Below are 288,358 nucleotides of genomic sequence, written 5' to 3'. Positions count from 1 at the left end.
TAAATACTAATTTAAACAATTGCAAACTAAGGAAGCTTGGCTCTTTTCTTTCCACTGTTTGTACAGTGAGGAAGACTAACACCCTTGGAGAAATTGAGTAGATGGATGTGCAAGAGACAAGTGCGTTCTAAGAACAGTCATACATTCCATAAAAGGAAAATGTACTGATGAGTTTCATTTCAATTTACATTGGAAGAAGGTAAAAAGAATAGGACCAGCAGTCACCCCAGCCCTATACCTCGCCAAGCCGTTAGAATATTAACCTCTCTGAAAACTGAACAAGCGTAAAGGCAACAACAGCCTCTTATTTTTTTTAAATCCACTTGAGCGGCCACAGACGCTGTACAAAAAAAGCAAAAAAAAAAATGGAAGTTTTTCTAGGAAGTGCCGTACATTGTTGCTCTGATAATACTGACACGGATACTGTATCAGCGATTGCACTAGAGGTTCTTACTGTGAGACAGCACACGCGCGTTAACTCTTTCATTGCTAAGCATGTGATTATTTTTGCAGTCCACATCCCTGCCTAGTCTGTTACTGCTTTAAAACATGCCACCGTGCTATAAACGTGAGCAATTCTTTCTCCATATGTTCTCTTCCTTTTCATGTGGTTGAAGCTAGAGGTTTTATTTACTATTACCTGTTTTTTGCTAAATAAACCCAGCGCTGGTAGCCTGCCTCTGCTTATAGAACATGGTAAGGACTAATATTTACTTGCCCCCTCTACCAGATTGGAGCTTTTGGGGTCATCAGTTGCATGTTTTCTTGTTTTATTGAGATGTATTTTATGTCAAAGCTCAGTTTAGTAATTGAAAAACACATGGAATGACTGCTCTTTGACTTGGGTGCAAATTAATTTTACTGGGCCAGATGTTAAACCATCTGCATGCCTTGTGTTAGGGTTTTAAAAATAGTCAATGCTGACTAAAAACTGCAGCTAAACTATATGATCCAGCATTTTAAATGGCCGGATTGGGACGTGTTTATTTCAGTGGGTGTCGGTGGGAAATGGCTGGGGGCAGGGTATTTCTGAGCGAAATTCTCCATGACACATCAATATCTATTTTTATTAACAAACGCAAATTGTGCTATTTATGACCAGTCTTTAGTTATTTTAAAAATTCAATTCAAGTCGTAACCAAGGACAATGTATTTCAGTTTCAATGCTTTTTATTGTACATTTTATTATCATGGAGCTCTCAAACTTTTATACCCTTGACATTACAGGGAGTTTAATTGCTGTGGAGCTCTGTGACACACACATACTGTCAGTGCTGTCAGTGGAGCTCAGTGGAGCTCAGTGACACAATCAATCACAGCTTAGATTAATGTACATTTTATTATCATGGAGCTCTCAAACTTTTATACCCTGGACATTACTGGGAGTTTAATTGCTGTGGAGCTCTGTGACACACACATACTGTCAGTGCTGTCAGTGGAGCTCAGTGGAGCTCAGTGACACAATCAATCACAGCTTAGATTAATGTACATTTTATTGCTGTGGTCTTCTGTCATATACACAAACATAGTTTACATTAGTGTGAGTTATATTGCTGTGGACTTCTGTGATATACTCATAGTAAACATGAGCGGGAGTTTTATTGCTGTGATAGAGTGAAGCACAGATCACTATGTTTTTTTGTTGCTGTGGAACTCTATGGTACACTGGAGCACAGTTTACATTACTGTCAGTTTTATTGCTGTGGAGTTCTGTGACATACTCATACATACTACATATTGATGTCGTTTTATTTGCAGTGTAAACACCCCAAACATTATTGTGAAGCGTATTGCACTGTAGGTCTGTGCCCAAATTTGTTTCATACTCTAAATGTTATTATTGTGAATTTCTGTAATACAGAAACTCCAGAATCGAGTTTAAATGTCTTTACTTTCATAAACTGGGCATAATAAAATGTTGTGCATTATCCCTCAAGCACCCTCATTTATACTCTAGTAATAATTGCCAGCCTGTAGTGAAATACATTTATCTGCCAGAAGACAATAGTCACTGACATAATTCCTGCAAGCTTGCTCTCCCACTGCTTCCAAACAGTAAAGGAAGTTTCAATGGGTCATGTTATTGCTACAGTCAGGGAGAGGGAGAAGCGAATGAACTCTACCATTTTAATGTTAGCATTACATTAGCATTCCAGAGAATGTAACAGGTTTAAATACCTTTATTTGAGAAATATATGATTTACTGTAGGCAGGCATTATGCTCAAATGTCAGTTTTATTGCTGTGGAGCTCTGCGATACACCCATTCACAATGCACATGCCAGTTTTATTGCTGTGGAGATCTGCTATACACCCATTCACAATGCACATACCAGTTTTATTGCTGTGGAGCTCTGCGATACACCCATTCACAATGCACATACCAGTTTTATTGCTGTGGAGCTCTGCAATACACCCATACACAATGCACATTACTGGCAGTTTTATTGCTGTGTAGGGCTGTGACATATGCATGATATATACCAAATATACTGCGGTCATGGGAAAAAGAGACAGATGAATTTGGTTTCAAACAGTTATCACCTCTCCAAAAGGGGTACAGGAATAAGTGGGAACAGATATTATCCAAAAACGACTACAGAAACGCCAATGCTGCCAATTATCGTTGATAAATATTGATAGTAGTGGTATGGTATAGACGACTAATTAAAACGCCAATTTCCTGCCATTTTATATTGCAATATCATTAATGTTACAATTAATCTATTTCTTTGCTCCTCTCATAAACTGTATATATTTATTCTTCCTCACACCTTCCTCCTTCTTTACCTTACACCCTACCCATGCCCCCAAAATCATTCTGTACTGACCCTTGTATTGCAGATACATTTACAACTTCCTTACCACTTCTTCCCCTTGATCTTTTTCATAGTCGTTGCTAGTGGTGGTTTTGAGGGGCTGGAGTCCCTGGTGTGGGGCTCTTTAGCCCTGGATCTCTATAGTTGAGATATTTCAATACATTACCCCAATTTTCTATTAGTGTAGGGGTCATTGAGTTTCCATTTTGGCTCAAACCCCAAGTGTTTCTGGAACCTAGCCAGGCCTCTGATCTTTACCCATTGTATTACATTGTTTTGTTTTTTATACCCCCCAAAAAAAGATTACTAAGGAAACTGGTAATAGAAAAATACACATTTTTGTTACGATAGATAACAAAAGTGCACTAGATGTGTGATGGCAAAAGTTTATAAATTAGCCATATTTACTGTTATTAACTCCACAAAGGGGTAGAGAAAGATAACAGGAGAAATTGAGAAATATTACTTTTGTCCCCTTTGCCACCCCTACATACAGTGGTCTTCCAGTGTTTAGTGGTGGGGAACCTTGTGGTAGCACAAAGCCGAAAGAGGAGCTTGTTTGACGCAGAGGAGAGTTGCTTAAGAAACTAAGGTAGATTAAGAATGGTGGACCATGGTTCCAGTCGTAAACCCAAAGGAAAAGTTTGAGAAGGTGAGTCTAGTAGAGACACCAATGAAAGAGGAACTTTCAAAGATTTCACCAAGATTAGTCTCCCATTTTAAAACAAAGGGGGGGAGAAGGGGAGTAGAATACCGAGTTTACCTGCGGTAAAAAAACTTCATAAAGTTGCTCTCTATCAGACATTTAGAGAGAACGGCTTTTATGCAGTGCAGGAGCTGGTTACAACAGAAGTATCTTCCTACATGAAACACCAACTTATTTTTATATTGAAATATTCTCCCAGGACTTAAGATATGAAGTCGTATGCTACTTGTGAGGCCATAACAGTTACTTGCCACTAAAGCCTACTCACTAGGTGTGAATTTATACTTATCAATACTACCGTTCTACTCCCCATGACTAGGAGTGACTGGAAATGTTGAGACATTCTCAGTAAATGTTATGTCATATTATAACTAACTAGTCCTCTTAAACCAGATAAGCAAAAATATAAATCACTAAATAATTAAAGTATAGATTTATCCTTTTTTTAATGGGCCAGCCGTTTCTAAAATATTTGTAATAATGAACCTCAATTTGTCTGCTGCAACTCATTATGCAAAAGTTATTTTGGCACTCGGTTTACCAACCTCCTTGTTTCTGTCTAGTGTCATAGCTATAAAATGCGTTAACCCCTTCACTACTGCGTTCTTTATTATAGGCAAAAATGGACAGCTAGCACAAACATTTATGGTAAAACAGTCACTTCTGTTCAAAAATATCGAACTGTGTGACTTATGTGAGCTTGCTAAATTTAAATGTTTAAATTATTTGTTTTTGCTCCGGAGGACAATTCGGGAGGATAAGGTATTAGAAATGACATTTTTATCCATGTTAAAGAATCTTTCCAACATAATAGAAAATATAACGTACAAGGTCATTATACATTTTAGGAAACAACAATAGGGGTCAGCTCTATTAAACCAAAGCAGGACAATATGGATAAGGCAGCAACCCTTATTAAGGTGTCCCTCAGAAACCCTTAAGGATAATCTCAATATGGGTACCACAAAGGTAGGGTAGAGCTGCGCCACAGATTATGAGTAAAGTGTAGATATATACGTATATATCTGTATCAATTTATTAGTAAAAAACAACAATTACATACATCCAAACATGTTTAACCGTAATGGCTTTATCAATGGAGTAAAAAACATTTTTTGGGAGGTTTTTACTCCATTGATAAAGCCATCACAGTGGATGTATATAATTGTTTTTTTTACTAATAAATAGATTTTTTCACTTTTTTGCCACCCCTCTCTGCATATACGGTCATCTGAGCAGTGTAAAGACTACCTCCTCCTGGCTTTAAAAGTACTTACTTGATCCAAAGTACCCTTAACAAGACTTGTTGTACTATACTGATATATACCTATATATCTACACTTTACTCATAATCTGTAACGCAGCCGTACAGATTGCATATTCCCAAAAACTCACATGAATATATATATATATATATTCTGTTTGTTGTCCAATTGCAAACATTCGCTGCTCATGCACCTACAGATACAATTTCACTGATCCCTTCCTCCTCTTGCCTCTGGTTTCTAGAATGTAGCACTGTACTTTGTGAATCTTTTATTTTATTTATTTTTTACTATTTTAAATTTTATTCTTCACAACAGAAAAATAGACCTAGTGAGGAGAAGGGTGAAGCTGCCAAAACAAAAAGTCCTTCTCGTTGGGTCTATACCGTAGGTACAAACTATACTCATACATTTTAATGCATCATCATTCTACATTTATACTACATCTCATACCATGGGTCGATGTCGGGATAACGCCTCTTGATCTATTGATCCAGAGAGACCAAATATCGTAGTATACATCCATAGATTTTTCATTGTTTATAAAGAAGACTTTCTCTATCGAGGCTTGATAATCTATCCGTGATTCTATTTAATCCCATGTTATAAAAATTGAAGATCTCCAATTTCTTGCTATCTCAAGTTTTGTTGCCACAAGTATATGTATTAGGAGACTCAGCTCAGCCTTCTCAAATTTTAGGGGTTTGAAATGGAATAATGCTAGAGCTGGAGTTAACAAAATGAGTTTTTTCAATATTTTTGATACATTCTGGTTTACCATCTTCTATGTGTGACAAATTGAATGACAGTCCCACCACATATGTTTAAACAAGCCCTTAACAAAATTATATCTCCAAAACATCCCTAACTGGCTAGGGTACATTTGGCTCAGTTTTTCTGGCATTAGATACCGTATCGCAGATATCGTAGTAAGTTCTTGGTGGATTTCATAGAGATATTTGCAGTGAATGGATTTTTTTGTGTAATCATTTGGTTTAAGCCAGTTTTTTCCCTGATTCTTAAAAAGCAAAGTCTAATTTTTAGATATGAATACATTGATTTAATAGTGGGGGTTTCAATACGTTGCTGACTCTTTTATAATCCCTCTTCACAATATATAGAGAATCCCCAATTCTTCTTTGTTGGGTGAAATCGAGCCTTGGAGAAAAGTGGAAGAGTTTATCAGATACATTTTGATTTGCATTAAAAAGCAATGCAGACAGGTATATATGCAAAATATCTACATAAATGGAAGCAAAGAGGATAGAAGATGAAAAACGATCCAAGGCGAGCACCCAATGAGGAAGTAGGTCCGATGCAAGCTGGGAAACGTTATAATAATCGGGTGAGTTCACGGAAAACGTGCAAATGTGCTGATTTTTAAATAGAATATCCACTATGAATAGTTTTATAAAAGACTGACTACAGAGATTACAAAGAATGTTTAAAATTCTTTACAGTTCAGTTTATCTTCCTATGTAGAGTAGATCACACCTTTGCAAAGACTCAGCTCTGTGAGCAGTAAATGGGGCATAATTAGCCTTTGAATTGCTTCCCTAGAAGAACAAGTTACAATGTTTGCTAGGCAGCAGCTGTTAATTGGTATAATTGAAAACTATGTGCATACAATCGAGCAGCCTTTGAAAAAGACAGGAAATAAAAAAAAAAGAAATTTCTAAAGTGAGAAGAAAATAAAGCAAATAAAAATAGGTAAACAAACAGCACAAAGCGTAGAGAGTTAAATGCTAAATGTTTAACATCAAAAAACATTCTAACAATACGACGTATGATACTCTGCATTTGTAAACATGCAGGTAATTCGTTAAGTGGGGTCTGAAAGCCCTTAAAACTGAATCAATGATTGGTAAATCATGTTCTATGCTACAAATCAATAAAGTGGAAACTGTTATACAGACATATTGCACAGAAATGTACATAATTAGAGTTGGTACAAACCAAGAGACTTGTTTAGCCAGTCTTTTCCCTGTATATATATACATATACATAATTTGGGGGACCAGGCACCATCATAGCTGGGGTACAGGTATGGAATATATATTCTTGTTCCCAAGTCCACCATGTTTTTCTGGAAACGTCTTTTGGAAAACATGCCAAATTTGTTGAAAATAAAGGCGCCCCCTTGCGCCTCTTTATTTTATACATCAACAGCGCCACTTTTAACACGACAAAAAAAGAGAACACACAATGAGATGGCCTACAAACAGGTAAAATGTGACACAGATGAAGAAAATATTGGAGCAAACTGAAAATTCAACAAAATCTCGGCGTGAAAGCAGTTGAAGCCCCAGACAGGAATTATCAGATCTCTAGTGGGAAGTTAATAATCAGTCACTTTAGTGGTTTAGCAATGGATAAAATGGCTTATTTAGAGCTCAGCTTTTAAAATGCATCATTGAGCACCTCTAGCAGTACATCCATTAGTCAATTAAACAATACCTCCCAGGTAATTTGCGGATTTATGTCTATACACTCAACAACAAAGTGTTAGATATCATTCACGTGCATGGCGTTTACGTCTCAAACAGGGGAAGGCAACCTTCGGTACTCCAATAATGCTCTTACAACCATAATGCTGGCAATGCATTAAGGAAGATGTATCCAAGACATCTGGAATGCCAAAGGTTGCCTGCGACTGGCCTAGAATATAGTAATTTGGGTAGAATTTCACTAAACAGTAGTGGTAGCAAGATAATAGTTGAAAAGGCTATTAATAGCAAGGGGCTATTCAATAAACCAGGAATCATGGGGAGCTGTCAAGCGATTGCAAATTTTAAGCTGGAGAAATCAGTTGCAGTTCGTCTACTTTGTTTTAAAACTTGCATTTTCCTGGAAAATTCTCCAAACTAACAGGCAGTGAAAAACTCAAAAAAGTTGCAGACTTTTTTTCCCAAATCAAATAAACTAGTTATATTTTTATAATCTTCTAGAACGTTACAGTAGCAATTGGTTAACGGGCATCACTAAAGGATCTGCAACACCTAGATATGGTTCAGTTTCACTTCATACCCCCCACCTGGCTCAGAACTAATTATTTTATTGCTTATGAATGTAAGGTAGCAAGGTGTCAAAAATCACACTCCATGGGTAGCTTCCCATAGTATGCTAACCAGGCAAGTAATTCCACCCAGGAAACACTGTAATCTAACACCTTATGGTGTCAAGTCCATTAAATAATGAATTCTACATTTAAATGATATGTCACAGCAGAGCAGATTTTCCAGATTAAAGGAACACTCCAGTGCACACACACACACACACACACACACCACACAATATCTTGTCTTTGCAAGGAAGGTGCTCTGGGCAACTGCTGCCTCTTGAGTTTATCTCCACTGTGCTAATCAAACTAGGAAGTAACTGGATCAGCTGTCTGATTGACAGCCAGGGGGGTGTAACAAGGTTAATTTATAAAAGTGCCAATTTCTATTGAAATCTTCACTTTTTCTAAAATGAAAAAAATAGGACACACCCGCCACATGTTTTAAGTGTCCCATTAATTCTTTAATGAAAAGATAAGTTTGCTGCATTTTTAATAGTAATGTTTAGAGTCACCACAGGGTTGGCTCTGATGAGCGTCCTTGCCCTACTGTCTGAAAATGGACAATAATCAATAATAACCACTATTATGAACTTCTTTTGTTCCCATTTCTTGTTTTCCAGTTTACCAGTTGTATGCTCCTTGGTTTGTCCCAATCTCCAAACATCATGCCAGGCATCGACTGTGAAACCTGATGCCCAATGCCAATCTTTTTGATGCTGATCACCATCTTTTTTCGTATTCCCTATCAGGGTTATTCTGCCAGTAAATCCATTAAAACCAACCACACTCACCATGGGTTTTTGATGTAACTGGATTAATACTCCTCGATGACCCCATATAACTCATAATAAGGTATCACTGGCAGTGTTACAATGTTGTCTGTATATGCTCCAACAACTCAGATTTTGTAAGATGAATTGCTTTCCTTTTTCATAATGCTTCCATGATTTGGAATATCTTCATCAAACTATTATTGTTTTAAGAAACTAGTTTAATGCCGGATACAGTTATACTCTACAGACATACTCTTCCAAAACAACTCCCTTATCGACCCTCGCACCCATATTCCCCCACCACCAGGTGTACGGGTTCCCAAAACGATATTTTTCTGTAAACCATAATGTACCCATTCCACTCTTACTGTCCCCATTGTTATATTTTCTATCCAGTGCGATAACAAAACTTGTGCATGGCAGGAAAGTTCAGTTTGGCTGAATCTTTTGTCCCGAAATTAAAATTTAGTTCAGGATGTCATGTGACGTTCCAGTTGAGTTGAATATCGTCCATGGAAATATATTTGGGCAAACATTCGAGCAAACCAAAAAGAGTGCGGAAATGGGCCACATGGTTCACAGATCATGTGAGAAGATGGAACAGATGGAAAACAAGTAGGAACAGTAAAAAATATATGTGTTCATATATTATACTTATTTTTAAATATATATTCTAAATAAAGATATTTTTCCTGCTCCGCCTATTTTTCCCTGTATTGGTCACTTCTCGCTTAATATGTGAATAAAATTGACATTCAGTGGCGGTCCAGACAACTTTTTTTCATCAATCATCATTGGCAGAACTCTGATTTCCGAATAAAACAAACATGTTCGACCATCGCACTATTCATTTGCTAGGTTATTCCTTCATATGAGCTTTCGGCAGAACAGTCGATCGGTCCAAATTCGTCTGTATCCAAATGCACAAGTCTAGTGATACACTCAAATAACACAAAATATCCAGTATTCATAGGGAATGAGCAGCAGAGAGCTTCAGACCTGTCCCTACTGCTTTTGACGGATTCATCTTTTAGTAAGTACACTCTAAACTAATCTGTTCGCATGTAGCAAACTAACAAAATTTATTATCCAGGCACTAAATTTTAAAAAGTCTGTGTATTTATTTTAAGCCTACTCTATTGTATTTAAATGCTTTGTAAGGAGTTCTGAGGATGTTAACCTTTCTCTGGAAAGGTCCAGGGACACCATGATTCAGAACAATTTATAGTGTCTGTTTAAATTGTCTCAAGATGAGAATAAAATGATAAAATATGTGAAATGGACATACATCTGTACAGCTCTCCTGGCAAGCCTGCATCTAATCTGTCTGCGAAAAGAACATATTTAGACAATTAATATCCCTCCATGAATTAATAGGCTAACTTTACACAAACCACTTCCCTCCCAAATGACACAACAACATTTTGCATTAAATGTGAGGTTTCCTGCTCAACTAGAAAAAGGGTTAATCTAAAGCCATGATGCTTGGTCAACACAAAGCATTATGGGAAATGTAGATCACACAGATATGGGGTGTCAAAGTTTATGTGTCATGGAGGGATACAATTAATAAAAACAAAAGGACACTCTAATATTGCTGGACTCCGGTGAGTTCTTCAATCTGTAAGTAACAAAAAATTACTTCCTCACTATTCCTTAAAATTACTTGTAGGGTTTAAGCAGAATTTAAACAAAAGAGAATAAATTACAAAATATACAGGAAGTACAAAATATAAAAATTAAATAAATGGACTGGTAACCAATGGCTCTAAGGAGACGACAAGTGAGAAAGTTACCACATTCCAATTGCTGCAGTTGAGAAGAAGCATGGTGGGAAAAAAACTTTATTGGCACTTACAAAAAAAGGCCAGAATATGGTAACACGGGGGGAGTCAAACCAAAACTTTTTTGTTTTGAACCTAATGGTCCTTAATCATAAGAAGACCTTTGTAACACTTACTAGTATTCCTTTAATTAAAACGGCACTGTCACTCCCCCTCCTTGAAAAATCAGTGCTTCATAAAGATAAAATCTTTATGAAATACTCATATTGATTGTGTTGGAATTTCACTGAATTTCTGTCAGGATACACTAATGTGCCCAACACGCAGAACTTAAGTAAAAATAAAGAAAACCCTACGATGTATTACCGGGCCTGAGAACGGATGGATTTAACGTATAAAAGGAAAAACACAAGACAGGCTGAGGTCAAGAATACAGACATACGTAAACGGTATGCCAGCCAAAGGTCGAGGAATTCAGAAGTCAGAATAGTCAGGATCCAAGCCAAAGGTCGAGGGATACAGAGATCAGAATAGTCAGGAGCCAAGCCAAAGGTCGAGGGATACAGAGATCGGAATAGTCAGGAACCAAGCCAAAGGTCGAGGGATACAGAGATTGGAATAGTCAGGAGCCAAGCCAAAGGTCGAGGGATACAGAGATCAGAATAGTCAGGAGCCAAGCCAAAGGTCGAGGGATACAGAGATCGGAATAGTCAGGAGCCAAGCCAAAGGTCGAGGGATACAGAGATCAGAATAGTCAGGAGCCAAGCCAAAGGTCGAGGGATGCAGAGATCAGAATAGTCAGGAGCCAAGCCAAAGGTCGAGGGATACAGAGATCAGAATAGTCAGGAGGCAAGCCAAAGGTCGAGGGATACAGAGATCGGAATAGTCAGGAGCCAAGCCAAAGGTCGAGGGATACAGAGATCAGAATAGTCAGGAGCCAAGCCAAAGGTCGAGGGATACAGAGATCAAAATAGTCAGGAGCCAAGCCAAAGGTCGAGGGATACAGAGATCGGAATAGTCAGTAAGAAAGCCAAGGTCATAATACACAAGAAACAATACCAGAAACACGCTCTCGGATAACCCGAATGGAAACCACGACAGGGCACAGAGAAATGAAGGACAAAGGTTTCAATAGCCTAAGGTGTTCCTTGATTGGCTACAGGGGAACATGTGACAGTGAACGCGTGTGTGTGATGTCACACACACACACATTTCCAAAGTTAGACACTCAAAGGGTTGATTAAGAACCTTAAAAGGTTGTAACTTGCAGCGGCCAGCGTCTTTAATGATTACAGACCCAGCCGCTGTGTGAGGGGAGCAGTGCCTGTCAGAGGACAGCAGGCATCGCAGGAGAAGGTAAGTGATAGGTGACATTTCCATTACCACGTGGGAATGTCTGCCACAACGAGATGCACCCGCCGGGTCCCATACTGCTCTCTGGCAGGAGCGGACCCGGCGGGCGGAGTGACAATTTCTAACCCATCCAAGATATATTTTACTTTGTCTAGGTATATTTTCCCAGCCTGACACTTCTAGACACTGGGTGGAGCTACCGCCATATAGAAGTATCAATCCCCTAGGATGGGATCCTCCATAGACCTCAATGATGAACTCTTGCACATGAAAGCTGAAAAGGACCCGCTGGGAGTAGATGGCAGCACCCACAAGTGACGGTTCAGGTAAGTACACCTTTGCCTGCCCCCCTCTGCCACAGGACCCCCAGCGGCAATGTCACTGTCGGGGGTCTTTGCAAATTCTGCAAAGACCCCAGATGGTGACACTGGTACTTTAGGACTAAGAGGTCCTAGATTAGTCACTTAAGTGAAGTGAATTTCACAAATTCAGCCAAATATTGTTTTTGGATAAAACATAGTAAAGTCAACTCGTTCTGTAAATTCTGTGCTTCTAAGAGGGGTCAGTTTTGCCCAAGAAGTTTCGTTGAGGTCCAGTGAACTCTCCCTTGGTTTTAGGAATTAGTCTATACACATCTCAATGGGTATTACTCATAGGGAGAAATGAATAAAACTGTATTAAATATGAACATTACTGTGTACATATCCTCAGTGTATCCAATAATGGATAGATATTTTACAAGATACATGACCCGGATGTTACAGATTAGGAATGCCAGTCTGGAGTCAGAATTTGAGCTTGCTATTGATTATAAAGTCGATGAACCCATTAAGAAGATTGCTTTATACATTGATGAATGATCAGGAATAATCAATGACCGTGATCAGATCTTGTTTCATTATTTCAGGCTTATATTGAAGTATAATATGACTGCTGGTGATCATATCTATTCTTTGGAGCTTCTAAGTTTAATGCGTTCAAGTGATATTTAAAGGTTCCATGATTAAGAGCCTCAAAAAACGTGAATTTCAACATATCTTTTCACCACATACCACCAGTTGTCATCCACATAATATTTGTATTAATATTTATGTATATATGTATATGCGTAAAATCAAAGTGTGCTATAATACATGATTATAAATGTTTTTAGAACCACACACAGGGAAGAATAATGTGTCCTAACACTTCACAACCCATTTAATGATACATTAAAACATTAAAACAAGTGGGGCGATTGGGGGCAACTTGCCAAGTTTATAGAAAAACCATGGTAACCAGTAGAATAGCTCTGCTGATTGTTGAAGATATCACTGTGCTGAGAACAGCTGTATTTTAGTTTTGGCTCCTCTTACTGGTATGCAAGGCTTCCAGTTTGATAAATACAGATTATGTTACATAGATACCCCAGACTACTGTCCTTCCTTTTGCATTCAAACATATAAGATATAAAAATAAATAAAAAAAATGGAAGCTTGCAAAAATTGTTAAGTTAATGAGTTTCTTCAGCCATTGTTTTAACAGGGCTGCCCAACAGGTAGATCCCCAGATGTTGTAGAACTACAACTCCCATGATTCTTTGTCATTCTAAAAGCATTCTAAATGCATGCAAAGCTTCATGGGAGTTGTAGTTCTACAACATCTGGGGATCTACCTGTTGGGCAGCCCTGTTTTATTAGCTTGTCAGTAGTTTCATTCATTTTCTCATGAATAAAGCTACTTGCAGCTGCTCATGCATACGGCTGCTGTGCTGGCTCTCCCATAAAAAAGTACATGCGAGACTGTACAAGTCACATAAGGCGATGTGCGTGCGCATGCCAAACTAGCAAACATTTTCCTGTAATGTAACGAAGTGAGGGGTGGCATGTACCTACAGTCATTTTGGAGTTTGCAGATGTATTGAATGAATAAAGGAAGAGTGGGGCTGGGAGGTGGTTATATTGTAACCAATATAAAAAGCACAGCATAAGTGATTATGGTGCCTGGACGGTCCTTTTATTGTCAATAAGACCTACTGTAACATTTGTTTCTGTCTGCCTTTACCCATCAGAAACTAGTTAACAGTTCTCTTGCATGTCAGACTGATAGCCGGGCACTACTAGAAGCCATGTGCCACTGGCAAACGTCCCTACAGGTACAGATGGTATGACTACAGGGTTTGTTTATGGCCAGATGACAAAACAAGAAAAAAAAAAGATCTTTTATGAGCTACTGCCAAATCATGTTTTGCTTTTCAAGATTGTGTCATCAAGATACACTGTAACTAAACAGAAGCACCTATGGTTGTGATTGTCATCTGTTTATGCCAATCAGTGTCACTGTGTATGCCAAACACTGATGACCCCAGTGGGCATGTTGCATTCAGATAACGGAAGACGTTTCACTGAGAAGGTTCCTCTGACCTCCTCCAGCTATTGTAAAATAAACAACAGACCTACAGTAGCGACAAAATGTCATTCTTAATAAAGTTAAGAATAATATGTTCCTCAAAATATTAATTCAAACTACAAGAATTAATAGAATAATATAGTTTTTACTATTCCATTGGTTCTGTATGACCTCAAACAAAATAAATCTTTCGATTTGATTACATTTTACATGATCTTGAATAATTACAGTTTATTTTTCTCTATTGCTACGTATGAATTAATATTGGGGTGGAGGGGGGCATGGCTAGCTGAGCACCTAACAAGACGTGAAGCCATGCTCAAGTTCACTAACAAAGTGGCGGAGGCAATGAGGGTGATAAGGGATGGAGACATATTGCCCATTATATCGGCATTTCGAATTCGGAAGGCCTAGCTGTCCCTGCGGATGTTCCCAGGGATATTATCACTATTACAAGGACATTTCAGTCAAGGCAATCATACTGGCCCGCTCGTGGAGACAACATCTGAATTCGGGTCTACGATGACTTACCGTTTTCTATTCTAATGGAGAGAAGAAGCTTTCAGCCCATAACCAGGCATTTATTTGAGCACGGCATCAGATACCACTGGGGAGCATCGGGTACCCTTGTGGCACTGCACGGATAACGCATAACCTTCTGTCTGTGTCAGTGGCGGAGGACCTCACGGAATTCCTAAGAGTGCTTTAACTACCCCCGATAATCTTCCCTGTAGTGGGGACAACCCCAGTGTCGGTTCTTGCTGACCTAGGCCTCGAGCAGGAGAGGGCCTCCGGAGCAGAGGCGGCAAGGAGGAAGTTGCGTATGCTGAAACCTCTGTAGGATGAATTGGACAATGGAGTGCAGGAAAGTTAGTTACCCGCAAGGTCTCACCGAGGTCCCACAGGGACTCATGCCCAATATATGACTTTATTTATTTTTATTTTAGTTTTATTTTTTTCCTTTACAGTTCCTTCAATTTTTTTATCCAACCTACTGATATTACATGCCGGTTATCTCTTACCTGCACTGTAGCCCAGTCTACACCTAGGAGGGTAGATGAGTGAATGATGGTGCGAAGATGAGTGTTAATATTTAAGGTATGTGCAGGAGGGAGAGTTTAAGAGGTGTTTTATTCGTTATTTGAGATAGCCTATGTCTTCAAGCATTATTGCTTGCTGACCTGATAGGTGGCCGGAGCTCTGTTACAGCTTATATTTTATAGTGGTATCTCGTTTTTCCCAAGTGGGTCTCATGGGTATGGAGAATGTTCACAGTTTATGCTTGGTTCTGAAGCTGGAATGTTGTAGCTTTGGAGTGGGGCACAACTACGTTATTACAGTGTACAGGTATGTTGATGTCTGGATTGTGAGGGGGTCAATGGGTAGGTGAATAGGTTTCTAAGTGAGCATGCCAAGGTGTCTGACTAAGCACGCAATGGTGACTGAATGAATATGCTAGAAGGGGCAACCGAGAGCAAATGGAGAGGTACGTGTGGTTGTGCAGTGCTAGTGTTCGGGTGGAAGAGAGTGACGTTAGCTATGAGTGGTGAGTTGTACAGAAGAGAGGATGTATAACCACAGGGTTCTTAACTATTCTGATGTTAAATTTATTATGCCATGATATGTTCTCTTTGTATTGATGGAATATAAGAGCTTGTTCATTTTCAAACAATGTGGATAACCCGTCATTGCTGACTTAATTTTCTTCAAGAATAAAAAAAAATATTGGGGTGGAATGTCACAGTTCCCCACTTAAAGGGGGTCTCTGGAATGCTCACTCTTTCTTGATATTCTTGGTTGATTCTTTTTGAAAACGGGTTGACTTTTTGGGGGAGTTTTAGGCATGCAACTTATTACCTCTCTCATGGGAACCATCTCACTATCTTTGAGAGACAGAATTATTGGGATCATTTTTTTTTTACAAGAAAAGAGGTGTGAACGTCACAGTTTTTAATTAATTTACTCTGGAAATTCTGGAAATTCAGGTTATACATAGACTTCATCGGTGAAGTTTCTGTTTATTTTGACCAGGGGATGTGGACGTAATGAGTAGATCTGTGTATTCGGTTTCAGCAGAATTGCAAAATGTCTGAATTTAGACCATTCGGTGGTTTAGTCAAATTTCACATCTCCGAAGCTCCAAACAATTGTATAACTGGCACAATGGATGTATGTTCGTTGGCTTTGGGATTTGGTGTTCAGCCCTTGGCATTAAAAAGAGATGATTGGTGGGGAAAAAAAGATTGATTGTTAGGAAAGAGTAGCCAAATGTTAATATCAAGTTCAGAGTGACCAATAGAGAAAAAAAAGGTGGTGCTGTAAATAAATGAATATATATATATATATACTGTTATATAAATATACCAGTATATAATAATATAGAAATATGGAATTTTCTTTATGGAATCTCCTCTTTTTCTCTCTATTAGTTACTTTTTCTCCCTTGATCTCCGAGCCACATGGTGCATATATCATACTTATATTATTTAATATTTTGCAGTACACTGATTGAACCACTTTCGCAGCCTTTTTGGTTCATTCAAATCATTTTCCCTACATTTTTTTCAAGAACGATATTCAGAAAAGTCGAACTAGTAAATGTACAAGTGTCGGAGGTCCTGAACTAAATTTCATTTTTGGTAAAAACGATTCGGCCGTGCTGACTTTTACCACCTTGCACAAGTCTAGTAATGACCGATATAAAAGAAATATATCAGAATTAAAGGCTTAAAGGGACACTGTAGGCACTGTACGTACTTCATCTCTTTGAAGTGGATATAGTGTAATATTATTATGTACAGGTATATTAATTACCAAGGTTATTATTTATTTTGATTTACAATCTTTATTTATGGTTGTGTATTTCGTACAGAAAAAAGAGATATAAAGTACAATCTCTCGAGGTTGGTGGCCTTCCTAAGGCCCCCCCAATCCTCCATGGATGGAGGGAGTGCCCACCACACACCCACCTGGGACCAAAGTTATTTATTTTTTTTGAAATGCAGGTGAGTACAACAGTGCCTGCCTTGCCACAACAGCATTCCCAGGCTCATTCGACATAAGCAAGCAAAGGTTATGGCGTGTTGTGTGTGTACCTTATTTACAAAAATATCTGTACATAATAATGTTACTTATTCATATACCCATACATAATAATGTTACTTATTCATATACCTATACATAATAATGTTACTTATTCATATACCTGTACATAATAACCTTACTTACTAATATACCTGCACATAATAATGTTACTTATTCATATACCTGTACATAATAGCCCTACTTGCTAATATACCTGTACACAATAACCCTACTTGCTAATATACCTGTACATAATAATGTTATTTATTCATATATCTGTACATAATAACATTACTTGCTAACATACCTGTACATAATAACCCTACTTGCTAATATACCTTTACACAATAACCCTACTTGCTAATATACCTGTACATAATAATGTTATTTATTCATATACCTGTACATAATAACATTACTTGCTAACATACCTGTACATAATAATGTTATTTATTCATTTACCTGTACATAATACCCTTACTTGCTAATTTACCTGTAAACAATAGCCTTGCTAATATACCTGTACATAATAACCTTACTTAACTGTGATGCTTGAAGTAACCCATTAACAAAAAAAAGATAACTGCAAAAAAAAAAAAAAAAGAAGAGACATACGAAGTTTACATATGTATATCAAGTAAAATGATAGAACCAAGATGTTAAATATAGAATATGACTTTAATGGGGCACATTAAATCTCTATACAGGGCAGAAGATGGAAATAAATTAATCTGAATTACAACAACGGTTTGACACCTTTATTCCACGTAAACACACAAAATGATTAAAGAGACATATAAACACAACTGGGAAACATTAAAACACTTTTAAAATTGGCAACTTTCTTCAACCTTTGTTAGTTTTTTTTACAATCTCTTCTAATCTTAAATCTATAAAACAGTATGGAACTTGTGAGAAACTCCATTGGGCCCCATAGATGTGCAATTTGATAGTGAATTGGTTAAATAATTTTCATGCTATCATACGTGTCCCAGAGCAAATTCTAATAGCTCTTATATATGATAATCACCGCTGTCCTGAAAATACTTAAGCCACATCCATCCTGCTGGAATTAGTATTATTTTAAGCATTTTTCACTGCAGATACAAACAGAGTCTAAAAGAGAAAACATTTTTTTCCAGTCCACCACAGATTACCATGGGTATTGTATATTGGAAGAGGTACATGGCAGGAGTTTGTAATAGAAAAAGCAGGACAAAATATGATTACACTCCAGGTAGTTAAAACGCTTTCCTGTAGGAGGTTTCTGATTGTCCCATTTGGCTATATATGATAAACATATGTGTAAGAGAGTAGAATATTCGATAGATCTGCTTTCCTTATTCTTTATTGCATTATGTCTGGACTTTACATAGTATAATGTGATTTAGATGTATGAAAATGATTGTGGTCGATAGCTCATTCAAATTAAAGTATCACCATTTGGTTTTTGTTTGTGTTTGTTTTTTGTTTGTGTTTGGTTTTTTTTGTTTGCATCTTTACCTGACGTTGGGCACAAAGTATTAATTAAACCTGTTGGGAAATAACATGGTGAACAAGACATGCATGTAAACATTAAAAAAAAAAAAAAATATGAAAAAACAGAATAAATCTGTGGTCTTCATTTTATTTGGCGACATGGTAAAAGGAACTCAAGTTCCTCAATGTCAGACTTTTGCATATTTTGCCACTGCTGTTGATCTAAAAAACAAAAAAGGTACAAATATTAACCTAAACCAATTTCCAATGGTCACAGAAAATATTCTTCTTGAATCCCAACTAATAATCGGATTCCTCCATGGATCAACAAGCTAGTATTAATAAAAGTTCATATTAACTATTGTAGCATTCTACATATCCTGCGTTTCTAAAACCATCATAAAAAAATGTATTGCAGTGTTCTGTTTTTATTTGTTGAAACAACTTCTTTATGCATATTGTGAATAAGCCATTTGACTTTTTGAGGTAAACAATCTTTTCCTGAAATCTCTGACTAACTAAATCATTTATTCCCCTTATTTATTTTGTAGCACTCCTCTGCACGTTTTCCAAATTCTTACTGTCCTTCTTTGAAACTGATGTCCAACATTTAAGTGTATATTCAAGGTGAGAACGTGCCAAATACATATTCATTTATAAAATTATGTTTTCATTGTGTGTTTTATTACAAATGATTTAACATTAGGTTACAGCTGCTGACTAACATTGCACATTGTTGGCAATCCCGTTGTTGATATTTACAAGTAGCTCTCATTTAACAAGGTCTTAAACTCAAGCAGCTTTAAATTCTAAATTTATCTGAAATGCATTACTTTTCATTGGGAGCAAATGTTCTCTGCTCTGCATTAACTTAACTAGTTTTGTGTCATTCTGCAGTTGGACCCTTCGATGCTCGAGGAGTTCACCTCTAATACATTTTGGAATCAAATCTTTAAAAATAAGAAAAATAAATGCAAAGTATAAAAAAGATTTTGTTGTCCTGAAATGTCCCAGCCATTCCCTTGTTCCCAACGGGACATAAATACATATTCAAAAAAATTCCTTCTTAGTAAGGGGCTAGTGCGTTTGTAGTTCAGCACACATGAAAGTTTAATTAATGAAAAGGCATGGATTAAACTACCTCAAGCTAATTAAAGCCACAATGTGGAGAATAGCCAATAGTAGATGCTATTTTAGGGTTTTTTTCGTGTGTATATATATTATGTATATATATATATATATATATATATATATATGTATACACAACTTTTTTGGAACTCAGTCTTTAATATATTATATAGAAAAGTGAAGACAATGCAATACAAGCTGAAATCTTTGCAGATGTATTACAGCAATAGAGTTGTCCCGAGGGATCTTTGTTTAAGACATCTGCATTCTCAAACAAAGCAGCAGTACTTAGCAATGATACAATGTATGCACAGAATTTGCCTCATCTCTACTCGTCGTGAGAAAATAGAAGGTCTAACTATGAAGTGACATTTAAACTATTATTGCAAAACTGGGTCACAATTAGTAAAATTAGAAACATATTGAAACTAGGATGTCGAAAATAGGTCACAATAAGTCAAATTAGAAATATTATAGCTAGTATAATTAAACAAGGTCACAACTCGAAAACGTAGTAAAATGGTAATAAAGTGGTGATCGGACGGATAGGCATGTCCCTATAACCAATTATAAAAATCGACCAATTCTCATAGAAACATTAAATCTGCTATAAGAAAGTGGATTTTGTATGAAAAAAAGCCCCCTTGAGGTCACAGGCTTGGTTTGCAAGCAAAGACAATAGAAACATGTGGATTTAAGTGAATGTAAATATGGCTAAAATGGCGTGCTCCTCGTAATGTCTGTTTGTTCTTTTGTCTCTATTCTACTCAAATTATTTAATCACAGCTCAATCCAAAAGCCACAACTCCACACTAATTCCTCTAGACCTCTTTTGACACTGTTGAACATGTTGTCCTTCTCCAAACTCTTCAATCACTCGGTCTCTGTGACACTGTCATCTCGTGGTTTTCCTCTTATGTCACCCAATGTTCATTGAGTGTTTCCTTTTCCAATGACAACTCCTCCCCTTGTCCTATCTCGGTTGGAGTCCCCCAAGGCTCTGCTCTTGGTCCCTTTCTGTTTTCTCTTTATACTGCCTCTCTTGGCAAACGTATTACTTTGTATGGATTCTGCTACCACCTGTACCCTGATGACACCCAGATATATCTCTCCTCCCAGATCTTTCCCCCACCGTCCTAAAATGTGTCACCTTTTGCCTTTCTTCCATCCCTGACTGGATCTGCTTCTGCTTTCTGAAACTCAATCTGTCTAAAACTGTGTTTCTTGTCTTTTCTCCTTATAATACTGAGCATCAGGTCATCCTTGCAAGCTTGCTGTCTTGGTGTTATCTTTGACTATGGTCTTACCCTTAAGCCATGTCCAGTCTGTTGCCAAATCCTATCAATTCCATCTTAAAATATTGCCCGCATCTGCCCTATTCTTACGCAAAATGCAACCGAGTAGCTTGTTCACGCTCTAGTATTTTCTTGCATTGATTATTGTAATTCTCTCCTAATTGGTCTTCCCAGAAACCGTATTGCCCTGCTACAGTCTGTACTGAGTTTTGCTGCTAGACTGATTTTCCTCTCCAGTCGCTCCTCTCACACCTCGCCCCTCTGTTAGTCCTTAAACTCCTGTATCCTAAAGGAGTCAATTCAAAGTACTGAGCCAAACTTTTAAAGCACTTAACAGGTATAGACCTTGTTCTATTTCTTCACTGATTCGTAGGTATGGCCCTTCTTGGTCTCTCCGCTGTGTTTTATACTCAACCTCCTCTAGACTGTAGAATCATTTGAGCAGGGTCCTCATCAACCTATTGTTCCTACATTTTGTCTTTGTTCCATTTATTGATAAATTTCCCCCTCTTATAATATTGTAAAATGCTGCTAAATATGTTGGCACTATATAAATGCCAGAAATAATAATAATGATGATAATAATAAAAGGCAGCAATTGCCCAGAGCACCTGCCTTGTAAAGACTTCTCATTGAGCTACACCAATGTGTGATTGGATAGACACAGAAAGTTTAAAGAGGGGAGCTTGCAAATGCTTCAGACAACATATCTGCAGCTTTTGTTATCGTTTTTAGATATAGCCCCAATTAAAAATGCATAATCAAATGCAAGCATGTCTCCATTGGGGGTATACCTGCTAAGAAGTGATTTTTAATTTGCATTTGGGCACTGGAGTGCACCGTTAAGTACTTTATCAATCACTGTGTGAATTGTTGACTCCATATAAATATACTGAATGTAATAATAACTGACAAAAGCATAATTAACCTTGAAATTCCCTCTATAATATTATCGATATAGGTGACAATACCCACATTTGTTAATTTAGGCTGTGTGGACCAATCGTAGATCAGGAAAACAAATTGCATAATGTCCGAATCGCTCTTCTACCATAGAGCTGTGTCAGGAAAAAGCTTTTTTTCTTTCAGGATTTTTCTTTGCACCATTTCTTCCCAGGATTGCAAAAGCCAAATGTGGCTCAGTTTTCCATTTAAGTACTTACCTTAAACCTTCTATTTCATGCTAGCTGCATCGTGGGAGTTTCCACGCTGATGAGAATCTTTGAGAAAGAGGACTATTTGGTACAATCTGGAATGTTCCAAAACCTGAAATTATTGAGTTTGCTGAATACAGGTCAGATGGTACAAGGGAGAAAGAGCAATTCTGAGTACACGTGTGTGCTTCTGTCTCTTCTGAGCTTCTTTTGTGAATGTAGGAAGAAGTTTGCTTTTAAAACACAAAGCTAGGCCAAAGGCACCCATGAAGGCTCGAGGAACTAGGAAAGTCCCAAAAATACATGGATGTTATTGATGATTTTAAAGTATAAAAGACGGAAACTATTTTTTTTTTATTTTGTTTATTTTTTTTTATTATTTATTTACTTGGGTTGTTTTATTTAAAAAAAAACAGGCACAATAATATTTAGAAAAAACAAATAGCTAATTATAAGGTACACATATTAGCTACCCCAGATAGATAGCTGATATAAAGGAGGGTTAACGTGTGCATGACACTGTGAATGAGTAGCTTAGACCTAATGGTAAAATAATAAAAAATCACACACGTCACAAGAAAATGTAACTTATTAGCAAACAGATAAGCCAAGCTAAGTTTTCTATATGTTCAGTGGGTCATCTGTGCACAGAGCCAGTGTTTTGGGGTTTGCCAATACCATCACCCCAATTCAGCATAAATAGAAGTCTACATTGACTGTAGAGTAATACATCTAATTCTATTAAACAAAATACTAAATATTTTCCAGTATTTATTCTAGTATAGGAAATTATTTGCCTGTATGAAAAAAAACATTGTACCAAATTCTTATTTTTTACCTCATCTTTGGCCGTATGATAAAAATATAAAATATTGATAAAACGTCCTTGACTTAGGTACCAAGTTGTACTTTCATGGCGACTCCTGCAATAGTATTTACTGTAGTAGTGATGATGAATAACTACATCTTTTTGCATTTGGACAAAATATTTTGCAGGAACAATTCTCGGTCCTAGAATGTCTGTCCGATGGCCTGAAGAACTTTTTGTGCATTTCTTGAAGAGCTGGCTTTCACCCATGCTGCAGTTAATTGTAATACAAAATGCCAGACAATTGAGCCCTGAAAGTAGGGGAGATTATATGCACCCTGTTCACTGATGGGATGATGTTTAAGGCATTAGAAAGGCTTGTGTTAAAGGAACACTATAGTCACCTAAATTACTTTGGCTAAATAAAGCAGTTTTAGTGTATAGATCATTGCCCTGCAATTTCACTGATCAATTCACTGTCATTTAGGAGTTAAATCACTTTGTTTCTGTTTATGCAGCCCTAGCCACACCTCCCCTGGCTATGATTGACAGAGCCTGCATGAAAAAAAACCTGGTTTCACTTTCAAACAGATGTAATTTACCTTAAATAATTGTATCTCAATCTCTAAATTGAACTTTAATCACACACAGGAGGCTCTTGCAGGGTCTAGCAAGCTATTAACATAGCAGGGGATAAGAAAATATTAATTAAACAGAACTTGCAATAAAGAAAGCCTAAATAGGGCTCTCTTTACAGGAAGTGTTTATGGAAGGCTGTGCAAGTCACATGCAGGGAGGTGTGACTAGGGTTCATAAACAAAGGGATTTAACTCCTAAATGGCAGAGGATTGAGCAGTGAGGCTGCATGGGGCATGTTCTATACACCAAAACTGCTTCATTAAGCTAAAGTTGTTCAGGTGACTACAATGTCACTTTAAGGCCGGAATGCCACCTTAATGTTACGGTGCAAACATACTTCCTTACTGAGAAACCTTGAATGCCTCGTGTTTTGTATACATCGCTGAACAGAGCATTTTGTATAGTTTTACTTAGTACATATAAGTTTGAAAAGAAGTCTATGTTAGCCGAGAAGCAAACTTATTTGTACCATTAAATAGAACCATTCCAAAAGTTTCTAAAAACCTCCATAGTTCCTCTGCATCTGTTTACTTAGGCCCCAGTCATAACACGAACATCAAAACTCAATACATTAAGTAGGGGTCACAGTAAGCCTTTATTATTATTATTATTATTATTATTTATAATAGCACACATATTCAAAAAGTGTTTACATATTCAAATGTGAACTGCAGGAAATTACACCTTCGCAGGTAGGTCCCATTTACAAAGAAATAGGTCCATGATCTTTAGGAAAATTTTAAACAAATCACAACATAACCCATCATTCTCTTCAGATCTCTGGACATTGAAAGCTGTACTTAATTCCTATGGTTAACAATATCTATTGTATTAGAAAGAGTTAGAACACTGGGATGCATTCCTATAGAATGTGTAAAAGTTACACTGAGGTTGATAAGGTCCATCCACTGCCAGGTACTCACACAATGGACTCCAGCGGTAGCAGATCTGATGCCAAAATGGGTAACTCCTATCCACGCACTCCATATTGATCAATCTATGTATAGCCCACATTAAATTGTCTTCTTCTCAAATAATAATTGATACATTGTAGAGTTGCAGATGAAGTCTAGTTTTAAACTGCTTAGGACACTATTTCTGCTTGTAGAGTGCAGTTTATTTTCTTTTAACTCGAAAAGATGAATCCCAGTCCAGGCGAACACATTTCTGGCAAACTTGTGACCTGCAAAGAAAAACGTCCAGTTTACGGATGGATTCCTATATAGAGGAGGTTGTGATCATTTTCCTGCTACTCACATAAGGCAAAGCAATGGCTGTTCGAGAGGCAGTGTTTCTCCATTGAACACAGCAGGATAGTTTTCTTTTTTGACACTAACAGGAGGTTTCCTCCCAATGGCTGATAAACCACACATTGGCTCTGCTAAAAAAGTACAGGGCGGATAAAGGAGTCTGAGTCAGCACCTCCCTTCCCTTTCCTGATTCTTCATAACATTTTGGCTCCAACCCCAGAAATTTTGATGGGAATGCAGCCACAGTAGTAGAAGTGGAGATTAACTCCGCCAGAGCCAACTTCAGAAATATTACAGGAAAGACCTTGCATGTTATGATACAATTCTTATTTGTAGAAATACTAAATCCAGGACCAGAACACAATCCACATTCCAACTTTGAGAGGTCTTTATTTCAGTCTTCTCTATGATACAAAGGCCTGACTTCTGAAGATGCTCACACAATGCAAGCTCCCTCTTCCAGACATTGTGGTGGTTTCTTGATTTGGTAAGTCTCTCTTCTTTCATAACTGGTCCAAGTTCTCTATTTTTATGATTGGAACATCGAAGGTGATATATGGTGCATTCAGCCCATGTACTCAAAGATGTAAGTAAATGTCTAGTGATGTCCCGAACAGTTCGCTGAGAACCATTCGCTGGCGAACATAGCGTGTTCGCGGTCGCGAACACGCGCGATGTTCGGTCCGCCCCCTATTCGTCATGGAGGTGGGAGGGTCTGGGAGGGAGGGTCTGCTGCTGATTGGCTGGAATGTGTCTGCTGACTGTGAGGTACAGGGTCAAAGTTGACTCGATGACGAATAGGGGGCAGACCGAACATCGCGCGTGTTCGCGACCACGAACATGCTATGTTCGCCGGCGAACAGTTCCCGGCGAACTGTTCGGGACATCACTATAAATGTCCAAAGATGTGAGCACTGCCTTGAGATACATAGCTAAATAAAGGTTCCATTGTTCATCAATCTGCCCTTTATGAACTCTACTCCTCTAAAGGATAAAGTGTTCTTTCTTCTAGACCGAAACAGTTATTAGCCACAGTAACTTTGTTACTGTGAGAGTGTAAACATTAGATGTAGATTTCTTTCATTCTCTGTATACAAATTCAGTTAGAACATTGGATTGGATACAAGTTATCAAGCTTGATAACTTAACAGTAGGTGGATCAGGCTGAAGGGGGGGAGTCTGCCTCGATGTTGGACTAGAAGTAAGTTTAATTACAATTAAGTATTTATAAGAGACTCAATGAACTTGACTTTATTTGTAACCTAGATTACTATGAAAAATTTGAAGAAGCTATATTGTGAAGGAAACGAGGACATCGACAAGACAGCCGGAACACTTATATTTTGTTGTGGTGCCTATCGCTTCGAATAGCTGCCTTTTTCATGTATAAATAGGGGCATAAATTCTCGAGATGAAAATATAATTTTGCCTCTTTATAAATCGCTGGTAAGACCACACCTTGAATATGCTGTGCAATTTTGGGCACCTGTTCTAAAGAAGGATATCATGGCACTAGAAAAAGTGCAGAGACGAGCTACAAAATTGATAAAAGGAATGGAGCATTTTAGTTATGAAGAAAGGTTAAAAAATTTAAATATCTTCAGTTTGGAAAAACGGCGCCTTAGAGGGGATATGATAACATTATACAAATATATTCGGGGCCAGTACAAACCATTATCTTGAAATCTATTCATAAATAGGGCTATACATAGGACACGAGGTCACACATTTAGGCTTGAAGAAAGGAGATTTCATCTAAGGCAAAGAAAAGGTTTTTTTACAGTAAGAGCAATAAGGATATGGAATTCATTGCCGGAAGAGGTGGTTTTGTCAGAGTCTATACAGATGTTTAAATTGCAATTGGATAAATACTTGCAAAAACATAACATACAGGGATACAATTTCTAATTAGTGGGATAATAGCTGCTTGATCCAAGGAGACACCTGACTGCTATTTTGGGGTCAAGAAGGAATTTTTTCCTAGTTTGTTGCAAAATTGGAAGCGCTTCAGACTGGGTTTTTTGCCTTCTTTTGGATCAACAGCAAAAGCATATGTGAGGAAGGCTGAACTTGATGGACGCAAGTCTCTTTTCAGCTATGTAACTATGTAACTATGTAATCATATGAACAGAAGAATTGGACTTTGTTTTATTTCCACTTTGACGCCCCGATTTGTGCTTGGCTCTTGACAGTAGGAGTTTGTCAAGGCACACTTAGAAAATAAGATGTGTAAATTAATTTGTGACACTGGGCAGTTTAGAAACTATCCACATTTACAAAATGCTACATCTGTATTTCAAATAAAAGGTCCACATACAACACAGTTATCATCCACAATAACCTGGGTGTTGTTTAACCCCTTAAGACCGGAGGGCGTACTATTACGTCCTTTTAAAAGCGGCTCTAAACGCCGCCGGACGTAATAGTACGCCCTCCGGTTTTTAGTAACTTACCTGGTCGCTGGCGGTCCCACGCCGGCGATCGCGGTTCGGGGGACTCCCAGGGAGCCCCCCGCGGCACGTCCGCCCTCCAGGAGCCCTCCCGGCCATGTGAGAGTGAGGTCCTTGCGAGGACCTCACAATCACATGGCCGGTATAGCTGCCTGCTGCATTGCCAGCAGGGGGACCAACTGTAATGACAGTTGGTCCCCCTGCTGGCTGAAAATCAAATACATTTTTTTTAAAACAGTGTAAAAATAAATAAATTATATACTTAGATCATATATATATATTATATATATATGATCTAAGTATATATATACACATATACACACATACACATACACCGTCTAGGTGTATTTTAATATTAATATATATATAATTATATATATATATTAATATCAAATTACACGTAGACTGATACTGATTAAATATATATATAATTATTGTTATATATATATTTATAAATAATATAAAAAAAATTAATATGTAAATACGTAAAAAAATAAAATAAAAAAAATAATTAAAAATAAAATATTAAAAATATATAGATGTGTTTTATTTCGTTCTAACTGTATTCTGATATTAATATATATATATTTATATCAAAATACACTTATAACGAAATAATATATATATCTATATACATAAATATATACGTATATATCACTATATATATACCTATATATAAATAAAAATATTAAAAATATATATATATATATATATACGTATATATACACATATGTATATATATACATATATTAATTCTACACATATATTTATGTAATAATTTTACATAATTAGGTATCCTAATTAATTACAATTAGCGGGACCTGCCTGACCACCCATGCCGAAAGTATAGGGAATTAAATTTGCTAGCACTATATTTAACCCTATAACTTTCCAAGACACCATAAAACCTGTACATGGGGGGTACTGTTTTACTCGGGAGACTTCGCTGAACACAAATATTAGTGTTTCAAAACAGTAAAATGTATTACAACCATGATATCGCCAGTAAAAGTGACGTTTTTTGCATTTTTCACGCACAAACAGCACTTACAGGGACGATATTATTGCTGCAATACTTTTTACTGTTTTGAAACACAAATATTTGTGTTCAGCGAAGTCTCCTGAGTACAACAGTACCCCTCATGTACAGGTTTTATGGTGTTTTCAAAAATTACAGCGTCAAATATAAGGCTTGTGTTTAATTTTTTTCACATTAAAATTCGCCAGATTGCTTACGTTGCCTTTATGACCCTATGGTAGCCCAAGAATGAAAATTACCCCTATGATGGCATACCATTTGCAATAGTAGACAACCAAAGGTATTGCAAATGGGGTATGTCCAGTCTTTTTTAGTAGCCACTTAGTCACAAACACTGGCCAAAATTGGCGGTTTTTGCATTTTTCACACACAAACAAATACAAACGCTAACTTTGGCCAGTGTTTGTGACCAAATGGCTACTAAAAAAGACTGGACATCGCTTATTTGCAATACCTTGGGTCGTCTACTATTGCAAATGGTATGCCATTATGGGTGTAAATTTATTTCCTGGGCTACTATACAGTCTCAAAGGCAACGTAACCGATCTGGCGAATTTCAATTTCAAATGTAACACGCTATATTTGACCCTGTAACTTCCCAAAACACCATAAAACCTGTACATAGGGGGTACTGTTTTACACGTGAGACTTTGCTGAATACAAATATGTGTATTTTATTGCAGTAAAAGCAAACAGTATTATGACATTGACAGTTAAAATGTCATGAAGAACGAAAAAAATAAAAAAAAATCTTATTTTCTCCCATTTTTTTCATATTAAATTATGTTTCATAGCTAAATATTTGATATTAAATGAAAGCCCTGTTTCCCCTGAATAAAATGATATATAATAAGGGGGGGTGCATTTAATATGAAAGAGGTGAATTACGGTTGGACAGACATATAGCGCAAATGCCAGGTTTTGTTTACGTTTTGTTTCGTTCACAACTTGTACATTTGGCTGCGGTGTTAAGGGGTTAAATGGCAGTTGTAAAAATACAGTAAGCATTAACACGTTATCAGACCTCCTCATCACCACTGCAAGAACATCAAGTATCCATTTAGGGTTCTCAGAGCATGCACGACAACTGTCCGCATGTCACATTGTACTGTTGGTATTGATGATGTGGAAGAAAACAAAAAACATGTATTTCATTTTTTGGCGGTTTATTACAAACGTGACACTGTCATAAACAAGTGGAGATAGAACAGAGTAATATAACAGCAATATATTTTTCACACTCACTAGCAGTTTTATTTATTTATTTTGCGGTTTCTATAATGACCAATTAAGATAAATATATTTAGCCAGGAATAGCACTTAAAAGAATACACAGCAAAATAAGAGAACAACTGTACACTATGGAGTGTGCTTCAATATTAGGAATCATATTAAAGGAACACAACTTTAGCTTAATTAAGCAGTATTGGTGTATATATCACGCTCCTGCAGTCTCAGTACTCAATTCTCTGCCATTTAGGAGTTAAATCACTTTGTTTATGCAGCCCTAATCCCACCTCCCTGCATGTGACTTACACAGCCTTCCTAAACACTTCCCACACTAAGAGATCTAAGGTTTAAACTTCCTTTATTGTATATTCTGTTTAATCTAGACCCTGCAGGAGCCTCTGGTGTGTCATTAAAGTTAACTTTACAGAGGCAGAGATAAAAACTACAAAAGCAAGTTAGCATCTGATTGAAAATGAAACCACTTTTTCATGCAGGCTGTGTCAGTCGCAGCCATGGAAGTATGGCTAGTTTCAGAAGCCATTTGGACGACGCAATCGGATGCCGCGAGGAAGGTGGCAGATAAAGAGATCTTGTCCCACCAGAATTCCTTGCGATGATATATGGGCTGCTGAGATAGCCGACCGAAACCACGGTAATGGAACGATAAGATTTCCCAGCGATAAATAGCAATGTGAGGAAATTCAGTATCGAGGATACAGGGGCCATAAAGGGATTGAGGTTCCGTCCCAGACATCAATTGGCGCAGGATAGCCAGGCTGAGAGGTAGCATCTTCTTGTCCCTGGCACCCAAGAGTCCCAGAGGAGGTCCTTAGCATCCTGCGATAAGTCTACATTGCGCCATGCACTCCGGAAAGCGTCCAAGCCACCAAGAGGAGATGGCTATCTAGGATCATCGGATGCAATTTTCCTAATGAGTTCTTGAGGACTGATGGGTCATTCGGCAGGAGAAGGGGGTCCTTGTAAGATAACTCCAGTAGGTCTGGGAACCAGGGTTCACTCTGCCATAGAGGTGTGAGTAGTGTCAGCGCCACTTCCTGACGGCGGACTTGGTGTAGGACTCTCGCTATCATCGCAAATGGTGGGAAGGCATAGATTCCATGGTGTGGCCAAGTTTGAAGGAAGGCGTCCACCGCGACTCTCTCCAGGTCCGGAAGCCAGCTGAAGAAGTCCGGTGTTTGGCAGTTGTTGCGGGATGCAAACAGGTCTAGTGGAAATAGTCCTCTCTGGTAATTCAGGTCAGACAAAGACCATAGATTCAATTGCCAGTCGCTTCCGTCCCACCAGTGACCAGAGAACCAGTCCGCTGTGAGGTTGGATGCTCCCGGCAAATGTTCTGCTAGCAGAGTGATGTTTCGTGGTAGACAGTAGTCGAAAAACTCCTTTGTGAGATTCACCAGTGCCTGCGAATGGGTGCCTCTGAGGCGGTTGATGCAACGAACCGCTAAGACATTGTCCATGCAGCAATCAGATTTTCCTTTCGTGAGGCTGCATATTGCGAATGAACCTGCCAGGAGTTCCAGGCAATTGATATGCATAGCCAGTTCTTGGGAAGTCCATACACCTCCCTTAACTGTCTGTTGCCCCCCAGCCTTGAAGGCTGGCATCTTACTCCAAGATGAAATCTGGTTGAGTACCAAATATGGCTTGACCGTTCCAAGCCTGCATGCAATCCAGCCACCATTGAAGTTCTGTGCAGACTTTGTCTGATATTGGTACAGGTTGATTGTATGTGGGGTTCGGGGAAAGGAAACATGCCTTGAGGCATTGCATGGCCCGATAATGTAAAAATCGCCTTGATGGAGGAGAACAGCAGACCCACGATCCGTGAGAGCAATCGTAGAGGGATGGATGGCATGTGAAGCACTTTGTGAATCTCTTTTCGAATGGCAGAGACCTTCTGGAGAGGTAGACGCAGGGTACAGGATGTGGAGTCTATTCCGGACCGGTTCAGTGCCGATTTTGGCTGATTGATCACGAAGCCCAAGGACTCCAATAACTGGACGGTGTAGGTGGTGTGAACTTGGAGCGTGTCCCTGGACTCGTCGAAGAGTAGGATATCATCTAGATATATTATGCAACGTATACCCTGAGCCTGGAGGTGCACTACTATGGGTTTCAGCATTTTTGTAAACCACCAGGGAGCTGAGCTGAGTCCGAACAGCAGGCATGTGAACTGCCACGTGGCCCTGTGCCAGAGGAAACGTAGGAACGGACGACTCATTTCGTGTTTGGGAATCGAAAGGTATGCGTCCTTGAGGTCCAGGCGGGTGAACCAATTGTCGTCCTGGAGCAGGTCCCAAAGGAGGTGAATATCCTCCATTTTAAAGTGACGGTACACTATGTAGGTGTTCAGTTCCCGAATGTTGATGACAGGGTGAAATTTCCCAGATTTCTTCTTGACCAAGAAGATGTTGCTGAGAAAACTGCCCGGTTGAATAGCGCCTTTCGAATGCAGGTCCCATAGTTCCCGGTCTATCAGTTGCTCGTTTGCAGTGGCGAATCTTAGCAGAAGAAGAGTTTGAATCTGAACCAGGGCATCCTCGAACTCTATCCGGTAGCCCTGCATGGTTTGTATGATCCAAGTGTCTGATGAAAAGTCTGTCCAGTTCTGAAAAAAAAGAGAGGCACGACCTGCTACTTGAACAGTATGTGAAGGGAAAAATAAAATGGTGACTTACCAGAGGTGAATTTTGCGCGGGACAACCTTTTCCACCGTGGTCCGAGCCTCTGGAATAATGGAAGCGTTGGCGGTTCTCCACCTCCGGGTAGAAGGGTTGGTGTTGGTTTGTACGAGGGCCTGATGGACACAAGCGGCTGGATGCACGTTCCCTCTGCCGACCAGCCCTGCCAAAAACACCTCTGGGTGTTAAATGGCAGAAGTCTCTTCGCATTGAAGACTGAGCCTTATTTAGTGAAGTAAATATATTAACGTGTTTGTTAAGTTTTTTTAGAAAGGCCTCTCCGAATAATTTACCCTGTGCCGAGGGTTCAAGCTCCTTGGTGCCGAGATCGGCTAGTTTTTGGTCTATGCAGAAAAGTGCTGCTCGCCGTCTCTCTGAAGAGAGGGCCACATTAGTAATGCTGAGGAAGCAAAATCATCTCTGTGCCCACTCCCTCATACCGCATGCCCACTCGCGCACCATATCTAAAGGTGAAAGTATCCGCACGGGTATAGGCGTCATCCGCCAAATACATCACCCGGGACAGAGGCCCAATGGCATCCAGCAGTTTATCCTGTGCCCCTTTAAAGCCACGTTCAACCCCTTTGCGAGGGTCTCTGCCACCACGGGCCATAAACGTCAGTATGAGCTGATCAAATTCTGGGGTGTAGGCCACTTTCTCGGCCAGCGTAGGGTAAGAGGCATTCCGACCTCATACATTCCCTAACCTCCTTGTCAAGGGGTTTACAGAGCCAAAAGTGCATGAAGTTGGTGAAGTGTTCTGGGGTGACCAGTCACCAGAGTGAGGGTGGCGGATGTTCCGCAGGTCAAACATGTGTTGACTGCAAGCGTCCAGGAACACTTCTTTGCCATCTTGATAGACAGGGTTGCGGAAAGGTCACCGTGTCTTCTTTCTGGAGCTCACCCAGAAACATTTCCGTTACGTAAATGGAGCCAGACCTAGTTGTGGAGTCCCATGGGCCCTCATCCGATTCAGACGCTTCCGCCTGCCACTCATCCAGAATCGAGAGCGCATTTGTGGGCTACTGCTCCTCATGCGAGGAGGGAATCTGTGCAGGTCCTTGGACCGGATGCACCATGGCTCTTCCATGCTTGAGAGGCGCTTTACCTTTGCCCTTCTTGGCATAGAGCTTTCACCCTTCCAGTGGCGTTTGGCCGGGAGGGAGCGTTCCCTGGAGGAGTCAGAGTCCTCTGAATCTGCCCTATGATGGGTTCATTTGGGGGCCATCTTAGCAGGGTCTTGGCCTCAGGGAAATGCCTTGGAAAGTGAATTCTCCATTAAAGCGGCCACCATGGCGGCAATCATGGCCTGCAGGTCGACTGGGGCTTGCGACTCTTTCATGGTTAAACCAAAGTACAATGGGGCTCACCCAAATGACGGTCTTCAGTGGGCATGACAATAACTGTGGTCTCAGAGACCGTGATGGTCAAGGAGTGGCACTAGGGTAGGAGAGGCCTAGGGACCATGGAGGAGGTTTGTCACAGGTGTTCTGAATGCCTGTTCAGATAGTTGCCAGTAGACGCCCAATATGATGGGAAGGCTATAAGTCACTGGGGCTCTCCCAGGAGAATCAGAGCTTGCATGCACAGGTCTGCTCAGCAGCACAAAAAGGGTGCTCACCCCAACCAGGATAAGGGAGATCCCAACTAGTATTAACCAACTCCAAGCAGGTATTAACCAACCTGCTTCCTGGTTCCAGTATGAAGGTGGAAAGTAAGGTGAAGTTTGCAACACTAGCAGAGAGAGACAGATCCGTCTGAGGGGATTCCAGAATACCTAAGATGGCTGCGTGGTTCTCGCGAGATTACGGAGCAAAAATGAGAGCAGTGGTACCTCCTGCAAAAAAATGCAGGAATCAGGCACGTTTCTGACGTTTGGGAGATGAACGAGCGTTGGGCAGTCGAAAGCAGAAGCAACCCAAAGGGAAAACGAGGACCAAGCGGTTAGGCCTTCGGGAGTAAGTACACGCAAACGTACGGCAAATAAACCGCGTGCACAGGTAGGAGTAAACAAGTCCTGAACATTCGCGCTAGGCGGACGTTCGCGGGACGAAAGAGGCGAGTTCGGTGGAAAGCAGTTGAACGTGCCTGAGTGTTCGCAGGAGCCCGGGAATGTGCCGCGTCGCGCACGTGAAGCCTGAGGGAGATGTCCTGAGACCCCAGCGAGCTGGAGGCAGGCTGAGGGACGGGAGAGGTGACCCTCAAGCCCCCAAATTACTAAAAACAACAAATAACCGATAATTAACTAGAAAACAATAATTACTAACAGAACAATAATAGAAAATTTACAGAATAATAGCAAAAGTACAAAGAGGAAATACACTCAGTACTTATCTTGTGATGGAGCAGCAAAGTAAGAGGAAGTGATGCTGTTGGCTACGCCTCTTATAGTCACTGCTTATATTTAATTGGTTCTCAGTTTCCTTACGTTTTTTTCTCTGCTGCTATGGAATGAGTAAAGATTATGCAAAATATGTCATGTTATCAAATTCAAAGTTTTGTTTACGTTTTGTTTTGATGCAACTTGCACAACTGCCTCAGTCCTTAGCGAGTTAAAGTAATATTTTTTTCCAATAACAAAACAAATATCTGACAGTTTTGATTTAATATGATTACTGCTGTTGCGCCACATAGTATGATTTTCCATAGGTGGCTATAGCTCTACTCCCCGTCTCCTATTTTGCTTAGTTCTAATTAACAAATCTGCACTTAGTTTGCTTCTTTGTATTGTCTTTGGCAATGTCACACTACCAACAGGAAGTGGTTCATACCATTGAGGCTTGGCCGCTTACACCAACATGTGAACATCTGTATGAAAGGCAACTGCTAGCAGTGAAAATATTCATGTCGCGTCCAACAAAAATCCAGGACAGTAATATAAATTTTTGATTTTTTAGTGTGATGCTGTCCCTTTAAATGCATAAAAGTAAACAAACAATTGAGCAACCCCCCTTTTTGCTATTTCAAGGGCTGTATTTCAAGAGCAATATTGGTTATCTGATACATTTAATGAAACAGATCAAATGTAATTCCCAGGATCGTTTATTTTCGTATATATATTCACGGGAATCAGAAAATGTTGATCCAGCCAAGATAAATAATCCTCCCAAAACTACAGGTACTGGCGAGCAGCTGAATTGATTGAGACTAGACATAAACCACTTAAAAAGGATAAAACTATCACTCTTTCAGATTGACTTGACTTACCTCGCAGGCATTGTTTTCTTGCCTCCATAAAATAATAATTCTGAAACAAACTATCGACTTCCAAACTCCTTCAGTATTTTTTAAGTGCCTACAAGTTTTTCTTAAGAGACTCTTCTTTTTCAAAAAAAGTGCACGGAGACATTTCAGAACTACTTGAATTACTCATACGACTGCACTTGTTTGAGGTGTTAATTTCAAATGGAACAAGATCTGAACGAAATCTTGGATATGATTCAAGGCAGGAAAGCAAAGAAACGGTTAGAGAATTCACTGAGGGTACCAGTAGCCCCAGCTCTGCCATGTAGGAATACAGCTTCCTTGTTTCCTGCATTTCTTAAATAGCTGAAAATTCTAGACCTTTAAACTTATCCAGAGCCCATGAGAATCTAAAAAAAAAAAAAAAAAAAGAAGCAAGTTAGAGCATATAAAAAATACAATATGTCCATGTAGAGAAATATTATACTGCAAAATGCACAACCAACAAATTCGGGCTAAAAATAAATGCCAAATGGACAATTTTATTGTTGAGGTTAGTGATATAGGAATTTGCCATAAGGGTTGTAAAGTTCTAAAGCAATGTTTTTTTGTTTTTTTTTGTTTTTTTTTAATTTGTATTTTATTGGGTTTTGTACACACAGTATACATTTTTCCATTATATTGGTTATTGAATAGGTTATAACAAGATCATGTAGCATATCGTTGGGTTACAAACATGGTAATAATCACAGTAGTAGTGAAACATGTACACTAACATTGCTAGGTGCCAAAATGCGAAAGCAATGTTTAGTGTGAAAGTAATATTAGCTTTCATACGTGTTTTTCCAGATTCATAGATTTTGGTTTTCATCCAGGGAGAAAATTTATGTGTATAAAATAAATTGCTGGTCATTCGCTTGACAAAGATTTGAATAGTTGGTAAGGTCTATGCTAAACTTGCTCCTTTATATTTCTAATATAGATATTTTATTTAGGAAAGGGATTATTCAGAGATTTTATTTGATGTGTTTATGTTTCGAGGGCAAGCGAATATCTCTCTTATAGGCACGTCAACCATCTTCACATATATATAAAGAAAGGACAAAAGATGACCTACTGGAAGACTTTGGAACCTTCATAATGCTGATAATTATATACCATTAGTAGAAGCAGATTGGCAAGGTCTATGTTCTGAATAAAAAGGAAGGATTTCAGTGTGAAGAGCGGGTTATCAGGGTAAATGTGGAAATTATCCAAGTCTTGGAAAATGGGTTTATGGTGAGTTGATTTTCAGATATAGTGGGCAGGTTCTTAAAACCACAGGATGATTTGTAAGTTTCTCTGAGTAAATTGACAGTTTTTGAAAGGATCAGGATGAATGTCTGGAACATCAGAGGAAATTTTCAGGACTGGACGGAGGTATGACATGGATAGAGACTCAAGCTGAATGGCAACGTACTACGACTGAATGGACAGATTTCCAGTAGCAGGGGGTGGTTCTCAGAGTGAAAAGGTGAGCTCTCACAGCGAAGAGGTAGATATTCCATATTTCTGGGAAACAACTCATATAAAAATATTTTCAGCCTGTGGAGTGGAGCTAGCAACAGACTCAAGTGGATGCACAATGTTTGAGCTCCACTATATCACCACTGAAAACTAAAGATTTCTTCCGAAATACTTACACGTAAGAGGTGGGCACTCATCACCATGGGCCACAAAACAATAAGATACAGTGTGGACAAAGTGCCCACTAGCCGAGATTACAGTCCACATGGCCCATAATGGCGCCATAATATGATGGGTCATTGTATTCATCGGAGGACTCTGCTGCAGATCTAGTAGCAGGCGCATCTTTCAGTCCAGTGCCTGAGAAAAAGTCTGTCCCTGCAGCTGATGATCAGAAGCTGGTTACTGCAGTCCTTCTAAAAATCATGCTGGTAGAACTGCGCAGAAAATCACAGCAGACACCTCTAAGTTTAAGAAGATCCAGAGGGCTCAGTAAGACACAGAGCCTTGAGCAGAGGTGTTGGAAAATCAAAGGAGACGCTAAAACTTGAAATGTAGAGGTGACCCTGATGGTATAAGCATGGAGGAAATGCCACACTATATCAGATGGCTCTTTGCGACCCTAATGCCACCCAAACAGGCAAAAATTGTGAAAATGGATGGCATGTTCCAGTTACCAAGATCACTGAATGATCCAGCCTCGACTACAGCTGATCTCATTGTCCGCTTTCAAACCAATCAAGACAAAGCCCTGTTTCTGATAGCAGTACAGGGGGAAATCATCCCTCCTTGTATTCCCAGCCCTCATGGCACAGAATACTTTGGCCTGTAACAGGTCGTTAAGATTGTTGCTGCAAGTTCTCCAAGCCAATGAAGTTACCTACCGCTGGGGTGTCCCTAGGACGCTTCTGTTCTTCTATCAGGGTAAGAACCACCGGGTGCAAAGCCTCCAGGACCTGGAAACCAGCATGAGCAATTTGGGCCTCATCAGGTCTACTGGGCTACTGGATACACACCTGACTATCCTGGATCCTTCAAAGATCCCTGTCTTCACACCTGGATCATCCTAATCTACAGTTGCAGTCACTTGACTAGTACCTTATACTATGTTCCCAGATGGTAGGAGCGAGCCTCATCAAGTTTGGAAGGTTATCTGAGGCCTATGTTACAATATGACTGTTCCTTAGTACATTATTTTTCAGTTTTCCAATTATTATATCCCTGTTGCTAAATAATTTCTCTTTTTTTTGATCCTCAGGGTTTTAAGTCTTGATTCTAACATGGACGCTCTCCAGATACAAACCTATTTAGGTTATCTAGTAGCCACATCTCATGGGAAAAGGTAGTGTCTACTCCGAAATGTCCATATGCGCATATTTTAGAGGGCATTGTCTACCCCCTCTCCTCCTCAAGTCACAACTACCTTGTCTGTACCTAATTAGTAATATCTATAGTAAGGGTGGGGTAATCTTGCCAGGGGGTAGGTAGTTTAACTGTGGAGCCCACTAGCCAGGTCTCACTTCTGTGTTATAATTCATGAACAAAAAATCCCCAAACCCTCTTTACTAGCCACCTTTGTATGAAATTTGAATGTTACGGTTTTGCTCAACGTGTCATGCTTTTGACTTTGTTATTCATGCTATCATACCCATAAGTGAAGTTAATACAACTAAAGAATTGGAAATATATATTTCCAGCCTCATACTTTGGCAGTAATTGTGCCATAAGATAAATGAGTCAGAGCGTAGGTCAAAGTTTTGTTACCTGAGCAAGTGCCATGAAGATTTTGTTTTTAAGTATATTTTAAAAATGGTTTAGGGGGGGTGGATCCTGGAGCCGGAGCTGAATGGACGCCATATCTATTCACTCCTGAGACAGCTGCCGATAATCTACAAATATCTCCTCACCACAACACCATCCTGCCCTATAACTGGGAGAACCGGCACTGGGACTCTAACCCGCACAGTTAGAAGCCTTTCTTCCAGAGCCCGAAGACCGGGAGAACGAAACGGAAGACTCAGGCCTACCTTCCAGAGGCTTACCGCGACCTGGATTTCCTCCTCGGCGGGACGCCTGAGCAGAGCAGCCCTGAAATAAAGAGGAAACCTACCTCTCCCTGCGACAAGACTCCGGTAAATAGGGGGCGCCGCACGCAAAAAATGCAATCAGGTCCCTCAGCTGAGCACCCAGACATTGGAGCCATGCTCCAGCGGCAGGCACAACCAAAGATGGCCGCCGCAGAGGCCCCAGCCACACCATCACAACCCCACTCGGGGACCCATCCTACCACTCAGCCCAGACCTGACCCAATACAGGTCCAAGTACCATCACTGGTGACCCCAGATGACAACTCCCTAGCAACAAAAAGGGACTCACAAAACTGGGTGCAAGACATACAGAAAATGCTCTCTGCTGACATAGGGATCCTCAAGGCTGACATGCAAAACGTTACAGACCGCGTCAAGGCGACAGAGGATGAAATATTAGACATCCACAACAGCTTGTCCAACATTAAGGGTCATATGCAACATCTACACACAGCGCAACAAACACTCACGCTGCAGATGTCCACCCAGGAAGACCGCGCACGACGTAACCACATTAAAATTCGCGGTATACCAGGCGACATAACGGCAGACAAACTGCCACACTACACAAGGAGACTCCTGGCCACCATCGTGCCCCCGGCGACAGCCCGGAAAATCACCCTGGACGGGATATATCGCCTCCCGACTCTACCGAACGCACCTGCCGACGATGCCAGAGACGTAATCCTCCGCTGCACCACATCTTATGACAAGACTCAAATCATGACAGCGCTTTGAGGTAAAACACCTCTCACATTTGAGAATTCACATTTATCCTTCTTTCAAGACCTAACCCGAGCCACACTCCAGTGGCGAAAGTCTCTGAGCCACCTTACCAACCAGCTACGAACCAAAGGGATACAGTACCGCTGGGGACTACCAAGATTCCTCACAATCACCCACGCCGGAACTGTCCACAAGATCTCCACTGGGGCAGACATCCCCGCTCTGATGTCCAAACTAGGACTCACACCTACATCCACAGAGTCACCGCAGCAAACCACCTCCTGGAACCCTGACACCTCAGTGCCTTTTGTCCCACGGGCAACAACATCCCTAGACTCGGCTACATGACTCTACTCAAAGACAACCAAACCTAAGGCAGCAACGAGAGCTGCAGCACAGTTTCTACTGTTCATGTTTTGTGTTACCATTTAATATTGATGCATGTTCACAATAGGAGAGGCTAACATAGAACCCAGGACCCCAGAGAAGGTATTACTAACTGTCAAGGGCAGTCCCTGCCCACCTCTTGGAGCCAAATTTGTAAGCACCACAAGCAGCTGACTACATAAATAAGTACACCGCAGACTGCTGAAACCTAGCTACGTACCTGGTAGTCATGATTTGCCTCTTCAGAGATAAGATGGCAAAAACATCACCACATTATTTTTGTTTTCAGGGACAATAATTAAATCTGTTTATAAATGTTTGTTTACTCCTTGTTTATACATACTTTAAGTGCATATCAAACCCATGTGATTTCTAGTTCAAATTAGAAAATAGAGGCCTCGACTTAATATTTTTGGATATCAAAAATAAATCATATATAAATAAAATATATACAAATATGTATAAAATATATCAACATATTAAAATATTTAGCAAAATATGAACTCATTAGAACAGCTTATCTAAAAAAACTAACTGAAGTCCATAATTATCTTCTCAAATGAGTACAAACAAATTGAAAAAGCACACGCAGGATATAGAAAGATGGACATGTGGAGGGATGAAAATGGCACCAGAAATGAAAAGAATGGGAAAAAAATAAATAAATACAAATAAAGAACTTCTACGGTGCTCCAGATACGACCGGGGCATTTCATTATAGTAGTGTGACTTTCAGCTCTGCCCATGTTCTCACAGATTGACCCTATATGATGGTTATACCCACTTATGTATCTTGGATTATGACCACCTCATTTGGTCTTTGGCCAAGCCTACTGGAAACAGAAGGAGACCTCTGGAGGACTGATGTTCCCAGGCATAAAAAGATTTAACACATTGTAAATTACAAGTGCTGTGGAGTATGTTGGCACTTTTTAAATTTTCAAACAAAATCCATAGGTTTCATTTTTAACACTTTACTGATTAATGAATTGTTATTTTTGGGTGACAGGCTGACATTAACCTGGTCAAACAGGACTTGGGAGCACACAGACGTCACAAGTTGTGCAGACATTGAGTGTAATTTTTCATTTCAGCGTTTGACACAGTGGCAGGTAGCAATATTGCCTTGCCAAGATCCAGTATCCAATGCAACACTTTTTTAGCATTCTAGCTGTAAGAAAAACGAGGAAAGCAAGGCAGGACAATCTACAAATGCCCAAACGTTTCAACGATTTCCACTTTTCAGAGTCTAACTTCGACCACAAAAATGATTTCAACAAACATAGCGCAGCACGTTGGTATGTTTGAAGGGATCTGTGCCAAATGTTATTCTTAACGATAGATTCCGTTTAAGCAACAACATTTGTCATGCTTACTATATACATCCTTAAATTTCACCTGCAAGCAATTGATGATTAAGATTTCCAGGTCTGTTGGGCAATCAGGTACACAATTTATAACGGGAAATAACTTTAAAGAAGATAACGGTAATATAAATATTTTAAAAATATCCCAATGTAACAAAGAGTACAACTTTTATTTCACTTTTTTGCGTCATAGACAACACAAATGAATAATTTTATGCACCTGCACTTCTTTTCCTGTGCAAGTGAATACATTCTCAAACAGTTTTTTCTCGTGGGCCAATTTTTACGCCTTCCTGACCAAACATTGCTCAGGCACATAGTTGAGGTTGGAAATATTAGGTCTTATAAATAATAAAACTAATGAATTGCAGTAGTTTTAGCTCCCAGTATCATTTCAACTATTTTTTATGTTTTGTTTTCAGTGGTACACTAGAACACACCAATATGTTTGTTATAATTGATATATTTTTTTAATGAAAAAAATGTTACACACGGAGTTGGCTTTACATAACCACGACATTCTTCTGTTTGTGTTTCTCTCACTAGTCTCCTTTTTGGAAAAAAAAATGGGCAGAAGGACAAAATTAGGAATTCTTGTTCTACTCTTCTGGAACTCCCTTTCCATATTATTCTTCCTCAAAAATGTTAAAAAAAAGCAGCAAAATAAGAATATATATGTATTTTTATACAGGAACTTTCTAACAATTTTCTTTGAGAACATAAATCTTGAACTTCATGGTTGGTATACGTAAAAAAATAAATTAAAAAGACAAATTTCTTTTAACCCCTACATCACCCCAGGCCATCAAGTTTAACGTTCAACTCCAAATCAAAGAAGATGAAGTATGTTTGGAATTTAAGCGGATGTAATACCAGATATCATCTGTAATACACTTATACATTTTTGTTTTGAGACTTTTCAAATATTAGATCTAGCAGGGTTACTCGATAACCTGAAAATTGCCAGGAATTAACCATGGAAGAGAACATAGGTAGACAACCTTTGGCACTCCAGATGCTGTGAACTACATCTCCATTAATGCTCTTACAGCGATAACACTGACAACGCATCATGGGAGATGTAGTCCACATCTGGAGTGCCGAAGGTTGCCTATAACTTTTATAACTTTTCTTCAATCCCCACAGTTTATTGAATAGCCTGGTAAGTGCTCAGGGTTAGTCAGCCTAACATATATTATTTAGAATGATTTCTACACATATCTTTTATACATATACAACAATTTCTATTGAGGCAATTCGTTTCAATACACAATGTATACAGACAGTAATATCAGCATGTTCTTGACATAATTAACATGGTTATAGCCTCATTGATAGAACATCGTAAAACAGAGGTTCCTTCCTCCTGCAGAGCAAGGTACCTCAATGAGTTTGGTTACTGGATAGTCTTTCCTACAACACTTTATGTAGTACCAATTTTTTACAGCATAGTTATATTTTGTCAGGTGCCATAGCGGCTATTGGATGTTAAGTGTTATTAGTAGTTAATGTAGATATAGGATGGCAATATGAATAATTGAACATATTTATAGCCGTACATCCACTAACATGATTTTAAAGAAAAACCTACAGGTTTATATTTACTAATGTGGAGAAGTTATAAGGGAACTGAAAAGTATAGGCTGAAGTAGCGGCGTTACAATTTTTATTAGACTGGAGATTTTCCCAAATCCAACTATTTTGCCCTAAAAAGTACACTTTTTTTTTTTTTTTACTAATTATGTATATAGTTAACAGACCCATCTAAGTATAATTCAGTAAACATTTAAAGTTCCTTTAAATCTTTGTTTATTGAAAAGACCCTCTAAAAACTATGATAAATAAAAAAAATACAAAAAATAAATAGGTAAAAAATGACTGCGAAACAATTATCATCAAATTACTTTTATGGAAGAGATAAATGACCAAATAGAATCTCCTTCCTCCCTCCTCCAGCGCGAGGAGCATTATTTCATGTATGTATTTAAATGAAATGAAAGAAAACAGCTGTCAAGTTGAAAGAGTTGAGAATGAAATAGTTAAAGGATAATCTAGCCCCGATATCTGTGACATACCTTTGAATGGAGAAAGTCCCTGGAGTGTGCATGATGGCAACAGTTGCTCTCTGAATAGAGTCCACTCCAAGGATTTTTCCCTGTCAATAGGCCGGGGTCACAGAGGAGCTTGGAAAGACAATTGTAGCTTCAAACTTGCTGAAATTCTTACAATCACACACCATACCCCCTGATCAAATAGCTCTTTTGTCAAAGTGATATAAAACATGTCATACAATGATGATTTGGGAGACTAACACGGCTCTGCTCTCCAAAGAGATCAGAAGACGTCTCATATACACAAAAGCATCAGAGGGCAACTGGGAACAAACAAGTATTAAAGAAAGAAAATCCCGCTTAGTGGGCCAAGTATTTTGCTCCATCCGAGTCTATAGAACATCTGATAATTCATATTAGGTAACACTCTCCTTCCTAATGAATATATAATTTAATACATACCTTTTTTTTTTTTCAATGTGCCTTCTGCAAGGTCTAGTTAATACAGTTCAGAGTTAATTGAAAAAAAAGGTGAGAAATTACTGATGTGAACTAAAATGTGTTTATTTTTGCTTAGATGTAAGAGTTAATTTTCCAGACTGACCTGGGAAAATAACCAATGTGTTTGTATTTATTAGACAGTACATTCCACGAGCATTCCGAAATATTCAATTGGAATGTCTAAAATATATACAAAAATAGGAAAGAATTTGGCTCTTTGGGAGAGGCAGAGATGTGTGCGCTTCAAAGGGTTAACATCTTACGCAAAACTTCTTAAATATATTGACACCCTGTGCCATCTGTCTGGGGCCTAGCCTTTTGGGAGAATAGAGAATATAGCTTTGGTTTATTACAGCCAGGAGTGTCTTTTTAGGGTTTTTCCCGATTTGTGGAGCCGTTGTAAATAAAGTGACACTCATTCGCTTTTTACAAATACACCTATAATAAAAATTATTCATATTGCAATAGTCATATTTTGAATTTATTTTTCGGTAGACGATGCAATATCAAAAATTAGACAAAAACATCTGTCTGCATTCTTTATGACTGCTATAAGCATGTCAAATGAGAGGAAAACAGTCATCATATTTTATTACTTTCAAATAAAAGATTACATATATTTTATCCTCTGTGTATATTATAACGCATGCAAATAAAAAGCGAACTTTCAGTGAATCTCTTAGTTCGTGACAGAAGCCATCTTTGGTCAGAAACGCTTGTTATCCAACCAAAGAACTTGAAGGTACACAAGTGTTTGTGGGTCATCCATAAACATATGAGATCTCAAAACCATGATCTGGTTCTAGCTATCCATTGCACATGCTCTTTGCTCAGAAAAGTGGTGATTTAAACCAGAAGGGACTTACAGATGGCTGACCCCACGGAACATAGGCAAGGCAGAAGATACATTAAAACAGGTATTTACTTATATGTACACAATACAGTAAATCACATAGATGCTATAATACATATTATCTTTTATTTTATATAACGAAACAATAATTGTTTAAAATTACATTATGAATATTATTAAAATTATTAAAATTACAGCACCAATGCATTTGATTGATATTTTGTATTTATACAGATTATAAATATAATACAGAGGCATCCCAGGATACCAAGATAAATTATATTGCAACAAAAATAGAGAATATGGCAACTCACAAAAGCCCAGAGAAATATCAATAGCTTGCCCCTCGGTTAGTTCCCTCTCAGCTCACAAAAATGTTTTTGCTCACTTGTGCCATTACAACGAGAATCTATACCAGTTACATGTCACATTGATCCCACCCATAAGGGCAGTCCATATCTGAAATGTGGCAAGTTCCCTCTGCACGAAAGACGCAGCAATGCTGGACGATAGTTTCAGCCTTTGGGTGTAGCTGATACCCAACTAGGCACGTTGAGCATGGGGTCCATGTATAGAATACTCTTTTAGGGTATTTTTTTTAAGGTAGAGCAGAAATAATTGCATTGCAACAAAAACAGAGAATATGACAACTCTTATTTAGGCTCACCCTAAATTAAAAGGTTAATCCAGGTATGGACCCCATGCTCCCTGTGCCTAGAGCGGTGTCAGCTACACTTCGCTGTCGAGGCCCACCAAAAGCCATAATGATAGTCCAGGGTTATATTTTGGATCTGGACTATTGAGGTCTTTCTGAGCTTTCGTCCGTTCTCACAGTTCTCATATGCTCTGTATCTGTTCAAGACTAGATGATCAGTCTATAATTTTAATGGCAGGTGTATTTTAACAGTGAGAGACAGAGTAACAAAAAAATTCAGAAAAACGCATGTCAGAAAAGTTCAAAATCTATTTGCATGTCAATGAGTGAATTAAGTATTTGATCCCTTCGACTTAGTACTTGGTGGCAAAACCCTTGTTGGCAATCAGGTCAGACATTTCCTGTAGTTGGCCACCAGGCTTGCACACATCTCAGGAGGAATTTTGTCCAACTCCTCTTTGCAGATCCTCAAGTCATTAAGGTTTCGAGGCTGACGTTTAGCAACTCTAACCTTCAGCTCCCTCCACAAATTTTCTATGGGATTAGGGTCTGGAGACTGGCTAGGCCACTCCAGGACCGTACTGTGCTTCATCATGAGCCACTCCTTTGTTCCCTTGGCTGTGTGTTTTGGGTCATTGCCATGCTGGAATACCCATCCATGACCCATTTTCAATGCCCTGGCTGAGGGTAGGAGGTTCTCACCCAAGATTTGACGGTACATGGCCCTGTCCATCATCCCTTTGATGCGATGCAGTTGTCCTGTCCCCTTAGCAGAAAAAAAAACCCAAAGCATAATGTTTCCACCTCCATGTTTGACGGTGGGGATGGTGTCCTTGGGGTCATAGGCAGCATTCCTCCTCCTCTAAACACGGCGAGTTAAGTTGATGCCAAAGAGCTTGGTTGATTTTGGTCTCATCTGACAACACTTTCACCCAGTTCTCCTCTGAATCATTCAGATGTTCACTGGCAAGCTTTAGACGGACCTGTACATGTGCTTTTTTTGAGATGGGGGACCTTAACCTTGCGGCCGCTGCAGAATTTCAATCCTTCACGGCATAGTGTGTTACCAATTGTTTTATTGGTGACTATGGTCCCAGCTGCCTTGAGATCATTAACAAGATCCTCCCATGTAGTTTTGGGCTAATTCTTCCCCGTTCTCATGATCATTGAAACTCCATGAGAGCACCAGACAGAGGGAGACTGCCAGTTATTTTGTGTTTCTTTTTTATTTGCAAAAAATCGCACCAATTGCTGTCACCTTCTCACCAAGCTGCTAGGCGATGGTCTTGTAGCCCATTCCAACCTTGTGTAGGTCTACAATCTTGTCCCTGACATCCTTGGACAGCTCTTTGGTCTTGGCCATGGTGGAGAGTTTGGAATCTGATTGATTGCTTCTGTGGACAGGTGTCTTTTATACAGGTAACGAGCTGAGATTAGGAGCACTCCCTTTAAGAGAGTGCTCCTAATCTCAGCTCGTTAGCTGTATAAAAGACAACTGGGAGCCAAAAATCTTGCTGATTGATAGAGGATCAAATACTTTTTTCCCCTCACTGTATGTACCAGTCTCTGGCTCAACAAATCCCACCTGTATATGTTTTGCATGTGGTTTAGTAAAGGGAGAAGGCGATTTCTCCACCCAGCAATGCAGAGTTCATTTCTTCACTTCATTTTTGCCCCCATGAGAGAGGATGACAGGGGACATTTTTATATCCAGACAACACCAGTCTTTCATATATGGAATCGCCTGAATATGAACAGGGGGCAAGAAACGGGGCACATATCTACTGCTCCCCTTGCAAAGGAATGATCCCCAGACTTGGATACTAATTACTGTTAACGTATTTGACTATTAACCCCTGTCACTGTGTTCTGTTCTACACATTGGCAGATAGTAATGTGCTGCAGGACGGAACACACTGGAAGGGGTTTAATAAAAAGTTTTGCTTCCTACTATCCTGAAAACTGAATGCCAGTCGAGGAATCCAGTTATTGAGGCACTCCTATGATGCCAAGCCACACTTTAATATTTTTATCTCATAAATATTGATAATTTTCATATATTTGGGGTCACAAGCATCATATAGATCAAAGCAACTTTTACATTCTTATCCCTTTGACACCCATTCCGTAATAAAGATAAAACAACGTTTCATGTTTTGCACGTAACACGCCTGCTGTCAGAATAAGCTGTAGTTAAAGAAGAGGTATGTATGTGAACTCGTCCTGTTCCCAATCCAACTCGGATTTGTGATAGTTTTTTTTTCTCAAAATTAAAGCTTTAAATAAGCTGCATATTAAGAACAGGTGTAGTGTCACCTCCATGTTCTAAGGACTCTATAGACAAATTTTAGCAGCCTAGCTTTTAATTATCTTTTGTGTTGTATACGAGAAGTATCTTCCCACAGGATATTTTGATTTAAATGAAGTGTTCTACTTAATTAGGTAGGGTTACAGAACAGGATGTGAGTGTTTGGAAACACGCCAAAGCATTTCATAATAGATTTACAATTGTTAACATGATGTAAATTTTCCTCTGAATTTTTAATCTGTGAAATATTTTTCCGTATTTCTTATTATAATCTTTGCAAAATCGATAAGAAACGTCTTTTCCTTGATGGCACGGAATATGTGAATAATTGGGATTACGTCGTTATAGAAACACTGAATAATGGATATGCTGATGAAATGAACCAGTTATAAAAGATATATAGTGTTATAGAAGTCATGATACATTTGTTAGGACATCTTGAATTTCACTTTAGTATATATAGTTCTCATTGACAGAAGTCTATATTACTTCAACTGGATCTGTCACGTCCCAAGATATTTAGAGGGACAAAGGTTTAAAAATAATATCAGGAAGTATTACTTTACTGAGAGGGTAGTGGATGCATGGAATAGCCTTCCAGCTGAAGTGGTAGAGGTTAACACAGTGACGGAGTGTAAGCATGCGTGGGATAGGCATAAGGCTATCCTAGATATAAGATAAGGCCAGGGACTAATGAAAGTATTTAGAAAACTGGGCAGACTAGATGGGCCAAATGGTTCTTATCTGCCGTCACATTCTATGTTTCTATTTAATATTAGATCTACTTATCCTGTATATTTAATAAATATGTAAAATGTTAGAAATTCCCCTATTTTATCCTGCAACTGGGCACCCCCCATCCCTATCATTCATTTTTATGAGCTCCGTCCTTTGCACTTGGCGGTCAGCGTAGAGAGAGCAAAGCAAGAAGATAAGGCAATAAACAATGTTTCTATTTATCCTCATTTGAATTGTGTGTTGTTGCTATGCCAAGACTTAAATCAAAGTGTTATTTGCTAAATCTATTTGCTAAATTTATTAAAACAGAGGAGGAGAAACACAAGTTTAATTGCCTCCTTCTCTTTTTTTTGTCGATTGCCATGCGCAAAGGGCAGAGCCTATAACAATGACTGACAGGTAGCCAAGCGGGAAGCTCCTATACAGATACTGCATTAAATACAAATGCAAATTAAAAATACTTGTTTCTAGAAGTCTGTTTTGTTATAGTTTTTCCTGCGCATCTTATTCACGAGTGCCAGGTCTCTCATTCTGTTCGATATATTCGGAGATCACCCTCGCAAAGTAATACTGTAAATAAATAAATGACAAACTCATACAAGTGAATTGAAGGTAGAGTCAACACACAGTTACTGTCATGAGTATTCCCGACTGATCTATTTTAATGAATGAAGATGCCAGGTAACAGGTGGATTGCTTAGGATTTTATAAAGGCATTTATTGCAGCAAAAGCTACCAAGAATGTGTCAGAGACGATAGAAAAGCCTTTAGCATCCGTCAGATCTAGTAGGCTGACAATTCCGTTAGTGCATTATTAAAAGGAACGATATAGTCACCCAGATGACTTCATCTCAATGACACGGTCCCGGTGCAATGGCCATGTCATTTTTAGCCTGCAATGGTTTTTTAGTTAGGGTTATATCCAGCACTTGTGACAGTCACTATAGGCACTTTTTCTTCCATCCCAAGTAAAACTTGATCTGGGAATCAAATGATGCTGATAGCAGAATTTGATTGGTGGAGAGCGTTGTTTGGCAGCGCATGCATACGTCCAATCCATTGCTTCCCTAGGACACCGCCTTCAAAAGCGCGGTGGGCAGTTGCAGCAGAGGTACCCAGTGCTGGAAATCAGGTAAATAGTCTTTATTTTACTTAATTTTTTTTAATGCAAAGGGAGGTGGACAGAATGGAACTTTTACCCCAAAATAATGATTCTTTTTGGGACTATAGGTTCCCTTTACGCTAATCAATTCAAGCCTTAATAATAATCCGCGACTACCTCTGCCTTCCGGTGGTCTATCAGTTATTCACTGTTATTCTAGATGGGGTTTTCCTTTACCAATTACAAATGAAAGCAAAAGTATCTCAATGAAAGGATCAGAGACTGAATGTCAGCGAACATAGAGTCTTTTCCCCCAATATTAATCGCAGCGTTCCTAACATTTGTTTTTTAGAATAGTTTTCGGTGTGTCTTTAAAAGAAGCTAGGTTCTATTACTTGTAATTAATATATGGCCACTAGTAAGGCTATATTTACATTAATGCAATTAGCAGATCTTAGGAATGTTTCTGCTGAAGTCGAGATTTAGCCAAGTCAATGAAAAATAACATTAGGTGAAACAGCGACGAGTTCAAATGCCTTTTAGCCCGTTCAGGTCTAGCAGAAAAACACAATACACCGAAACAGTTCTTTGGATGTCACGTCTTTTTCTTAGGTTTTTCCCAGGACCAAAAAGTGGGAGGGTTTGGAAAACGGGGAAATAAAAAGCAACACAAATGGAAGACTTTATTTAAAAAGGGCAGCCAGATTCTTTTTGTTGTATGTAATAACTTTGAAGTCTCCCTGCTCATTTTGCATCTGAGAGTCTCACAGTAAAGTATTTACGCTTCTGAAAGTTAGTGTGAGTTTACTTTAATGTCACAGATTTGTATTTTTTTCTTGTAAAGATGAATTTACGTTGGAGCACGCACATGAAAATCAAACTTTAAACTAACAATTTTTCTTACAGTAGGAACAGATGTTAAATAAATTAGCCCAATTTCAGCAGAGTATATATATATATAATTTTTTTATTTAATTATTTTTTTCAAAGTTTTTTCAATATATCATCTTTTTTTGGACTCCATTTTTTGTTTGCACACGTCAACTGGATTTTATGACATTGAATTCATAAACGTTGTTGTTAACAATGAAATGGCTGTGATCATGGAACAGACTGGCAATAAACTTTTCCAGCTTCTTAAAATAGTTTAGACCTTGTTTTTACATTAGGGAAAAGTGTTCTCAGACAGATACTGACACATTGCAAAGGGTCTTACTCTGTATCTCATCCAAAAGTGGACACTGGATAAACACGAAGGGCTTATTAAATGATTCACCAAGGGGCAAAGATCAAGACAGACACTGTTTGACACAAAATCTCCGTGCCGTTTACACACATAAAAGAGAACGAGCAAGAAATGGCATTTACTATTACGACTTCTGAATAAACCAGGATTAAAATAACAGTCGACAAGAAAGTCAATTTTCATGAGGTCACGGTCTTTGATCCTTCTACAGTTGACAATAATAATAATGGTAATGGGACCATATTTCGTAGCAAGGCCATTCGGCAGAATTTTGGGCAATCAGCAGAAACAATTGTTTTCCAACTCTGCTCCTGTTTGGTTTTAAATAAAGCCATACATATGGAATGACACATTATAACATTTCAAATAGAACTTGTCAAGAATAACAAGGTTATTCACTAAACTGTGAGTTTCCAGGAATTCGCAGGTTGCAAATAATGGGCATAATTGTAAAATATCTCCAATTCAGCTCTTCGGGCTCTACATTTGCAATTTATTGGGAATTCCCAACAATTCAATGGGTAACCCTTTGACTGTTTTTAGATTTTTCTGACTTTGTTGCTGATGATGACGTTACTGTTTGATCCTGCAAATAACGTGTGCTCATCACATATGGTATTTGGTAACAGCCAAGTGTACTAGTAAGCCATACATTACGAGACATGTGTTATATCCATCGTTAGTTTCCATTTGTTACAGAGTAACACATTCTCTGGCAGAACCTGGTACAAATTGGCACATTCTACACACCTTTCCATTTAAAATGGCATCCAATTCAGTAGCTTAACTGACCTGCATTGACTTGAACTGTTATTCTTGTTAAAATGTGTTCCTTTTAACTACTTCTGCAAATGCTGTTAAATAAAACTAATAATGACGCTGGAGAAACCAATTATGAAAGAATGTGCTTTGCACAATGTGCTTTTATCATATCCACACAATAAGTGGTTTTACATGTCTTGATCTTAAATGCTATTAGATATGATCAACTGGTTTATCATAAAACATAAAAAATCCCTGTTTAGCATACCTACAGACTTAGTAAGTGGGTTGGCATGAAGCCAAGGTCAAATAAGCTTTTAATAAGATTTTGGAGTTCTCTTTAATGTGAGTTTGTTCATGGCCTTTCTGAGGTGTATGTGTTGTATATCTAGTCTATGGTGTAATGTGTAGGTTAATTAAAACGAACACGACAAACACCATAACCACTACAGCACTTCGTGCATAGAGACCCCTCCATTGTAAGAAATAAAAACGGTTCTAGAACAGTTTTACCTCATGCGACACGAGAGCCAGACACTCCTAAACAGCTCTCTCTAAATTTGGGATGTGCTGGGGAACCACAACTACTACAGTGCTTGGACTGGTTCTTTAAAACAAAATTAAATATGTGCTACAACCAAATTGCCTGCTATGCCACTTGAATAGTTATTTACTATTTGAATTCCCAATAATTAACACTGTAATGATATAGTGACTTTGTGTGAAACTATAGAAATTAGGAACGATAGGTTGAAGAGGACCCTGCTCAAACAAGCTTACAGTCTATAGGGAAAACATTAGAAGAGAAAAGAGGGACAGAGGGACTTGGGTTTTAAATAGGGACACTTGGGAGGTAAAACAACTATTTAGAACACCTGACTCAAAAAAACAAATAAGGGGATTGGCCACAAAATGATGCACCTATTATCAGGAGGAGAGGTGGGAGTAAAGAACCCCACTTTCTCACCACTCTACAGGGAGTGCAGAATTATTAGGCAAATTAGTATTTTGACCACATCATCCTCTTTATGCATGTTGTCTTACTCCAAGCTGTATAGGCTCGAAAGCCTACTACCAATTAAGCATATTAGGTGATGTGCATCTCTGTAATGAGAAGGGGTGTGGTCTAATGACATCAACACCCTATATCAGGTGTGCATAATTATTAGGCAACTTCCTTTCCTTTGGCAAAATGGGTCAAAAGAAGGACTCAGAAAAGTCAAAAATAGTGAGATATCTTGCAGAGGGATGCAGCACTCTTAAAATTGCAAAGCTTCTGGAGCGTGATCATCGAACAATCAAGCGTTTCATTCAAAATAGTCAACAGGGTCGCAAGAGGCGTGTGGAAAAACCAAGGCGCAAAATAACTGCCCATGAACTGAGAAAAGTCAAGCGTGCAGCTGCCAAGATGCCACTTGCCACCAGTTTGGCCGTATTTCAGAGCTGCAACATCACTGGAGTGCCCAAAAGCACAAGGTGTGCAATACTCAGAGACATGGCCAAGGTAAGAAAGGCTGAAAGACGACCACCACTGAACAAGACACACAAGCTGAAACATCAAGACTGGGCCAAGAAATATCTCAAGACTGATTTTTCTAAGGTTTTGTGGACTGATGAAATGAGAGTGAGTCTTGATGGGCCAGATGGATGGGCCCGTGGCTGGATTGGTAAAGGGCAGAGAGCTCCAGTCCGACTCAGACGCCAGCAAGGTGGAGGTGGAGTACTGGTTTGGGCTGGTATCATCAAAGATGAGCTTGTGGGGCCTTTTCGGGTTGAGGATGGAGTCAAGCTCAACTCCCAGTCCTACTGCCAGTTTCTGGAAGACACCTTCTTCAAGCAGTGGTACAGGAAGAAGTCTGTATCCTTCAAGAAAAACATGATTTTCATGCAGGACAATGCTCCATCACACGCGTCCAAGTACTCCACAGCGTGGCTGGCAAGAAAGGGTATAAAAGAAGAAAATCTAATGACATGGCCTCCTTGTTCACCTGATCTGAACCCCATTGAGAACCTGTGGTCCATCATCAAATGTGAGATTTACAAGGAGGGAAAACAGTACACCTCTCTGAACAGTGTCTGGGAGGCTGTGGTTGCTTCTGCACGCAATGTTGATGGTGAACAGATCAAAACACTGACAGAATCCATGGATGGCAGGCTTTTGAGTGTCCTTGCAAAGAAAGGTGGCTATATTGGTCACTGATTTGTTTTTGTTTTGTTTTTGAATGTCAGAAATGTATATTTGTTAATGTTGAGATGTTATATTGGTTTCACTGGTAAAAATAAATAATTGAGGGGGCGGAGCCTAGCAGCCAAGCCAAACGGCCGCACATCAGACGTGCTCCTCACTAAAATCGACTGAATCTAACTTAAAAACTAAACTAAACACTAAATTTACCTGCCTTCTGACCTGTGAGACGGGAGCTTACCACGGAGGTTAGGTAGAAACGAGCAAGCGGCCAAAAAAGGCAAAGACATCCCGGGGATCGACCTGAGGCCTACAAGCGGCCTACTCAGACGGCATGGGGGAAGCGGCCGATCCCTCTGCTACCTGCAGCCAACTAAGTTGGAGGTCTCCCAGATGCACTCTCTCCCCCCCCCCTGCCGGAGAGGGATATCCCGGCACACAGCTTACGACTCAGGGCCACGGCCCCAAACCAAGCATGCCAGCAATGAAGGTCCGGCGCAGCACAACATGGCGGATGCCACGTGCCAGCCAGAACGCGGTCTCCCACTGCCACCACTCTCTGAACGACTGGAATGCCTAATAGCCGAATTCTGGGCCAAGCTCTCAGCCCACGAGAGTACTCAAGCAGTAGCACCATCGGCAACAACCCCTCAGGTCACCACGCTACAGCCTGCTACCCCAGGAAGGGGCTCAACTACAGCATGGAAAGCGGGGAGGAGAAGGCGGGAGACCAAACGCAAGCCCCAACGGGTCAGCATCAGACCACCAGCTGTGAGTACACCGACGGCACAGCGTCATACCCTGGGACAATCAGCCCAAACCCCCCCTCCCATCACGAAGCTCGACATCCCTCCTGAGCGACGGCACCATAGCCCTCCGACTCCAGGGCACAAACCAGCCCGATACATCCACTCACAGGGGGGACTTCCCTATACTCACCCAGTCACTTCAGCAGAGGCCTCCACCCACAACGAACGGCAAGCACCTGACGCAGTCACCACGAACCAGGGGACTTGGCCCGTTGCGCACCCAGACCCCCACCGGCTGCCACGCCGGGCACCGGCGCTGAGACGGATGGGGATCGGCTAAACCGCATAGCCTGGACTGTGCCCGGCACATAAAATGGACGCTACACCATATGCCCAACACAAGGTGTACACCCAACCAGTGCCTGCCCCTGAGATAGCCTTCTTGCTAGTTGGCTTACCGTTATGCTGTTTGAGCACTGTACTCTTATTATTATTTCTTCACTATAGGCACGCACAGCGCATATACTTTCTTCATTACAGTTAAGCAGTTTAAATAGTCTATCATACACTGTGGAATTTTTATATTTGCCTTTATCAATCGGCTCTAAGCATTCAGAGCATATAACTTTCATCACACTCGTCAAGCTGCTCCTGCCGCATAACATACACTGCACTACTGACAGCGAGGTTAGCCTACCCCCCGCTACTGAATCTACCTGTAACTTCTTAAACGTATACTCGCACCTAGGTAGAACAGCGACTTGCACAACCTCAGTATTATGCTAACCCACTCTTGGTGGTAGAATGACACAGCTTATAATTGTTGTTTATTATTTACTAACATGTTTAGCACTAGCGCCACTACGTATAATCTTTTCCTGATGACCATACGTATGTTACCTGTTTAAAAAGAAAAATGTGCAACACAACACTGTCATGACAACGTAAACTTTGATATGCCTGACGACGCTGTTATGGCACCGCTGGCGTGTGTGTATTAACCCTATTGCACGAAAAAAATAAAGAATTATAAAAAAAAAAAAAATAATTGAAATGGGTATATATTTGTTTTTTGTTAAGTTGCCTAATAATTATGCACAGTAATAGTCACCTGCACACACAGATATCCCCCTAAAATAGCTAAAACTAAAAACAAACTAAAAACTACTTCCAAAAATATTCAGCTTTGATATTAATGAGTTTTTTGGGTTCATTGAGAACATGGTTGTTGTTCAATAATAAAATGAATCCTCAAAAATACAACTTGCCTAATAATTCTGCACTCCCTGTATTTGTGGAGTTCTCCCTCACACCATGGCAGTGAATGAAGAGTTAACGACAGGCAGGGCCTAAGATATGGAATATGTGTATATACATTTTATATTAGTGCAAGAGACAAAATAAATACGATTATGTTTACTTTTCTAATACCCACTATAGTAAGCATGTGTATGAATGGAATTTCAGGTATGTCCCATAAATGAATTTATAACAAACTATTTATTTTGCAAGACTTTCCGACAATACTAATTCCTGTGAAGACTGTAGGAAATATTCACACCTACGACCCTGTCTGAGGAATCCGGCTAAATCAAAGTAACATGCAGCAGATACATACCTCCCAAGAGTCCCTATTTAGGAGAGATAGTCCTTATTTTAGGCCCAATTCCCTCTGTCCCTCTTTTCTAAGAGCTCTGTATTCTTGGTATGCCTGAGTGTATAACAGAGCAGCCATGCTCTGGTGAAGCATCGGATCTCTCCATCCAGGATGCAGCCTTTGCTCTGGTGGAATAGACTTTTACTAGAAATGGTAAAGTTAGACCACAATTTTCGTATGCCAATATAATGTCAGATGATCTGATAACCTGAAGTCAGCGGAACAAAGTAGATCAATTTGCAAAGCTCTTTTGACATCTAGATGATGCCATTTATTTTCCTGATCAGATGATGCAGAATAGAAAGAAGGTAACACAACAAGCTGACTCATCGATTTTCTGGATACAACGTTGGGCAGAAAAGAAGGTTTCAGGTGAAGAACCACTTTGTCCTGATGTAACAACGTGAACTCTTATAATGCAGGTAAAGCTTGTATTTCTCCAATCCTTCTAGCAGACGTTATAGCCACCAGAAAGATTGAGGAAGCCTTCTCAAACTAATAGATTTTAAAAAATCTTCTAACCAGCAAATGTGAAGCAAAATCCTGGACCAGAGAGCTGACACTTGAACTTTTAGTGTGGAAACACTAAGACCAGAAAGAAAACATGACTGTAGAAACTTGGGAATTGTATATAAAGATGGGGCACATTGAAGACAGTATGACCTTTACACGAACCTAAGAACTTATTCCAAATTGTCAAGTAAAGTTTTGATGTAGACTTTCTTGTGGAGATTAGCAGTAGGTCACACAAGTTTTCAGGAACTCCTTGTTTATGTAGAATTAACCTTGCTGCAGCCAAGCCCTTAATTTAAACATCTGGAGTGACTCTATCAGGAGTAGATTGTTTTCCAGAAGTTGTGTTGAGACTGGCAGCTCCCAGTAGGTCAAGGACATTCGTTTTAATTCTGAGAACCAAGTCCTGTTTGGCCAATACGGAATGATTGCTATTACTCTCGCCTTATCTGTTCTGATCTTCTGAAGAATTCTTCTTGGAATTAAAACCATGGGAGGAAATAGGTAAGACAGTTTGTAGTCCCATGGAATTGACATACCATCCAGGAATTGAGGGTCGTCTTCTCTGTTCAGAGAGGCAAAGACTGACACTTTCCTGTTCTTTCGTCTTGCCATGAGATCCACTTCTGGTGAACCAAACCTTCCTATGAGACTTAAAAAGGTTTTTGGATGTAGAAACCACTCTGTCTGTGACCAATGTGCCCTGCTGAGGTTGTCTGCAATAACATTTTCTGGTCCTTTTATATGAACAGCGGAAAGACTTTCCAACTCTCCTTGTGCCCAAGACATAATGGTTGCACATAAAAGGTAAAGAAACCTGATTTTCGTTCCCCCTTGTTTTTTAAAATATGATCTGCTGTTATGTTTATATTTATGGACTTTCTTGTAATTCAAGGCATGAAATTCTGAAGAGCATAGAACACTGCTTTTAGCTCTTTGTAATTTGATAACTTTCTTGCCTCTTTCGAGGACCAAATACCTTGGACGATCTGAGAATGAAGGTGAGCTCCCTATCTAAAATGTGAGGCATCCATTGTAATGACAATCAATTCTCTCTGATGGAAAGGGCAACCTAGAGAAAGGAATCTTGATTTTTTTTTCCCCCCCACAACGTCAACTATTTTGTAACTGTAGCGGAGAGCTGATTTCTCACAGCTTAACTCCACCAGTATATCCAGAGGATGCAGGAACAAGTAATAAATCCCAGAGAATATCCAGCACAGTCAGCAATACAATCCAATAATATCCCATCACCTTTCCCAATCACTGGACGACACACAGTATCAGGAGTAGAACTGGAGTTTAATAGCAACATTCCTGCTTTTATGAGATTCTCCCATGCAAGGGAGGGATTCACATTAATTACACATTACACCAATCATATCAACGTTACCTCCCACACATCTCCTCCCCTTAGCTTAACAGATAATACAATTATACTGTACATACTTTTCCCCACTTTCCAGATGTACCCCAAATATGTGTGATATACCTTTAAATATCTGATCTGGGTGAGCAACATATCCAAAAATCACCCAGATCAGACCAGGGGTTCGGGAGTTATAGGAAGGTAAAGTTTTGTATAGGTCTCTATTCGTGCCCCAAAACTCCCAAAAGGCTATGCCACACATAATGGAGTCGGTAACCGGATGAATCCCCTAGTTCGTGGGATTCATCCTACCGAATGACGGGCCGTTCGTGAGTTGCTTTCAGTATTTTCTGCCGTCTTGGAGGTCTTAGCGGTGTTCGGCTAGTCGAGTGTCCGTTTTGAGTTCCAGACACTCGACGACCAAACACTGCTGTTTGTGGGTTTAAGATGGCCGCCGCCACGTGTTCTGCTGCCGAAATGGCGGCCACCCAGGGAATACAGTAGCAAGTTCGTATGAACAAAGGGAATAGGAGAAGCGATCAGGGAGGTAAATTACATGATTACTGTACATCAGGGTGGTCCGGTTGTTCGGTACTTTGTTCGTATACCGAACAAAGTATGTCCATAGATGGTGCAATGTAAATCTGTGTAATCCAGGCATGAAAAACCTCTGCAGTGCCACAAATAAAACAAGAGATGAGACAGCCAAAAAGGGGTTCCGCTACAGTAACTTTCGTAGATAGGGTGGTGTGATAAAGTGAAGGCAGAGAGGCCATTTAACCCCAGGGGGAGTATATGTACTTTGTGTGTTGCACAACACAAAACTATGTTTATTTATGGGCCCCTGGGGTGGAGCATTTGGAGAGAAGGGTGGGCCAATGCTCCACTCCTCAGTTTAGACACAACTGGGAGAAATAAGGTCCAGGTCAGAGTTTTTTGGAACTGTCTCCAACCCACTGATCAGCTGCAGATAATCAGCTGTAGCAGTGGGAATAAACCCCTCCCTGCTAGGCAGGTAAGGGGGGGATTGCTGGCTTCCTCCCAGGAAGCAGGTAGGAGAGAGGCTGTTCTCTCCAGTGAGAGAGTCAAGGAGACTAGGCACTGGGAGTGCAGAAAGGAAGCCGTCAAGGCTGGCTTGGAGCACTGGGAGTGCAGAAGGAAGCAGTCAAGGCTGGCTTGGGGCACTGGGAGTGGAGAAAGGAAAGCAAAGGGCTAGCTAGCAGAGTGTTGCTATCTAATATGGTTGGTGCGATATGTTTTTGTTAGTTTAACCCTGATAGAGAGGGATATTAAAAGTGAGTCAGTGCTCAGACGAGCTAGGTTTTGTTTAAAGGGGAAACCTGTTATATTTATGTTTTAGTTGTGTTGCTGTGTGGACTTGCCAATAAAGTTGCCTGGATTATATGCAATTAAAAGGACTGTGCCTGTTGTTTACCCTAGAGGACCATGCTATCTACAAACAAGGATCACAGTGGATATTACGTCTGTAGCGGAGGCCTGATATTCCACAGGTTAACTCCACTATAGAACCCAGTGAGGCTCAGGAACAAGTAGTAAAAACACCATGAAGCAGTAATTCCAGCAAATAAAGTAACCCACGAATATCCCCATACAGATCCCAATGACTGGGCGACACACAGCATCAGGAGCAGAACTGACTTTTAATCCACACAGTCTCCTTATAAAGCATTCTCCCATGCAAGGGAGGGATTCACCTTAATCAGTACAGTGTCCAATAGTGTAACCGTTACCTCCCACACATCTCCTCCCCTCAGTATGACACTTAATCCCATTATACATACTGTAGTTTTCCTCGAGTTCTAAATGTACCCCAAAACAAGCAGTAACAATAATACTGGGGATAACCCCTGGTAGCCCTCATCTGGGTGACTAACATATTCAAAAATCACCCAGATCAGACCAGGGGTTCGGGGGTTAGGTGGAGGGTGTAATTTGACCGACCGCACACGAGGTGGTATCCGAAAAGAGTTCCATGGGTTTTGGCCCTGCGGTCGGTCTTCGTTCGGGAGGTAAAACACATATCAAAAACTGCCATCCACGATTAATCTTGGATTCGTATGAATCCCCTTGTTCGGTACTACCGAACGGGAGGCTGATTTAGCCTTCCCGTTCGTGAGTTACGGAGCCATGGAGATCTCAGCGGTGTTCGGGTAATCGAGTGTCCGATTTGAGTTCCAGACACTCGACGACCAAACACCGCTGAGATTTTCATGCGTAAGATGGCCGCCGCCACGTGTTCGTATACCGAACGGCGGCCAACCAGATACAGCACTAAAGTATCGATTAACCTGCTGTTAGAGAAGTGTGAACGCTTAATAAGGTACACATTTCTCTCTGGGGTAAATTGAACTGATAATGTTGGATTATTTTTCCTGAGAGAATTTCAAATCTCAAAAACCCTCTTCTGTCTACTGCCATAGGGATGTGCAGGTATGCGTCTTTCAAGTCTAAGGTCGCCATGAGGCCTCCTTTTTGGAGAATGTGTGTCACTGTTAGTATGGTTACCTTATGAAATGTTTGATATGGAATGAACTTGTTCATCTTTTTTTAGATCTAAACAGGATAAACCGAATAGAATAGGAAGTACAAGCGCTTATGTATATAGGTTTGTAATCTGGATAGTTCCAAAGATATATATTTTTTGTGAGCTGCTATGCCACCGTGTTTATCTTTCTATCAAAGATAGTGGAAAGTGGAAGGGATATCCGGTGTAGCGCTCTAATAGTAGTGGATATATAGAAATAATGAAAAGAAATCCTAACTGTACCTTAATAGATCATATACACTTATGAGTAGTATCACTCTATTCAGGGTAACCTTAAAAAGAAAAACACAAATATACAGAACATAGTGTAACCTGTATACAGAGTGTAAATAAAAAAAGAAGTGCGTAGATTACTAACTCACACTTTCAAGAGCTATCACACTAGCTCAGGTATATGCGCCTTAGGGTCCGTAGAGGCGACCCTCACCCTCCTTTCAGTCCAAGTTTTCTCCAGGTGCAATGTCCTAGGTAATGGGTATAGGAGGGAACATATAGCGTAGTACAGTCTATGTATTAAGGAGGTATAGTACGAGGTAATGTAGATATACTCACAAACCCGGAGCCAATATATCGGCTCGCTTCATAAGGTGTATGTGGTTAAGGACCACATTCCTTCTTTGTAAAAGCAGGTAGAAATAAAAGCCGTAAGTGTGAAAAATATATATATATAATTTATTATAAAAAAATATAGTATAACATGTAACTTTTTAAAAATAGTATGTAGATAAAATAACACTAGTGGCTATAGTCCAAAAAGCAATTCTGTCTGCTCACTGTTCATCCAGGACGCGTTTCACCAAATTGGCTTCCTCAGCTGGAACATTTTTCCAGCTGAGGAAGCCAATTTGGTGAAACGCGTCCTGGATGAACAGTGAGCAGACAGAATTGCTTTTTGGACTATAGCCACTAGTGTTATTTTATCTACATACTATTTTTAAAAAGTTACATGTTATACTATATTTTTTTATAATAAATTATATATATATATTTTTCACACTTACGGCTTTTATTTCTACCTGCTTTTACAAAGAAGGAATGTGGTCCTTAACCACATACACCTTATGAAGTGAGCCGATATATTGGCTCCGGGTTTGTGAGTATATCTACATTACCTCGTACTATACCTCCTTAATACATAGACTGTACTACGCTATATGTTCCCTCCTATACCCATTACCTAGGACATTGCACCTGGAGAAAACTTGGACTGAAAGGAGGGTGAGGGTCGCCTCTACGGACCCTAAGGCGCATATACCTGAGCTAGTGTGATAGCTCTTGAAAGTGTGAGTTAGTAATCTACGCACTTCTTTTTTTATTTACACTCTGTATACAGGTTACACTATGTTCTGTATATTTGTGTTTTTCTTTTTAAGGTTACCCTGAATAGAGTGATACTACTCATAAGTGTATATGATCTATTAAGGTACAGTTAGGATTTCTTTTCATTATTTCTATATATCCACTACTATTAGAGCGCTACACCGGATATCCCTTCCACTTTCCAGGATAAACCGAATGTTCTTGCTTTGGAACCAGGAATAATCTTGAGTAAACTCCTTTGCTTTCTTGTTTTCATGGTACTTTCTCGATGATATATTTTTTAGGAGTGACATGGATTCTGCCAGGAGAGATTCTGTTTTGGCAAATGAGGATATGATAATAGCAGGAAATGAGATCTGGGCTTTTCTATGAACTTTATCTTGTAACCATTTTTTCTGAGGTTTTAAATCCAGGGATGTGTAGTAGACTTTTCCCATTCTTGTTAAAATTGTTGGAGTTTCCCTCCTACCTTAATGGCGTCAGAATCGCTTCTTTTTGTCTTGTTTATTGGACTGACTTTCATTAAACCTGTTGTCCTTTTGGCTGCCTGTGAAAATTACGGAATTAGAAAATTAGGCAGACTAGATGGCCAAATGGTTCTTATCTGCCGTCACATTCTATCTATCCTGATATCTGAATGACCTCTGATAGTGAGAATGAAATCCATTTGCAGAAGAGTATCTACTATCCTGTGGCAGAGTTTTTTTGGTATCTGACGTCTGCTTTATCATTTCTTCCAAATGAAGACTCAAATAATTTATTACTTTACAATAGTTATTCACACAAAGAAGCTTTAGCTGTCCATGACCTCAGCCACAGAGTCCTTCTCGCCACTAAGGATAGACCCATCATATGAGCTGAAAGTTTTAAGATGTCTACATATATGTCTAAAATAAATTCATTAGCCAATCTGATGTTCTGTAAAATGTGAGTCAACTCTTTACTGGAACCATTCAGTAGACAATCTTCCAAAGATTGAAGCCAATCATTGAGCTTTAGCCACTGAGGCTCCAGCCACTGACAGCTGCTGCCTGGAAAACTCTTCTACACAAAGTTTCTGCCTGTTTATTCATTGGATCTTCAAGACCTGATACCTCACTGATAGAACTGGGCAATTTGGATGTCTACTTTGAGGAGAACTTCCCACTTCATCTCATCCTGTAATGTAAATACTTCTTGAAAGTGTTTTGATAAAAATGCTCTTTTTTCTGGATTTATCCATTCTCTTTTTATAACTTCCAAACATTAGGGTTGTATTGGGAAGCTGTTCCCTTGTTTTTAGAGGAAGATTCATCCTGTAAAACAGAAGCTACATCTTTCATAAATCTTTTAATTTCTTCTGTTGGGAAACCTTCCTCCACACTAGAAGTTTGACTGGAGGATTCATACATAGAAGAATCTGAACATTCCCTGGAGAATAATTCAGATTTTTCTTTTTTCCTTTTATCTGGTAAAGACATCTGAAACACAGAATAATGAGAAAACTCCCAAGGGCAAACAAAATAAATGAATAAACAATAGTAATATTTATTTTATTTTTTTTTGGTCCCATACAGACACCCACTGTACTACTGCCACGATATGACAGGAAACATTGTTCTAAATTACATTTAAGTTGCACAAATTGTTAATTGTAAGTTACCTAAAATTACTCATAGGCCTGCCCCTGGCCACACCCCTAAAATTACAGTGTTCCTCTTTGCCAACTTGAAATGTTGGGTGGTAATCAGTTATTTCCCCAAGACTAAGTGAACCCACAGAGAGGCAATTACATTATCATCATCATTATCATTTTGAACAATGCCACCATTTTCTGTAGCAAATTACACAATAGGGATATAACAAAATAACGTAGTCAGATACCAGAGTGTCTAGTTCAAGCAAGCTTACAATCCGGGAGGAAACGTGGTAAAGGAACATAAGAGGAAGAACAACATGTCAGAGGGGAGAGAGGTAGACAGACTAGACATGTAAAAATGTGTGAAATGATGATGTGATGTAAGAAAGAAAACAGAGAGAGAGAGAGAGAGTGAAGTGGACAGGACTGTTATAATGACATGTTACCCAGGAAGATGATATGCTTTCCTAATGAGATGCATTTTAAGGGACTTCTTTAAAGGGAAACTCCAGTGCCAGGAAAACAATCCGTTTTTCTGGCATTGCAGGTTCCCTCTCCCTCCCACCCCCCAATCCTTGGTTGCTGAAGGGGTGAAAACCCCTTCAGTAACTTACCTGAGGCAGCGACGATGTCCCTCAACGCTGCTTCCTCCTCCGCGCCGCTCCTCCTTCTGACTGCGGTGGCCGGTGGGCGAGACTGATCCTGCCCACCGGCCGGGGACACCTAATGCGCATGCGCGGCAATGCTGCACATGCGCATTAGCGTTCCCCATAGGAAAGCATTGAAAATGCATTTCAATGCTTTCCTATGGGGAAATGAGCCACGTTGGAGGTCCTCACACAGCGTGAGGACGTCCAGCAACGCTCTAGCACAGGTTTCCTGTGCTAGGAACCAGGAAGTGCCCTCTAGTGGATGTCTAGTAGGCAGTCACTAGAGGTGGAGTTAACCCTGCAAGGTAATTATTGCAGTTTATAAAAAAACTGCAATAATTACACTTGCAGGGTTAAGAGTAGTGGGAGTTGGCACCCAGACCACTCCAATGGGCAGAAGTGGTCTGCGTGCCTGGAGTGTCCCTTTAAGGACTGGAGAACAAATAGAGGACAAGAAAAAAATAACTAGCAGAGATAAGCGATTGAGAATTAGAGAGGAAATGTAATGGGTGGTGGGAGAATGATGGATTTCCATGTTATTGTCAGTAATCTGAAGTATGGGAAGCCAAACTAATGATTGGTAGAAGAGCGAGATGTGAGAGGAGCAGTGAGTAAGGAAGATGTGCCTGGCAGTAGAATTCATTACAAATTGTAATGGGGCAACATGCGGAGTGAGAAGGCAGATAAGGAGTAAGTTGCATTAGTTGTAACAGGACATGCATGCCCAAACAAGTGACTGATTTGCATTTTGTGTTAGATTGGTGCAAATACAAACAGTTTAAACTTGAAAGTTGTTACATGATTTGAAGACAGACTGAAGGTTTGGTGAAATGCTTAGGCCCAAATTAAAAGTAAGACCAAGGCAGCAAGTTTTGGAATTGGCCTTAAGAGGCGTTCCTTTTCCTTGCAGCGAGAGGCACAAAAGAGTGGTAATAATGGCAAGGCGGGAGCTTCAGATTTGGAAAGACTATTTTTAGAAAATTGGTAATTATGTTGTTAGATGGATAGGAGGATATTGGTGATACAGGTGCAAGATTGGGGCTAACAAGTGAGTTGCTGAATAACCATTGGGAGATGTAGGCTGAGACCCAGGAAAGGGATTTGATGTGAAGGCCAAGGTTGTAGAGGTTTTGAAGATGTGAGTGGTTGGAAATGTCGAAAACGGCAGAAAGAATTAAAAGGGGAGCAATTGCTTTTGTATTTAGCACTACAAAAAATATTAGTCACTTTAATACATTAAATAATGTTTGCAAGTTAACTGTGTAGCATGGGTGCATTGTAGGATAACATACATAGGACCACAATGTAAGAAATTAAAGGTATAAACACTTACACCTGGCCAAATCGAAGTCTTATTGACATCTGAAAAATCACTAGGGGCACCAGGCCTGAGAACAATTCTCTTAAAAAGCCAGTCTAAGCACCATAACTATTTCAGTGTGATTTAGTGGTAATAAGGCCTGGAGTCCCCTGGCGACCTTCCGCAGTAAGGAGTCAAACTGGTTTGATACCTCCCTTAGGCCTTCCTGTCTACTGTATTTGTACAGCAGAAGTTCTCATTTCGTGGTATATAAATAAATAAATAATATAAGTATATATTTTAACATTTTATTATAACAGATGAGGTTTTACAGTGTAGTCAAGTAACAACAGCAATGAAGGATTTCCAGATTGCCTGAAATTAGATCCAACGGTATAACACTACTTACAGACTTGTGACTGGCTAGTTAAGGGTTAATATTTGTGGGTCTAGGGGTCAGTGTATTATTTAAAAAGCTCTTATGAATGCCAATTACAAAATAAATAGCCTGAAAAGACTGTGGGGCTAAATGCCGTGGTAAATTCCAACGTGCATTCCAATGTACCTTGCTTTCTCTAAATACCAGCAAAGATATTGCCAAACTGATTTATGAGTCTGATAATTCTGTTCGTGTAACTTAGAATAAATGTAAACATTAGCCAACACAAATTAAACTATTTTAGGTTCATATATAGTATTCAAATTAACAGAGAACATTTTCTTTTTTTTAGTTTAGGAGTGGTCTGGCACATTGTGAGACCTGGACAGCTAGACCACCAGTACATTATCACACTCACAGTATAGAGTTCATCTTACCATTCGACCACACTCTCGCCCTGAGCATAATTAGAACTACTCAAAGGGGAACGATTCCTCTCTCTATTGTAGATTTCAAAAACACTGAAATGAGCAAGTGTGTGGCTATAACTATATAGTTTTCTTTTTTGAGTGGTTACATATGCATGCCCCCCAACAATCTTGATTTCAGCAGGACTGGTATAATTTATGGGTCCTGTGTCGCATTCCAGACTTTGTGCCCTGGTGTCACACGTTTGGGGATACCAGGGAACTGTCACCAAAAAGTGTACCACGGGGCAAGCTCATGCTACACTTAGGGCTCTAGGACCCTGTAGAGAGCACGGAGTGCTTCCTGCAAGTCCTGCTCTCAGTAATCTGGCCTGCTTTATTGGTAGTCAGAATTGCATGAATTAATGCCAGGCTGATCTGCAAATAATTTGGGCAGAGCAAGTGCCGCAATTGCATCACTGACCCCTGTTTTGCCCCACTCCCACTGGCAGCCTGCTCCTCAGGATACCAATGTTGGGGGATATGCAGATAGTTAAGGATAGATATATACTTCTCTTACCTAATGCAGGTAGCAGGTATCTATCAGACAGAGTTGTTTTTAGGGGAGTTAATTCTGCCAAGCAGTTCGAGGTAGACTACTGGTTTATATGGAAAGTTCAGTGTGAGATTAACTTCCCATTTAGAGGAACAGCGGAGCGGTTTCATTGTTTTGATGCAAAGTGATATCACTCTCAGAACTAAGCCTAACCTTATTCATCATCGCTCTTCTGCAAACATCTTGAGGATCTGGCCAGAATACGCAGAGAGGAAAATCTTCGAAAAAATCCCATCTACATTACAACGTGAATATGGTAATGAGCATTATAACTAGCAATTTGTTAAATGATTGAAAAGATCATTTACAGCATTTGCAAGTTTTTAAGAGCACCCTGTACTGTGTAAGTATTCATCCGACCAACACTGGCATTACTGGCTTATCAGCATTGCTACTGACCACCATTAACAAAACACATTCCACAAACACACACATAGCTTATACAGAACATGTATGTTCCAAGTATAGACATTATACCACTCAAGGATGAAATGTGTCAGATCGTCAATAAATCTCACTAAGGGTTCAATTACTGATTAAAGACCATCAGCCCATCGGTGACCTCCGGAACAGAAAAGTTCTATCAAGTTACAAGTCTGCGTAACTGGAGAAATACTGCCCGTAAAATACAATCTCAGATAAATACTGCCAGACGTACTTATGTCGTAACATCAAAAGTTCAGCAGATATTGTGGCGGTGGTATAATTGGAAGAAATTATGCAACAAAACAAAAACCCCACAAAACACTGATAAAGATTGCAGAAGTCAGAATTATACAAAGACAAAATAACACAGAACACGGACATGTGCTATAAGCATTTATCCAGGTTTGACTGATAATTATGGGTTTTCCTGTTTGTGGCGCATTTTTTTTGTTCCTCATAACCATAAAGAAACCACGGATGATATATCATTAGGATTATTTGGCATTATTTATTTGTTTGGCAAACACATACCATCAATCTGGAAAAAAGAGCAGAGATGATATGTTATATTTCGTTCTAACTGTACCAGCCTAGTCAATAATAAGTCACAGACTAGCATGCTAGACTACCTAACACATGGTACAGTTTAGATTCCATGTAAGAAAAAAAAAATTGCTTTCATCAAGTTCAAAGCAAATAAGCTAAGCACCAGATCTCAACAGTCATCTCACCATGACGCAAAGATGCTGGCCATGGTGCTGAAGTAATGACTCATTCTAACAGTTTTGCACATAATATTTCTAGGGACATTTACCTCTCTAGAACCAAGAATCTGCACTACGTAAAAAAAATGGCCAAGGCTTTCGAAACGAGTGCAAGTGAAAGACAATGGGACACAATCTGAAAATAGTTTCTTTATTGTGTTGCTCGCGTTTGGCGACTATTAAAAATTTACATATATTAAGAACAAGGAGGCTTTAGTTCATGTTGAACTGTGATTGATCATGATGTGGTGGGTACTGTTCGTCTGCCGATGTGAATTTAACCAAAAACAGCTGATTTACTCTGATACACAATTACGGCTCCCGCGCTCCAACTGTACCAACTCATTATTTTTTACATTTGCTGTACACAATTGAAACATTTTCTGAAATGGTTACATTCCTTTATACCAGGTACCAACCGCTTGGGATATGTTTTGTGCACTTTCTGTACATGCTATAAATTAATTTAGCCTATTGCAGTTAAAGGACCACTATAGGCACCCAGACCACTTCAGCTTAATGAAGTGGTCTGGGTGCCAGGTCCCTCTAGGATTAACCCTTTTTTGTTATAAACATAGCAGTTTCAGAGAAACTGCTATGTTTATAATAGGGTTAATCCAGCCTCCAAATCCTCCAGTGGCTATCTCACTGACAGCCGCTAGGGGCGCTTGCGTGATTCTCACTGTGAAAATCACAGTGAGAGCACGCAAGCGTCCATAGGGAAGCATTGTAAATGCTTTCCTATGCGACCGGCTGAATGCGTGCGCAGCTCTTGCCGCGCATGCGCATTCAGCCGAAAGGGAGGATCGGAGGCGGAGAGGAGGAGGAGAGCTCCCCGTCCGGCGCTGGAATAAAGGTAAGTTTTAACCCTTTACTCTCCCCAGAGCCCGGCGGGAGGGGGTCCCTGAGGGTGGGGGCACGAGTATGTTTTCCTGGCACTATAGTGGTCCTTTAACATATAATGACACTTTCTCATTATATATTTAATCAACTACTTTATTAAATATATAAATATATTCTGAACTTAATTTATATATACATACTGGCAGATATTTGAAGGGTTGTTTTTTTTCTGGGGTTGACAAATACTAATAGAATTCAAAAAGACACATGTATTATTTTGTAGCAAGTGTAGAGGTACTCCTATAAAGTTCAATATAAAATAGCCAAAGTTTGTAGCCAGCAGTAACACGTTCTGGAGTTATGACCCCAGGGTGTAAGCCAAGCCCTAGATGCATATACATTTTACACAATATTTGGAGAATGTAATTACGTCTGTGTATACAATTTACTTGGCACGAGGGACTGCATTGTATAAAAAAAAAAAAAATTTACTCTCTAGTAATCAAATCTATCCTTAGACTTAAATGTGAGAATTCCTAATCCAATACCATTAGCGTTATAAACCTATCTCCAGGGGCGGAAACTATTCCAAGATGTTATGACGTAATGTGCTGATGCAGACTGGAGAATTTGATGTATAATGTGACCATGATGTATAACCTTTAGAACTGAGAAGGAGGCTACATTTTAACACATCTACACTTTATTCTATGGAAGCTGGAAAAAGTCCAAGATCGCAGCTCAGAGATTTGCTTTCTAGATGGCAATGATATGTTTTTAGGTTCTTTTACAAATTATTTATTAAAGGTCTAAGAATGAGACATCTCCGGCACACATTTAGGACAAAAGAAGAGATAAATGATCATCAACTCTAAAGAAGTCACGGCACGCAGTAGGCAGACTTTCTATTGTGATTGGAATCCTTACCTGCTTCTTCCTTTATCCACTCAATAGGCTGGTATGCCTATAAATATGTGTGTTCAAGGAGTTTTTGTCCCTTAATATTGCAGGGACGTTTGGCTGAACCTAGCTCCCTAGCTGAACCTTTGAAGCACAAAAGTTAAATACTTAAAACGGGGAAGTACTTTCTCAAGATATAATATTTACCATCATTTAGTTAAACAAATAAAAAAAACACACAAACAAAAACACAACTTGGTTTAAGACGTATCTTAAGCTATTAAAGGTTACCTAAAATCTTGATTGAGTGTATTCCCCCCTAAAAACAAGATGAGCGAGATAATGCCTGACTCCCATAGCTATCGTTTCAGAGTTTATCATAAAATGTAGTCCTTACTCTGACTTAGGATATAGTTTGAAGGCACATGAATTTAAATGAAATCCCGGTACAGTCAATATGAGTTTTTCGTAACTATTTATCTTCATGAAATACCCATAAATATGTTTTTGGTCATAGAGCTGATATAAGAAACCTTGAGTGGCCCAAGAGGTGAGCTTTCTCCACAGAAGTATCCATTTGGGAATTAAAAGTTAAGCAAACACAACAAACCTTTTTTTCATCTTTTTTTTACTTAGCATACTGTATTCTGGGATTATAACCACAATGTGGTTTGTAAAATATAGAGTTTGGCAAACAAGTTCCCAAACTATATTTTTGTTGCACTTACTGACTTAATTGAAAGTGTAGGTCAAATCGGCAAAGCATCTCTTTAAGAAACTGGAGTAGAGAATATTGACATATGAAGACACATGAACTTCACACAACTAGTTACAAGGACAAATACAAATTTTTATATACAAGTATTTCTTGAAATGCTTAAAAGGACACTCTAAGCACCAGAACGACTACATGTTAAAGAAACACCATAGGGTCAGGAACACAAACATGTATTCTTGACCCTATAATGTTAAAACCACCATGTAGCCCCCCTGTCCCCTCCTCCTTTTCCACCCTAAATATTGTAAAATATTACTTTTTTTCCAGGTCTTCAGCTGCTGGCTCTGCCCCTGATCTGCCTGTTTGGCTGACATCATCAAAAGTGATTCTCTCAGCCAATCAAAATGCTTTTAGGTAGGATTGTCTAAGACTGTCAAGGAGGCAGATGAGGGGCAGAGCCAAGCACAGCCCTGGCCAATCAGCATCTCCTCATAGAGACATATTGATTTAATGCATCTCTATGAGGAAACTTCAGTGTCTCATGCAGAGGGTGGAGACACTGGATGTCAGTGCTGTACAGTGTGCAGCACTGCCAGAGGAAGCACCTCTAGCAGCCATCTGAGGAGTGTCCAGTGGAGGTCTCCCCAGGCTGTAATGTCAACACTATGTTTTCTCTGAAAAGACAGTATTTACTGCAGAAAGCCTTAAGGGAATGATTATACTCAACAGAACAACGACATTAAGCTGCAAATGTTCTGATGACTATAGTGTCCCTTTAATGTAGCGGTTCTGGGGGGGAATAAGACAACCACTAGATGGACTTCCTGGTTGCCTTGCAACCTCTACAGGGCTGACATTTGGTGTCTCCATGCTGAACATTCTTCATAGACAGGCATTGGGTCAATGAACCTCTATGAGGAGAGGCTGATTGGCGTAATGCTCCAATTGCCGCTCAAACACAGTAGGCCTTAAAGGGAAACTCCAGTGCCAGGAAAACAATCCGTTTTCCTGGCACTGGAGGTACCCTCTCTCTCCCACCCCCCAATCCCTGGTTACTAAAGGGGTGAAAACCCCTTCAGTCACTTACCTGAGGCAGCGACGATGTCCCTCGTTGCTGTCTCCTCCTCCGCGCCGCTCCTCCCTCTGATTCCATTGGCCAGTGGGCTAGACTGATCCTGCCCACCGGCCGTGAAGACCTAATGCGCATGCGCGGCAATGCCGCGCATGCGCATTAGCACTCCCCATAGGAAAACATTGAAAAATATTTTCAATGCTTTCCTATGGGGAAATGAACGACGCTGGAGGTCCTCACACAGCGTGAGGACGTCCAGCAACGCTCTAGCAAAGAAAATCTTTGCTAGAAATCAGGAAGTGACCTCTAGTGGCTGTCTAGTAGACAGCCACTAGAGGTGGAGTTAACCCTGCAATGTAATTATTGCAGTTTATAAAAAACTGCAATAATTACACTTGCAGGGTTAGGAGTAGTGGGAGTTGGCACCCAGACCACTCCAATGGGCAGAAGTGGTCTGGGTGCCTGGAGTGTCCCTTTAATGCTTCCATATGATGATCTCAGACAGCAGAAGAGTGGTGGAGGATAGAAGGTAAGTAAAATGCTTTATTTTAATATTTCTGAAGGGGTGGAGTGGGGGGAGCAAAAATCTAAATCGAACCTTTATCAATTTAGTGCTCGGAATAAACGCTTGTGTTTTTTTTACCTCTATACTATGCTACAAATATACTTTTTATTTATAAAGTGCCAATATAAATAAAAACACATCTATGCTGTTTTTCCTTCACAATAAAACACAACTAAAATGTAGTGTACACGTGAATTTTTTTTTTATGAACTGATCATGAACTTTATTTTGAAAACTAAATGTAGACTAGTGGCACAGAATTAGAAAGAGCCTATGCAAACATTATTAATTTATATCCTGGTCCATTTTCAGAGTAAAATATAAGCTCTCCACATGCTGCTACCATCTTAATAATGTCAACATGGAAAAGGTTTCTATAAAATTTCAGAGAGTGAGGGAAAAAAATGTGCTGGACTGAAGTTCAAAACTAGAACACTCCAGTGTTCAAGAATGTGTAGTATTCATTAGTACAAGCAACACATTCCTGCTCAATTCAAAGATACATACAAAACAATCTATTTTAAAAACACCTAAAAATAGAGAATATTCTTCACTGGGCTGTAAATAGAAAATTAATTTCACAGGCAGCGTTCTCGGAGCATGGCACGGAATAAAGGTGATCGATCAACCTATATACTTCTTTTTCATGTGGAATTGTATTACAAAATACTTCAAGGGTGTAACTACATTTTTAGGCCTTGCCATTTTCAAACATTTCGAAAGGAAATAGTTCTTAATTTCACAGCCAGCCTATAGCCACAGCTGTGAGAATACTTATTTTTTTTTTTTTTTTAAATGATCTTTCAAACAGGCACCTGAAGAAAAAAAAAAAAAAACTCCCAGGATAGACACATTACTTCATTTAAAAGACCCCCAGATGTAAAAGTATACAAAAAGGAATGCGAGTCATGCAAGTTGCAATTTATCTGGTGGTGGTATGAAGGTTCTTTAAGATAAACTTGTGGGGGCAGCAGCCCGCTATACTGTTCTAGTAGTTAAATTCTTGGCACGATCTGTAATTATGTGCTATGAAGCCTTGCAATAAAATATGGTCAGTATTACAAGCTTTTTGAAGACTAATTTAATCTGAAGAGAGTAAGGCACTTTTCCAAGAACAGAAAGGGAAGCCAAGCAACTATTTTGCCCCCTGCTTATGTAGAACCAGTAAACACGATACTGTGATTTAAATGTATAGAGTGCAGTGTGATGAATCCCGAACGGGAATTCTATCAGAAGCAGGTCAAATTACTGAAAAATATTGGACTATTATAATTAATCGTAAAAGCAGGCAGTCTGAAAAACACTGCAACGATGTGAGTGTGTGTGTTAATCATTATTAACAAACGTACTGTTTTTATTTTTTGTTTGTAAATATGACAGCAATTAGGCATTTTTCAGAGAAGGTCAACTGTTTGAGTATTAGAGGTCTGGGTGCAGTGCCCATGTCAGTTTAACCCTGCCATGGGAATTATTGCAGTTATTTATAAACTACAATAATTACCTTGCAGAGTTAACTCCGCCTCTAGTGGCTGTCTACCAGACAGCCAGTAGAGGTGCTTCCGGGTTGTTAGGTGCTCGCCACGCATGTGCATCAGGTCCCCAATGTCAGGTGAGAAGGAGCAAAGGCGGAGTCTGACCCAGCCCAGAGGGACATGGTCGCTGGATTCAGGTAAGTGACAAAAGGATTTTTAACCCTTTCTGCACTGCAGAGGAGGGAGCACGATAGAGTGGGCCCTAAAGGGTACTATTGTGCTAGAAATACAATTTTGTTACCTGCGCTCTTCCCAAACCCCATTGCATATTTAAACAAATGGAGGTTATTTTGTTACTCCAATGGCCATGAGAGGGGATGCCCACCTTCCAGGTAACTTTTTTTCTTAGTTTTTTTTACTGTATGTATTGGGGTTGATGTGTACTATGGTAGTTGCTGCTGCCCAAGAGTAGAGGGAGTTTGAGCGCAGGACTTGTTTTTGTGTATTTGTATGTACTCCATCGGTTACTCCAGCTATTTCTGATATATTTATGGCACCCTGCAGGAATGCCCACTTTGATTCTGATTTGTGTTGTGCTCAAAGTTCATCGGTCTGCGGTCTGTTAGATAAGTAGATCTGTTGGACTTATATATTTGATACATTTTAAGTTATATCAAGCCATTTTTTTCTGTTTATGTGTTTAAAGGAATTTTCATCACATTACGGTTTCTTATCCCTATTTTTAACAGAAAAGCACTTGCTGTGATGTGTAAAAACAGAAATCCACATCTCTCGTAGGCAGTACACCCGTTCTTTTTGGCAGTGCCCATTTCGAATTCGTGTCCTGGCCCGCCCACCACTTCCTACCAATCGTTGTTATATGTTCTGTCTCTTGCACCTGGCAGTCAGAATAGAGAAAACAGACAGAGAAGAGGGAAAATTAATCAATGTTTCTTCTCTTTATTGCCAATATCTGCCCAAAATTTGACTTGAATGAACTGGATTATTATTTAATTTGCTATATCTTCAATATAAATTTAGATGAAAACAGAACATCTCATGAAGAAGGACGGTTAACACAAGTTATAGGGGATTTTCAATATTTCATTTCTTGGTGTAAATTTCAGAGAGGTGACAGCTCCCCTCTAAAGCTTGAGGGTGGTTTTAGGTCCCAACACTAGCTAAGAAATCATCTTTGTTTTGTGGATAAGATATTATTATTATTATATTATTTATAGAGCGCCGTCAAATTCCGCAGCGCTTTATAATGGGTTGACGAACAGACATGTAGTTGTAACCAGACAAGTTGGACACGCAGGAACAGAGGGGTTGAGGGCCCTGCTCAATGAGCTTACATGCTAGAGGGAGTGGGGTAAAATGACACAAAAGGTAAGGATAGTATTAGACTAGTGACAGTTGCAGAAGAGGAATCAGTTGGGAGCTATTAAGAGTTTAATTGATATGTTTTTATGAAGAAGTGGGTTTTTAATGATTTTTTGAAGGAGTGGAGACTGGGTGAGCATCTAATGGAAGAGGGAAGCCAGTTCCACAGGAACGGTGCAGCCCTCGAGAAGTCTTGAAGGCGAGCATCAGAGGTGGGAGTACGGACAGAAGATAGACGTAAGTCTTCAGCAGATCGTAAGGGCCTAGACGGGACATACTTGTGTATAAGGGAGGATAGATAGGTGGGAGCAGCATTATGTAGACATTTGAAAGCAAGAACCAGAATTTTAAATTGAGCTCTATATTTTATAGGAAGCCAATGTAGGGACTGACAGAAGGGTGAGGCATGGGAGGTGCGGGCGGACAGGAAGATGAGCCTCGCCGCCGCATTCATTATGGACTGTAACGGCGCAAGTTGGGAGCACGTAAGACCACTGAGAAGCGGATTACAGTAGTCAAGGCGAGAAAGTACAGTGGAATGAACCAACTGGCGTTAAGTAGGGGCGGATGCGCGCAATGTTTTTGAGATGGAAATTACAGGATTTGGCGATAGAGTAAACATGAGGCTTGAAGGAGAGGTCGGAGTCAAAGAGAACACCTAGGCAGCGAGCCTGCATGGTGGAGCTGATGGTAGCACCATTGACTTGGAGGGAGACAGACACAGGAGTAACAACATTTGACCAGAATTTCAGTTTTGGTCAAGTTTAGTTTAAGGAAGTGGGCAGCCATCCAGTTAGAAACAGCAGAGAGGCAGTCAGATACACTAGTCAAGAGGGAAGGGGAGAGATCAGGAGAGGACAGGTAGATTTGCGTGTCATCTGCATAGAAATGATATTGGAAGCCAAAGGAGCTAATGAGTTTACCAAGGGATGTAGTATAGATGGAGAACAGTAGGGGACCAAGGACTGAACCTTGAGGGACACCAACAGAGAGGAGTTGGGGAGAAGAAGCAGAGCCAGAGAAAGAAACACTGAAAGAGCACTGGGAGAGGTAGGAGGAGCACCAGGAGAGAGCAATATCTTGTAGACCGATATTGCTAAGGATGAGAAGAAGCTGTTGATGATCAACAGTGTCAAAAGCCGCAGACAGGTCAAGGAGAATTAGGATAGAGTAGTGACCACGAGATTTAGTATAGTAAGATATAGTAGTATACACATGCCTGTGCTATGAACAGTTATTGTGTTCATATATATGTGAGGGACATTCCAAGCACCATAACTACTACAGTTTAGTGTAGAGATGATGGTGCTCCGACGCTGTCTCTGCAAAATTACATTTGAAATCTTTACAATGTACACTATTTTCTTTAAATCCTTCCTACTAAAGTCATATGGGACATTTGTTGGGACATATGTTGCCAATTCAGAAATTAAACTTTAAGACGTATTCACACTGAAATAATGTTTCAAATGCACCATTTTGACTATCACCATTCTCAGAAAAGGCAAAATAATAGAAGTCTGTGGGAACAATCCAGGGATGTTTAAAATGGGTCTTATTGGATCCAAACTCTTTTCCAATCCAGCATCATTATGTCACCAAAGTAAATGTATCAGTAATTTGTTCAGCAAACCAATATTTTTTACGACTTAAATTACTTAATGAACTGGTGCCTGAACACAAACAGAGAAAAATATAAACTACAGCATGGACTCCCTTAAGAAACATTATGAACACTGGAATTTGCATATTTTATTGTCTGCATTCCTTTGTCATGATCTACGTCTCCTTGTGCGATACTCCTGCCATGCTACAGAGTGCTAAATTACAAGGACAATCCTCTAAAGATTCTCCCAAACGCAACAGGGTAGCTCAACCAGTCCAAGTCAATATTAGAGGACAATAATTGTTTTATTGTAATTTTTTTAAACTTTTTGCTACAAAGAAATTTATGACATGATTAGAACACAAGACATATGTTTCCGTTTGTCATAAAATATTAAAATTCTATTGAACCATAGCCTAGATCCCAGACAGCACTCAAGAGAAAACAATGGGCAGTAAGATGATAATTATTGATCATAAACTTTTAAATTATATTATTTGCAAATCTATGCAAATTTAAACATGATACAAAACTAGATACCTAGCTGTTCTGTACCATTGGTACGCTAGATGTTATGGACTACAAATGCCATAATGCTTTTACAGTCATAATGCTGGCAATGCATCATGGGACCCGTAGACCATAATATCCCTTTAAATGCCAAGGACCAATGGATGCTGGTCCATAGTGCAAACCCCTACCCTCCACTTTATGTTCTAAATTCTAATTTATTGGCAATATAATGGCTACTGATGTGTGTACAAAAACAAAAGAACAACAAAACACATGCCTGTCATGATTAAATCCGCAGTTTTCATTCTCCCCTTTACTGATGACTGGAGATGTAGCTGGTTTTGAACATGGCATGGCATCTAATGGGGTTAAATGGGCAAAACCCAACAAGTTAGGGGGGAAGCACCCCAACATCTTTAACCTTCACCAGCCACCATTGCCAATGACCTTTTCTCGGAATAAAACAAGGCAACTTAGAGTTTTATAAAATGTGACGTACAGAGCATGTATGCTTCTGTACATTGTGGGTGTCCCTAACAATTTTGCTTTGTGATACAATATTTATCATTTAATACAATAAATCACAATAGAATATTTTTATAATCAGATAATATGAATTCTCTCTCAAGATGTAGCAACATGCTTCAAAATAATTTGTTACAACAAATAAAGTAAAAGGTGCAGACAGTAATCACATCCTCAAAAATCATTTACATTGTAATATAATGTGTATTTATTTTCATTAACAGTACTTCGGATTTAACTTTATTATTAATCTAATCTTTTAAAACATTGTTTAGGCTTTTAAGGAGTTTAAAGGACCAATATAGTGCCAGGAAAACAAACTCAGTTTCCTGGCACTATAGGGTCTTTAGGGCCCCCTGCCGCCAGGCTGAAGGGGTTAAAACACTTACCTTTTTCCAGCGCTGGGGAACTCTCCTCCCTCTCCCGACTTCAGCAAAAGCCGCGCGCGCATTCAAACAGTCCATAGGAAATTTCTATGCTTTCCTATGGACGTCAGCGTCTTCTCACTGTGATTTTCACAGTTAGAAGCGCGGAAGCACCTCTAGCAGCTGTCAGTGAGACAGCCACTAGAGCAGGGGTAGGCAACCTTCGGCTCTACAGATGTTTTGGACTACATCTCCCATAATGCTTTTACAGCCATATTGCTGGCAAAGCATCAAGGGAGATGTAGTCCACAACATCTGTAGAGCCGAAGGTTGCCTACCCCTGCACTAGAGGCTGGATTAACCCTATTGTAAACATAGCAGTTTCTCTGAAACTGCTATGTTTACAGCTGCAGGGTTAACACTAGATGGACCTGGCACCCAGACCACTTCATTGAGCTAAAGTGGTCTGGGTGCCTATAGTGGTCATTTAAGGGTTTCCCTTGTAGGTTACACAGTTTCAGGTTAATGCTGCCTTTTCACCCTCTTAGGACAAGCCGATCGGGTCCAGTCTTGGCTAATTGACCATATGAGGTACAAAATTTGCTTGCTAGTTAGATTCTGTAGTGAATTTAGATAAGATTCTGTTTATGTGCTAATTTATGGGACAAATCACTGCAAGATAGTAGCATGGCCCCACAATAAATTTTGGTTCTCCAAACATTTTTGGACCACACCTGTACAAATCTTCCTTCTGAGAATATTAACTTTCTAGCTATGAGCGGTATCCTCGGAACTCACAGGAACACAAAATATCACTTTCCAAGAACCTCTACATCATATTTTGGGAATTCCCAGGTCATCACAACTTGAGCATTGTGACATCTAATTATAAGCATTGCATTGCTTTGCTATGAGTTCCTGTCATAAGATACTGTAAAAACAGCTCTCCTGAGGGGGGTAGGTAGATAGAACCTGAGTTTACTTTATAAGGAAAGGGCAGTGGAATATCAGTTTTTCTATAAAATAGCACATCAAATGGATATTTACTGTCAGAATTAAATTGCTGCAAATTATTATTTTCTTTTTCCATAGTTGGCTTGGGGAAAGTTTTATTTCATTTAATCTTTTACGTCCTTGTGTGCCTACAACAAATTCTTGCTCAGAATATGTAATTTAAAATGTATTAATTTATTACATATGAATGTTTGTAACTATATCATAAAGGAATTACATATTATTATTTATATAGCGCTATCAGATTCCATAGCGCTGTACAATGGGTGGACTAACAGACATTTCATTGTAACCAGACCACTGGACGCACAGGAACAGAGGTGGAGGGCCCTGCTCAATGAGCTTACATTCTAGAGGGAGTGGGGTACATTGTTATATTACTACAATAAGCCTAACCTTCATACTTCATATTATCTACCTCTGTGATGGCAGAAGGGAGTCAGCGCTTCAACCTTAGTTTATTGAAGTGGTTATAATGCCAATATCTAATCTTTGAAGGCTTTTATATTGACAAAAGAAGAGGAGAAAGGGAGCGCCAGTAATATTAAGTGTATTAAACTATGTATAAAATATATAAAGAATAAAAGCATATAAATTATATTATAAAATGGAAGTAGAATAAAAAAAGTCCACAATAAAAGTCCAAATCAGAGTAAAATACCACTTGTAAGGGTACAGCCAAGTCTTTATAGAGGTAGTTTTCTTATGGGGAATTCCAGGTCACGGGAAGCTTGGAATCCGTTGCTGTGCGTATCAGAGAACAAAAGAAAGGTTCCAGTGGTACAGTACGTTTCATTAGATTTAGCTGAGTAAATAATTTTAATTCGACTCACATTTACCAGAGCAAAGGTCAGCTCTGGTTTAAACAGTGTAGAGTGGTATTATCCCCACTTCTAGGATATATGGGTAAGTGCAGTTCTCAAATCTCCCAATGTTATAGCATCAAATGGACCAAGGGCAACAAAACCAAAAAACAGTGCTCTCTGTATCTGTGAAAACCAGGAGTAATAAAAATATATATAACGTACTCACATTTGGGCGAGCAGACTAACTGCTTGATGTATAGGGCGCAAGTGGTATGATCCCCAGCCGGGATTCTTTGATGATATATATATATATATAAAAAAAATTATAAATATTTTTATTACTCTTGGTTTTCACAGATACAGAGAGCACTATTTTTGTTCTATTTTGTCTCCCTGCATGTAACTTACACTGCCTCCCTAAACACTTCCTGTAAAGAGAGATCTAATATTTAGACTTCCTTTATTGCACATTTTGTTTAATTTAGAATTTCTCCTTTCCTGCTCTGCTAATAGCCTTTTTTTTTTTTCAATGCAGGCTGTCTCAGTCACAGCCAGGGTAGGTGTGGCTAGGGTTGGATACAGAGACATAAAGTGATTTATCTCCTAAAATGACAAATAATTGAGCAGTGATACTGCAGGGCTATGAGCTATACACCAAAGCCGCTTCATTCAGCTGAAGTTGTTTTGGTGACTATAGTGTTCCTTTAAAATGTGTCATTCCATTTGAATCCTGATTTTGGTAAATAGCCCCATTTCATGTCCTTTCCCCATAATATGGGTGAGTTATTTTATCTCATGCCCCCCCCAGCCCCCTCCCCCCCATGCTGACAGCCAGTTCCTGCCCCCTCCCCACGTGACTTCCTCACACCCTCACTGCCATGGCTTCCACCCCAAGCTACTTGTGAGCCAGCCACCAACCATGGGCGAGCAGAGTCAGCGCAGGCCCAGCAGCACAGCCCAGATCCCGAGAGAGCGGCCCGAGGAGGGCGAGGCCTGCCGCCGGGCCCCGACATGGGCCCCCACTTCCTGCAGCTGCCCGAGGAGCTGCTCCTGCTCATCCTCGCCTACCTGGACGGCCAGGCCCTGGGGCGGCTGGGGCAGGCCTGCCGGCGGCTGTGTGCCCTGGCCGGCAGGGATGCCCTGTGGCGGAGGATAGCCAGAAAGTGCCTTAACAGCGGCTTCCTGCAGCAGGGGACCGACGCGTGAGTTTCCCCCCTACCCCCCTTCCCATCGCCCTGACAGCGGCGGCGCTTGCGTTCCAGCGTGGTTAAAGGCGGCCGCGGCCTAGTCCTACTGCGAGTTTACGCAAACTGCGTTGTTGCCAAGGCGCAAGGCTGCGGTCTGTCACACTGGATGACGTCACGAAACTAGCGTAATCGCCTTATTCTCCAACATTAGCTTGCGCAAGAGCAATGCTAGTCACTCAATGGCCTTTACAAATATGTTTTTTTTTTTTTTTTTACCCCTCAAAAAAGCCACATATTAACCAAGGGCTGAATGTAAATTTTATATAGAAAATGCATTAATGAATGTGAAAGGTGTGACCTGCTCATACCAATGTTTTACCTAAATCCAGTAGGGTCCAAAAGCTCAAGTGAAAATAAAAGCTGTTTACAACAGGCTTGTTAAATGTATTTTATGAATAATGATATAGTCTTGGTTGTGCATTTAGGTTATTCATAAACTCAATCATTATGTGCAAAGAAACTCGAGCCCTCCTGAGTTAGCTTGTGTGTGAAATAGTTTATTATACGTCATTTAGTAACACATATTACAAAATATAAATCGCACCACAAATGGTTTTCAGGAAGGAAACAAAAAAATACTTTTCTCAAAAAAAGCACCCCTGCATTGCGTGTTTTGTTTTTACCAAAGATAAGGTGATTTTTGTTGTTGTTGATGTTTTGTCATTTAAAGGGTTACGCTAATCACGACCACAACCGCTTTAGAATCTGTGTTTGCTGTGTTTCTGCTTGAAATGCTGCACATACAGACAAATATTTACTTTTGTGGCGGGAGCTAGTTGCACCCCCATCACAGGTGACTGAGGCAGCCAGGATCTCTGTTCTGTACTGCCAATTTTCAATTCTCAGCAAAAAACATGTCTGTCATCAGCACGCACTTTGCATTGGTGACAGACGTTGTCAGCTTTTACTCTAGCAGCAAGTGCTGGGAGCGCTCCAAAGTATCTTCCCTCCGTGCTCTCCCTGCCCTACACTGAGTAGAATATATATATATATATTTTTTTTTAACATGTTTAAATCCAACCAATTGTACACCGCCACTCATTTCTGTTCCTGGCTCAGAGTGCACACATGCACTACGTGCCTGAGAGATCGGTCCAATGAAATGCTTATTTATGTGACGCCTTTGATTGGACCTCAGAATGACACAACGTGTAGAAATGAGCGAGGGGAACCTCATCTGGCCCTGGATACAAGATAAGTTTTTATCTTCTTTAAAGGGACACTATAGTCACCCAGACCACTTTAGCTCAATGAATTGGTCTGGGTGTCAGGTCCCTCTAGGGTTAACCCTGCCTGATGTAAACATAGCAGTTTCTGAGAAACTGCTATGTTTACATCTGGGGTTAAGCCAGCCTCTAGTGGCTTTCTTCCGGACAACCACTAGAGGCGCATCAGCAATGATTGGGGCATATTATGCCTCAATCACGCTGAGCTTCCATAGGAAAGCATTGAAAAATGCTTTCCTACGGACACTTTGAATGCGCGCGCGGCACATTCGGCGCCGGTGACGTCAGACGAGGATGCTGACGTCGGCGGGGAGGAGAGGTAAGGGAGCCCGGCAGGGGAAAAGGGTGAGTAGCTGAAAAGGTTTTAACCCCTTCAGCGCCGCGGGAGGGGGACACTGAGGATGGGGGCCCTCAGGGTACTATAGTGTCAGGAAAACCACTAGTGTTCCTTTTAATAGATTTTTTTTAATGAAAAATACAAGGGTAATATAGTGCCTAGTAACCCTTTAATGAGATTTGTGCACCTTTTGATTTAATGATGACCTATTTTAACCTGTATTTCTTTTTAGAAAATACTGTCTACAATTTGTAGATAAAGAGAAGGGTAGGGGGGACGTTGAAATGTAAAAAATTGTATTGGTCAATATTTGTTCCCAGCACAGTCACAGTGGCCTAAAAAGTTTAATTCTATTTTCAGTTTACTTGTTAAAGAATACACCCTAATGTATCTTTCTATATATGCATACACCTCTCTAGCAGAAATAAGTTGAAAGTGGTACTTCTTGAAGGGTCACTTCAGACACCAGCCCATTAGCTGCCATATGTACGTGGATTTACAGTTAGTTATGCTGGTTTTTTGAAATTTGATTAATCTTCTTTTTTTATTTTCACCTAACCTACAATGTTTTAATTTTTGCTACAACATATTAATGATAAACAATATTATGTTATATTATATTTGTTCTATCGGAGCTATAGTTCTGCTCTTAGCTCATAAATACTACTAAATCCCAGTCTGCCGTCTACTAAACTCCTGTCCCTGTTCTCAAACTCACACACTGACATACACACAGAATCACTCCCAACACACACATGCACTGACAGACACACACAGTCACTCAGACACACAGGCTCCCTCACAGACACACACTAACATATACATACACACACACACACACACACACACACACACACTTCCCCCCCCAACACTCTTTAACCCCTTAAGGACACATGACGTGTGTGACATGTCATGATTCCCTTTTATTCCAGAAGTTTGGTCCTTAAGGGGTTAAAAAAATTATTTTAATTTTAATCCACCCAGCCTCCCTAACTGTGGGAGAGCTGGGCCAACTTCTTACCTGTTGTCCAGTGGGGCTGCTAAGCAGGTGTACATTCAGGGGGGCGAACAGGCAGCGAGGGAGCATTGATTTTGAGCTCTCCCTGCTCAGCTCCATCGCGCGCCGCAGAACGATGCTGGGAGCCGCAGTGACGTCCTATTTCGGCTCCCGGCATCACTGCGGGAAGCTGTGCAGGGAGAGCTTAAACTCAGCGCACCACCGCGGGACACGAGTTAGACATCTATGCTCTACAGTATCAATATCCTTCTGAAGATACGGTCTCCAAGTGAGGTCTCACGAGTGTTCTGTACAATGACATGAGCTCTTCCCTCTTTCTACTGCTAATACCTCTCCCTATACAACCAAGCATTCTGTTAGCATTTCCTGCTGCTCTTAGATTGTCTGCCTAACTTTATGTCATCCGAAATTTTTACTCCTAAATCCCTCTCCTCAGATGTTGAGGTTAGAACTCTATCAAATATTCTGTACTCTGCCCTTGGGTTTTTACATCCAAGATGCATTATCTTGCACTTATCCACATTAAATGTCAGCTGCCACAACTCTGACCATCTAGTTTACCTAAATCATTTGCCATTTGGCTTATTGTCAGGATCGGGACAGGGATCCAACACGCAGAGTACAAAGTGTAGTAGGTACGTATACCGGACCTTAGGATGGCCGGACTTAACGTAAGGAGTAAGTAGAGAATGGTCAGAGACAAGCCGAGGTCGAGGGAACGAGAAGACAGGTAAGCGAGAGACAAGCCGGGTCAAAGGATAACAGAGATAAGCAGAGTAATACAAACAAGCCGGGTCAGAACCAAAGAGACAATAGACATACAAGAGCACTGAGTGACTAGACTGGCTAGAACCACGACAGGGCAATGAGCAAATGCGGGAAGCTCTATTAAATACCCCGGTTCTAGGAGGTAATCACACCCCCGACGAGTCCTGGTTCGTGTTCAGGGTTTGAGTGACAGGTCGAGCAGGCTTGGCGTCATGACGTCGGCTACTGAGCGTCACGTCATAAAAGGGCGTGGATCCCTCGCGGCCGGCGTGTAACCGACCGGAGGAACCGCGAGGAACGGAGGAAACAGCCCTTCTGAACGGGAAAACGTCTAAGTCTCTCCTCTTATCAGAGGTAGAGACTACAGGTACCCTGACACTTATCCCTCCTGAAACATCAACCCTGTTACATATCTTAGTATCATCAGCAAAAAGACACACCTTACCATCAAGACCTTCTGCAATATCACTAATAAAAATATTAGCCTATGGTTTCCCTTTGAGCATTGCTTATGGTATAAGATCAACACTGCTATAGGAAGTTATAGTTTGAGTGACTTCCTGATATGATGGGAGCTCAGTGTAGCTGCACAGCCTGGTGTTTACTACAAAACACAGGAACTTCAAATGCTGACATCTATATATATATATATATCTATATATCTATATATATATATATATATATATATATATATATATATATATATATATATATATATATATATATATATATATATATATATATATATTTATATATTTTATTGTAAATACATTAGAAACTGTCTCGAATCCAACCAGGAACGTCCCTTTAATAGTTTTTGATAGGAGAACTAATACTATGCAAGATGTTTGCTCAGCATTGTACTATCCACCTGTAAAATTAGCTTTTAGAGTCTTGTTCTTCAAAATTAATACATTTTATCTAAAAAAAAAAAGAAAAGAAACAAATCTGTTATGCCATAGTTAGACTCTTCCCAGTCTCAAAAGTTTCTAAATTGCACAGACGTAGGCAGTGCCACTACAGTAAACCATACACTCCCAAGGGGTTTAAAGGATTTAGTGGCATGCTAATAAATTTATACCGATCACACATGTTATACTTATCTAATTCCTTTAAATAAATTACTTCCCTTTTTTAAATTTTTATTTTAGCATTTTTACTCAATTTTGCCAGATATTACAGATTTGCCATAGTCCATTTATCTCTCTTATGCTCATGTTTGTATTAGAGACAGATATTTAAATGTGTTTTTTTTGTTTGTTTTTTGACCCCCTTCACCTATATTTCATGACATGGGGGAGGAATAGGAGATGGTGACATACTCACATATACCTCTACTGGCACACCAATGTATACGGACTGTATCACTATGATATGCTTGCACTAAGGGGTATGATAGTTGATAGCGGACCTTCCACAGATTTGATTGCCTGTATATGGAGACATGTAATTGTCATTCATTGTCTAAGAATATGTCTTTGCTATCAGCTGTCAGTCACTGTGTTGGGCTGACTAGGTAACAGAGAAAGTTATGTGTTATTTTCACATGCACCATCTGACATACGTGAGAAAAATAGTCTGATGTTTATCTTTGGCCTCCATGTAAGTTTAACACAACATATACAGTTAATTATGATAATTCTATCTTTATGAAGCACTCATGACAGGTTTATTTTGGAAGAACTGAGATTTTGTCGCAAGTTTCCATTATGTATTGTAATGCATTTAGAATGGGATTTTAATAGGCGATAGGGTTGATGAGATCCGGTCTTACATTTTATAAGACGTGCTATAGTTGTATAGATTTATAAACATGCATGTTTGAGGTATGTCCTGTTGTAGCTCATCAGACTGGAGATGGTCACTTACAGTATACGCATTCGCACCAGCCAATCCTTGTGGTTCTAAGAGGAACTATATTTCCCCAACTGCATTGTTCTTACACACAGTTGTTGCAGTGGACCAGATTAACGCCTCTTATATTGCCTGAGTATACATAAATTATGGCTGAGCTCTAAATCCCATTTTTATTAATATTTTGTGGTATTTCTATAGCGCCAACATAAGACCTTGCCCATGAGCTTACAATCTAGTGAATACAGTACTTTCATACAAAGTTAACCCCTTAAGGACCGGACTTTTTTTGCGATGTTGTACATTTGCGATCAGGCATCTTTTTGACACTTTTGTGGTGTTTGTGTTTAGCTGTAATTTTCCGCTCTCTCATTTACTGTTCCCATACAAATTATATATTGTTTTTTTCAGGACAAAAGGGGCTTTCTTTACATACCATTATTTATATAATCTCATGTAATTTAATTTTAAAAATATGAAAAAATATGATGACAAATTGAAAAAAATACACGTTTTTTGAATTTTATGTGAAAAATCTTTTACTCATCTACAAAAGCGAATGAAAAAAACTGCTAAATAGATTCAAAATGTTGTCCTGAGTTCAAAAATACCCAGTGTTTACATGCTTTTTGCTATTTTTTTGCATGTTATAGGGCTATAAGTACAAGTAGGATATTGCGGTTTCAAAACATACATTTTTAAAATGTATCAATAGTGACATTGTAACACTATTATCTGTCATAAATTGCTAAATAACACCCCACATGTACATATTTTTTTAAAAGTAGACAACCCAGGGTATTCAATATGGGGTATGTCCAGACTTTTTTAGTAGCCACTTAGTCGCAAACACTGGCCAAAGTTAGCGTTCATATTTGTTTGTGTGTGAAAAAAGTAAAAAACTAAATTGAACGCTAATTTTGGCCAGTGTTTGTGACTAAGTGGTTACTAAAAAAGACTGGACATAACCCAAGGTATTGCAAATGGGGTGTCTTCTTTTGCAAATGGTATGCCATCATGGGGGTAATTCTCATTCCTGGGCTACCATACGCTCTCAAAGGCAACGTAACCAACCTGGCCATTTTCAATGTAAAAATATTTGACCCATATATTTGACCCTGTAACTTTCAAAAACGCTATAAAACCTGTACATGGGGGGTCCTGTTCTACTCAGGAGACTTTGCTGAACACAAATATTAGTGTTTCAAAACTGGAAAATGTATCACAACAATATCATCAGTAAAAGTGCTGTTTGTGTGTGAAAAATGCAAAAAAAGTCACTTTCACTGACAATATCATCGCTGTGATATGTTTTACTGTTTTGAATCACTAATATTTGTGTTCAGCAAAGTCTCCCGAGTAAAACAGTACCCCCCATGTACAGGTTTTAGGGTGTCGTAGAACGTTACAGGGTAAAATACAGTGATAGCAAATTAAATTCTCTGGACTTTCGGCCTGGGTTGGCAGGCAGGTCCCTTAAATTGCAATCAATAAAATAACTTAATTATGTAAAAATATTACATAAATACGCACGTAGAATTTAAATGTATACCGTATATACTCGAGTATAAGCCGACCCGAATATAAGCCGAGGCCCCTAATTTTACCCCAAAAAACTGTGAAAACGTATTGACTCGAGTATAAGACTAGGGTGGGAAATGCAGCAGCTACTGGTAAATTTCTAAATAAAATTAGATCCTAAAAAAAATATATTAATTGAATATTTATTTACAGTGTGTGTATAATGAATGCAGCGTGTGTGTATGTGTGCAGTGTGTGTGTATGTGTGTGTGTGCAGTGTGTGTGTTGCAGTGGTGGGGGGGTGGGCAATTTTATTATTTTATTTATTATTATTTTTTATTATTTTAATATATTTTTTTCATTATTATTTCTTCTTATTATTTTTTTTATTTAATTATTATTTTTATTTTCGTCCCCCCTCCCTGCTTGATACATGGCAGGGAGGGGGGCTCCTTCCCTGGTGGTCCAGCATTGGCAGTTCAGTGGGGGGGGTAGGGGGCTGGCAGAGATCTTACTTACCCGTCCTGCAGCTCCTGTCAGCTCTCTCCTCCTCCGCGCCGTCCGTGCAGCTCCCTCTGTCAGCTCACAGTGTAAGTCTCGCGAGAGCCGCGGCTCTCGCGAGATTTACACTGGAAGCTGGCCGAGGTGCTGAACGGACGGCGCGGAGGAGGAGAGAGCTGACAGGAGCTGCAGGATGGGTAAGTAAGATCTCTGCCAGCCCCCTCTCCCTCAGTCTGTATTATGGCAATGCAAATTGCCATAATACAGACTATTGACTCGAGTATAAGCAGAGTTCCGGTTTTTCAGCACAAAAAATGTGCTGAAAAACTCTGCTTATACTCGAGTATATACGGTATGCATATTTATATATTTGAAGTCTACGTGTATATTTATATAATTATTTATGTAATTTTGTATATGGACATATGAATAGTTCGCATTCTTTTTATTTATTTATATATACATAGATATATATACAATTTCATTCTAAGTGTATTTTGATATAAATATATATATATATTAATATCAAAATACAGTTAGAATAAAATTTTGTATAGATATATAATTTTTTTTTAATTTTTATTATTATTTTTAATTTAATTTAAATTATTTATTATTCGTATTTATAATAATATATATATATACAATATATATAGTTATTATATATATACTTGTGTAAATTAATTATAAGTGTATTTTTATATTAATATATGTACATATTAATATAAAAATACACTTAGCATGACATTATATATATGATAGACATATATTATATAGGTATAATATATGTCTATATATCATATATATATATACACATATATAATAATATTTTTTTTTATTAACTTTCACTTTAAATTTTTCTTTGATTTTACAGTTGCAGGGAGACTGCCTGTCAGCACAGACAGTCCCCCTGCAGGGAGAGACTAGGACACCTATTGTGACCATGTGGTCGCCCTGTTGAGCGATCACATGGCCCCAGGGGTCCTAAACCGCCATGGGGAGACTGTCTGGGCTGCAGGCAGTCTCCCCACACCGGGAGCACCGCCGATCGCCGCCGGGGGAACGACGGCGATCGGGTAAGTACATTTTAAATTTAGGACGGTTCAGGTCCGTCGTCGGTCGGCAAGGGAAAAATGCCGATGACGGTCCTGAACCGTCTAGCGTCCTCAAGGGGTTAAAGGACCACTATAGTGCCAGGAAAACAAACTCGTTTTCCTGGCACTATACGGTTATTAGGTCACCACCCTCAAGGCCTCCCTCCCGCTGGGCTGAAGGGATTAAAACCCCACTTACCTTTCTCCAGCTCTGGCTCCCTCTGCGCTGGTGAACTCTCTTCCCCCTCCGACGTTGGTTCCCGAGTGGAGCCGAATGCGCATGCGCGGCAAAAACCGCGCACATTAAAAATGTCCATAGGAAAGCATTAGTCAATGCTTTCCTATGGACATCAAGCGTCTTCTCACTGTGATTTTCACAGTGAGAATCGCAGAAGCGCCTCTAGCGGCTGTCAATGAGACAGCCACTAGAGGCTATAGATTAACCCTCAGTGAAACATAGCAGTTTCTCTGAAACTGCTATGTTTTCAGCTGCAGGGTTAAAACTAGAGGGACCTGGCACCCAGACCACTTCATTGAGTTGAAGTGGTCTGGGGACATATAGTGGTCTTTTAACGCATGTAAAAGTACCCGTAACGTTTGGGTTGCGACACTGACTACTACGTGTAATATGCATGTGTGATTAATATGTGTAAACAAAACAAGCCAAAAAGTTACCAGCATTCTATCAATTAAATGGAAAAGTGAGAATCTTACAGCTATTAACAGTCAGTGATTGAAAGTGACAAGGGCAGCCTTTATATAGCGTTAAAAGCATGAAGCAGCTCTGGCAAGGAATTATAAAGAACTTGTAACTTAGAATTACATGCACCCTCTAAATTGAGTGCAAATATTTTAACTGTTTATAATGGAAAAAATATATTATTTAGATTCTTTTAAATAGTAGTATAAAACGGAAGACACTTTTTACAGAAATTTGTCAGCTTTGCTGAACAATTGGCTGAGTATTGTGGGGTATGCAGTCCGCAATCTTCTTCCACGTCAAGGACAAGTTAATGCCCAAGGACTTATGGTGTGAGATTCCCAGAGTTTATCGGACTCTTTAATAGTAAAAGCTAACTTCGCAGTCACATATAAAATGGTGGCAAGGCACATGGAATCCGAATATTACATTTTGTCTTTAAATGTTTGGATAGACCTCACCTTGAAAATGGAGTGAAAATATGGGCATCTGTTCATAAAAAATACATTATGGAATTGGAAAGAGTTCAGAGAAGAGCAACAAAATTTAAGGAATGGAAGATTTTAGTTATGAAGACAGACTGTCCAAATTGGATTTGTTTACCCTGGAAAAGAGGCAAATACTGGGGGATCTGATTGCTGTATTCACCGTGGAAAGACCATCTGTACGCAATGACCTACTGCTAGAAGAGGTGGCTGTCACTGAGAGCAATGTATTAGAAATACACATTTACTTCGTATAATAAATTAGCTGATTGTGTTTAGTTTTTCAAAGCACCCAGAGTCTGCCTTTGAAATGTTACCATATCATTAATTCTATTAAGTAGGGGACCACGTCCCTGTATTTTGCAGACTTTGAATAACAACTTCTAAGCTGTAATACCTGGTATATGTCCAGTTTTGGCAATACATGTCATTCGAAAATGTGGATATAAATATTGGAATGTATTCCTGCCAAAAGCTTTACAGCTGTAAAGGGGCACTCTATGAATAATAACCACTGTAGCTTATTTGTTGTGGTTATGGTGCTAGGGGTCTTTATTTGCCATTATCCCATTTCTGTCAAACTTTTTTGGTATGTTTGGCATAAAATATGAGTCTCTCCTTCGTTTTTTGCAGCCGTTTTGGGTTCACCCGTGGACGGCCAAAAAAGGGTGCGAGAATTGGCGAGGTGGGTTATCCGCATAGCCAACATTGCTTTTCAAAGAGAGAGATGGAACCCAAAACGTGGGCTTCAGACGTGGTCTCCGCAGCCAATCAGAATCTGTGGTTTGAGCGTAGCTTCAGTTTTTATCTGAGCTGGGAACAGGAAATGCATCTTTAGTGCACGTCCTGTCAACGATTAACAGGAAAGTTTTTGTAAATTTAATTTTTGTTAAAAATTGCTGGGTGTAGACCAAATTAGAATAGGCCAATAGTGGTCCCCAGTCTGATCTAAATAGCTGACTTTGTACATTTTAATATGAACATGATCCATAACTTTTAAACTTCTCTAACATGCGCTTCTTTGCATGCTGGACTTACATTGAAGCTCCGACAATCCTGTAATTGACATGGGACAGTTCTGTTAGTCACACTTTTTCAGCCAATATAACAAAGTATTTTGTTAAGTTTACTTTGATGTTTTGGAGGGTCTGTTTTGTTGTATGTGTGCAGGCAGACACATACAAAGACTTTTTCTCCTGTATGACAAGACCACCAGGAACACGGTTTTCTAATTTTACTTTTTTTTTTTTTTATGTTTTTTATTGTTTGTAACACAACTGACTCGTTGGCTGCTATAACTCTTACCACATGAGTTAATAAAATATAATGTATATTTTTAATTCAAAATAAAATAGACCTGCACAGCAGGAAACGACCCATCTTAGCAAGCACTTAAATATTTACTGGGGAAACCTGTCTACATCACTTGTTTCCCAGTACGTTAAGTGCAAATCCTTCTATTCTGTCTTTTAAACTTGTAAAGCAGAAATCTTCTGTTTTCTATATTAAGAATTTACCAGACCTGAAAAGTAGTTATTCTCACTCAGTAATGTTACCCCTAATGGTTCCAAAACAACTACACCAGCAACGGTTAATTTTATTGTAGCATTCTCCAACCAATATTACTATTTTAATCTGACAGTAAAGATTTAAGTACATTAACCATCTTAAATGCGACCATCATATGATTTTATTACAAACCATTCCAAGTGTGTTTATAGTATATACTTGGTTTATCATTTGATTCCATAAAATATTTTATATTAACATTTTCTATATATTGCTCCATCAAATCGTCATCGTAATAAATATTCGGTGAAACGATTCACACAACTGTGTAGTGATGTATTGTGTGTGGTGTTTCAGCATTGATGCTGTTATCGTTTTTTTTTTTATATACTTTTACTGTTCTCAACTTCATTAATTTGATAAATAAGTTTAACTTAATTTCTCGTTTTTTTTTCAAGCTAGACAAGTATGTAACTATGTCATTTTAGTAACTGATCGCTTGTAATTTAAATCCCTAGAGTCACAAATAGGGCTACAATAATCGAAATACATTGAAGAAATCTATTAAAATAGTATATAAAGTTAAGACCTTAGATTGACAGATTGTAAAGGAGACTTTCAATGTCCCATATTGGAGCACCTATCCGTTAGATAATGGACTGAGAGTGCCACTGAAAGTCAATTCATGTTTAGGAGGCTGCGTGACAATATTTGACCCGTTTTCTCAGTTGTGTGATACAATATTTGACATGTTACACTGTCTTACCACCCATGACTGGAACATCTGTTGAGTGTGTTGGGAATTTTTAGCAATGGCCTTAGAAGACTATTTTGTGTTTTGAAAATTGCCAAACCCCATGGCTTAAAGAACGGGTGGGCAAACCGATTCCTGGGTATTGTAGAACTGTAACTTCCGTGATCCTGGATTAGCATCATAGTAGTCGTAGTCTTACAACACCTGGTGGTCTACCATTTGCCCAGCCCTGGCTTAGAGCATTTACCCCATCATTTTGGTTAAATAGATGAACATAATTGAAATTACTTAAATTACTGTATAAGTGGCATTTCTCTGTTTAAAAAAAGCTTACCTACTCAAGTAAATTACTTGTGAAATAATTTGTAATACCCTGGGGCCTTTTTTAAAAGGATTAATTTATACACAGGTTTAAACCACTAGAATTTAAAGACCGTGAAGTCAGGGGTGAATTATCATCCACGGTTTCATTGTGTGTTTTTGTTTTTGTGGATTTTTGTCTCCTGATAGACTATACAACGTATTGTATATATCCTCATTATAGAAAGATCCCTTTGTTGTACATATGTTGTTTCTGAGAAAGATACACTTACATGTATCTGTCATAAATATAAATAAGCAACAACTTGGCAAGAAAATGGTACGTTTTATGAAAAGGTCACACAAAGTTTCTAAAACTCTAGATTGTAAGCTCATGGGAACAGGTTCTTCATCAACCAATTGTTCCTGTAGCATTTTGTAACGGTCTCATTTATTGTTAAATTCCCTCTCTTTTTTAATAATATTGTTAAGCTCTGCAGAATAAGTTGGCGCTATATAAATGCCAAAAAACAATAATTACAAAAACAAATGTTTGATGTAAGAAGAGTTCACTGACCAAGCCAAAGTATCACTCACTTCACTCGTCATGATTCCTAAAGCACATATTAATAACTCTTTATCCCTATGCACTTTGTTTATTAAAGTCCAGACTGGTTGCTAATTTGGTTTATTTTACTCTGAAAGGGATGGATTCCTGTGTATGTTATGGCTCACTGGTAAAGTGTATGTAGAACAAGTGCAAGCAGAGACCCTTACGGAGATTTCTCCTTTAAAATAATGTGTTTTGCTTGTAGATACAGAGGCCTATTTCAGAAACAGTCGTTCAGTTGGCATTTGATTCTCCTAGAGGTTTATTTCAGTGACGTTATAGCTATAAATAAATCCGTTAATATCAATGAGTTTATTCAATATGAGTTAATCAGTGGGTTTGTGTTACTATGGATTTGTTTTTTGTTTTTTTGTATGTATTTTTGTGAATCCTATAAAGGAAGTCTTTATACATTTTTGTTGTCTGGTGTTTGCAGAGATAAAAAAAACTGCACATTCCTTGTGTGGCGAAGAATGCTGGAAGGATGTGTAAATCCATTGTAATTGGTGCATGCACCCTGTACTGTGAATACGCTGTTGCAGTTACCTTTCTCGATAAGCCCTGCACTAAAGCTCATTTCTGATCAGGTCACTAGTTACAGCCTCAGAACATGTTCTAGGATAGGACTAGGACAAACGGTAGATCCCCGGATGTTTTCGTGCTGCAACCTCCATACTGCCATTCTAGGGGATGGCAAAGCATCATGGCGGTTACTTTCTCGAACATCTGGGAACATACTGTTTGCCCAGCCCTGTTCTAGAAGGATGATTTTCTAAATACAAATTGTGTCTGGCTAAATATATTTTTAATGCAATATCTAATCATAAACGTGTTGCCTTTTTTTTTTTGGAAACATCATTATGTGGATTGGTGCTTCGGTGATATTTGATTTTTGTATATCTATAGGGAGGTTAATAAGCCAGGTAGCTGTAACATGCATTATTTCAAAGCAGGTCAGATTTAAATCTTCCTGTGTTCTAAAATCTAGATGTGTCTTGGAATACGAATGTTACAATAGTTCCTATATATATGTAGTTTTCAGAACAGTCCTAGAAATAGCCTGTGAGACTATATAAGCATTGTGTTCACATCCCAATAATTGCTTAAGAATTTGTCTGTCAATTAAAGGGTGTATTAACCCTGTTGCTATCAGTAAGACCCTAAGAGTAGGGCTAATTATTTCAGCTTTCAGATTTCAAACTGTACAGTTATATTAACCAGCAGGCAATATGTTTCCTGCAATAGACCTGGTTTGATAATCCCCCCAGAGTCTTATTAAGTAAAACCACAGTAATCGCTTGGTGTATTTTATTGCCATTGCATTCATAATGCACTTGCAGAAGGAAAGACTTATTTGGACAGGGAGGGTACCAGTTTGTTGGAATGTTGTCACAATGATATAGAAAAGCAGAAACCAAAGATCAACTGGCTTTCAAAATGTATCCAAAATGTATTTATTTGCTCATTAAAGGGACACTCCAGTGCCAGGAAAACAAACCGTTTTCCTGGCACTGCAGGTCCCCTCTCCCTCCCACCCCTCATCCCATGTTTCTAAAGGGGTGAAAACCCCTGCAGTGACTTACCTGAGACCCCCGCCGATGTCCCTCGGCGGTGGTTTCGGGTCCGCCCACGCTCCTCCCCCGCGTCATCCGGTGGGGGAAACCGATTACGCATGCGCATCCGCCAGCAAGGGAGACCTAACGCGCATGCTAGAACCTGTGCTAGAAACCAGGAAGTGCCCTCTAGTGGCTGTCTAGTAGACAGCCACTAGAGGAGGAGTTAATCCTGCAATGTAATTATTGCAGTTTATGAAAACTGCGATAATTACAGTTGCAGGGTTAAGGGTAGTGGAAAATTGGCACCCAGACCACTCCAATGGGCAGAAGTGGTCTGGGTGCCTGGAGTGTCCCTTTAATGAAACAATCTGGTGTTATAGGCAAGGGTTGTTTATTACTGGCCTTGATATTCCATCCTGACTCAGTGGATTCTGTATCGGTGAAATGCATAGCTGCATGAATTCATTGCTAAACCCAGGAATTCGTTGGTGCACACTAAACCATTTATTTATGAATATGCAGTGTGCCGTCAAGCATTATCATGTTTAATATTTCATTTCTTTTGAATAAGCGGAAATCTCTTGGCACAAGCATGTCAAACTCAAAGTCGAGCATGGGCCAAATAAACAAGGTTTAAGTTTATGTGGCCCCCCCAAAAACTTAAATTTTCATAGAAACGTAGGTTTATTTTGAAAAGTACAGTACAAAAAAAAACCCAGTATCCCGCTCTACTAAACTACAGCAACCCCCCTACTAAATCCCAGCCCCCTCCCCTCTACTAAACCCCAGCACCCCCTATAGCCAACGAGCAGACTCCACTCACATTGCCGCTGCCAGAATGTGACTCTGTAGTCGGAATATTGCGTGCCTCCGTGCACCTCCAGGTAGTTCACTGTCCAGCCGCGGCCATTGCAACACTGACCAACACACACACTCACTGACACACACACACACCCACCCACTGACAAAACACACTCACTGACACACACACTGACAGACACACTGACAGACACAGAAACACTCACTGACCCACACACACATTTACACATTCTTGCACACACTCACATCATTCCCTGGGGTCCAGTGGGGATCTTCTATCTGGAGATCTCCTTCCTGCTCCTCACTGCTCCCTCGTGCGCAGTTTATTGATGCTGGGTGCCAGAATATGACGTCCTATTCTGGCTCCCAGCATCACTATAGACAGTGCGCGCGAGGTAGCAGTGAGGAGCAGGAAGACTGAGCTCCCTCGCTGCTGCCAGCGTCCTGCTTCCTCTCCGGCCGGGTAAGTTTTAGCAGAGTAGGCACCTGCAATGTGGAGAAAGCAGGTGCCTACTCTGCTTTAACACAATTTGTCTCCCACGTTGGAATTGGCGTAGGGCAGACCAATATTGGGGTGAAATAGTGGTGGGCTTAACACAATATGGCCATATGGTGGAACTGAATCCACATATTTGTTTGCTGAGATAGGCGATTTTAAGTAGCATGTTTCGGGAGTGCCCCCGATTCCCTTTTTGTCATTTCTACTTAAAATTGTGACTGTCCTGCCAAATAGGGGAATATTTAAAGGCATTGCCATTATATATGCCCTGACTACTCAAATAAACAAACCACTAATTTTATTATAAAAAGTACTTTGTATGTTTGCCTTTGGGGGAAAAACATTTCAGTTTACCCTAAGCACACCCATCCAATGATGGATTTAATCTTGAGGTTTCAAAAACCTTTTTTCCTTTTCCTTTGAAATATTTAGAAACATCTGCTACTGATTTATTTTAATTTCTGCCCTTTTCTGGCTAGTGTAGGGTCTGTAGCTCCAAATGGGGGCAATTTAATTACCACGTCCCTCTGACTTTCTTAAATGGAACTCTTCGGTTGCAATTTTCATTCAGACATGATGCGACTTTCTATCAAGATGTATTTTTATTTATTTTAATATGGTAAGTAGATTTGTTTTTTTTTTTGTTGAAATTTTTTATTTTTTTCTTGCGTCTGCAAGCTTCTTCTTTTTAGTCTCTAAAGAGTAAAAACAATTTTACGTGGGATAGACACAGTGACTGCGATGATGGTTATGAAGTTGCAAACTCAGCCTCTTCATTATAGCTCTCTCTTGCAGCTGTAAACTAGAGCTCGCATGGGATATAGCATTTCTTCTGGCATACTGGCCAAGTCGGAGAGGAAATCCTTAATTTGAAGAAAATGTATCACTATTTTCCTTCTATTGTTTGGTTACATTTCTTCATACATGTGAGAAAGTAGCTTACCTATAGAAAAAATACCAGATTTAATCTTTTAGATCTTGAGAAAAGAGAGAGCTCCTGGAAATATTGTGATGTAACAATGGTAGAATATACTTAGTATATTTGGCTAATAGATGAATAATAAAGTGAATTTATTTTTTTCCTTTTTTTTTTTTTAATTATACTCATCACTTTATTATTTTATGAAGTAGACCTTTTTGGTCTTCTGGGCTGCTTTTTATACACATAATTTGTAGCTTCTTTTTTCAAGGGAACTTAAATAAAAAGTAAATAATCAGTTCCAGTGTTCTTCATTAAAGAATGAGTTGCCAGGAGTCAAATAATCCCCCAGTGCTCTAAAGACTGGTGAATGAGATTGTAGACTAGACTTGTGCTTGGCAGAAAAATTACTTTTGACCGAATCCGTTTGACTGGGGGGAAAAAAAAAAATGTGGTCAACCTAATTTTGTTTATACGGTGGTGTGGCTCGTCCAAATAAATAGTCCATACAAACGATTCAAGGAAACCTGTTTGAATAAAACAAAAGGGCATGAAAATCACTGTACTGTAAACTATGTATATAAAATATATATATATATATATATATATATTACAGAGAGAAAGAGAGAACTAGTAAGAGAGCACCCACAGGACTTAAGGCAAAAAAATGATAGTTGTCTTTTTTTATGAAGACCTGACAAAAGTCCGATATAGGACTGAAACGTCAATCAGTAGTATGCAATATTGATTGATTCTGTTGTAATAAAGACAGCTATACATTTTTGCATTAAGTTCTGTATGTGGCCTCCCTCTAGTTTTCTACATTTGTGGCCGGAGGGCACATATTCAAACTAGATTCCGAGTGCGGGGCTCCTGATTTATTTATTTGTTGTGTTTGTGTGTGTGTTTACAGTGATAGTCCAATTTTCCCACCAATTTAATAAAGCTAAATCTGATCGGAATTCGTTTAACTGAATTTCAACCAAATAAAATAATATTTTAAAATTCGGTCCACATTCGGCCAACATTCGCAATTCTGTACGTTTCGATATTATCATCATTCACTGTGGCTGATTCCTTGTTTATTTCTTATTTCGTTATTATTTGATTTCTTTCTTAGATTTAGCTGCTGTCCTCGAACCATTAATCATTGGACAAATTGAACTAATATTGTCTCACTTTTTCATTAGACAAGAAGTGTTCCTTCAAGATTAGTGCAGAAACCTATGTCTGATAGAAGCATGGATAGAAGTAATCTGCAAGATTTTCTAGGAGAAAGGCAAAGCTTTCAAAATGCTTGATCGGTGAAGCAAATGATTTGCTTCACTGAACGTAGAAAAAAATAAAATTAGTATGTTTCCTGGCCCTTTAAATACCTTGTAGACTCAAATCAGATTGTATTATATGAGAATACTATATGTCACCTGATTAAACATTATAAAATACACTTTACGTGCATATTTTCATTCAATGCACTAAAAGCAAGAAAAAGGTATGTTACAGAACCCTGACATTGTCACAATTATTCGTCTTCGTACCGTTGCTAAAATAAGCATACAACATTTGTGCGAAATTGACATAGTGTGGTCTGTTTCTACTGTTTGACAAATCCTATATGCGGCTTACCGGTTTCATTCTGGAATGCCGTGTGTTGCCGTATTCTGGGGCATTTTTGCATCTTCATCCCCTTTATAGGATCTTATGGTACAAGGATTTTTGTTTTTGTAAAGTGTTTTAGTACAATGCCTTTAGTATCTTTATTGTAATTAATATATTCATATTTGGAGATTATATATAAACATTAATTCTAGGGTAATATTCCAGTAGTAGCTCAATCGCATGGTGATAGCTCTACGTTTTAGAACTTTGACCCATAATTGATATTCACACATAATTTACATATTGTATACCTTACAATATAAATCTGTAGTTTCAGTCTGGTGTTTGTTTATATTGTTTGTTGTTGATGTTGTTGATACTGTAAACTAACAGAGTTATTACCTTTTTTTTTTTTTTTCTTCATCTCTTTCTTTACTCTTTGTTTTGCCCAGGGAAGAAAAAAAAAAAATGTAAGACCTCTAAATTCTACTCTGGTCTAGCTTTGCTGATCATAGGCAAACAGCCGGCAAAAGATTTAAATGATCGCAAAGCTTGCTTTTTTGTTTTGTTTAAAACAGGTCAGATGCCCAGGAATGCAGTCAAATTATAATGGTCTCTAAGTGCCGGAAGACATCGAATAGAGAAAGGAGAGAAAATGAGCCTTGGGCTTTGAACTGGGGCTGGGAAAATGGAGATTTAGGCAGGCCCTGAGGCCAGGTTAAAAATTCCTACATGTATTAACAGCTAGGTGTGATGGCTCTATGTACAGCGGACTAATTACTTACATGGTCTGTCCATTTCTAACTATTGCCTCACCATGTTTCATTTTATGGTCCTTTTCTCTTTCCAATCTCCTCACTGTTTTCATGCCTGTACTTTGATTATTATTATTTTTTTGCCTTAAAAAAGCATTTCATGAGTTTTATTCTCTCATTAATAGTTGGTAGCAATATTGTATTTTTGAAAAAAAAAAATTATTTATGTTAATGTCTTCCGTTTCCATTTGGGCTTGTCTTTGCAAAAACAAAAGTGTTGTAAACCTGGCAAACACAAACGTGCATGAATAGTAAATATCTAATATAAATATCTGATGCGTTATACCGTCTTACAATCACATGGATTGGATTCAGTGTAAGGTTTGTTTTTAAAACCATTAACACATAGATTTATTTCTAACCTATGTAATATAATTTTTTTTGTATTCCAGGCTAGACTTGACCCCCACTTTTAAATAAAATAATCTGTAGATTGTAATGTGCAAAAATATCTCAAATGCGTCTAGTTTGCTTGGTCAAAAAAATAGTATTTTACCATAATTAATACTTTTAATTTACCGTATATACTCGAGTATAAGCCGACCCGAATATAAGCCGAGACCCCTAATTTTTCCCAAAAAAACTGGGAAAACTTATTGACTCGAGTATAAGACTAGGGTGGGAAATGCAGCAGCTACTGGTAAATTTCTAAATAAAATTAGATCCTAAAAAAAATATATTAATTGAATATTTATTTACAGTGTGTGTATAATGAATGCAGTGTGTGCGTATGAGTGCAGCGTGTGTGCGTATGAGTGCAGCGTGTGTGCGTATGAGTGCAGCGTGTGTGCGTATGAGTGCAGCGTGTGTATGAGTGCAGTGTGTGTGTGTGTATGAATGCAGTGTGTGTGTGTATGAATGCAGTGTGTGTGTGTATGAATGCAGTGTGTGTGTGTATGAGTGCAGTGTGTGTGTATGAGTGCAGTGTGTGTATGAATGCAGTGTATGAATGCAGTGTGTGCAGGGCCGGTGCAAGGATATTTGCCCCCCCCCCCATATGTCCTGACCTCCCCTCCTCCTCCCTCAGTGGTCCTTACCTCCCCACCCCCGTGTTCCTTCACCCCCCTCCCCCAGTGGTCCTGACTCACCCCTCCCCTAGTGGTCCTTACCCTCCCCTCCCCTAGTGGTCCTTACCCTCCCCTCCCCTAGTGGTCCTTACTTCCCCCTCCCCTAGTGGTCCTTACTTCCCCCTCCCCTCCCCTAGTGGTCCTTATCCCCCCCTCCCTCCCATAGTGGTCCTTATCCCCCCCTCCCTCCCATAGTGGTCCTTATCCCCCCCTCCCTCCCATAGTGGTCCTTATCCCCCCCTCCCTCCCATAGTGGTCCTTATCCCCCCCTCCCTCCCATAGTGGTCCTTATCCCCCTCCCTCCCATAGTGGTCCTTATCCCCCTCCCTCCCATAGTGGTCCTTATCCCCCTCCCTCCCATAGTGGTCCTTATCCCCCCCCTCCCTCCCTCCCATAGTGGTCCTTATCCCCCCCCTCCCTCCCTCCCATAGTGGTCCTTATCCCCCCCTCCCTCCCATAGTGTTCCTTTTCTCCCCCCCTCCCTCCCATAGTGGTCCTTATCCCACCCCCCTCCCTCCGATAGTGGTCCTTATCCCCCCCCCTCCCTCCGATAGTGGTCCTTATCCCCCCCCCCTCCCTCCGATAGTGGTCCTTATCCCCCCCCTCCCTCCCATAGTGGTCCTTATCCCCCTCCCTCCCATAGTGGTCCTTATCCCCCCCCTCCCTCCCTCCCATAGTGGTCCTTATCCCCCCCTCCCTCCCATAGTGTTCCTTTTCTCCCCCCCTCCCTCCCATAGTGGTCCTTATCCCACCCCCCTCCCTCCCATAGTGGTCCTTATCCCACCCCCCTCCCTCCGATAGTGGTCCTTATCCCCCCTCCCTTTCATAGTGGTCCTTATCCCCCCCTCCCTCCCATAGTGGTCCTTATCCCCCCCCCTCCCTCCCATAGTGGTCCTTATCCCCCCCCCCTCCCTCCCATAGTGGTCCTTATCCCCCCTTCCCTCCCATAGCGGTCCTTATACCCCCCCTCCCTCCCATAGTGGTCCTTATCCCACCCCCTCCCTCCCATAGTGGTCCTTATACCCCCCCCACAGTGGTCCTTATACCCCCTTTTTTTATTATTATTTTTTTTATTATTATTATTATTATTATTTTTTATTATTATTTCTTATTTTATTTATATTTTTATTTATTTTTGGTCCCCCCTCCCTGCTTGATACATGGCAGGGAGGGGGGCTCTCCTTCCCTGGTGGTCCAGTGGCAGTTCAGTGGGGGGGAGAGGGGGGCTGGCAGAGCTGTAACTTACCTGTTCTGCAGCTCCTGTCAGCTCTCTCCTCCTCTGCGCCGTCCGTTCAGCTCCTTCTATCAGCTCACACTGTAAGTCTCGCGAGAGCCGCGGCTCTCGCGAGATTTACACTGGGAGCTGACCGAGGTGCTGAACGGACGGCGCGGAGGAGGAGAGAGCTGACAGGAGCTGCAGAACAGGTAAGTTACAGCTCTGCCAGCCCCAGTCTGTATTATGGCAATGTAAATTGCCATAATACAGACCTTGACTCGAGTATAAGCCGAGTTGGGGTTTTTCAGCCCAAAAAATGGGCTGAAAAACTCGGCTTATACTCGAGTATATACGGTAACTTTGGAATCCTGGGAGGATTTCGAATATATAACACCTAGCTGAATATCTGAACTGAATATAATACTCCAAAACCATGCAATTCACTGGGCTGCTTAATATTCTGATTTTGGCCTTTGGAGTCTTCTGCAGTGAACGTCTGAATGGGAATTTGTATTAAAAGGAAGCAGCCTAGGTGGAATTATGTTGTAACTAGTTATAAACAAGAAGCTGTTTAACCATTGAGTGCGACTGATCATCTCCTTTTTGTTCTGCTTTACAGTTTTCGTAAAGTATCATAGCCTGCTGTAGAGGTTATGATGCTAGGGGTACCCTGGCCTCGTTTTCCTGTAATGGCGCAAAGCGTTTTAAAACAGTTTGCCCTCTTACCTGGTCCTGCCAGTGCCTAGGCACCATGACCACTTCAAATCACTGGAGTGGTTGTGGTGATTTGAGTAAAACGTTAACAGTCTGTTAAAAAGATTGCTACAAATACATAGGTGTTTTTATTTACTCTCTAGAACAATTGGTTCTTTAATTGTAGTGACAATATATGCTCTTGAAGTTTAAGATGTATGGTGTTTCTGAGATAAACACAATATGTGTGTGTATGTTTATGTATTGATGCAGGAGCCTGTTGGACAGGTTTTTATGTATTCGGTTTAATGCTAAACACCGCTCTCAGAGTCAGTTTGTTCGGAGTGTTCTAATCAAAGGAGACAAAAGCAATCACTGCTCCTTTTAGATGCATATTAGCTCAGATCTGTATTTTGGACCCTACTGGCAGTTTCTTACCTAATGACAACAGAGTTGTTCGTTAAGGCATGGATTGTTAGAAATTCAGTCTGTTCACAGTGAATTTAAATTGTTTTGCCAAACTAGCTGAATTGGAAAATTTCTCCAACTTTGCTTTTTCAGTCTGACTACTTTTGCCTATTTTAAAATGTACTTTGATTTTCCAACAAACCACACTTTAAAGAATAACTTGGATAATATTTAATGGCTGCTGGCTCTCTCTTTATATAGATGCACAATTTTCTTACATTTTCACTGGATATAAGAAAATTAACAAGACCCTTTATTTTCTTGCAGGTTTCCTGGAATTTCAGTGAAGGAAAGAGTACGGGTTTCACAAAACTGGAAAAATGGACGTTGCCGACGCGATATACTTCTCAAATGGAAACGCAAGCAAGTGTTTTCTTTATTACTGTTTATTAGGATATTATGTGTATGTCGATATAAACGTGCAGCACTTTAAATTGTGGACAGGGATGAAATACGTCAAAACAGGCATTCAAGCAAAATTCGGTTTATGCTGCAATAATATGTTACAATATTTGGTGACTTCACATAATAAAGTTTATAACTCCAGACTCCTAGTTCATGAGTGAGACAGACTGAACGTTCCAACAGTTGTTTTGATGGTTAAATAGAAACCTCGTTTGAACTTATTGGATGGTTACTGAGGATTTCTGATTTTACTTGAGTTACAAAATCTATGGTCAGCCCATCACGATGTCCTGCTTTGTATTGAGGGGCACAGAATAATTGACTTAAATTTTTACATTAGCGAGACGTGCCATACATCATGTTATGCTCTCTGTCTGAGTGATATGTTATGTTAATATGTTCTATGAGTAGATATGTTAGTACTGTAGTGTTTCAGGTTTTTTTTTTCATTGAAGTAAGATGCATTTTTCTGAGGTTACAGCGTGACAAATCCAAATCGGTATATATTTCTTAGTATTCATAATTTCATATTATGACAAGGCCCTCTATCCACTGAATTTGCAAACTTGCATCAATGACTGATCACCAACTCTCCTAATGACACACTTTAGTCTAAGTGAGCCAAACAAATAAAAATGTGGAATGCATGGGGTTCCATTAGATAATTTACCGTTTGTTATCACTCCATGCAAAAACAGTCTCTGAGAGATTGAATACCACATCTTCAAACTATGGTTGTAAATTTGGTGAGACTGGCTGTTGTCTGATTCTTGCCTTTCCTGGAGCGAGCGGATCCATTTCGTATACTGTTTGTTAAAGGGACTCTCCAATCACTATAATCATTACAGCTTATTGGATATGGTACAGTATCCCATACATTATTAGAATGGTCTTAGTGTTTACATTATGGAATTTAATGAGCATTCCAATTTTTTTCCAATGATTTATTTATATGTCTGGAGGCTCGTGCCCAAATGATTTTCACCTTCCATCTATTTATATTAATTTCTGTATCGCATTGCTTTTGGTCCTGGCTTAAAGTATTAAATAATATGGACCGAAGTGAATCAGACGAAGAAAAGGCTGTACGTTTGGTTGCTAATGTGTAGCACTTTATTTTTTCTCTATGTGAACTTTGACATGTAATCTAAGTGAAATACTTCCCCACAACAGGAAATGGATTACAGGTACGGAGAGGTGGGCATTGTTTTGCGAAGGGCCATAAGATAGTAAAATAAAGACATTTACTTCGTTAAGTACAGGGCGGCATTTCATTTGACTATACTTTCATGCGGTGACCTTAAAGATATATGATGCAATTAAAAAGGGTAAAAAAAAAAGTTCAGAGAAGCTGCCGTCTTTGTACCTGAAGCTCAGGAGCAGTCTTGCCAAGATAAATGTGTGAGCAGGAACTCCTGTCCCATAAAACATCTTGTTCTTCTGCCTCCGATGACTCATAATGATCTATTTGCAATGACAGACTTAGTTGGTAAATGGCTTTGCTGTCACTAACAATCAGAATGTCTCTCTACAGGCTACACAAATACCTGGGGGTATGACTAAAGCTATGAAATTACAATAACTAATAGGAGTCCCAGGTTTCCTGATTTAAAGCGTTCAGCTGTGCTTGTCATTCTTTCTATAAATGCTTTAAATCCTATATTTCACAGTAATACTTAGCAAAGAAAAATACTTCCAGTAATGTGTGTATGTGGGGACTATGCTCTTCTGCAATCCTTTAACAAAGAGATTTTCCGTTGTCCGGAATAGCTCATATATTTTTTAATAGGGTGAAATATTCACATTAAGTGATGTTAATCTAATGCCCTTTCGGAAATAGAAGCAAAACAGCAGGCTTGTTCCGCAGCTATTTAATGGCTGTGATTGGTGTAGATCTTACATTTTCTTCCGCTTTGCGATTGGGTCTTTTTAGCTAAACCAATCACAGAGCAGACCGTCAATATCCATGGGTAGTTTGAGGACTGAGTGATACCTTTACCAATAACCAGTAATACAAAGGTAGCCAATAAAAATCTAGCATTCCATTTTCCTGTTTTTTCCTCTTCTTTAATTACTTTTTTTTTCCCTTTCCCTTTTTTCCATTTTTCTGTTTCATTTCATTCCCCCTTTCCTGATTTTGCATTCCGTTTTCCTTTGTGTCTCCTTGACATTTTTCCTTGCCTCTTTTTTTTTTTTTTCCCTGAATTTTACTATTTAAAAAAAATCCTTTCTTTCCATTTCCTTTTTTCACTTTCCCTTTTTATCTTTTCTTGTTGACGTCTGGCCTACACCTTGTGTTGGGGACTGTTTACGGACTTTAAATTCTAAAATATTTTTCAGCCCCTGCACTCCATTATTTCATAGTTAACCAGTTCTTGTAATAGATGTGTCTCACCCAGAGTGATTTAAAGAATGAGTCACACCTTTAATTTAGATAAAAATAATTTAATACCATTAGCTATTTTGTCCAAATCTCCCAAGCATTCTGACGTAATGCTTTTATTAACCTGTATTTTCTTGTTTTTTTTTTTTTTATTTCCTGTTTTTTCCAAGTTAAGATTGTACTAATTTTCTTCACCCCTTCCTCCTTACAGTTTAATGCCGTGGCTGCAAATCAGTGGTGATATATTGTACCTATCTCAGGCAGAAGAAATCAGGGCATACCAACTGCGCCCTAATAACAATGGCTTGCACAGAAGACCCTTTACTGTGTTTTTGGGCCACCAGGAAGATGTGTGTCGATTTGTTATCAGCAATTCTCATGTCATCAGTGGAGGAGGGTAAGCATAGCTTCTGTTATATATTGGTATATTAACCCCTTAAGGACACAAAAAAAGGGAATCATGACAAAATATTTCTCTCATGTGTCCTTAAGGGGTTAAAGGGACACAGCACATTAGAGAGTGGTTATGGTGCTAGGATTCAGACCCTGAAACATACCTTTGATATCCGTTTTATTTATAATATATATATATATATATATATATATATATATATATATATATATATATATATATATATATATATATATATATAAAAATCTTGCACTCCACCAAAACGACTATATTGCCCGTAGCTTGTCCAGCCAAAAATACAAAAATATATACAAAAGTATAGCAATCCAGGGACTTAAATTAAGGCTTAACTTTTGTTACCTTAAATAAAAATTGTCAAAGTTTCAGCTTGATTCCCTCAAGCTTTGTTTTGTCCTGATGAAAGCTTGAGAGAATCTAGCTGAAACGTTGACAGTTTTTATTTAAGGTAATAAGTTAAGTCTTCATTTTAAGTCCCTGGAGTGCTATCCTTTTGTATATATTTTTGTAAATGTATGGATGTGTGTGTGTGGGGGGAATTTCCACTCGCTAGTGAAAATCTGAGGTGTGTATGTCTGTTTATCTGGGGCGGGGGGGGGGGGGGGGGGGGCAGGCAATTTAGTCATTTATACAGCTTGGTTAAATTTCCTTGTCATTTATCCACAAATGCCAGTTTAGTGAAGAACCTTCAGTGATGTCTGACATAATGCTGTTGCACATCATTTAATTCTATTTTAAAAAGAAAACGCAGAGCAGAATTAAAGTGCATCAACACAAGTTATAGGAAGTTTGTAAAGGAGCACTTTAATTAAAATAATTATAATATTATTTGTAATAATCCAAAAAATATATTAAAAACCCATTAAACGCATCTGTAATCCACAGCAAGGCCGACTCTTCTTCTAAGCACGTTCTGCAATGTGTGATGTTCGCAATCCCTTTATAAAATAGAAGGCATGGAAACTGCCGAATTTAAACCATGCTATAAACCGTGGGTAGTATCTATGCCCCCAAACCAGTTTGTTCTGATGAAGTGATTTATGGTGCTTAGACTGTCCCTTTAAAGTGATGTTTGAGAACTTGATCATACCATGTATATTTCTGATCACTATAAAGCTTTAATAAATCTCTAAGGAGCAGTTTGACATACTTTTACATACTATGCACACTTTTATAGAATTCTTTTTTTATTGTGGGAGATGCTGAAGATTGTGAAGATGCTTGAGATAAAGCATTCTCTGCCTCTTTGCAATCAGTCACTGTGGCAAATCTTCCAATGCTTCTTTCTTTGGAATTGCCCAGAGCCATGTCTAGATAGTTGGCAGAAAGTTCTAATGAAAATATTTCCAACCATGCCCCTTTTCTCTCAGTAACTACAATGATCTGTTTTCATTCCAGAATCCCTAGCCCAGCAAAATCACGAAAACATTACACTCAGAAAATCAGAAATAAAGTTCTCTTTAACCAGTGAGGCTTTTCCCTGTCCACGCATGTCTCTTTAATGTAGGCCACAGTAGCAGTGTCATAGGAAATGCAGGTGCTGTGTCTGAAGCTGTATTTAACGGTTTCATGACCTGCAAGTCTAATGACCCATTTTATAGCGCTGCTTAGAAGAGAGATTATTTTGTCACACACAATTCAAGCATTGCCGGCAACATTGAAAGTGGAGGAGTCTCTTATACTTCAAGATTAATGGGAATTTAGCTGAGCTGGAACAGCGAAACAGTAATCCACTGTCAGATGTTTAGTACCTAGAAGCTGTGCTTTGAACAATCCGGTCTTCCTCAACAGGATTCATTTCTACACAGCCACTCAACCATTTCTGGAAGGTAACCTATGGAACAGAGATAAGGACTAACTAAACTCCTGGTACCTTGGGATGTGGGTACAGGACCGTTATCTAAAAGGTCTATGATTTCCAGCCAATGAACGCAGAAGTCAAGTCATCCAGATGCCAAGTTCTAGGTTGAGAAGGAACTTTAATAACATTCCAGAATAGTATGCTGCAAGCTTGTGTTCTCCTCACTAACTGTGGCCTCGATTTTAATATTTTTAAAACATAATTTGAAAAGTTTATCTAAAAATATTAAATGGAGTCCTATATTCTGGCTATCCTAATGTCAAGATGTGCAACCAGAAGGACTTGCAGTAAAGTCTTCGTCCTTGTTCAGTACATGCATACATGCATAGCTTTGACATAAACAAACATATGATTACCAATGCATGTTGACCATGGATCTTCTTATTAACCTACTGACTGTTACTGTGCTATACACGGGGTATACTAGTTATTCTTATAATAATGAGATTCTGCATGCCTCCTTCGATATGAGTCAAATTTCCATAATCTCTATCCTCAAATCAATTTTTGATCAGGAGATTGTCTAACAAGGAGCAGAGCGCGATGACCTACTGCATACTGCATTTTTAAAAGATATACAGAATTATACAAATCTTGCAATTTGTGCTGTTTAAATATCTTCTAATTGGCTGAAGTGTTTTAGATTAGTTACTAGTAAAATAAAACATCTCCTTTTATAACATTGTTTGAAATGTCAGTGACATCGTACTTACCATAGGAATTTGCCTTGTGAACAAGAGGAAAGTGCTATTCTTTGTCATTCTCTTGTCATACCTTTTTAAAGTACTTTAAAAAAAGAAAAAAATCTTTTTCATGGAGTTTTCGTCATGGAAGGTTAGAACTTTTGCCCCAACACGTAGACTAAAGACAATGTAGTTCTTCAAAGGTACAATATATCCAGAGACTAAACCTGGGCTGAGGTCATGGCTTTTTGAAGATTCACACTAAAATGTCAGTATGAGCATAGGAGAGTTAGGAGATAATCCCCCTTCATAAAGGAGATAAACGGTTTGTCTCCTTCTACAGCAAGCTCTGTTGCATTGCTTTAAGGTGACTTCAATGTAAGCTTGCTGAGGCAGGTATGGTCCAACATAGCTGTGTTACAATGACTAATTTAATGCTAAACTTACAGACAAGTGTTGCGATTTCACTATACTGTTCCACTCCATAACCTCAAAGAAGATGGGGGGGGAAAAAGTTGTTTATTTTTTTATTTTATAAGTTTTTAATTGACTCCAGGTTGAGCTATGTATTCAATGACATGTAAGGGGAATTAATTACATCAATTATCTTTACTTTGAGCATGAGTTCATTGTTTGAAATTTTATTACTGCGATTAGTGTTGATCCGTAAATGTTATGGGGTTTGTTTTTTCTTCATACCCATCCCTGGTGTGTTTCAGTCTTACTTGAACATTAAAAAGGATTCACTGGAAACATTGAATTGTTTTGGGAAAAATCACATTTGTCATTATTTTTGTTTTACCATACAAATCCTTGCTTTTGTACGAAAACCATCATAATATTAAACATATGTGTGCACAGATCTACGTTTCTTTTAAAGCAAAATTGCAAATTTTCAATTGTTATTATGAAAGTAAAAAAATCACATTAATTTGTGTATTTTTCCTTCAAACATTTAAATAATTGTAGATCTCTTTCTGTGCATCTTCTGATTTATCCTAGCCCCGATTGACTAAGCCCTTTTTACTTTGAAACACCACATAATCATTTTAAGGAACAATCCAACACCATAACCACTACAGCTCTTGAATCGAATTGTTCTGTCAGTGAGCTAAGCCCGGGACTGCAGCTTATTATGGGTTGCGCATGCTTCCATGAGCTCAAAGAAGTAGAACATCCCATAATGCGTCCTGTCTGGCTGCATGCTTGGTATATCATTGTGTTATTGCTGACTTTTTAGGAGAAAAAAAGAGTAATAGGCGCTCACTATAGTGAATGGTGAACAGGCTGCAGTATACAGAACAAGGATTCCCAGGACCTTGTAAGTGAATAACAAGAAAAAAAGGGGGGGGGGGGGGTGTATACCACGCCTAAAGATTAATATATACAAAAAATATACATACATATATTATGCAAATGTGTCCAAAGTAGATGGTAACCTCAAAATAAAAATAAGCAAAGAGGTAATCGTGCAATACAGTAAATCAATCCAGAAAATGGTGAATATAACTATACACAGTCCACTCACATTTGGATGAGCTATAACAGAGCTCGGCTGTGATGCGCTTGGACGGTACAATCCCCGTCTCAGGATATGTGGTTATGGTAACTCCAGATGTTTCCAAAATGCAATATGCGTAGTTTATATGGAGAAAAGATATAGCAGCAAATGGTGAAGTAGGTACCAATAATTGGAAAAGAATAAATAGTAATGTACTTACAATTACTAGAGCATAAAGCCTGCTCTAGTGTAAACAGCTTGGGTGGTATAATCCCCACCAAGGATGTGCAGGATCGAGGAAGTAAATAAAAATAGTGGAATATAAAAGTAATCTATAAAAAGTATACTTTAATATATAACAAACAAGTAAAAAATCATAAGTATGCAATAAAAGTCCACTTAACGCGTTTCGCCTGGTAAGGCTTCTTCAGAAGTGTGGAGTGACTCCCTCAAGGATCCGTTTATATATGCTTGTAAATTATGTAATTCATTGATGGTGTGCTGCTTCCTATTTCCGGGATTTTCGGCTGGAACGCACATGTCGCATAGATAGTGACGCGGTACTCGCGTCGCACTGGAAGTGACGCAGGTACACGCGTCATGCCTGAAGAGTATTTCGGCGCGATTAATCCAATGATACTGTTGCGCTCAGATGGAACGCACGCAACGCTAAGAGAACAGCGTGCGTTGCGTTCCAGAGCGTCATGGCTGCTGGATTAGATCGGAACATATAGAGAATGGGCATATAGTCCTTCTCTGTGATAACATAGCTGCCATGATTGTAATTGGCAAAAGATAAGCGTATATATTAATGTCACAAAGACCACCAGAATTATGATGTTTATACATAATACCGTGTTTCCCCGAAAATAGGACCTACCCCGAAAATAAGCCCTAGCCGAATTTTCAGGGTGGGCTGCAATATAAGCCCTACCCCGAAAATAAGACCTAGGCATTTTACCTTTGCGGCCCGGCGGGACTTCCTTCTTCTATGAGGAGGAGGGGGAGGAGCGTTGCGGGCCGCGGCATCGCGCAGCGTGATGACGACGTGCGCAGCGTGATGACGACGTGCGCAGCGCCGTCAGTCTGCCTTCACGGATCTTCAGCGGAAGGATACATTCCGGGCAGTGAGACACCCAGTGGTCGGACTCTTTGAACTGTGAGTAGATACCGGTATTTTATGTCTGGGACTTAATTAATTAAAGGGGGGGGGGGGTGAATTAATTAAAGAGGGGCGTGAATTAATTAAAGGGGGGTGAATTAATTAAAGGGGGGTGAATTAATTAGAGGGGGGGTGAATTAATTAGAGGGGGTGTGGATTAATTAGAGGGGGGTGTGGATTAATTAGAGGGGGTGTGGATTAATTAGAGGAGGTGTGGATTAATTAGAGGAGGTGTGGATTAATTAGAGGGGGGTGTGGATTAATTAGAGGGGGGTGTGGATTAATTAGAGGGGGTGGATTAGAGGGAGGGTGAATTAATTAAAGGTGGGGTGGATTAATTAAAGGGGGGTGGATTAATTAAAGGGGGGTGGATTAATTAAAGGGGTGGTGGATTAATTAAAGGGGTGGTGGATTAATTAGAGGGGGTGTGGATTAGTTAAAGGGGGTGGATTAATTAGAGGGGGTGGATTTATTAAAGAGGGGGGTGGATTAATTAAAGGGGGGTGGATTAATTAGAGGGGGGTGGATTAATTAGAGGGGGTGGATTTATTAAAGGGGGGTGGATTAATTAAAGGGGGGGTGGATTAATTAAAGGGGGGGTGGATTAATTAAAGGGGGGGTGGATTAATTAAAGGGGGGGTGGATTAATTAAAGGGGGGGTGGATTAATTAAAGGGGGGGTGGATTAATTAAAGGGGGGGTGGATTAATTAAAGGGGGGGTGGATTAATTAAAGGGGGGGTGGATTAATTAAAGGCGGGGTTCAATGTACATACCGGTACCGTAAATAAATAAGCCCTACCCTGAAAATAAGCCCTAGTGTGTTTTGTGTGACTAAAATTAATATAAGACCCGGTCTTATTTTCGGAGAAACACGGTACTAATTATAGTAAATAGCAATAGTAGCAGCAAAGCATGTTTTGAATAATCATAAAGAATTATACAGTACATTAAGATTATACAGTACATAAGGGGATGTAACTTATTGGACATAATTTGAGTGAATATATATCATATTTATAATGAGGATATTATATCCAAATATAATCATATTAGATAGATCTGAATTAAGATTAGAACACATATAAAAGTACATTGATATAGTGTATACAAATATAAATATATAAATATATAGAGAACAGGAAAACATATATATATATATATATATATATATAAAATTCATTGAAAAACTCATTAAGAAACAAAAAGGTCATATATGTATAAAAACCAGGAGTAAGATTAATGTAAAAAAGATCGGAAAAAATGTTAAATAAAAAAAAAAAATATATATATATATATATATATATATATATATATATATATATGAGTAAGAATAAAAAATAAGAGAAAAAGGGAGATATTTTATAATAAAATATATAAAAATATATATGTTATAAAAAATATTAAAAGGCCAGTTCATGCTGTTATAAAAAAATTGTAAAGATCAAAATCCGCATTCAACCCATTAGGGTGTAGGGTGTCTAACTGGTACACCCACTTCATTTCTATTTGTCCAATCTTTTTAACAATATCTCCTCCCCTCCAGTGATTTTTTTACAATTGCAATCCCAGTAAATGAAAGGTGTTTTGGATCATTATTGTGCATGCAAAAATGGGTTGGTATTAAGTGATTTTTTTTTTTAAGCCTTTTTCTACATTTCTGCAGTGCTCTGCTATTCTTGTCTTTAAAGATCTAACCGTTCTGCCTACATACTGAAGGCCACACGGACATTCTAATAAATAGATCACATTCTTACTGTTGCATGTGATGACCTCTTTTATAGTGTATATTTTCCCAGTGTTATTTGACCTAAATTCCGTAATCGTTCTCTTTGTTGTTTTAGTTTTTTTGCATGCCATACAACAATTGCACTTATAAAAACCTTTTTTATTCATAAAATTATTAACTTTATTAGGACTATTCTTTGTAAATTTTTTTGTTAAATGCATCTTCAAATTTGGTGCTCCTCAGAATATTATTTTTGGTTTATCAGGGATTATTTTTCTCAGGATTTCATCTTCCTTCAAAAAGTGCCAATGTTTAGTTAAAAATTTTTTCAAGTGTTTATTTTTATTATTATAATCTAATACAATTGGTAAAATAAAATCAGAATTGCCTTGATTCACTCGAAGTTTTGTTTTATGTATGAGCTGATTTCTATTTATTATAGCTGTTTGGTTGATTGTTGATTCAATATTCTTAGCGTTGTATCCTTTTTGTATGAAACTCTCTTTTAATGTGTTTGCTTGTTTAAGAAAAGTCGATGTATCTGAACAGTTTCTTTTGAGTCGCATTATTTGGCTTTTAGGTATACTATCTAGCCATATTTTATTATTGCAACTGTCAGTGCTTATATAATTATTTACATTTACATCCTTGAAATGTGTTTTTGTTTGTATTTTATTGTTCTCAATATAAATATTTAAATCTAAATAAGTCACCATGGAATTACTAAAATCTGCAGTTAAAAGTATACCATCATCATTATTGTTTAAAAGAGAAATAAAATCCTAAGCTGAACTCATAGACCCTTTCCAAATAAAAAGGTCAGCTATGTATCGGGAATAGGATACCAGGCATTCCACCCAGTCATGCCCCCTCCAAACGGACTGGTCCTCCCACTCTGCCATATAGAGGTTGGCATAACTGGGTGCAAACCTGGTACCCATAGATGTTCCCGTTTTTTGCAGATAAAAACCATCTTTAAATCAAAAATAATTATGTTTTAAAATTAGGTCTATGCCTTCAATTAAAAACTCAGTTAGTTCTTGAGGCATAGAATCATCTCTTTCTAAATTGGATCTGATAGCTTGACACCCTTTGTCATGTTGTATGATCGTATACAGTGACTGTACATCACAGGTGATAAGTATGTAGTCTTCTTTCCAAACAATATTTTAATTTTTTTTAATAAGTCTATCGTGTCTTTTAGATATGATCTTGTTTGTTTCACATATGGCTGTAACATTATATCAATGTATTCGGATAGGTTAGAAAGGAGCAATCCTATACCGGATACAATTGGTCGTCCCGAGGGGTTGCTTATATTTTTATGGATTTTTGGAAGGAAATATATGACTGGGATCTTAGGGGATTGTATATCAATATAATTATATTCTTTGGTACTTAGGATTCCCAAATCTTTTCCCTTTTTTAAGTACATATTAAATTTGTTTTTTATATCTTTTGTTGGATCTTTATTTAGTTTAACATATGTATTGCAGTCGTTTAGTTGTCTCAAGGCTTCTGCTTCATATTTTTCTTTAGATTGAATTACAAGACCTCTGCCTTTATCGGCGGGTTTAATTACTATTGAAGTGTCATTGTATAAATCTTTAACATTTTTCATTTCCCTTTTATTCATATTTGGTCTATTTCTTGGTTGTCTGGTATCCAGGACTTTCAAGTCCTTACATACCTTTTTTTTCAAATATATCTAAGGCACTTGGTTTTAAAATAAGCAGGATAAAAATTGGATTTACTTTTAAGTTCACTACTTCTATATTCTTTCAAATTTGTATTAGTTGTGTGATGATCATTAGACTTACTCATATAGAAACATTTCAGAGTAGCATTCCTTACAAACTTGTTAACATCTATATAGGTAAGAAAAGAATTATAAGGTTTTGTTGGAGCAAAATTAAGGCCTCGTTTTAGGATATTTTTCTCTGTGGTATTTAGCACTTTGTCAGATAAATTAAAAATGCCTATGGGTGATTGTGATTTCTCATTTAAAAGCTTTCCATCCTTTTTTGTTGTTTTTTGCCTGATCTCCTTCCTCTAATTCTCTCTTGCGTTTTTTTCTTGTTTGTTATATATTAAAGTATACTTTTTATAGATTACTTTTATATTCAACTATTTTTATTTACTCCCTCGATCCTGCACATCCTTGGTGGGGATTATACCACCCAAGCTGTTTACACTAGAGCAGGCTTTATGCTCTAGTAATTGTAAGTACATTACTATTTATTCTTTTCCAATTATTGGTACCTACTTCACCATTTGCTGCTATATCTTTTTTCTCCATATAAACTACGCATATTGCATTTTGGAAACATCTGGAGTTACCATAACCACATATTCTGAGACGGGGATTGTACTGTCCAAGCGCATCACAGCAGAGCTCTGTTATAGCTCATCCAAATGTGAGTGGACTGTGTATAGTTATATTCACTATTTTCTGGATTGATTTACTGTATTGCACTGTATTGCACTACCTCTTTGCTTATTTTTATTTTGAGGTTACCATCTACTTTGGACACATTTGCATAATATATGTATGTATATTTTTTGTATATATTAATCTTTAGGCGCGGTATACACCCTCCCCCCCCCCTTTTTTTTTCTTGACTTTTTAGGCTGTACACATTTAGTGAGCTAGCCACACACTATCCTGCCACTAGACGTTTGGTCTATTGCACTCTATGTGTAGATTATAGATAGAAACACAAATCTTACTTTAAAAAGAGCATGTAACATGTAAAAACTTTATAACACGTTTTGTGCTGTAGAAAAGTGCCACCATGTCATATTTCAATGACAGATGCACTTTAAATGTCAGAGCTCTGAAATGGAAAGCCTTGGCAGGACTAGATTTTCTGTCAACGAATGGAAACTTTTGAATATGTTTTTGCAAGTGTTACAGAATTTACCGACCACACTGATCTTCTTTCAATTTGATACTTATGTAATGAATTCTAGAAGAACTATGTGAGAGCTCAGTACTTTTACTTACAGGAGCTAATTATTTAGGAAAACACAATCATTTAATGTTTTACGGGTGTTTCTCTGGACATGTATAACGAAAAAAAAGTCCACTATATGCCAGATATGGTTATTTTGACTTAGTGTCATTTGATAGAATCTAGGCAGCAAGGCCAATTGAATAAAATATAAAAAAAAATGTTTTTAATTTTCCATTGTTGTCGGATGGTTGTTTTGCTGACCCTTGGTAGATTAATCACAAACACAGTGTTTGCAGCGGTTGCTCCATGTGTATCTTCCCTGGAAAAGGATTTGGCACGTTAGATACCTGATATGGAATAATGGAAAACACAGACTTCCAATGGCCACTTTGTATGATTTTTCAATAAAAACTCTAAAATCATATCTCGTATTCTAAATTGTAAACAGTTGTTCTAGTATTGATGTTAAAGGACAACTCTCACTTCTCATTTTTTATAAAAAAGTTTTATTATATTTCATGAAATTTTATTTGTAAAACAAACAATGATGTATATTGATTTTTATTTATTTATTTAGAGAATGTTGGGTCAGATTCAACTGTTATCTGACCAATAGCTGCTCAGCCCAACTTTCTTGCTGCTGCAGGTTCACAAAACGCAGTCACTGCAGCAGCAAGTTAGGTTGACCAGCAGTTGGTCGGGTAACCGTAGAATCTGACCCAATATGGCTTCTCAGCTAGGTAATAAAAAAGTGAAATTTTCTCAAATAAATAAAAACATATTAAAATATGGTTTATTAAATGTTTTTAAAACTAAAAAGAGAGACAAGTGTAAATTTGATGTAGGAAAAAACTACTTTTCCCATTCCACCTTTTTGACCGTCATCTTTATACACCTTGAGTTAGACTGTCCAGATGATGCTCACTAGTCTGTAACCACACATTGCCTTTCAAAATGGTGTGCTCTTTCTGTGTGCTGCATTTCTTTCAGGCCATTTTGAAAAGCAATGAATGGCTACAAAGTAGGGATCATTGATTTGGTTATCTGACGCACGGACCCAAGGTGTATAAAGATGGCTTTTAGAAAGGTGGATTGGGAAAGGTAGAAAAGGGATTTCTTCAAAAATGTCAAAATTTCATTTCTCATATATACACCGTACACTACCATGGTAACAATGAACGTAATGTGCTACAAGTCTATGAAAAAAATTGTTTTATAGGTTTACTGTTTCTTTAAGCAGAGTTCTAAAGTTCATCTAATAGTTCTGTTAAGTAACCTGTACTGATGATCTTTTTGCAGGGATGGGAAGATTGCCCTCCATAAAATTCACAGTCCTACCAGTATCCTGTTCACAGCTCACGAGCAGGACGTGAACTGCGTTGATGGCCGTGGAGGAATTCTAGTGAGTGGCTCCAGGGATCGTACCACACGGGTAAGCAGCGTCTCCAGGATCGGAAAGAAAAGTTGTCCTCTTGAAATTGTCACTTCATCATTTGTAATGAATACTCCATTCTAAAAATTTCATGAATGACATCCAGTTATGCAGCTAATACATTTCTCACATTGTAAGCTGATTAGCTAATCAGGTATGTGTGGTGAGCAGGACGTTTGGACACATGCCACAGGGAAATGTTCTTTTACCGTTTCCTCTCTGCATCCTGTCACAGAGACTTCTCTAGGAGCTGTTACGGCTTGTCACATAACACTTAGGGGCAGATTTACTAAGAGGTGAAAAGTCAGAGAGTGGAAACTCCATTTTTAGTATCCATAGTCAATCTTCGTAATAGACATTCTTCTGAAAAAGCTTCACAAAATGAGTTATTTTTTTACCTTTTAGTCCTATAAGATTAACAGTTAACATGTTAAATGTTTTTGAACATTTATACTGAGTGTCTCTTTAATTTGTTTGGCCTTGGCAAATGTTTAATAGATCAGGAGCATTGGGGAAAACTGACCAGAAAATTTAAAAAAATAGGCGAAAAGGTAACAAAAAAGAACTAATTGCACCTAACCTTTTCTTTCTCTTAAATTTTAATGGATCACTTTTTGAATTTGATGAATTAAAAACCAAATTAGTAACTTGAAGAACTAAATTGTTATTATTTGTAACACATGCCTAACGGTCAGTATAGCTCCTGTAACACATGCCTAACGGTCAGTATAGCTCCTGTAACACATGCCTAACGGTCAGTATAGCTCCTGTAACACATGCCTAACGGTCAGTATAGCTCCTGTAACACATGCCTAACGGTCAGTATAGCTCCTGTAACACATGCCTAACGGTCAGTATAGCTCCTGTAACACATGCCTAACGGTCAGTATAGCTCCTGTAACACATGCCTAACGGTCAGTATAGCTCCTGTAACACATGCCTAACGGTCAGTATAGCTCCTGTAACACATGCCTAACGGTCAGTATAGCTCCTGTAACACATGCCTAACGGTCAGTATAGCTCCTGTAACACATGCCTAACGGTCAGTATAGCTCCTGTAACACATGCCTAACGGTCAGTATAGCTCCTGTAACACATGCCTAACGGTCAGTATAGCTCCTGTAACACATGCCTAACGGTCAGTATAGCTCCTGTAACACATGCCTAACGGTCAGTATAGCTCCTGTAACACATGCCTAACGGTCAGTATAGCTCCTGTAACACATGCCTAACGGTCAGTATAGCTCCTGTAACACATGCCTAACGGTCAGTATAGCTCCTGTAACACATGCCTAACGGTCAGTATAGCTCCTGTAACACATGCCTAACGGTCAGTATCGCTCCTGTAACACATGCCTAACGGTCAGTATCGCTCCTGTAACACATGCCTAACGGTCAGTATCGCTCCTGTAACACATGCCTAACGGTCAGTATCGCTCCTGTAACACATGCCTAACGGTCAGTATAGCTCCTGTAGCACATGCCTAACGGTCAGTATAGCTCCTGTAACACATGCCTAACGGTCAGTATAGCTCCTGTAACACATGCCTAACGGTCAGTATAGCTCCTGTAACACATGCCTAACGGCCAGTATAGCTCCTGTAACACATGCCTAACGGTCAGTATAGCTCCTGTAACACATGCCTAACGGTCAGTATAGCTCCTGTAACACATGCCTAACGGTCAGTATAGCTCCTGTAACACATGCCTAACGGTCAGTATAGCTCCTGTAACACATGCCTAACGGCCAGTATAGCTCCTGTAACACATGCCTAACGGTCAGTATAGCTCCTGTAACACATGCCTAACGGTCAGTATAGCTCCTGTAACACATGCCTAACGGTCAGTATAGCTCCTGTAACACATGCCTAACGGTCAGTATAGCTCCTGTAACACATGCCTAACGGTCAGTATAGCTCCTGTAACACATGCCTAACGGTCAGTATAGCTCCTGTAACACATGCCTAACGGTCAGTATAGCTCCTGTGTATTTTACTTGCTAACCTTTGGAATCCATGTTCCCCACTTTTTCTATGCAATGTAATTCAAGAATGTGTTAGATTATTATTAAACCCAGTTTTGTTGAAATATTTTTTTTGAACAGTCACATTTCTTAAATTTAAAGGGACACTCTTCTGTCCAAATACAAAAATAAATACAAATTACTGTTTAGTAGATATTTCCCCAATGAAAACTTGCATGCATTTAATTATGTATTTTTTGTTTTAAATTGGGGCTACATCTAAAATCAGATTGCAAAACCTTGTGTCTGCAGCCTTTACAAGCCCTCCCATTCTAACCCCGCCCAGACTTTCTGTGGCTGTCCAATCACAGACTTCCCAATGCAGCTCAACGGGAAGTCTTTGCAAGGCAGGTGCTCTGGGCAATTGCTGCCTCTTGAGTTTTGTTCCACTCTGCTAAACAAACCAGGAAGTAACAGGACCGGTAGTCTGAATGACAGCTAGGGGGTGTAAAAAGATTTATTTATGACAGTGCCAATTTCTTTTGAACTATTTACTTTTTGTTAAATAAAAAAAACAACATAACCACATTTTTCACACAAAAAGCACTGTTTGCAATTGCCACTTTTATAGATGTAACTTTTTTCAGATTTAAAGTTGTATCACTACCATTAATTGATCTAGTTTAGACTGTAAGCATGTATCACCCTCATCATCTTTTCCAGTCACCTAAATTTTAGTTTAAAATGTTTCGTTTACCCATTTCTCAGTGATGCAGAATGTGTTGTTGCTTTATAAATAATACTATTTTTTTTATATCTAGTCATTTATAAAGACAAAGGGGATTTAGTTCATGGCAGGTTTGAGAGATTCATGGTTCTGATAGAAGTGTGCGAAAAAGCATATTTTGTAAATTAAAAACATACCCCATCATCATTTCTCTAAGTAGTTTCACACACTCCTCAACCTGAGCAAATCAAGATGGTTAGTCAAACACTTTAAAAAAAAGTTTTGCTTTTTCTTTTACCATCGCTATGTGGCAGTTCCTTGTTCCTGATCAGAATTCCTTTTTAATAGCTTGTTCCTGTTACCTGTGTTTTGGAATTTAATTATGTTTATACAGTTTATAAAGTGCTGCAATGTTCTGCATTGCTGTACAGCAGGTCGAAACAACTTGTGAATAATTGATGGCAAACAAATTGTCTTCTAAATCTCGATATCTTGAAATGTCGTTCAGACGTAGCATGGAGGCCGAGGGTTTCCTTACCCTTTCTAAAACAAATGTGTTGATGCAAAAATGTCTGTAATATCTAATAGAAAGTCACTTCTCTTTGCTAAAAAATACCTGTATAATGCAAGTATATAAGCACAGTGCCACTGTTTTCTTTAAAATACCTTGCTAACTAGAACAGGCTCAATCATAGTTTTCTATGAGAGAATCTGTACTGCAAAATTCATATGCACTGGAAATAGATGCTTTCCTGAAAATGTATAATTAAACAACACGCCACGTTGTTTAGGTTTGTGAAAATTTAAACTGGATTTTGGTGCTGCCAGTTCAGCTTAGTCTTGAGAGTGTGTTGATTTTTAAAAAATTTTTTTATTGTTGATTAAGAAAATAACGTCAGGTGAGGATTGGCTAGAAACCCCCTCCAGCTAATTCCTTAACAAAATAATTTTTTTAAATGTTTTAATTACATTTATCTCCATAATAAATGTAGGGGGAATATAGAGTTTTAGCCTGGAATGTCCACTTTTTCTTCCCAATAATTTTTTCTGCTAATGCATTTGAAAAGTCTGCTTTAACGTGATTTAGTATGAGGCTGATAAATCTTAATGTTGCTGTGTGTTCACAACATGGTATTAATATTTGGAGCGATTCTGCTCTGGAGGATGGGTAGGCATAAGTTAATGGTAATTCTAAATGCAGGAAGTGTGGCTGCTATTGAGGACCCTGTGGAGTGTTGATTACAGTTAAGCCTGGCGAAGCTGCTAATGTACATTCCTCACTGATGGCCACCAGATAGGCTGCTCCCAGCAATATTTTTAACCTGTAGAAGATATGAAAGCTTTAGAAGAGTTAAGCCTGTCTTCGTTTGGTTACTTTTGGTGCTATGCTAAATTCCTGTTGACATGAATAGCAGACAGCTCTCTTTGTGATGAACACGCAAGTGTAAAATAGCAAACTCTGAAGATTTGGGGATCATATGGAAATAAAGAAGAAGATTAGTAATAAAAACACCAGGCGTTAACAAATAATGGCAGAATACCAAGCTGAGACACTCTTTTGTCGAAGGTGACAAGAGCCTTAATCTCATGAGCTCAAGTCTTAAGAAATAATATATATATATGTCCATAAGTACTCCCATTGGTCTGCTGCATAATATTAATAATAAATAAAACATTTAAGGGAATGTACATATTAAAGTAAACCTTTTTATAATTAGATGTGTTCCTTTATACATTTATGTTGATGAGTCTCCCTTAAAAAAAAAAAAAAGAAATTAAAATGCCATAAACCTTAGAGCCCGATCCTTCTTCTGTGAACTTATCGGAGGTCTTTGTCCAGTCAGATGGTTTTTAGAGAGAGAAGATATCTCGCACTTCAGGTGCTGCAGAACAAAACTTCATAATAAGTAATAATGTAATAAAAACTGTGAAATTTGTTTTAAGGGAAAATAATGACATTTTGGGGTTCTGGGTCCTTTTATAATCCATTACACATGCAGTCTAAAATTTATAATGTTTCCAGAACCTCTTAATGGAATTACTTTCCCATAATACATTTAAAAAAAAAAAAAAATCTCATGTGTGCTTTAAAATATTTTACTCTGGCCAGTTTATCAGTGGCCTATTATTATTCTTGGCATTTATATAGCGCCAACGTATTCCGCAGTGCTTGAGAGGTACGTGTTGAGAGCATCACTGCACACCTCTATCTGATTGGCTTACAGAGAGTGTTTTACACACCGTCATCGCTGTAGGTACCAGCACTGACAGACGCTCTCTGGTTTACATTCTATTAAAAGAAATTGTCTGGTTATAATCTCCTCTAGGGGTGTGTGTGTGTGTGTTTATGTGTGTATGTGTTTGTGTGTTTATGTGTTTATTTCTCTTTTAAACAATTTAAATGTGTCGTGCTTTAAGCATTTACATGGTCGGTGCCAATGTGTATAAGTGCTCTTTCGAAATAGCCTGTACACCATCATATTGCTTGATTGCTTGTGTTTTCAAAGGTGGAAACAAACAAAAAGGTTGCTGACATCACATCTCCAGCCTTGTATTTCTTTATCATTAATAATCATTGAGGGTGTAGGAATTGTGATGCAATTCCAAGGTGGCTGCCTCCACACTGAAACATTAACAGATCCAGCTAATCATACTGTAGCTTACTTAGATGAAAGAGTTATTAATCTGCTGCACTGTATAAAGCTTTTTTATCGAATAGTGTCTCTTTAGCGAAGTTTCCCCAGAATAAGTATTGCATAATTAATTAAAATATTAAAATATTGTGTGTACTTCACAATGTGCGTTTTGTTGGGATAGCAAGATACTAATGAACTCTGTGATCTGTTTTACACAGGTGTGGTCTCTAGCATCTAACAGACTTGGGCAGTGCCTACACACCATTCAGACGGAAGACCGAGTTTGGTCAATTGCCATTAATCCTCTTTTAAGGTAAGAGCATCATTAAACTGACGCCACATTAAATACTCACCACTCTCTTGTCAATGGGAAAGATGTCAACAGATGATATACCTAAAACCAAATACAAAGTGCTTTGCAGTACGTGTAAACAATAACAGATGCCATCTAATGTTTACCAGTTCTGCTCTACCATTCTGGCAACAATTATCCATTTTACACATTTTTCATTTTTTTTGGTTATCATTCTTTTACACACCACATGGAGCTGCATCAATTACTTCCTTTTGCTGGCTGTAATTATTATATATAGATGCATGTTTTTTGTTATCATTAAAGAGAAAATGTCACTTCCAGAGAAGTGTTTTCACTCCATTAACTTCTATTCAATTGTTTACTGTGGTTAACAAAGCAGGAGATATAAGTAAAAAAAACAAAAAAAAAAACTCTGTTACACTAATGCATTGTGGCAAGATAGCCGTTCCTCGGGGACGCAGAAATTGCATGCATGTTGACTGGACAATTCTGCAGCAGTACTGCATGTTCTGTGTGCATGGCACTGCAAGAGTTTACTACATTGCATAATTTCATGGGCTTTACCTGGCAAACCATGTAAATTTATAAGAAAACCTAGAGATTTTTATTTTTAGAATAGACTATAGCTAACTTATAGTTGGCTTTTAGATGTTGGTAATATTGAGTAAGTGTCAGTTGTTCTTTAGAGTTCCTATACCTTACTATATACTGCTTAGACCATGCGCTTATACCTTTACAATGTGTTCAGTTTTTCCAACTAAAAAAACTGTGATGTGAACATATAGTAATACTAAGTACCCACCCTCTGCACAGTACAATGCTAAGAGGTAAATCACTTCAACTCACAAAATCCCTGTTTCTGATTGGGTGACGTTCAGTTAGCCGTGTTTATGTTGTTTTTCATTTTTTTCAAATCCTATCAGTAGCTCCTGGGGTGCTGTTAGGCCCCAGAAACACCTTGGGCTTGAGCCCAAAAGACGACTTGATAACCCCAACACTAACGGAGAGGTGGGGATGTCATGACATATCCCTGTCTCTCTATATTATGTCCCCTCCGCTCTACATATAAACAGTGTGCTGCTAGCCCTCTCTGGATCTCATTGAAAGCACAGCCAGATACAAGCACGTGCTGCATAGTCAGGTATTCAATGCCAGCCCACTACGCTATCTAACTAATAGAGGGGTGTCAGCCCCCAAAGCCCTCCTTCAAGCAACAGCCTCTGGTGCATCTGGTGACCTCCGCTTTAAAGATCACTTGTTGCATATGAATTACTATTTAATTAAGGAAAAATAATCACACTGTATACATTAATTTTTGATAAATGTATAGATGACATCTTTAGAGTTTAAACACGATTTGCCATTATTGAGCAAGACCCACAGCCACACTGCCTCCAAGTTAAATGGTGATATCGCACTCCTAACATGCACTGCACATGCCATTTGTGACTAATCACTCTGTATTATCTATAACTCTCGCTGAGGATTTGGAAATTGTTTTGAAAATAATTAAGTTTTCCCACCTGATGGTAAATGTGCCATCCGCATGATTTATGGCTGACTCACTTTAATACCTAAATGCAATTTGCCTTTTTATAAATATATATTCTTGTTTTTATTGTAGCACACGTGAAGTAATTTATTATCATTATTACATAAATACTTTGAGCATTAGTTAGGAATGATTTGCGCACCAGACATTGAACTCTTGTGATTGCCACAGACAGCCGACACTGGACCTCAGTTATTGAAATCCCCAATACTGAGTACTCCCACTCTATTCGTACTTCATCTGTTATTTTAATGTGCAGCGTTAGGTTAACATAAGACACAATTTATTTCTCCTGCAACCGAGTGGGATTGATTAATTTATGGAAAAACTATTTTTTTGACATGGATTGCCATACTTTCCAAAACCTTTTTATATCTATTCCCTACACACCAGCCCTCTTGTGTTTTAAGTATTATTTTATATATATATATATATATATATATATATATATAATTTTTTTTTTTTTTTACATGAATAGTCTTTGAAATCTCAGGTTTAGCAAAGGGAGGAATCGTGCAATGACTGGTACTGGCTGGAATATAGGATTCCCTTTGATCATTGGGGTGCTCCCTTTGTAAATGCAACGCTGTCAAAACAAACTTTGCAAATGATGGTTTCTTTCAAGACCGACAGAGTATTGTCTGTAAAGAGTAAGAAAAGACGCTGTAAATGTCTTGAACGATCGTGCTGTTAGAATGCCTTTCTTTCTTTTTGGTATATACTTAAAGCTAATTTGAACAATTAGTCATTTCTCTTAAAGGAAAAAGTATATTTGCTGAAATCACATTTTCCACTGGGTTTACTGCCATGTACAGAATTTGTAGAAAATGAGCATTAATATTGATATTTTAATTGATTTCTATTACAAAGCAAATTGTAGCATGTTTAGACCTATTGGCTTTAGCGCTTAATAAGGCTTTACGTCTTTACATGGTATGGAAAAGGGACTTCTAATGTCTGTGTACCCTGCCGTGTTTAGTAATGTATGTACACAATAATAATCACAATGTTTTTCCAGTAAGTATACACTGCAGTTTTCTTTATTTTTGATTACCTCATATAGACATCATTTTTACCCAACTGATTGCTACTCATCTTTTTAATCTGGTTAGGATAAAATATATGACATTGCAGTGTATAATTCATCTTGTCTAGGAGTTTGGATGCGTCACTGTCTCCGTAAAACACATTGCACTTCTTGTAGGCAGTATCATCTCTGCCTAATGTAGTACGTTTCTAGCTATATCTTTAATAGTGCCACCTAAAGAGAGAAGGTTTTGCAAACTACAAGCCAATACTATTGACAAACATGGATATTAAGATCATCTTTGGCAAGATACTGGTGAACCGCCTCTTCTTCGATTTATGATACATCCCAATCAGGTCGGGCTTATCTGTGATTGTGAGGTGCGGATGTGATTAGTTGGGTTCTTTACATTACCGTTACAAAAGGGCAAGTAAATTTACCCTCAAATCCCCATGGGTGACCTGAAGAATATCAGAAAAACATGCTCAAATGTTTGCTAGAAGTAGGGTGAGTCTGGGTGTCCTTGAGCCTACTCCAATCTACAGAGCCACACAATTTGCATAGACTCAAATGGATGTCCCCCCGAGGATCCAATTGTTGGTTAAATATTGAGGACGCAGTGTGCTTATCATAGAATGTGTCTGCCCTTCTTTAGATTGATATACGTTATAAAATTTTAAGGAATGTATTACCGATGACTATTCTCAATTAGCATGTGTGGCATACTTGAGTAATCACGGACGGCTTATCATCCCAAAACTCAGACTGTAGCTGGGAACCCAGCTTTCCATAGTTTTTGTGACAAGGGACAATATTAATTTTCTTGCATGGCCTTGCACTCTTTAATAAACAAGGACAATATTTTACAAGGTTGATGACCAGCTGTGGCAGAGGCCTTTAGAGAGAGCATAAACATACCGTTATCAGAAATGGACAATTTCAGAGCAGTGAGCTGCTTGACCTATGCAAATGCTTCGTTCTCACTACTAAGTGAGTTTGAATAACTTTGTAAATTCGGGTACTTTACAAAGGGAGCAATCTCAACAATGCACTCCATGCTTCAAAACACACTTGCTGGATCAAACAGGCAGTTTCGGACTTTGTGGCAATGTGACCTGAGGCCAGAGTTGATTACTGATGACCCACCTGGCCACCGCACCTGTGGCAGTGATGTTTTACATTAAGAAACAAAAATATGGAGATGATATGCTTTGCAGGTAATCTATTGTCTTTTGTGTCTGTATCATATCTATTGTTTAACAGTGCATTTTGTCGTTCCACCATATTGAATTGTATGTTTTGCCCTCTATAAAAACTTTTTTTTTTTTTTTTAAGTTTTTGTTCTCCTATAGAGAATAATAGGAGTCCTAGGATTGGCTGAGAGAGCTAAGACATTTCCTGCTTGTTGTAGGAATTGCATTGAGGCAGCAAAATTATTCGTATTTGCTACAATACAGGAACTGTCAGGAACTGTAAATTCTTGATAATTTCAAAAATATATTTTTTAAATTTATTTGTTTATACACATTTGTTTGATGTAGAATGTCGAAGAGCTGTATGCATTGTTGATGCTGTATAGTTCTGGCACTATATAAATAAATGCAAATATACCGCCCTATTTTATGTTAAACTTTAATAATGATTAAAGTGCATTTGGTTCTATAAAACAAACACACAGATATACCTATATACTGAACTACACATGTAAAATGTACAGAATGCTTCCTTATCCATTGTCACCGTTCTGTCAATACTAGGACATTCTCGAGGAGAGTATGGACAGGCATGACAGCTAAACCTCACACCGCTGATAATGTGTTTCTCTCTGTCTATTACCATATCATCAGACCTCCGTTTTCAACAGGTGGGAGTTCTGTGCCTTAACTGTTGCTGAAAAGCTGGGCATGCTTAAGTGATGACCTTTTGAGCTTGTCTCTTGTCAGGACAGTGTCGATTTACCCTGTGCTCCATTTTGAAAGCTGCACACCACAGACTTGCACACTCTTGCTGTCACAATATTTACCCAAAGTGTTTTCTTTTTTGCCCTCAATGATAGATGTGATTCCCATTGAACAGATCCCCCCCAATGCCTGGGTTTTAATCAGTAACCCATCTTAAGCCAGACTTTACTTTTTGTCCCCCAGCCCCTATTAGTCACCCCGTCTCTACCACACGTGAATACTTCTTTCTTTCTTTTTCTTTTTCTCTCTCTCTCTCTTTTTTTTTTTTTCTTAAATAGGGGCGATTATCCACGTCATTAATTCTTCAATTTGATGGCTGATATAGCACTGGCCGCAACACACTGGTGACCTCGGATAATGGAAACCACTTCTTAACATATTAATGATGAGAGAAGTTAATTAAAATTCCTGGGAGTAAAGGTGTCAGCTAACCTCTAAACCTGTCGCTTCACAACAAATCATGACCATCTAGAACACAAAAGCAAAAAGGAGTGAAGTCAGATCAGAAGAAGATACATTTCCTAAAACAATATTCATCTTGTCCTTTGACATACATGAAAGGCTTTCAGAATCTTGCTAGTCCTCCTTAGGTACAGTATGTTGCGATAGCTCCAGCTATATTATAATGTAGATATAAACTTCTTGACATCTTCCATGCGAATGTGCGTTCCATCTGGATCAAGACATTTCATGGATAATGCTGTATGTTCATGCTTCATCATATTATAGAGCAGAACACATGTTGCTTTTAGAAAATAGACCCTTGAGGACCATAATTCGTAAATTAGTTAAATAAACATCTCGGCTGTCCTTCCTTACATTGCATTCATTACATTGAATATTTAAGGTGGCAAACTACTCATTTTGTGAAGTTTGTTTTCATACAAGCATCAAGAATTGTACAGTTAAAGCCCTTTTGCATCATAAAAATACATAAAAACTAGGGGAACTTTTTTAGCACAGTAATAAATGTTGCTGATGGTTAACAATGGATCTAACATTGACCGTTCCTTTACGTTTTTTAAAATGTTTTGCCAAGACGAGTGGGTATTTGTTAATTTTCAATCAATCCAGTGATATATATGTGAAAACCGTTTTCTTTTGAATTTTTATTAAACGTGTGACTGTGGAAAGCATGTTGAAATCACTGAATTAATTAGTTTACACATAACCCAGAATAGTCCGTAGAAAGACTTTTCTCAATGTAGCCATCTTCATTCTGTAATTTGAGATGGCTCATTTGCCATCACTATACTATGTAAAGCTGTACTTAAAGTACCACTATAGTGCCAGCAAAACAAACTAGTTTTCCTGGCACTATAGTGTTAATAGGTCCCCCCACCCTCATGGCCCCCCTCCCGCCGGGCCCTAGGGGGAGAAAGGGGTTAAAGGCTTACCTTTCTCCAGTGCCGGGCTCCCTCGGTGCTGGGGACTCTCCTCCCTCTTCCGCCGAATGCACATGCGCGGCAAGAGCCATCAGTCCATAGGAAAGCATTTCTCACGGCTTTCCTATGGACACTGGTGTCTTCTCACTGTGAAAATCACAGTGAGAAGCGCCTCTAGCGGCTGTCAGTGAGACAGCCACTAGAGGCCGTATTAACCCTAATGTAAACATAGCGGTTTCCCTGAAACTTTGTTTACAGCAGGCAGGGTTAATCCTAGATGGACCTGGCACCCAGACCACTTCATTGAGCTGAAGTGGTCTGGGTGCCTATAGTGGTCCTATAAGATCTCATAGTTGCTAATAACTATCTATCGTACAGTGCTGCAGAATTAGTTAACAGTTTATAAATAATAATAATGTCTGTCTGTCTACCTGACTGTCTGCCAATCGAACCTGTTTAGTAAACGGAAGAAAGGCTATTTTAAGCCATAAACGTAGTAATCGCATTGATGCTGTGATATATTGCATAGATTGACTATTTATTGTGAGTTTGTGTGATAGCCTGCCATCCATCAGTGATGGCATAGTATGTTTTCTTTTTTTATTTTTTTTTTAGCAATTATACATGAGACAAGGTCTTCTTTACTTTGTTTTAAAAAAACTAATTTCAGAAAATTTCAGCACAACAAATATGCAAATAATTTTTTTTTTACTGTATGAAAAATCGGACTATGGCAGGTTTAATATCGAATATGATAAATTTAAACAGCTGTATTTTGTTCAAGCCTTTGCCAGGCCCTTATACTGCAATGAATACATTATTCCATATCTGTATTCATTCTCTCAGTGATTCTCTTCAAATGCTGATTCATGTGCATAATTTCACTGAACGGCCGAAAGCTTTACTTAGGGATGTAAACTGTATTTAGCCTTCGTAATCAAGACTAGTAAACTGATTAGCCTCATAATTGGCCTTCTTGTGATCATTCTTTCTCAGCCGAGTGGAACGCCTTTCCAAGTCTATCAAGGGTTTCCCAACCAGTTGACTAATGCATCAATTTACAGCTTTGCTCTGAAGATATTTGACTAACGAAAAGTCCCATTAATGATTTTGTTAATTATCCATTGGTTACACAACTTCATGGCTTAAACCCATGCCAGCCAAATAAAACGGGGGTCTTGGTCTTCAAACCTTGTCTGCAGTTTGAATGATACCGTGTATTTTTTTAAGAAGGGAATGTTAATTATTTATAAACCCTAAAAATGTATATGCAAATGGTACCAACACTGACTTTTACAAATATTTGTATGTGAATGACACCTAGTATTTATACTATATATAATAAATGTGAATTAGGCCGAGTCTGTACACCAAAATGTAATTTGAAATTCCAGTAATACAGACTTAACTGCGGTAATGTATTGTATTTATTTAATTTCAACATGTTAATGCTACAACCTACTAGACCCAGTTTTGGTTCAGGAGTTTTTTCTTTTGGCCACCACTGCCCTTTGTTGTGGCCTTTACAGAAGTGATCAGGGAGTGTGTATTAAGATCAGCTTTGCCTACACAAGCCACAGGCTCTGTGATAGCTTCCATGTTCATGATCAGTTGGTTTATCTAACCTTAAAACAAATGTTGATGGATGGTGGTTGTTTATTTTGATGGGCTGTGCATTATGCCTCTGTTTTTCTACCTTTGATCACTGTACAGCCGAAAGATAATTTAGCGATTGCATCCCAGAATGGAAGTGTGTAGTTAATGTGAAAATTACGTTTTTCTTTCTCATTGTGTGGTGAACCAGAGCAAGGAAGCAGACCGAGAGGTACCATAAATCCATCCTTTTACTTCTTTAGAAGGCAAAAGGCAGAGTTTGTCCCATTTGTTTAACCCCTTAGGGAGCTATGCCATTTTATATATATATGTATATATATATATATATATATATATATATATTTGTTTTTTTTTTGTTTTTTTTAAATCAACAAGTTTGTTCTTTAAGAATTTTGCATCAGCGTTGCTTGTCCTGATAGGTTTTCTTTTTAGCAATGTCAGCTCTAAACTATTCTATTGAACTGGGGATTCATTAAACCACCACGTCACTTGTGGAGTCTTTGCATTAAAGGACAACTGTCATCTCAAAACCATTATTTAATATAGTAAACGTTTATCAAGTTTTTATAATTTTTTTTGGTTAATTTTTTTATTTTTTTTTTATAAACGAGGTATATGCACAAAACTGATAAAAACTCCTCTCTACCTTTAGTATAAGACCAGATCTTTCTACCATGTACATGCATGTTGGGTCAGACAGTGTGTGAAAATCGACAGTCTCTGTGATCTTTCTTGCTACACTCCCTGCACGGATGCAGGGAAGGCCCTAGAGACTAGGTGTATGTATGTGGCAGAACGATCTTGTATACTAAAGATAGAGATGAGTTTTTCTCCTTTATTTTACATCTATTTCATAAAAATAAAAAAAAGTTTCCTTTCAAAATTTGATGAAAGGCTTCTTATATTAAAAAAAATAGTTTTGATGTGACATTTGTTCTTTAAAGAAGATAAATTTACTTTAACCTCTGCTGTCTTTATCTGGCCGGTGTCTGCATTCTGATGTACTCTAGAGAATACTAAAGTGAGGTCTACGGAAGATCTCATGAGACAGTTGGAACTTTCACAGATGTTCTTAAGTATTCATAGTGCAATACCATGGGTATCTATGTACATCATACGAAAATAATCATTCCCATCATCTGTCCTGGGTGGTGGTTAATGGGGAAAGGCAGAAGCTTTGCCATTTGCCACATTTCCCCCTAAACTGGCATGCACTTGAGACGAGCAGTCCTTACTTTGCCTCATGTATATTTTCTGATTGCATTTGAGTTTTAATCATTCTGTCTTTATGGGAAACTCCAAAACGTGACAGTGGCACTTTAAGACCAACATGTTTTTGTTTCACAGTAATAAATTTGACTCATTTGGAGGGTGGGATATCCAGTACATAAAGATAATATAATAACCAGATGGTAGGAAGTTCTCCAAACTAAAATAGGTCAGAGCATCCTGGGACTAATGTAAAATAAATTGTTATTGGATTAAATGATATTGTACATTTCTAACACACCTTCGAAAATGGGAGCTATAAGCAACGTCATTACAATAAGAGTTTATTTAAAGTATGAGATTATTTTCTTTAGGTCAATCATGGAAAAAGCTAATTTTTAAGTTTGTTTCTATGCCACTGAGTTTTAAGGGGGGCTGTCACATCGTTTTGCACAACAGGATAGCTAGCTAAAAGTTCAGTTTTTCAGTCAATTCTAAAAAAATGTACATACACATATATAATGCCAGGAACAGACAGAGCATGTTATGTAAATTAATTTAACCCCCATTGTGTCAGCCGCAGGTGTTCTAAAGCTGCATGTGCTTTGCAACTATATATTCTTTGAAAGTAATTCCCGAACATATAGGCATTACTTCTTTTTGAATGAAATTCTGTGTCCATAACGGGGTCCCAAGCACCATAAGCCCATGATTTTGCCCTGGACATTTTAACCTCAACTACTCCTCACCCCAGTATTGGCTTCAATAGTGTTAATGGGGTGAGGAAATAAGGAAAGGTCATTACTGGAGAAGTGGCCTTTACTATTTAATCCCTTACCAACTTTTGGTGGTCAGTGCAGGGCACACTCCTACACAAAGTGTAGCCATACATAATAAAGTTTACTTATCCTTCGCAGGTGGCTTCATAAGATCCACTCAGAGTACCATTTAAAATAGCTTTCATTTTTATTATGTAAAGCTATGTGAAAATGAATTGCTACTGTATGCAACCTGCTATAAAATGGGGTTATCCCTAGCTGCAGACGTATTTAGGTAGTGCAAACTTTTTTTAGCGTGATCTAATTAGAAATCGGATAAAATCCAGATGAATTAGAAGGTAACGTTTAGAGTTGTTTCAGTTCATTTAGAAGATAACTGTCCTCACTTTTATTAGTTAATACCTCAAAGTGTATCATTTACTAATGCACAAAGATAAATCAGTAGCTTGTTTGTGCTCATGCACTGCTTACGCTGGCTCCCCCTTGCTTAAATCTCCCTTAGAGAAGAGCAGGGTATCTGACTAACTACCATAAACTCATTCTCATGTACTTACAATGGGTATCTCAGAACGCTGTCACCTGTTCGAATTGTACATTGTCTTCAGTCGGTTAAGTGAAGTTTCTGACCAAAGAGGACTTAAAGATGAACTTTCTCATAGAAAAAAAGACAATGGGGAAAAAAGTGTCACTAATAAACTGTGTCACCTAGCTTGGCACTAAAGATATGAATGGAAACCTGTGGATTGAGGGTGTTTGTATAATATGTAACACGAATAAACAAAGCTTTGCGTAATCTACTAAACTATGCCTCTTAAACCTCAAACAATAATGTTAGAAGAGAGCAGTCATTCTTGTAATACAAAGGTTGCAGGGACTCGGGTGAATAACAAATAATAAATCAAAAAGGATGTCCAGCACGCTATGTGGTGAAGAAAAATATATCCCCTTATTAGCAAAGCAGCAACGTTTCAACTGTGTGTCTTTATCAGGCAATGCTCTGGAAATCAGAAAAATCTGCTGTTAAAGGCAGTTTATCAGCTTTACATTTCTTACTTCGGTGCTCCATGACTATTAGGAAGAAGTGCCTAGTGCAAAGTAAGTCAGATGCAGGGTATATACTTGGTTTAATAAAGTAATTGAGTGCTCATCAGAAATGTACGAATGCCAAGCATGGCCACCAGCTCTGCCCACCGACCCCTTTATTTTTAATACAGAAAAAAAAAAAATAGTGGCCAAACAGAGGATACTATCAGTTTACACACAACCTGGGTCATTATTAAGTTTTCAAAAGAAGAGCGAGCATTCAGCCCAAGCATGCTAAACTTGGATTAAACTAAAATGACCAGGCTGGAACCCTTGTTGATAGAATCCTTAAACCCAGGAAGGTTTTCCAGGAAAAATCATGTATGGACAGGGTCCTTACACCATAACCACTTTGGGAGGTCGAAATGGTTATGGTGTATAAAGTGTAACCCTTTAATATCATACACTACCATGATCTTCACGGCAACTTGTTAAAAAAGTACTAGTTAGAAACCTTCTTTTAGAATGGTTTATTATAGAGGGAAAGTGTACCAGGCCTTTCGTTTAAAGTTCGCCTTTGACATTTAATGTTGATGACTCGTAATGGAACAACGGGAGTAGTCGTCCGAGATTAAATCGTAGGGTGTGAAGATATTGATATCACACAGACCCCTTGTTACAAGATTACTGGTGCTGCTGATGTTACATTATAAGCTTAATCTTTATCTAAGAGATGTAGGCTTGTTCTGCGTGTTTCTTTTATCCAACCTCAAATATCTGTAGCTTTTACTGGAGCAGTTAATTTGAAATATACATTATGCTTTAAATATCTAACAAGTGGAGTGTTTTTTTTTTTTGTTTTGTTTAAATCTACGACTTTTCTCGTTAATTCGAAGATCCATGTCTCGATGCGCTTTAGGTGCCGTCAAGAGCTGGCTGAAGATTCAGTTAATCCATGCTTGGCATGACAGCCTTTTGAATTGACTAGTTTAACCCCTCAACTGCTCAGCATATACAAAAAAAAAAGCCCACTGTGTCATTCCAGAATCCGGATTTTGGGATACCATGAATGTGTTTGTTTGTTTTTTTTGTGTGTTTTTTTAGTCCCAGATAAAATATTGGGGGACTATACTTTATTAGTGATCATTTATAGTATTGCATATCTCTCGGTCCTCTTGAAAAGTTGTAAATGGGCTACACATCATGTCTGTAAAATTCTATATCAATGTTGTTAAATGAGAACATTGACCTGTATTTGGGAAGCATGGGCAATATGAATCAAATATCATTAATATTAATCTATTGCTTCAATTGAAATATTATGTAAAATATTCCTATTTTGTCTAGAATACTCCAACGTGGTTGTTAAGCTGACCCTCAGGCTCTAAAGTAGTTAACATTTAAAACCCTCATTGTCACAAACCTCACCGTAACTTGGAATTCGGTATGTATTACGATTGCCAAATTGCTGGGCTTGCTAGTAACAAAACTAAGAGCATAAAATGTAATTGTGCTGTTTAGATGGATGCAAGTAATCTGCATTGTTAACTTTCTTTACTGTAAGCCAGTGGAGGTAAGAAGTATGCCTTTGCAGGTTGAGTGCACTTGTAAAAAAGCCCACTGTATTTGGGAACAAATAGCTAATAATATGTTCTGCAAGGCACAGACCATTCTTTGATTAGGCGTAGGTCAAAAGAATTTACACATTGTGACCTTTGCTAAGTTGGTGTGATTGGCAGGCTGTCGTTTGGGATAGTGCGGCCTCGTCCTTTCATCTCACTTAGTACTTTACAGGGACAATAGAAAGCAGATTTTTCTTGTTGTTTCTCATTTGAAAAGGTCTGGTATCTCTACTAGGTACCTGTAACACGGGGGTCTTGATTAGGGTCTCATAAAGGGCTCTGTCAGTATGTCCAAAGGCCAAGAACACAAAGGCTACCAGTGGGTGGGGGTCTCAGCTGACCACTTAAGAAGGGAGGGGAGGGACTGGGAGGCAGTGGAGAGAGAAGCATCCCCCGATGTGAGCCTTAAAGAGAGAACCATTTTTGTCTAAAACCCATCAAGCACATCTGCAGAATTGTCCCAGTTTCTGCCTCCCAGTTTCAAAAGAAAATGATCGTTTGATAAACCGTCCTGATTCACCACTTTCTCACAAGAGCAAGAGGCTCACCTTTGACCTCTATATGATTTCACATCAGGCCAGCTTTTCTTTTACCCTCAAATTGCTGCAGAAACTTTGAAATGAATCTCTTTCTATATTGCTTCACTCTTTATCTCTCTTTCTGCCTGTCTCACACACTCTTCGCTTGTTTAATTTTTCCTCTCTTGCTCCTTTCTTCCTTTTTTTACTTCACTTTTTTACCTAGCACTTGATCTTTTTTTCTTCTCCCCTTTCGTACCCTTTTCTCTTACTCTCTAAACCGAACGCTTACAAAACTCGCTGTCCTCGTCTGTCACTCTCTATTTATCGAACTTCGTCTTCCTTCTACCTGTCACTCTCTTATTACGAACATTCAAGATTAGTGTAAAAGGACCATCAGCCCTTCTTATTACCACAAATAAACAGCAATCTAGAAACGAGTGACATTTAACATAATTCTTTGAACTTTTAATTTTTTTTTCTATGTTTTTATTGGGTTTTTACATTAAAAAAATATCCCATAGGTACATGTGAGGATGTCAAGCAACCAAGTACAATAAAGCACAAATAATAATTGGTACGGCAAGGCATGGATATTCCAGAAACAGAATGTGAAATATAAAGTAATAACAAAACCAAAAGGCATTGCACGTCTGCACCCTTTAGGATTCGATCGGTCTGTCTTCATTTGAAGCAGATACAAATATGATCACGTGTTCACTGCACAAAAAAATACAATTCAGGTTTTTATTGGTTTGCTTAGATTATTTTTTTTTTCCATTAAATATTTTACTGTTTCTTAAAGGGACCCTATAGTCACCAGTGCAACCTAATGTAGTTGCTCTGGTGAGTAGACTCATTAACTTCAGGCTTTTTGCAGTAAACACTGTCTTTTCAGAGAATGCAGTGTTTGCATTACAGCCTAGGGATACCTCCACTGGCCACTCCTCAGATGGCTGTTAGAGCTGCTTCCTGGGGCAGTGCTGCACAGTGTGCCTGCCATTCAGTGTCTCCTCCTTCTGCATGCAGACACTGAACTTTCCTTATAGAGATAAATTGATCCAATGCATTGGCCAGGGCCAGCGATTGCTGTGACTCTTTATTTATTTTTTTGTGGCAATTTTTTTTTTAATTTTGTAAAAATATTTTTTATAATGCTTTATTATGACTTTCCAAATGTAAATGTGTGAAAAACAGCTATTAAAAAATAAATAAAGGAGAAGCGTTTTACTTTTGAATGCATAAATAGATGAATTCCATCTGCGTGGTGACTACATGCATATGGTTCAGGAGAGCGTGGCATCCAAAGCTAAATAGAATCATATTTGGGAAGATCCATCATCATAAATCTCTTCAGAAAGGTTCTTCTGACATGAACACTTAGAAAGCGCAGTAATAACGCAGACCTTTCTGAATGCTCGTTGCTGTTCCAGTCTTTCACCCCCTATACAATAAAATGCTCTATCGGAAAGCGCTGGGGATCAGCATTTCTAATAACCGTTTCAACGTGTTTATTATTATTATTATTATTATTATTATTATAGTATGGGTATCGTGTATATATAGCTCCAATGTATTGTGCAGCTTTTTATCATTTTACCGTGAGGTTACGTAACAAAAAGTAATTGGCAGACAAATGTCAACAGCGATTGGTGAAGGGTGCTGCGATTAAACAAACTTCCAATCTGTCTGCTGTGGTTGTGACAAACCCTGCTGCATAGACCTGTATTGCTGGTTCATCTGTTTGCATTAGATCCATGGATTTCCTGTCCGTATGCTTTTGTTCGTACGTTTCCCTAAAGTACCGATTGAAACTACCGAACATCGGCCACCCAGGAGAGGAGTGTGCGGCTCATTAACACCTTGACCACAAATTAGAACGTTGTGGTTAACCGCAAACACCTCTCCATTCCATTCGTACGGGTGGTCGTTGTTCGTATGCCGAACACGAGGCGGCTGCCATTTTGGACACGAGGCGAATCAGCGGTGTTCGGTGCAAAACCTATGGATCTAAAAACTGACTCTTTATCTACCGAACACCGCTGGAGACGGCCGTCCACCTTCTATTCTCTTGGAGGCATACGAACACTGGTCCGTTCGGGAGTTTCTTTCATTCGTATGAACTTACCCAGATAGCCGTCCCATGGAGTCATTCGTATACCGAAGGACTTATGAGAGACTTTGACTCCATGGCGATTGGACTGTGTACATCGGACCTGAGCGCTATTCGGTAGGAATATGCCCTCAGATTCAGGCTATCTGGGGATACGTTGCACGAACACTATATATTCGGTACTTCTGATTTTATGTATTTTATTGCATTTTTTGTATTTGATTTTAAAATGGCGATGGTCCCTATCCTCGGAGTTAATTAGGTTTCTCCCTAATTATCTCCGGGATAGGAAAAGATGCCTTATGGGTAAAATGGGAAGGGCTTGTGTTATAGCCACTGCGATTGGCTACTGTATAATATATTTTACAGTCTTCCACCAGGTCCCCTAGGGGAGTGTCTACCTGGTGGAGACCTGCATAAATACCGGGCAGGTAGCCCCCATTAAACACATTACTGCTTGACCTTCAAAACGGAGCTTTGTCTCGTTTGTGGAGGGATTGACTATTGGGACAGCGTTTTCGTTTATTTCTAGCTGTGGAAGGATTTCGGATGGATTGCTGATCGGGAGTTACTGCATTCGTATGCTCCGTTCGGGAGTTTTATGATCGGTTGGACTGAAATTGCATTTCTGGAGAAAGGGGATTATCGACTAAACGGCGGCTTCATTCCCCAGGCGGTGAGTGTCGTAACAGTGGTATTTAAAGAATTTATTTTTTTAGGTATGAGACAGGCCTTCCTTATAAGATACAATAGTATTTTATAGGTAAAGATTCATGGACAATATTTGCAGCTATTTTGGAATTAGGGGGAATATGGGTGGAGGCAACTCCTAGTTTTACGTGACATTGTTTTCAATGGGTTTAGTAAAAGTAAAAAAAAATAGAATGTTCAAGATATCCAAATCCCGTCCCTCTACTTAGTCATTGTTTTTCAGAATCATTTTTATGGGTGAATGAGATTCAGCCCACTGTATCATTGCCAACAATTGCAGCATCCCCAAATTCACACAGGCTTCAAAGGTTTTAGAGATTATGGTGCCAGGATTTCTAAAATGTTATGTTGCCATTTTTTACATTTAATTTCTATAATAAATATGTGCCTGTGAGGTGTGAAAAATGAAATTAATTGTAGAAATCCACACTTATTTATTCTGCTCCTGGGTGCCTCCATCCGAACTCCCGTGCAGTTGTTATGTGTTCCAACCTGACAGTCGGCATAGAGAAAGCATGCAGAGAGGAGGAGAAATGAAACAATGTTTCTGTGTCTCTTCCTCATTTATAAAGTGTGCCTGGACTGAACTGGATTACGAGCTAATTTTGCATACATTTAACAGAAAACCATATATCTCATGAAAAAAGGCTTCGACGAGTTTTAGCTGATTTTTAATATTTTACTTAGTACATTTCAGAGAAAAGGCAGTCTGCTTTAAACATTGTTTTGCTTCTATTGCAAGAATCCTTTAAAATCCATGTGCACAGAGTTTGGCTTTTCAGCGAGTTGCAATTGACAACTCTGTCAGTGGATTTACTGATTCTATACATGTATTTAATGAACAATCTAAACCTGACCCTCTGGGCAGAGAGTGGCTATATTTAATGCCTCCCATAATTGACATATTTAAAGCCTGTAATGCCAATGACATAATAATAATAATAAGGACTATGAATGGCACTCAAAAGAAATTCTAGAATTTCAAACTTTTTATTGCTCGCATGCTGACCATTTGGCCATGGGCTGTAGAGAGGTCCTTCTGCTTCTTTAATATTACGGATTCATATATAGACTGTAAGCTCGTTTGAGCAGGGTCTCCTCTCCAACCTATTGTTCCTGTAAGTTTTCTTGTAATTGTCCTGTTTATAGTTACATTCCCCCTCTCATAATATTGTAAAGCGCTACGGAATCTGTTGGCGCTATATAAATGGCGATAATAATTATAATAATAATATAACAACATATATTTTGTAATTGCAGCTAAATCAACACGTTCCATGCATTTCCAACTATTTTCTTAAAAAAAGGTTGGCTAATGCAATCTCCAATATTATGTTAGCCAACATTTAATAATATTTTTTTCCTTTTCTATTCCTTCTTTTTTTCTGTCAGTCCAACAAGGTTTCCCATTCACTATCCTATGTAATTGTTTCTCCCCTTTCACCAATTCTTCTGTTTTATATGTACAAAATTATTCTGGTTCAGAAATCTCACATTTGTTGCGCTAACATGCCTATAAAGAGAACACTGGAGTAATTTGTACAAAACTAGCGACCACAGCGGGTATTGTTTCACATTGCCAAAATACATCACAAGACGAGAACTGACTACTCTGTCTTATGATAAAGCTCGACATTGAGTATATATACCTGCTGTTGCATCCTGGATACCACACTCCAAGCAGGGCTGTGAACGTCAGGGGTCTAAATATGCAAAGACCCCCAAAGATGAGAGTTGCTTTATATATTTTATTTCCATTCATTGTTTCTAGTACAAACAGATTAAATGAAAAATGAAAAAAATTGAAAAAGGGAAGGGGAAAAGCATTTTTTGCATTGCTGTCACTCCAATAAGACTTGTAATTGTGTTAAAATACACTTGGGATATGAGCTACTCTCTGTCATTAATATAATTGTTGTTGTTGTTGTTATTATTAAAAAGGTGTTTTTTTTTTTATATAATCTGAATTAAGTTGAGTTTAAAAGTGCTTTAAAACTGGGGCCCAAATTGGGAGGAAAAAATAGAAATAATGACTTTTTTGTTATTTTTTTTAACACAACATTTGCAATATATATATATATATGATATTTTACTACCCTCTGAAAATATAAACCTTGAAATTTTGTGTGTAAAAAAAAAAAATCCTACCCAGATGCCTTCTTTCCCCTCCCAAAAAAACAAATTCTAGTAGTAATGGAATAATTCTTACGTGTGCCTGTGTAAGATACAATGAAGACTAATTTCATTATCCTTCCAAGGTTTCAGTGTCTCGCATAGTTGTGCAAACCCAATGCAAGCAATGCACTATTGAGAATTATTGGTTTGTGGGGAAAATATAAGACTAGCTTTCTTTCTAATGCAGGGCAAAATTTTCTTGGGAAAGGAATTAGCTAAACAAACGTACAAACGTACAACGGACACTTTGCGGGATAATTGTATCTGTTTGGCCATTTGACCCATATTTTCTTGGCCACACAAAAAAAAAAATTCTTTCTGTTTTCTTTTTGATTAAGGGCAAGGTTAGGAAGGTTGGGAGGGCATGTAGCTTTCTCTAAGGGGTGTCGTGTCAAGACACAACATGATGGACACACAGAGATCATAACCTTTAGATGATAATGTGATGGAGGGGAGATAAAAGCTTTGAAACAAATTAGATACATCAGTAGGGGGTGTCCAACTGGTCCAAATTAGCATTTCTTACTAATTAGAAGACAGAAATGCATTTTGACAATCTGGCAATCTTGGTTATGTTGAATATAGAAAATGAAGAACTTGTTAATTTATCAGAACAGGCTGCCATTTCATACCATTTTTCAGTGTTTTCTCACGTTTTGATTTGTACCGATGCAAACTTCTTATTAACAAGTAAATTAAATAATACACATTAATCTTTTAACTGTACGTTGTACGTAAAGAAAGCAATACATTCTTAGATCCTAGTGATTGTAATAATGTTCTTATTATGGGCATACTGGTAGAATGGAAGCCGAGAATTATATAATATATATATGTATTTATATATATTTAAATATTTTTATTTATTACAATTTTTATTAAATTATTAATTTAAGCCTTTCTGTTGCTGTTCTTTACAACCATGTAAATCCAAGTTCTCTTTCCTTTTTGGATATCTCTTTGATTTTTTTTTTTGAGTGGATAGTTCTTATAAGAAGGTAACTGAACCCCGCTGGTGTCCTGGACCTGATAACTGAAATAAATTAATATTTTATCACTGTTTTTTCCCAGTCAGGCTATGAACATTTTGTTATAGAAATTATTACACACAGCGAGGCGAAAAACTAAAAATAATCACAAAACATTTGAATAAATGATTATATGTGTAAATAATATATAAAGTGTCTAACCAAAAATGTTGAGAGTTCTCCCGGGGGGCCTTTGCATGCCCCTCTGCCATTTGTGATGATTGCTGGGCTTTGCCAGCTGCCAGCAATAAGCACAGAGTGTTGGCGGGACAGTAAGCAGAAGCTGTGGAGTGAGAGGCTTTGCTGCAATCTTCCAGTACAAAGCACTTTGTACTGTGAGAGCTGAGCAATCCCTCTGTTAATATCAATACTGGTGTCGGCAGAGGGAATCCCTCTAAATTAGTGTTAGTGTAAGGTAAAGGTGAATGCTGTTTTAGGGTTAGGGTTAGCGTAGGGGTATGGTATGTATAGAAAAACTAAAAATGTTAACCGTTATGGATAGAAATTAATGTTCGTAAAATGTCTATTTACTTAAAATGGCTGCTAGAACATATGATGTATTTATGCCTTTATAAGGGGCTCTCCGCCCCACTGATTAAACATTCCAAAGTCTTTCATCAAGCTGAAACCTGTGTCTCAGTGTGATTTACTTCAGAGCGTGCATGCATTCTATTCAATCTGGACAAGGGGCAGATACTCAAGCAAACAATTGGTTTGATCTAAAACATAACTACCAAAAATATATTTAGACCCTAGTAATTTGAGGCATTTAACAATCCGGAATGATACATCAATCTATTTTGACTTCCTTTTTCTTTATTTGAAATTGATGTGTAAAATTATTTTAAGCCAAACTGTGTTCTTTATTTTTTCCCTATTTTTAGCATTTTATTCATACTTAAAGGGACACTCCAGGCACCCAGACCACTTCTGCCCATTGGAGTGGTCTGGGTGGCAACTCCCACTAACCATGGAAGTGTAATTATTGCAGGGTTAACTCCACCTCTAGTGGGTACTTCCTGGTTTCTAGCACAGGAAACCTGTGCTATAGCGTCGCTGGACGTCCTCACGCTGTTTGAGGACCTCCAGCGTCGCTCATTTCCCCATAGGAAAGCATTGAAATGTATTTTCAATGCTTTCCTATGGGGAGCGCTAATGCGCATGCGCGGCATTGCCGCGCATGCGCATTAGGTCTCCCCGGCCGGTGGGCGGGATCAGTCTCGCCCACCGGCCGACGCAATCAGAGGGAGGAGTGGCGCGGAGGAAGAAGCAGCGACGTGGGACATTGTCGATGCCTCAGGTAAGTTACAGAAGGGGTTTTCACCCCTTCTGGGGACCCCAACCGGGGATTGGGGGGGTTGGAGGGAGATGGAACCTGCAGTGCCAGGAAAACGGATTGTTTTCCTGGCACTGGACTTTCCCTTTAATCTTTTTGTTGGCTATACATGTAGAATATTAAAAGAAACCAACATATAATATGTATGGGTTCTATGTCACAACAAACTTACCTTATTCCATTTGTTTACTCTCTTCTTCCTCTCTGAATATGGAATTGATGTAAAGGGCCGATCCACTGCCCACACAAAATAAATATAAATCACTGTTTATTAGTTATACCCCGAATGAAAACATACATGCAGTTAATTATGCATTTTTTTATTAGGGGTTACATCTGAAAACCGCTTGTAAAACATGCAGATCTCTTGTCTGCTGCCTTTACAAGCCCTCCCCTTTTAACCTCTCCCAGACTTCCAATCACAGACTTCCCAATGCAGCTCAGTGAGAAGTTTTCGCAAGGCAGATGCTCTGGGCAATTGTTGCCTCTTGAGTTTATCTCCACTGAGCTAAACAAACCAGGAAGTAATAGGACTGGTTACCTGATTAAAAGCCAAGTGGGTGTAACCAGGTACATACATAAAAGTGTACATTTCTAATGAAATCTGCACTGTTTGCAAAATGAAAAAATAGGACACACTCATCACAAGCTACAGTGCTCTAGGGGTCTGAATTGTCCTTTTAATATTATTGGATAAGCTTTCCAAATGATTTAATATTATTGAATAAACCTTTAAAATATTTTTTTCAAGGGGGCGGGGCTTGGACGCCATCCTGGAAGGTCGCAGGAAGACTGAGCTCCAGTCAAAAATCTACAAAAATCGACTTAAAAGTGTCTTAAAAACACCCCAATCTTCACACGACAAACCACCGGAGAAACCTAGCAGTGGACTAAACACCCACCACGCTTGTCAACCGGCAGCTGCGGCCTAAACTCAAAAGAGGCCTGGTGTTGCCCCGGCGGGAGAAACGGCCGATCTCCGTGCCGGGGGTGAAGCAGGCTTTTACCCCCGTGAATAGTCTGAGCCTCGTACTCTCCCCCCCCCCCCCCCCCCCCCACCCCCTGGCCGGCAGGGGTCATCCCGGCCTCCAACAAGCAAGAACAAACCACTAAGCGAAAACGAACCCCCAGAAAACTCTTGGGCGACACTAGTGAAAGCAGCCTACACGCAGTCCCCCAAAATGGCCACTGGTAATATTACACAAACCTGGGAAGCAGAATTCCAACAGAGATTCAACGCTATATGCCAGCGGCACCGGAGCGCCTGGGAGAATCGACAAAAGCCACCAGAAATGCCTGCGGCTCAACCTCCGGAGAGAGCTCCGGCGCGATGCCTCACTCCTGAGCGGAAGACCCAGAAGGCCCAACGCACCACCCGCAACCCACGCCACCCGAGATCCCGCAACCTTCCACCAAAATCAGTGAAAGCAGCTCATAGATATGAGAACTTGGGACCGGGCAAAACCCGAGGCCATAATGATGCGGCACGACACGGCAGTGAGGAAGATCTCCCAACATGGCAGCGGTTCCGGAACCATCCCTCACCCAGACCCAAAGCGGCACCACGGAGGTCACTCAGGAAAGTGCACACAAGGGCACAGCTGCAGCTGGAGAAAAGGAAAATAATCCCAAAAACGACCAAAGCACCGACCTACCTACCTGCGATCAATGGCTCCGCCACACAGTGTGACTGCTTGAGATGGGACTGTGCTGTACCCCAGGCTGGCATAGGCTGACCGGGGCGCCGGGACCGAGCTGTGAGTAATGCCTCTGGCTGCTCGCTACCGAAACTTGCCGGCATACCTACACACATAAGTACAACTAGCATGGTTACACACATATATAATCTAGCCTGCGATACTATAAAATGATATTGAGCATATCGTTTAACATTTACTTCTATTTTTAGCATCCGCTATGTAAAACAACCAGCCTGCTAAATAGACATGACGAGTAACCTCACAGTCTAACTGCAATATAGATTGCCTTACTACTAATACTCCATGTTTTATCACTGTTCATTCTCACTCTAAATATAAAACGTGCACGTGTCTCTGTATACCCCACTGTAACAAATGTCACTGATATAAGCGAGTGGAATGCCTTTGGGGTACCACAAGCATGCCTGTCAAGCCTATATGCACAAAAAAATTAAGAATTTAACCCCTTAAGGACACATGACATGTCTGACACATCATTATTCCCTTTTATTCCAGAAGTTTGGTCCTTAAGGGGTTAAATAAAAAAAAATATATATATATTTTTTTCAAGATATTTAAATATCGCTAAATATATAATACATAAAAACATCTTTTATTAAAAAAAATCTAAATATTACAGAATGTTAATATTTTTACTATTAAATCATTTAAAAATTTTATCCAAAAATATTAGATCATTTGGAGAGCTTATCTACCACTATTAAATCAAGGCCTATGTATATAAATTATATTAATATATAAAATCAACTACATTAGACAAAATATGGTTTTCGACTATACTTGGCAAATCATGACAAAGGACGTCAGTGAAAGCTCCACTTCCTTTGTCAAGATTTGTCAAGTCCCATTTTCCCACAATACTTACCTTAACATTGCGTCCTTTGTCTATAATATCCGAATCTTTTACCAGTACTTCCCGAGCCTCGCAAATGCCCAGTACTTCCCTATGTTTTCTTGGCATGTACGGCGAGGGCTAACATTTACATATGTGAGATCAGGAAGGACAGAAGGAATGGTGGTTTCAAAACATCACTTCCAGGATATGAAGGTCCTCTTACTATCTAGTGCTAAAACCAAATAGATCTTTAAAAGGTAAGAATTGGAAACCTGTGCGAAAAACATGTCTTGGGGTTATAGGAGGCCAAATAGGTTCACGGGGGATAATATAAAACAAAACACAAATTCCCCGTCACAAAGCCACTTTAAAGAGAAACCCTTTAAATTACAGTGGAACAAACACACGCAAATTCTAGGTTTTGTGTCAGTTCAGAAGTTGGACAGTGACTTCTGTGCTTAAGGGGTTGAGCATGCTTTGGAAGGCATGTATATTTAATACATGTATCAAAGTAAATAGGCATCTAGCTCCTTATATCCCCAGTTCTTTTTGGATCTTACCAGTAATATTTGCATTACTAATGAATTTTATGATTGGCACATCAGAGATTGGTGTATGCTGTGTGTTTAGTTGTTTTTGTTTTTATTTGTTTCAGGGTTATAGGAGGTGTTGGGAGCTGCAGTGAGTGTGCTGCTCAGGTAGTGTGGGTTATAGGAGGTGTTGGGAGCTGCAGTGAGAGTGCTGCTCAGGTAGTGTGGGTTATAGGAGGTGTGGGGAGCTGGAGTTACCGTGATGCTCGGGTAGTGTAGATTATAGGAATCGTGGGGAGCTGCAATGAGTGTGTTGCTCAGGTAGTGTGAATTATAGCTGCAATGAGTGTGTTGCTCAGGTAGTGTGGGTTATAGGAGGTGTGGGGAGCTGCAGTGAGTGTGCTGCTCTGGTAGTGTGTGTTATAGGAGGTGTGGGGAGCTGCAGTGAGTGTGCTGCTCAGGTAGTGTGGGTTATAGGAGGTGTTGGGAGCTGCAGTGAGAGTGCTGCTCAGGTAGTGTGGGTTATAGGAGGTGTGGGGAGCTGGAGTTACCGTGATGCTCGGGTAGTGTAGATTATAGGAATCGTGGGGAGCTGCAATGAGTGTGTTGCTCAGGTAGTGTGAATTATAGCTGCAATGAGTGTGTTGCTCAGGTAGTGTGGGTTATAGGAGGTGTGGGGAGCTGCAGTGAGTGTGCTGCTCTGGTAGTGTGTGTTATAGGACGTGTGGGGAGCTGCAGTGAGTGTGCTGCTCAGGTAGTGTGTGTTATAGGTGGTGTGGGGAGCTGCAGTGAGTGTGCTGCTCAGGTAGTGTGTGTTATAGGTGGTGTGGGGAGCTGCAGTGAGTGTGCTGCTCAGGTAGTGTGTGTTATAGGTGGTGTGGGGAGCTGCAGTGAGTGTGCTGCTCAGGTAGTGTGGGTTATAGGAGGTGTGGGGAGCTGCAGTGAGTGTGCTGCGCAGGTAGTGTGGGTTATAGGAGGTGTGGGGAGCTGCAGTGAGTGTGCTGCTCAGGTAGTGTGGGTTATAGGAGGTGTGGGGAGCTGCAGTGAGTGTGCTACTCAGGTAGTGTGGGTTATAGGAGGTGTGGGGAGCTGCAGTGAGTGTTCTTCTTAGGTAGTGTGTGTTATAGGAGGTGTGGGGAGCTGCAGTGAGTGTGCTGCTCAGGTAGTGTGGGTTATAGGAGGTGTGGGGAGCTGCAGTGAGTGCTGCTCAGGTAGTGTGGGTTATAGGAGGTGTGGGGAGCTGCAGTGAGTGTGCTACTCAGGTAGTGTGGGTTATAAGAGGTGTGGGGAACTGCAGTGAGTGTGCTGCTCAGGTGGTGTGGGGAGCTGCAGTGAGTGCTGCTCAGGTAGTGTGGGTTATAGGAAGTGTGGGGAGCTACAGTGAGTGTGCTGCTCAGGTAGTGTGTGTTATAGGAGGTGTGGGGAGCTAAAGGGAGAATGCTGCTCAAGTAGTGTCAGTAGTTAAAGGGACTCTCCAGCCAACCCTTTTTACTCCAGCGCCGGGAGCCTCGTGAAGCCGCGCCCCCTATTTCATCAAAATGACGAAATAGGTGGGCGCGAGCAGGGAGCAATCAGACGCTTCCATTTGCACATACTTCATAGGGCGGCATTCATAGAAGTCTGGGTGACGGCCACTGGAGGTATTCCTATCAATCAATGTAAACACTGTATTTTCTGTGAAAATACAGTGTTTACATTAGATTGCCTGCAGGGAGATATAGATCTCACCTGAACAAGTACAGTAAGCTGTAGTTGTTCAGGTGACTATAGTGTCCCTTTAAAGAGTTTGAAAATTAAATTATTTTAATGTAGCACAATGAAGGGCAATGAAGTTACATTGAAGAACAAAGCGATGTAATTTATAACGAGTGTTGAGTGTACTGAGGAGAAGTTATACAATTCTGTAATCCCTATTCTATTAACATGCTTTATCATTGGTTGCACAAATCATTTATTTTATTGTTTGTAAACAGAGCCTTTAGTTTTCTATACATTTTTTCCATAGGTAAGCCAAATGAGAGATCCATTCTAACCATATCTCAAAACGTTTATATAAACCATGCGTGCTCAAGTTACCCTTTGACTTTTACTTAACGCTCAGTTGGGATTAATTAGTTTAAGTAATTTGGGAATTGTTCCAAATGCCAGCGAGACTGTATTGTCCGTATTTAAGAAAAGGTTGCCCTTACTACTATGTTTTTCTTGTCTGGCCGTCTCACGTTAACCGCTTCAAGACAGATGACTTGCCGGGGCCGTAGTGATATAAATGAGTTTGCTTAACCTCGTTTCATGAAGGAGACACAGGACATGTAATAGATGTTTGCAGACCTCGTTGCATTTGCTGGTGTTCTGCCTTCTCGATTTGCCTACTTCCCCCATAGGCTTGATTTTGCTGCCAAAGCTGCAGGTTTGATATCTGTTAGGATCAACGTATCCTTTCAATAAAATACACACCCTCTAGCTGGAGTATGTCCTTGTTAAATAATTAAATTCCTACTGGCCAAATTTGACAAAAATAAAATCCTGTATATACAATAACTTGGCATTTCTTTAAAACAAATTGACACATTTGTTTCTAGTAAACTTTTAGAGTTACTGTTTACATGGGAGTTTATACCTAGAACGACGTGAGAAGTAAAGACATTTGATTTAATGAAATAGTTTGATTACACACAGAAATGTTGAAAGAAGTTAAATGCTCACACGTCTTTTCGATATTGAAGTCTTCATTTGTCTATCTGATTTGTAGGTTACAGGGGCTCTCCAGGCTGTGGTGACCTATTCTTTGTTAGTGGTATTATATAGATAATGCATTACAAATATGCAAAAATAATAAGAAATAATTTAAGATACATTTAAAGTTCCCATATTTTCTGAAACACCCCAGTCTTTGCTGAGCTGCCACCAAACCAGCAAGTGACCTGGCCAGTCTTGCTTACTTAAAGGGTTATTCTAAGTACCATCACCACTTCAGTGATTTGCCTGGAGTTTGTGTGTACAGCATTTAGCAATGAAATGCTGCATATACAAATATTAACCTCATCTGCTTCCGTAGGTGTAACTTCACCTCTGGCTGTGTCATTGGACTATCAACAGCTAATGGCAGTTCTGTGCATATTTCTGTAAACAGGATAGCAGTCTTTGGCTGAGAGTGATCAGCTGACGCTCCCGGCCAATGAAGGACCGTCAGAATCTGCATTCAGCTGTGCAGAAGTGCATGTCTGGCTATAGAGGAGACCTGGTGCCCGGCAGGACGAGGTAAGAGGGCAAAGCATTGCAAAACGATTTGTCCCATCACTGTGAAATGAGGCTAGGGCTCTCCTGGCATCATAACCTATACAGCGTGCTGTAGTGGTTATGGTGCTAGAAGTAACTAACTTTCTATCACAATGCTGAGCTTGTCCCATAGGTGATGTTTTATGGTAACATTAATGGTTTATGGAAATTGTATTTAAATTACTTATTTTTTTATGTACATCCCTAACTTTGGATTTTTTGAGGGGAGGAAAGACTGCAGGATGGAAGCAAGATGGTTAAAGAAACAAATAATACAAAAATAAATAAATCTGTGTAAACAAATTACCTATAAATGACCCTAAACTTTGACCCTAACATGTATTGGTGCATGGAGTGCCCCTTTAACAATGTAATATCTCATTAGCACTTAGGGTGATACATGTGTTATGCTCAATGAAAACGTTTAGTAGCATTGAACTTTTCTGTGCTTGGAAAAGTTAATGGTCTTCGAAAGAAACAAACAAACAACATTTTCTTCTGTGTCTAGTGAGATCTACAAAGATCTACAAAGCTTACAGTAAGAACGTAACTTTTAGCTATGGTTGGCCGGACCAGTTTACTAATGAAGAAAAACCGTATTTCCTTTCAATAGAAGGGTCCATCTCAGTGTGACTGATGAACCTGAAGATTTATTAGTGTGGTAAAAACAGCTGCTTGCCGGCATCAAATAAAAAGTGAGATGTTTGATGATCAGAGGAAGCAATTAGCAGCATATTAAAAGCTAGCAGAGTGGTTGGCCTTTTACTTGCCCAACTGAGGGAGCAAATCAGTCCCCGCGAGTAACTCCAAAATTTATCGCCATCAAACAATGGTCATATGTTTTAACCACAGACTCTACCAGTTTAAATCTGTTGTTAAAGGAACAGTAAAGCCAATATTTCATCCTGAAAATATTTTGAAGATTTTTTTTTTTTTTAATGTTACTTTGCTTCCACGGTTTCATACAAGATTTCTTAAAAATATATAAATAATAGTTTTAAAAAACTGCACTGGGTCATAGCTCAGTGCTTTCTGTATACCATCAACATTTTAAATGGACAAAGAGGGAGCTCTTTACTTTTCTCGTAGCAGCCACACCCCCACTCACACCCCTAAAATGAAAGTGACTTACTAATAACAATTTATGTAATCATTAATTGAGAACAGGAACAATGTGTCATATTTACACAGACTGAGTTCTAAAAAAATTAGTTGTAGTTTAAACTTTAAAGACACATTACTGTTACAGCTCTGTAATACACTCAGACACACCAACAATATGGAGCTGCTAGAAAAGAGGGGCATTAGGATAGAAAAGAGGGACAGCGGGATTTGGTCCTAAAATGGGGTCTGTCCCTCCTAAATAAGCACACTTGGGTGCTTTCATGTTACCTATTAACAGAAGCATTGTGCCTTCTGCCTTCAATTTATTACCAACCTGATTATGTTTTTGGTTTGGTTGTTTTAGTTCCAAATTTGAAATTAACTGTTCAATTCCCGATTTAGAGAATAACCCAGCAAGTGCTGATAACCTGTTCTCACTCCTTGGTAATGTGTGTACCTGGACCGTTCTCCCCATTGACCAGGTTTATTCACGGGATATGGAACATCTGGATTTATTTGTTGCAGAAAGGGTTGTCCACCCTCGGCCCTCCACCTCTCATTGGGCTTTATTTGACTTGACTCAGTCTGAGATAGTAAGGACAACACAGAGCTCTTGGATAGATACTGGACATTCTTCCACATAAGAATGAACTTGCAATGGAGACTAGTGCATTAATGTCCTTCACTGGTCTGCTTCTATTGGTACAACGACTATGTACAACGCTTGTGTGTTTTATTGTTGCTGTTTTGGGTGTGTGCGCATCCTGTAAAAGGGAAATGTACTAAACATTCATATTTAAAGTTTCACTGGTTTGTAGTGGCAAAATGCAAAATTCACAGATATATATGTGTAGGTACATAATCTATTTGGAATCGCCTGCGCCTCCTTAGATCACACAGGACACAATTTGCATACTCGTTGGTACGGTACTCGGCTGCAAAATACAACTAATCCTAACGCATATTAATCTACTAACCTTGGCCTTCTTGGTACCAGTGTTAATTTTGTCGACAAACCATTTTAGTCGACTAAAACGAAAATAATTCAGATGACTAAAATACGACTAAAACTAAATTGAAATTTGCCACCAAAATTAACACTGCACAGAGGGGCTGTGGAAGGGGCAAAAGAGACAGACCAGGGCTTGGGAGAGAGAGACAAGTAGAGGGGCTCGGAGGACACAAAGAGATACAGAGGAGCTGGGGCAAAAGAGACAGGTAGAGGCTTTATTTAAACCCATAAGATTTTAGTCGTGTTGAGTAAAATCGACTGGAGGTAAAGGGGGGGGGGGGGGGGGGGGGGGAGGGGGTGTTTGCATTAAATACTTTCTTTATTTATTAAAGAAAATACTCAATGGTGAAGCGGGAATTGTGGGAAAATAACGCTAGCAAGGGGTTCAGGAGACAGCGTAACAAAACAGGAAACTGAAGTTCAACCCATTTCTGAATGTTTCTGGCACTCCCAGAGAGAGTTATTTTCTCATAATAAACGATTTAATCTGTACTTATATTGGGTTATTTTTTTAAATCAGGGCAATGCCATGACATACATGTCCCAGTCTCTCCCGGGCAGCAGCTACATAATAATATGCAGGAGAGGAACTGGGGAGACAGAACATTATCTGTTTTGGGTGAAGGACTCCATTAATGGCAATTGCTGCAAGTGGTGTAACTCCCAGTAATACCAGGCAGGCAAGGACCTGCATCTCCCATTGCTGCACTAGGATTAGTGGGAGGGGGGAGGTTATCACTTATCACACGTATAACTCATATTTTAAAGGCATGCAACACCGTGACCTAAAACATGTGTTATCTGATAAAATAAGGCATTTGTTTAGTAAGAGATTTAAATATAGCATTCTTCAGCTATGTATTCCCGTTTGTTTAATTGAAGTTAATGCCAACTGCATATTTTTAGCAACCTACCCTTAAAAAGGAACAGTTCGTCCTAGTTTTTTTTTTCTTTTCTATTTATAGGAAATATATAAACAAATAAAGAATTATTTTGTAAATGTTCCTGTATATTCAGGAGTATTGGCGGTGTTGCCATTCATACAGGAAATGCAAAATACTTGACTTGAATGGGAGTCCCTGTCACTGTATTGTGCATGCGCAAGTGACGCTCATTCTCTCTCAATGGAAACCTCTCCTAATAATTTTATTCCAAAAATATGGATTGACTGAGACCTCAGGCACTTCTTGGTTGAAGTGTTTGTAAATAATGGTCAGTCAGACACCTGTTAGGGTTTAAAACCAGTGCTAACATGTTTTTACCATTGGCCTCGAATTTATTTAAAGGAACACTCCAAGCACCATAACCACTACAGCACCGCCTGGATCATTTCTGGTGGTTTAACTCCTTAAAGAGATTCTATAGTGTTAGGAATACAAAGCTGCAGCAGAGTGCGAGGACATCCAACATCAGTTAGGTGACCAAAGGTCCAGTAAAATCCCAAGAGCTTCTACTGGCTGTCTACCAGACCGCCGATAGAAGCTGCCTTAGTGATGCAATGTAAACATTGCCGTTTTTAAAAAAACTGCAATGATTAACATTACAGGAGTAACTGGGACAGGGACACTGCATCCAGACCACTTCGATGAGCTGAAATGGTCTGGGTGCCCCTTTAAGATAAGGCAGCACCATATACTTCCAAGCACCAAATCAACTTCATTAAAATAAAGTTATTATGGTGCCTGTAATGTTCATTTGAAGTTTACTGATATTTATACATTGTTGACTGTTGATTGTTTATACTGTCTGCAGTTTGATGTTGTTTTCTTCTCTAATTAGCAATTTGTGTTTGTGTTTCTTTTAACATTCTGTTTTTGTTTTTTAAATATTATTATTATATTAAGTTACATTCTCATCGTGCTATTGATATTGTCATCCGTTTGGATGTTTGTGAATTTTTTTGCATTTGAAACATTTTGATCCATTTTGTCCTTAATATCGAAAGGGACAGTGAATGTGTAAGGGTTGCATAGCTAATAATATGCCAGGGAAGTTACAAGCACATTATCAATAGTTTTACATTTATTGAAAAGTGCGGGTCACAAGGGTCAAGTGCACGTGTAGTGAGTATTTTAAGAATACACTTCTTACTGTGTTTAGGTTTCAAGAAAGGCAAAGTGTGTGATTAAAATAGAGGTGAAAGTATCCCAGAGGTATGGAGAGATGAGGGAGGATCTGCGTTGGTGAAAGGTGAGAGTTGATACACCCTTGAGATGAATATGAGAGAGGTCATGAGATGCTGGAGAATAGACATCAAACGTGTTGCGAAGGATCCACGGAAGTAGATCAGTAAAGAGTGATGCAGTGATAGATCTAAAACCAGTGAAATGTCCAGAGAAGTAGGTCCCTTTCGAGAAGAATTAAACATTTTGATGCACGCCATGATATTATCCACAAGTATTTGCAGTGCTGTGTTTAGGCATCACTGGTAAGATTGAGTGTTTTAGTAGTCAAGACTGTCGACAAAGTATTTTTTTTTATATTGTGAGATTGCTGCAATGACAAAAATCAAAAGCAAGACCAAAACATGTACAAGTATATATGTTTCTTTTTTAAGTTGAACATGGCTGTGTTTAAGAGGAAATAAATATTTTTGGAAGGAATTTGTAACATTTAAGGCAGCGAGAAATGACTGCTAATCAAATTGAATGCAAGGGCAGATCATTCTAAGTGTGGCCGAGTGTCACAAACGGACAGGTGACAGCCAGGGTCAAAGTGTTCCAGAGGGTGGCCCAGCAAACAACTAAGAGGTTAAGAGGTTCAGGAGGAGCTGATAGAGGGAACCCTTAAAAAAGACGTGATTTGAGCAACGTGTATTGGACACATTACGTGCCTGCTTCTGCAGGTTCACATAGAACAATCAAAGCAGGAGTTATTTTCTCAAAAAATACTCCATATACATAATTTAAAAAAATATATAACTAAGTTTCAATAAATACATTTAAAAAAAATAAAAAGTGAAAGTTTTATGGCACTTGTCATTTAAGCTACAATAAATAAGCAGCTCAGTAAACTTACTTTGCTGATTTTTTTTTTAAATTTATTTTTATTCATAATTCTTGTCCATCGAAAAGACTTATCACAAAACAAACTATATCTTGCATGAATAATTATACCGATTTTGTTACTCTCATTTCATATTAAACACACCTTCTTGTGCTTTCACCACATTAGCATAACATTATTCAATATGATAATAACATTTCAAATTGTCTCTGTGACCCTTTGTGCAATTGAAATTTAATATATAGTAAAATAGATTTTGTTAAACATTTTCATCAGATTCTTCCCATTGGGGTCATTATTTTACCAGAGAGAGAGAGACACTCTTTCTCTTTCTCTCTCTCGTGGTGGGAGGCTGGGGTCCTGATGAATAGGACCTACTAAAATAAAGGAGCAAAATTGTGATGGTTGAATTTCGAGTGTAAAGGGCTTTTTTCCCCCCACACCTGGATTGGAGCTTTTTGGTGTTGAGGTGCTACAACAAAGATTTTTCTTCATTTGGCCACAATTGTCTGCGAGAGATCTGGGAATAGTTGTGATTGTTGCCAAATTTAGTCAAATTTCTCCTTGTTCCTTCTATTAGCTTCAAACATTGCCATTAGAGGAAATAGGCCCCCAGACGTTTTACCGGACCATTTTCTTTAGGGTTAATTTGTTTGTCCGAACTGAGTATTGCTGATGCCACAGCCATTTATAAAGTGCCAGGACATTGGAAACAGGTAAGCTGTGCTGCTCCCACTGTGTCCGCTAGATGGGGGACTACCTATATATTTTTATTCCACCTTTAGATTTAAATGTCTTATTTGAAAATGATTTGTAACCGTCAAAATGTTTCATTGTCCCATCAATGTTTTGTGAGTGAGGCCATAACATTCTCTTCAACTTAGAATAATTCATACCACCCATAATCTGACCAAGTCCAAGTCACAAGCATGCTGCATTTTTTCCAATATTTAAAAATAACTTGTTTTCTTCAATCCACATTGTGCACAGTACTCTGGACATTCCGCAAAGAAAGGGTTAATTATATATGCTTTCTTTCTGGCTTTTACTTCCTTGGCCACAAACGCCTTTGCAGTCTTCAAGAGTATTAATGGCTTTGCTATGAAAAAAATCGGACAAATCTGTTTCTGTCTGTATGAGTAGCATTATATAAATGGGGTATTATATTTCACGTAGAACAATTCACCAAAGGTATTTTCTTTGTTTTGAACAGGAATGGGGGACGTACAATACTATTATAGACAGATGTATAGGTTTTTTTTTTCCATCCTTGAATTAACGTTTGGAGAGAGCGCTTTCTAGGCGCTCTTTGTAGTTTGGGAAACCAATACCGGCTTTGAGAGTGTACTTGTCTGTATTATGTGTCGAAACGTCAAGAAAGTGATGTGCTTAGCAAGAAATTTCTTTAGCAATGTCTGGGAAGTCTCTCAATCAACGGAGATTTCTATTTGGTTATTAAAAAGCAGACGCTCACCTGGTGTGTAATGACAGGCTGTTCAGTACTTACTTATTTGTACAGCCATCTCATACTTTCATCTCATGCTACCTCCTTTACAAAGTCCCTAACCCATTTGTTTTTTCATGCTGAGCACAGGTCCACCTCTAACTGTGCTTACAAGTTAGAAGGATTTTTTCTGGTATTCACGGCTTGGCTATGAAAGACTTTTTACTAATTACATTGTCTTAAAATGACCACTTTCAATCAAATCACCTTCTCACTGACTTTCTTCATTTAATTTTTTTCTTTGCTCCTGCTGGGGGAACACTTTGTGTTTGGTTTTGTATTTAGACATACAAAGGCCCACCCGTTGGTGTAAGCCCCCCATGTAAATCTACAGGTACATGCTTAAAGTAAAGCAGATAATTACAAGGTTCCTCAGGTGAAAGCAGCTTTAAACAACTATAAACAAATTGGATTAGGTTTGGAATGAACAACATTGGGGGTAGGAAGCTTCAACCATGTAAGGAGAATTCCAGCCTTGTATCTAGGAATCGGTATTAAAGTGGCACTGTCGCATATTTTGCAAGACTCTAATAGATCACGTGGTGGTGGTGGCCAGGAAGAGCTGCTGGAGAGAAAAACTTATCTTCATTCTTGTTGTCAATATCTTCTTGTCACTATACTTATTTGTGACAGTACAAAATGGAGTCTCAGGAGAAGACCTTGTGATCTTCCCATGATCTTGTGCATGTGCCATAAGGTGTCATAGACCTCTAGTGCTCAGCATGCACGTTGATGCCAGTTTCCATTACCCTTTGTGATGAAGGCTGATGGGAATTAGTGGTGGAAACTCTGCCTTTTGCCAGAGATTGGCAATTATGTGAGACAAAGTTAGGGCTACTTATGTATATCTTTTGGTAGAGTTGGAATTTCAGAGAATAGTGACAGTTCCTCTAAGCAACATTGTATCAACAAAGAAAAAATACATCAAGTTCGGAATTTTATAACCTAGTTCGGTACAAGAGAAAAAAAAAAAAGGATTGCACTTTCTCAATAAATAAAGTGTTTTTTTTTCTTTCTTTTTCTTTTCAAGCTCGGTCTTTCAACTATGGGAGGATTGAGATTTGAGAAGTGAAATCTTTGTACCAACATTAATCCTTTCAAATCCTCACCCAGAATCCACGTCCTAGCAATTAGAAGATTATGTCCAAATCAGAGACTTCATCTCCTTCACAAGCTCTTCACCCAGACACTATATTGCATCTTTACACCCAGAGAGACATTCATTGGGTTCATTCACTAAACTGTGAATTGACAAGGTCGTTGCAAATCCCTAGATTGGAAAGATCCCAAACTGTTATATTTAAAAAAAAAAAAAAAAAAAAAACTATTTTATTGTATATTCTGAATATAATATATGTAATATTATCATGGCAAACTGTACTACTAATTTGTCTTTTTTTCTGGACCTATTTTACAAATTGATATTTTCATTGTAAATGAAGAAATATTGGAATGTAGCCATAAAATGATTTTAGAAGGGAAATAAAGTACACAGACCTCCAAATATGCTATCTACTTATATTTCACTGTGCAGTGCTTGACGTAAAAATGACACACTGTATTAACCGCATGGGGCTGCAATGCTATTTAATATGTAATATTGGCTCTAATCTAAACTTGACTCGCAGTCAATATTCTAGAGCCTCTATTTTACATTTAATGCATTAAACAACTTGAAGCTTTCAGATAATAGAATTAAAATGTTATTCAATACTGGATGGAGGGGAATTGACATTTTCTTATGTAAAGTGCCTGATATAGGGTGCCCTTGTGTCTCCTTCCTTTGATATATGAAAAATGTAGGTGGTTTGCATATTCCCTGAGTTCGGCAGGACTTGAACCTCTCTCCTACAGAAAAGATCTTTATTTGTTGAAGTTCAGGTTCATTTAGTATAGGGGGTTATCTGACTTTGCAATTAAAATAATGCATTTGCATTTTTTGAGTGTATTTGTTAAACATAGTGCCTTATTTTTATTCAGAATTGCTTATCCAATCAGTTTGAGCTCTAGAAACTCATATCACCCAAATGTCCCAGATCTGATGGGGCAGTCCTGATTTGGAACCTGCGCCACAATCCTGTGTTTGTTCTCTTTCTTCCTGCTTTCGGGTAATCGCAGATAAAAATCGCAAGAAAGAACCATATATTTGTATGCCACATGTTTGCATCAGTGTAAGGCAATTGCAGACCTTTCTGCCCATGCAACATTGCGTCTGCAAACATCTGTATATGAGTAACCTCTAGCACCCCTTTCCATAAACTGCACATCAGAAGCAAATATTGCATCAGTGATATGGAATATGAAGGTATAGAAATTGCTCGTGGAGGTATTTAAAAAAAAAAAAAATGTGGTGGGGGGCAGGGCCTGTACCTCATGGCGGCTGGTCACACTTTGTGAAAGCCCCACACTCAACTCCTGCCTAAAATACCACACACTATATGCAAAGCCACCGTAACTAATGACCTGCCTGTGTGCGTACGTACCTATTATTGTATAAACCGGAGGTTCTAGTGAGGTCTGGTGGGCCTGTTAACCGAGAAAGGCGGCCGCTCTCTTGGGGCGTGCTAAACTGCTTCCTAGCAGGCATTCAGCATCTGTAGGGTTCTCTACGCCATGCTTCTCACTTATACCACTACATGTTTTCCTAGCGTGATTGTTACTACTTTACATATATACCTGTGCCGTTCCTCTTGACATTTTGTGGTCTACCTTAAGCCTGTATTCAATTGTTTTGTGATGCAACATACGTCAATGTCATATAGTGTATATCTCACTGCACTACAAAAAAAAAAAAGGCCGATCCTCTGTGCAGTATTCCACGAAGCTCAGATGTCCTACTCTCAGGGCCATTTCAAGGCACACATGTTCTGGTCTGGTGGGAGTTTTATTTCTGGACAGAAACTGCCACGATTATTTTAGCCCTCCCCCAAAAACTATACGGTGGGAGAAGAGTGTAGAAACGCCATGAAACCTAACACAATAACACTTTATTTAACGTCATGTAATATAGAAGATACCGACTAAACTGCACCACCAGGGCACAAGCGGCACTCACCATGCAAACGCAGAGCAGCAAAAGCCACAGGAGAACTTCCCGCTGACCAGCCTCGGTGCCGACGCAAGCACCGATGACAAACCCTGCTCAACTTAGCGGACTCATGCAACTTAGCTGGAACCCAGGGACATTGAACTAAGCTCATTCTTAGTATCACTATCTTCAGCTGTGCTCAGCCAGACGCACTGCATCCAACCCACACAGCATGCTTTACACACTATATTAAGCGAGGAAAACAATCTAGAATGCCACACTAGCAAACTTTAGGGCTCAGACACCCACTTTAACTCATGACAAGCGTCACCAAACTTAACCCTAATGTAAAGATGTATAAAACATTGAATTTGAGGCATTCCTATAGTCTGCTAACACATTAAAACTAGAGCCAATCACTCAGTGCCCAGGGCACACACGTCAGTATAGATAACCTGAGTGCTAAGCTATGCTGATTTTCTAAACTACTGACAAATATCACTCTACTAGTGTTATCCGTTTGTTATTACACTTTAAAAAAAAATAAATGTGCACAGTTACTCATGCCATACCATTGTATTTACCTGTCTACTAAATTCCTGGATATAGCTATTGTGGCATGGCTGAAAAAAATGCTACCTGTATAATCTATGCACGGAAAATAAAGAATTTAGTATAGAAGATATGATGAAGCATATATTAAGCGAAAATATACCACATCGGGGTTCCAGCTCATTTATAATATCAATGTTTTGGTTTTGTTGTTCATAATGAAGTCTCCGGTGATGCAATTTTTTCCTATAATATACAGTGTATTGTTATTTAATATATGTGTGCAGTCTTATGGTTAGATTATTTTGCTAATCACTGGCATTCTGGATCTTGACCTCTGCGGTGGATGCAGATTCCGTGGTTGTGGCAGAAAAGAATGTGGCAAGGAGACTGACATCGAGCTCCAAGTTTCCTCACTGGTATGCACTAGAATCCGGCAGGACAGGAGAACCAGTCTGTACACGGGTCAGCGTGTTTCTCTGGAAAAAGTATAGGGGGTGAACAGTGTCAGAATTCGCAGGGCGCACTGTGGTCGCCTCGAATCAGGACAAAATGGAGAGCAAACTTTTCTAAAATGGAAGCTTGTAACACGCATTGTCTCGACAAGATGGAGTCTGTGCTGGAGAGGGGGTAAGTATTTAACGTCTCATAATGCACTTAAATATGTTATTGCTTAAAGTGAACTTGTCATATTTACTTTAAATACTGACACCAATATTTGTTTTATAGTTTTGCCGTATCTGAGTTAATACAATAAATTATTTAATCTTTCCCCCAACACATCTGTCCGTTTATTGAATAAATCTCTGGACCTTAAATTTTTTTTTTTTTTTTAAATGGTGGTACCATGCCTCCAGCCACTCCCCCAAATCAAGTGACCCTCTAATTTATTGGGACATTTGCAGTAGAAGTAGCGTGATTGTGCATCCATGAAATGATCCTTACCTTGATGTCTGCCGTAGTTTTTCTTGCACTTTGTACCGGATCTCTGGAAACATATATCTTGATGCAATGAAGCCAACTAATTTAGCATATTTGCTGACAATCTGCTACATACTTATCCCCAGCACTCAAAAGCCATCTATTAAAATAACAACAAATGTATTCTTCTCTTTAACAACCTGATGAGCCGTTTTCAAAAGTACCACTTAAATAATGATAGACCTCCAGTATCCAGCCTCCTAATTACTGTTTAGCGAGCACCAAGTGTGCTGTAATACATGTGAAATTACCTCCCCATGGAGGGAACTCTAGCCCCCAGTCCTGCAGTCCCTGTTCAGAGTGGAATGCTGTGTGCAGGATAAGAAGCAGGGTGTGTTCATTATTCTAGCAATCTGTTTGGCTGTCATGCATCGCCTACTTTTTAATGGCAATAGATCTTCATCCCTTGGGCCACCAGACCCTGAGGCTCTTTAAAAAGAAAAAAAGAAAAAGCAACCAAACAATAACTTATTCGCTAATATTGCATATGTTAAAAAAAGGCTGATCAAATAACACTGTTACTTAAATTTAAATAAGATGCTAACAGATGTGAAGAAATGAAAGCCTATCTGTATAATTCGATCCAGGTAGATTTCCACCCATCCACTATTCAGAGATATTGTGCTTTTATTCAAGCATGGAAACAGTTCCATATATTTGTGATTGTTACAAAATGCTTGTTTTGTTCACCTTTGGTTCCAGCTGATTTCGATTGTTGCCCTTACAGAAATTATTAAAGGAAAACTCCAAGCACCAAAACCGCTACAGTGTTCTGTAGTGGTCATGGTGCTATTAGTGCCCCCCTCCAAGTAGTCAAACTGGTTTGTTTTTTTTAACGGTTTGTCTTCTTACTTGGGGTCCACTAGGCTCCGCTCCCTTCCCTTTTTCCTGCATCAGTGGATCTGTCTCAGCCGCTGAGCCCTGTAGTGCCGGGCTCTCTGAGAGGCAGGAATTGATGCCCAGTGGAACGCGGGTAAGAAGTCACACTATTAGCAAATGGTTTTACTACCTACATTTTTTGGCGCCAGGACACTACTCTACAGTAACATTTAATTAACTGTAACCAAAAAGCACATTGAACAATTATCCATTTATTCCTATGATTATATTGGCAGTTTGGGTCTGGGAAAGTATTGGATTTTCAGTAGTGTTTCAATCTTTTCCTATCGGTTCTGCAAGCTTTAGGTTAGAGCTTAATGTGTTCCCGGAGAGTATGTAAGGTTTAGGCACTCTGGGTATACGGGCTGTAGATTAGAAATTGGCCTTTAGTAATTGATTTCACTCAAGAAGCACAAGCAACTTTCATTTCAGAAGGTTGCAAAAAAATAATCTACATGGAGGGGTGGATTTTTATCTGACTGCATTCCTCTACTTCAGCGGTTCCCAAACAAGCACACAGGGGAGCCGCAAGATATTTTCCCGGTGCTATGATCATATGATAATAGCACCGGGAACTGTACCTCCCTCTCCCCTGCCGGCTCTGCAGGCCCAGAGGGGAGAAGTGTGATTCTAGCAGCCGGCGAGGGAGGGAGAGAGGACCCGGGGGAGAAGCGCTAACTTGCAGCTCTGCCGGGTTCTCCTCTCGCGAGTTTGGAGCGTTGCCGTGGTTTCCACGGCAAGGCTCAGAATCTTCTGAGAGTGAACGAACTCTAGCAGCTCCTGAGGCTGCTAGAGTTTACGGTCACCAGATGGACCACCAGGGCTTCCCCACTGGATCACCAGGGATTGCCTTGTACTGTCCCCCCTCCCAGGCAAATGGTAAGCAGGGAGGATATTAAAATTATTTTTAAATAAAAAAAAAATATATATATTTATAAATTTGCCCTCTTACCCCCAAAGAGACAAATAACTCCCCCTGTACACACACACACTGCTTCCCCATACACACACACACAATGCCCATACCCACACACAACGCTCCCCCAAACATACACACACTACCCCCCCATACACACAGTACCCCCCATACACACACACACACACTGCCCCCCCCCCCACACACGCTGCACCCCCCACGCAACCTGCCCCCCACACCCTGTACTCCTCACACATCTAGATCTGCGCTTGATCGGCAAGCATTTCTGCCAAACAGGGGCCCAGTATATGCTGCAACTCTGTACATATATACAACCTTGAATTTTTTTTACTTGAGGCGCCTTGGAGAAATATTAAAATACTAAGGGCGCCTTGAACTAAAAAGTTTGGGAGCCACTGCTCTACTTATGTATCTGAGGATAACACGTGTTCTTTTAATTATGTGTACTTCTGCCACGTGATGTATTGCATTATAGACTAGCTTGACAAAGACCTCTTAGCAGATCGAAACGTTGCTGCTCTTTTCTGTTCTATTAAAACTGCCTGCGGCTTGAACACCTTGAGTGCCTGGATATTCTCTTTTTTGCCTCATCGTTGTGGGATGGGTGGTCCTGCTCTGGAGCATCGGGTGGCTGCTGGGATGGAGTGCAGCTCCGATCTTCATTGTTGCATTATTGATTTGTCCAGAAACATTGTTACAATGCTATTTTTGTTCACTGAATCCTTCTAGAGAATCGGATTCCAAAAGGAACCCTTTTCACGTATGCAAGTATTACTCCGGTCACCTGAAATGCAGCAATGCATCGAATAGAACATTGTGGAGATATTTGTTTCCATGGTAGTAGATGCGTGGGTTTTAGAGGAAAACAATGGACTGTAACTGTATTCTCTAAATTGGGAATTATTAATAATTCAACGCAAATTCAAATAGAATTTCATATTGAAATTCACTGTAGTTTATTTAGAACGATTCTCCAAGCCAGCTATGTTTTTAGTTTAGCTGTATTGTTTTAGAAGTTGAAATTAACTTTAACTTCCGGACAATTCACACTTGAGTGAACAAACCTTTTTTTCATATCTGTGAATTGAATAAACTTGTGTATGCATATTACAGCCACTGTATTGCTTCTCATTCTGGAGGCGGATTACCCATGAGGCCAATAAGGCAGCCGCCTAGGGCCCAGGGCTTCAGGGTCAAGCAGGGTCCCAACTGGCCTCTGTCTGGGGCTGGAGCTCCGCTTTGCCTGTGAGGGGATCCTCATTGAACCAGCAGGGAGATCAGAGGGAGCTTCATGGTCTGCATTAATATTGGGTGCCTACCAATTTAAGAGTTCCTCTTACGGCCACCGGCGCTTCTCAATGGCACTGCAGCCAGCACTCAATCATTAACTGAACACCAAACCACAAGGGAGCTCTTAAAGTAGCCTGCGCATGATATTGGTGCAGACAACAATGCTCCCCCACCAGACCATCAGGGAAGGCTCTCCACTGAATCACCAGGGAAAGTAAGTAGGAGTAGGGTGCAAACACACAAGCACACTCTGCCTCCCTCCCATATACCACTATTGGCCTCCTCCACACACAACACTTAGCCACTTTACACGCTCTCACATACATATAACAGTTATCAACACACACAGAAGCTGTCTGGCACCATGCCTATGGCCCTGAGTGGCTTTAATGTGGCTCTGCTAAAATGCAGAAAACAGAGGGGCAGCAAATGCCAGAGAATGAAAGCTGGCACTGACTTTTATTCGCGTGGACAAGTCGTGCTTTAAGATTTCTCACCTATCTTCAGATATATATTTACGGTACCGGTAAAATAACTTACCGATAAAGCGTCACTTTCCTGCAGATCATATAGGTGCTGCTGTGTTCCCAAGATGCTCTAAAAATTAAATAAATAAGCTTAAACAGCACCACCCCCTGAGAGAATCTAGACAGAAATATGGTAATAAGTTTCACCCACAATGCCCTGCCTACTCCAGTTACGCACTCAATACATCTTCAGCCTGGCATTTGGGTTGATTTAACAAAGTCACGGATAACACTCTAGTCAGTTATTATAAGCTAGTATTCGCAATAAATTTGCATTTAATGCAGATTTCCGGTTGTCAAAGCCTTCAACAGACACAGACAGCATAATACTGTATAATGTACAGAAAAGTGAGAACACCCCTCACATTTTTGTAAATATTTTATTATATCTTTTCATGTGACAACACTGAAGAAATGGCACTCTGCTAAAATGTAAAGTATTAAGTGTACAGCCTGTATAACAGTGTAAATTTGCTGTCCCCTCAAAATAACTTAACACACATCCATTAATGTCTAAACCGTTGGCAACAAAAGTGAAAATTTACAAATTGGGCCCAATTAGCCATTTTCCCACCCCGGTGTCATGTGACTTATTAGTGTTACAAGGTCTCAGGTGTGAATGGGGAGCAGGTGTGTTAAATTTTGTGTTTTCATTCTCACACTCTCATACTGGTCACTGGAAGTTCAACATGGCACATCGTGGCAAAGAACTCTCAGAGAATCTGAAGAAAAGAATTGTTGCTCTACATAAAGATGGCCTAGGCTATAAGAAGGTTGCCAAGACCCTGAAACTGAGCTGCAGCACGGTGGGCAAGACCATACAGTGGTTTTACAGATTCCACTCAGAACAGGTCTCGCTATGGTCGACCAAAGAAGTTGAGTGCACGGTGGAAGAGGACAGTGTCAACCTGTGAAGCTCTGGTGAACTCTATGTCCATGAGGGTTAAGGCAGTGCTGGAAAATAATGGTGGCCACACAAAATATTGACACTTTGGGCCCAATTTGGACGTTTCCACTTAGGGGGTTGTACTCACTTTTGTTGCCAACAGTTTAGACATTAATGGCTGTGTGTTGTTATTTTGAGGGACAGCAAATTTACCCTGTTATACAGGCTGTACACTTACTACTTTACATTGTAGCAGAGTGTCATATCTTCAGTGTTGTCACATGAAAAGATATAATAAAATATTTTACAAAAATATGAGGGGTGCACTCACTTTTGTGAGATACTGTATATTAATTGTGCGCATGCATATGAGACTATATCGGATACCAGGTATTTGGAGAGATTCCTGGCAAAATGTGGATATTTTGATATAAATTAAAAAATATATGTATGTGTGTGTGCTTGGCTTTCTAAGCCCTCTCAGTAGTATTTTGAGTCCTGGGAGTCTGAGAGTTCTGCACAGTATCGTAGCTTTAACTAGAACTGCACTCTTCTGGGCAGCGAGCTCAGATGTCCCACCTGGAATCTGTTGAAGCCACTCTCCCAATGTATATCTAGATATTTATTGTATTTCTTTTTCTCTCTTTCTCTAAATTGTATATGACTGGTCTATTAACAATTTTGGGACAGTGTCTGCATTGCATATGTATTGTGACATGAAGAGGTTTTAATATATTTAAAAAGCACACTGCCCCAAAATACATCCAGGGTAAAGAGAAACAGGCTGCTTTCCGAACGTTTCCTAACGTGGAGATGGAACTTCATTAACGTACCGACTTAACGGGATATTATTGATCAGGTTTCATTAAGCACTGCATGTGAACCCATGGCTTATGCAAATTTTATGAGATCGGACCGATCCTTACAAATTGGTGGCACTCTAAACCCTCATTCTTGTCCGCATATCAGAGTTAGTACTGTCCTGATGGCCGACATTGTGAACATGGAGATAGTGTCTAATTGGGATTGGATCTGTCTCAACGAAACAGTGAGAGTGTAATGTTTCGTGATTGTGTATTGTTATAAATATGACTTGCTGTCCTGTCAATAAAAACGTTTATTTGAAGAAGGAAAAAAATATCCCACTGCTTATATTTAGGATATTAAATAGAGGAGGTGCCGTTTCCTACATGTCATTTTTTTATTTGTTCCGTAATATTCTTCCACTTGTACCTGTTTCCTGGTATATGATGTAAATCAAGCCATGATGCCATGTATGCAGAGTTTGAAACAAATCATAGATTCCCAGGGCACAAACATGTATACAAGCAGCATTTTTGGAAGACCTTGCCATTTCAATGGGCTTTACTCAAGTCAGTGAAAATGGGGTCATGAACGAAACAGACATCAAAAGTTCGCTTTCTCATGCTGATGGAGGAAAAAACGCTTCTTCCACCAGTAATACTACATTCCCCATAATTCTCTACAAACCGCAGTCCAAAAATGGTTGGAGATCTTTTTTACATCACTCCAGCTTGTTTAACTACAACTCTATGAGCTGTACGTTAACTCTAGGATAAAGGTTGTTATCCATAACAACTCCTGCATTAGCTCCCAAGCTCCAGGACCTCCCAGAAATCTCATTTTATTTTTTTTAGTTCCCGGATATGTCTACTTTGTATACAGCTTCATAACATGCATAGTTACTGACAGATTGTGTACTAATGCCTTCCGGTAGATTTTAATAGCTAGCAGTACTCCACGCCACGTTCCAGCACTCTGCACTTTGAAGGGCCTTTAAATACCAGCTTCTGAAAACACTAAGTATAGAAATTGAGCAATGATCTCATTGATTTTTCTTATGCATTACCAACTGTCACATCTCATAAATGGATTTCACTGACACGAGCAAGCTCTTAAGATTTCCAAGGCAGTGAGATAAGGCAGCCTCTGGTGTCATGGCAGGTTGTAGACTGGCATTCCACACTCCACAGATAGCTTATCCCATACAGTATCTTTTAGGGGGGTAACAACTCTGTTCATATTAACAAAATTCACTTGAATTACTTTGTTCAAAGGTCAGTCCAGTGGCTTGGTGTCAGGACTGACCCAATATAGGAGTCTATCTATTGAGATTTGTTTTCTATCTGCTTTATTCCATTTGCTGTTATGTTTATTGTGTTGGTTTATTTGGTAATTGTGTGTGTGTTTCTCACAACTATCTGTGGTAGACTTATTTGTACCAAAGCTGTGTATAAAATAAGAATTTCCAAAGAATTGTGGGTTGGAATCTAAAGTAGCCCAGCTTATGTGCTAATTGATACTTTTCATTCTGGGCCAGTTGTAGCAATGTCGCATTGTCCCTAATGCAGTGTTTAAGTCGTTTCTTACCCTACTAATCCATGTGTAGTTAAATTAGAGTCGTAGAGCCTCTGACACTGAACATGCATTCGCACATACACACACAGATTTCAAATACATATATATTATATGGGTAGCAAACATGTGGTGCCCTGTAATAGCAAACTTCTTGGGGTTTTTTTTTCTGGTTCAATGAATTATTGAATGGAAACCCCATGTAACATACAGAGTTGGCTTTTGTTTTGTGTGTGAATCACATGGAGGCACGTCAAGCAGCGGGAGATTGAGACCCACACAGCCATTTGACTATTATTTTTTCAGTGCTGTATGTGCTAGGATTGAGCCCGTTGACTCTTTAGCAGGGTTAACATCAGGGTGTGTGATTGGATTGTTCCATCCTTGGCACTGGGCGCCACCTATCAACAATGATGAGAGATGATTAGGTCACCAAATTCGCGGCTCGGTTGGAATGTACCATGTTCTAATGATTCAGCAAAGCAGATTGCGGGGTAATGAACAAAGTGGGGGAATCCAGGTGCTGACAAAGGCTGTGACCTTTGCTGCTATAATATCACTGTTTCACAGGCTAGCTGGTTCTCTAACCCACTTTCAGCCCATCAAAAATGTATTTAATTGCAATTTTCTCCCCCTATTCCGAGCATTGGACTATGACTAATTGTAGTAATAGAGAGTAATAAGGCTCAGATAAAAAGCTTTCCTTAGCCTCCTTTGTATCTTGTGTCACTGCCTGTCAGAGGTCAGAGAACTTGCATATTCTATTAGTTGCCTTCATTTGGACAAATTAGTTTACCCAACAGTAATTAAAATGCCAGTACGGGTCGGGAAGAGCTGAAAGCACTTGATGGGCACAAGGATGAAGGGCTTGACAGCTCTGGTGGCCTTTCTTGCCAAAGCGTGTCACTGCTGGATCGAAGGATACACAAACCACAAACTCAGATGGTTTAACAGCATTGGGGTCATGTCATTCTCCTGTCTTTGCGTACAATTTATTTTTCCTTGTCCAATCCCCTGCTATTTTCTTTTGTCTTTTGACATATGCCTCACTTTGTCCGTTTTTTTTTTTTTTTGGGGGGGGGTTAAATCTTACCCATTGGAAATTTAAAAAAAATCTTTAGGCAAAAAGCTAACACATCCAAAAATACACCTACTAATACACCTGTAAATTTTGGATAATGCTTTGGTAAACCGCTAAGCCTTTCTTTTTATTGGATTAGTTTTTGTGTGTGTGTGTGTGTGTGTTTATTTACCTTTTATATGATTTGAGGGGTACATCAGAATTGCAGGTTGAGATCCCTGCAAGGTCATCACAGCTTTATATCTTTCTGTGGTTAATAAAATGAGTACAGTGAATTTGCATGCCAATAACAGACCCCGTCCCCGTCCCCGGATATATATATATATATAAAACCTGCACAAGCTAAATGTACCCTTTCCAGTTAATTTCCTACTCCTAATTCATTGGTATAAGTGCCTCTTGTGTACAGAATTTGGTTTTAAATGTGTCATCTATAATCTCTATGGAATTTGCAAACGTCTTCTGAATTATTCCAGTTTTTTAAATTGCTACTTTTTTGTATATATATTTTTATTTTTTTTATTACTGGAGCATTTTGTATTGTAATATGCATTTTATTCTCTTCCCCCTATAAACTCGCAGAATGAAAATGTAAAGTAGAGAAACCCTAGTTGTAACCTTTCTATTGAAATATGTCGCTAATTGTACTGTTTATTTTATATCCATTGTATGATATATTTCATATTATGAATATTGTCTGTTAATCCTTTTCATGATCCATCTTAAAGTATTGTCTTTATTGCAGATTTATTGTGTTCATTGTTTAATATACAGTGTATAATGAAATGTAACTAAAAAAGTGCTAAAACCGACGCTCCTGAAACAGGTCTCTGTAAGAAATCTAAATGTACATTACTTTGCTACATTCTATCTTGATATCCCCCAAAAAATACGTTGCACAACAAAGGATATATATACTATCATAACCTGTGTACTCAACTTTCTGACTTTATATTTGAGTATATTTCGGCAATTTTCTTGAAAATAAATACATTTCAAACATGTTCTCGTACATTTTTAAAAGGAAAGGAGAGTCCGAATGCCTTACAATTGTATTAATAAAATTCTGTATTTTACTTCACCTTGAAGACCTCTGAATAGAGCCTGTGAAATCAAGTGCTGAGCCTCCTCTGTCTCACAAACTGATGTAAGACCAATCTTATAAAGGAATAAAGAATGAAGTCTGTTGTACTCAAGAAGAGGATCATTGGAGCGGAAACATCAAGGTGGTGGGAAAACCACAGGTATCTTGCTGAGACTGAACGCCTTACTAAATCGGCGGCTCAGTGTGCACCTGGAGAAAAGTGTTTAAACAATATAGGGAGGGAAACTCATTCCGTTGTAGTTTTGCTTGTAGGACACACTGGATCAAGCAAGAATAACTGAATGACGGTTTTGGGGTGAAGGACCAGTGGGGTATAGATATTAATCCCTACCGCAGACCTACTGGGAGGTCAGATATGCCAGAGTGGCAGGGATTAGAGCTGGATTCCTCCCCTCTCCTTACTATTGACTTACCTTGATGCTGATTTAGGCCTTTGGTAACAATCAAAGAGCATCGCTACATACCTTCTCGGAAAAATTCTTGTGTTTCTTCTTTGTTTACATTTATTTTACTTCTTTTTTTTTTTTTTTGGAGTCTTAAGAAGCAAATTGCCTGCAAGAATCTCTGAGAGGCTGCTACATCACTCACGGCAGTAATTTGGTACTTATTAATGGATTATGGAGAAGAAAAAAAAAAGAATAATAGTAGATTATTACTTTGTAGTTCAGAGCTTCATTGACAAAATAACCTTTTTTTGAATTTGAAGGTCAATTGGTAGTGACAGAAAAGGTCTTTTAGTGGGAAACAAAACAAACACTTTTTAAAGTGTCTCGTTTCCACTTTTTGTCATGGGTAATAAGACTATTTAAACAATTTATGGAGTGTTAATCTTTAGCTTTTTTTTTTTTTTTTTGGAAAGTGATCTGTTTGCTGAAAACTTTTAACATGACTTAATAAGAGAGATAAGTTCTAATAATGAAGTACTATTCTGGATACTGGATATTAGATGTCATCTTCCCAATAACAGAGCCTGAACCATGGTTTTTGTACTATAAACGTTCTGATTTATTTTGATATCAGTCAGCTGACAACCATAGAGACACAGCACAGCAACTTCAGAGAGAGAATGACCGTTGGGACAGTTAGAACCCTGGCGCATGCACATGTCTTGCTCATGCAAGCACCCACCACACCTGACAAAGAATGCAAGTCCCTCTCTTTCTTTAAAACTATGCTTAACGTAATGGTAAAATAATAACAGTAAGGGTTTAACATAACAATACAACCATAACAATAAGAGTCACCAGCAGACTAGGTTCTCAAATGTAAAACATTTCTAACATTCCTCTTGTCTTGAAAGGCCATCAACGTTTCCATGAGCATGACCCTGTCTGTGTTGCACATTAAAATTATCAAGATGTACGGATAGGCTCCGCCATAGTAGGCAGCCATTGTCCCCAGAGACCTGGTTGAGCCAGCACAGGGGGTTGTGATCCATGACAACTGTGAAATCTTGTCCATAAAGATAGGGTTGGAACTTTTTCAGGGCCCATACAAGAGCAAGACATTATTTTTCTATGACTGCATATCCGACCTTCCAGTCCAGTAGTTTGTGGCTCAGGTACGGTAGTGGATGTTTTTCGCCTCGAGGGTCTATTTGGCTAAATACAGCCCTAATGCCAAGCGTGAAAGCTTCTGTCTGTAAAAGGAACCTTCGATTGTAGTCTGGAGCAGCCAATATGGTGCTGTTGGCCAAAGCCTGTTTAAAGGTGTTGAATGTCTGGTTGGTATATTTTGGTTAGGATTGTTAGAGGTTTGGTCAAGGAGCTGTAAGGAGGGACACATTTTTTATAGTACCCAGCTGTTCCCAAAAATGCAAGCACGTGTTTCTTTGTCTGGGGAACTGGCCAGGTAGCAATAGCTGCTACCTTTGCAGGCTGCTACTTTTGCACTTCCTACTCGGCTTCCTAAGTACTGCAACTTTGTCATTTTTACTTGACACGTGTGGCTGTAGATAGCTGTCATCAAGGTAAGTGCAAGTATAGTTTTGTGCTCCCACAAGCAGGTGATCCACTGTTCATTGGAATGTCTTCATCCCAAAAAGAATGGCTGTAAAATGGATGATAAAAAAAGTTTTTTATTTTGCAAATGGAAATAAGGATGTCTGGTCCAGGATGTTAAAAAAGTGAGATCTGGACAGTCTATCCAAGAGGTTATCTACACAGGGTTTAGGGTGAGAATCTATGATGGTTATGTCATTGAGCCTCCAATAAACTACACAAAAACGATCATCATATACTTTTTAGGCACTAAGACTACACAGGATGCCCATGGACATTTGGAAGGCTGAATAGCGTCCAAGTATGTCTGCAATTTTGACCTTCATAGGGTTATACTGCGTCTGGTACCCAATAAGCAGGTTGTCAGAGGTTGCAATGACCCATGGTGTCAACATCATGTTTTGTCATTGAGGTTTTTCCAGGTAGGAGGGAGAACAAAACCGCCTGAAGCCCCCCCAAATTTTGAGACCTGGTGTCTAGCACTAGGTCCTAACCAGGGATGATTTTCATCTGATCAAGAGAATGTAATGTGAACCATAATGATCAATTGGAGGAGAGGTAGAAACCAATAACACAAATGGTAGATCCAACTAGGCAAAGGCAAGAAGGTGCACATCATTCAGATAGTAGAGAAGAATGTCAGGATGAACCATAGTGCCAATTATAATTAGGGTTTTTAGGCCAACAACATCAGGACATACATTCCAAGATAGAAAAAAAAAAAATACTGTAAATAGTACAAATTATCCCAAACATTAGAATAAAAATGATTAGAGACTTTTGATCAATATAAATAGGTAATAATTAATAGGCAGGACACCAATGAAAAGGTGGTAACCAGTGGCACAGAATACATTGTGGCGACAGACACAGTAATAAGCAGAATTGCTGCAGATATTGTCATTATGAGAACAAAACAACCACATACCACTTACCTGCAGATATTGGTAAAAGACTTACGGCAGAGCCTATGGTGATTTTAAGATCTTTGTGCAGGTTATTTTATCTGCAAATATATTAATACCAGTCCAAGCAATTATTATATCAATGTAATGTCAGGAATTAACTTATACGGATCTAGGAACAGAGACCATGTGGAACATATCAGCCAAATGTTTGTCACAAACAAACTACAATATCATATGATACAGGATGACTCCACAGCTTAAAGTCACATATTGGCTGGAATGTCCACATAGAAGGACGGCCAAAAGAATCCATTTGAACATCAGAACATGCCAGAAGCTGTGGGACTTCATGTTCAGGGATTTCCCTTATTGTTCTGGTATCAAGTTATGTATTGCATGTACGATTAAACCTGATAGAATGGTCTAGGGACCGATGAGACCTTCCACTCAATTATGACACTTGCAATACCCGGCATCAATATCACATGGAGCCTAAGGAAGTAAACTTTATTGCAGAAAATAAATTATAATGTTTCTCCTGACAAACTTACAACATCGGAATCCGTGGGAAATTCTGATTTTTAACCCTCCAAGAACAAGAAGCATGCCATCCCTGATCAACATTAAAAGGATTGCAGAACATCCCAAGGGATCAAATAGCAGAATACTCAATATAACAAATAGCATATTCTTTTAATAATGCAGATTATGCTTTAGAAAAATTCACTCAGTTCTAAGGAATTTCTAACCCACCTCCAGTGCAATGAGCCTGAAATCTGAATACAAATGATAAACCAGACCAGGAGTAGTGAATGATTGAGAACGTTGCGACCTGATGAACAAATCGTTAGTAATCACAACTTTTAAATCAAAGTCAAGTTTCCTTTGACAATCAGGAAGATCTACCAAGCTCTGCACCTGCAAATGGCAACATATACCAAGGTTAAACACTGTCATCAAACTTAAAAACATGCATTGTCTTGATCAATAAGGGGATGGTACCTGGAAAGAGAAATACTCTGGTAGCAACCTCTCTCTTGTAAATACATAGATGTACATACACAAAGCACTATAAACTGCTATTAAACATTACAGCCTCCATTTTGGAAATCACGTCCATTTGGGAAATCTGGTCTCCTCTTCTCCGGTGGGAGGGGTACCCAGACAGGTTCAGTAACACCTGCAGTCTCTCTAAAGTGGTTAATGGTTTATCCTGAAACAAGTATGGGTGGAGCACTCTAATGCAAAGACAAAAGGCAGCATGTTTCTCTTATCCCTTTTTATTTGTAAAACTGAAGTAGAGAATTGACATTTTATGATAGGTACTTGTTTTGGTGAAACTGGGCTATTTTCCTTTTAAACTCATACACATGAGTATACTAAATATGCTAAGGCTGTGTATATTTTGGGCTGTATAATGACTCCATCTTGCACGCCGAATATACTAATCACATATACTGAAGATGTATTTAATCTTTACCTCATACACAGAGATATCATTCCCATATGTTGAGGGTGTGTCTTAACAGAACCTTATATACAGAGATGATATCAGTCAGATATACTGAGGCTGTGTTTCATCAATATATCATACATATACTACATCTATAGATCAATTTCAAAAGGATAGCACTCTCAGGACTATGATGTAAAATTTAACTTTTCATTATTTCAAAGTAAAAAATCGACGTTTCAGTCTGCTATTCACAGACTTTCATTAATCCTGATGAAAGTCTGTGAGTAGCAGACTGAAACGTCGATTTTTTACTTTGAAATAATTAAAAGTAAAATTTTACGTCATAGTCCTGAGAGTGCTATCCTTTTGAAATTGATCTACATTTTGCTTGACAAGCACCGGGCAAGTATTTTTTCTATTATATGGAGTGCAAGATTTTTCTATTTTTATACTAAATCTATTATATACAGTGACATTATGTCTCCACACCAGCGCATATACAATTATACGAGTCAGATAAATTGAGACTGTGTGTTCACAACTCTTCATACATAGAATTAGATTACTCACATATACTGAAGCTGTGACTTACAGCAACCCATCGACAGAGCTTGTGTTAGACATATATACTTAAGTTGTCTTCTCAACAGCTCAGATGCAATGATTACATTAGACTCTTATATTGAGGCTGTGTTTTTATATAATTCACATATACTGTGGCTGTGTTTTCACACTAATACATAGATCATATAGTAGACACATATACTGAAGCGGTGTCCTCATAGTAGCTCGTACATTGAGCATATACTGGACACATACTGAGGCTGTGACTCACACTAGCTCATATACAGATATAATATCCGTCACATATACTGAGGCTGATTCCTACCCCAGTCCATACAGAGAGGCTATTTGGTCTAATATGCAAAACGATCCAAACAATATATTACCTTCCACTCTCTGAAAGAATCCTTCTAATGTGCTAAAATGCACAGGTAACGTCAATCAATGCCACATGCCTTGATAGGGAGTGTCTGCGTGGACTTAGTCATGCTTTTAAACACATTATATACACGTGTGTACTTCAATTTGTCACCCAGGAAGCTCTCTTACCATGGGTTATGGCCTCTTCTCTGTCTCCAGGGATGTGGTATTCACGCAGACTTTATACAGCCAGGATATCTATCCATTATCTCTTTTGTAAAATGTGTCATTGGACATATAAACGTGACTAAATACTCACCACGAATCTCCTAAATGCGACCTGTTTGTTAGATGGAAGCCCAATATAAGCAACTGGGAGTAACTGAAAAAGCTGAACCCTGGGTACTCATACAAGTCATCTAAATTACTAATATACTTACCTGAAGTAGGACAACATACTAAACAGCCATGGAGACAGATGAACTGTTGCAGGCCTGTGTTTCAGCAGCAAATGGGGATTTTAACATCTGACAACATAAAATGTATAAACTCTATTGCTTCGATACACACCCCTCATTCGTCATCACCTGTGTGGGAAGATTTAAAACTGACCCCAGATATATGGTGGTTTATAAAAGAGGCATACCGAGGTAGGCACGTTATGTATGTGCTGTTTACTGAGTCTTCAGGGAAAGAGGCTTAGCCCCCATGTATCCAGCGGACCACTGTCATTCCCTCTGCCACTCTAACATCGGAAGGAACACTTGGTTTTAAACCTCCATCTCATGCATTTTATATTGTGTTTACAGATGACGAGTGGTAAGTGAGGAAAGAATTGTTTGTAGTGCATCGTTACATGCTTGCTTTAGACCATTCATGTTGTATCTATATTGTGTTTCTATTACTCCAGTAAGAGTTAATCTAACAGTTAAATGTCTCTTTGCGTGCAGTATTCTCTGTGCCAAAACGATGTTAAATCAGTATATTGATTCACCTCTAGTTTAATTCATGGTTAGAACTGATGTCCCCTAAGGTCTCTTGTAGAAAGATTAATCTTTCTTTCCTCTCTTTATTCTCTCTTGTTTTGCAGTTCCTTCGTTACCGGGACAGCTTGTTGCGGCCATATATCACCACTCAGGATTTGGGACTTACAGAGGTAATCATTTTTGTCCTGTAAAGAATATATATATATATATATATATATATATATATATATAATGTGTGATTATGTCTGTGTAAATTATTCTATCTGTATCTATGTAAAATCCGCAATATACATTTTTCAGTTTATGGAGGTAGGTTTTTCAAGGTGGTGGTCCACTTGAAACATCTGGTGAAATTGTAGTTCCTTGCGGCTGCAAGATTGGCGTCCAACGTTAAGCTCAATTGCTAAGTGCGTTTGTTTGTTCCTTTGGGCATACACAGCTGCTTTCCCCAATGTTTGAGAAAATAGTCTTTTCATTATAATAGGAAACATTGTCTACTATGTACATTTATTTCAATACTTGTTTTTATTTATTAATTTCATATATAAAAGATTATAGATTATGTAATGTAGATTAACCAAATTGCTAAATCTGCCATGATAATTATTTAATTCCCTCATTTAGTTTTTCTGGCTGATCCATGTTTTATCCCGTAAATGCTAAATTCTGTCTCTAAACCACTATTTTCCTCTGTTGGGTCAAAACCTTCACAGCAAAATGGTTTGAAAATATCGACCAATTTTAACACCTTATAGGGCCAACAACATTCTTTGCTGTCCTCACAAACTGTTCCTGAAATACCCTGTCTAATGGGAGTGCTAATTAGTTAGCATTGGCAAATTTAGAGAGCACTGGTGGTGTTAAGTAAGCCTTGGAATATAATGCTTAAACAACAGATTGCAATGTTGGCATACATAGTAACGAGTCCTCAAGACATAAGTGAAACTGGGAAAACATTGTCTACATACACAGAATGTTAGATCTGCGCTGTCCAAACATGACCCACCACCTTACTCAATCCAGTCACACAACTAAGGTGGGTTATTCGATCTCACTATGCAGTCTGCGGGGAATTGATGCACAGATTTAACAGTAGACAATTATGTTTCAGTTGATCACCCACTGTGCTGTACACAACTCCAACTGGGCAACATCTGCTAATTAAAAGAAATATATGATTGCACGGCCTTGTGTTGGACTGGCTTCCAGGTGAGCTATAGCGTTCTCCATGCAAAGCTGTCCATTTGAAATCGCATCATTCCATTGGAGCTGCACCGGCTGAGCAGTCTAGAAAATATTAGACATTAGAGTACAACCTTTCGTTTTATTCCTTTGTATCTTTAGTTCCTGTTTCTCCTTTTGTACTACGTGCTGTAGAGGTTGTGCGTACCTGGATATTCTCTCTGCTGATGGACAGTTGTCCTGTTGGATTTCGGTCAAGTAATATTTGCATCTTTTGCCCCAAATATTTTTAGAGAGGGTGGACAGTTTGTCGCAATGAATGTCCTGATGTAGGGTTTGATAAGGATTTATTAATTGAAATTCCAGATGAGCTTGCACATACTACTTACCTTCATGGTGCACAGTGCACTAAATCCAACACACTCCTGCGTACAGCTGGTCCACAGTCTGTAGTTTACAGCTAGACAATATAATATGGAAGGGCCTCTGTCTGCTCTGTAACCACTTAAAAGGAAAGAAAATATGCTTCACAGTGTGTGGTCAGCTGTTTCGAAGAGCATTCTACATGTAGTATGTAATAAATAGAACTATTAAAATAGATGAATCTGGCGCAGAACTTGACAGTCCAGATCAGGTGTGTTAGGAGTGCAGTGATCTGAGAAATAAGCCAATTTTCGAGCCAAAGCAGCGTATATGGATTTTAGTGGACAGCCCTGAAAAAAACATGTCTTACAGTTTTTATTTATTTTTGTATTTGAGCAGACACTGTTCAGACATTTGAAAATGTCCTATGTTTGAGTTGCAGATCGAGCGACTGGAACATGCATTAAGAAATCCACATTTCTTTACATCTGCATAAAACATTAACGTGCAATTACATTTTGTGGTGGGTGGGGAAGAGGAATGTATGTAACTGTTTAGTGTACAGCTCTAGGACTTGGATATGGTAAATATTTTTAAATTCATTCTTGTCAAACAAAAATTCCCTTTAAATTCTTTGGCACATTTCAGAAAAATAGTCTTATTTAATGTAGCAATCTTATCTCTTTCTGTTGAGATACTATGTCTACAATAAGGAGAGATACTCCCGTGCTTTGTTTTTCCCCCTGCCTTGATACGCCATATGGTAATACTACTAAGTGCAACATAATCTACAACGTATGCCAGTAGTTGCTTAACTAGGTAATCCTACCCCATGACCTATGACTAACTGCATTTTAATGCGTCATGCGGTGTAGGTGAATCATAATGTTTGTAGGTGAGTGGGCGTGCTGTGATATCACAGGAAAGTGTGTAACCAAAATTGCATTTAATGAAGAGCTTCCTGTTAGTGACTCTCTGGACACTCTAAAAACAAAATCAACTTTAGCTTAATGAAGCAGTATTGGTGTATAGATCAAGCCTCTGCAGTCTCACTGCTCAATTCTTTGACATTTAGACATTCAAACATTATGTAAATGCAGCCATGGGATATACACAAAAACTGGGCTAAAGTTGTTATGGTGCTTAGATCATCCCTTTAGCTTAAAGCGTCTCTTGTTATGTTTTCTTTTCTGTCAGATTTCCTTTCCTTATGCCCTTTGTATCTTAATTAAATTTCCCCCATTGCCACTTGCTTTTATTTATATTTATTGTCTTCTTTGTGCTGAATCTCAATACCTGGGTGCCTCCATTTTGTTCTCCTCTCTCCATGATGTCCGCAGTTTGACATTCTCGGGTTTCTTTTGACTGACTGAAGGATTGTGGGCAAATTAGCTTAGCAACTGAAATTGAAATTTGCTTAAACTCTTACATTCCAAGAATTTGCCAAAGATCATGATCTCCATGAAAAAAAAAAAAAAAAAAATAGTCTCTGTATGTATAGCTAACCAACGATAATTAGAAAAAATAAAAACAATGAAAAACAAAGGAGAAAAAAATAATAATTTAAAAGCAAAAGCTGCTTTGAAAAGCGCTAGACGGGAGCTCGAAACTTGGTGACCGTAATTAGACGTTAACAAAAAAAGGTACGGTATGTCCTTCTAAAGCTTGATTAGCTATTATACTGTAATATTGTTATTTATAAAGTGCCAATATATTTTGCAGGGCAGTTACATTATAGACATACCGGTAAAAAAGGAACAGAGGATTCTCCTGTGATCTTAAAGGGGCACTCTAAGCACCTGGGCCATTACAACTCGCAAAATAAAGAAATATATTTTTTTAAATTCCAAATATTATTTATTTATTTTTTAAATAGCACAAGGGATTAAGTAAAAAACGGTGGATGTATAAAACCAATCCAAGTGAAGGCCGTAGTCACCAATTAAAACATTTATAGCAGCATGGAGGAGTTATTATGGGAATGATATCGATGAAAAGGTGCTTTTATATTGGCAGACCTACAAGTCACCAAATGGCACATACAAAATCAGTGGAAGAGAACTAGAGTAACTTACATTACGCAGGACGATTTAAAAATGGAGCCACCTTTTTTTTCCGTCTGTCAAAGATATGGAGTTTAATATCAATGGAGTTCAAAATAAATAAATAAATGAATACAGCCTTCAACATTTTTAAAGATGAGTGGGCATTATTATTGGTATTATTATTGATACGGTAAGTATCAAATACTTCTTTGAGCATGATAGGAAAAATGTATGTTTTTCATTTGACAATGTGGGGGTAGATAAACATGTTTATTTTAGTTTCCATGAAGGCAGATTCAGTACACCTTTTCCTTGGTAAATAATAAAATGCTTACAGATTGGAAAAAAAATAAAATAAACCCGCCCATTGAAAACGTGCCGGCGTAGCTGAAGGAGAAAATAAAACTGTAGAACATAGGATTAAGGTATTGAACAGGAGATAGTCTGATCATTGTGCAATGCCAAAGCCTGATTAAAGTCAAGTCAAGACACAGAAGGCAAAGACCCGACACAAGGATTTGATTTTGTTAATTTCTTTAGGAGATGTCAATGTGTGTTGCCTGCTATGCAGCACCCACGGCGCGGCCATTAGGCAGGGTTCATAGGTGTTGCCTATAGTGACACCTAACCCCCTTCCCACCTATATCCTGCCCCTCCTACTCTATTGGTCGTGCTTAAGAACACATCACCAATTAGGTCATACCTCGCACATGATGTCGACTTGCTGACTTCATTGTTAATACGTGCGCCATCTGACCAGACTGACGGCAGCTACTTCCCTCCTAAATACATCTAGCAAAGCGTGAGATTCACTCACAACAGAAATAATCAGAGCAACTACAGTGCAGAACACTGCAAGCGTCTCCATACCAACCTTAATTCTTTTGTGTTTTTACAGTTTACAAGTGGTTTATAATGGCTCATGTTTTGTTATAAAAATCTTTTTTAAAACATTTTTTTTATATCTTGGCCTGGGTAGACCATGAGAGAGATTACAGATAATTAAAAAGGACATAATAGCGATATAATAATAATTTAGTTTGCAATTGAATATGTGTTTATATATATTTTTATAGCGGCTTAGAACCATCAAACTCACTGTAAAATAATCTTTTAGTAATTACAGAATAAACAATTTAATTGAATCACAGTAGTTTCTTTAATCAGTGTAGTTGCAATTTATCAGAATTTAGTTTATCAAAAATTTAGCCAATAAATTATGAAGCGTCTTTATACCGAAAGAGTTGATAATGAAATAAATCATTTATCATTAATTTGGGTTTTACAACAGCTGTCTTGCTGTTCACTTTTTTTTTTTTGCTCCATTTTTAACACAATTCTTGCACATATATTCTAATCCTTTAATGACGCTTTAAGGGTGCGACAGTGGAGTAATCCTTTAATGAACTCCACCAAAGGAAAAAAAGATCGAAGGAAGAAAATTTAGCAAAAGGTGAAGTGAGTAATAACATATCAGAAGAATACCATTTTACAATAGTTAACAAATTGAATATGTTTAAGTCTTTCATTAGAAACCCGTAATTTCTCTGACATTCATTTATGTAAACTCCTGTTTATATTAACAACCCAGAGGATACAAAACATGATAGAATATACCTATAATTTAGATGCAGCAACAAAAAGAAACCATGAAAATGAAACGTCTGGTATTTACATTAATTAAGTATAGATTAAGAAACCAGCACTCAGTTGCCTAAACCTATTACCCTAGGTCAGTAGCATACTTGTTTAACAATTACGTAAATCCTCTAATTAGACCGAATAAATCGCCCTTTTAGTTTAAGGAAAGAGTACTTTAGACAGGTAGAACATTTGCTTTAGGTTTCATTTAGCACAGTTGACCCTTTTAAACAAAATAATCAATCAAGCTTCTATAAAAGCAAAAAATAACACTAGTTCAACTACTGTATATACTCGAGTATAAGCCGACCCGAATATAAGCTGAGGCCCCTAATTTTACCCAAAAAAACTGTGAAAACGTATTGACTTGAGTATAAGACTAGGGTGGGTAATGCAGCAGCTACTGGTAACTTTCTAAATAAAATTAGATCCAAAAAAATTGTATTAATTGAATTTGTATTTAGTGTGTGTGTGTATGAGTGCAGTGTGTGTGTATGAGTGCAGTGTGTGTGCATGAGTGCAGTGTGTGTGGATGTATGAATGCAGTGTGGGTATATGAGTGCAGTGTGTGTGAGTGCAGTGTGTGTGTGATGCAGAGCCTTGGTGGGGGGTGGTCATTTTTATTATTATTTTTTAATTATAATAATAGTAATTTTTTTGTTATATAAATTTTTTTATTTTTTTATATTATTTTTAATATTTTATTTTATTATTATTATTTTCATCCCCCCTCCCTGCTTTATACATGGCAGGGAGGGGGGCTCTCACTCCCTGGTGGTCCAGTGGCATTGGCAGTTCAGTGGGGGGAGAGGGGGGCTGTCAGAGAGCACTTACCTCTCCTGCAGCTCCTGTCAGCTCCCTTCTCCGCGCCGGTCCGTGCAGCTCCTCTGTCAGCTCACACTGTAAGTCTCGCGAGAGCCGCACTATGACCCCGCGGCTCTCGCGAGATTTACACTGGGAGCTGACAGAGGTGCTGAACGGACCGGCGCGGAGGAGAAGGGAGCTGACAGGAGCTGCAGGAGAGGTAAGCGCTCGCTGACAGCCCCCAGTCTGTATTATGGCAATGTAAATTGCCATAATACAGACAGTGACTCGAGTATAAGCCGAGTTGGGGTTTTTCAGCACAAAAAATGTGCTGAAAAACTCTGCTTATACTTGAGTATATACGGTATCTTAAATGCTTTAAATATCATATTAAAACAAATAAACACTGCAACTTAACGGATTTCTTCTATTAATTCATTCTGCATGTTTTTGTGATTGATATAATCAGGTCACCCTCAATAGAAATAAAGACTCCTCTTATAAAATGTCTTAAAATATAAAACAAACTAGACATAATTTAAGCAAAAGGTTCAGAATAAAAATCCAGTTGTAGAACATCAAAGCAAATGGGATTTGTGTGTACTTGGTGCAATGGTTGAACATTGTGTGATGGAGTAAGCCTCCAGTTAAATTATAATTGAGCATTGTTATTGTGTGAAAATAATTAAAATGTGCTTTATTTATGCCTTGATTTAATATTTTTGGATCCAATTTTCAAATGAGTAAATATATTGAAAATAAAAAAAAGCTATATTTATACATTTTAATTGTAAATATGTTTTTATTCGGTTTTATGTTGATGAGAGCAGAATACAATGAGACTCGCAGGTCTCTATCAGTATTTCAAGCATAACGTTCAAAGCGCAACATGCGCGAAGATACATTTTGTAACTGAATTTTCACGTGGGCAAGCAGGCCCTCCACAGTAATGGGTTCACCTTTCTCTTCTTCCAGAAACATAGATCCTTTCCCAAACTGGTTCATCCCTTGTTCAATTTGCTCGGTTAACCGAGAGTTCCTATCTATGAATATTAATACCCAATAGCTCCCTGGTCCCATTGAGGATCCGCACACACCCAATGGCTATGGATACACATGTCCCCTTCAGTGCACGGTTAATTCGCTTTCTAGACTGCCGTGTCAGTCGTTTGCTGACATTAGTAACTTTGTATGTCTAACTACCTCCAATAGTGTTTTTTGTTATTCTCAGAGCTCCCTTTGTGTTGTATCGCGATTGTATAAGTGTTGTCTGGAAGAGGAGACTCATGAGTCCTTCCAGAGTGCGGTAGTGCAGGGCAGTATTGGGCCTAGCTTATCCGTGTTATCTTATAGGGAACCCTCCTGAAATTGTTAGAGTTGTGAGTAGGGGCTGCCCTTACGGGTGTGAGTTGGGCTGAAATAGTGTGTGTTCATCAGTCTTTAATGTGTGTGGGTGTTTGGTGGTTGTGTGCCTGTAGTCGTGGATGTGTAGTTAGGGTGTATCAATTGTGCCATTCAGTGGTGTGATATTTATACATTTTAATACTCATCTGCATTAATACACAATAGATTTCCGTTATCTTAATATTTTGAAAAAAATATTTTAAAATTGTAAGAAAAATCACATTGTAAAGAAAAGCATTTAAACTGGTTATCAGAATAAACCGTTCTAGGGATTACTGCCAGTTAGCAAGTTAGCAGCTTTAACACCTGGGTGTTGCAGTCACTGGTAGAATTGTAGACTGGTTAATGGTATTTACAAAAAGAAAAAAATTATTTGGTGCTTCCAACAAAGAATAATTGTAAACCATAAAAAAATCATGTCTCCATAACCAGTCTAAAAAGTTGTACTAAAACAAAAACGTGTTATGACAGAAGTTATAATAATCTAACATAGAGCCACTCACTTGTTTTAGAGCTAAGAGCAGGCTCAATAACCTGTGTTTGCGACCTTTGGCACTCCAGATGTTGTAGACTACATCTCCCATAATGCTCTCACAGCCAACATCTGGAGTTCCATAGGTTACTTACGCCTACTGCGATGTGCTCCCATCTGTGCAAAAAGAAAATGGATGCTGTGATCACCGCTAAGGATCTGTGTAGGAGATACTGTCCAGGAGTGATGGGAGTGCAGGCATCTAGAGTAAAGCCAATCCATATTTTATTAAGACATAAAATCCTCACACTAACATGTTTTGCCACTCTTTATCAGGACAGACATTTGCGTGGCATGTCAGTTTAAAATCAGACAAATCAATCAGTGATGCTGGTCCTAATCTTAGGCAGTACATCCACATACTAAGGAGAAACTGCTAGATATAAAACTTTAAATATTTTAGCTTTTAGCTATGCCATTTCTTGACCTTTATATACAAGTTTATTGTGATTGAAGGGGTGTCTGCAGTCTGACACTATAGGTGACAATTCAACAACTTACTGCCATCTAGAGGTTGGTTGAGATGGTAGTATTTTTACTAGTAGTAGTCATTTGTTGTTAAACCCTGATATAAAAATGTATATTTGTATTTTTTGAATTCTAGATTTATTGCCAAATAACTCAAACGCATTGATCAAAAAAATGAGCAGATCTTCAAATAAATTAATAAAACTTAGAGAAGCCTGCCTGTGCCCTTTCCTAGAGTTAATTGGTCTTGGGAAAAAAGATGGCATAAAAAGATGTCTTGCATGGTAGATATTTAACTCTATATATGTGTTTTCCACATATCTTATATTGTTTGGGAAAAAAAACCCATCTTAGCCCTTTTCTGACTATGTAAATTCACCCATTGGTAGGTTCACCAGCCTTTATACAATCAGCAGTTCACCCATTGGTAGGTTCACCAGCCTTGATACAATCAGCAGTTCACCCATTGGTAGGTTCAGAAATCTTGATACAATCAGCAGTTCACCCATTGGTAGGTTCAGACGCCTTGATACAATCAGCAGTTCACCCATTGGTAGGTTCACCAGCCTTGATACAATCAGCAGTTCACCCATTGGTAGGTTCACCAGCCTTGATACAATCAGTAGTTAGTAAGCTCACTAGATAGTTAAAAGTGGACATGACCACCACTAATGATAGGTGTCCGAGCTAGAGATAGAGATAGGTGTCTAAGCTGTCAGATTTACAGACTTTGACATTTCAAGTGCTCCATATGAGCTGAATACCATTATAGGAAAGGTTTGTTTAATTACTTCTTCTGCGGAATTTTTTTTCATTTTATTTTATTACTTTATTAGCTGGTGTATTCCAGCAGTTATGCCACAGAAAATTCCCACTAGAGCAGTGGTTCCCAACCCAGTCCTCAAGTACCCCCTAACAGTCCAGGATTTATAGATTACCCAGTTGTGTTTTAGAAAAACCAAAACACTTTAGACACAACAGGGTAATCCCCAAATCCTGGACTGGTAGGGGGTACTTGAGGACTGGGTTGGGAACCACTGTGCTAGAGCCATGTTTATTTATTTTTTTCAGTTTTCCTTTGCTCATGCCATGTGTATTTAAATGATTAAATTCTCCCCATTGCCACTTGCCTTCTATTTATATTTATTGTCTTCCTTGTGCTGGATCTCAATAACTAGGGGGCCGCCATTTTGTTCTCCTCTGTCAATGATGTCTGTAGTCAGCCCTTTTGTTGGATTCTTTTGACTGATGGATTATGGGCAGTTGGGGACTCTTCCTGATAGACTTGTCCTGCTAACACCTTTCTAATCCCCCAGACCAGATTGTTAGGAGGTATGTTAACCCTTCGAGTTCCATAGTGGAGAGCAGCTTAATCCTCCTTTTTCTGGTGCTAAAAGTAAAAAAAAAAAAAAAAAAAAAAAAAAATTAAATCCCATCAAAAATAGCCAAATGAGGTGCATTCCACTACTTGTTTGTATTTTGTAGACTCTCCAGACCTGCGGTGAGCCACCCTAGGAAGTCAGCCAGCTTGCTGTATTAGTAAATCTCACAGAGTGCTATATATTCATTCAATGCTGTGTGACAATCTGTTTATACATTGAATTAAGCAAGCTCCCAGCTTATCTTGTGTGAATACAGCAAACAATATAGACATCCTATTTTATTCAGTGCAGGCTGTCGGAGCTTTGTATATACAATAACCACAACCAGTGAAGTGCCTCTTCACCAGAGAGTGGGGAATCACAAGATAAAGTCCTCCCCTCTCCACATAGAGTTTGGTTATTTGCTGGAGTATTTACCCGTTTAAGTGGAGTGTTCCTAAAGATAATTCTCTTTAAAGTTACGCACGACTTTGTAATTCTATACTTACTATTTTAACGCTCTCCCAGATAAGAGAGGAGTTTCAAAAGGATGGCTTTGGCCAACAGGGGTCATTGGCTAACAGCAATACAAGCCATTCTGAGTTAAATCTTCGATATCTATTGCACTTCTGTTCATCTGCTAAGTAAACAGAGCCAAACAAAATCCTCTTCTCTGAGACGTGTCTGAAATATTGTCTATTTCTCTATATTTTGACAATGTCTTTAAGCTCGTCTTAAGCTCCAATGAAAACATGTTTATAACATAAGGCTATTTTAGTGTTAGGTGGAAGGCTGCAAACTCATTCTTTTTTCTTTTTTTCTTTTTTTTTTTATCTCCTAGTCATAAAGTTTGCATGGAATGATATGATACAAGTCAGTAACTAGTAAATAATCTTAAAGATATGCTTAAGCACCATGACCACATCACTGATTTGAAGTTGTTATGGTGTCCGGAGTCTGTATGTGCTGCGTTACGCTATGAAACGCTGCACATAGGGGATTCTGTCCCCCTACTTCTGGATGTCTAACTCCACCATCTTCAGCAGCAGCAATTTGGCATCTTTAATGAGCCTGGAATTAACCCTTTAAGGCAAATCATTTACATATATCTAATAGGGCCCTTTGTCGAGTAATTCTTATTCAGTTTTTTGTGTGGTACAGTTGTGCATACGTGCTTTCTACAGAGAACCTCTATGAGAGGCTGATGAGCTAGTGCATGACAAGTGAATCGTTCACATAGTCACTAAGACACTTAACGAAGTGACTGTGAGCCAAGGATTGGCTAGCGTAGCACAGCCTCTTCTGTCATGATGTCGGTACACAGAGGCAGATTAAAACTCAGAGAAATCCTGCAATATACATAGGGGCTATTTTATTATTTTAATTTTCTCCTGCAGCTTGACATACACCCCTCTTATACATCAGGAAAAGTGTTCATTATTGAATTTTATTTTATCTACAGCTTATTTTGAAACTCTTCTCTGTAATCACTGTGCAATCCTATGTGCAGCATTTACTAGAAGTAGCATTGTTTTAAGTGCCAGTGACTATATAAAGAGCAATAACCATAATACAAAAATCAACATTAAAATAATGCTAAATATAGAACTTTAAAAATTGTTCTATTGATATATTTTTCTGTCTTTGCAGAAGTTTGAGGTATTTTTCTATCCGTCTGTCTAAGTTGGACATTGGAGCCACATATTCTAGAAACACTATAATTGGTTTCTAATTTGTGAGCTTAGATTGACATTGCTTGTTCCTGGTTTAACAAACTTCTTACTAGTTCCTACATTTGTTTTTTTTGTTTTGTTTTTCTCCTTAATTCTATTTTTGGATTCCTGTATTAAATAATACTAAATTTGCTTCTTGTGATCTGAATTTGCAATAGGCTTAAAGTCGTTGTGGTGTCTTGTGTAGAAGGAATAAAGGATGTTGATTTTGTCTCATTAATTTTCTCTCATTGTAACAAAAATACAAAAAGGAGACTGCTTTGTATATGGCTTCTTGGCTATCAGTTATCTTTTTGTTGAGTTAAATTAATGACTATTTTGTGTCTGTTTGACCACTCAGGAGGCCTCTGCAAATGCCTATTTCTTTCCCTTTTGAACTCAATTGCAGTTTATTCCCACACAAGAGATGCTAACTTCATATTCTGCACTAGAGCTACCTCCACTATTTCACCCTGGAAATCACAGTTTGAGAGAATTGCCCCGTTACAAAGAGGAATTCTTTACATTCTCCACACATAAAGGGGGTTAATTGTCTGAATTTGGGGGTCACCATGTTATACAAACTGCAATCTAATAGTTTTTACAAGAACACACGTGTGATAAGAAAAGGGACATAAGAGAAGAATAGAAGACTCACTGCTTGTTTTTTTTTGTTCTTTCTCCCAAACATTTTCACCAATTGTCATATCCCTCGGGAGCGAGAGAGAGCATCGGTTTATCGTTAAATTGGTCCATAAGCAAAGGGGCTCACTGCCATCTCTGTTTGTTTTGCTAAATAAAAGGCCCAGTGGGGTCTCATTTGCACCATCTTGGCTTTATTTGAAGAATCTGTCTGTTTCCCATAGCCTAGTGTGTCCGTTTATACACTGAACTTAACCTTACGGGAACCTGGACAACAAAACATGTCAGGGTCTCTTAGAAGCGATGTTAAAGAAATTGTATCTTTTTTTATTGGCCCATTTAAAATGTGTGTGGGCTAGTGTAGTCAAAGACGGCAAGCTCTCATTACGAAAGCCAGCAACTTCCAAATAAAAACCTGCGTATTCTGTTTGTTCAGCCACTTGTACACCGTGAAGCATCTGAAATGCTATTGAGCGATATTTATCCTCTTGTCGAAATATAAATAAATATATTTCTGTGTTTCATATTTATTTTACACATGGGGAGGAGAAATGTTTCTAAATGCCAAAATTATAGAAAATTGTCCTTTTACATTCAAGTTTATAGTGAACCTGAATCAGGTCAATTAAAAAAGACATTTAATGGTCAGATAATTCCAAGTCTCGGTTAGCAGAAAGAAACTATTATTTATGTGTTTTGCCAAGTTTGTGGTTACTGCTATACAAATATAGAAAATAATAAGCAGAATAACAAACAAAAATAGTATAATGCAATGGTAGTATAAAATAAGTCAGTCCCCAATATTATCAGCATCAAATATTTAATCACTGTATAAGTTTATGCATCTTCATTTTAAACATAGTATAAATTCTGGCACGTTCTTTGCAATAAGGTTTTATGCTACAGGGCTTGACAAATTTGTTTGGAATCTAGGAGCCAGCTAAAAAGTTAGGAGCCATTCATTTTCAATGAGAAAAATGCAATTCTTAAATGGACACTATAGTCACCAGAACCACCACAGCTTGCTGTAGTTGTTCGGGTGTCTATAGCCTGTCCATGCAGGCGTTTCAGTGTAAACACAGCCTTTTCAGCAAAAAGTCACTGTTTATATTGCTGCTTAGTAACAGCTCTGGTGACAGTCACTCAGACGGCCACTAGAGAGTCCTGGGTCACTGCTGCACCATGTGCAGCACCGACGTTCAGGGTCTCCAAGCTCTGCATGGAGGCGCTGAATGTTCCTCAGAGATTAATTCAATGCATCCCTATGAGGAGATGCGGATTGGCACATTTGCTGCGCATGCACAAACTCCTCCCAATGCTTTCCTAAGGGAAAGCATTGGTCTAGCTGAGATCATAAAGATTGATAATCTCAGCCATTGAGGTGGTACTAGCCGCGGCAAAAATGGCACGACGTGGAAACAAAAGGTGAGTAAAAACACCTTCCTCATTCGATTGGAGGGGGCAGTTACCTAAACACGAGCTCGCTCACACACACTCTGACAAGTGCACACATACACACACTGATGACAGGCTCTCACTCACTCACACACACACACTCGCTCTGACAGGCTCACACTCACTCAAGCAGTCACACACTCACTCTGACAGGCTCACACACACACTCACTCTGACTGACACACACACACACTCACTCTGACATGCTCACACTCACACTCACTCACTCTTACTCTGACAGGCTCACTCACCCTCTTACTCTGACAGGCTCACACTCACTCACCCTCTTACTCTGACAGGCTCACACTCACTCACACTCTTACTCTGACAGGCTCACACTCACTCACACTCTTACTCTGACAGGCTCACACTCACTCACACTCTTACTCTGACAGGCTCATACTCACACTCTCACTCTGACAGGCTTGCACACACTCACACTCTCACTCTGACAGGCTCACTCTGACAGGCTCACACACACACACTCACTCTGACAGGCTCACACACACACTCACTCTGACAGGCTCACACACACACTCACTCTGACAGGCTCACACACACACTCACTCTGACAGGCTCACACACACACTCACTCTGACAGGCTCACACACACTCTGACTCTGACAGGCTCACACTCACCCACACTCTTACTCTGACAGGCTCATACTCACTCACACTCTCACTCTGACAGGCTTGCACCCACTCACACTCTCACACACTCACACTCTCACTCTGACAGGCTCACACTCACATTTTTTTATTAATTGAAACCCACTTAGCCTCCCTACCATTAGAAGAGCTCAGTGGGTCTTTCCCTGGGGTCCAGTGGGGGCAGCTCTTTTTTTGCAGTACTCTTACTGCAGCTCCTCTCTTCGCCCTGCTCGCTCTCTGTAATGATGCCGGGGCCGGAGTGATGTCATATTCCGGCTCCCGGCATCATTAAACCGCACAAGGGAGCAGAGAGGAGCTGCAGTAAGCTCCCTCGCGCACCGCCTCCTTGCTCCCGCTGGCGGCTGGCTCCATGCTGCCTCAGCCGGCCGCTTCCTTGCTCCTGCAGGCGGCCGGCTGCATGCTCCTGCAGGCGGCCGTCTTCATACAAAAGTATCTCTTTTCTTCCTAATTGTCAAATTCAAAAGGAACCATCACCTCTGGAAATTATTATTATTATTATTGGTATTTATATAGCCCCAACTTATTCCGCAGCGCTTTACAGTATTATTTATATCTACAATAAATGATACAATTACAAAGTGTTATAGGAACAATAGGTTGATGACCACCCTGAACAAACGATCTTACAGTCTAGAGGATTAAAAAGTACATATAACTCATGTTAAGCTTCTTTTTTCATATAATGCTCAGATTTCTATAGGAAGATTTGACAAGTGACATCAAAATCCAACTCAATGCAGAACAGCCAGAGCCCAGGACCATTCGTGCACAGTCTGGGATATAATCACTACAGAAGTTAGAATGTCTATAGTTAATTTTCGTTTTCACACCTCGCAAACATACGTATATACTCGAGTATAAGCCGAGTTTTTCAGCACATTTTTTGTGCTAAAAAACCCCAACTCGGCTTATACTCGAGTCAATAGTCTGTATTATGGCAATTTGCATTGCCATAATACAGACTGGGGGAGAGGGGGGCTGGCAGAGCTGTAACTTACCTTTCCTGCAGCTCCTGTCAGCTCTCTCCTCCTCCGCGCCGTCCGTTCAGCACCGCGGTCAGCTCCCAGTGTAAGTCTCGCGAGAGCGGCGGCTCTCGCAAGACTTACACTGGGAGCTGACAGAGGGAGCTGCACGGACGGCGCGGAGGAGGAGAGAGCTGACAGGAGCTGCAGGAGAGGTAAGTTACAGCTCTGCCAGCCCCCCTCTTCCCCCCACTGAACTACCAATGACACTGGACCACCAGGGAAGGAGCCCCCCTCCCTGCTATGTATCAAGCAGGGAGGGGGGACGAAAAAAAAAAAATTGTAATAATAAAAAAAAAAAATTAAATAATAAATAATACAAAAATAATAATAATTAAATTAAATAAAAAAATAATAAATAATAATAAAAAAAAATTTAAATAATAAAAAAAAAATAAAAAAACATTGCCCACACCCCACCAAGGCTCTGCAACACACACTGCATTCATACACACACTCTGCATTCATACACACACTGCATTCATACACACACACACACACACTGCACTCATATAAGCACACTGCACTCATACACACACTGCACTCATACACACACTGCACTCATACACACACTGCACTCATACACACACTGCACTCATACACACACACACTGCACTCATACACACACTCTGCACTCATACACACACTCTGCACTCATACACACACACTGCACTCATACACACACACTGCACTCATACACACACACTGCACTCATACACACACACACTGCATTCATACACACACGCTGCACTCATACACACACGCTGCACTCATACACACACGCTGCACTCATACACACACGCTGCACTCATACACACACACTGCATTCATTATACACACACTGTAAATAAATATTCAATTAATATATTTTTTTTAGGATCTAATTTTATTTAGAAATTTACCAGTAGCTGCTGCATTTCTCACCCTAGTCTTATACTCGAGTCAATAAGTTTTCCCAGTTTTTTGGGGTAAAATTAGGGGCCTCGGCTTATATTCGGGTCGGCTTATACTCGAGTATATACGGTATATTATATATAATATTAAATATCAGTGATTATCCTTTAATGCAACATTTCAAAATTCGATAGACATTATTCACTGAAAGTCCTTTCGGTGCACAATTAGAGTGTAAATTAGTAAGTTTTATTAGAGTGAGGACAATTTCCTTCCTTTCCGGTAAATGTGGTAACGTTTCCGTGCGATGATACTTCCCTAGAGGGACTTTAGTAAAAGATGGGCTACTTGCAGTAATGCTGTGTTTTCATTATTAAACAATTTTACCTACTTTATATTATAAATTGCAAACATCTGTTGACATAAACGATCAGCATACCGTGTGTTGGCAAAACTTACCGTGGATCCGAAACTTGTGATTTTCATTTTACATCTAACTACCATCAGACAAACATCTAGGTAGGTACACCCTGCCTTCAAAGCAGGGGTGGGGGAACCTTCGGCCCTCCAGATGTTTTGGACTACATCTCCCACAATGCTCTTACAGCCAAACTGCTGGCAAAGCGTCTAGGGAGATGTAGTCCACAACATCTGGAGGGCCCCTGCTTTACAGGGACTCTTCAGGCCAGAAAGTAATTCCTATTTTTCCCCCCATTCTTTATTTATATTTGCACAGCAGGTGATACAAAAAAAAAAGATGGAACTATGTGACTCCTATTTCCTTATGCATTGCATAGATTTAAAAAAAAATACATTTTTAAAGTTCCTAAACTAGTTGTACTAAAACAGAAAAAAAAAAAAAAAAATTAACAAAGAAAAAAACTTGTGTTGTTGAAGCTGCTGCCTTGGTACAGCAAGTGTTGAAAGTCCGGAAAGAGACTGAATTCAGATATATGGAATCTGGGCATTTCCCATTAATTATGGGGTACGTAGCCCAAAATGCGGCCCCACTTATCTGGTCTGAAGATTGGAACTGCTCAATAAGGGGACTGCAGCCACAAGAGAGTTGCTGCAAACTTCTTCACAGCAGTATTAAGATGTTTCTCAACAAAACCATAAAATAAAAAAAAGCTCCCAGGCAAAGAGACTGATTATCTGACATTCTAAATGTGTAATCAATGTACAGGTGTCTTCACCAAACCTTGAATTGTCAGGTAGCTGCAAATTCAAGCAGGTAAAAGCTGAGCTGGAGATTTTATTTTTCTAATTTTAGCGTAAACGTTGTAATTCCATGATGAATTCCCAACATTTCATAGCCAAATGTGTTTTTAATCTAACATTCACCATACACCAATACAGCTTGGCCTGTACACTACTTATAAACACGCAATGGGTGCTTGGTATATCCAGTTTGATCATTTCAAGATAGTCTGGCATTAGCCAACCTTAGAATAACAGTTTATGCTGATAATGTGCTTTGGAGCTGTTGCACCTACAAGTATAGGGACTCCTGCTGATAGTTATAATATAGAGCTGAGCAGAACCATCTTTACCATTGTTAAATCCTTCATATTCTCTTCTCTATTCTTAAAATGTTTAATTGTTTTGTGTCTATGGAGACTAGATGTAATGTTAAAGAAAGAAAGAAGAAAAAAAAAGAGAGAAAAACGTACAGCTCCGGGGGATGCTCTGGCAGTCTTAATCCACCACAATAGTGGTCCCCTGCTGGCTAATTAAGAAGAGATGCTGAGACAGAGTTCTATAGGAAATCTGCTCGATGGGTCTGCTGATGTGTTTTGCAAGACAGGGGGATGGGAATGTTGCTGACCTACTGTAAAGGATCTCATTTTATCGACCATGGGATTATCTTTCGGCAGCAGAGACATTGAGCTATGCATGCTTCAAATGGCTCTAAGTAATTGCAATAATAATCACAAGGTTGAAATGTTCAATGTGCTACTGTATGCTCTCGCTACACTAGCTGTTCTTTCGTAATATTTTTGTTACCAAGAGAACTTGAGAAACAATCCCAATGGGAGCAATCTTCTTACTGTTGCTATATTTTTTACATTTCTTCTCCCCTAACCCAAGCAGTCATCTCATCCGATATGATATTGCTTTTTGATAGACTTGTGCACGGTGGGGAAAAAAAAATTAGTTTCGGACGAACCACTTCATCAGAAAAGATGAACAGTTTTGGGACAGCCGAATTTCTGGCCATATGGAATTCCATTAATGAAAAAAGATTTAGAAAACAAAAAAATACAAATCAAAAGGGCACAAAGAATGGGTCAATCCATGTACATATTTTGTATTTATTTATTTTTTTGGTGAGAAAAAGTAAACAAATAGAGAAAAAAAACAGGAGCACTAAAAAAAATAATCGATATAATATCTTAAATCTAGATTTATTTCCATTTGACTGCTTCTCCGTTTTTTTTTCTTGTATTGGTCACCTCTCACTTTATCTGTGAATAAAATTTTCTTCTTTTTTTTTTTTTTTTAATTATCTTTTTTGGCGCTGCAGGCGGAATCCAGAATCACAAATCAAAATAAACATGCTTTTCCATGCGTGTTTCGTTTGGTTTGTGATCCGACTACGTTTCAGCTCAGAGTTCAGGCGATCACCCGATCAGCTTAAATTTGGATGAGTCGCAATACGGAACTAAACAAATCTCCGAAGTCTACTATTTGTTGGGATTTGAAAACTGAACTTTAGTAGCAGGACTGCCTTTCTGTTACCTTTTGGTGTTCTACACATTCTTTGTAGATTTGGAGAAATATTCTCTCTGTGCTACCTCTCTGTCTTGCTTTACCAGTAACTCTTTGTATATTACTATCAGCTGTGCAGTTTTGAAATTGTCTTTTATAGCAGTGCGTTTGAGACATGTGTAACAAAGAGTCTTCACTATCATTATTCCTTTGATGTCCATAAAGTATGTGATAGATTAACTCTAACTCTAATAGGAAAGAACATTTTTAGTAGTTTTCAAAAATAACATTGTGATCTTTCCATGCATTAAAATGTCATTGTAATTAATTTAATTTAGTAGTCTGTTTGCCGCTGTCACCTGCTTTCTTCTTGCTCCTGTTATATACTATAACATATACTACTTTTATATGATAAAGTTCATTACACAATACTGCTGCCAGGCCATATGTACAAGTTGGACGGATTTTGGACAGCACAGGAGGAAATAAAATCTTTATTTGTTGCCACAGGGAAAAGCAGCTGACTTCTACTTGCAGCATTTCTGGCAAGAATCATTGACGTTCTAAGCAGCTGTATGTAAAAAGACAGTGACTGGGTCATTCCTGCATCATAAGCTTTAAAATCATCATATACAACGTGAAAGGTCTTTTAGAAATGTCATATAATGTAATTGGTAGAATTGGCAATAATCAGAATATCCATCAAATACAATAAATAGAGTTCTCTACTTATTGTTCTTAAATAAGACATGATATTCCGTCGCCGTCATTGGTTGTGACCATTAGCTATTGGCTCTATAAACTTTCTTATCGTGTGTATACTTATTGTTACGCAGTGTATTTGGTTTTGATAAATGCTTGAAGAATTTAAACGCCAGAGACACGTGCTCTGTAACTAAACAATTACCTTCTTTCAATAAATAGGTCTGGCTAGAGCCGTAAAGTATTGCAGATAACAAACTCCATATTTTTTTTATTCTAGAAGCCATGACTTTTCAATGTCTAGGGTTTGATCTAAACTGGACAGAACACCGTATTTTGTTTGACATGCTTTACAAATTATATGATAAAACATTTGGCAATATTAACAGCCATATTGCAGTTAAAAAAAAAAAAAGTTCTAGGATTGCTTGTGCCAGTTTATAATAAGTCAAGCCGTACTGTGATATGATATCATTAAGATATCTCGGAAGGCTCCATTCTGACCTGCGTTCTTGGATTTTTTAGATTATTTTTTTTGCACCAAGATCACATCTGACTGACAAGAATCGCGTGCTGTGCTTGTATGAAAGGGACATGTAGAACAAAAAGCATTGCTCCTCACTATAGTAAATCTGTGTGATTCCCTTTATTCGTTGACATGTGGAATCTGTTATTTCGGAAACACCATTCCAGACTGCACTGTAACATCTTTCATTGATTTTTCTGTTACTGGTTTAAAAGGGCAGTAATGCACATTTTTTTAATTACTGCGGACAGAGAATTCAATCATGATTTGCTCTAGTGACAATTCTCACGGAATTCTGTGCAGTGTTCCCCATGGAAGCACTGGCAATATGTACCCTTACATGTTGCAGTGCTGCCCACATTATTGGTTGCAATCTTTATAGTGCTGACTACTGTTGTACAGCTTCCTTCAATGAAGCAAAACATTTGGGGAGACGTACAATGACTCGTGACATTCTACAACGCCATGCAGTAGTGTGTCATTCCGTCATACCAGTTACTTCCATTTATCAACCTGTGATGCAATGAAATCTTTGTTCAAGGTGACTCATGCCATACTCAACAGCAAGTAAGACATACCTGAAACGAGGCCTATATAAATGCTAATTACCTTTTGATGGAAATGTCTTACTACCCCACTATGTACCAGTCCTTGGCCTGTCTTGCTACCAGGCCAGCGTACTAGTCCTTAGCTTGCCTGACTTACCGTCCCGTGAACCAGCCTTTGGCTTGTCTGACTTCCTATTCCATGTACCAGTCCCTGGCTAATCTGGCTTCTCCTTCTGTGTACCATTCCTTGGCTGTCTGACTTATTGTTCGGAGTACCAGTCCCTGCCTTGTTCCTGGCATTGTTTTCCTCAATGCTCTTGACCCATACCATAGTCTGGGGTTTGTGTGTTTTTTATATTTTGTTCCTCTCCTGGCCTGTGGTCTTCTCTTAGTCAGCCCAGTTACTTCCTAGTCCTACCTTTACGTTGGCCTGTCCACTCTAAGGTCCGGTAAGAAGCCTCCTTCTGTCTTTGCCTTTGTTTGTCGCTGCCAACCCTGACATTCATTTCACTTGTTTGTGCATGTGCATTGTACATTAGTGCTCTCATGCTCTCACAGTACTGTCTTTATAAGGGTTTTGGGATTCAAACCATGGGAGACGTCAGAAAAAGAAACCACAAAAGACTGTCATCCTCTAAATAATATAAATCAGTTTATATTGTGTTTTGATAATATACTTCCATTATTTCTACTATTACTGTTCCTACAATTGCCGTGTAGCCACAATGTGCATACAGTGCATGCCAGTATATGTTGTATGGGATTTTTTTATTGTTATTTTTTTATTTTTTTTATCCGTTTTTGTTCAGAAGAGTACAATAATGTACAACCCACGCATGTCTTGCACTTGGAGTTAACAGGGATTCGGTTGCTTGGTGCTTTAAAGAAAAAAAAAAAGTTGTACTTTTTTTTTGTAAAAAGGCTTTTTTTTACTTTTATTTCTTCTAGCAATCATACATACCAAAACTTCATAAGGACTTTCTATTACTTGGGAAAGCTCACTGGGATACTGAAAACTTTACTTTCTTATTTGTTAAGACCACCCTCTCTCTTTGTCCAGCTCCCAATTCACCCCTTGCATACATAGACACCCAAAGCTTCCTTTTAACTGTAGATTCCTTCAAGCATGTGTCCCCAAGCTGTGTGAGGTGGGTGGGCAGATCATAAAGAAACGGAATCCCACCCTCCGTAAAAACCAAGACCCAGGCTTGCTTTGAAGTGGACAATGCACCAGTCAATAAAAAAATGTAGCACTCAGGTGTTGAAAATTAAAAAAAGGGTTAGAGAAAGAAGAAAAGGGGGGAAAGGATCCAGAAGAACATGTTAGACTCTGTGAAGTTATAGAAATTGGTTTAAAACAAAGACAAATAATGTAACATCATTTGCATCTTCAAACAAATGCACCTAATTGTTATGGAGACTTTTGCTTTTCTACTGTTCAATTCCAGAGTCCTTGTCGACAATCGAACAGAAAGTGTAAATGACAGCATTGATTATAGACTTTTTAACACATGAAATGCATACCCTGAGTGCTCCCTTTCTTGTAGTGTGATGCAGTGTCATTTTGTAGGGCTTTATCGGAATATTGTGATGGTCACAATACTAGTTGCTGAATTCTGTTACATAGTTAAGACTTCAATTTGTATGTCTATGAAACTGATGTAGACCTGTAGATGACTACATGTGTGTCCATGTACACCCCCCTATAACCTCTAAATACCCTAGTAGTGCACAGCTACTAGGAAATATACATTTCATTTTTTTCCATGTATAACCTTTTAAGAGTTCTCTACAACTTGCAGACCTATTAGAATTAATTGCAGATTCTAGCACTTATTCCCTATTTCTTCAGAGCAACAATTTGTGTAGTTCCAATAAACATCCACATGGAGCAGTAAAACCTTATCTTGTGGGATGTTTTTTTGGGTATCTTTTATTTGCTTCTTGTAGGTTGGCTGGGCTAAGTTTAATTGGACTTGATTGGTTGCATTAGACACGTGTGTATGTCTTTGGTGCACTGCATTGCTCTGTTTGGCTTGTGTCTCTTGTCTAAAGACCAACTGCAAAATTCTAAATTGTCTTACAAACTGCTTCATGAGTGAACACACAAAACCATAACAGCTATTCTTTCTATATAGGTATAAACTTTCTGTAGCAAACCCCATCAAACGGCAATCAAATGGATAAAGCACTGTTTTTATTTTCAGGTGAACTGGTCACCTAATATGAAAAGGTTTATCATTAGAGATTAAAAATACTGTGAATGACAAATTTACATCATGGATTCAGGTCAAATTTGACACATATCTGAAGTGTAATACTTCAGCTCTGATTTTGGTTGGATTCACTTACATCATGTTCACAGTTTGTATCTCTATGCTGATAGCAGGAGAAGCTAGAATCGTAATGTACACCTATCAGAAACACACGGTATGGATGATAAGGTCTAGGCAGATGTTTTAAAACCGTGAAAAGAATAACAGAGTAGGTGTACACTTTATGCAATGTTACTATAACTTTTGGTGAAGGAAGTAACGGTAACAAATATAATGCGTCTATTTCTACATGCTTTGTAGCTAAATTTGTTTTTTGTTTTCTTTTGCATTATACAAATATTAAATGGTCCTAGTATTTTTTTATTTTTTTTTTACACCGGAGTGGGGTTGAGGTAGAGAGGTAATAGGTGGAGGTGCTTGGAGTCAGGGCTGGGAGATGAGCGCTGGAAGGAACAGTAGGGCACAGCTGCAATGTGGGAAAATAGAAAGTCAGTGGAGAGGGCAGACAGAGACTTTAACTGGCATAGAGGCAGCTAGAGATGGGACAGTAAGATCCAAAGGGAGCTGTGAGCCCTGAAAATGGTCACAGTCAGAGGAGACGGGCACCTAGACAGTTGTGGGAAGCTGAAATGAGAGCTATAGACTCAGAAAGAATCTATGGGGCAAACAACTACGCCTATTGCAGATCTCAACACCTGCTCTTTCTCATAAGTTCCGCTGTATTGACTGTTTCTGACTCAATTGTCTAAGCTGTATTTCTAATCCATGTGTTGAGCTACTTCAGTCCCTGGTATTCTCCTGTATATCTAGTCCCTGCTTTTAGCTACATTAGTCTCAACTATATAAACAGAGGCTGATATAGATGAATGCCTTAATGGACAAAGAGAGATAAAAATGGGCAACGAAGGTGAGATCAGGACATGGAGCTGGTGTTGAGATCTGCAATGGGATTGGTTGTTTGAACAAGGATGGATTAGTCAAGCAGGTGTATCAGTTTGGCAGAGCCCCATACTAGGCATGACATGTCAGGTCAGAAGCTGTATCCCACCCAGTACATTAGACTACTCTACTGTAGTGCGCATGATTTTTTCAGACCTATCTGGGTAAAAATTTCTGAATACTGTTTTTAAAAAGAATCTCACTTGTGTTTAACGGTTTGGCTCACGTAAAATAAAGCCTGCGTGGTATTTAACATGCCGGTTCAAAAACATTTTTATTTACTTAAAAATATTGTTTCAAAACGATTATCCAAGAAAAACTATTTTTTCTGTTATTCTTTATTTCTGTGTGTTATTTGTAGGGTACCCATATTTTCTTTTTGTTTGTTGTTTTTGTTAATACATATAACGATGGCATCTCTGAAACTGGCAGCTTACTCTGAATCTGGGAGGCCTCCTGAATGCATAATGCTGGCACTGTGTACTATGCCACCTTCATACTGCTTGCTAGCATACCATTCCTCAGCTGGTGCCAAGCCCTCCCTCACCCCTCCCCCCCTTTCATTTACCCCTCATCCCTTCCATCTGCCATAATATAAAATAAACAAACAAACAAAACGAACATTACTCCACCAGATTAAAACAGACAAGAGCTTTTCGTGTTTTTGGCAGTCGAACATTAAAGGCTCATCATTAGTGGATGCTCTGAGTTTAAGGGGAAAAAAAAAGAAAGGAATAAATTGTGGAAAAAATAAAAACAATAAACCTCAACACAACCTAAATTAGACAAACTTAGATACCAAAAATAAAAGCAAATTTGGTTACTATTGAGACATTAAGCAGATGTTCACCTTCTGAAAGCAGTTGTAGAATAGCAAATGTGTGCTTCAAGCTCTTTTCTTCACTCGGCTTATGAAAATACCACTTAAAAGCCGTGGGTCTCACAAGTCTTGCCCCTTCCTAAAATTTCCATTTGTTATGTGAAGGAGGGTCCCATTCAAGAGGGGTAAATGAACTATTAGCTGATCAGATTAGGGAGCCCTTTTTTTGTGGGAAAGGGTGTAACACGGGCTTTTGCCACCTCCCTTCCTATTTGTTCACTACAAGTGGGACAATTGTAGGGTGACCCTTTGAAAACTGCTCAGTAGAAACATTCCTTCAGGGATTGAAATTTTAGGTGAAAAAAAAAGGAAAGCAATCTTGCTACAGAATAGCTATTTCAAATGTCATCCTTTAATTTAAAAAATAAAATCAAAATCCACGGGGCTCTTTCACATGCTTTCTAAAGAGGTCGTCATAGCAAAATAAATCCACTGCAGACATTCGTCGAGTTTTATATATCTATCAGTCCATGAATAGTGATAACACAAAGCGAGGGATGTGTGATGTATATTTGAAAATAGCCCGTATTTGGGAACAGCAATTGTTTTTAATTTTATAGACCACTATAAACTTTATATCTTGGGCTGAGTACTGTATGCACTATTTGTTCCCGTTGATTTGTTTTGAATTGCTTGTTCCTACAGTTTTGTGTGTGTATAAAAAAAAAATGTATATGCACACACATAGACAAATATATATCTGTGTGTGCATTATTTTTTTTATTTTTTTTTATTTATGTGTATATAATATTGCTGGGATTCAAAAATCGACATTTACTCACATCTTTTTCTTTAAATAATTTGTGTTTAAACTCCTGGACTGCACAAATAAATATATTTCATCATTAGTCAGAATTAATTCTACTGCACTAAAATAAGAGAAAACATCTATCACTATAAATCGGGATGCTTTATTGTAACTTTGGAGTGTAAACAATCTCGATTACCTCCAAGAAGTGATGATAGTTAAAAACTCAATGCATTTTTCTGTGTTAGATGGAGCAAAGGACTGTGGCATCTAGTTTGAGTTAATGTATGCAGAAGACATCCAAGCATCTAGGACATGACTTGAAAACGAGAGAAATCTCAATGTAACCTTCCTGGTAAAATATTTTATAAATAAATGCTGTATAGTTATTGCAGGTATAATAGTATGATTTTCTAAAGTCTACGCAATCTTGCGTATGGGTTTACATGCTCTACACGTGTATCACGTGTTTAATATTCTTTTTATTGTTTTTAATAAAGTCGGAGGTTTTCTCTCCTAAAAAATCATATTTCAGCTTGGTGAAAGATATATTGGCAGTAAAGTTGATGTTATCTTGAAAAGCATTTGTTTATTAACTTTATATCTTGAGTGAATGACATGTAGAATATTCTATATTAACAGAGGGTAGTAGAGTCTTCATATCTGTCTTTGAATGGGGTCAATGCAAAGTGTATTTATATGTGGACATGAAATTAAATCTAAATCCATAAATCTGTACTTATATAGGTGAATGGAATGTGTACGTGTCCTATTCAAGCTGGCCAGTGGAATATAATGGAGCCACACACAAACATGTATTGTATAATTGTAATCTAGAAAAAAATGCTAACCCACTTGACAGTAGTGGAGGTAGAATAATATTAAAGGGACACTCTAAGTACCAAAACAGCTTTAGATTAATGAAGTGGTTTTGGTCTATAGGTAATTGCAATTATCTGTCATAGAGGAGTTAAACTATTTTGTTTATGCAGCCCTTATCACAGCTCCAATCAAATCACTAAACCTCTCCTCACCTGAATTTATTTAACACACTGCATCCTTACATTGGTTTAATCACTCATTGATATTTGTGTGTTTGTATATATGATCTACATATCTATATAATACACATTTTTTTTTCTAATGTTCTCCCTTCTATTTTTCACTTTAACACTAACTTCTCTCATCACTAAAATATCCCTATCCTTTCACTCACCTGTCCCTAGCAACACCATAATTATTACTTCCACCTTACTCCCCTCCCCTCTCTATTCATCCCATGCACTCTACACATACCTTTCCAGCCTATCTCCACCAACTCCTCCCAAATCCTCTACATACATACCCTCCTACAAAACTTTCAAATCCTACTCCCACCTTCACTTCCTTTCTATCCTTCTGCTCCTAGCTGCTGGTGATGTCTCTCCTAACCCCGGCCCCCTTGCAACAAACTCAGCACATACTAACCCAAGGATCCACACTAATCTCATACCCATCTCATGTTCCTCTAAATCCTCCTTCAATACTGCCCTCTGAAACGCACGCTCTGTTTGCAATATAACTAAATCCACTGCTGTCCATGACTTCTTCATCTCTCGTTCTATAGATTTACTAGCCATAACAGAAACCTGGCTCTCCCCCTCTGACACTGCCACCCCTGCATCTTTGTCCTTCGGTGGTCTCCAACTTACCCACAACCCAAGAAACTCTGAATGTAAAGGTGGTGGTGTTGGGTTTCTCCTCTCCCCTCACTGCTCTTTTAAACCTCTTCCCACCCCCCCTTCTCTCTCTTTCCCATCATTTGAAATACACTCAATTCGCCTTTTCAAACCCTTCTCTGCTAACATTGCTGTTATTTACCGTCCCCCTGGTTCCCCTCTTCTCTTCCTTGACCACTTTGCTGCCTGGCTACCCTATTTCCTCTCTTCTAACATTCCATCCCTAATTGTCGGGGACTTCAATATTCCTATAAACCCACCTTTGACCTCTGCAGCCACTAAACTACTTTCAATGACTTCCTCCCTCGGGCTATCGCAGTGGGCAAATTCTCCCACCCATGTAGCTGGCAATACCCTTGACCTAATCTTCACTTATGCATGTACAGTATCTAATATCTGCAACACTCCATATCCACTCTCTGATCACCACCTCTTATCATTTGCTCTCACATACCCCCTCACCCAAAAACCTCAGCCTAACCCCCCTCAACTCAGGAGGGACCTTAATTCTCTTGATCTCCAACAGTTGTCAGCTGACATTGATTCACAACTGCTGTCCATCCCTTCCCTCTCCTGTCCTTCACAGGCCATCTCCATATATAACTCTACTCTTACATCTGCCTTGAACACTGCAGCGCCACTCCAAACAAGCACCTCGAGGAGGACCCGCCCCCAACCATGGCATACTAAATCAACGCGCTACCTGCAAAGATGCTCCCGTTGTGCTGAACGCTCCTGGAGGAAGTCTCGTACACAATCAGACTTTCTCCATTATAGACTCATATTGTGTTCATACAGTGCAGCCCTTGCCCTTGCCAAACAGTCCTATTTTTCCACTCTCATTAGTTCATGTTCCCGCAACCCCAGGCGTCTCTTTCACACCTTTAATTCTCTTCTTCGCCCTGCTGTGGCCACCCCCAAAACTAACCTTACTGCTGATAACTTTGCATGTTACTTCACTGACAAGATTGAACAGCTAAGGAAAGAATTCTCCCCTCCTTGCCTTTCTGTTTCTCAATCACACATAGATCATGCCTTTCCTACCCTTCAGACATTCTCCCCAGCTACTGACCAAGAGGTGGCTGCTCTTCTTTGCTCCTCTCGCCCCACCACTTGCCCGCTCGATCCTGTCCCATCTCACCTTATTAGATCTCTCTCCACTTGTCTTGTGCCTTCTCTAACACACATCTTCAACTGCTCGCTCTCTTCTGGCATCGTCCCTGCTGACCTTAAACATGCCACTGTAGTACCTATACTAAAAAAACCATCCCTCGACCCTTCCACCCCCTCTAACTACCGTCCCATATCCCTGCTCCCTTTTTCCTCAAAGCTTCTGGAAAGACTTGTCTTTACCCGTGTGTCTCATTTCCTCAATTCCAACTCTCTCCTTGACCCCCTTCAATCTGGCTTCCGCCCTCTCCACTCTACAGAGACTGCCCTTATCAAAGTTACTAACGACCTAATCGCAGCTAAATCCAAAGGCCACTACTCCATACTAATTCTTCTTGACCTCTCAGCGGCCTTTGACACCGTTGATCATGCTCTCCTTCTTCAAACTCTTCAATCGCTTGGTCTCTGTGACTCTGTCCTCTCGTGGTTTTCTTCTTATCTCTCCCAACGCTCATTCAGTGTCTCCTTTTCTAATGATACCTCCTCCCCTTGCCCTGTCTCAGTTGGCGCTCCCCAAGGCTCCGTCCTTGGTCCCCTTCTATTTTCTCTTTATACTGCCTCTCTTGGCAAACTTATTACCTCTTTTGGATTTCACTACCACCTGTACGCTGATGACACCCAGCTATATCTCTCCTCCCCGGACCTCTCCCCTGCCGTCCTGCAACGTGTCACTGCTTGCCTTTCTTCCATCTCTGACTGGATGTCCTCCCGCTTTCTGAAACTCAATCTCTCAAAAACTGAGCTCCTTGTCTTTCCTCCTCCTAATACTGATCCTCATCTTTCGCTCTCCCTCCAAGTTTGTGGTACCAACATTAGTCCATCCTTGCAAGCGCGCTGTCTTGGCGTCATACTTGACTCTGGTCTCACCTTTGAGCCTCACATCCAGCATGTTGCCAAATCCTGTAGATTCCATCTTAAAAACATAGCCCGCATCCGCCCCTTTCTTGCACCAGATACTACCAAGGAGCTTGTCCATGCTTTAGTAATTTCCCGCATGGATTATTGTAACCCTCTCCTGATTGGTCTTCCCAATAGCCGTACTGCACCCTTACAGTCCGTAATGAATGCTGCTGCTAGATTGATTTTCCTCTCTAGTCGTTTCTCTCACACCTCACCCCTCTGCCAGTCCTTACATTGGCTTCCTGTATGCTATAGGAGTCAATTCAAGGTACTAACTCACACCTATAAAGCATTGAACAACTCTAGCCCCTCTTATATCTCCTCACAGATCCATAGGTATGTCCCTTCTCGGTCTCTCCGTTCTGCCCGTGACCACCTCCTGTCCGTTGTCTGCACTCGTACGGCCAACTCGCGCTTGCAGGACTTCTCGCGGGCGGCTCCCTTCCTATGGAATAGCCTGCCTACCGCCATCAGACTCTCCCCTAGTCTTGCATCTTTTAAGAAGTGCCTTAAAACCCATCTCTTTAGGAAAGCTTATGGCCTCCAAGACTAACCCTTACCTCACATACCTGTCTCTTGCCCTCTCCTAAAGGGCAGCCCACCTTATTTGAGTGTAAATTCCTGTCTTAATGTGTTTTACACCCCACCTCCTATAGACTGTAAGCTTGTTTGAGCAGGGTCCTCTTCAACCTATTGTTCCTGTAAGTTTATTTGTAATTGTCCTATTTATAGTTAAATCCCCCTCTCATAATATTGTAAAGCGCTACGGAATCTGTTGGCGCTATATAAATGGCAATAATAAATAAATAATGTGACCTACACACTTCCACTAAAGAGAGATCTAAAGTTTAAATGTGTTTAACTGCACAGTGTGTTTAATTTAGAATGTATTATGTCCTCTTGTGCTAATTGCCTTATAGAGATTGCAGAAGCCTCCTGTGTGTGATTAAAGTTCAATTTACAGAGCAGGAGATAAAATCTTCTAAAGTTCTAAATAGTAGTTTGTTCTAAATGTATCTGTCATTTCTTTAAATGGTTGTCAGTAGGCCAGGAATTGGCCTAAACAATACCTCAGTAATACTTGGTCTACAGTCCATAAAATAAATGTCCCTCATGGATTATAATACTCCTGATCATTCAGTAATAGAATGTAAGCTTCCATAATCAGAGCCATCCTTTCCTTTTGTCCCAGTCTGTCTAAACGTGTAACGTCACCAGTGATTTGTATGTTGTGTCTGGCCGTTGTATAGCAGAGCATGTTAGATGTGATAGTGAATGAGTGATAATGGAACCAGCAGAAGAAGGTGCCCAGAGGGATCGGCACTGTTGTAGATTATTTATAAGTGATTACAGGTAAGACTTCGAGGTATACATAGGAGGAGAGGCACACATTTCTGTCTGGTGTGAGCTTGGCAGAAGAATGACAGCTATGTTATTGTTGTGGAAGTGAAGGCAGAGCTTCTTAATTGTTCTCTTTGTGGTGGTTGGTTACCTTCAGGAGATGTCGAAAATGATGGTGAGGGCTTTCTTTTGAAGTTAAACACATGACAAATTTGGCTTTTAATCTGCTATCCTGTTTCATCTGCCACTCTATAAGAAGCAGGAAGAATGGAGGAGATAAGGGCGCAAGCTTTGTTCAAGAATCTCACTTCTCCACCTTTGATATATTACGTACAACAAATCGTCATGGTAGAACTACTCAAACTGCTAGACTGGGATACGGCCGATAGTTAGTGTAGGTAAACACAAGAGGCCTTTAATACTGAGTTGTTCTCGTTCAGAAAATATCGACGTTGATTTCTAACATATCATTATCCTACTCAGACGGATTGTTCGAGTGTATTTTGGCCATAGCTTTTAAAAACATAAAATATTGCAATTATTTTTCAGATCCCCATTAATCTATTAACATTTTTTTTTTACCATTTAGTTATTCAGGTCAAAGTGTGGGATTTGAATATACAGAGCAACTCAATGAAATGTACATTGTTGGAAATTCAAAAGAAGATTTAAAATGTCAAATCAGAATAGTCAAATTGGAAAATGTTTGTGCATTGTGAATTCACGCTGATTTCACTTTGAACTCACACTTTAATAAAATATAATGGTAATCATGAATGTTTTGCTGTATTACATGCATTCCAACATTGGGAGGTATGTAATCGGAACGGGTAAGTAAGCCTTCTCATTGGTGTCACCAGTTGCAGAAGCAAGTTGAATCCCAGGTATGTCTTCCTACTGTCAAATATTGATCCACCTTTGACCTACAGGACCATGCAGAGAGGGCTACTGTAGTTATTTCTGCATGGTCCTAGTAGCCGTTGCAAAGCACAAGCGAGTCTAATGATGCTCTCGCACTTAGACTTGGTTTCCTTTCTGGAAAAGGAATAATGATTATGCATACAGTTCTGCAACTGTTCTTAGGTTCACATACTATGGATTAATTGTGCGTGTGCTTTTAATTATTTTCTCCAGTGTCCACATCGATAGAACGAGACTCCTAAATTACAGTCGTCGTCCTCTGTCCACGACGGCAGAAGATCTTGAGCAATAGGTTAAATCAGTTTGTCTAGCTTTTGAATGTTGGCTGCACACAATTAGAAGCCCTATTTGCAGGACTGAAAGCTGTTAATAATGTGATAAAACGACCGCTATAATCTTTTCATGCGGGAATGGGGCCATATAAAAGTCGTATGCAGGCTCCAGACCTTAAGTTGGGCATCAATTATTTTCAGTGTACATTTGTTTAGAACTATAGAATATGTTAATGCTTTTTCAAATTAAAATTGTTTAAAACATGAAAAATTAAAATAGGATCAATGTACAGAATAAATTAGTTAACTGAATTTACAAATAGGAGCTGTACTGGACAATTATACCCAACTTTAAAAAATAAAATAAAAAATTGCTGATCCTTCAACTTCATAATAGTAGGAGACTGCATTCGGCCATTCCCACGGGAAAACAAAATAACTCAACACACAGCCATTAATGTCTAAGCCGATCACTGCCTTGCTAAAGAAGCTGAAAGTAAAGGTGATGGACTGGCCATGCATGTCTCCAGGCCTAAACCCTATGTAGCATCTGTGGGGCATCCTCAAACGGAAGGTGGGGGACCGCAAGGTCTCTAATCTCCACCAGCTCCGTGATGTTGTCATGGAGGAGTGGAAGAGGACTCCAGTGGCAACCTGTGAAGCTCTGGTGAACTCCATGCCCATGAGGGCTAAGGCAGTGCTGGAATATAATGGTGGCCACACAAAATATTGCCACTTTGGGCCTTACTCACTTTTGTTGCCAACCTTGAACTAATACATTTTGGACTTTTAAAACCCGATACCGGTGCTGATACCGGTTTGCAAAGATGGATACTACTAGCCATGATATGGTAGCACCCAGTTATTAAGATACTTTAAAGCGTGAGTGCAAGAGCAATTTTTCTCATATATATATATAATTAAAGGTTTAATCCAAGCATCATAACCTGTATAGCCCGCTGTAGTGGTTGTGATGGCAGGACTACTCTGGCCTGGTTCCCTGGTAATGGGGAAAACTTGCTGGGCGATGTGGATCCCGTTCTGCAGAACTGTCCATTCAGATAACTGCCAAAGAATGGCACACAGTGTATGACAATGTGCCAGCCCGGAATTCTTAATCTGGCTAGTGACGCTAATGACAATGCTGAAGGTTGATTTACACCTCCAGAAGCAGAGGGGCTCAACTTTCATGTCGAAACACTGCACATGCAGACATCAGGCACCATGACCACTTCAAATCACTGAAGTGGTCATGGTGCTTGGAGTAGCTCTTTGATAACACCGCAAATGGTGCAGTCACTCAGAAAGATACAAAATCCAATCTCTAAAATATATACTCTCAACTGAAAAAAGAAGAAAATAATTAAGCATGTATTTTGAAAATATCCCCTCGAAACACCCTAAACCCTATGTAACTCTGTCCCCTGAAGAATATTGAGTGGCAGTGACTGGGCAGCTAGTTTCAATATTATGCTGCTCCATTGAATTGTACATTGCCACAGAACATGAAGGGGAACATGGTAATAGCCGTAGGCTGTACTCTTAAAATGTTTATAGTCCTGGGCACCGCGATACATCATTTACCTAATTTATATTACTGTTGATTTTACACATTTTCATTTTCCATTTCTAAACCTGATGAAGAATGCCCGTCTAAGGAAGCATATGCGATGGGCACCTCCAAACATCTTGCTGAAATCAACAAAGCCAGTATGTTGAGAAAGTGAAATCGCAATAGCCAGCACCCCCCTGGTTAGGTTTTGGGAGATTAGTTAATGCACTTGATGTTAAAGCTTGCCCATCATGCTCCCATGGGGGGCTGTCGCTAGGGTCGTCTAGTTTGTGTAAATGGTTGCTGGGGACTTGGCATCAAAGGTTGATGTTGCAGCCCACAGTCACGGTCACGGAGGGAATTACACAGTGACAATGAAATTGTTATTCTACATAATCTGCTCTTTGGATAGCTACTGGGAGAGACAGGCCGGCCCCAGCATGCAGTCAGGGCTGTGATCACAGAAGCGTGCTGGCTACAAAGATCGTACGGGCCTTCGCCTTCTGATCTGGGAACACCAGCGCTTTAAACGCTAATCTGCTTTATCAGCTATTTCTCTGGCACAAAGGTGTTTACTTATTTTAACATCTCTCAGGACTCTATTTCTTCTTTTGTGTGGTCTTTGTCCCCAACAAGGTTTTAGCCCAGATTACAGATGGAGTTAAGGCATTTTGCATGGTGTCTCAGATCTGTGACACTGGATCAGGGAGCAGAGAATAACAAAATGAATCTCATGTCGGAATCCATTCTTCAGGTTTTAAAAATTCTTGGTTGCAACTTATTTAAAGAGCAGGTGCTTTTGCGCCATTGTCTTGCATACAAGGGGAGCAGTTAAATTATTGAGGCGATGGCGAGATGAGTTATTTGGTTTCATTTTTCCACTAAGTAGCTGTGCTTTGGAGTAATAGAGGTCACTTCGATGCTGTTCCCAAGGATTACAAAATGCTGATTAGTTCTCGCTATGCCATGCTATTAAAGGGTAGACCTGAATTAGCCCAGCGACACATTCCAGCATATTGTAATGAACTCACACATTCATAATGCTGCTTACGGCTCATATATGTTAAGAATGAGTCAGCAACACATTATTCACCATTTGCTTTTGTTCACTTTCTTTAGATTTCTGCACAAAAAAAAGTGTTTTAATACTGATCTGGCCCGCTTGCCACTTAGCCTGTTTTATGTATTTCAGCAGATTAACTTGTTATTGTACAATTGTTGTTGCAAGTGTCCTATAACACATGTCAGTCTATATGGATGTATATATATTCATAGTGTGAAATCACTTTATAAATATATATTTCATGGAATTAATCCCAATGGAGTTGTCTATATTATTCTTTAGCACATATCATGATCTATGTACCACCCTCTGTTACATCCTCATATTTAGTGTTCAACAGCTTTGCAGCAGTAAACCTGACATTAATGCATCTTTAAATTGCAAGAAACATGTTCAGTAATCAGTCAACGAAAATCAGATTTTATGGTCATGTTCTGATTTACATTTTCAGCAAAATAAATGATTATTAGTACAACGTGAAGTAAGTGAACTCAAAGCCGCTACACTAGCCTTGGCAGTCCTTCGCCAGATTACTGTTTGCTGATTGGAACCAAGACCCTACTGATTTCTCCTAAGATTAATATCGATTAGCTTCAGGTCTCCGTTACACCCAGTCCGAACCTCTGCATCGGCTGCTGGGTTCCATTGTCATACTGAGTAGAGTAACAAGCATTCTTTATTAAAAATTGAATTCCTGATAAGGTAATTAAGGATATTTTTTCGGACTGTTTTCAAATCAGGAGCAATCACTGGATTTTGTTATGCCAGCATATTTCAGATTTTACTGGGGACACATATCAGAACTATTTTCAGCAGAATTTGACTTTGTTGCTGCACTTCAAGATGCATATCGCTCAAGAATTTCCGTTTAAATTAACCATATAATTGGTTATTCACCATTCTAATCTATTTCTATTTTATACACAAAAGATGCTCAGTAACCGACTGTGGGAGTTACATCTGTGCTGTACCGATCCTGTAAATCAGTCAAGTGCAACTACAAGCGTTTTTATTAATTTTATTTTATTTTGAAAATATGTTTACCTTTGTAGATCATCACGTCTGACATTGTATCCATCAAATTACCTGTTAAAATGATTTAGTAAATAACGAACAACATTTACAATTTTTATGACTTTTTTTATATGGAGACTGGTTTCACTTTTTTTTTACCCCAACCAAAATATGAATTTCCAACCATTGAAAGCTTGTATTACTTTCCTGGAGAGACCTGTCAATCTGTCAATGTTAGTTTTCTGAAACATGACAAGTAATGAAGCTAGTTTAAAACCATGTCATATCATATTATGTAATTACGGATGTAATCGCATATTGAAGACATGACACAGATTGTTAAAGAACATAACCGTTTCGTTACTGAACAATTCCACAACTTAGGCCTCAATTTAATATTGTTCCAAAGATTTACTATTTTTGGATAAACTTTAAAAAAAAAAAAATCAACATATTCAATTATTCAAACATGTTTGCCCCATATATATTCCTACAATTTGTTTTTCTTTTTTGTTGTTTACATATATCAATATATTAAATATCAAAATATTACAAAATTTAAATATTTATCAGAATATGAAATAATTTTAAAAGTGTATCCAAAAATATTAAATTATTTGTAAAGCTTACCCAACAATATGAAATTGAGGCCATTGTTAGAAGTAAATGCTGTTTTATTGTTAACACTGGTTTCTGTCTCAAAACCTGTGCCACTTGGTATGCCTCATCTAGAGTAGAAGTGTCTAATTTATTTTTTTACTACAATACCAATCCTGCTTTGATATATTTTAAATGTGTGTTAAATTGTTATTCCCTTGCTAGCTGTTAATTTTTATGTGTAATTTTACTCTGTGTATTTTTATATTATTTGTATATATTAATAAAAAAATACACTTATTATGGCGTTACATATAATATATATATTTTATTTAACATTATTTTTTAAATTTTATAGATGCAGGGAGGCTGCCTGTCAGTTCAGGCAGTCCCCCTGCAGGCAGCACTTTGGACACCTATTGCGGCCATGTGACCGCTCTTTCAGAGCGATCACATGGCCCGCGGGGGTCTAATTTGCTGAGGGGGGACTGTCTGGGCTGTCAGACAGTCCCCCCAGCCCGGGAGGAACACCGCCGGCGGGGGAACTGCGGCAATTGGGTAAGTAACTAGTTACGTCCACGGTCCTTAAGGACCGTTTTTGTCGGACATGCCTAGTAAGTTCTCGGTCGGGAAGGGGTTAATTGTTCTGGAAAGAAACTTCTTAATGTATGATACAATAATTATAAACCTGAAGCAGTCCAGGAGATGTGATCACTCTACCATGAACACAGCTTTGGGATCTCCCCTTGAAGAACCCGTGGCAAAATGCGCGTCAGGGATGATGTTAGTCTTTACACAAGACCCAGCACACTCACCTATCCAATAAACAGCAACTTAAATGTGGACAAATTTTATTAGTTTTTTTTAAAACACCTAATCTAGGCAAAAATAATGGGGGTTTAGTTACATTATATGATCATACATTGCATAAGCCTGCCACAATGTCAATGTACCCCATCTTTGGCAGGTCCTATTCTAACAAACTAATGTCTGCTGTTATGAGATTAACCCACTTACTTGGGGGAAAAAATCCATCTGGGGCTCTCTGCAGTACAAGGCTAAATAGGGACCTGAGATGAGGCACTTGTTACAGGGAGGGGTGCAAAACCAAGCAGTTGGTTAGACTCCCAAATATATATATATATATACCAGGGGGCTGCACTCACCTGAATATGCATAAATGGGGTGCTGCTGGGTGCCAATTTATACAATACACAAGATCCAGTGCACTCACCTATCCACTAAACAGCATCTTGACAGATTTTTTTAGTTTTTTTTTTAAAGCACCTAATCTAGGCAAAAATAATGGGGGTTTAGTTACATTAAATGATCATACATTGCATAAGCCTGCCACAATGTCAATGTACCCCATCTTTGGTACATCATATTATCATACATCGCATAAGCCTGCCACAATGTCAATGTACCCCATCTTTGGTACATCATATTATCATACATTGCATAAGCCTGCCACAATGTCAATGTACCCCATCTTTGGTACATCATATGATCCTACATTGCATAAGCCTGCCACAACGTCAATGTACCCCATCTTTGGTACATCATATTATCATACATTGCATAAGCCTGCCACAACGTCAATGTACCCCATCTTTGGTACATCATATTATCATACATTGCATAAGCCTGCCACAACGTCAATGTACCCCATCTTTGGTACATCATATGATCCTACATTGCCTAAGCCTGCTACAACGTCAATGTACCCCATCTTTGGTACATCATATTATCATACATTGCATAAGCCTGCCACAACGTCAATGTACCCCATCTTTGGTACATCATATTATCATACATTGCATAAGCCTGCCGCAACGTCAATGTACCCCATCTTTGGTACATCATATGATCATACATTGCATAAGCCTGCTACAACTTCAATGTACCCCATCTTTGGTACATCATATGATCCTACATTGCATAAGCCTGCCACAACGTCAATGTACCCCATCTTTGGTACATCATATGATCATACATTGCATAAGCCTGCCACAACGTCAATGTACCCCATCTTTGGTACATCATATGATCATACATTGCATAAGCCTGCCACAACGTCAATGTACCCCATCTTTGGTACATCATATTATCATACATTGCATAAGCCTGCCACAACGTCAATGTACCCCATCTTTGGTACATCATATGATCATACATTGCATAAGCCTGCCACAATGTCAATGTACCCCATCTTTGGTACATCATATGATCCTACATTGCCTAAGCGTGCCGCAATGTCAATGTACCCCATCTTTGGTACATCATATGATCATACATTGCATAAGCCTGCCACAACGTCAATGTACCCCATCTTTGGTACATCATATGATCATACATTGCATAAGCCTGCCACAACCTCAATGTACCCCATCTTTGGTACATCATATGATCCTACATTGCATAAGCCTGCCGCAATGTCAATGTACCCCATCTTTGGTACATCATATTATCATACATTGCATAAGCCTGCCACAACGTCAATGTACCCCATCTTTGGTACATCATATGATCATACATTGCATAAGCCTGCACAACGTCAATGTACCCCATCTTTGATTTTGGTCTTATTGACTTACTTTGTAAATGGATTCCTAGCACACTATGTATTTGTTTTATCAATACTATGGTTTCATTATGTGTATATAGTTTCACAGTTTATGCTAGCTGGGTGTGGGTTGTCAGGGGGGCGCCCACCAATTCACAGTGTTAGGGTTTTCACTATCACCCACCTGCGTATAGCTGTAAAGATTATATATACACTGTGGTTTTTAGTAACCCTTATGAATAATTGTGTAGTAGGCATAACTTGTTTTTTTCCTTTGTGCTCACTTGTGCCATTACAGAGATAACATATTCTGAAGCACAATGATCCCACCCATAAGGGCAGTCCAGATCCGAAATGTTCCCTCTGCACGAGAGATACAGCAACCCCAGACGATCATTTCGCCCTTCGTTGGGCCTCGTCAGTGAGGTGTAGCTGATGCCTCTCTAGGCACAGTGAGCACGTGTTTTTTTTTTTTTAGTTTTTTTTTAAGAATTAAATAAAAATTAAGCTTTATTTATACAGCGTAGAAGTCGTCCTTGGATTGCTATCATTTGAATTGCACTACATTCATTTGTAGAACAACACTAGGCTCAGGGTATTCTACAACCCTGGATTGCAGGTGATTGTTGATTTTTGTTTGATGTATTTATCTATATATTTATTGGGGCGACTGCTGATGCAGTGAGACAATTTAATGTTTTCATGGTTGGGCTAAAAAAAGTAAAACATTCTTTAAAAATAATAATTAATTAAGAAAATCAATCAATATGCAAAATTTAAAAACTGTGAAATGAAAATGTGATGAGTTGGTGATAACAAAGTACAAACATTTAGTGATTTTGAATATTTTAATTTGTTTCCTTTCTCTGTAATTTATGTGCTTATTCTTCTTACTGTCTTTTAGCGGACAGCTGATGACCTGCCTTGGAACAGATTTCAGAAGAGGTGCTGGGGTGCTGGATGTCTGTTACGAGACCCCAAATACTTTGTTATCCTGTGGATATGACACATATATAAGATACTGGGACATCAGAACTAGCACACGGTAAATCACCTTGCCCTATTAGATCACGTTAACAATGTGCATATCTTTTGATACAATACACTATTTATATCCACAAAGTAGTCCTGTTTAAATCTGGAATTTTTATAATCAATATAATGTAAGCTAGAAACATTATGCTATGCGGAGATATCGGATGTTGTCTATAAAATATGGATCAAAGTGGTGGTCAAAAACTGACATTCTAAATATCTGCAATATAGATATGACAAGAGTCCAACAAAGCTATACATGTTATGAAGTAAAAATAAACCAACACTGAATTAGAAATTATCACAACCCCAGTGGAAATCTGGACTTAGTAACAGCATTAAAAGCTAAGGTTTGGCCAGATCCCCCCACAAAAGGAAATAGTTTTATTACACCAAAAGACGTGTATGCAACAGGCTGAAAATTGCTCAGTTATGGAATGAGGGATCACACTCCCAAAAAGCAATTACAAAATGATTTTAAAATACCTTTTAATTATGGGCTCTGGCAGTGATCCACAATAGATCAGCTTTGTCGGAGCTTATTCCGCCTGACACTTATAGCTGGAGAGATATTATAGACTGAGAACATTGTTTCATTTTTTTAAACCATCTTTCATTTATCGATTTGAGATTTTTTTTCAATCTCTTTAGCCAACTCGCTTCAATATTTTTAAAGTGATGAGAACTTAATTGTAAAAGTTCAGATCAGAACTGTCTAACTTTGAGGTTTAATTGAGCTTGAAGAAAAAAAAAGTATTTCTCACCAATGCTGCATATTGTTCAACCGTGGCCAATAGTTCTGCTTTCAATTAAGCTACTGTGATCTCAAACCACATCTTTTCGAGGAAATAACTACACAGTCTGCACGTAGACCTCATCTAACATTTTATGCACCAGTGCAGGCTGTGGAATGCAACATGTTTGTAATATTCAAATACTCCACCATGACACCACCCCAAAATCAGGCACAATTGTCCCCAAGACAATCTATTCTTTTGCCCATGTTTAGGCCACAGCCATTCCATAGAATGTATAAGAAAGTAACACTGTATCAAGCGATCCTGTTTACTATGTGCTAGTGGAACCTGTCATTTTAATGCCTCTTGTTACAAACTACATTTGAATTTTTACTTTCAGTATATATGTAATCAGCCTCAGACGATATATACAATACTCCAAATCTCTTTCACTATTTCTATATTTTAATTTATAATGAACTAATGGGCACTAGTAACTTGACCCTGTAAAATAAGATTTAACTCACCTGGAATCCAGAGCTGGATGAAGTTCTCCTTGATGTGCTCTACTCCCCGTCCATCGTCACGCCATGTTACTACTTCCCTCTTTGAGATCCAATCAGATGCTTTTCTTAGAGAAGCATTTGATTGCACCAATCTCACAGTCTCAGAGCACATGCTTACTCCCCAAGGAGGGGAGGGTGGGGGTGTTTGTGATTAACAAAACCCCAAAAAACTAATGTAAGCAATGTAGGGGGAGGAGGGATCGCAGGAGGGAGGTAGGGGTCATAACAGACTTCTCCTCGTAGGCATTCTCACAGTTCTGTCTGAAATAGTAGAAGCTGACTATATCTTTCACCAACACAGTGTGTGCTGACAGCAGATTTCAATTTTTGCACAGAATTAACATTAGGCAGTCAAAACATCTGGAACAAAGTTCTGGGTTTCCTAAGACATGTGTGGTAGGGTGGGGGAGGCACTGTTAATCAGACCCCAGGTGTGACATGGTACTTACTGTTGGAATAGATTCCGGCCTTGTCCAGGAAACCTACAGCTTGGTGTAGTGGTTGTGTTGCCTAAAGTATCTTGGCACTGTCGCCAGATTTTATGTCAAACCATTTAGAAGTGACTTGACAAGTTAACATCTCTGTATTAACTGTTTCAATTTCGTTCAAGCTGGACAACCTTGATAGACTGAGAGAGTTAGCTAATCCTACCCCAATACTCTCCGCTTATCACCTCTGGCCGGAATTGACATTGATACAATGCAGCTGAAGAGGGAAAGTTTAGACAACTTAATCACTACAGCGAGTCCAGCAGACAATGCTCCAGCTTCCATGTGGAACCCAGCAAGCATCTAGGGATGGCCATGTACACGCTAGTCTTTTGTATGCAGGAGTGATGAAAGATAAGGCTGCTAAGTATCTTTCCTTGCCTGTCTGCAGTGTATCTCTGATGTTTCTCTTTTTTATTGCCATGACTTCAATGGGACATTAATGAGTCCAATAAACCACCCTCTTCTACCCCAGTATAACGTCTGAACCTTTATTTTCTCGTCACCTATGGTGGACCATGTCCCCTGTTCTAGGGTGGACCTCAGTTGTTCTAGCTGTAGCTGAGCTGCACATTTTTGACTCTGTGTGCAATTGGTATGGTTGTGTTTCCTTTATCTTACATGCAGCTGCTAGTCCTTAAGTGAACCCACCGAGCCATTACTTGTGATGTCACAGTTTCCTCTGTTTTATCCAGACATTTTCAGTATGGTGGTATCTTTATAGTTCACTTCCAGCTGCCATTACGGCTGCAGATTGTGCTAAAGAGAATATAATGGACGTTGTCACCCAGTCAAAATTAACATTACATCACTTATGTCCATTTCTTTTGTTTATTTAAATAACTGGTTCTAATATTAGTAGATCATTCTATTCTCTTACCTCTCCTCCAGCAACCTATCGGTTCATACACAACAATAAAGAACAAACAATTATTTATCTTTGACATTTTAGCAGTCTGTTTAGAATTTCTAATTTTACACTTAGAACCTACTGGTAAATTAAAATCAGTCTTTAACATAAAATACATAATTGGGGGGCGGGGCCGGGCCGCCGAGCTGAACGATCGCAGGACAGATCAGCTCCTGCAAACCACGATCTATTAAGCCTGGAAATCGTGACTTTCAATAACTTAAATGACCACCAACTGCGACCCTTGGTGTGAAAGGGCCACCGGTACCGAGGAGAGGCTTGCTCCCTGAGTTCTAGTCCCTCGGAGGAGAGATCTCTGCTGCCTCAGACGAGACCTTGCCCGGCGGTGAGTGGAGTGGACGGCCGCTGCTCCACTATCCTGCCTATCGGTGCCCGACAGACACGCTGAACCTTTGCGGACCCGGTCCTGATTTCCCCCCCCCCCCCCCTGTGGACTGAGGGGGTGATCCCGGTCCTCACCCCACTACATAGGCCCAAGGCCCAAATCAAGATGGCTGCCATACATGGGCCTGCTTCTCGGCAAGTTACCTCACAGCCTACTCCCCTTGTGAAAACTCGTGCTCACAACTTTGGGCGAAGCTACAATTAAGCAGACAACCTCGTGCCTATCAAACTGCCGAAGGAAGCTGCGTGGAGCGACCTCTACTGTATGTCCCCCACGTGGTGTCGTGGAGGTGTAGATGCAGATGGACGGCGCAAACTGCGCACTAATCTCGACGGCACAACCCCCAAGCCAGCTGCCTCTTACCTGGATCGCAAACCGCCCTGTTGGCAATTATCCCGCAGATCGAGGAATCTGAATAAGCGGTGCCGGATGCCTGAACCTGAAAGGCCAAACGCTACAGCACCAGCAACCGGTCAGGACTGGCCTTTGAAAAACACCCTATCAGAGCAGGCAGCGGCTGTGGATCATTGGAGCGACCTGCTCAAGTTTGCTGGACTCTGGTGGCCCAGTGGTCGCGCCTCACCCTCAAAGGGCATCAGCTGAGTGAGCTAAAGACAATCTCTACCGCGACACTAGCTTAACTATTCCTTTTGTCTTACCCTACAAACTGAATCACAAACAGTGTTTGCAGTATCCTAATCAATTGCCTCCAGTGGCAGTAATAGCCTGATAATTCTCTCTTGCTCTATACGCTTCTGAGTTTTACCATTGCTGTAACCCCCACCAGTGCATAGGAAAAGCTTTAAATCATTAATCATTATATTTTTAGTAGGTATCAATCCCATGCACAGTGGGATAATTATCTTAACTATGAGCCACCCTTATTGGTTACCACGCCTCGCTATCTCCCATTATAATTAAAAAAAATTGTGCAGTATCTCAGACAGGCATAATGTACTCTTGTTAACATTCACTTAAGTTTTACTATGCAATGTCTTTGTTACTATGTGAATTCCGCAACGCACAACAAAAATAAAGAATTTAAAAAAAAAATACACAATTGCAAAAAAAATAAAAAAGTAAAAGGTGCAAGAAACCGTGCCATTAACCTCTACTATCTCTCCTACACCTTATGTAATACAGCGTGTGTTTTAACAGGTGCACACATTACATCACAAGAATTACCATTGTTTATCAAGGTCCAGTGTATTGATTGGCTGTCCACTCAGTATACTGTCATTGTGACTGCACATAATGTCAATGGGAGCATGATGTCTGATGTCCGTGTCCTACGTGTGCTAGAAGGGATAGAAGGACAAATTGGCCCTGCTTACGATCGATTATCTTTCAGTTGTGGTCTGCTCTTCAGATTACTAAATAATCTTCATGCATTTCATTTATTGAGCGAGACAAGATGTCAGAATCATGAAAGGGATACTTCCGTATTCTAATTTATTAATGCATACTTCAGCAGGACACTAATCTGTAATTTTATAGATTACTTTGGATAAATTGTATCAGTTTAACTAGTGCTTCTATCAGTTATTTGAGCATAGCTCATGGGATTTTTAGAACATGTCTTTAAATGTAATTCTATATAATCGTGAAGGTGTTCAACAAATATTATCCTTAATTTAGAAAGTGTATGTCCTAGAGATGGGAACCCATGGGACAACATTTATTAATGGGTGACATTTCCCATGATGCTTAGACAGCTTGTGCTGTGTCCTGTTAGCTAGCAAAAAGACCGTAGGCAGCCAAGCAGAAATGTGAGTGCACGGTGACCTGGCTGATGTGGAATAATATGTATCTAATGCATAAATAAATAAGACAATAAATGGTATTACAGGTCAATAGAGAGCTGCATTTATAATATGAACGGTCACAAAGCTGGGAGAACTGGACCCATTGCAACATGATGATTATACATTGTGCCTTCTGCTTTAGACATGGTTACTAAAGGGAAAGTTGTAGAATTCAGTGTGAATTAAAAATTGTAACCGACAACTAGAAATGCTACAATTTCTAGGGAAATTGTGTTAAGTGTTCTTGCCTCCACCAGTAGTCTACAACTGTTGTGGGCGGAGTAACTGTTATTATTTAATTGCAACGTTGTTGCCCAAAGTGCTTCACAGTTACGTTAAAACATACATTTATAAAAACATTAGCAGGTGCAAAAGGCCCTGTCTATGACATCACGTGCTGCTCCAGCCTGGCACAGGTCAGAGGATTTTGGCGGTTGCCATCTTCAAACGGTCGTATTTTAAAAACTATACATCCTACAGCGAAGAAAATCACATTGTCATATTGTGAGAATCACAAGACCCAGACCTACATTTTGATGTATAGTATGTCTCTGAAGTATTAAAAATGAAGGCACAGTCGCAGTTTAGAAATTGCCCTTCAAATGTGAGCTTTGCAAAGTGGAGTTTCAATGAATGTCAATGGACGGCGTGAGTTGCAAACAAATGGTCATATTGTGAAAACTATTCGGACTATGGCTTAGCCGTGGACATTTTTAGTGACAGCAGGAATAGCTGAATGTTTTGATATACGATTTGTGTAGGTGGGCTTGAAAATGAGGGAGTGGTGGCAGTTTAGAAATCCTGTCCTGATTTTTCAGCTTTTGCCAGCTCCCACTCTAGCTTTGAACATTTTGCCATTCATTCCTATGGGACCAATTTCGCCTCGAGAATGACGATATTCCGTGAACCATTCGGCGAAACGTTCCACAAAGTAATAGCACACCAATCGGGAACAATCCGCACGTTTTGGTATATTTTTGTCTATGTAGTGTAAAAACTGTGGGAGGAGTTAGGGTGGCAAATTTGGCTATAATAAGAATAATAATATATATGTGAGATAACATTAAGTGGTCTTGCTATACAAGAACACTTAATAACCAAATTTAAAACACATTTCTTGGAGAATGCTATTTTGACCAAAATATTTGAAAATCTCTTTGAATTCACTAACCCTGATTGAGTTTTGCTGCATGTCTGCATTTTGACTCTAACAAGAAACTCAGTAATTGAACCTGACTTACCTTGTCTTCGTAGTGTGGAGGTCCTAACCTAAATAATACTCCTAAGAGCCTGGGGAGGGAAAACCAGATCTGTTGGAGCGCTACTTGGCAGACTTAGAAAAATCTCTTTTCTGAGCAAGATGTGTTCTATATCTTAATCCTAATCCGTTACGGATGACGTAGAACCTGAAGGCAGCACAAGTAAAATAAATAGACTTATTTTAACTAGTGAATCATGGCGGTACACTCAGCAGTAATCTGACAAATCACACTCAATAACTGTGAAGTGGCTTAGAGTAACCTGTCGCATTATTTCAGCAAAATCATCAAGAGCCTGACTTCTGAGCATTGTTTTTCTGCCTTTGTGGTCTTTTGGGCCACAGGTCAGTCCAAGTACGAGTCACCTAGATTTCTGAATTAGGTACAATACCTGTAATGGCACGAATGTTCTTTCAGACAACGTCCATGGTATGTGAAGAACTTGAAGCCAAATTTCAGGGCTGATCATAGTAAAATCTAGGTTTTGCTTTCACAGAACAACCTCAAATTATTATTATTATTATTATTATTAAAAACATGTTTGGTTGAAACACAACTGTGACAACCCTAGCCTCAATGCTTACATTTAAAGCACTTTTAATTAAATTTTGCACACATTAAGTATATTTTTATTCCAGTGTATCAGCTGAATTTCCACTTTAAAGTTGACTTTTAATTAATAATTTTCTGGAAAAATTAGTTAGTGAAAAAACGCCTGCGCAAAGCAAGTGTATGATCCTGGTTTTAAAGTGAACCTCTCATTGAACACTAATTTACGATTCACAAAAGAAAAGACTTGTATCCTGTATTTCCATAGTACCTAGCATCCCAAATATTAAAGGGACACTAAAGTCACCTGGACAACTTCAGCTTAATGAGGTTGTTCAGGTGAGTGCTACAGCTCCCTGCAGCCTTTTTCTTGTAAGCACTGTATGTTCTGAGAAAATGCAGTGTTTACATTGGAAGCTTGGAACACCTCTTGTTGCAGTCAATCAGACGGCCACCAGAGGGACTTCCGAGTTCAGAGGTCCTAAAAAGGCCTCATTCACGTCTGACGTATTCACGCATGGGTGAATACTTCAGACGGGCTATCAGCACACAAAGCACTGTGAACGCGCTTTGTGTGCTGAGGCTGTTCAGGGGGGGGGGGGCAGTATGTCCCCCCCCCTTATTGTTAATTTTAGGGCCCCCACCCACCGCTCAGGGGTGGGGCCGGGGGGGGGGGGGGGGACAGTAGGTCCCCCCCTTATTGTTAGTTTTAGGGCCCCCACCCACCGGCTCAGGGGTGGGGGCCGGGGGGGGGCAGTAGGTCCCCCCCTTATTGTTAATTTTAGGGCCCCCACCCACCGCTCAGGGGTGGGGGCCGGGGGGTCAGTAGGTCCCCCCCCCCCCTTATTGTATGATATGGATGATGGGAGTGGATGGATGTGGATGATGGGAGTGGATGGATTTGGGGATGGATGTGGATGATGGGAGTGAATGGATGATGGGAGTGGATGATGGGAACTACTGTCCCCCCCCTTATTTTTAGTTTTAGGGCCCCCACCCGCTGCTCAGGGGCGGGGGCCGGGGGGGGGGACAGTAGGTCCCCCTCCTTATTGTTAGTTTTAGGGCCGCCGCTCAGGGGTGGGCGCCGGGGGGGGGACAGTAGGTCCCCCCCCTTATTAATTTTAGGGCCCCCACCCACCGCTCAGGGGTGCGGGCCGGGGGGACAGTAGTTCCCCCCCCTATTGTTAATTTTAGGGCCCCCACCCACCGGCTCAGGGGTGGGGGAGGGGGGGGGACAGTAGGTCTCCCCCCTATTGTTAGTTTTAGGGCCCCCACCCACCGGCTCAGGGGTGGGGGCCGGGGGGGGACAGTAGGTCCCCCCCCTTATTGTTAATTTTAGGGCCCCCACCCACCGCTCAGGGGTGGGGCCGGGGGGGGGACAGTAGTTCCCCCCCCTATTGTTAATTTTAGGGCCCCCACCCACCGCTCAGGGGTGGGGCCGGGGGGGGGGACAGTAGGTCCCCCCCCTATTGTTAGTTTTAGGGCCCCCACCCACCGGCTCAGGGGTGGGGGCGACAGTAGGTCCCCCCCTTATTGTATGATATGGATGATGGGAGTGGATGGATGATATGGATGATGGGAGTGGATGGATGATATGGATGATGGGTGTGGATGATGGGAGTGAATGGATGATATGGATGATGGGAGTGGATGGATTTGGGGATGGATGTGGATGATGGGAGTGAATGGATGATGGGAGTGGATGGATTTGGGGATGGATGTGGATGATGGGAGTGAATGGATGATATGGATGATGGATTTGGGGATGTATATGGATGAAAGGAATAGATAGAAATAGATAGATATGGATAGATAGAAAGAATTAGATAGATAGATATAGATAAATAGAAAGAAGTAGAAATAGCCACTCCTCAGATGGCTACTAGAGGTAGTTCCTGGGCCAGTGCTTCACAGTGTGACTGACATTCACTGTCTCCACCCTCTGCTAGGAGACACTGATCTTTCCTCGTATAGATGCATTGATTCAATGCATCTCTATAAGGAGATGCTGATTGGCCAGGGCTGCGTTTGGCTCAGCCCCTTGGCCCGTCCCCTTGGCTGAGATCATCTGAATTGACAATCTTAGCCAATCCAATGCTTTCTTATAGGAAATCATTGTGATTTGCTAAGATCATCACTTCTGATTATGTCAGCCAAGCAGGTAGATCAGGAGCAGAGCCAGAACCAGCAGACTGGAATAAAGATACAATTTTATTTAGGAGGGTAAGGGGGGGGGCTACATAGTTTTTGTAACACTACATGGTCAGGAATACATATTTCTATTAGTACATATAATAATATAATTAGTTAATACAGTCCCATTACTGATTGGAATAATACAGCTGTTTTCTCTCTAGATAAATGGTTCATGACCTTTCTGTTGAGTAGTCTAACCGCTGGTAAATAGAGATCTCTTTATTGAACAAGGAGAAACCACTGAAAATATTATTGAACAGGACACTAAGGGGCATTTAGGGATTTCCTGTAGTTAAGCCTTTTTGACCTGAAGAACGAGGGAGGGGGGTGAATGCGTAACTAAAGAAGATCTTTTCTTCGTGGTACGTAGTCTATTTCCCGAATGGCACATATTAAATGGAACAATCTGAGTTATCTTTGGCCCTGTCTCCATGATCAATTAGAGAATGGTCGGGTCAGACTCACTTCCAGCTACTGCTGACCTTGAAGTTATTTGTAAACCGAAGCAGCTCACAAGTGTATTTCACTCAGTACAAGTGTATGCTGCGCTCCTACACCTCTCTTCACTTTCACTCTGTTTCTTTGCCACCTTCTCCCCTTCCTCGATTCACTTTCCAAGATCAACGCTGCCAGTCCATTTTAATCTCATCGGTTGGGTTGCATTTAATAAAAAGAAACATAAATTATTGATGCTAGATAAACGCTGATTGACCCATTTAGTCTCCGTTTCCTGTCTTGAAAGCACACAGGTGTTATTACTGAGCACAATATGTCGATCCCAAGACTTGTTAAATTATCCCACTGTAAGAATCTGTACCACTTCTCCTGGAGGGCTTTGTCATGCACCTACAACCTTCTTCACTTTACCTCTCCCTCCCTCTAAAGTTCTTGTCTAAACAACGTGTTGTAGATACTTTCTTTCAACAGCCATGGTAATTCTCTTGTATGTTGAATAATGAGTCTGTCATGAAGTATTTCTACTTGCCCCTTATCTTTAGAACATGAATCTGACATCTGGTTGCAACACATGCATATGCAACATTTAAAATGAGTCTGCAAACATATGCCCTGAACAATACAATTTTATTTACGGTACTTCTTTTTCTTAAGCATAGTGATTTTAAACTACATTTTTTTATAAGCAAAGTCCAGAATTTGCTATGTACATTTACCTAATCATATCTTGCTCTTGAATCATTTTTTTTTCCAAAAAAGAATATTGATCCTGAGCAGATACAAATTGAAGGTTTTCAGGGTTATTGGAAATTGTGAAGATTGTGGAAGGGAACTGCAGATTTTAGGCAAAAGTATGAAAACGGGAAAATAATCTCAGGCTGACCTATTTTGGCCTAACATTTGCAGTTGCTTGTCAGTTCTACACAATGTTCAGTACAGTTTATACACTTCTTCATTTCATTTACCATTATACATCAATTTCTAATATGCCAGCATTGTTTATATTGGATTTTAGTCCATAGCATAATTTAAAGGATCACTCCAAGCACCATAACCACTTTAGTGTGCTGTAGTAGTTATGGTGCCAAGAATGCTGTGGTGCTCTCCTTCCCCCACTCCCACACCCTCTCCTATTGTAAGTAGTCAAATCAGTTTCTGTCCAGTTTCACTCCTTGGCTCCACAACTTCCAATAAAGAGCCAGTTACTCTCTGTCTAAGCCTGGCAATCCTGTCACCATAACCACTACAGTGCTATAGTGAATGTAAGTATGCATATAACATTATGACAGATTACTTTGGGGCAACACTAATAAACTCGTGCTTTGTCCCTTTGTGCCCACAGAGAATGCTCCTCCCTGCATGGTTTGTGTGCTGCATTATTGACGTCCTTTATCAGCACAATAACATGGACACACAGCTCCATATTGGGGAGAAGCGTACCCTGTACATCTGGATGTGCTTTTAGCTTGTCCTAGCCTTCCCTGTTTGACTCTTACCTGCCTATGGACATGTTTGTGGGGGGCCCTCCCCCTTATATCTAGATTTGTGCATATACTTAATGCGTCTTCGTTTCTCATTTGCCATTGCATATAGCCAGATTTTGGTAAAGATGTTCAATAGTCATTTCAGTTAAGAAAAGTTAATAAATGATATACAGTTTCTGCTTTAGGGATTTATATAGTGCATGCAAAGCTTTGCTGTTATCGATCGATAGATTTATATAGCAAATGATTTATAATCTAGATTTATAATCTTACATGGATTTTTAAAAATGTGTTTAGGAGTATTCAAAGATAAAAAATTATCAAACAAATGTATATGTTAAAACTCGAGGAACGGTTTGAAAATAACATTTAGACATTATTCCCAGCGTATTTTGATTGCTTCAATGTCTTTCTAGGCAGCCCTCCCATCTTAGAACACTATCTGTAACCATTAAGTGATTTAATGGTGCAGCTTGTTGAGTGCAAATGAGTTCTACATCAGCTTATCTACATACTGCGGAATAATATAACCGCGCTGCAGACATCCCGACCCTGGATCAACTCCCTGTGGATCTTACATCATCCTTCTCCTAAGAAACCACTCCAAGAAAGGCCTTGACACCTTAATGTGTACACCTAGGAAAAGAGCAGTCCAGACGAGACGTGGTAAAATGTTTAGCTTACATTAAGGGATTAAACAAAGTGGAAGATTTTTAAATAAGACAACATTTGCTACAAAAAGGTGGCATGATTAAACTTGAAGAATGGATGACAGAGGGCTAGCGTGAGAAAATCCACTTTGGATTCAGAAATGAGGGAGTGGGGGATGCAGCAAATCTTGATTTATCATCACTGGAAAAATCTGGATGTCTTCTGCATGATGCCTGATTGATTGCATTGCTGTTGTTCTGGTGTCTGGAGTTTCCATTTAAAGAGACAAATTAGCCTACCTAGAGTTTACCTGGGACTATTGTAGATTGGAGCCTTCCCCACAATCCAGGACCGTCCTGATTTCGTTGGCATATCCTGATTCTCCTGCTTTAGTTTCCTAATGTCCCACCGGAATCTGTGGACAATTCAGACAGAGTTTCAGCAGAGCTCCCTGCATGGTCCTGAAAGCTGGGGGCTGGCCAGGCACCCTGTCAGTGGCAAGCACCTGCCCCTTTTCTGGTCATTATGGGCATTGCTAGTGATGTAGGTTGTGTCACTGGGGATGCCTTCTCAGTGCCCTGTCCATCTTGTCCCGATTCTCCCTCCTGATTGCTGCGAGGTTTGGAATTGAGATGTCATGATGGATACACTAAAAGGATAATGTGGTTTAGTATTTGCAACATCTGTTACTATTTTAACATACGCCATTTGTATTCTTATAATAGAGTTTCTTTTTAAATTCCCCAATTAATTCTCATTATTAATTCTTGTTTTCTAGGCGGTGTGTGAAGGAGTGGGAAGAGCCTCATGACAGTGCCCTGTACTGCATGCAAAGTGATGGGAACTACATGATAGCCAGTGGATCTTCCTACTATGGTGTTGTACGGTTGTGGGACAAAAGGATGAACCACTGTTTACAAGTATGTGTCTTCGTTGTAGCTTCTATTTTGAAACAGACGGCCATGGTAAAATCTAGTTTTCTGTAGAGAAATCCCCATTCCTGTAGTCTCAATATGTGATATTTTTTTGTTCTTTGTCCTGTCCTGTTAATGAGATTGTTTTCTACATCTTTTTTCTAATGGTTCTTTATTTTCTCTAGCATTTATTAAAGGTGCTCATTTTACCCCATTTATATTGTCCTATTTGAAAACATTTACCCGAAATTGGCTTCCACATTCAAATTTAGCCTTCTCTTTTAGAATTTTCTGCCAGGAATGCCCAGTTTAGCCGGGCGACCAGCTCTAGGAAGAGTCCTGGTTTCCAAACTTCTTTCATTTAAGAATCACAGAGACCAATGTGCTCGTGGGAACTGTCAATGCGGCAAAATGTTTTTTGATGTTTTTAGACTTCCCCAGATCCTTGCTGGAGCTCTGCATGCTGCTCCTTTGACCTCGTGGCTTGGTTTTTGAGTTTTTCAGGTATTGAGAGGAGACTGATGTGAAAACAGAAGTAATAACAATTGTAGCATACGGCTGCAACATAAAAAAATAAAAGGGTTTGAATACTTTCTGAATGACTGTAACTAAAGCCAGAATTATATTAGGCCCTTTTACTAAAACCGCAGAGCTCAGGACACATACCTCAGCCTAGTCCCCCGTATTGATAGCAGCTTCTGGTGTAAAGAGCTTGCAGTATGGCAACTAAACATCAAAAACAAATATATTTATGTATTGCCAAATTCTGTCAATAAATAAATTGTGGTTTTAAGGCTTCCAACTGTTAGATTATTAAAAGAAAAAATGGCATGTGTTGTTATTACATGTACTATAGCCACCATGTGTACTATTTTATAATGAATACAAACACAATATAGTAATATTTATTCGTCTGTACAAATGTTTGTTTTATAGGGGCAGCCATCTTTAAATTCTCTTTGTTCAGAAGTGCCATTACTCGTTTGTTTAAAATATCAATAAATGAAGTTTTACATATTAACCTCTTACATTCCATTCTATGTAATATGCGATTTATATTTGATGGTTTTGTGGAAATTTTGTGTTTTTCTCTTTTCTCTTTCAGTCATTTTCTTTGTCGTCTCCCACAAGTAGCCCTGTGTATTGTCTCCGATTCAGCACCACTCACCTGTACGCCGCCCTGGCTTCATCACTGCACGTTCTGGACTTCAGCAACCCTGACTCTTGTTTCACCACCTTCTAGAATAGACCTCTTACTACAATGCCAGTAGGGTCACCACGGTACTCTGCATAGAGATAAAGGTCCGTTACTGCAATGTTCAATTGTTATCTTCTTAAAAGAGCAATTGTCATGCAAGTGATGGCCTCTCTATAAACATAACCTTTCATCTCTGCAGTCTGCTAGCCAAATTCTAAGCAAACATATAGATAAACTGTTATTTCATATTGATAATTGTAGCCTATACCTATATGCCATCATCAAATATCAATTAGATATATGAACCCCTTTGCACATTGTATGAGGCTCACATCACAATCCCATAATGCTACTGGCAAGGCTATTTACTAACGTGAGAATTAAAAGTGAGTTTCAAAGTTAAGGAAAAAGTAACATAGCTTAGAGAATGTTACCAGTTCTGCTATTAGGGCATTACATTTGCAATTCACTTTAAATTCTTACCTTAATAAATGGCCCTGTGAGTATACAGATTTTGTGATTGGACTGCGATCATTGCAAGGGGCTGGTGACTGTTCATATTAATTCTATTGCTCTTCAGATGGGGCAGTATTTTCAGTATAAAATATCCTGCCCAGTATCCTTGATCCTTATGGCTCCAAGCCCTTTATCAACACAGATAAAGTGGGCAGGCTTGACGCAAGGGACATGACATAGTAAGTTTTAACTATGTTTTCACATTTTGCCATTTTCTGACAACGCACCTGCTTTTTTGTAACTTTTGTACAAAGGAACTAATTATGCTAAATGAATGACAGTACCTATGAACGTTACCTTACATTGTATTTAGATTTGAACATTTACCTTTCATTCTCGGTTATTTAAATAACAACATTTTATTGCTGGCTGGCGAACATGGTTCCCATGACCATACTTCAAGCTAAGGACCATGAAAATCAAAGTTGATGAGCAGGTGGTAAGGAGCGAGTTACCTGCACCTGACAGAGACAGATTTGCCTGTGAGCAGAAGCTTTTGGCCAATACCCTGTGCCCAATGTTTAAAGCCTTAAAATACTACTGAAACATCCAATGTATGGTGTACAATATTGAATAATAAACATCATTTCATATTAGAATATTTCTTTAAACTTCCGTCTGAGGATTTTTTTTTTTTTTTAATGTTATGACAATGGAAAAAGCGTTACACGTTTATGCAGAAGAGAATATATTCAGAGTTCAGAGATATTTTTCACAAACTAAAGCCAGTGATTTATTTTTTTTACACTTTATTTCAAAATCTCTTATACAGAAAGTTTGCCATACAAGGTTAAACGATATTTGTGACTTTATGGAATCTAGAGGCATTAAGATGCTAATTTTATTGGAATTCTGACCACTTTTACCAGCTGATTTCTTTGTATTTTTGTTTTAACTAAATGTTAATTTTCCTTTCAATTTTTATTTTGAATGAAAAAACACCTATTGCATGTTTGTTTTTGTTTTTAACAGATTTGTATTGAACAGCTTTAGATTAACTATAACCATCCACTCATTCAAGATAGCAGGCAGCTTTACAAACCGTTTTTCTATTCCTCCTGCGAGTACTGACTTACCCATAATCCTCAGTAATTCCAGACCCCATCTTTTACCACCTGGATTTACGTGGCTATCGGCAACTTTGCTGCATTACCTGTGAAATATTACTGCGTTTATAATGTGACATTCTAACCGCATGCATTGCTTATTTTGTTGCAAGTATTTATTTTGCATAATGCTAAAAGCTAAATTAATGCCCCCCCCCCCCCCTGCAAATATTTTGGCTACTTTGTTGCCGGTAACACTCGGTTCAAAATTAAGATTGGCCAGGGCCATAGGCAGGAAGCCATATTGGGGCCCTGCTTCTGTAAACTCACAAATAGATACAAACCCAGCAACCCACCGTAAAGCACAAACATATAGACTCATTTTGCTACCGACATTGACACATATACTCACACACATGCAGTGTTACACATACAAACACTCACTGATGCATAAACACACTCAATAATATCAATAACATGCAAACTCTCATTGATACATACATATGGAGTCAGTTTGATATAACGTGTGATTTATGTGGCCTGCGGCTCCCTTTTTTCTCTCCAATTGCTTAAACGTTCCTCAGTCTCGGGAGCTGGGTTGTGACTGTTTACAGTGCTGAGGTCCCTCTGCACTGACTCCACCCCAATAGCCGCAAGATCAGAGGCCCGGTACAAGTCACTTCCTCATAGCTTACCAATGAGCCACGAGAGGGAAGGACAATAGAGCAGAGGGACAGCCTGGACCAGACTCCCATTAGACTCTGCCAAATACAATTGGAGCCCAGGGAAGCTACCCTCCTGCACCAAAAAGGTGGCTAAAAATAAGTAAATTGTGTATTATCTGTGTGTGAATGTGTTATCTTTGTGTATATGTATCTATGTTTCAGTGTGTGTGTATGTGTTATCTGTATGTATGTTTCAGTGTGTACATGTGTGTATGTCAGAGTGTGTGTACCTATGTGTGCATGTGCGGGGCAATATATGTGCATACATCTCAGCAATCAGACACCTTCTCTACATACAAACACAAACGCTAAACACAAGTACACCACTGCTGTCAAAGAGCAACAGTACATACAAACATGCAACTGCATTCAAATGCCAAAACTACACACAAAACATGCTTACATTTAAACACAAACACAGCTCTGCAAGGATGGGCCCAAAACAAAATCTTGCACCAGGGCCCTACCTACTTTATTTCCGCCACTGGTGCTTAGTGTCCCTTTAATTACAATGTAATTGCATCTCCCATAAATTGCTGAATTTGCATTGGTGTCTCTGTTTAGTTTATACGCACAGTTTCATTTTGTTAGCTATCTGAATGGTATTTTGTCAAATGGTCATCAAATCATTTTGTTGATATTGAGGAATGGAATACATTAATGGGTTATTTTTTCTACGCGTACGCATCAAAGATCTGGATAAGCTAATGTTACATCGTCAACGTCGTTGACACATATAATTACAGAGCAGGGTGTCTCTCAGAAACTATTTTTATATCTGTATTTTGTGGTTGTTTTTCTGATGTTTTGAACCTCTAGTTTGAGACTTGCATTCTGTTGGGTTCAAGTGTTGATCTTCCTGCTGTGATTTTCTGATTAAAATTACGTTCATGGAACATTATACATTTTTGTATGTTTTTTTTCCGCTCTGTTTATCCTTACACTTTCATACTAAAATGATTGCTCAATATCTATCACTTTACGTAAGAATTGCCCTCTTTTTACATCATACACCCATCTTGCAGACTATATTTTTGTTTGCTCTGAATACATTGTGTCTGTTATGAAAATGTAACAAAGTAATCTCTAAAGCACTTCATTCTGTGCTAGACAAATATTTGACATAAAAAATAAATGAATAGGATGTAAGCTGCTTGTATGGTATCAAACAGAATATAGTATTAGAAAGATTAACAATGTATTTTCTTACCGATAATTACTCAGTAAGTTTAGTTTATTCTTATTTTGCAGTTCTAGACCCTACCCTTATAATATTTAGTTTTTTACTATTTGGAGTATAATAGTCTTACGATCGGAAACCTAGGAGTTTAGATATAGAGATGAGATTTGTAAAACAGGATTACCACTGACATGGCTTAAATGTGGTGGATCTCAATATCGATCTTGTGAAGTTAGACACTTTTGTCAGAGAGGTCAGATGTAAAGGAACAGGCAGTCACCTGAAACATGAGCTAATCAGATCACCTTTGAATGAAGACGTTTGCCTTTCTTTATCTCAGATGAGTGTAATGTGACCTTTGAAATGAACTGGTATTGTTTAGGTCATTGGTCTCTCAGCTTTGGGGCAATATAAACATATGGTAAAACAAAAAAATAGTGCACCGTCCCAATTTCTCTTTTTGAGAAGGTAGTCCAATGTGTTAAAGCATTCGTGTTTTTCTATTGTATTAAACAAAACCGTGATTTACACTAAAACCCTCTGGAGTTTGCTTCATGTTTCTGTTTACCAGAATTTGTCACCTCTCCTATCATTTGTCAGTTAGACCTGCCATCAAGAGTTCTCTGTCTGCAAGAATCCTGTTCCCAGTGAACGTAGATGCATTGCTTAATGGTCTACTGCTCACTAGAAGTTTTATGGACACCTACCAAACAAAAGAAGAATATGGTGGGATGTCCATGAAAAGAGATCAAAGGAGTGGATATAGTATAGGCAAGGGGGAAAGAATGTATTGCTAAACAGTAAAAGTGTCTGCTTTGAAGAATGCCTCTGAAAAGTTATGGTAAATTGCATATATACGTCAAACTCCTCTTAGCCTGTGGTTTACCTGTATTTAAACCCATACACAATGTTTGCTCAGACACTTTGTGCATTGAATATTTATTCCCTTTGTTATACGATTAAAGTGGTTCTGAACTGAAGATGAAACACGTTATACCTCTTGCAGCAGCACCTATTTAGCTAAATTGGTTTTAGAGAATACAGAGGGTAGTGAGATGGCTCAGTTGGTTAATGAACCGTCTGTACCTAACATTTCAGACCTCAGGGACGTATGTTTGGTTCTTATAAATCCGAACCCTCCTTCAATATTTTTCAAGGTCAGTATGTTAATCAGCTGCAATTTAGTCTATACTGATAAACACTGCATCCTTATAGGGAAAAAGCACTATGTAAAAATAAAATTGGCATTGCACATGTAGTGCAAATGTAACCACTGACTTTAACATCTTCACTACCAATCTTGTTTGTATATGGGAGGCAGAAATCTACATCAAACATGGTTGGTTTCATTTATTGTATGTCACATTGTAGCAACATACAGACAGTATGTTTAAAGTTGTTTTTTTTGCCATTTTGAGAGCTCATATTAATACAACAGTCACAACACAGATTTTTTTTTATTTTTAAATAAATACATGCCTTGGGGTAAGATCAAGCCACGTAAAATACAAAAAGAGTGGACTGTTCTATCAAATGAATTGCCACTAGCGGAAAGAGCAGGCAGATTACACAGCTAGTGCCAATTTTGCAAGCAGAAAATAGTTTCACTGAGTTAAACTAGCAATAGACTATCACTTTAAGAAATCCATGATGTTCATGTTATGTTATTTGGTTAGGAGTCTATGTCCACAAAATTGTAAGTTGATACCATCGTAGAGAACCTGCATTTAAGTTTCTAAAAAAATATTCTACACATAAAATGGATGGACTACACTGACACATGGCAAGTATTAGGTTCACCAGGAAATGGATCATAAGAGGGCCAGAGGGTGGCAAGCATGGGATAAGTGGCCAGAGGGTCAGGGCATCTTCCAAACCAAGTGATCTGTTTTACAGAGGATATTGGGATCCGTAAATTCCATTGTCTGCAGTACTATTTATCAAACCACATGGAAAAGAAAAGGAGTACAAGCATGTTATAAAATAGATTATGTATGTGTTTTGAGAACACTTTAGAGATTGCACACAATGTACCCATCGTACAGCACTATATAAATAATAATGTCAACCAATTGTTTTCTGGTCATAGACCACATGGGGAGAACTAACTTACTTTTTTTTCAGCAACACGTTAGTCTTTGTAACAGGCACTTCCTCTTCCTGATACGACATCTTCTTTGCAGACTCTTCTTAAACTTCCTATCCAATCAAATGGTTCTCAAAGAGAATCATTACGAACGAGAAGCGTATATGCATTGAGCGCCATGCTCATCCTATGATCCTTACAGAGAAGCATTGAATCCAGTGCTTTCCTATGTTCAGTATTGGATGGCATTCAAAATCCCAAGTGAAACATGGTTGTTGCTGTGGAAGCACTTTCATTAACCCAGCAATGAACACACTGTCATACTGCTAGCGAAGCTAAATCTACAGGGCCACTGTATCCAGACTACTTTAGGCTCATGGTTTAAATCTTTACTGTACTAAAAACCTGTAAAACGTATCAGAAGGCATGTTTCTATAAATTAATACCTGCTCTCTAATACTGTAATATTTGATGAGTAGGCAGTGTGACAACTGACCATATTCTCTTATCCAAACCCCCTAACTTTAATATAAAGTAAATTAGGCCCTTCATTTCAAAAATTGATCATGTTTTTCCTTTTTTTTTTTATTTCAACAGTTTGCATGTTTTTCTACTGAATTTCGTGAATTCAAAATGCACACACAGACATAGTAAGCATATGACTTTATTAAATTATAAACAATGAGTGGCATGAATAAAAATTTCCAGTTGGTTTTGGAGTCACTGAGTTTTGCATTCAACATCTCCATCAGCATTCGTTTTCATCGACTTTAGCTCTCGCTGGAGTTCTTCTTCAATAGCCAGAATTTCTTTAGGCTTTTGATACTGAAAAACAAACAAAACAAACCGTGTAGGGATCGGTTTGTCAGAAAAGAAAGTCATCAATGCATTGGTTAAGATAAATCTAAAACAAGAGCACAATTTAACTGATAAAACTCCAATCACGGTTGTAAATAAATATTGCCTCTGCAACTTTGAAAATTAAAACAAGCAACTACACTATTATACCAAGCTCCTAACCTGAAAGGGTTACTCCTCAAAACTGTAAAAATATAAATTAATACAAAAGTCAGCTCAGTCTATAGCATTAAATATTAAGGATCAGTAGTACAATAGAGACACTGTAGCCATATATAAGATAATGTAGAAACAAACTGTCCTGTATTACAACAAATGTCCCGCAGCCCGTCCACAGATGATGAGACTGTGAGATCGTAAAAAATCTTCAACAAAATGATTCTCAAATTCTTGCAGTGTACCCCAAAAGAAATCAGAAAAAGTTCCATACAGTAGCTGTGTACACTGTAATATTGTGAGCTTTTCACAGGCTCTATTGCACAAATAGTATGGCCAGTGTTACTGTCCAGTGCTTGTCTCATACACTCCTTACAGTAAAATGCTGGTAAATCCACAGCACAAGTACAAACCGCCTGCACCTACGCGTTTCACCCATTATATGGGCTTTTTAAGGTATTGAAGTTAACTATCTATTATGAAACGTCTGCAGGCCATTTGTTGCAATACAGGATTTCTCTATTGCTGGTTGTTCCACTACTGGTCCTTTATATCTGATACTATAGCGCTGACTTTTGTTTAAATTTAATGTTGGTAAAGATCACTATATAAATGTGTTAAGTTAAGAACTATATATTAAACTGTTGGTAATAGCTGCTTTACATTTACAAAACTCATGTGACACGTGACAGATCACCTTCAAGTCAGTAATATCGATTTAAAGTCAGAGTACCATGGATAGTGAGTGACACTTCCCACCTTCACATCTAATATCGATTTAAAGTCAGAGTACCATGGATAGTGAGTGACACTTGCCACCTTCACGTCTGTAATATCGATTTAAAGTCAGAGTACCATGGATAGTGAGTGACACTTGCCACCTTCACGTCTGTAATATCGATTTAAAGTCAGAGTACCATGGATAGTGAGTGACACTTGCCACCTTCACGTCTGTAATATCGATTTAAAGTCAGAGTACCATGGATAGTGAGTGACACTTCCCACCTTCACATCTGTAATATCGATTTAAAGTCAGAGTACCATGGATAGTGAGTGACACTTCCCACCTTCACATCTGTAATATCGATTTAAAGTCAGAGTACCATGGATAGTGAGTGACACTTCCCACCTTCACGTCAGTAATATCGATTTAAAGTCAGAGTACCATGGATAGTGAGTGATACTTCCCACCTTCACATCAGTAATATCGATTTAAAGTCAGAGTACCACGGATAGTGAGTGACACTTCCCACCTTCACGTCCGTAATATCGATTTAAAGTCAGACTACCACGAATAGTGAGTGACACTTCCCACCTTCACGTCTGTAATATCGATTTAAAGTCAGAGTACCATGGATAGTGAGGGACACTTCCCACCTTCACGTCAGTAATATCGATTTAAAGTCAGAGTACCATGGATAGTGAGTGACACTTCCCACCTTCACGTCTGTAATATCGATTTAAAGTCAGAGTACCACGGATAGTGAGTGACACTTCCCACCTTCACGTCCGTAATATCGATTTAAATTCAGAGTACCATGGATAGTGAGTGACACTTCCCACCTTCACGTCCGTAATATCGATTTAAATTCAGAGTACCATGGATAGTGAGTGACACTTCCCACCTTCACGTCAGTAATATCGATTTAAAGTCAGAGTACCACGGATAGTGAGTGACATGTCCCACCTTCACGTCTGTAATATCGATTTAAAGTCAGAGTACCATGGATAGTGAGTGATACTTCCCACCTTCATGTCCGTAATATCGATTTAAAGTCAGAGTACCACGGATAGTAAGTGACACTTCCCACCTTCACGTCTGTAATATCGATTTAAAGTCAGAGTACCACGGATAGTGAGTGACACGTCCCACCTTCACGTCTGTAATATCGATTTAAAGTCAGAGTACCATGGATAGTGAGTGATACTTCCCACCTTCATGTCCGTAATATCGATTTAAAGTCAGAGTACCACGGATAGTAAGTGACACTTCCCACCTTCACGTCTGTAATATCGATTTAAAGTCAGAGTACCACGGATAGTGAGTGACACGTCCCACCTTCACGTCCGTAATATCGATTTAAAGTCAGACTACCACGGATAGTGAGTGACACGTCCCACCTTCACGTCTGTAATATCGATTTAAAGTCAGAGTACCATGGATAGTGAGTGATACTTCCCACCTTCACGTCCGTAATATCGATTTAAAGTCAGAGTACCACGGATAGTGAGTGACACTTCCCACCTTCACATCGAATATCGATTTAAAGTCAGAGTACTTACATTTATGATTAAAGTGTTATTAGCGTGTGCAAAGCTTAATGCACTTTCAAACAGCTCAAGATTGCATCTGTCCAAATCGGGGATAGAAAACTTCTTATAATATCTGTGCAGATAGAAAGACAAGATGATATAGTCAGTTTGTAATACAATCTATGAACAATTTAAATATTAGACTTGTGCATTCATTTGGTTTCAAGTCAACTGGGATTTGTATGAAAACTATGGATTGATGGTTAGGGCACAGCCCCTAAATGTTCATTTTAATTCACAGATCAAGTGGAAAGTGAATAATTGGGGGGAGCAGAAAACAAAATGATATTTAATAAATATACAAGTATAGATTTTATAACTGCTCCTCCTCTTTTCCCCATCTATTGGTTACTTTTTCTCACTTAATCTGAACTAGTACTGTAAAATATATACATAATATTTATATTTTGCAGTACATTGGCCCATTTTTGGTTTGTTTAAATAGATTTTCCAAATTATTTTCAATTAGTTGTCCTAGCTGACCTGCCCCAATTAATAAAACCACCCAAATTTATCTGTATCTAATTTTTCCACCGCACATAAGTATTGCATATATATCAGATAGTTTCAACTAACACTCACATCAAAAATACAGAGACGGGAATGTTATTCAGACACGCGGAGCTGGTTTTTATGGTTAATATTTCACCTGGACACCAACCATTATAACAGCAAAAGTAACAACGTAAGACTATGATCATACTACTCTAAAAATAAACCGATTGTTTAGAATATTAAATATTACCTACAGCCAAGAAACCGCACAGGATCTCTGCATGTCGTATTAAGGGCAAATTGACCCGTATCAAGTTTTGCCAATTTAACAAACCTTACACATAATATATAATAATAATACAGAGGTATAGAATTGATTGTCTGAAAGCAGGTTATTGTATGATTTCTATAAGAATAGTGTCATTAATTAGAGCGGGGTGAATTTCTATTTTGTCTGAAGCTGAATCCATACAGCCCACAGACTGGGTGTTTTTGTTATTTAACAGGTTGTAGTGCATTTACATTGCAGGGGTTGTGGTTACAATTTCAGTTAAAATTATCCAATTGCCAAAGGTTGAAATCAAACACTTGTTTCACTAGAGCAGAAAGTACTCAAGTTGCTACGGTCTTCCTTACCAGACGCTCTCCTCCCGCAAACGAAATGAACTGCAGAGTTCAATGTAAATTCAGTAAAACAAATAATGTTAGTGTGTAATACACTACCTGAAATGGTTTAATTTCAAACAGGACTGAGATTGGCTGTCCTGTTTTAAAGTTAAAGTACCAGTTAAAGGACCACTATAGGCACCCAGACCACTTCAGCTCAATGAAGTGGTCTGGGTGCCAGGTCCATCTAGGGTTAACCCTGCAGCTGTAAACAGCAGTTTCAGAGAAACTGCTATGTTTACCTATGGGTTAATCCAGCCTTTAGTGGCTGTCTCATTGACAGCCGCTAGAGGCGCTTCCGCACTTCTCACTGTGATTTTCACTGTGATTGAGAAATGTTTTCCTATGGGCGGATTGAATGCGCGCTGGGCATTCGCCGGATGACGTCGGAAGAGGGAGGAGAGTTCCCAGCGCCGAGGTAGCCCGGCGCTGGAGAAAGGTAAGTGTTTAACCCCTTAATTCTCTGGAACCTGGCAGGAGTGGGACCCTGAGGGTGGGGGGGACCTAAAGACCCTATAGTGCCAGGAAAACAAGTTTGTTTTCCTGGCACTATAGTGGTCCTTTAAGGATTGAGAGAGCATTGGAGGGATAGTGCCATGATGTGCAATAAATGTATTGTATTGGATACAGTTTACTGGATGAGGAAAGGGGTCAAATGTTAACAGAGCAATTGGACGCTTTGGAGGCAATGGTGAGGAACGAAAAATCGGATTTAAGATAATATAAAAAGAACCCACAAGAGATCACAAGGTAGGGCAAACTGAAAAAATCTAAACAAAATAATAGATTTTGATACTGTGTGTAATATTTCTAAATCACGCTGCAAAATGTTACAGATAAACCATGGTCTTATCTGAGTAAATAAGCTGGAATACATCAAATAAGCACTCAATTTTAAAAAAGGCGGCAATTGTAAGGGAAACCTGTTCAATATATAAAACAAAACAATAACTATAATACCAATCCTTTTTTAGAGAGTACAGGTTAAAAAAAATTTTGGAAAAAATACCCTACACTGTTAAATGAAGACACTATGACCAAAACATGGTATGACCAAAAATGGATTTACTTAAAAGGGCTGTAGATCTATGGAATTATAGAGCAAGACCTGCTTATATGCGTTAAAGTCTGAAAATAAATGCATCTTATTGATGACGATTAGAAATTGTGTAATATAACCATTATTAACTGGCAGTTGCCCAGTGCTAGATCACCCAGACTTAGGCCATCCATGTACCACTGCCAGATGCGACTGTTACATTTTATATCATCAACTTTTATGGGCGAAATCTGTGATTGTGCTATGGGAGTAATGCAGTGCGCATGCAATCAGGATACTAAATCTGTTTTTTTTAAGTGTAACTAATAATTATATCAAGTATTTTAGCTTAAACAAAAAAAAAAAACGCAATATTGATTAGAAGGAGCAAGCTTTTAAGAAGTATAGACAGGATCCGTCCGCTGAAGATAGACAACACGGAAAGAGACAAAACACATATTTAAATGAGCAAGAGTCTAAGCAGAACAAATAAACAGCTTAGTCTGAAAAAAGGGGAGACAGAACATTCTTTAGATACATCTGAACTAAATCAAAGGACTTGCAGTGAGACTGAAGGGCAAAGATGGGACAAATTAGAAGGAAACACAGAGAGCAGGGTATAGGGATCTTTAAATGGTGTTCAAATGTTGAAGATGTAAAGTTTTAATGAGTATAGAATACACGTTAACAGGATCCATCCATCACTACATGGCATCCTGTAAACAGGAAGCGTCACTTCCCTTATTTTAGCACAAGCAAAAAAAAAAAACGAAATGTTAGCTAGTGATTGTACTTTACTTGTTTTTTGTTTTGTTTGTTTTTTAATTCTTTACAATTTCATGTATTTGCCTTACATTTATTGCTGGCCAACACATCCAAATTAATTAGCCATATATACAGCACATGCACACGCATGGCACTGCTGGGGAACAACCAATTCAATATCAATATGGAATATCAGGCTGCTCAGAGAGTTGCGATTGCAAAATTAAAAAAATATATTGGGACCATCATTTGGAGTGCCAGTCTACTATCTTCAATAAGGCAGCATCATTTGTATTCTCAACTAGGTGGGGACTCTGTAGCTCAAAAAAGTCAATTTTAACGACATATTTAAGCAGCTTTAGATTGTTACCATTCGCTTGTTGTTGAACATCTTTAATAAAATAAAATAAAAATCGATAATTGATATAGAGTGAAACAAAATCTACACAAAAAGATGAACATTATTACCTTAACTGACTGCAATGCATCACTGACCTATTAATGAGACTGGGTGTTTCAGTCTATTGTAAAAATTCCAAAGATAGGGGATAAAACCTGCCATGGTCCAGGGTGTCTTTACCCAGTTAATTTAACTGCAGCTTATTTGTTTTAATTACAATGTTGACACATGGAATAGTCTTCAATCTAAGGTGGTAAAACGTGAATATTGTAAATTTCCCTATTTAGTCAATTGTTTACAATTAAAATAAATGAACAATCAATGTAGCCTGTCCTTCTTTTCAACAGGTAATCAATAGATTAAAGTGACCTTGCAATAGGCATACAGTAAATCTTGAAAAAGTAGAATAGTAGACCCGATTTACTCTAATATGTCTTTCAGTAAAACTCTCCATTTATTGCCTGGCGTGTCGTCCATACACAGGAAAGATCTTATCTGGAAAATGGTCTGTAGGTGAATCAGAGCCATTCCGAGTCTGTAGACAGCTAAAACGCACACTGAGAATAAACACTACAGCAAATTGGGGACAAAAAAAAACCAATCAAATCTATATAGCCTAAAATATGTCAACTCACCACAACTCTGTGCTTAATAAATGAATGGCACAGTGTTCACTATGACCTTCACTAGGAACCTGGCTAAATATGGATCCCAATTAATTTAGTTTGAAGACACCCATCACTTTCAGCCAGGCACGCTCATTCAGGCTGGATGGATTCCCATGTGTTATTGCACAGGCATGGTTTTACAGAATCTCAGAGCGGCTGAATAGGAGGCAGGCTATGGGTGCTAATGAGATACCCGTTTATGAATAGTTGTTCTTTATCATTTATATATATATATATTTTAGGTTTTGGGATTTTTCTTTTTCCAATTTGCAAATGGTGCAGAGGAGATCATTGTGTTTTACACTCCTGTCTACATCGCATCTCAGAAAGAGACAGATCTTCTTTAACAAGATATAAATTATGTCGAGCTGAGTAGCGGGCTTGTTTCCAACTGTGAGTGACATTTGGCATTAGAACTGAAATTGCTGGTGTTTTCACCCTTTTATTAATTTTTCTGATTATCTCTCTCATTAAATGCCACCAATCGTCACTGCCAGCTTCACCTGATACATATGGGCACAGTTAGCGGAAACCCCTTCTTTCTCCTGAAATTATCAACTAAAGGATACATACAAAGGAATCGTACACTGTCTGAAACCATAGTGAACATAGCTCAAGAAAACTCGTATCGACAAAAACTTAAGTTTGTTGGAGTTTTGAATTTCTTTTTATGGACGTTGGTGATAAAAGTTAAGTATTTCCAGTACAAAACTTAGACTGAAAAGATTTGTTTGGCTGGTGAGGAGTAAAGCTCCCAAAAGGCACCATCTCTGCGTGATATTATTATTTTATTATTTTAGTTAGCGCCTTCCGATTCCGTAGCGCTGTACAATGGGTGGATTAACAGACATGTAATTGTGGACGTACAGGAACAGAGACGTGGAGGGCCCTGCTCAATGAGCTTACATGATATATGCTTTACTCATTAAGTCACTACATGTTCCACTGCAAAATTATAATTGCAGGGTGTCTGGAAAGATAATATGAATTTGTCAATTTTGTGTAACCAAAAAATGAAAGATAAAATATGCTTATGAGAAAGTATATAAACATCATCGATTTGGTGAGATAGGATATGACCCTCTATATAATAAATTTGGGCTCAAATTACTCTAAATTGAAATAATGCAGAAAACTATTTAGTTAATAAAACTACTTTAGTGATTTATGCAAAGCTGTAACATTGAAATGAGCTGAAATCTCACACACAAAAAATCTGGTCAAGGGCAAGTTTTTTTGTTCTGTTTGTTTTTAACAAACACAGACTGACAAAGACAAACCCAATGTTGCATTCTATGTTTCCGTTCCTTTCCCCCCCACTTTGGTCGAAAATACGTATAATGGAAAACACGACTGCTTGCGTTTAATAATTACCGTCGTTTATATAGTGCCAACATATTCTGCTGCACTTTACAATATAAAAAAAGATAACATAGAAATATTGCCAAACAAAATAATGTTAACAGAACCAAAGGGGTCAAAGGGGTTCTATTAAAACAAGCTGACAGTATAGGAGTGGAAGCAATGGAACACGGTATGTGAAGAACAGTGATGGGAACAGATGAAACAAGGTGAGTGCAAAGTATGTATATAGGCAGAATATCCTTCTGACAGATTAAAGCCTCCTGTGATGTAGCTGCTCTCTGTATTTGGTAAAGGTGGCAGACATGGATAATAAGGAAGATGTCAAAGGTTAAATAGCAGAGATTAGATGAACACAAAGACATGTTAAGGAGGTGTTAACTCCTCAATGATAGATAAAAAGGCCATCCAAAAAAGAGAACTTAAGTCAGGACAGGGAGGGACAGAACCAGTAATCTTCCCGACTAAGTGCTCTTATTAAATAATAGATTTCACACATTGTTTATATTACGAACAGATACAAGAAATGCTGAGACTTGTTTACTGGCTAATATCCCATCATTCTATCTTATCCTTGCCTGTATCCGTATTAACCATTTCCAGGGAAACTCGAGGAAGGATTCTGCCACCCATGAATTAACGCACGGTGTATGGAATAAATTAAAATGGATGTTTGGGATTAAATAAATAAAATATTTAGCTCGGAGGGTGCCCCTCTTGTTTTTCTTGGCCTACATATTGCCTCCAATGACATATTCAGCCACCAGGCTGGTGAAATCCAATCAATCCCTGGTCTCTCAGTGAAAGCAATCAAAGAACCATTGCACATAATGTCACACAATCTGGCATTGAATTGCTTCCCTGAAACACACCAATGGGAATCACAAATGCAGTGTTCAGCCCAGAGCTCTACAATAACTGCCAGACCCTTTGAAAGATTTAAAAATACTTCAAAACATGCAATTTCTGGTTTTATACAGCCATAAGGCGGGGGATAAAAATACGCTAACTGTTTAAATGAAGATGCCAAAGGTTAAACACTTTCCTGAAGAAGTGTGTTTTCAAAGATTTTGTGAAGGAGTGGATACTGGGTGAAAGTCTAATGGAGAAGGGAAGGGAGTTCCACAGAAAAGGTGCAGCCCTGGAGAAGTCTTGGAGGCGAGCATCAGAGGTGGGAGTACGGACAGAGGATAGGCGTAGGTCTTCGGCAGAGCGAAGGGACATACTTGTGTATTAGGGAGGATAGGTAGGTTGGAGCAGAATTATGTAGGGACTTGTAAGCAAGTACCAGAATCTTAAATTGAGCCCTATATCTAACTGGAAGCCAATGTAGGGACTGGCAGAGGGGACTGGTCCTGGGCGTCTTTACCCAGTTAATTTTACTGCAGCTTATTTGTTTTAATTACAATGTCGACATATGGAATAGTCTTCAATCTGAGGTGGTAAAACGTGAATATTGTAAATTTCCCTATTTAGTCAAATGTTTACAATCAAAATAAATGAACAATCAATGTAGCCTGTCTTTCTTTTCGTGGGAGATGCGGGCGGACAGGAAAATGAGCCTTGCCGCCGCGTTCATAATAGATTGCAGCGGTGCAATCTGGGAACACATAATACCACTGAGAAAGGGATTGCAGTAGTCAAGGTGAGAAAGAACAACGACATGGACCAGCACCTTAGTCGCGCCTGATGTGAAATAGGGGCGGACGCGTGCTATGTTTTTAAGATGGAAGCGGCAGGATTTGGCGGTTGATTGGACATGAGGGGTGAAGTAGAGATCGGAGTCAAAGAGAACACCTAGGCAGCAAGCCTGCGAGGTAGAGTTGATGGTGGAGCCGTTGACTTGGAGGGAGACCGACATGGGAGTAACAGCACTTGAGGGAGGAAAGACCAGAAGTTCTTATTTGGACAGGTTGAGTTTAAGGAAGTGAGCAGCCATCCAATTGGAAATCACGGAGAGGCAGTCAGAGACATGAGTCAAGATGGGCGGAGAGAGATCAGGAGAGGACAGGTATATGTGTCATATGCATATAAATGATATTGGAAGCCAAATAAGCTTACCAAGGGAGGCAGTATAAATGGAGAACAGTAGGGCATCAAGGACTGAACCTGGGGGGAGAACCAACAGAAAGGGGTTGGGGAGAAGAGGCGGAGCCAGAGAAAGAAACACTGAAAAAGCGCTGGGAGAGGTACGAGGAGCACCAGGAGAGAGCAGTATCTCGTAGACCGAGATAATGAGAAGAAGCTGTTGATCATCAACAGTGTCAAAGGCAGCAGAAAGATCAAGGAGAATTAGGATAGAGTAATGGCAGCGATTACATAGTGGATACTTTGGTCACAGCTGTTTCAACAGAGTGACGAGCGCAGAATCCAGACTGTCGCGGGTCAAGCAGAGAGTTGGATTCGAGGAACTTTGTCAATCTCGCATACACTACTCTCGCAAGGATCTTGGAGGCAAACTGCAGTAGCGATATAGGGCGGTAGTTAGATGGGGCGCTGGGGTCGAGGTTGGGCTTTTTTCAGAATTGGCGTTATGGTTGCATGCTTGAAGGGTGAAGGAAATGTACCGGAGGAAAGGGAAAGATTGAAAACTTTAATGAGAAAAAGAGCAAGAGAGGGAGACAGAGTGCGGATGAGATATGAGGGCATAGGATTGAGGGAACAGGTGGTGGGGTGGGAGGACCGGAGCAGAGAAGAAACCTCTTCCATTGTAGTAGTTGTGATTGAGCATAGAACAGTGGAGCGAGTGGGGTTGGGTGATGTATTGGAAGGGGAGGGAGAGAGATTACAGATCTCTTCCCTGATTGTAGAAATCTTCTCAGTGAAGTGAGTTGCAAAGTTTGAGGTGGACAGAGTGGTAGGAGGAGGGGGAGCAACAGGGCGAAGGAGAGCATTAAAAGTGTGAAGTAGGCATTTGGGTTGGCAGGGCAGTGTGCTTATGAGGGTGTTGAAGTAATTTACTCTTGCAGAGGAAAGAGCCAGAGTATAGGATGTGGATGAAGTCAGGTGCAGAGTGAGACTTTCTCCAACAGCGTTCAGCAGTTCTGGAACATTTTTGAAGATATCAGGTCAGCATGGTGTGCCAGGGTTGTAATTGGGAACGCTTGCTGCGTTTAAATGTAGGAGGTGCCATGATGTTTAGTTGAAAGGAAAGAGTGGAGTTGTAGAGTGAGGTTGCAGAGTTAGGGCAAGTGAGAGTTGAGATGGGTAAAAGGAGAGTTTGGGTGGTGAGATTTGGGTATGGGATATGCCGATGTCAAAGTTCAGCAGATGGTGGCCAGATAAAGGAAATGGAACAACGGAGAGATTAGAGGTGGTACAAAGATTGGTGAAGATGAGGTCAAGAGTGTTTCCTGCTGTATGAGTTTCTGAAGTAGACCACTATGTGAGGCCAAAGTAGGTTACAGAGAGCAGACGGGAGGCATCAGGGCAGTTGAGGTTGTTAATTGGGATGTTAAAGTCTCCAAGTATGAGGGAAGGAGTACTAGAGGAGAGAGAGTGGTGTAGCCAGGAAGAAAAGTGTTCAATGAATAGCCTAGGATGACCAGGGAGGCGATAGATGATGGCAATTCTTAAAGGAGTGGGCTTAAATATGCGGACAGTGTGAATTTCAAAGGAAGTAAAGGATAGGGCAGGGACAGGGAGGATAGGTTGAAAGGTACATTGAGGGAAGAGAAGGATGCCAACACCGCCGCCTTTACAGTTGAGTCTGGGAGTGTGGGAGAATTGTAGTCCACCGAAACATAAAGAAGCAGAAGTAGCGGTATCAGAGGGGGAAAGCCGGGTCTCAGTGAGCGCCAGTATCGTTAGTGAATTAGAGATGAAATTTAATATTGCTGCAGATGGAAGGGTGTTCCAGAGTACACAGTGAAGGTTGGTAGAGGACGATAAACTGCAGGGTATTTGAATGAGGTTTGTGTGGTTTTGTAAGCTTGTTTTAGCTGGCCCTTCCTCACCTATTGTCTCTGTTCTATTCTATATGTTAATTACTTGTTGTCAAATATCGCCATTTTATAATTGTAAAGCACTGCGGGATATGCCGGCGCTATATAAATGATGATAATAATGAGAATAATAATAATAATATTATAATATGGCTTTTTTTTTTTTTTTTTTTTATATTCTTTATTTTTGTTGTGCACGAAAGAACATATGCATGTTTGCAATGCCACAATAGTTATCACATGCAATTTGTAAACAATTATTAGTCAACAGTTACATGGCATTCTGAGTGTCGCACAATTTTTTAAAGGTTTATAGAAGCTAAATACAAGCTGGTTAGTTACAGGCTTAGAACATGAAGACATGTAGCGTTCCGTAGGAGCAGAAGGGTTAATATAGGCATACATAAAGATTTCAACTAGCAGGGTTTCTCAGCTTGGGTTGCTTAAGTTGGGCTTTGTCCAGGACACAAGCCCTGATATGATGAGGTGATTAAACTTATAAGGCATAGCCCCCGATGCCATAATTCACTTAGTATTGCGCTGCTAGATATCAGAAATAATTATCAGGCACATTAAGCAGGTTATGCTTGGGGGTGCAGTGTCACCATTGCTGCCCTGGTGTGGGGAGTAAGCCTCTCCTATGTTGCTAGATCCCACCTGTTAATATGTGCCGTGAAATGCTGCCTATCACCACAGTGGGGGATGTTGAGTATGCACTAAAGAACAAAAGAGAGAAGGAAAGCAAAGAAAATAAAAAACAATATAGATTAAGTGAAGGAAGCATTGCATTTAAATGAACTGTAGCTGGGATGTGCCACTGGAGTCTCTCAAGGCAGGCCGCGCAGACCTCCCGGCTGTGCCGCGGATAGCATGTTGACAGTCCCGCCGGATCTTGCTGCCTCGTTCCCGTCTCTCCCCGTGTCATGCCCTGTGAAAGGTTAGGAGGTTGCTAGTCCCGTGGTCTATGAGCGCACGTCACCTGTGCCTCCGGTTCCGCTGCCAGTGATGATCAATATCGGGATTCCCGGGTGAAGTGTAGACAGGCAGTGGTATGGGGATGGTCATCAGGGTGCTCTAGGTACCGGTGGGCGGTTGTATGAACCAGGCTGAGATGCTGTGAACAAGGGCCGGTCCGCTGAGGCAGGTCTGCTGCTTAGCAGGGTGAGTTACAGTCCAGGTTTTAAGAATCGGGGCTGTGTATTTCAGTATGCCACGTGAGCGCTGGTAGCGCGGTCGGCCGCCATCTTGATGGTCGGGCGCTGAGGTCTGTAAGCTGCGCGGCCCTGCATCGAAGCCTTCTCGGTATCAGCTTCTGCCAGTGGGGGCCGGGATAACCCCCGCCGGCCCATGGGGGGGGGACCGGGGCCTGTGAGGGGCATTACATCGCCGCTGGGTGATTGTCAGGTGTACGAGCAGGGCAGCGGCCGTCTGCCCCACTCCTCTCCAATGTAGGCCGCACTCTCCAAAGTTTTGTACCACCCGTATGGCCCCCAAAACTCCCGATCTCGGAGTCCGCAGTGTCACCAACAGCTTCTTGTACCCTTAGGTATCTTTTACAGCTTAATTAGTCGTAGTGAGTCTATAAGTTTTGCTGATAAAGCCAAGCTCAGCAGGAGCCTCTGCAGCATGCGACCGGTCAGCATGGCTACCAGGCCCCGCCCCCCTATAATATGGCTTTTAAGAATACATTTAGCAATATATGATTCCTTCCTATAATTTCAATAAAAGTACCATGACACAATATCAGGGGTAGGTGGAGACATGCATTACAGTATTCCTATTCCCGGTTTGTAAATTTAGACCTTGGAATGTGCTTTTAACACCCAGAGAGGAGCAAAGCAATACGTCAGACAAACAAAGGCATGGCTTTATCATGTCTGAATCTCTGCGAATAAAGATATGGGGGCTTGATGGAAACTATTTGTGATGGTGGAGATATATCTATATTATGGGGATTGCAAAGTGATCCTGGAAGAGATAGAGTAAGGTTTGCAATGTGTATAAAACATTAATAAACACAAACTGAGAAAAACAATATTGTCTTTTAAGAGCATCTTAAAGTAAGGACAAACAACACTTATCTACACAACACATCTAATAAAGCAAGGCTTGAAATAAAATAAAGTGTATCCTTGTTCCGATTTGCACAATTTGTGCCTGAACTGATAGGAAAATGGCAGTAACCAAATGGAATGTATTCACTAAACAGGACATTCACAAGCAAACAGTCTGTTTTAGGCAGATTGAGTTTACGGCATTATAGAATCTGTCACCCACAAATTATCTAGATGACAGATGTGCAAAAAACATATTGTTGGAGACATATGTGAACCAAGTGCCTGTAAACATGCCGTACTATGTAATGCAGTATGCAATTTTTAGAAGCGAAAGGAAAAAACGTTCGTATTTAGATCTTCTCCAAGAGCGCCCTCTGTTGGAAAAAGTAAACATTCTCAATGCCTCAGTATATCATCTTTACATGTATTATTATTTCATTATTTATATAGCGCCAACAGATTCCATAGCGCTGTACAATGGGTGGACTAACAGACATGTAATTGTAACCAGAAAACTGGATGTACAGGAACAGAAAGGTGGAGGGCCCTGCTCAATGAGCTTACATTCTAGAGGGAGTGCGGTATAGTGACACAGAGGGTAAAAGTAGGGGTACAAAGTAGGTTGTTAGAAAAGTATTCAATGAGGGCTTAGTAGGTAATTTTTGACAGTTGCAGGAGAGGAGTCTTGGGGATAAAAATTCTGCTAACAGTTTTTTGACAGTATGACAGTTGCTCAAAGCCCCAAATTACCACAAATAAAAGTTTTAGGTCAGCATTCAGAAAAAAATAATCCCGTCTGTGTAGTAATTTTAAAATGTATTATTAGACGTTAATTGATTCTCTTTGCCAACCATTGTGGAATTATATACCTTGCATGGAATAGCTAATCAGCAGAGGTGGAACAGGTCAATACAGTGGAAGTGATTAAAAAAGGTTTGTGGCGGGCAGATTACTGAAGAATAAAGTATGTGTTCTTCGATATGAATCCAATGGCTTTATCTACACCTTTAATATCTAGGTCTCTGAGTGTTTGCGTTCCTGTTAAATGTTACTGACCAGGAATACTTGCTTTTAGAAATATATTTAATCCTTAAGAGGGTTTGCCAATGTTTGCTCAATCTTACGAAGAACCAGGGGAAGGTACCCAGAGACTACTGCCAACGTGACTACTACACTGAGCTGGTTAGGGTGCTTAGAGTGGCTCTTTATTGCATTAGGTCGATAATACATATGTAAAATATGTAAAATAAATCAAATTAAAATGTCCAAACTGCTATTAATCAACAAGCTAAAAGCTGACAGAGAGAGCACTTTGCAGACCAGGAATAGCATTTAGCAATCAGGAACTTGCCATTCTGAACTATGCTGTCTGAAATTATACCAGCATCATGTGCAGGATCAACTTGTGGAAAACAATGTCTTTTGGGTTGGTTTATCTTTCACAAAGATTTGGGAGTCTTTTAATAATGAAAGAAAAAAAAGGGGGGGGGGGCGGGGCCTGACCGCCGGTCGGATCAGACGTGTTTCGTCTGAGCTCCTGCTTCTGAGCTGGAATATCAGAGATAACCGCGGGCCACAAGCAGACACCGGCCTGAAATTGTGATTACAGCATTGCTCAGGTGATGGGGATTCAGGTGACACCCCCAGAAGCACCAAAGTAACCCGGTAGAGGCTTGAGGCCTACAAGCTTGAGCCTGGGTGAGACAGCCGCTCGCCCTGTTCTCCGACCGGCGCTGTGCCCCCCCCCCCCGGACCGGGGGGTTCATCCTGGTCCCCACGGTCAACCGCCACTGCATACCGCAACACCTCCACTCCGGTTCTGCCGAGCATTGCGTGCCCCAAGATGGCCAACCAACACCTAACCAGCGCACAATATGGCATGGACACCGAGCAGCACACAAGTGAGCGTGGGAATTGCTTCAAGGCGAAGACCTGCAGTGGCCCTCGTAACAAGCTACATGCTTGCCCCCACATCCATGAGAGCGAAACCACCAAACCAGGCCTCCACACAAGCCACTCACCCGACCCGGGAACTGGTGCACGGCACAGCTCGTCTCCATCCCTCCAAGCCACAGCCGCAAATCGGAGAGCTGCAAAGCTGCACACTCTGTTAAATGCCGCTGGAGCTGAGTCCCGGTCCAGGGGCGCCTCTGCAGAGACAAACACCGACGGCAAGAGACACGTCAATGCACTGGGCATCGGCTGAAGGGACTACCTCTGTGCCTCATAAGCGGGCGTGCCTCACTGGGGACAGTTAGCAGTTCCTACTTTATCCTGTCAGCCCCCATCCTGATGGACAGAACGGGACTTACTTTGGGTTCATACCGATGGCGCTCGGAGCGCCCACGACGGCGCTGATGTCCCTTTCTCACCCTCTTAGCAGATCAGTCTGTCATCACACACGCGACCCTGCTCCCAAGCTGAATACCCCACTACGTTTTATTACTAACTCGCTCACAAATGTTATTTGCAAATATTATATGCCAACGTTCTATGCAATTGTTATAAGCAAATGTTCTATGCAACTGTGATAAGATAATGTTCTATGCAAATGTAGGGTATTCATAATTATTCCTGTCCGTACAGCAGGTAACCGAACAACCAATATTTACACTTAAACAAGTATAGCTGGGATAAGCGAAATGTGCAAACACATAGCATCTACATAAGCGACTACAATAACGACTCAACTAGCATGTAACTCAGCATATAGGTCTAACTACACTAATACAGCTAACCTAGCATGGTCAAGCATAAATTGTTTTCACTTGCTTCATTTACCTTCACTATGGCAATACAATCGTTTAGTTAAGCTGGATAAAAACACAAAAAATGTGCGAATCTTCATGCCACTGTCTAACATGTCTAAATCTTGCTATACGCCGTTGTGGCGTCTGTTGATACCCTGTACCCACCCGCACAACAAAAATAAAGAATTGAAAAAAGCAATAAAAGAGAACAGAGAAACAGTGTCCCTTAAAGTTACACACAATGTGTTTGGTAGGTTTTGGACTACTTAATATGCAGTCTTTTTTTTGCATGCTCAAATCTTTATAGTTTTTGGGGAAGAAACGGTTTTGCAGAATGCTGCACCGTTAGCCTGCCTCTTTAGCCACACCCCCTTACTCCTGAAAAAGACTTCCTTATCAGTGTATGTACGCAGCTTATCCACTGACAGTACCAAATGATGTTAACTACAAAGCAACCGGTTTGGGATAGGGAGGAAGGTATTATTTTGTGTAAATGAAGATTTGAGCAAGCAAAAAAATACAGCATAAATAATGAGGGCCAGTCAAATGCATCGTTTTACTGATGTTTTACCAGAGTGCCCTTTTAAGTATAATAGGTCTGCTTACTTTTTGTTGGTTGTTCGCACAATACAGCATCGTTCTGCCTTGTCCACAGTAACACTGTATACTTCTTTTGGGTAAGGCAGGTTCCGAATTCGCCATTGAAAGCTTGATTTTGTATCCTTACGTATAAAAATAGGCTAAAACAAAAATACATTTAGTTATTTATAAATGGGTTGCCCAGAAAACAGAAATTTGTACTCACCGTAAATTCTTTTTTTCTTAATATGGTGGCAGTCACTTATGGGTTTTGCTCCTCCCTGTGGACAAGACTTTTAACAAGCTTATTTATTAAAAAAGGATCCTCCCCCTTTAACTGTAAATGGCCGAGACCGCAAAACCTACCCCAGTACGTAACAAGTAAAGAAAACCAGACCAAGAAACATCCAATGCAAAAATTCTTTAATAAAGAGGGAGGGAAATAATACTGCCACCATATTAAGAAAAAAAGAATTTACGGTGAGTAAAAATTTCTGTTTTTTCTGTCATATGGTGGCAGTCACTTATGGGATATAGCAAGAATCCATCTGGGCGGGACCTATGCCACAACGGCTTGTAACACCTTACGCCCAAAAGCAGCTTCAGAGGCAGAGAATATGTCTAGCCGATAGTGCTTGATAAAGGTGTTGAAAGACGACCAGCATGCCGCCTTGCAAATGACTTATGGAGATACAAGTGCTCTTTCTGCCCACGAGGTAGCCATGGCTCGAGTAGAATGGGCCCTGATTGTAGCAGGAGACTGAAGACCTGTGGAAGAATACGCTAAATCGATAGCTTGAATGAGCCAACGAGATAAGGTACCGCGGGAAGCTACCTTGCCCTTTAGGTGACCCTGAAAATTTACAAACAGATGATCCGAAACTCTGAATTCCTTTGTTCTGTTTAAATATATACATAATGCTCTTCTGACGTCCAACTTGTGCCATCTGCGTTCTTGAAGGGACAAGGGCTCACTAAAAAAGGAAGGTAAAATAATTGGTTGATTCACATTTTTTGAAGATAAAACTTTAGGTAGAAAAGATGGTCTTGGATAAAGAACCACCTTGTCCTCGTGAAAAATGGTGAATTCATCTGAAGAGGATAGGGCGTGAAGTTCACCCACTCTTTTGGCTGACGTGATGGCTACCAAAAACAAAACTTTAAGAGATAACATTTTCAAAGGAACTTCTTCCAAAGGTTCAAACGGGTTAGTACTAAGAGCCTGAAGGACTAGGGCTAAGTCCTATGTTGGAAACACCGATCGTTTTGGAGGTCTCTTGAGGCTGATGGACCTAAAAAATCTTCTGATGAAAACATTGGCTGCCAAATCCTTAAGAAGAAAAAAATTAAAAGCTGATATTTGAACCTTGAGAGTTGAGACTCCCAGGCCAGCGTCAAAGCCGTCCTGCAAAAACTGGAGAATGTTATCTATGGATGGGCGTAATATCGGGAACCGGTGATCCTTACACCAGTGAAGAAACTTGGACCAAATCCTAAAGTATATCCTGGAAGTTGATCTTCTAGTAGCGTGGAGTAAGACTGTTATTCTATCATCTTGCAAACCTTTGTTTCGAAGGATCAGCCTTGCAGTAGCCAAGCCGTCAACCTTAACATTTCCAGTACTTTCAAGGGCAGGTTCCTGTTCACAATGAGACGATCTGATCTGGGAAGCTCCCAATAGTTGATAGTCATCTTCTTTAGTGCCGCAAACCAGACTCTGTTTGGCCAATAAGGGATTATCGCCAATATCCTCGCCTTGTCTGTTCGTATCTTGAGGAGGACCTTTGGGATTAATGGCAAAGGTGGGAAGATGTAAGCCAGTTGAAAATCCCACTTTATTGATAGAGCGTCTATCCAACTGGGTTGATCTGTTCTGAATAGGGAGGCGAAGTGGTAAACCTTCTTGTTTGATTTTCTTGCCATCAAATCCACTTCTGGTATTCAGAATTTTCCAGTCAAAATCCTGAATACGTCTGGGTTTAAAGACCATTCCTTTTTGTCCCACTTCCCCCTGCTCAAATTGTCGGCTATTACATTGTCGCTGCCTCTTATGTAAACCGCCGCGATGTCTTCCAGATTTCTTTGTGCCCATACCATAATTTCTGCACAAAGACTAAAGTTTTCTTGCTCTGGTTCCTCCCTGTCGATTGATATAAGAGACTACTGTGCGATTGTCTGACTGTATCTTGACCGCTCTTTGAAGTAACCAAGGTCTGAGGTGATGAAGAGCATACAGAACTGCCAATAATTCTTTGAAATTTGAAGATTCATCTGCTTCCCTGGATGACCATTTTCCCTGGAACATGGTGGAGCCTAAGTGGGCTCCCCAACCTGAGTTTGAAGCGTCTGTGGTGACTATCAGCCAGACCTTTGGTTGAAAAGATAAACCTCCTGAAAGGCACTCTGAGGTTTTCCACCAATCTAGCTGAGTTTTCACCTGAGGGGATAACAAGAAACTTTCGTCTAGATCTTCCTCCTTTTTTGACCAGGAAGTCAGGATGTTCCACTGTAATGGTCTGACCTCCGATCTTGCCCATTTGACTGCCGGGAAGGTGGCTGTAAGAAGCCTCAAAACACTCATGGCCTCTCTGAAGGAACAACTTCTCAACCTTTGGAGGTTGGAAATCGATTTTCGGATCTTTCTCCTTTTCCGTTTGGGAAGAAATATTGACATGGAGACTGAATCGATCTCGAAACCGAGAAACTCTATTACTTTTGTTGGAATGCAAACTGATTTTTTTAGATTCAAGATCCAGCCATGGTCCTGAAGAAACCTTATAGTGACCTGCAGATCTTCGTGCAGTTGTCTTTCTGTATGTGCCATTAGAAGCCAGTCGTCTAAATATGGGATAATTGAAATACCCCTTTCCCTCAAATGAGCTGTTAGAGGAGACAGGATCTTTGTAAATATCCTTGGAGCGGATGACAGACCGAATGGCAGAGCCCTGAACTGGAAATGAACGGTGGAACTTCCTCTTCTTATTGCAAATCTTAAATATTTACTTGAAGCGGTGGCTATCGGAACATGTAGATACGCATCCTTTAAGTCGATTTTCACCATAACGTCGCCTCTTTGTAATAGAGGAAAAATCGATGCGATTGATTCCATACGGAATCTGTGATAGGGGATAAACTGATTTAACTTCTTCAAATCCAGAATGGGACGAAACGAGTGGTCCGGTTTTGGAACCAGAAACAGTCTTGAATAGACTCCCCGAAATTCTTGTTTTTGTGGAACTCTTTCTATAACCCCTTTGTGTAGAAGCAGCATGGTCTGATAATCTAGAGCCCGAGATTTTTTTGCGGACTGGTATGTCGATAGTAGAAACCTTGTTCTTGGTTTCTCCAAAAAAATTATCTTGTGTCCCCTTTGGATAATCTTTAGAACCCAAGGATCTTTTGTGGTCTGTTCCCATACTGGAAAGAAATATTGGAGCCGTCCTCCCACACCTGGCGTCAAAAACGTCTCCCTTTGTCTCTGAAGGTTCTTTTGACCTCATTACTTTGTTCAAATTTCCGGCTTTCATCCTTCCTTTGAAAAAATTGTGGTCTCTCTTGAAAAGATCTCCTACTTTTGAACTGGTAATTTCTGTACCCTGGTCTCCAGGAGAACTTCTTATCTTGAGGAAGTGCCTTTTTGGTTTCTGACATTTGTCTTATGATTTCCTCTAAAGGAGCGCCGAATAATTTAGACTTTTCCAGTGGTAGTTCACAAAGGACTGACTTAGATGCTGTATCCGCCGACCAAGACCTCAACCATAAAGTACGTCTTGCCACAGAAGACAAACCCATGATCCTGGATGCCAATTTCAGCACTTCTACTGACATATCCAAAAGGAACTCATTTGCCAAATGCATGTTCTGAAACATGTGACTAAGATCATTAATCTGGCCAGAAGATAAATTTTCCTGAACTAAATTTAGCCAAACGCCATTTGCTCTGGCTACTGCTGCCCCTGCCAGTAAAGCTTTGCATTGGAAACCGGCCGTCTGATAAGCCCGCCTACACAAGGTTTCGGCTCTTTTATCCATAGGATTCTTTAATGCTGCAGTTTCCCCTATAGGGATAGTGGTTCTTTTAGCAATCTGTGCCACCTGAACATCAACTTTTGGGAGATCTTCCCACATAAATTCGCTAGCCAGCCTGAAGATATCCTTAAAGTGTCTGGAAATAAAGGCACGCTTCTCCGGGTTTTTCCATTCCCTAAATATAATATCAACCAGGCTCTGCTGCACAGAAAAACCTCTCTTGGGGTTTTCTGATCCCTGAGGTAGGATTGCAAGATTAACTTCTTTAATAAATTTTCGGATTGCCTCCGAGGGAAACCCCACTGGTTCACTTGACGAGGAACCTGATTCCTCTGATTAGATAGAAGAAGAACATTCTCCTGAAGATGATTCAGATGTAGAAGTTCTTCTTTTATTGATCTTCTGTTGAATAGGGGCTTCTACCCTTTTAGATTCTTTAATAGTGTCCAAGGTCTGGGCCAAATTCTCTTGGAACCAGGATAGGAAAGATTGCATATCCTTTTGCTTGTCTCTTTCCAAAGAGTTTGCAGTACACTGACTGCATATTTTCTTCTTAGATCCGTCTGGAAGAGGAGTTGCACATTCGCTGCAAACTATATGTTTGGATTTCACCGTAGCCTTTCTAGGCGTGGGGGTGGTCAGTTTCTCCTTATCCATGTCAGGTGGACTAGACATATCTGTAAAAAATATAAAACGGAGGCTCTTTCAGAATGATTCTTTCTTCAGAAAGCATTTCAAAGTAAAGATCTTATTAATCTTACCTCAAAATACCTCTGAGCCGTGTGGGGGGGCAGGTGACACGGCGTACCTCTTCTGACCTGCAACCATGCAGTCAGTGGGTACCAGCACAGCCTTTTTATATTCAAATTTTCGCTTTTTTTTTTTGTATATCCCTTTAAGCTTCCGATTTGCGCATGCGTCTTTGCGCACCTGGAAGCTTAGGTGGAACGCAAACACCTCCTGGGCGTGCGTTCCACTGCTGTGCGCTTGCTCAGAGCGAGCTCCGCCTCCCGGAAGCACTTTGCCGGAACCATTCTCGGCATAAAAACACAAACCTCTGCTTGCTCCATAACGGAAAAAATACAGGAGCATGGGCCACTCCGCTTACCACCCGGGCAGCTCTCGGACCGGATCCCCCAGACAAACAACCCGTGTGCCTCACCAGACGAAGAAAGTCCTGTCCTTCCCTATCGGGACAAGAAAGAAGACTGGGGTAGGTTTTGCGGTCTCGGCCATTTATAGTTAAATGGGGAGGATCCTTTTTAATAATTAAGCTTGTTAAAGGTCTTGTCCACAGGGAGGAGCAAAACCCATAAGTGACTGCCACCATATGACAGAAAAATAGTACAGTACGAGTTCTCTCATTTTAAAGAATGTCCTTGTTATAATTATAAGGGACGGCAAAAACTAGTTATTATACTGCCAGTAATAAGATCCATTATTCTGACTTGCGACATCAACTAATGCAAGAGATTATACCCATATGGTTATAACATGGAAGTACTTTTATGCTTGTTGAAGTATTTGTGGGAATGCCCAATATTTCCATGTACCCAGATACAACAATAGGATACATGCTATAGAAAGTTTGGCAATGCTCATCTGTTTCCAAGAACAATATAAGTGGAACATTTTTTAATTTCCTTTCCCTGTCTTCCAGTGCATCAAACAAAGCAACACATGGTCTAGATTGGTCTTGGAATAATCTGACAATGTCTTAATACTTAGTACGATTCTGTCCTTGCCGGTGTGACACCATGAGTTCTATGTAAAGTAAATGTTTGTGCACATTCTGCAGTTGCAAATTTCACGAAATCAGAATATAGTGCATATCATTTTTTAAAGTCACAGAGTGAGAGTTGCAGTGAGTTTCCCAAGTCTAATTACACCCCATATCTCTCAGTGGACCTAACAGTGGATCTAACAGTCTGGCCTTCTATATCAATGTAATGGCTAGAACACATTACAGCAATACATACATTTGAATTGCTTTCCTTTAAAAAGTCCGGCTGAAGTGCACTAACTGGCAGAGGTGCTTCTCCAACTTCAATTTCCCACGGACCATATGCTCCAAGTGGAGTCTTCTTTCTCCATTTCCTAACTGGAGACAAAAAACAAAACACCACAAAATACGTGATTGCAGACCAAGTGAGAAAGAGGTATAACAACATACAGTGTTTTGACAGTGATGATTTAAAGAGTCACTTCTTAGGATTTTTTTTTAATTTAGTTTCTATTTTACGTATATTTAACAAACATGTATTTTTGAGTTCAGAAAACTAGAATTAAATGTTTAAAAACCCACATATTTATCTTGTAACCGACTGCCTCCATCATTGCTCCCTGTCACTGCAATGAGCTCTGCCCTTTCCTCTTATTGAACATAATATTTGGGGGTGGAGAATCAGAAATGAGATGTCAGCTGCTAAATCGGCTGAGAGTGGGGGCTTTCAAACTGAAGGGGGGACCTAGCATTGTCCCCCCGGCCCCCACACCTGTGCGGCTGGGGGCCCTAAATAACAATGTGGGGGGGGGGGGAACCTTTTGTTCCCCCCCCGGCTCCTACCCCTGAGCAGCGGGTGGGGGCCCTAAATGAGAATGAGGGTGGGGACCTAATGTCCTCCTACCCGGCCCCCACCCCTGAGTGGCGGATGGGGGCGCTAAATGAGGGGGTCCTATTGTCCTACCCCCGGTCCACCCCCGAGTGGCGGATGGGGGCCCTAAATAACAATGAGGAGGGGGGGGGCACCTCTTGTCCTCCCCCCAGCCCCCACCCCTGAGCGCCTGGTGGGGGCCCTAAATGAGAATGAGGGGGACGACAACCTATTGTCCTCCCCCCGGTCCCCACCCCTGAGTGCCGGGTGGGGGCCCTAAATGGGAGAGGGGGAGGACCTATTGTCCTCCCCCCAGTCCCACCCCTGAGCGGAGTGTGGAGGCCCTAAATAACAATGAGGGGGGGACCTATTGTCCTCCCCCCGACACCCACCCCTGAGCGACTGGTGGGTGCCCTAAATGAGAATGAGGGTGGGGACCTATTGTCCTACCACCCGGCCCCCACCCCTGAGTGCCGGATGGTAGGGGCCCTAAATGAGGGGGTCCTATTGTCCTACCCCCGGTCCACCCCCGAGCCAACCAATCAGAGTGCTCTGTCATTTTACACAGCGTGGGAAAGTTCTTTGGAACTTTCCCATGCTGTGTAAAATGACACATGGCTTTAACCTGTGTCACCACGCTGTGTAAAATGACAATGACACATTACCAATTTGTCAAAACTTATTATAGACGCTCGTTCTTTTTGCCCCCATAAAGTACTTATTATTTTATTTAGCGCTGCGATACTATCTATCACCCTTTTGGTAGATAGCTCACTAATACTGCGCAAATTAGGGAGTTATCTAAGTTGCGGCTGAAAGATGCAGCCGCGGCACGAATAGGATCGGAGTTTCATTCATTCAAATTAAATTACCAAACAGTTCATGTGTTTTGGAGTCATATTCTTCTGCCATTTCTACACCATCAGCAAACAAGTAATGGACTTTTCTCTTGCCTACAAATAAACAAACAAATAACATCACATCCAATTAGAAACCCAAGAAAAAAAGATTACTATATATTATGTGTAAGTGACTATTAGAAGTCTACATTTTTATAAGTGAACTGTAGAGAAGATATTAGTTGCTAATCCGTGTACATCTGAGATGGTATCTGGACAAGTGTCTTTTAAAATAAAGCATGGGCAGAATGCAGAGTTTAATCTTTAAGTTTATTTTTTACAGTTGCAGGAGAGGAGTCATGGGGTGGGGGGTGGGAGATGAAAACCTGCTAACAGTTTAAATGATAGGCTATCCTGAAGAAGTGTGTTTTGTGAAGGAATGGAGATTGGGTGAAAGTCTAAGGGAGAAGGGAAGGGAGTTCCACAGAAAAGGTGCAGCCCTGGAGAAGTGTTGGCGGCGAGCATCAGAGGTGGGAGTACGAACAGAGGATAGGCATAGGTCTTCAGCAGAGCGCAGGGTACCTCAACGGGACATACTTGTGTATTAGGGAGGATAGGTAGGTGGGAGCAGCATTATGTAGGGATTTGTAAGCACCAGAATCTTAAAGGGACACTATAGTCACACAGACCACTTCAGCTCAATGAAGTGGTCTGGGTGCCAGGTCCCTCAGGTTTTAACCCTTCAGATGCAAACATACTAGTTTCAGAGAAACTGCTATGTTTACATTTGGGGATAAGCCAGCCTCTAGTGGCTGTCTTCCGGACAGCCACTAGAGGCGCATCTGCAACGCTGGAAGCCTATTGTGCCTCCATCGCGCAGAGCGTCCATAGAAAAGCATTGAGAAAGGCTTTCCTATGGACACTTTGAATGCGCGTGCGTCACTTACCGCGCATGCGCATTCGGCTCCTGTGACGTTGGACTGGGGAGCTGACGTTGGAGTGGGAGGAGAGGTCACTGGAATAAGGTAAGATGCTGAAGGAGTTTTAACCCCTTCAGCACCACGGGAGGGGGACCCTGAGGGTGTGGGCACCGTCAGGGCACTGTAGTGACACGAAAACCGCTTTGTTTTCCTGACACTATAGTGATCCTTTAAATTGAGCCCTATATCTAACTGGAAGCCAATGTAGGGACTGACCGAGGGGAGAGGCGTGGGAGGTGTGGGCGGACAGGAAAATCAGCCTCGCCGCCGCATTCATCATAGATTGCAGCGGTGCAATCTGGGAACACGTATGACCACTGAGAAGGGAATTGTAGTAGTCAAGGCGAGAAAGAACAACGGCATCTGGAGCTCTGTTACTGGGGGTGTTATGGCTGTGGAGCTCTGTTACTGGCAGTGTTATGGCTGTGGAGCTCTGTTACTGGCAGCGTTATGGCTGTGGAGCTCTGTTACTGGGAGTGTTATGGCTGTGGAGCTCTGTTACTGGCAGTGTTATTGCTGTGGAGCTCTGTTACTGGCAGTGTTATGGCTGTGGAGCTCTGTTACTGGCAGTGTTATGGCTGTGGAGCTCTGTTACTGGCAGTGTTATGGCTGTGGAGCTCTGTTACTGGCAGCGTTATGGCTGTGGAGCTCTGTTACTGGGAGTGTTATGGCTGTGGAGCTCTGTTACTGGCAGTGTTATTGCTGTGGAGCTCTGTTACTGGCAGTGTTATGGCTGTGGAGCTCTGTTATGGCTGTGGAGCTCTGTTACTGGGAGTGTTATTGCTGTGGAGCTCTGTTACTGGGGGTGTTATGGCTGTGGAGCTCTGTTACTGGGAGTGTTATGGCTGTGGAGCTCTGTTACTGGGAGTGTTATGGCTGTGGAGCTCTGTTACTGGGAGTGTTATGGCTGTGGAGCTCTGTTACTGGCAGTGTTATTGCTGTGGAGCTCTGTTACTGGCAGTGTTATGGCTGTGGAGCTCTGTTATGGCTGTGGAGCTCTGTTACTGGGAGTGTTATTGCTGTGGAGCTCTGTTACTGGGGGTGTTATGGCTGTGGAGCTCTGTTACTGGGAGTGTTATGGCTGTGGAGCTCTGTTACTGGGAGTGTTATTGCTGTGGAGCTCTGTTACTGGCAATGTTATGGCTGTGGAGCTCTGTTACTGGGAGTGTTATGGCTGTGGAGCTCTGTTACTGGGGGTGTTATGGCTGTGGAGCTCTGTTACTGGGAGTGTTATGGCTGTGGAGCTCTGTTACTGGGGGTGTTATGGCTGTGGAGCTCTGTTACTGGCAGTGTTATTGCTGTGGAGCTCTGTTATGGCTGTGGAGCTCTGTTACTGGGGGTGTTATGGCTGTGGAGCTCTGTTACTGGGAGTGTTATGGCTGTGGAGCTCTGTTACTGGGAGTGTTATGGCTGTGGAGCTCTGTTACTGGGAGTGTTATGGCTGTGGAGCTCTGTTACTGGGGGTGTTATGGCTGTGGAGCTCTGTTACTGGGAGTGTTATGGCTGTGGAGCTCTGTTACTGGGGGTGTTATGGCTGTGGAGCTCTGTTACTGGCAGTGTTATTGCTGTGGAGCTCTGTTATGGCTGTGGAGCTCTGTTACTGGGGGTGTTATGGCTGTGGAGCTCTGTTACTGGGAGTGTTATGGCTGTGGAGCTCTGTTACTGGGAGTGTTATGGCTGTGGAGCTCTGTTATGGCAGTGGAGCTCTGTTACCGTCCTGCAGCAGGGAGGTTTTCCTGGCCGCCCTCACGCTCTCCGCCCAGCCCGGCTCCGCCATCTTGCTCTGCGTGTCAGCCACGCGCTCCAGCGTCACCATGGCAACCGGCACCGGTCACCACTTCCGGTCCGCGTCTCCATGGAGACAGGTACCTCTCCTCGCTGGTCTCCATGGAAACCCGAGATGGGTGCTCCGGGCGGGTCACCGCCCTCCCCCACAGCCGGTATCGCGGTCTCTAACCGCCAGCAATCCCCGGATAGAGCGCGATTAGCAGCCGGACCGGAGACCACATCCGGCTAACCCGGAACCGGTAGGACCGCCATTAACCCCACTGCTCACAGAGACAGGTAGGTGATCACAGGGAGGGGGGACTGCCAGGTAGGTGATCACAGGGAGGGGGGACTGCCAGGTAGGTGATCACAGGGAGGGGGGACTGCCAGGTAGGTGATCACAGGGAGGGGGGACTGCCAGGTAGGTGATCACAGGGAGGGGGGACTGCCAGGTAGGTGATCACAGGGAGGGGGGACTGCCAGGGAGGGGGGACTGCCAGGTAGGTGATCACAGGGAGGGGGGAACGCCAGGTAGGTGATCACAGGGAGGGGGGACTGTCAGGTAGGTGATCACAGGGAGGGGGGACTGCCAGGTAGGTGATCACAGGGAGGGGGGGACTGCCAGGTAGGTGATCACAGGGAGGGGGGGACTGCCAGGTAGGTGATCACAGGGAGGGGGGGACTGCCAGGTAGGTGATCACAGGGAGGGGGGGACTGCCAGGTAGGTGATCACAGGGAGGGGGGGGACTGCCAGGTAGGTGATCACAGGGAGGGGGGACTGCCAGGTAGGTGATCACAGGGAGTGGGGGACTGCCAGGTAGGTGATCACAGGGAGGGGGGACACTGCCAGGTAGGTGATCACAGGGAGGGGGGGACTGCCAGGTAGGTGATCACAGGGAGGGGGGGACTGCCAGGTAGGTGATCACAGGGAGGGAGGGGGCTGCCAAGTAGGTGATCACAGGGAGGGGGGACTGCCAGGTAAGTGATCACAGGGAGGGGGGGGCTGCCAGGTAGGTGATCACAGGGGGGGGGGTTACTGACAGGTAGGTGATCACAGGGAGTGGGGGACTGCCAGGTAGGTGATCACAGGGAGGGGGGTACTGCCAGGTAGGTGATCACAGGGAGGGGGGTACTGCCAGGTAGGTGATCACAGGGAGTGGGGGACTGCCAGGTAGGTGATCACAGGGAGTGGGGGACTGCCAGGTAGGTGATCACAGGGAGGGGGGTACTGCCAGGTAGGTGATCACAGGGAGTGGGGGACTGCCAGGAAAGTGATCACAGGGAGGGGGGTACTGCCAGGTAGGTGATCACAGGGAGGGGGTACTGCCAGGTAGGTGATCACAGGGAGGGGGTACTGCCAGGTAGGTGATCACAGGGAGTGGGCGACTGCCAGGAAATTGATCACAGGGAGGGGGATATAGCCAGGTAAGAGCAGGTGAGGTGGTTCTGCCAGGGGCCCTAGAAAGGGCCACAAGTAGACAAGTTCAGGTTTTAGTACAAATAAGCAGAAATGGATGAATTCTCCCAATCTGGTTATTGTAACCCAAAATCTTGTACTTACTTTAAGTCCATCAATTCGCATTTTACTGAACTATCTATAGGGTCCCTGGTCCAGTGTTTTATTGATTTCCCTGTGAATGTTTTAATAAATAATAGACCTAAAAAAAACCCATGGTAAATGGTATAAAATGTACAGAATTATAAATGACTAAAACATATCAGATTATGGTTAATACGTGTCAGCTGGAAGCACTAACCGTATTGACATTTTAATTACAGTCACCTGGAACCGCTGCCCTCGTTAGGAAGTTAGACAGTAATATTAAAAACATTTCTCTATATTTCCCAAAGTGGGCTGTGGGCCCTATTAGATGGACCCTAAAGTCACCCAGGACACTTTATCTCAATGAATGGTTTTAATGCCACAATGTTAAACATTAAAGTTGTTTGGAAACTACAATCCTTACATTGCAGGGTTTTACCACCACTTGTGGCTGGTATACTGACAGCCACTGCAGGCAATTCCATAGCATGGAAGTAAAGTAAATCTCAGTGTCATGACGTGGAAGTCCCATTGGAAAGCATTGATTCAATGCTTTCCTATGGGGAAGCTTGGATGCATGCTCAGCTCTCCCCACACATGTGCATCAGTTCCCTAATGGATTGGACCATCATGGAGAAGGCCTTTCTCCTTGGTGACTTTGCAGTAGGTGGAGATGTAAGCAGTGTTGAGGAGTCTCAGAGCTGGAAAAAGGTGAGAAAAATCTTGGGTGGGGAGGGGGTGCTATCTAACTAGGAGCAGAAACACTAATAAAGATTAGGGATACCGGTTCATACTACTCATGCACCCTCCAGCAGCTAAAGGATTAAAAGGAACACCTTTAGTTACTTAACTGATTCCATGTACCTCTCCACTGGGTTGGTGCTCCGACGTCATCTGAAGGAATGCATGTGCAGCAAGCACCATGAGCACATTACGACCTCTCCATAGAAAGGCATTGCTTCAATGCTTTGTGATGGACGTTTTACTGACGCTGGATGTCCTCCGGCGGGGCGTCAGGAGGTCCAGCGTCGGGTGACCAAAGTCCACTAGCAAGCAGAAAGGGCCTCTAATGGCTGTCTGTTTGACAGTCACTAGAGGCTTGCAGTGTAATTATTATAGTTTCTCAGGAAGTGCCATTATTAACATTACAGGGTTAACGGGTTAGGGACACTGCACCCATTTAATGAGCTGAAGTGGTCTGGTGCCTATAGTGTCCCTTTAAAACATGTATGACATCCACAATAATAACACTTTTTAGCCCAAATATCCATTTTTATTTTTAAACATTTCCCCACTTAGCAAAAGGAGTGGCTTCCAGGTGGCTATTTTAAAGTCGGTAATAGCCTCGCTGTTTAAATATACTATACGTAACAATAGATAAATGAGAACACAATGCTCAGTGGCCTGTTTATTAAACTGGTATCTGCAATATTGACAATGGAGTTATTCTTCATTACCGGTTCAGTGAACAAAGACTGTCATAAGTAGACATGCGTTTTGATTTAAGTGAGATAAGAACTTTTATTTAAAATAGTCTTAGAAAAGTCCTTTTTAATTCTCACATTGTTAGTACGAGTTATCTTTTATTTAGTAAATTAACGTTGTGATAGGAAACCTGTTTGAGAAATAAATCTTTTTATCTTTCTTTTGCTAAAGGTGGTCTATGTATGGATCCAAAGGGTATAGTCAAGTCTTTTCCCAAAGTAAAAAGGGTGAGAGAGAGGCCCGAGTCTGCAGATCCAACAAAAAAGACAAAAAAAAATGCTAACATTCAAGGTAAAATGTCATTTTTTTTTTTTGTATGTAGCTTGTCTTGTATTTGGCAAACGTTTTCCACTTATTTTTATTTTTTTCTGCAATGATTTAAATATCGCTGTGTGAACAAAATCATATGTATTTTTTTGTTTTCATGTTTAATTGATATACTGCATTGTAAAAGCTTCTTGTTAAACGCATCACAACTGTGTTGGAAAAAAATGGTACATGTAGTTAACCCAATTTGGTTCATTTTGGCAGAAGATTGAGGTTTTTTTTTTTGTTTGTTTGTTTTTTAACAATCAATCAATGTTCTTTCAGTTTGGGTTGACAGACTATCCGGCATTCAATAATGCACAGACACAGACTCTGTATGAGCACTCAACCATCAAGCATACATATTTACCCACTCTCCTTCTTATATGTACGTGTATAGATGTATTCTTTATAAATGCAGACACTCTACATGCCCATGCCAGCACCCAGATGCACTTTATATTTGACTGAAACAGTAGACACTCCTTACACGTGCTTCAGAAGCGCAATTGTTAGCTGACTGTTCGCCAACACAAGTAATTTGCATACTACCCTCTCCTCTCCTCACAAGCACAAATCATTAGCATCTACAAAGGCACACAGTGACACATATCAATACTCCTTACAAGCACGTATCAGTAACATGACACACTACTCACAAGCACACGTGGCGTCCGGTTCATAGAAACCGTACTGACAAAAGCTAAATGATAACTTTTAAATCTTCTTGTTTTTTGAAATGTATTTATTGCACTAAATTCAGAAAGCTTGTCAATCATTTTACGCTTATATGCATTTTTTTTTTTGACCGGGTCTTCGGTTTTGTTTGAAAACAAAAAAAAGAGATTAATATAACTCCATAAAAATAGGAATTTTATATTTTGTGGTTTATTATTGCTATTGGATTCTAATTCAGGGACTGTGTATTTTGTTTAGGAATATACTTCGAAGGAATCAATGCATTCATTCTTCCGGCTGGAATTGGCCAGGCCAGAGGAAAAATATTTCAGAAACAGATTGTACAAAATGGAGGTCAAGTCGCCATCCATTTTTCCGCAGATGTAACTCATATTATCGTGGATGAAGCAATGGATTCTGACCGGGCTTTTCGGTTGCTGAAGCTGGATAAACTTCCTGCCGGGATGCAACTCATAAAATCGTCTTGGCTGAGCCTGTGTATAAAAGAAAAGAAGATTGTAAACACTGCTGGTTTTGGTATCTTCATCCCAGACAGGTAGACCCATAATAACCATTCTAAGCAGCCTATTCCCTAAGCTCCAGGTTCACCACTAATGTGAGATCATTCTCAGGAAGTATTACTAGAAATGAAATGGAATTCTAGAATCAAACATTGGCTTCCAGTTCTTCATTATTTTGGTTAGGTTAGCTCCAATGTGATCTTCTTTGTGAGGTCATGCCAAGATTATCTCCTACCTTGTGATAACATCTATGCTTTTAATACAGATTGCAGATGAACTGCTCTAATATATGGTTATTTTGTTAGCACATACAAATTGCTAAAACATGGTGTTGGAGCAATCCTTTAAGTGCCCGCTCTGCTGCAAATCTTGCTCATTGTAAATATAAAGAGTATTCTTGGCTGGCGTTGGTTTTTTCACAGTCACATCGGATGTAATTGTCCCTTGAGCGTTTTAATGAGCATGGTGCTTGGAGATATGTACTGTGATGCACATATTTGAAATCATTTTATTTAAAGCCATTGTTCACAACAAACTGCCTGCTCTGATGTGTGATTTGCCCCTTATAACATGACTAATGTGTTACTAGCTCAGTTGTACTTCCAGAGACTCTGTAACCCTTTGCATATATTTATTTCTTGTTTATTAACATCTTCAAAGTCCACCAACAACTCTGCATGTGATTTGTGGATTGGTTCCCATTAATCACACATTCCAGGAAGTTGTACAGGGCCCGTGTGCCGTCTGTAGTGTCTAGATCTACACGCTAGAAACATTTATGTCTGTTATTAGCCACCTTCTTATTTGTTCTGCAAATATCTTTTCAACCAGCTTTCAATGTCAAAGAAGGCACAGTCGTACCTTTCAATTATTAAACAATTTAGGCGTAATGGTTGCATTTAGGCAAACTGCTTTTCATTGATTTCCTGAAAGCCCCATCTTTCTTCTGCCCCCTATATTTCTAGGAACCTGTGCTCTGTTATCTCATAATAGGTGGTTTCTTACTGTGGCGATTAAAGATATTCTCAGGTATTCTCCCTCGGGGCATAAAATTGTATTGAAACTTCAAGAGAACCACAAGCAAAGATAAAATGTAAAATAACTATAATTGCATGACAGGTACCTGGATGTAAAGGACCAGGAGCAGAAAGAACAAAGACTAAGCAGCAAAGTGAATTACAGGAAAGAAAATGATGAACTACCAAAACCCAATGCTGTCCTGCACGAAACCGGTGACTGTCCCTTACAGCAAGCTTCCAATCTCTCAAACCTGAATGATGGCAACGTCTCCAAAATACAGGTAAAATCTGATTTCTTTTATTTCCTTGCATGCAGCGGCATCTTACAGTTTAATAAACATGACAAACAAATCATTCTAACATCTTGCGCCCTATACAACAATAACTTTTGTGTATCTCTCTTCCAGCTAGGTGTATTCTACAATCCGTGAATGGTTTACAGCCACTACCATGAAATGTTTGTAGAATTATAGTTTAATTAAGCATTATTTATTCAGTATCCGTATATCCGTTGTTATTACATTTCTGCACATCATGAGCAGCGAGAACGTAATATAGAGCTGAGACAATTGGCTGCTTTCTAGGAGGAACAGAGATTAGTGTTTTAAAAGTAACCACCTACTAGGATCATAATTAATGCTAATATTGTTACCTGTCTATTATACTGCTCCTTTCTGTTGGACTTTATAGAATAGAACCGCTTGCCAATGTGTTCTAGATAGGACAGAACACGATTAATGGGTGAGATAATAAAAAGACGCAAAGTTAACTAATCCATTAGCTCTAGAATGCCCTGGGAAATGGCGTTTAACCAGTAATATAAACACAATGATCAGGATTTAGAACTGTTACAGTATATTGGCTATGCTTTATTTCAGTGGAAGTTAGGATTTAGGAAGTGAAATTACAGATCGTTCTCTTTTTCTGTACTTTTTATGGTGCAGATTTGACCAAAATATATGTTGAGGACATGGTACGTAAAACAGTCCTTACGGCTGTATTGTCCCTTCCGAGATCACCATAAATGTGGCTTATTTGTGGAAAGGAATACTCCCAAAGACTGCATTGAAATTCCAGATACAATCAGAAGATACCATATGACAAAGTAGAGGGTAAATTAATTATTATGGCACCCAGATGTTCCACAAAGCTTTACAATGGGGACACAAGATATACAGATAATGACTTACAGGATCAGGCGATATGAGGGCCTGCTCAAACAGGCTTATAATCTAAAGATGGGTACAGATAAACAGCAGGTAAAGGAATTGCATGTATAGTGACTGCATATTGTGGATGCATTATGTGAATGCAGTACGGGAGATGAAATGCAGAGCGGTTAATAGGTATGTCTTCACAAAGCAGGTACCGATTCATGCTATATCATGAGTGACCGCTGATGGCAGTAATAGATTCCTATGGTAAACTTACTAAATTATGCAGCACGTGTCTGCCAAGTGGAGGAGTGAGCGTGTGCATTACAAAAACATCATCTCAGCATATATTGTTTTTGTGGTAGTGCTGGATAAGTTAATATCCCAGAGCTAGATTTTTTTTTTTTTTTTTACCTACTTTTCTCATGATAAAACCAATGAGGAAACACAAAAAGAAAAGACTGGATGACTAAAATGTAAAGCATGGAGCTAGAAATCTTACATAAATCTTACCTGATAAGAAATGTTAAGCGGTAAGAGGAGGCTGTGGTGGTAGGTTCTACCGCACTGAAACATCCCAAATGAGTTACTGGTTGGACCCCATATGGGGAGCACCCAAAAAAAAGACAGAAAATACGATATTATTTCTTTATTATGAAAAAGACAGACTGTAGAACATGGTGGGGGAACAACAAGGCTGTAAAACCAGAACCTCCCTCTAACACATTTTATCCTTATTGACATTTTGTCCGAGGCTTGCCCATAAGCATTAAAGGCTTGTATTTTTATTTATTTAATTCATCTTTATTGAATATTTTAAAATTATATAAATAGGCAATACAGTCAAATTCTCATCATACAATTAAGTGCGTATAATCTGCATAGTCTATAATTATTTATACAATCGTATAGTAGATAGCGTTCATTCAGTATGTATTGACAAATAAAATCTTACAACAAACCAAACAGAAATATTTGGGCGGATACTGGGTCTATCTAAAGCAAAGATAATGCCAATAATATAGCATCAGTTCAACGTAAAACATGGAGAGGAGAGAGAAAAAAAACCCTCCGTCTTTCAATAATTATTGCAGTTATGTAATTAAAATATTTCTCCCTTTCCTCTTCCCTCACTATCTCTCAAGGCTCTGTATAGGTGGGCAATCTTGGGGGGAGATCGATCACGGGGTAGGTTAGTTCAACATATCACTGGCCTGGCTTGAATCTTTCATAGTGAAAAATCCATTGATCCCATATTTTTTTTGTATTTATATAGCGTCTTTATATCTTTATTAAAGTATCATGTTTCTGCCGCTCTCTGGAAATTTATTTGAGTTTTTATTGCGATCCCTGTTGGAGTGGTTGTATTTCCCCAATGTTTAGCTAAACACTTTTTCGCTGCCGCCAACACATAGATATCTATTGTATCTACCTATAACAGGTAAATCGATATGAAACTGGAAAGTTTGTGGCGTAAGGCTATATTCCAATGAGAAGAGGGTTATTAGTTGTTCTTCAATAAATTTTTTGATAGGAGCCAGTCTCGGGCATTCCCACCATATGTGAATTTGTGTGCCTGGATAATTTTGGCAACGCCAACAAAAATGATCTAAATTTGTATCAAACTTTGCAAGGTGTGTAGGAACCACATACCATCTCTGTATTAACTTGAAGTATTGTTCATGTAGACTGATGCAATGCATGGCGGTTCTCGTGATTCGCCAGGCATTGTTCTCAAAAAAAAAAAAGCAGAGGTCTCTCTCCCAAGTGGAAACCGCTTTTGATTTATTTAAGACCGTTCTCTTAGTTAGATATTTGCCAATTATAGAAATTGTTTTAGAATTAGTTTGTGTAGTATGAAGTATGTCTATTAATCCTGGATGGCTTGTTAGATCTGAAGTAAGAAAATGTTTAATCCTAATATAGTTAAATATTTCTCGTGATAGAAGAGCATACCTTTCCTGCAAGTTGGAAAAAAGATCTTTAAGGTTTCACTATCATAAAGATCTGAAATTATTTTTAGATCGTAGTTTTGCCATTGTAAAATATCTAGATCTTCTCTATACAGTGGAAGAGACAAAATAGGACTAGCTCTAGTAATAGGATTTAAGGTTTGTCCCTTTTCAATTCTCTTTCTGAATCTAAAAAAACAGGTCATCAATACCGATACTCCCATGGCGCTGAAGGGGGAGGAAGGGGTTAATCCCTTACCTTTTTCCAGCGCCGGGCTCCCTCGGCGCTGGGACTCTCCTCCCTCTTCTGACGTCCGTGGCTGAATGCGCATCCGCGGCAAGAGCCGCGCGCGCATTCAGCCAGTCCATAGGAAAGCATTCCCAATGCTTTCCTATGGACGCTGGCATCTTCTCACTGTGAAAATCACAGTGAGAAGCGCGGAAGCGCCTCTAGCGACTGTCAGTGAGACAGCCACTAGAGGTTGGATTAACCGTAGTGTAAACATAGCAGTTTCTCTGAAACTGCTATGTTTACAGCAGAAAGGGTTAAACCTAGCTGGACCTGACACCCAGGCCACTTCATTAAGCTGAAGTGGTCTGGGTGCATATAGTGGTCTTTTAAAGGCTTTTAATGGTGGTCTTAGTGTCCATACCATGTTCTTCATTTCTGCCGTTTGCATTCTGTGTATTGTTTGTAATGAAGAAATAAAGGTATTAATTTGAGGATGTCAAGGTAAGTAGCCACTGCAGGTCTGGCCGCTTGTCTTGGCTGATGTGGCTTTTTCACGTAATCATAGCAGACTGCCTCTGTGATTCCTGCAGTTGATGGTGGATGCGGTTGCCTCAATTACCCGATTATAAATTACCTGCTCTGTGACCGTGACAGTCAATTGCGCCCACTGCTACCTCTGTCACATAGTGGTAAGTAATATGCTGCTCTGATTATGGCATTGGTGTTGGGAGCTGCTAAATATGCTGCATGATTGCAAGTGATTTGTAAATGGCACTGTGGCTATTGGTGGTGGCTGTTCGTGGCTTTATTGCATTATGTCCGGTATCGTTGTCAAGGTGAGACTGACAGTTGAGAACTGGAAAATGTTGCATCTGTTGTTGGTTGTCTCTGTCACATTACAGTTAGTGAATTACTGCAGTATATAGACTATAGGGATGCAGTAAGTGATCCCAGAAATGCTTTGTATCCAGTTCAAAAAGATGTATCATTGGATTCGACTTGTCCTGATTCACCCTGAGTGCATTTTTTAATTTGTTGGATTAAGGTCTACAATTGGCATTGCATCATGGTAGGTGTAGTCTGCTGCATCTGAAATGTCACAGGTCGTCTTCATCATTGCTTTGTAACTGCCAGAATGAGAGTTATCAAAGTTTATTGCTGACATGAGCAAAACAGGACACTTGGATCTGTGAATCGCAGTTGTGAACCTCTGTGTGATGTGTTCAAGAGAAAGGGATTGAAGTCAAAATGATCTTTACCAGCAAGCATTTCCTTTAACCAGAATATTCCTATAACCAGAATATCTCTTTGCATGTGAGGTGTCCGTTATTTAAGTCGTTTTACTCAGCATAAACCTGAGCACTCAGCACTGACTACTCTGTTCACTGTGACACTTACAAATGCAAAATTACTCAATTATTATAACAACAGTATAATATTGATTGTTTCCCTTTGAAGGGCTATTCCTGGCAACACCCCAAAATAAATGAATCCAGTCAGTAAAGAGAACTAATAATATACTTAGTAGATGTAAATACATAACCCAAAAACTGTAATATGGGATCTCATTTGCAACTCCTTTTTAAAGAGACACTCTAATGACCAAAAACACTTCCTCTTAATGAAGTGGTGTTGGTGCATAGATGTGGCTCCTTTTTTATCCGTTAATGTAAAACATTCCCATTTCTGATAAACTGCAATATTAAAATTTATCTGAAAATGCGCCACTAATTGCGGTCATACTGACAGCTGTCAGAGAAGCCTCCTCATCCCATGCTCTGCGTGATGATGCCGAACACATCTAATGCTTCTTGTAGATTGTAGATGATTCAGTGGATTCTTACTGGATCCAGTGCTTCTTTTTGAAACACATCAGATTGAAGGAGCCCCGCCACCCCCCCCCCCCATTTCCCCCATAGTTACATTTTAAGATATGAGCTGCATTAAATTGGACAAAAGTCATGATAACAAATTACTTCATCAGAGCGGCTGCACTGTCCCAGTGGTTGACTGCGGGTAAGTTTTATGGTGACATTTAATACTTTTGGAACATATATTATAGGGTGGGATATTTTTGTGTATAATATTATATTTCTTTTTTTCTTTTGTGCCCCTAAACACAGAAATGAAGACAGTACAGCACCAGTTAAAGCTAAAACAACCTTTTTCCACTCCTGAAGTCAACCTGTTTTTTTGTGTGCAGTACATAATCCATACTAATGGAAAAACATGCAAACAATAATCATGGCAGACTCTTCCCAGACAAGGAAGAGGGTGCCACCATTTGGCAGTTCTGGTTTCTATTTTTTTTCTTGGGTCCCCTGGTCACCTGGGACAATACATCCCCTCCCATTGTCATTTAGGGCCCCCACCTGCTGCTCATGGGTGAGGGCTGGGACACACACAATAGGTTCCCCCATTGTCATTTAGGGCCCCCACCCGCCGCTGAATGGTGGAGGTCCCCCGTTTAGTTGCATAGCCCTAACTCGTGGGGCTTGGGAGGGGGGACACTATGTGTCCCCCCCCGCTAGTTAAAAGATACACACCCAAAGGGGCCATTTGTTGGAAGGGGTCGTGGTTTTTTTTTTACAACAGTGATTCAGTATACATGCCCCTACTCACGACATACCGAGTAGGGGCATTTGGAAGATTTCAATCTCCCTTATGCTCATATTGCCCCCCCCCCATAGAGTGAGGGAGGACATGGGGGGCTTAGGAAATTGTGGGGAGCACAGCTCCTTGATGCTTCTATTTTTACATGTTACAAGTAGGGAGCTGCGTGCCGGTAGCTTCCTCCTTGTAATAAACTGAACGAACGAACAAAAGAACACCAATATTCGGTGTTTGTTTGTCTGAAATTTCTATTCATTCCTTCGTCTTTCTGACGAATGAATAAATAGATGAAATTCCCGTCCAAATTTCGGACAATAGCGAATGCCCAAGTGTTTAATTGGGCATGCGCAGGAATTTCACATCGCTATCTAGTGTGGGCAGATGACGTGTCCCACAGGGACTTCATCTGCCCACACAAAGATTGTGGCGCCCAGGACCTAGGTCCGGGTGAGAAATGAAGATAAAAAATAGGTGGCATTTAAGTTTGACTAGGGGGACAATTAGATGTAGTGGAGTCGGGCGGGGGGTTAAAAAAACAAACAAACTGGATTTGGCAATTTTAACTTGACATTACTGGACGAGAGGGTAGTCTTGAAGCTGTAGCAAATTTTACAGATTTCAGAAACGATAGGCCACACAGAAAAGGGATCAGGTTATGCAATGCATCATAGCGTACAAATTGAACTTGGGTTGTCATGATGCATAAAATTAACATTTAATGTAACATGGCAAAGATAGTTGTCTAAAAAAATATCAGAGAAGTCAGTCATAATGTGCAAACTAAAACCATTTTTGTCTGATTTAATTTTTCATCCTCTTTTTAAAGACTTCCGATGATGAAGGGAGTGATGTGGAAGATACAAATGTTACGCAAGGTGATTTGGATGCTTTGATTTTTGGTCGAGGTCCGACAGCTGGTGCAGACTTTGATAAAACTGGTGAAACATCAAATACGATTAGCTCCAAGTGGGTTTGTGCCCGCTCATCAGAGAGCAAGAAAGAGAATCACAATCAGTTTATCACAGACAAGCTGGAGGTGCTTGCCAAGGCGTATTCTGTCCAAGGTGATCGTTGGAGAGCACTGGGATATTCAAAGGCGATAAATGCCCTTAAAAGTTATCACAAACCCGTCACGTCTTCTGAGGTAAGGTGTTACAAATGACTTATTCCATGTACATTGAAGGGGTGTTCCAAAGTCCCCCGGTCATGCCTTACAGGCTTGGTCATTGAACTCAAACTTATCGTAAATTTAAGTCCTGCTAAATTTAGGATAAAATAGCCAAGATATTGAATTTTCTACATCCGCAATGTTTGCTCTAAAGGGCACCCAATTTTATTAAGACATTGTGCTGGCCAACCTGCTTGTAAATATCTAGTACTGAAAATATATTTAGTATTTTATGTTTTTACCTTGTTTGTAAAAGTTGCTTGCCGAGAGGAAGCAATCTTCAAGTAGTAAACCTATAAATTTGTCAATTTCACCAGCACAATGTATAGATTCCATCTGTATGAAGGTGAACTTGATATCCCCCCCACTTTGTGGTTGGCAAGTTCCCTTCTATAGTTTTATTTTGTGGCCTTAAAGGGACACTCCAGGCACCCAGACCACTTCTGCCCATTGGAGTGGTCTGGGTGCATTGCCGCGCATGCGCATTAGGTCTCCTCGGCCGGTGGGCGGGATCAGTCTCGGCTGACGCAATACAGAGGAAGAGCGACGCGGAGGAGGAGACAGCGGCGAGGGACATCGCCGCTGCCTCTGGTAAGTGACTGAAGGGGTTTTCACCCTTTCAGTAATTGGGGGGTGGGAGGGAGAGGGACCCTCCAGTGCCAGGAAAACGGATCGTTTTCCTGGCACTGGAGTTTCCCTTTAATGCATTCAAAACCTGAGGGACCTGGCACCCAGACCACTTCATTGAGCTGAAGTGGTCTGGGTGACTATAGTGTCCCCTTCACAAAGACAGCAGTAAATATCAGGTGACAATTTAATACAAGCTTTTACTGGCACAGCGTATAGGATGAATTCTATTATATATATTATTGGATGAAACTATTAAATACTGTGCTGAAGTGTGTTTATGGGATAGTTGAAAAAATATTTTTAGATACAATGTCCTTATTCAAATATTCTTCTTTACCCAAGTTTTCATTTATTTTTTTGCAACACTCACTAGCTTTGATCGGTTTCATTTTCTACGTAGGAAGCATCGAATATCCTTGGAATTGGGAAAAAAATGGCTGAAAAAATTGAAGAAATATTAGATAGCGGACATTTACGAAAACTTGATCACATCAGTGACAGTGTGGCCGTATTGGAGATATTCTCGAATATCTGGGGAGCAGGGGTGAAAACGGCCCAGAGCTGGTACCAGCAGGTACACCGTGTTTCCGCACTTTATTATTTTAAAGCGATGCTTTAGTCACCAAAACAACTTTAGCTTAATGATGCCATTTTGGTGTATAGATGCCCCTGCAATCTCACTGCTCAATTCTCTGCTGTTTAGTAGTATAATAACATGTATTTCTGTTTATGCAGGCCTAGCCACATCTCCCCTGGCTGTGACTGGCACTGCTTGCATGAAAACTATGGTTTCATGTTAAAGAAGATGTTAACTTACTTTAGAAGTTTTAGCTCCTGCTCTGTGAATTGTACTTTAATTACATACAGGAGGCCCCTGCAGGGTCTAGTAAGCTATTTACAGTGCATGAAATACATTCTAAATTAAACAGAATTTGCAATAAAGGAAGTGTAAACATTAGACCTCTCTTTACAGGAAGTATTTAGGAAGGCTGTGTAAGTCACATGCAGAGAGGTGTGACTAGGATTGCATAAACAAAGGGATTTAACTCCTAAATGGTAGAGAATTTAACCGTGAGAATGCAGACAAAACTGCTTTATGAAGCTAAAGTTGTTTTGGTGACTACAGTGTCCCTTTAAGAATATGAATGCCTAGAATTATGTGTGTACATTTCTTTAAGCTGAACCTGTCATTCACAAGGCCCTGAAGTGATTCAGGAGGTAAAAACACTGTCTGGTGCAATGCACAGATTAAATTAGCTACAAAACCTGACTTTTCATATTTTTATGATCACATGGTTTATGATCTATAATGCTTTACTCAATTTGGCATCATTGTGTAGCATTCAGCCACATTTCTAGCAAATTTAAAATGTAGAACTTTTTTCCGATTTTTGTTATGTTGACCTTCCTGGGCTTTATATCTATGCTGTCACCATAGTAGTAAAACCTACATCTACACGTGTCATGGGCTGTTACGCAAGTGACACCACGCACCGCACAAGTCTTATCATGTACCTACAGTCACTCCATGACAATATACTGTGTGTACAAGTTATCTTCATGTTAGTACCAAACATATCAAATTGTAACGCGCTGTGTAAACTCCGATAATGTAAAGTATTGGTTTAGTCACCGAAGGATGAACTTGTCATACAAGGTATTTGATGACCTGTTCATTTTTACTATTAAAGGGTTGGATTTGCATAGAAGAGCTTTATTAATTAAAAGCTGACTCCTAATTGTCCCTGTGGGCTTAATGCCTAATTTATGGGCATTTTTATATCCAGCCCACACCGATAAGAGGTAACCAGTGAGGACCTTATTTGATGGACTCCCTTTCCTACCCAAACTCCTTAGCTGCTGTATGGTTAAATAATCAATGGGGATTAACAAGTCTGCTGGTTTGTCTGGGATGTGCTTATTAAGGCTACACTTTCTGTACCGTACCTGCATTGGAGATTTCTGTTACTCTCCGTAACGCTTGTTATATATGCTACAAAGAAATAAAGGGCTCGTATGTTTGTGCCTGATGACTATACAGTTTTGTTTTCAAAGCCGTTTTTATTTTCTGCCTCTTTCCCAGAAGTGAAATGCTTTGTGATTCCTGTTTGTTCATTGTAACACACAAACACTGTAAACAGCCTGCAGTTCTATGTTTTTATAGGGTTTCCGAACTCTTGACGACATCCGCAGCAAGGCAAATCTAACGGCACAACAAGTCATCGGCTTAAAGTATTACGAGGATTTCTTAGAGCGCATGCCCAGGGACGAGGCTGGTAAAATTGAAGAAACGGTAAGACACATATTTTATTACTAGATTACCCCTGCATTTAAGCATGTCTCCATTCAAACTAAACTGTTCCAATGTGAAAGAATACATGGTGGATGTGAATAATGATAAACTCTTTGTGAAAGTGAAGCTGTTGTGTGTTTAAATAAGTAAACACTTATATGACATGAAATTTAAATGCTTGCATTATGTTTGACTGCAGCTCCTATTTACCCCAATTAGTAAATGTAGCAGAATGGCCCTTTTTCCCTTCCTTTGTTTGGCTGTCCGTACCCCTCGTTCGTTTACCGAACTACCCTTTGTGTGGTCCCTGAGTTCGGTTATTTTAACAACCGACCACCACTTGCTCATTAAAGGAGGGTTCCCCTGTGTGGCCGCCTGAAAAAAAACTAATGAAATGTTGGAGATATGTGTGATGTATAACTTTAACCCCTTAAGGACACATGACATGTGTGACATGTCATGATTCCCTTTTATTCCAGAAGTTTGGTCCTTAAGGGGTTAGAGGGAATCTCTAAGCACCATGACCCCTACAATTTATTGTAGTTGTTATGGAGTGCACCCTCTGTTTTTGTTAAATTGTCCCAGTGCTTACAGCCCATATGTAAACTGATTTTGTATAAATAATGCAGAAGTCAAACCGCTTCATATTTTGATGGAGGCGCAGGTGCTGGTACAGCTCCGGAATTTGTCGAACCAGTCAAATACTTTCATTGAAATTTGAAAGATGTCATCCACATTTCATTATAAACACTGCAGTATTCTGTAGTGATAACAATACAGTGTTTCTTCCAAAACTAAAATTGCTTATCACAAGGTACTGCTGAAGGGTAAGGTGAATGTACAATGGTCAGGAAAACGGTAAAACCAAATCTTTGCTGCAGGACAAATTGTAGGCATTTTTCTCATTTAAAATGTTCAGTTATGTAAGGCATCATTAAATAAGATATGTTTAGTTATTGTAGGAAATCTGGTTTAAATTAGCTGCCTGTTAATCTTGATACTTTACAAAGTGCTTAACCAGCACTAGATATGTTTACCTGAAGCCGAAGATTCAGTGGGATTCGCTCCGCTTGTTGGGAATGTTCAGTAGATACAATGCATTCTTGAGCGTGAATTTACCACAATACAACCAAAGTACAGCAATTTGTAATGGGGGGGGGGGGGGGGGGCTGTTTATAGAATGCCTTGAATATAAGCTGTAATATAATTGTCTACTTTGTTCTAAACAAATTGCCAGCTATTTATTAACACATTCCTGTGGATGTGCCAAACCCAACGTTGATTAAAGTAAGGTTAAGCCACATTTGAAATCTTTTGCTGTTGGGAATTGAAGTAGAAGACATGATCAAGCTGTGCAGATAAACTACTCTGCCTTGCTACAGCCTTTGTTTTCAGGATATTTTTTGCCTTCGATTTTCTTTTTTCTTCTTTTTTTTCATTATTCGGTCAGAACATTAATATATTCTGTTAAGAAAAAGGTTTTCTCTCCCACAAGCTTCTATAAGAGTCTAGCTCTTTGTAATGATCATCAGGACACAATATTTCAAAGACACTGTGTTTGTGTAGAAAGAAAGGCGCTGGGAGTTAGTGTTGGTGGTGAGTGACAGAATCTTGGGGTGGGTAAGCAGGAGTTGCTTTTTGTTACACCTGCATACCCCATCACCGTGGAAGCATCGCTCATTGCGACGCTGTCACTCAACCACAGAGCCTGAACTCAAAGAATGCGGGCCACAGCGGACCCCACTGAGAAACTTGTTCCCATGCGTATGATTAAAGACTACTCATTCTCCCCACACCCCCCCCCCCCCCCCCCCACTACTACCTCCTCTCTTTTTGTTTAAACATGGTTGTCACGTTAAAGATTTTCGAGAATGACTTTCCTATTTCAAGTACCCTTTTTTGTTTTTTTGTTTTTTCTCCCCGTTCTTTGAAAAGTCACCCAGGTTGTTGTGGCTGCTGTTGTAGGCGGTGCCAGAGCCTATTGTTGGTGTTGATTGGATTACTTGTCTTGGGTCTCAGGGCCCCTGTGGGAGCCACACAAGAGAATGAAGCGGATTAAGGGATTAGCCACTGTCCTTGCTGTATGTCACATCAAGATCTGAGGGGCTTTGCACTCAGTTGCAGTGTAATAGGTGCTTCCGAAATCTTCATTAAAAAAAGAAAGAGACAAAATATGCATTAGAAAAGAGTCTTGACCTCCGTTAGGCATGTCAATGACATACAAGACAGAATTAACGGGTTTATTCTGCTAATGAAACATGATCCTTTATCATAATGGGGTGATAAAGGAAAAGCTAAAGTTTTAAATGAAGAAGTTAAAACTTAATTTGCATTTTAATTTTAGAACATATTTGTTTTGAGTTTTTTATCTTTTTTTTTGGTTTTGTTTTTATTTTTTTACTCCATATTGATTTTATTTTTATATTTACAAATAAAATCCTTCCATGTTTACTAATAATGTACCAATATATTTATACAGTACTTAAATCCACAATACGATTTAAAACATTTTATATATGTTTGTTTGTAGATTTGGTTTTCAGTTTTTCTGCAATAAAACGGTATGTTCATTTATTTTCATAGTGTACCTATAGATTTAATTTATTTATCTAATTTAAGTACTCAGAAGTACTTTTTAAGTTACGTTTTTTTATTTTTTTATCTTTTCTCTTTTTTTCTGGCTTTGCAACTACAGTTCAGGGTTTTTGCAAAACCAAACCCATAATGTGACATTCTATATTGGAGTAACAGTTGATTTTTTTTTCCCACTAACTTGAAATGATCATGCACCAGCATCTTACTTGTATTCATTGTATAAAATCATATGCACATTAAAGAGCCATGCCTACTGGTTTTTGAGACACGGGTCGTTTGTATCAAATGCCATTCTGTCATAATGTTTTGCATTTTATGCAAAGGTTAAAATAATTTATTTATTATAGCTAAGCTGCAACACTATCTATTTATATTTATTAAGTGTCTCTATATTTGGAAGTGTTTTCTATGAAGGTTTTTGCTGAGAATAGTAGTGTCCTGCATAAAAAAAAAACAAAAAAAAATCTGCCTACAATGCTGTTTGAAATCTACCATTGCTGATGAAAATAAACAAAACCGTTTGAATCTTTTGGTCTTCCTGAATATCTTTGTGCCATTGAGATATATATACAAGAGATTTAAGAATGAGAGCACTCAATGGATTTTCCAAAAATGTAGATTATATTGTGTAAAAAAATGAAGAAATCGCCGTTTCGACCCGCAGGTCTTTATCACGATATCTTGGTTAATTTTTTGACACCATATAATCTACTTTCATCTCTTGTATAATCTCTATGCTGTGCAGCACCATAGTCGTTTGGAGCTTCATTATATTAAGGTAGAGTGCCAGATTTTTCCATATAAATAAATATATATATATATAATAAAAACGTATTTGTTGAAATTCCATCAAATAACTGTGCAAAAAAAATCAACGTTTCGACCCGTTCGGGTCTTTATCAAGATCCATCCATCCATGAATTTGGGAGGTAATTGCTTTATATATATATATATATATATATATATATATATATATATATATATATATATATATATATATATATATATATTAAAAAATACCTGTGGCTTTAAAATTAATTTAATTTTTTTGCTCTCTTCTCTCATGGTTACTCAAGTGAGAATTCAAATTTAAGGGCAGAGTAGCTGAAACGTAGCTGGCTCAGAGAATTTTTCCAGTTTGACTCTTTTTACTTTAGGGTTACTCCAACCACCATAACCACTTCAGTGTGTTGACGTGCTTGTGGTGGTAAGGGTCCATATATACGGAGATATTCTTAACTGTGTGCTGCAAGCTAGTTGCTCCTCTAGCATCCGTGACTTAGACAGCCCTAAACACACATACCGTAGTTCGAAATTTTCCAATTCTACTTAAAGTCCCCTATCTCTGCAAACAAAAATGGGGTCTCAGCTCCACCACACGACCCACCACTACTTCACAGTACCCCAATACTGCACTAATTCCAATGTGGGAGACAAATTAAATAGTGCTAAATAAGGTAAAGTGTATTTTAATTATCTGCTGTAAGAGCATTGTGAATATATATAATGCAAAATGAATGTGATAAAAAACACAATTAAAAAGAGTGTCCGAACTAAACAATTAAAGTGATAGTGCTTTGATGTCTATACTCACAATGCATATCATATATCTACTCTATACCAAATGAAAATTACAATTAAAGTGACATTACTATCTGAAATCTCTTCAATCCGAAAGGAATCTGGTCTGGACTCCAAACTTGTACAGTAAAGATAAGAAGGGATTTGGGGCCACACCTTTCGGTATTACGTATGTTGTCCCCTACCTCTCTGTGGGTGCTCCCTTCCACCTACCTACATTGCTTTTTTTAAATTATTTTTATTTAAATAAACCCTCCTACCTCCTTACTCCAATGCGCTTTGAGCTAGAGAATTGGTCCAATCATGGGCTTCTCGATGGGGGCGAATCTTCTTCACAATGCCCAATTGGGCATATTATGCCTGATAGGTCCTTTTCTCAAACGGGTTATAGTAACCCTTTCAATGTGAAATTCACTGTGAAAGCTTTCAGTTTGACTTTGAGGTAAAACTATGAATAAAACAACTGCGCCTTTATGTTTTGCACGCTTTTATGTATTAATTACTGAAAGGACACATTAAGCACCATAACAACCTCATTGCAATAGTCAAGGTGCAAGATGTCCTCTAGCCCCGCCTACCCGTGTACAGCTGGCTATAGCTGCCAAAAAGTACTGCAACTGTATGACTGCCCCTTCTTCCTCCGATGTCACAAAAAACCTATTATGGCTGCTTACAACACGTTCAGCAGTTACCTGTGTGGTAAATGGATCATATGCAGGGGCTGGGCTGCACGTTCTTGGATTGACGTGGTGTATGGAAGTAGGTCAGTATATCGGAGACTAGAATTCTGATTGGCGGAGCCTCTTCCTCGTTTGGGAGGGGGCTATCTGCTGCTGCAGCTTGTTCATGTGCAGTAGCTTAACAAATCTTAAGGGTATGTTATATTTTATCTTATGAAAATATATTTTTATCTTTGTAGAATCTGGGTAACTTTCAGCCTGGAGTTTCTCTGTAAATTCTTTTAAAGCTTTCTTTCCTTTATCACAGGTACAAAACGTGGCACACAATATAAACAGTGGGCTTATTTCTGTGGCATGTGGCTCTTATCGCCGAGGAAAACAGACTTGCGGAGATGTGGATGTTTTAGTTACTCACCCTGATGGAAAATCCCATAAAGGAATATTCAGTAAACTTATTGAGGGTCTTAAGTTGCAAGGTAAGACATTCTTTAAGGTTCTTTTAACTATAGAACATGCACACAAAACATTGAGCAATGTGCCCACCCATACCTCCATCGTTTCTGTAGCCCTGGACTGCTCGTGGCTCTGCATTATAGTAAAGACAAACCAGGATTACATGCCCATTCCCTCCCCAGGATCCTATAATCACTACACTTCCTTATGGCATCAGTGGCTCACCCAGTGAGCAGGAACTGGGTCACAGTGCTCATTGACCAACAGGATGTGTTTTCATGTTCAGCTATAAGAAGGACTTGCATAGTTTCTCCCAATTCAGTTCTGAGCCCTTCTAGGATGAGGTTTCTGCTGACAGTATGGAAGATAACTTTACAGATTTAGGTGCTGTGTCATACGAAGAGAAGCTTGAGAAAATCCATACAACAATACCATGAAATAATGGACATGATTCAAACTGGATTTAAAATTCATGCATGCATTAACCTTTCCTTGTGCATTGAATCCTAGTAATTTGCAGTCCCTGGACTATTCACCCCTGTGATACTATCCTAATTTTTTTTTTTAGGGTTTATTACAGATGATTTGGTGAGCAATGAAGAGAATGGCCAGCAAAAGAAATACTTGGGGGTTTGTTGTCTGCCAGGACCAGGACAGAGACACAGGAGACTGGACATTATTGTCGTCCCTTATGGAGAGTTTGCTTGTGCACTGATGTATTTCACAGGCTCCGCACACTTTAATCGCTCAATGCGTGCACTGGCGAAAACCAAGGGAATGAGCCTATCAGAGCACTCCCTCAACAAGGATGTGGTGCGCAATGGGAGCATAAAAGTCAACAATGGTTATCCCCTGCCAACTCCCACCGAGAAGGATGTGTTTCAGCTGCTCGATCTTCCATTCAGAGAACCACGAGAAAGAGACTGGTGAATGTACAAATTATCGCCCTAAAGGAAAGTGGAAGAAAAACAGATGGTTTCGATTAAATTAGCTTTTTAATCCATTTTCTTTTACGTAATATTTCTAAATACTAATTCATTTGACATGAAAGGAAAAATGTCTTTCCAGTAAACAAACGTCTGGTTATAAAACACAAGATGACTGATAGCGTTAATCATTTTAACATTTTGTACGCACCGGATTTAAAGCAGCCATTGGGAGTTTCAGATTGTGAGACCTAACACGTTGCTGATTATCCTTCAATACATATAATATTATACAATATTTACTATATTGCTTACGCCTCAGCACTAGAACTGTGACATTACTCGAAAGGTCACCATCATTTTGAAACCATTTTTAAGCCATTTTGTTAAACAGAGAAAATGTATTTTTACAGGTTAATTACTTGTCGGGAATTCAAAGTTAATTTCAAATTTGAGTCCAAAACAGCCAGATTGGAAACGTATGTCACATTCAGCTGTTTAGTTCAAATTAATTTTCATTCCTGACGAATAACTATTTAATGAATAATCTTGTTGGGATTAAGCCGCCGTTGTTACCTGAAGCTGCCTTTCCATATATCAATCCAAAACAACAATGCTCATAGACTAAAATCATTTTATTTCCATAAGTATATGTAAAGTAATAATGCAAATAGATTATTCTAATTTAGGAAGGCCATCGTTTTTAAATATGGACCGTTGCTTTTTAAGAAAAGCTGCAGGGATCATGTTATAGCCGCAGCCTATTGGCTTGTGATTTGCAGATTCATTTCTTGGTGCACAAAATGGTTCTTTAACGTCTCTGACGATTCTCCATTTTTATTATTTATTTATTTTCAAAGTATAGACATGAAGTACGAAGTCTGTTTTTATAATGCTGTATTATGATGACAGAGCCGCTTTTAAACAATTGATGCACTCAATCTCTACACTGCACTCGCTCTGAAAGGGCGAAGATGCTGAAGAAGCCACATATAACTTGCACTATTTAATAATTGTGATATGCTGCAAAATATGTCTTATTACTGCCATCTGTATATATCTGGGAAATCATTGTGTGCTGTGAATAATAAAAATATATGTATTTTGTAACCTATTTTAATCAATGAATTGTAAGTTTGAGTTATTGTTCTAATATCAGCGGTAAGCAACCTTTGACTCTCCAGATGTTGTGGACCACATCTCCCCTGATGCTTTGCCAGCATTATGGCTGTAAGAAAATTATGGGATGTATAATACATCCAATACATCTAGAGTGCAAAATGTTGCCTACCTTTAAAATGAAAATTAAAGGATCACTATAGGTTCAGGAACACAAACATGTGTTCCTGACCCTATAGTGTTAAAACCACAATCTAACCCCCCTGGGCCCCTCATGCCTCCATAAATATAGCAACATCTTACTGTATTCAAGCCAGAAGCTGTAGAGCTGCATGCTGTTTGCCTAAAAAAAAAAAAAACAAGCAGTCTGCTGACATCATCAGAAGTGGTAGCCTGATCCAATCACAATGCTTCCCCATAGGATTGGCTGAGACTGACAAGGAGGCAGATCAGGGGCAGAGCCAGCATGATTCAAACACAGCCCTGGCCAATCAGCATCTCCTCATTGAGATGAATTGAATCAATGAATCTCTATGAGGAAAGTTCAGTGTCTGCATGCAGAGGGTGGAGACACTGAATGGCAGTGCTGCTCACTGTGTAGCACAACCCCAGGAAGCACCTCTGGCAGCCATCTGAGGAGTGGCCAGTGGAGTTATCCATAGGCTGTAATGTAAACACTGCTTTTTGTCTTTACAGCAAAAAGCCTGAAGGTAATGATTCTACTCACCAGAACAAATTCAATAAGCTGTAGTTGTTCTGGTGACTGTAGTGTCCCTTTAATGTGGCCGTATTAATTATTATATTCAGTAGATCAGGTAGTCATTGATCTAAAATAAATAATAAAGAACATTTTCAGAGCTGTTTACAGAATTAATAATGTTTTGAGTGAAGCGGATTGCCTTGGTTCTGAGGTCTAACCTGGAGCTATGCATTCATATAATATGTACTTTTTCATGTTTTCCAATCTTGTACTGCGTGGATGGCGACATCCTCAATGCAATTATTTTGCGTAATTAACATGTCATAATGCGCAAATTACCTGCATATAGACTAGGAGTCCAGGACATACATGTCCCTGTCAGAGTAATGCACATTAATCCCCGAGCTGCACCTGCTACCAATTTCATGACAGCTGCTGAAATAGGTCCAGGCCCAGGTCTGTAATTGCCACTAATCTCAGGCAGCATTGTAAAATGTATGTCCCAATGGTGCTATTACAGTAACCCCTACACTAAGCATTAATCCCTACTCTACACAAACACTGAACATTTAAAGAACTCATCTCAATAAGGTCTTAATGGAGTCTCTGGGTGAAGTCGTACTTTAAGTTAATAAACTGATTTCCAATGGTTTAACAGTTATGGTGCTCCTTGATGCGTACTCTTCTGTCCCTTCTCTGTTTGTCC

General features: G+C 39.6%; 3 protein-coding genes across 3 annotated transcripts; 2 read left to right on the top strand and 1 right to left on the bottom strand.

Moving 5' to 3' along the window:
• The first annotated feature begins 81,027 nt into the window (after positions 1-81,027).
• On the top strand, positions 81,028-231,317 carry FBXW4 (F-box and WD repeat domain containing 4). Its single transcript, XM_063433570.1, has 9 exons — positions 81,028-81,381; positions 104,022-104,117; positions 106,754-106,939; positions 118,163-118,295; positions 123,840-123,934; positions 176,999-177,064; positions 216,441-216,581; positions 228,857-228,998; positions 230,098-231,317. The coding sequence occupies exons 1-9, from the start codon at positions 81,191-81,193 to the stop codon at positions 230,233-230,235; spliced, it is 1,188 nt and encodes a 395-aa protein (XP_063289640.1). The 5' UTR covers positions 81,028-81,190; the 3' UTR covers positions 230,236-231,317.
• Positions 231,318-236,389: 5,072 nt separating this feature from the next.
• On the bottom strand, positions 236,390-264,186 carry DPCD (deleted in primary ciliary dyskinesia homolog (mouse)). The gene is made up of 6 exons (XM_063434043.1): positions 263,951-264,186; positions 261,291-261,371; positions 259,804-259,925; positions 253,823-253,956; positions 239,041-239,143; positions 236,390-236,568 (listed from the first exon to the last, which is right to left on the bottom strand). The coding sequence occupies exons 1-6, from the start codon at positions 264,051-264,053 to the stop codon at positions 236,464-236,466; spliced, it is 648 nt and encodes a 215-aa protein (XP_063290113.1). The 5' UTR covers positions 264,054-264,186; the 3' UTR covers positions 236,390-236,463.
• On the top strand, positions 264,134-285,943 carry POLL (DNA polymerase lambda). Its single transcript, XM_063434042.1, has 9 exons — positions 264,134-264,305; positions 267,204-267,323; positions 268,275-268,572; positions 269,657-269,837; positions 276,334-276,651; positions 277,706-277,879; positions 279,470-279,598; positions 284,762-284,930; positions 285,476-285,943. The coding sequence occupies exons 2-9, from the start codon at positions 267,215-267,217 to the stop codon at positions 285,835-285,837; spliced, it is 1,740 nt and encodes a 579-aa protein (XP_063290112.1). The 5' UTR covers positions 264,134-264,305; positions 267,204-267,214; the 3' UTR covers positions 285,838-285,943.
• Positions 285,944-288,358: the final 2,415 nt, after the last annotated feature.

Source organism: Pelobates fuscus, chromosome 10, assembly GCF_036172605.1.
Source record: "Pelobates fuscus isolate aPelFus1 chromosome 10, aPelFus1.pri, whole genome shotgun sequence".
NCBI lineage: Eukaryota > Metazoa > Chordata > Amphibia > Anura > Pelobatidae > Pelobates > Pelobates fuscus.
Note: the sequence above shows the minus strand (reverse complement) of the source record. Positions and strands in the feature narration are given on the sequence as shown.

Excerpts from the sequence above, each read along its gene's own strand:
- FBXW4 (XM_063433570.1), top strand. The coding sequence starts at position 81,191 with ATGGGCCCCCACTTCCTGCAGCTGCCCGAGGAGCTGCTCCTGCTCATC. Across the intron at positions 81,382-104,021 it reads CTGCAGCAGGGGACCGACGC|GTTTCCTGGAATTTCAGTGA; the intron begins GTGAGTTTCCCC and ends ATTTTCTTGCAG. Across the intron at positions 228,999-230,097 it reads GGATGAACCACTGTTTACAA|TCATTTTCTTTGTCGTCTCC; the intron begins GTATGTGTCTTC and ends TTTCTCTTTCAG.
- DPCD (XM_063434043.1), bottom strand. The coding sequence starts at position 264,053 with ATGGTGACGCTGGAGCGCGTGGCTGACACGCAGAGCAAGATGGCGGAG. Across the intron at positions 261,372-263,950 it reads AACCTCCCTGCTGCAGGACG|GCAAGAGAAAAGTCCATTAC; the intron begins GTAACAGAGCTC and ends GTTTATTTGTAG. Across the intron at positions 253,957-259,803 it reads TAAAGGAAAGCAATTCAAAT|CCTATTTTTATACGTAAGGA; the intron begins GTATGTATTGCT and ends TTTTTGTTTTAG.
- POLL (XM_063434042.1), top strand. The coding sequence starts at position 267,215 with ATGGATCCAAAGGGTATAGTCAAGTCTTTTCCCAAAGTAAAAAGGGTG. Across the intron at positions 269,838-276,333 it reads GCAACGTCTCCAAAATACAG|ACTTCCGATGATGAAGGGAG; the intron begins GTAAAATCTGAT and ends CTCTTTTTAAAG. Across the intron at positions 277,880-279,469 it reads CCCAGAGCTGGTACCAGCAG|GGTTTCCGAACTCTTGACGA; the intron begins GTACACCGTGTT and ends ATGTTTTTATAG.